Genomic DNA, 288,358 nt, shown 5'->3' on the forward strand with positions numbered 1-288,358 from the left:
GAAGTATAATTATCTTGGGGGACGAATGCCACAAAATCCATGGTTTTTATTTTCAGTTTTAAAAGTGGAGATAATGTATGGGAAGATATTCTGTGTGAGTCTTTGTCTCCATGAAGGACTGATGAGGGTCAGAGAGGCAGCACCTAGCATGTCTTTATCATGAGAACTAGGGAAGACCATCATAATATTTGAGAGACCTCAAAAGTGGGTGAGATTCAGTGTCTGAAGAAAGAATCAGAAGAGACTTGTCCATCCCTTGAATTTCAAAATGGCTTGTGTTGTTATTTTTCAGTACTAAAATAAATAAAACATCAAGACAAGAAAATATTATTGATTCTTTGTTGTAGTAAGCCGTGCAGAAAGTGCTAAACACTGAGGTATTTCAAAAGGAAAAACAAGTTATCTTCTGCTTTTATGCACATGCTCAGTCCGTTCTGCTTACCCATGAGCAATGTTGGGGATATATAATATTAAATTAACAACCTTTTTACCCTTAACCTGAGGAGCTACAGGCTTGGATATGTACTTCACCTGTTTGTAAAGCACTAATTCAACCCTCCTTACCCTGCCCAAGGGAAACATCCATTCCTGTGCCTGGCTGAGTGCTGAAAGAGTGAAAAGAAAGCTGTGTTTAGTGTTTTGCTGGTTTTTTTTGGTTGTTGTTTTTGGTGTTTTTTTTTTTTTTCTTCCTAATCAGATGACTTGTTTGTGCAGGAATTGGTTGGTGTTTATGTGGAGACTGAAGGTAAAGCCTGTAGTCATCGTTTGTATTTTCAAGAGCTGAAGTGGCTCCTCCACTAACTTGTGTTGTTGTTTGTTGTTTAGAGGGGATAAAGCACACTTCAGGGACAGGAATTCCTGCTGAGAGAAATCTGCTGCAAAGCTTCGGCTGTCAATAGCATCAAGCTGAGCCAGGCATGTGAGAGCCTTTTGTCTCCTAATGCGGAGACTGAGGAAAAACTCCCCTGTTCACTGGCAAGGGTTTTGTTTCATTTTTTATCCATTCATCTTTTTCTTTGCTGAACTTCATTAGGCATTGAGGAACCATCGAGGACTGATTGTTCAGATTGATCTAAACCCCTGCCCAAGAGATGGGTGGGAGTGTTTACTAGGAGTGGGCCCAGGCCAAGATTTCGGCTGCTGCCCTGTGATTTTCCTTAATGGCCCCAACGGTGCAGCTTTTAATTAACAAGAGCATTATGCCAGGAAGGCTGGTTGATATAAAGACAGCTGGTGAGCAGTCATCTCACACAAAGTCTTTTATTTATTTACTTATTTTCCTGGAGTGATAACACTTTTGAATAGGAAGGCCCACCCATTTTAGGTGGGGGAGAAAGCAGGGCTTGGGTTGGAAATAGACGAGTGGAGCTGAAGGGGGACACTTCCCGGTGTGATCCAAGTCCTCTCCATCCCTGGGGTCAGCCTTTGCAGCTGTGCTGCACGTGCTTTGAGAAAGGAGACCAGGGACTTATAACTGCAGGGACCTTAGTAATGAAATGACATTACTCATCTGGCCAAGTGCTTGAGAACGTGGCACTGATCTCAGCTGAAAATAACAATGGAGAAAAAAAATTGTTGGCAAGGTGGAAAATTGATCTGCTGTGCAGGTATTTTTAGGACATGCTCTCTACATTAGAGCCTTCTCAGATCTTGAATCTAAATGCTCGTTTTACCAAGGAGGACAGAATCCCGAAAACCTGAATTTCAGGAAAGCAGCACTTTTCCTCGCTGCTATTATCACAGAAGATGTTAAAAAAGAAACCACTGATTCATCTGCAGTGGCTGCCAGGAACTCAAGCAAGCCTAACAAATCATGCTGCTGGGCAGACTGTGCTACCAAAAGCAGCTATTAGATGTGTCGGCTGTTTTCTTGCTTTCTGAGTTAAGAATCGATTGGGAAATGGCAAAGAATATTCAATGCTTTCAGAAGTTGCTTTCTGACTAATTTCTTTCTGAATCCAGCTGTCTCCCTGGAGTCTTTCTTTTAAACCTACGTTGTGTATTTATTGTTATAATCTGCTTTCACCTGAAAAGAATAATAATCCCCATTTACTTTAAGCCTGGCTGAACATGCAGTGGAATCAGAAATTAATTTCTCCCTGCTCTTAGAAGTTAAGCTCTGAAGGATAGATCCTCAGCTGCTATAAATTGTTTAGCTTCATTGAAGGGTATTACCCTGTGTCTTTAACCTCTGGAAACAAATCTCAGCTTAGAGACCATATGAAAATTGATTTTGCTTGTCATGTCATTATCTTCATTTGGGTAAATGGTGTAACCTGTGCACTGCTAACACAGTCCTGTGAGGCTCTGGGCACACCTAGGCACAAAGCATGCCCCAGAACTGAGTGAGGTAGACCAGGAGTGAGGATGCTCAGCACCCTTCTGGGACTTATTTCGTGCCTGAACAATCAGGCTCTGAGTCGGCACCATTTAATTTCTGCCAGACTTTCAAACCTCATACATCCACCCTGCAAAGCTCAGGAGGTCAACTTAAAAGTTCTGAGATGGCTAAAAAATAACACGAGTTGGCTTGCACTTTGTCTTCTGGCTTAGAAGCCTGGAGAGATGTTCTGATCATGAGCAACAGCTATCTGTAAAAATGGGACTTGAAGGCCTTTTAATAGACCAAGGTTCAGAGAAATAAACCAAGGGTAAAGGGCATTCTGATGTTTTACTTTCTTCTGTTTTTTTTTTCCTGGTCAGGTAGCAGCAAACATGCAGAGCAGGGCCCACAGCTCTCAATGCTGCTTCCCTGAACCACAAAACATTAAAATCCACCTTGGAAAGGACTTTGTAAGGTTAATTTCTCCATCTCTCTGGTTGCAAGAAAGATGTCAAAGCTGCTGTTAAAAATTGCCAGTGATGGTTCCATAGCCTCCTCTGGCAAATTATTTTGGTGCTTTAAGTAGCCTTGAAGGTCACACATTCATCCTGGTCTTAAATCATAGTGCTGTTGGTGGTGGACCTTCAGAAAACATTTGGTGCAGCCGGGGAGAGCACCACGTAGTCTGGCATGTTATTGCAAAACATTGCAGTTTGTGTGCCAGATGTGCATAAACCGGCATCTCTACCTACAGCTGCCAACTGTGGAGTAAGGAGCTGGCCTCGCCTGCCTGGCATATTGCAGGATAATTTATTAACATCTAATGGACTCTCTAGTTTCTGTCTGTCTCCTTGTGGAAACCAGAGGGTATTTCTTTCTATTCCCCTTCCCCCCTCCTCTTCTCCTTCTGAAATGCTAAAGCATCTGGTTGCCTCCAAGCAAGGACAAACTACAAACACCTGGATGTCGATTTTTTTTTTCTTTTTTTTATCCCCCCTTCCCCGAGATCTGCAGCTGCATGACAGCCGGATCCTGGAGGCTGTGAGTGGCACCTTCTCCCGGTGGCTGTCATCTCATCAGAAACAGCCCCTGACACCCGCCACGTGATTGAGAGGGCCCTTACTCTGGGGCTGACCCCATTACCTCACAGTGAAATGATGCGGGGCCACGACACCAAGGCATGATGTCATGGGCCTTGACGTGTCACCAGAAGAAATACAAGCTTCCTCGTGCTGTAACCTTATTACAAGGTGATTTTTGTTCCCCTGTACGCTGATTCAGTGGTAGGTAGCGTGCTTACCCCAGTCCTTTCCCTCCACTGAGACCACCACCAGTTCTACTGCCCACCTCCATCCTGCCCCCAGGCCTGGATGTGCCCTAAATGGAGGTGTTGGGCACCGCACCCTGGATCTGTACACAGCTCTTGCTCCTCCAGCAGCTCAGTTCTGCTCCCAGACGCATAATTAGATTGAAGCTTGAAGGCTCTGGATATCATCCCATACCTTTATTTGAAATGATTTATCATGCCGTCTGATACAATCCCTGCAAATAGCTGTTATGAGGCCTTGTTTAACATGCTGTACACACCCCTGTCCAGTGCAGAAAATGTTCTTGGCATCATGAAAACCCAAGACTTGGAAGCTGTCTGTAAGGCTCTTTTTCTCTCTTTTCCTGCACATCAGCCTTGCTTTCAGCTGAGAGCAGTCTGCGAGGCCTTTGTCTCCGTGGATGGACACATCAATACCAGTCATCCTGAATATTGGCTTCTGATGGTTTTAAGATTATTTTTTATTTTATGTTTTGTTTATTTTTTTAATGTGCTCTATTGGAAATTGATGAAGTACTTTCCAAAATTCCCAGGTCATTAGTAGATACTAGTTGCTGGTGGTGGGAGGCCAAATTCAGGGGTGCCTATGGGGACCCAAGGGGGTGCTGCCCCTTCCCAGCCCAGGCACAAACTCCCCACCTGCACATCTCTCTGCTTGGATGGAGCTGTCCATAGGGAAACAGGAGGAAAACCCACGCCACACATTCTGGGTTGAACGGGGGAGATGTTTCTACCCAGTGGATTATTTTGGAGAAACTACCCCAGCTGCGTGCCGCATAGGTCCATGGTGAAATATTCCCCTTTCCTTCTCTCCAGCCGGTGTCTCTGGAGATGGTGCTCTCACCTCTCCCACCTGCAGCCCTGACGATGTACCTGCTGCTGTCCTTTGTGCTCAGGACTCGAAGCCAGCCCCTCTGTGGGTCACAAAAAATACTCAGGAGTGAAGGTACAAGGCAAGGAGAGAGCAATTGCACACAGACACACAAAAGCTGTCTCTGCCACAGAGTGTCCCTCCAGAAGTTAAATTCCTTGTACCTTCCTGGAGTGAGCAGAGCAGGATTTTTGCTGCTGATTTCACTGGAAAATCAGGACCTGAAATGGAAGGTGACAGAATATGCTGCCTGGGTCTATTATTGTCAGTTTGCTTGAGCTGGCAGATAATTCATGGCAAGTAATTTATATAGCACTTTTACTTATCCTGTCCTTTATCTTCATCTGTGGTCAATTTGTTGGAAGTCTTTCTAATTAGAGTTGTCTTTGCCAATCACATGGTTTATTTCTATTAGCTCATTGGCTAAACGTAGCTGTTATAAGCCATTAATGGCACATAACTGTTATGAGAATAGGAAGAATAACTCCTTTCAACTGGAAATAATTTTTGCATTATTTAAGAAAAAGGAAAATCAGATTTTAAAAAAAGGGAGATTATTTTACACCAAACTAATGTTTGTTTAATTTCTGAGGCTTTAAAAGACCTGATGTATAAAACTGAAGTAAATATAAAATTGAGTGCTGTTGAAAGCCAAGAGCATTTCATTCTCTAATTGTGAAAGACAAACATTGTTATTGCCCCTGCCACTAACCATTTTTCTACCGAGACAATTTCACAGTAATCTTCTTAAACTTCTGAAATGTTTTGGATGACTTGTATCAGCAAATAAAATAAAATAAAATTAGGCTGTGAAATATTTACTAGCTCTCTACACAATGATAAATTTGAAAAACATTTTCCTGCAGGGGTAGCACCATTAGCCTTAAATGCCTTTGTTCCTGCCAGTGAGCTCATTTGCTGGAGTATTTGCAGAAAGGGAAATACAAAAGCGAGGTGAACAAAGGGGAAGTGGCTGAAAGAGCAGAGTGAATTGTAATATCCCAGACAGCAAATGGAGGGCAAGAGAGAAAAGACAGATAACAGTGCCACCAAGCTAATGAGTGAATCTGCTCAGCGCCTGGGCTGGGGAAAGAAAAGCTGCTTTTGACATTTCTTCTCCCTGGTAAAAAATAGTGGATGAATGGTGGGTGGGTAAGTGAGCAATGAGAGAGTAGCTCTTTGTTGGGCATCCTGGTGAATGTTGGTTCAGAGATGTGAGTTTAGAGCAAGTCCTGCAAAAGTCGATAGCCTGTCATTATTTTGGGAATGAACACAAATCCTCACCCCAAGTTTGTGTGCAGCTTCCAGTGGCTCCTGCAGGGCAGAGCCCCACAACCACTGGGGACCTGCCTGCTCAGATTAACCACGTAATCCCTCCGGTGCGAGATTAGCATCTAAACCACAACACAAATTTGGGCAAAGGCTTTCTTTTTGCCGATTTCCCTGCTGATTGACTCCTCTACATCAAAATATCCTGCAGGAGGTACCTTTGAACTGGATTTTCTGCTCTTTGTTCCTGCCGTGCTAAGTAATTTAACCTCTGAAGGAGGTTTGCCTCGGCAAAGCTTTCAGGGGGACCAGCATTGCACAATGAAATTGCAATTATGCAGGCACTTCTGCTAGGCAGGAAAGCTGAGGATTTTCCTAACTGCAGCGTCCTCCCACCACCTGGTCCCACTGCTCCAGACAAAACCGTTCGACACGCATGTCTGTGCTTTTCGTTCTGGGAACCGACTGTTCTCCTCCTACCTTCCCCCTCCCCTCCTTGCCTTCAGTTCTTCCTTGATGAATGTCAGAGCGTATTGAAGAAACAGCTTTTTTCTTTTTTTCTTTTCTTATTCTTTTTTAAAATGCTCTTTGGCATAAATATATGTGAGGGGCACAGACAGCGTGGGCTAAATCGATCCTGGAGAGGTTGGGCAGCGGGGCCATTCACGCCTTGAATTTAATTTCATAGATTGATCTGTGGAGCTGAGGACAGGTTGCAAAAGACAAACAGCTCTCTGTGCTCTGTTCTGCCATTCCCTGGCCATCAGAGCAAGAGGGAAACCAAAGTTACTGTGAGGATGTTTCTTAGCTTCGGGTCCTGTATAAGCAGCAGCAAAATGCAGGGTGTGAAGCTCCTCGGACTCGCTTGGGAGGGAGCCAGGAATGGGCTTGAATTTGGGTTCTCACTGCCCACAAATCTCAGTCCCAGATTCAAGCCTGTAGTGGATTTGGCAGCATTTTATATTGTTTGTTTATTAGGGCACAAGGAGTCACATTCATCCATGCATTTTTTTAAATGTTTTATTTTAAATCAGTTAAAACTCCAGGGGTTCAATTCACTACCACTTCTTCTCCAAACCGCGGGGCAATCCAGTGCAGCACAATCATCCGTGCCAGTAACTGAGCAGGGAATGCAACCCAATAGCTGGAACTGCTTCTTGGTCATGGAAAGGAGAGGAAAGAAAGGGTATGTGTGCAAGTTTTTGTTTGTGACAGGAAATCTTCAGCTTTGTTGTGTACAACAAGCTCTGGCTGCAAGAACTCACTCCAAAGGACATTTGGAGATTTATCTTCATTCTTTGGTCACACTGTGCCTTCTAAAAGGGCTGAAAAAAATCTCTGCTGTGCAGGCTTCCTACTGAGATTTCATGTTGCCCTTACTCCAGAGCTGCTGAGGCACAGGGAATTCTCTCCACTGCATCCCCCGGCTGTGCTGGTGCCAGCTGGAGTGCCAAGGACAAAAGAGCATGAAAATGAATAAATGGGATTTAGGGGGAGCATGGCTGGTGGGGTTTGTTTTACATACGTGCATGTAGGGAATGTCTGAATTGTTAAGCAAGCTCTAGCAAATTTTACTTACGAGGCTTGAGAAATAGGATGGTGTTTTCTGCTCTGTTGCATTTTTCACTGTAAATCTTTTTGCTGCCCAGCACAGCCCAGAATCAAATCTGATAATAAGATCATCCCAAAGAGCAGGGAATCTTTGGAGCTCAGTCCCAATTTCATATACCTCTATTTTTTCTTATAAACTCTAGGTTTTATTTCTTTAGGACAAGGACCCACTGTGAACCCTTCTCCTCTTGTGCCAGTTGTTTCTTCCAAGTAATAAATAACCTTTGAAATACTCTTTTAGCAATGGATTAAATAGCGTAGTGAGTGGCAATCTGGTCTGCAGTTTCCCATGCCTGACTTTGATCTTCTAAATATGTTGGGCGTATAGAATTGCCTAATTTCTCTTATTTCTTCCATTATTCTATGCTACTTTCTAGATTTGCTTTCTGAGTGATGTTCCCAAGTAATCATAGCACCGAGCAAATGCCTGCTGTGATATTCAACAGCCTGCACCTACAGCAATAATTTTACCCTCTCCTTGCCAGCTCTTTCTTAATGTTCACCTGCTTCCCTTTTACACGGCTGGCACTTTGCATTAGGTTAGAAGGCATGATTTTTTTTCTACTTGGCTGCTGCTGTGGCTGCCCTGCAAGCACCGTACTGTTCCCACGTACACACAACAGCTCTGACTTAACACAGCCATGCCATGACTTTCAAGCTAATTTCATCACCCAAAATGTTGCCCTTGACTTGCAGAGAACTGCTAAACTAGAAGAATACTAAATTGTTTTTTTTTTACCCATTACTTCTTAGTGATAAGTTTTGGTCTGAACAATTTATACACATGGGGCAGAAGGAAACACCATAGGAATAGGAATTTTTTTCCTTCCTGCAGTACTGGGCTTACCTGCAGCTCACTTTCTTCCACTGTACTTCTTACACTTTACACTGTATATCTATAGCGGTTGCAAGGGGTCTTCTGAGGAAAGTTTCTGACCCTGGAAAAAAAAAATCATATCCCAGAAAAATTCTTTTTCAAGCTACATTTTTACAAGTGTCTATTACAGTTGCTGTCTCAACACACATTTTTGCAGGACTGATCATCACAGGGCTCACTCTGGAAATCTGCAGCATACCATAGGAAATCTGCCCAGTGGGTCCTGCTCTGAAAAGGGGGAAGAATGTGCTTGTTTCATTCACTACCAATTTTTGTTTGAAAGTGCCTAATATTTTCTGCTAGAGCACTAAGAAAGCAATGTGTGAAACTACAAAATGGAGCAGGGCGTAAGCAGGGCGTAAGCAGGGCAGGTGGGTTTGGGAGCTGTGCTCCCATAGCTGTTTTTAAGATACGGCTGCAGTGACCTACCCAAAATCCATCCCAAATCCCACACTGGTTGAGCACGTGCTCCCGTGGCCAGGAGCAGCTTTGTAATGGTTACACAAACCAAAATAGTTCGCAAGCTGTAAAAATAGCATCACTGTGGTGGCCACCACCACGTGCCCTGGTACTGATGAGATAGGTTTCACACCTTGTAGTTCCCCGTCCTTTATCGCTCCTGCCATCCTTTCATCTGTGCTGAAAGGGCAGGAAAGCATGAACAAACTGTTACGCTTGGCCTGATAGACATCGCTACTTTCAATTACTCCTCTGTAAACAGATTGAAGATAACAAGTTCAGCCATCTCTGTCTGAAGCTCAGGAACTGCTTGCACTTGCCCACTCACCCTCAAATGCAAAACGTAATTGCATTTCAAGTCACCTCTTTTGTTTTCATCCTCCTTGCTATCGAGTACGAGACAAGAATCATCGACACTCTTGTTTAATGTCAGCAGCAGCTTTCAAGGAAGAGCGTGAGAGGCACTGACAGATGCCAGTCATTGTTTTTAGAGAACGCATAAAACCATTCTTTGTTACCAACACCTGCTTTATTTTACGCTTTTCCATTCGAATCGAGCAGGACTGTGAGGCTTTGTATTTCAGGTTTGGCATTATCTGGCTCATCATTTTCTGGGTGACACAGCCCGCCATAGCTTGCCTGTGTGTCAGTGGCCGATGAAGCAATGGCCATTTGTCCTTCAGATACCACCTCCGAGTCATCTTTTGCCATGATTTACAACACGCTCCTACTGCTATGGTGGCATTTAGATGTGTGGCACATTGTGACTTCTGCTGCTGGTCGCTTTATTACTCTTCCAGATTTTGCAAGAAGCAGATCGGTGATGGAGTGCCTTCATCTGTTGTTACATCATCTTTCATTTCTCCCGCCTATGTTGTCTGATACGGAGATGCCTTTTTTAATTTTATTGTGTGTCTACAGAGTGTAGATACGTTATCAAGTTGCCTTGGTAAATGTGGCATAAAGACCACTGTTTTAGTGGTAGTGCTGGTAGCTAGAATTGTCTGAGGATACAAATGAACAATCTCTGCCTAACTTGAAACATGCTGGACTTTGTTCCGTTGCTCAGAAGCGAGATGCTTTCAATTTATGTTGGCTTTTGCAGTGATGCCCTTCTTGGATGGAGGCTACTGAATTAGTGCTCAGGAGAATGTGGGATATTCCCAGCTGAAGCACAGGCTTGGTGGCTGATCTGTGTTCCCTCCAAACCTGGTGACAACATTCCCATTGCTTTCCATGGAACTGGACCTAGCCCCTAACACGCAGCACTCACTGATCCTCCTTGAATATTAGCTGCCTTCCTCGTGCCTCTAGACATGATAGGGTTTTTGATTTATTCATCAGAATTCTTCCAGCAGCAAATAGAAGTGCATCCCCCTGTTTCACGCTAATATGCCTGTACAATCACCCCTGCTGTTTAGATGAGGGCCTGATTTCCATGCCAGAAATCCCGCATTGTGCCAGATCCCTTTATTCTTCTTGGAACTTTGAAGCTATATTATGATGCTAATTAATTCCTTTCTCAAGAAGAGAGTAATTGCAAGTATTGGAGGCAACTTCATCAATGCAGGAAATGAAGGCAAATAGATGCTCTTTTTCTTTCTTTCTTTCTTGTTTGATTTCCCTTTTGAAGCTGAAGACTGAATTGATCTGACTTCTGGGTTCTGTCATTAACCCACTATGGTCTCACACGGGATGATGCAGATGGTTGCAAAGTGATTTTGTCCAGGCCTCGGGTTTGTGTATCTTGGTAAATTTTAATCTGTAACTCATCCTCATGCTAATTTGAGATAGTGAGATAATCTGGTCCCTGGGGCTGGATATCGGCTTGCTTTCTGCTCCGAGGCTAGAGTCCCATGGCAGGGGGTGCAGCATCACGGTTACAAAAGCTCTTTTCCCTTCTCCCCTTTCTCTCCTCCATCCACCTTATCCTTCCTATTGCGTGGCCATCAGCTAAAGTCCATGTGCCTTTGGGTGACTGTTTGGCACCCCACAGTTTCTCCAGCAGCATATAGGGTGTCCAAACAGTCTCCCTTCAAACCCACTGTGCACAGATCCCATCAGCTCTCACTGCAGGAACAGGAGAGGTCACCATGCTCTCCCCCTCTGCAAACCCACAGCTGAAACTGGTGGCTGGCTGGTCCTGCTCAATGGGGTTTTCCTGGTGAGACAGGAGCAACTGCTCATTAGTGGGAGGTTTTCTCAGTGGGGACTTCACAGCCTAGCGAGGGGTGGATTTGGGACTCTGTTTCCTCTGCATATCTTGGAGGGAGGCGGTAGGATGGCTGCGGTATAAACTTTCTGTTCTTTATGGAGCCTCCTTTGGGAATCCCTTGACCTTTTAGATGCCTGATTTATATAATCTCTCAGAGGACAGACTAAAGGGGGGGATATTATCAGCCAATTAAAAGGTTCCCTCCTGAGGAGGGTGGAAAATAGCATACAGATGATCTATTTTTTATACAACATCAATTACCATTCTGCTGCCAGATGTTGCACTGTGGAAGATCTGGGCTGCAACCCACTCCGTGGGACTGCCTCTCCTAGGCTGAGACTCTGGGAAGAGAAACCCTGTGGTGGATTCCTAAGGGCAGGAGAGAATTAATTAAGTATTTGATAGGTGTGAAATGCACCTTTCCGAGAAGAAAATAGCTGTCAAACCTGCCTTCACTATATCCTCATTTGCCCAAACAATTATTTGCCAAATGATAATTGAGTCTAGATGGGCAAGTGAATAATTTTTAAAGCATAGTGGCTGTAATTTTAGTGTTGTTTTCTAGGAATCTCTCAGCTAATACCCACACTACCCAATCCCTTTGGTATTTACTCACAGTTTCATCTGATCTCCCTCTTGCTTCCCCACTTCCAGCTGTTCTTTGCATCCAGTATGCTGTCAGTTATCTTCAAAAGAGAATGTGACAGTGTGTACGCACGAAGATATGCAATTCCACAGTATTTACATCAGGGTTTTGGTCACACGTGTCATATGGAAAAGAAGATGCTGCAAATAGGAAACAGTTGCTGCAGACTCCAGGGTGTTAAAATATTCTGGAGAGCATCTTGGGAAGACGGCAAATTTTGCCTTTCACAGATAAAGCTGACCACTTCTGAGGTTTCTGGATGACTCTAGTTTAGAGAAATTTTTGAACAGGGAGACTTCTACCATAGCATGTGAAGATCGTTGATCCATGAATGTAGGCATATGGAGAACGGTGCAGAAGCTGCTAAGGAATATGCAAGTTAATGCTGGTGGAAAGTTCTGGATTTGGGAACCTCGTATAAGGGAAACAGATGATATGCTAATACAACCAGCTTGGGATATAGACTTGAGATGGGAAGAAGGTATTGAAGCCGGGAACAGAAGAAACTAAGGCTTTTTCAGACGTGAAGGTCTAAACAAGAAGCAGTAGCAGAAGACTGGATGAAGGTCCAAAGACCCGGAAGAGAGGAGAGAAGACGACAGAGAGGGAGGAGAGAGGCAAGGCTGGAATAAGTCTGAGAACAGTAACTGGGAGCTCGGTCCTGGGGTGTAGCTGTGGGGAAACAGTGCCAGGCTTGTCAGGTATCAGCTGCCTTAGGCTGTGGGAAGGACCTGCCCTTCCAGACACACACAAGCATGCTGGAGGTCTGGTCTTGGTCTTGAGAGGCTGGTGGGTGTCCTGTAGGTCTCGTTTCCCCCTGTGAGCCTGGAGGCTGTCTCCATGTACTTGTTGTCTCTTAATCTTACACTGTCTTTGGGAAAAGATTATGCCTAGATACTTTCCTACCGTTCACTGTATGCCCTTGTTCCTCCCCTTCATAGGTGTGAGGGGGTTGGACACCTCTGCACTAGTTTGGCTGCTGCAGTAGTTTTGGCTTCCCAGGCCATGGGGAAGACCACACAGCAGGGCAAGGATATTGCCTGCGCTCCTTTAGTTTCTGTACAATGCTCTGCATATCGAAGGGATTAGAGGTTTGTGAGTTTGCAAAGCTGTGTCTGGACAAAGTCTCCTGCACAGATGCATCCTGTGGTATGAAAGCTCCCATTATGCTGCCCTTTTAGCATGCGCCTGCCTTAGCCGAGTGCTGATCATTAGTTCATGTCCAGTCACTCCTTGGCTAATCAGTCAGTGCCAGTCATGATGGATGTACTTGTGAGGAAGGGCGGTGGTGCCTGGGAGCTGCTGAGTGTTCAAAATCCAGGTGGGACAAAAATTCAACCCATCATTCAATGACCTCAGTGGTGCCAATTCAGCAGCATTGGTGTCAGGTAGCTTTTAAAAGCAGCACAACTTCAGTCCTAGATTTATTTCCCAAGCTCAGCAATCTAGTGCAATCTAGATCAATCAGGTAGACGAACGCCTCTAAAAGTCCTTCTCCAGTCTATGTTTCTTGCTGAACTCTGCTTCTATTTCATTTTAGTTGATTATGAGCCAATAGGCCACAGTGATCCCAGGTAAAAGGTCATCCTCAGACTGCTAACCAGGGATATTTTCATTAAGGAGTTTGGCAAACTATGGTGCAACAACGTGTTAGAGGTGCTAAATCTCATTTCAAGCAAGTTAGTACATCTGCTACATAGAGATCTCACCTCAGACCCCCCAAACCATTGCAGCTTTATGTCTCTATTATCTGCTACTGATGACTCTAGGTAGGGTCAGCTTCCTTGGGCACAGCATGGTGAGGACCCTGCACTTCTCCCACATCTTCCTCTCTCACTCATGCTCAGATGAATTAAAAAACAGCACATTTCTCAGCAGACCCACAACTCATCATCTGCACACGTGTGTTGGACCCAGCCCTGTAACACTGAGGCTGTTGTGTGACATGATCAGGTGGAGACCACACATCCTTCTGCTCCTTCATGTTGTGGGTGACAATCCAGGCCACAAAATCTATCACTGTTTATTCACAGGGAGAAAGACTTGCAAGATAAGGTCCCTCTAAACCTTAGTGATATCATGAGGATGTGATGTTGTGACAACAGGAGAGGCTGTGGACATCTATGTGCTGCCCACTTGTGCTGTTCTCAGTGACAGTCTTCGTACATCAAAGCAGCGTGGTGCTGACAGTTGTAACCTTTACAGAGTAAGCAATCACCGCAGATGACCTGAAGGCAGACAAATAAAACTCATTTTGAGTCCCTGCTGTACTCCATTGAGGAATCTGTATAGGAAAACCAAATGAGAAGTCACAAGTGCTGTTTTATTGCCATGCTGCAGATGAGAACACAGCGCTAACCCCCGATGAATCAGTTCAGATTGGTGCAAGAGGAGCAGAGGTGTATTTGGTGATTTGGAGAGAGATAAACCAAGTGCAATTATAGTGAGGGATACCTGAAATTAGGATGCATATTGCATAATGCAGGCAGCAAGTGGTAATTTAAAGAATATGCACTATCTTATTAAAAAACCAGCAAAATACGTTTGCTGCATTTAAAGCCTTGAGATTCCATGTTGTCCCAGATCAGTAAAGTGCATTGTACTGTGAACTGGGACATCAAGTTTCATTTCTTTAATGTAATCAGTCGTTCTCTCCAACTCTTATAGCCAAACTCATGCTCCCCATCCTGCTGTTTGATGTTATCTTTCAGGTTGTACATTTATCGGTTAATTTTCCATCACTGAGCTCTTCAGGCCTATGGCCTACATCTTTCTTAAACACCGATTCACCTTCAGAATACACCTCAGCTTCAGCAGTAGTGAAAATAGCCTTGTGAAGCAAGGTCCTGGAGTTTGACCACTGTGAAGGAGATCTGAGGAGAAGGAGAGCAACAAAAGTCCAACAACATCAGAATTTTGGGGGGAAAATTTATTTTGAGACCAACGAGAGGAAGACAGGATATAAAGAAGGTGGAAAGGAAACCTGAAGTGATGGGAGTTTTCAAGGATTCCAGATGTTCTCAGGCTGAAATCATCAGAAATAATCACTTAATATCTAGGTAATTTGAAAAACAGATGACAAGGGTGGTAGAAAACAGCTGTTCCAAGGAGCCCAAACCAGGTTATTTCCCAGAGCAGGAGAAAAAAATAGTCCTGTCAACAGAAAGGAAGATTTAGCTCCTCATGTTCTTGTGAACCTCTACTGCTCTGTAATGATACTTGCAGATCTGGAGGCCTCCCTTGTCCAACACAAGGCCTGGTCCCTTCACTGCAATGGTTTGGCATTTATCAGCAAAGCAAAGCACCATTTTCATACATTTGCAAGCCTTTCACCTGATGTTTAAGTGGTATTTCCTACTTCACCTTCCAAACCCAGGCTTTAAAGTTTCTGTTTGAGCTTAACTTTTCAATAAATTAAAGTCTCTTCATTTTTTTAAGGAGCAACAGTTTTCTGAAATCAAGAATAATTCTCACTAGAGCTATCTTGATATCTTCAGCTGACAGCAAACCTATACTAAAAAGCCCAATTTATTTTACTGGATAGTTGTCAACTATCAGGACACAAACCCGAATATGCTTCAAATGGGGCATGTTGTTGTTTTTCAGGACACAAACACAAATATGCCCCAAATGGGATGCAACCAGAAGCTAGCACCATAACATTCCAGCTCGTTGACCTCTGCACTGCTAACCCAATTTGAATGAGAACGATAGAAAATGCATCTACAGCAAAACTCCTTCAGACAATTTACATTCATCATGTTAGACACTGGGCTGATGATGCAGAAGCTGCAATCGCATTGCTTTTGGACTGTGGAGATGTGGTTGTAAATGTGTCCAATCCAACAGCTGCCCTGCAAGCTACTCCTGGTGAATATTTTTTAAGGAGCAATTGTTCTGCCTTGCCTTACATGGGCTTTTTCAGATGAGGCAGTAAATTTGGAGCAGCAGCTGTGGCCAAATTCCTGGAAGATTCCCTTCTCCTATTTCCCTTTCTCTCCCCCCAAAAGTTTAGATGGTGAATGCCCCTGGGAGCTAAATATCTTTGAGATAGTTTGAGGACAAAACCATTGTCATGAGCATCTCCTGACAAGTTTCTGTCCCTCTGTTGTTCTTTTTGTAGTGAAGCTTCGTCAAGAAAAGCTCTATCTCGGCATCTTAGCTCAGCTGGCAAATCTAACCAAATATAAGAACATTTCAACATAGCTTTCCAGATAGAGCTTTTCTTTCTTTCTCTTAGAGAAATTATTAAACAAAGATTCAATGAAACAATGCCTACAAGTGCTAAAAATTGCATGCTAAAGAAGCAAACGGATTAATTACTGACTTCATTTTGGTTATTTGCTTGTTCCTCAGGACAAGGTGAATCCTACTGTTTTTCCAGCCATCTCCCACTAGGACCAGAATTCATTTCTCCTTCTCCCTTTTTAACTATTGCTGGAACTCCAGGCAAGTGCAGGTTTCACATCCACATCCACGTCTCTTCATCTCTAATTCATTCCATTTCTCTTAGCTATACAAGCTTCACTTTATAGTATTTACCTTCTCCTGACATCAGATCTACATTTCTCAACTTGTTTTATAGTGTTTACTCATCAGCTCTCGTCTCCTAAAACTTCTTGGAGCAGGAGAAGTTCAGAGCATGCTGGATTGTCTTTTGGAGCTGTGCATTCCTTGTTATCTGCCCTCCCCATTGCTGAAATTTAACATTCTTACTCCTCAGGTCTGGGGTTTAGTTTCTGTTTTGCTTTGTTTGCATTATTTTAAATCACAAGCAACCCCAATAAATAAATTGGGAATCATGAGAAAAAAATGGTATAGGAGTGAAAAGAATCACATCCTTTTTCTGTTTAAAGTATAGCATTCCCAGTGGGTAAATATCCTGTAGTACCACTGTGGAAGAGCAAATATATGAAAAACTACTTAGTACCAATAATGATACTAATGCAGTTAAAGCATTAATCTTGCTGCAGCTGTTGTCAAACCTGTCACAGGGCTTTAAGGTGGTTCCCTGCAGCTCCTCAGGAGAAAAGAGCATATGCATTTCTGAGTGCTTGGTACGGTCTTAAGAAGAGGAAACTGGATCCGGGGCATTTTTCATTTAGATATACAGAAAGACATGTGCTTCCTCCCCAGGATTCTTGTAGGCTGCTCTCATCTGCACAGTATCTGTGAGAGCTTGGACAAACCCAGGGCTGGAGGCTAGAAGGAGCAGGTGGTGGGAGCTGCTGGGGACACTAAGCTGCAGGATTTTGTCAGGATGTTTGCAGAAAATGGGAAAAAGTCCCATGAGAAGTGACCTCTAGTTTCTTACAGAATGCTCGAATGCTGCTGGGAGCAGCAACAGACATGTCCTGTTGAACTGCTACCTCTAATCCTTCGAGCTGGTGTTGTTTCCACACACAAACACACACACCCTGTCTCCCCCGAGAATACTTTTTTTGGGGGGTTGATCCCCACCAATCAATACCTTACCCACGTTCATCATTTGCAGCCCTCCCAGCCCAGTCTTTTAACATCAGCTAACTTGCAGCTCTAATTAAAAAATTAAAAAAAAAAAATAGGGGGAGGAAGGGGAAGGAAACTCCAGTTTATTGATGCCGTGGTATCCAGAAAAATTGGAGAAGTTGCATGTAAGTGATGTCAGCAATTGGAAGATAAATTTTTTTAATGACTTCAAATTTTGGTCTAGCTGCAAGGACAGGGCAACCAGGTCAGAAGATGGTCAAAACTGCAAACCTGAATGCCAAGGAAGGAGCAGATGAGCACAACAGACTTCTGCAGGCACAAGCTGAAGCCCTGCAGTTGATTGTTGTCTCGTCGCTGTGCGGGGAGCCTTTGCTGTAACTCACTGTGCCTTTATTTGCACAATGTCCTGGCCAGATGCTTGGCACCATGCCGGCAGACTGGTCCTATTTCTATTTGTTGATAGATCTCTCTTATATCCGATACCGTGATTAACGTACATCGATTTCTCCTGTTTCTGCTCGGTGAAAAGGGTACTCTTAGCAGCAGCCTGGGAAGTGCTTTCCCTAGGAGGGGTTACTGAACTGCATTTAAAGCCCTAAGCACATACAGCTTTGAACCTGCCCTAAGCACAACGTATATTTTCAGGACTTGCTTTTCCCTGCCACTTAGTGGCTTTAAATGGCAAAATATTTTTGCAAAGACAAATTGCTTTGCAGGTACTGTGCTGAGCTTCTGGAAAAGCTCCAGGTGCAGTGAGGGATTCAGAGCAACTCCCTGAACCCCAGTCAACAAGGAGAGGTGACCCCAAGTGCTAATTTTACACATATGAAAATTAGAGGAGTGTGAAATATTGCCAACAAATTGCAGCACTGTTTCAAATTCAAGGTGGTCACGCTATTGAAGAGCACAGAGGGCTGGTTCACAGCACCTTGGCTCTCCTAGGATTAGACCCTCTGTTCTTTTTGGTTTAAATGCAGAGAAATTAATACCATTTTTCAATATGCATGGCCTATTTCTGAACAGAAAACAGCTAAAATAGGAGCATTTTTCAGCAAATATCATCTTCTGTGCTAGTATGATAAATATAGGAATAAATCTGTGGTGTTGCCTCAAGACAAGCCATTATTTTCAAACTGAACAATACTTTATGCTTGGGGATGCATCTTTGTCTGCCCCTGGCCTTTTTTTTTCCCAGTGACCATCTCCAAAGCCTTCAGTTTGTGAAGATGTAGGTGATGTTGGCAGTGGCACAATCTTGCCTCTTTTCCTGACAATAGAAAACCTGTGTTTGTTCTCCAGTTGCTCTTAGTGGGACAACGTTGGTGCCAGATAGTTCCCACTGGGAACTAAGTTCCCTCTTCTTCCACCACTTACCTGTCTCAAACTTCCCTCAGTTCACAGTAAAAGTGTTTTAACCCTTTTCTCTCCAGAACTGGTAGGGAATCTAATTCTCTACATGTGGGTTCGACATGAATGTTATTTATTGAAATCAGCAGCTCTATAAGGTTAGGTAAGAAGTTGCTTTTCAAGGCCCTGGGTGGCTCTAAACATTATTAAACATGGTCATTAGAACATGCTTTTCCAACCATTGAATGGTTGCGAACATTAAATATTTTGTTTTAATAAGTGCTTGCTTTTTCAGCTGCTGCATGGCCTTAATCTTTTTTTTTCCTCATTAAAAAATGTTGATTTTCCAGCTCATGAGCCACTGAAAATACTGTTCTGTTTTTTTTCCCTCTCCCTCTTTTTTTTTTTTTTTTTTTTAACATTCACTGATCAGTTTATTTTTATTTAAAAAGAAGAGTGAGGATTTTGGAGCCTTTGGCTAAAATAACTTGTTTTCAGCTACTAGGACAAGTATAAGGCAAGGCTTAGGATAACATAAAATCAAACCTGGCTTGTGTGAACAAGTTCCAGTGAGATAAGAACATGCAAACTATCCAAACATCAGCAGATTGTCTTCTCTGTATGCTTTGAAAAGACTGATGAATCACACTGCTGCATGCCAGTTTTCCCACCTGCCAATCAAGCATGTCCTATTGTGACATCTGAATAGACTCACAGGGCAAAATATGAAGCAATGCTAGGGTCAGAAGTGAAGCATGTGTGTTTTGGACTCAGAATGAAGATGAGAAGTTTGACTTACATTTTATTTTCCTTATTTTTTCTATAAGGGAGACCATGTTATGTAGCAAGAAAGGTAAATAGGAAGAAAGGTCTTTAGCTAAAACATTAGACTGGAAAAATCTTCTGCTGTAGGATCATTGCACGGCCATGAGAATCATTTGTGCCATGACTGTTGCCTAACTGTAGACTTCACAAACTATTTGGGATGCTCTTGATGCCCTGCCTGGCCTCCAGATCTCCAGATACTCTTCCAGGAGGGAGGAGGTCTCCTCTAGGTCCCACATAATATCTGTTAGTACTACAAAGCCTTGGGGAGTGCATCTGGAGTAGCATTTGCTGTCTCTCTTTAGACAAATGGATTACAATCCTTGTTGTCCTCATTTTCCTAGGACAGTAAATCTTAGGAATTTGCTAGATACAGAGGCTTCCCCATACGATGTCTGCTACCATTTCTGCTGCCATGGGGCCCTGATTGTTGTGGTTGTTGTGATGGAGGAGGAGACATCCACAGCACAGAAGGCAGTTGACAAGAAGGGACCAATGTCTTGCTCAGCTAAGAAGCCTTCCTTGGGGAGTCCAAAAGTGGCAGCTTTCCCCTGTGGCTGGGGCATTTGGCTTTTTGCAGCTTCTAAATCACCCACTTGGAATGCACTGTGCATCAGCCTGGAAGGGAGTCAAACCGTTTTATGAAAGCTGCAATTAGTGGCTTCCCACAAATAGCATCTAGCACTGACAAGTGGCTGCTCTGTAATGCTGTTTATGGCCTTGTTTCAGGTAATGGAATTTCATTGCCTTTCAGGTGCTCTCGCCACAGGAAACACATATATTTTTTCGGCTCTGTGATTTTTTCCACTAAATTGCACAAATCATTATGTTTGGGCAAGTGCATTGGAAACATTTTACTCTGCATTTATTTTGCAGCTCAAGTCCTTCATGAAAGGAAGAACAAATATGTTCTGGGAGGCAAACAACTGAGGTGAGAAAGACGAGAGAGAACAGAGGGGAAACAAACCGCATCTTCACCTATAATAAGTTGGTGTACCTGCACTGATAAGGGTGTATATGTGCTGATTGGTGTTGGGTGATGAATATATCCAATTTTTTCCCCTTTCTCCACTGTGTTAGCTCCTAGCAGCCACTACCTGAAGCTGTGTTATGGTCTCCTGGACACACATGTGTCTTCCTTGGGAGACCAGACTGCTAAGTGATGTGGTAGAGTTTCCTGACTCTTCTCCTGCATAGTTAAGTGCAATTGTCTTTGTAGGAACTGAGCAAATCAAGCAGAGAGTTCAAATGATCTCTTTAGCTTTATGGGATGATTATGTTGTACTGAATGTGGGAACAGAAGGTAAAAGCGAGTCACATTGGTTCTGGTTGGCTTGTGCAGTTTGAAAGTTTACCCGGGATGAAACTCAAAATCCAGCAACCCTCAGGACCTCTCCGTGTGGTCCATGCTCAGCAGAGTCCTGCTGGGCCGGCTGCACTGGCGTTTTGTAGGAAAAAGTATCCCACATGAATAGCAGTGAAAAGAAAGCCTGTGAGACGAGATCACTTACACTGAGCCTGTTAGGTCACGGTTAGGCATAAAGAGCATTTGTAAGGAAAGCTGAGCACCAAACTGCATAGCGTCCTCTTTTGTTCATGAGTCTTGCTGAAATCATAAGCCTCAAAGGGAACAGGAGGCCATGAACCCAAGGAACAGGTGAATCAAAGGCAATGTAGTTGCTTCAAGGGGGAAATTTGAAATCAAGGTTGCAGAAAAACAGGGCTCTTAATGGGATAATGCAGGTAATACTATCACACAGCACTGAAACAATACAGGACTAATTAGCTCAAATATTTGCTGACAATGTGGGTTTTGAGGAGAGGGGGGCATGGGCTTTCATAAAACTTAATTAACCCATAGAGTAAATCCGTTTCATTCATTGCCACAACAGAGCCAATCAAGATAGGCTTACTGTTTGCTCATTTGGAAAGCGATTAGGATTCCCATTTAGACTTAATTACAGTGCAAAGGTTGACAATTATCATCTTTGTGGAAGCACTGGATGCCACAATATCTCAGTTGAACATGTGCCTATAATTATGCACATCATTTTCTTAGCAGAAAATGTAACCCACTCATTACCTGGGTTTCATGCCTGTAATTAGAGATAGTAGTAATAAAGAAATTGAAGAAGTGGGCTGGTGCTGAATTGTTTTGGATCTTTCCATAGCAAATTACTTTGTGCAACTGTTTGTCACAAATTAAAATCTCAGTTTGTCCTCGATACTCTTCATGGAAGGAAATTTGTGGCCATGCAAAGGACTCAAACCAGCCAAACAGGTCATATTTTGACACCACTAAAAACCCTGTTGCCTCAGCCTGGTCTGGTACACAAACCGTTCCTTACAGCTCCCTGAAGTTTCTCGTGTTACACAGTTGTACTTATCGCCCAAGTCATTGCCGAAGCAAGACGATGAGAAGAAACTTGGTCTCTGGCTTTGGAAAATCACAGCTTGAGCCGAACCAAAAGTGCATAGATTTAGCCTGTTGACCAAAATAAACTACATTAATTTTAAAGTTTGCAAGAAGTTCTGGACTACAAACATGTTTAATACAGCCAAAGCCAAATGATAAGCAGGTTTAGATTCCTCCCATTCGCCAGCCTCAATGCTTCTAGGAAACCATTTCAACCCCTTGCATCCAGGGGCTGCACCACAAGTGTTTCAGTTCAGATAAGAGAAAAGGAAAGCTCAAAGTATTTGACAGGTATTAATTACAGATAAGGCAGGAGGTAAGATGAGGCTGTAAAAAAACCAAGCTTGCTTCAGTCGGATTTGTCGCTGTCTCTGGGCCTCTTTTTATCCCACGGGCTTGTAAAGAAGTAGAAGAGCATCAATGTTTCAGTGTAGCACTGGGATCTAAACAAGTATCACAGCCTCATAACGAAGCTTATTTAGCTCCTTCCCTTGTTTCCAATTTGAAAGTCAGGGTGAGTGAGGTGGCAGAATGCAGGGCTCTGACGTTCTTCTGTTTTTTTCAGTCAGGATGTCCCCGATCTTAGAATAATACCTGAGCTTCCTGGGGAGAATGGTACAAGGGATTTTGGGACCAGGGCATCCCCTTTCCCTTGAGCAGCATTTTGGCTTCCTACCAACTGAAATGCAGAGTTTGCCTCACGTGGTTCAAGCTTTGTAAGGGGTAGAAAGAAGGACAGATTTCTTTTGAAAAACACCATTTTCCTCCTGAAATGCTCAGTAACCTGTTAGTTATAAACAGTAAGTGCAGCTTTATCAGGTCACATCATCCCTGTGCACCATGATCAGCAGGTAGTGTCAGCAGGACCTCAGGGAGCTCATTTCCATAGCTGGTTCCTGCAGAAAGGTGGCTGGGAGGCTGGTTCGTTGGTTCTCCAGAAATGCTAACTTGTGTTTTCATTCAGTTTTCTTCCTCGGTGTAGATAAAGGGTGAAAAAAAAAAAAAAAGGAAAAAAAAAAATTTGAGTATTGTGTGTCCTTTTGAAAGCTTTTTTTTTCAGGTGCTTTTAATGTTGCCTGAATGCTAAGCATTTCATAAGGAGAAGAAAAGCAGTGATAGAAGCAATAAAATGAAAAATAAGTACTTACATTGTTTAGGTGCTTATAATGCTGAAGAGCTTTGCTTTTATTTATTTTTTAATATTTCATTCACAGGAGCTTTATTTAGCTATCTGCACCACGGAGCTTGCACGATACTATTGTGTTGCTTGATTTTTCCAAGCGCTGACTCCCAGCTGGCTGACAGCAAGAAGCTCCTTCAGATGGCAGCAGAAAGGCCTGCTTATTCTGCAAAGCTCGTTGCTGCTTGGTGGGACAGCAGGAGGACTTCCCCGTGCCTTTTCAGATGGCAGCTCAGCGCCGCAGCATCTCAATCGTCCCAGACAAGTCAGGGCAGGGCAGCCGTGCCCCAGCCGCGGTTTGCAGCGCAGGATGGATGAGCTTTCCTTTGAACTGCTGAACTACAAATTCCCCTCCTGGCAAAGCAACCGTGGCGGGTGGGATGAGGGGAAAAGAAAGAGTTGCTCAGCGAATAACGTACCGGTAGGTGTGTGTGTGTGTAGGTGGTGGGAGCAGCTGAGTTGCCAAACCCAGTTGGATTTGCTCCACTGAGCTGAGCGCAGCTGGGAAACCTGGCAGGGGCTGATGGCTGGATACCTGGAAAAGCTCATTTGGAAGCTCCAGCTCCCCATAATTAAGTGATTAGTTGTGATGATCAGCCATTCAGAGAAGTATGGTGCATTGAGAAATATTCTAAGTTGTTTTCAAGAGTAGGTAAAATAGTGAAGAGTGAGAGAGCCTGAGGAGAGAGGAACCCTTGTAACAGAAGGAGGAAGCAGGAAATGAGTGGAGCAGGGATTTGTTAGCAAACACCAGTCCAGGCCTATTCATCGCTTCACGCAGAACAAGTTGTGCCACTTCAGTGTTTATCTGCTGCAATGAGTCCCAGGTAAGAAAACAAACAGGCACAGAAACTTGCTGGCACATGGGCACTCGTTATCGGGCAGCAGAGGAATGTGAAATTCTGGGCAGGAGCTGTGCTGCTGTACGTGGTGCCTGCCTTTAGGGTGAGCAACATCGAAATACTACAGAGGCATTTGTAAGGGTTCAAAAGAAAAAGCTGTAGTATGTGGTTACAGGGCACCGGCCCTAGGAAGATGGGTAAAAAGATTCAGGAACAAAGAAACACACTGGAAACAGCCTCCTGCAAGATCGACAGAGACACATTTGTATCAAACTATTCAACAACAGAAATCTTGGGTAACGTTTGCTTTCCTCCCTGATCCACCTTCAATATCACCTTTGTTTTATTCTGAAGACAGTGACAAAAATGGTTTATGTCTGTCCCAACTAGCATCAGTCTGAACAACCCCTTTATGTTTCTGAATCAGTTTTGTAGATGGAAGAAGTTATGGATAGTCAAAAAGTTTTGAAGAGCACATTGCTTTTTGTATCCTTACCTGAATTCAACCCATGTGAGCTAGATGATTATTTTGTTATTAACTTTTGAAGAGGCTGTCAGCCTTTTAGCCATCTGCCTTGCAGTGGTAAACACTATGGGAAATCAAGTCCATTTCTTGTCACAGTGCTTTCTGGAGATTAAACCTGGAACAGAGAATACGTGGTGTTTTGGATTGCAAAAATTAGTATCTGAGACAGCTGGATATATAGAATATATATAGATATATATAGATAGATATATATAGACGTATAAGAAAACTGTTAGTTTGTTATTGCCATCACTCCGAATATGTAATGAAGCAGAGTGCCTTTTCCTGCCTTTGCTCCTTCCAGCAGGTATTTCATACCAGAATTAATAGCTGTGCTATTCAAAGATAAGGGTAGCATTATTTTGGTGGTGAAAATCTCTTTCATGGAAGCACGGCTGCGGTGACCAATAGAGGAGGTTCTGGATGCACACACCTCTGAGGCGTATGGGTGTTTGTATTAAGCAAGGATAAGATGCTCTGCCTGAGCTCATGCTAAGCCCCTCAGCAATATGACTGTAAAAATGGTTTTGAGAGAGCTTCAGGTGGAGCTTATTAAAAAAATTCATCCAAGTACCCAGAACTAAGTAATCTACCTTTTGATACAGAGCACAAAATATTAGTGAGCTGGAAAGACAGAAAATTAAAGGTGAAGTGGCCCAGATCACCTCAGCTTTGGGGTTTTGGAGTGCCTTGCTTTGTAAAGAAGCTACAGAAATGAGTGTTTTCTGAATATGCAGAGTATCTGAAAGTAAGAGAAGCCTGCTGCTTGTGGAACATATCATGGGGAACCAGCACTAAGATGTCATGCAAAGTGAATCTGTCAGAAATGATATGGAGCAGAACACAACTACTGAGCAGGTTCGGGATGTTCACGTGTCTCCTGCAGCAGGAAACCTTCAGTGCTGAGCAGTTGGGGGCCTGCAGAACTCACCCAAGGATGTGATCCGAGGAGACGTGATAACCCAGCTCTACCTCCAGCACAGCTCACTGCCCTGTGCTGCATGTGCATCGTGGTGGTGTGAGCTCTCAGCTATGCTCAGGCTGCAATGATCAATAACTTGTGTCTGAGGCCTTTGAGTTCTCCCTGAAGGAAAACCTGCAGGTGACCACTATGAGTCACACCTGGTTTGCAAGCAGATATCTTCTTGTAGGGGTAAAATGAATGTCTGATTTGTTCAGCGAGGAAATACGTTTTAAATCTCAGTGTAATCTGACTCCTCGGATCAGGAGAGATAGTGCATGGTTTTAGAGACAGAAATATATCCCATTCTTGAAGTGGTTGGGAGAAAGCAGCGATCTGTGTGGGAAAGCTGGAGAAATGGCGGGAGGGAAAAGAAAAATTACATGCATTAGTGGTTTATGCCTTCCAGACATTTACAAACTCTGGGTAATGCAACTCAGAGGGAATTTTAGTTATTCCAAGGAGGCTGCATGATTTAAGGGGACATAAGGGCTGCAGTTTGCTCTATGGTTTAAGCTACAGATAAAACTTCCACCAACCAGTTGAATATCTGGAAGGAATTTGGGGTTGCATTTTTAGGAGCAGAGACATTAATAAAGGACTACTTTATTGCTTCGGTGACCTATCACCTCAGTATTGTCTGGCCTGGTGCTGCTCATAGTATGGAGAGGTTAATGCGTAAAACATACCAGAGCTTCCACAGGTTTAGGGGAAAAAAAGAGTCCTGCAGTTGTTGCCCTTATGTTTTTTACACATGCCATTGCTCACTCATTCTGCTGGATTCCTTAGAGACCATTCACCTGGTCCATTCTCCCTTGCTGTCTGCCTTCCAGAGAGGGTTAAAACTGAAGTTCCAGTGGCCATCATCAGCCCATGACCTAATTAAATTAAAACTCTGACATTTATTTGTCCCTCTAGTAGTTTCCTACCTGTTTCATTCAGTGATATCTTCCAGGCCTTGTCCTAAATAACTGATATATTATAAAAGGTTCTGGAGCTTTTCCTACTGTGTTCCACATGCAGAAGTCTTTTTATTTAATACATATCATTATCCAGGGCTGGAATAAGTTCTCTTAGCACTTTTCTTAATAATATGTCCTTTGTTTAGCTTTTTCTCTTTTCCATTCCACTCCCTCCTTATATTTTCCATATTTATCACATTCCAAAGTACTTCTCTGCTTGTTTTTTGACGTCGAAAGATAAGACATATATCAATATCAAAAAAATTCTACAGTCTGCATTGTGATGAACAACAGATGAGAATGACAGTGGAAAAAAACACAACATCAAACATTCTCTTTCTCCCATGTTGAAGGACATAAAAAAAAAAGAAAAAATTGGAACTGGGATGAGAACTTCAGCCTACTGAGGGTTTAATTTTATCCTTATTTTATTAGGAAGGGGAAACAGAGGCACGATGACTTGCCCAAATGAGTCAGTCTTTCAGCCCAAACAGATGTGCTGGCATGAATCTGGTGTCTTTCAGAAATACCAAGATTCATTTTGATTGCAAAATACTTACTGAAGTGCACTATCAGGGAACCTCAAAGGAGGATCATTTGGGAGCCAGTGGTTTGAGGCTGTTCTGAAGTAAGGAGAAGTAGATAATACCCCATATTTCAATCAGACCATGAGCAAAGACCCTGAACAATCAAATTGAGCTCTTTTGCCCTCCATGCCATGCTTTACATCTTTGTACAGCACTAGGAGAGTGTTTGAGCTGAGGGAAAGTGGAGTCAGCTAGCAGAGTTGCAGCAATGAGCAAGATTAAGAATAACCAGGCTTAGAATCATGGGCAGATTTCAACAGCTCTTTCTGATCCATCTACCAGAGAAATACCATCAGGATAATTTCATTCCTGTCATTCCAGGTGTAAAGTGATTTTAGCAATGATGGAAGCCTCCAAAGCAAGTGTACTTGTGGTTTGCATCCTCGCTTCTGTCCTCAGGAAAGCTAAGCAAAGCAACAGGCTCATGGCTGGGGTTGTGGTTGGGTTCATGACTGAAGTCCTCCCTTTCCGTTGGCTCTTCATGGTCTCACTGTCCTTAGCACTCTTTCCAACGGGAGTGTAATACTGAGAATTGGAGACATTTCTTAACCCTGAATTGCAGGAGAGAAGTGAAGCATTGCTGCGTCAGGTATTGAGGACCGTTGAGCACAGCTCCATTTGCACTACGTGCACTTAAGCAAGCAGGAAGCAAATGTATTCTGTGCAGCACCAGAAAGCAACATAAAACTTTTCAGCTTGCATAACTTCAAAACACACTGGAAGCGGCTTAGCTGAGGCAGCAGAGAAATCAATACAGGTTGCTAAATTAACCTCAGGAGCGGAGTGAGCGGGGGGTCATGGCCCCATCATCATCATCATCTGCTGCTGCCTCGTGAGCTCTGCAGCTCTCTGCCTGCTCAGGTGCTGCACCACGCTCCTGGGGACCGCAGTGTGCAACGTGCCACCGCAGGAGCTCTCTGAGAAGGTTTCTGGCCCTCCTTAGGTAGGAGTCAGAGCCCGAATGCATTCTATACCCTAGCAGAATCACACAGAAAAGAATCTGTGCTGCTATGAATAAAATATGAGGCATACTGAGGATAGTCTATGGGATCTATTTGAGCAGCTTGTTCTGATTTTCTTAAGGATAAGGTTGCAGTTTTTATCTGAACAATTTGAAAATCAGCTCGTTAAATATTTTTATTTATTTATTTATTTTTAAGGAGGGGGTGGGAGAATCTACATTGTAGATATTTTCATTGTTAATGTTTTCTGAAAAATGCCTTGCAAAACATGTTTCTATAAAGCTAGCGTGGGGCTTAGGATGCTCCGACAGTAGCCAAAGCAAGCAGCAAAACATATGAAAGCCTCCAGACTGCTTCCAGGGTTTTGTTCTACTGCCAAAAGCTGAGACGTAGACTCACAGCATGAGGCAGCAAACTTCTCTGGCTTTATATGCTTGCACATGAGGTGGATTTAACATGAGAGGCTCTTATGTACCCCTGCTTCTCCCCTTCTATTCCTCCCTCAAGATCTTGGTTTAACAAATAAGAGAAATAATATGGAAGTAATTCTGGATCTGGTGATGCTGCAGGCAGATGAAACAACTTTGCCAGTCACAGCACATATTTATCAAGACATCTGTGTTTGTAAACCCTTTGGAAAGAGCAGCTTCAGTGTGGTTTATCGGGTTGCTTCCATCCTGGGCTTGTGGCTGGCTAGGTGTTGGGAGAGCTCTGATATTTTCTGTGCCTTGTAGGGCTTTGCAGAACATAGGGTCAAGATGCCAGCAGGATACATGTTTTTTTTTACCCAGGAGGAGCTGGGTGGGTACAGATGCCTTCCTGGTTAGTACCAGAGTTTTTTTGCAGGGGGTGTTTAGAGTCAGAGCAATGGCTTGGTGCAGTCAGCTCTTGAGAGAGGTTAATATCATCACTTATTTAAGGAAAACCCTATGATTTCAGGACGATTGCCATTCAAGCAGGAGCAGTGGCAGGTTCTTTTGTCCTAGCAGAAATGATACCGTAGGGGCTCCTTCATATATATTTCTGCCTCTCAAAAAAATGAGGTCTGTATCTCACTGGTGGGGCATCATGCCCTATAAGAAACAGGTGAGTTCAACATCACAGGGCAACCTTTCTTAACCTTCCTTTCAGCTTGCCTATTTTCCTGAGATCCTCCGGAGTTAATGGCTGTTAATTGTCTGCAGGGTAAGGAAATCAGCTATGACTCCTGGCTGCAAGGTTTAGTCACTTAGATATCATCATTGGCACCAGGAGCCTGACAGCAATTACAGGTAGTTAGCCACTGCTGGTGAATATAAAGCCCTGCAGGCAGCAGTTTTGGTTTGTGTCTTTGACCCTTAGGGAGGGACACTTTGAGGGATGCTGTCTTGGAGCAGCTGTGAGAGGTCCCCTTACGAAATTCTGCTTCCCAATTCACTGAGGGCTGGAGATACACAAAGGTTTTGAGGATGACCTTCAAGAAGCCTGTTGAGCAGGTATGTGTGTCTTCTAACAAACATAAAATCCCCAAATGCATACGGGTGGAGGTAGAGCCTCTCAGAGAGAAATTTCGATCACCCATGTGTAATTTTCTCATAAGCAGGTGTCAACACTTATAAAGCCTGTGGGTTCAGTTTCAAATTAATGGTGAAAGTTTTGCCCCTGTTTATTCTGCATCACTTAAAAAGAGTTGAATCACTCCTTAGAAGGTTGTCAGCCCTGATTAAATCAACTTTTAGAAATCATCAGGGAGGATCCTGGCATAAAACAGTACTTGAAAACCTTCATTTCAACTGTTTTCTTCTCCAGTTTCAATTAGACCTTAAAACAAACAGACAGCAATGCTCTGTCATCTGCTCTCCTTCACTTAAATGGGTCATAAGAGATTATTAGATGATGAAGTGATTCCTGGGGGATTATTTGGGGAATGGCTTCAGTGGATTTCCTATGCTTCTGCAGAAGTGGGAGCAGGTTATATAAGCAGGAGATGGTGAGAGGTTTGGGCTGGTAGGTGCCTCGGTTGGGCACAGGAGGGCCTCAGGGTGGCTCTCTGTGGCCAGCCTGGGGGCAAGAGAAGGAGGGGAAAGCAGCGCAGAGGTGCCAATCACCAAAGCAAGAGATGAGAGCTGGCTGATGTGCCTTGCTTCAGGCCAAGGGGTGACAGTAGAGCCAGCCAGCTTTGCCTGTAAGCCAGACAAAGCTTCAGGTTTCCATAAAAGTCAAACTAAGCTGACACAGTCACTCTGAAAACTTGGCAAATGTAGCAACAACCGCAACTCCTGTAAAACACAGATTATTCCCCTGCTCCCCCGTGTAGTTCTCTGCTGCGTAAGCAAAAGCATCGGCGCCCGAGTTATCTGGTACCTCAGATTTCTTTTTGTCTAATGCTTGAGCCCACTCTTGCCTTTGATTGTTCGGCTTGTTGTGCCAGGCTTTCCAAAGCTTGAGATAGGCAGAGTTTAGTCCTCTTTGTTTTGCAATTATACCAGAAGGTCCTGGGCCTCTTACCCAAGCCATCTCCCATCCCTACCTCTGAACTCCCCCCTTTTTCTGTTCCTGAACAAAGGGCCACAGATAGAGATCACAACCCAGCGCCAGGAGAAGCTGTCTTCCTAACATGTTCATGCATGTAGAATATTTCCCAGAAGCAAATGCATTTTTCTAGTCTCGGGACTTTGCTTTGTGCATTAAGATCACACCTTGAGCAACAGAAATTCACTGCCAGATTTCCCCTTTGCTGTGTACAAATTCTGCATATCAAAAGTATCAGGGACAGGATTCATCTGTATGAAATTGATTTATTAGAACCTCTGAACCTAGGTCTTATTCACGTGGTACTACAGGTGAGTAGCATGGTTTAGCTGTAGGATCGCATCACTGAAGGGAATTTCACTGCCTTAATGTCTAAGCAGAGTCAGAAATGAGAAGAAATGTTTTAAATAACCAATGCCAAAGTGGGGATGTACTGATATTTTTTTTTTTGCAAGGTTTTTCAAGCATCAAACACATTCTTGGTTCTGTTTGATCAGCTTTGAAACTCACTGTTTAATATTTAGAATTTTCAGCTGTTCAAAGCTTATCTTTTTAAAAGATTTATTATGGGTAGTGCTCGGAGCCATTCTGTCCTGCAACTATTGAAACAACCCTCCTGTTTTCATGTTGTATTTGTATTTTCATGTGGTACCCAAAGGATACTGAAACTACCAAACTGAGGTGAGTGATGCACAAATTGAATGAGCCATCAAGCTGCAAAGACTTTTATATTACCAATATATTTCAGATGCAAAATCCTTACCATTCATTCTCCTTTCCTGCTGCGTGACACAACACTCGATACCTCATCACATTCTCTGTTAGATTTGCTTTTGATTAGAATAGGCTTAGCTCTGTACTACTGCTGCTATATGCATTCATAAATTAAATCAGTGGAGACAGGTAGATGTCCATATGCTGATATAAAACAAGAATAATTGAACAACATGAATTTCAGCAGCCCAGGGCTTTTGTTTACTTGCTTTGCGGAGTAGGCTACTCTGAGGACTGGTTCTGATCATAGGATTTCAGCCCTGCAACCTTGAAGCAAATAGCGAATGGTGGAGTTAAACTTCTTTTAAAACTGGCATGAGTCAGACTGGCATGAATACAGACTGCTGAATCATACTCTCTCTGTCTTTATATTCATATCCATTAAAAGCAGATAAAAGGAATCTTTCAAAAAGGGATAAAGGAAAGATGCCACATGAAGAAGATGCGGTGATAATGATACCTTAAGATGGTTCTTTTTTTTTTTTTTCCTTTTATATATATATATACATATATATATTAAGTGCAAAGTATTGAATTGGTCAGTGAGGGAATGGGACAGGCAAAACTCTGGATTCTGGGGAGTTTACATTGATCCAGAAGAAAATCAAATGTATGAAGTACCTGTATGGACTGCCTAAAGTAGATCTAAGAGTCGGTAGGTAATTTTGCATGTGGGCAAGAACTAGGTCAATTGAGTGGATTTTAAACCTTGCCCACCCTGAAAAAGTAAAATAAAATTGTGGGTCTCTGTGTGTGCATAGATGTATTCACTCAATGCTACTTATTCATGGAATCATTCTGTGAACAACCTGAAGCCTTCAGCAGCAGTCAGTTATTTATGAAGGTAATAAATAGACCTAACTGTTTATTCATTGCAGGTATGCCTGTGTCTGGAGGAGATGGAGGGCAGTTTTCAAATTTCATCCACATGATGGATGTGGAAGGGAAGCCATGGGATAAGAGGACACCCGAACAGAAACAAGCTGCCTTTTTGTTGTTAATAGCCAGGAAGTCTCTGCGGTGCAGATGTGACAGCAACAGCAAAACCTATTTTGAGGTCCTGTCCCATGAAGTAGCTGTGAGTATCAGCAACCACACAAAAGAGCTAGCAGGGGGCCGGGGAGGAGAGACTCTTGAAAAATCACAAACGTCATCTATCCGTCCTGGTGAAATGTGGTAATTATTTGTGGATCCCATTGCCTCAAACCCATCAAAGTAAAAGCAGAGCACTGCTATCTATTGTTATTCTGGTTTGGTTTTGTTTTTCAAATGATTTCAGCATGTTGGCTTATAGTTCCGAAACCCTTCAATTCTTAGAAAGAGTTGGTTTGGTTTGTTAATTAGAGTCATGGCACAGAAGGATGTGTGTGAGTGGCTGTGATGAAGCACGAGAGGATTATTATAATCCTCTTTACCAGGGGAACCGGCCTCAGATTCTTGCTCAGGTTCTTCCAACCTGGTAGGATGGCTTTTGGCGATGGAGGGCACTGGGGTCTGCCCTGAGATGTCACGCCTAAGGGTTGCTCTGCTTGGGATGGGATCTTTTTGTAAGGGGCATATGTGCTTATTACCTTTTTTACCTCATCTCATTGTAGGGAACAGATCAACCAAGGGGTCATTTGGGTTGGAAAAACAAGGAAGTCACCAACAGAGAAGTTGCAGCGTAACCCCTTAGCATGGATAGTGATGACAAAATCTGAACTGCTTTTAAGTCTTAGATCAATAAATGAGTGAGATACCAGTGCTAAGGATCTCTAGAGATCTTAATTAGAATTAATAGCTTTACAAGAGAGTTTAAGCCTGATTAGCGTTGGAGACAATTTCATGGTATAGATCTTGAATCTGATCTATGTTGTTGTCTTTTAGTAGAGCAGAAGTGTGACTCTACTGATTTGTACTGCTGGAAAAGAAGAATGGAGCCAACACAGTTTCAGGATATTTTCAGTAATACCTTATTCAGTTTTTATAGAACCCTACTGGTTTCCTCCCTCTTAAACACTAAGATTTTCTTCCATAAAGGGTTGCTTGGAAAGCTAAAAAGTATTCAGGAGGGAGGAGGTGGTGAAGCAGCCAAAGGTGTGTGATAAATTAATGTAATTACTCAGCTACACACTTTATCTTGGAGAGATTCCCTCTGCACGTGCTGTGAATACGTTAGTATGCAGTATTAATGGTAATATAGCATCAGTATAAACAGAGGTGGACACACAAACACCAGCTGAGACACGTACTTTTTCTAGACATGCTGCATTGCTACATCTGGCTCCATGCTGGCCAAATGGGGCTTTCATGCTATTTTTATTCCAGACTTTCCTTTCACAGGACATTTGTTCAGCTTCCCACTCCTTCTCTCTCCTCCTTTTCACCTCTGATTGCACTCCACATGCACTTGGGCCTAACAATGAACATCCAAAATCACACTAGCAGGCCAGTTACAGAAGGAGAGAGAACTTTTTTCTTACAAATCCTTTATTAAGGGCTATTTCCTATTTTCTTGCAGCCCCTTTTTTCTTATGAATCTGCAATTGCTCCTCTTGCTCTGCCCAACCCTTTCTCCTGGCTGAAGGACTTCTTGGCTACTACAATCTGCTGAAATTGCTGCTGCTAAAATAACTGACCAGACTTGTTCTGGCCCTGCCTTTGGGCCCTTACTGTGGAGCAGTCCTCAATCACAGCATTTTATTTTATTTTTTTCTTTTAACACCTTATATGCCTTGGCCTGTTTAATCCATGCTCTTATCCCAGTCTTACCCACTTATTCTTATTTTCTCCTCTATGCAAGCTGGCAGGTATTTGTTGCATTTGTGTGGGTCACCCAGGTTTTTAAGGAAAAATTTAAAATAAATTTTCCAGGAGCAGAGGTGTGGTAGTCGTTTCTGTTGCTGATCTGTGCCTTTGCATAAGCGTTTACTGTGCAAGGACCTCTCTGTGTGAAGGAGATAATTGCAGAAGGATCTGCAAACAAGGCCCGTGGTTGTCATCTTCAGTCTTCCACATTGGCAGTGAAAGTTAAAAACTGGAGATGTGGTCTAAGAGACAGATCTACCACTTATGTGATCGAGCAATGCTTTCTTGTGCTACAATTTCTCAGGTGGGAGATAAACCCCATAAATAACCATTCCAGAACCCATGAGGATGAAGATTTCTTCCCAAAATAGACAGCTAGTAGAAAGATCAGTGAGATCATCTTTACAAATCTAACATAGAATTTTGTTCTAGTTTTCTAGGCTGAAGTGTCAATATTAAAAAAACAAAACAAAACCAAAACAAAATCCTGGACAGTCTACATTCAGGAGGATACCAAGAGGTGTTCAAAGTCCTCTTTCCTGCCCGTCCTGACAGCTGTGTGAACATGGCACCACATTTCTAAGAGGTTCTGCAAGGAGCCTCACTCCTTGCCTTGAGACTCTCCTGGGGAGAAGATCTCAGTCTTTGTATTTATGCAGAACAAACATTAAATAAAAATAAATACTAAAAAATAAAAAAGGTATTTGCTCCCAGCATGGAAACTTTAGAAAGCGGTTTTAATAGATTTTGTCTTACTGACTGGCTTGCCCCATGGTATGGCAATAAGTAGTTATGAGCAAGTTACCGATGACATATTTCACTTTGAGGGAACCTGTGATTCAATATATAAGTACAAGTCCATCTGCAGTGGACAATTTTAATAACTCTGGGTCTGCAAAGCATGCTTAATTAAAGCCAAATAGAAATTTCTATTGCTCTTTTTCAGGCTTCTTTTTCTAAAAGCGATTCTGTAAATGTTCTTATGAAATATTATGAGACTGAATGATTTCAGGTGAGAATTCCAAGCCAAAATTAGTTTCCCTGAAAATATTCTAAACGAAGTGTAGACTCAAATGTTTGATATTTCCTGTGATTCTCAGTAATTTAAGTAATTTATATAACAGTTTCTCCACAAATTAGTTTGAGGTAAACATTTATGGCCAAAAGCAAAGTCATAGGTCAAAACCAGCAGTGAATAATGGATGCAATATGCAAAAGCAGAATACATGGACGTGCTTCTACATAGGCTCCCTGGTAATAAAAATGAGCACAGCTCTGTCTCGTACCTTCATGGCTTTAATAATCACATTCAGATAGCAATTCTGTGAAAGTCTTGTAACATCTGGGTAGCCCCACATACCCATTGCAGATGCTGTTTCCACTCACTTGTGTTTTTATACACTTTAATAAGAACTTTACAAGTACTCAAACCTTGGAAGAAAATATTTCTTTTTCCTTTAGTTTTAAAATAAATACCATTCAATCACAGCAGCTTTAACTTTTGTTCCCTCTTATTTTGTCTCTTGTTTAAAGCAGTAATAATAAAAAAAAACATGCTATCTCAGGCATTTCCTGAATCAGTGCTAAATGAAACACAGCAATGACTTTCTGTGGGCAGAGCTACCAGAAACAGAGAGGTGTCTTTACACTCACTAGGTGCTAAATGTCTGCAGTTAAATGCATATTGTCTTTAGAGCACTCCCTGCCTGACTGGGAGCACGTACCCTGGAAAGGACTTTGGAGGGATGTTTATAATTCAATCGGTGGTAAGACTACAACTGCACTTCTGTATCAGATTCCCAAATCATGGCAGGTTCATTCAGCAGGGTAATTCAAAGACCGTCTAGGCTTTGATGGTCGCACAGCTTACAGGAAGCAAGCTCTATATTAATGTTGTCAGCGGATGCTTCTGTGTGGGCCAGGCAGTACGGGAACTTCTAAATCTTCTGCTGGGCTGAGAGCTGATCTCATGGTACCCTCACCCTTTTACAAGCCTGACTTTGTTCTCCACCGGGTGTCTATAGAGACTTTTGACAATATTGTACAATAACTTAGCTACTTACATTTTTATTAATTTTAAATGCTAGCATTCCTCATCCTGATGTCCTTGTTAGAATGGCCTGGTCAGAGATTGAAATAGTTTGAACTGTACTTTGTTGCAAGCATTAGAACTGCAGCAAGGTTTCATTGCAGGTCAAATTGCATTTTTGTCACTTTGACCTAGAAGCAGGGTGCTGAAGTGAAGTGGCTGCAAGGTTGCCAGAAGTACCAGTGTATTCATGGGGTCATCCAAACATGCATTCAAATTATAAGTAGTAAGTATTACTTATTATAAGTAATAATTGAGCACCTGGAAGAAATATGGCTTCCAAATTCAAACATTCCATAATATTTCCCTACAGGTGTAAGACTGCAAGGGATTTCCTGGCCCCAAAGGATGTAGGGTGAGTTGATGAGTGTGAGTGGATTGTCCACATTAGATAAAGAAACAAAGTCTTGATGTTATATTGACTTCTTAAGTGGCTTTTCAAAGAAATAAGTATTTCTGTAGAACACTTGGCTGGCACGAACAGTTCTGCACAAATCTATAGGGATAAGCAGGAAACCAGAGTTGGAAAATTTTGGCCCTTTTAATAGAGTAGTTTTACCGGGCTGCAGTAGCAGCAGTTTTTGAGACATTCTGTTTTAGTATACATTTGTCTACTTATTGTAAGAAAGGTTTAGACAGTAGGATAACCACAAAATTCTGTAAATATTTGGTGAAGACAGGCAAGTCCTGAACCAGCATCTTTGACTTTATTAAAAAATGGGACAATGGCCTTTCACTGGAAGGGATAGTGATAAACATGGAGACTTGAGATTGGACTGGAAAGGTAGAAGATATGCTTTCTGTTTGCTCAATACTTTCGTTATTTTCTGCCTCTCTTTTCCGCTCCTTCTCTTTTCTCTATTTTGACCACAGGTCTTTCTCAGCAGGAAGTGTCTTGCATGTTTTCTGGTTTGATGGAAATTCTGAGGACCACTGTAATGCAAATAAAGTGAAGCAACATTTGGTCCATGTTATGGCAAGAAGAGATTGAAAATGAAAGGGAAGATGTTATGCTGGGGAGAACTTCAGCAAGCGTCAGATGAAGTTATTGTCCAGGCTGGCTGTTAGCCTACTTGCTGCCAGCCCCGTTGGAGTCTGCCTTATGAAATGCCACTTCCAGCGAAGTCAGAACCTGCCTGTGAGCACTGCAGGGGTTGAAATGACAGAGCAGTGAGATGAGCTGCTCTTCCTAGGAATCACTGAAGCACACAGCCTCCTTTTAAAGTAAAGTTTTGGCAGACTGTGGTAAAATGATGTGATATGAACCTGCAGTATAAGGGAACTGGGCACAGTATCCAAAGAAGTCCCACCCTACCCATTGTTCCTACCCCATTCTGCATATTTGAGTAGGAAAAAATTATATTTGTAAGCACTAAAGCTCCAGTTTAAGTTTGGGTCAAAACTTGAATTCATCTCATTTATTCGAAACGACCACAAACAGAGAAAGAACATTTTTAACTGTTGCATGCTGAACCCACTAGAAGTGTACTATAGTAGTGTAATTTGTTTCCTTTCATTCTCTGCAGACAAAGATTCCCTTGGTAAGCTATAACAAGCGAATAGGATAGTTTCTTTAAAATGTCTTTTCTTCCTTACTTCTCTCTTTATATTGCCTTTGGCATTTTTAAACCTTGAGAGACAGCTGCAGTTTCTTAACAGTTTTCCTGACAGTCTGCACTACTGAAGTAAGACTTTAATTGAGCACACTGGCATCCAAATATGATACCCTATGCTGCCTGACTGATTAATTTTTAACCACCCTCATATCTCAGGAAAAGTAGGCAAACCGGAAATACACAGGTATTTTTCATGTTCTACTTTTGTACTGTGATAAATAGGAAGAGGGTAAATGGACATGGTAAATCTAGACAGTAAATTTCATGCTGGTCAAAGCGAGATTTTTTATTTTCCCTACAGCCCCAAGGATTAGAATCGGAGGAGAAAAAATAATAATAATAACAAAAGCTGAAAACGTTTCTATTAAAGAAGTCATTTTATCAGAAACTGGAAGAGGTTAAGTTTTGCCGTTTAGATTGAGGCTATGCAATTTGTTTAATTTAGAGGAGGATCTTGACACTTAATCCTCTATCAAATATGGAGACGTGGAGTCAGGCCCTGTTTCAAATTCTTCCAATGTTGCTGTTCCACTTTGTTCATCTTACCTACCTGGCAAGTTCACTACTCCATCTTGTCTCTTTTTCCTGAAGAAGAATCATTGAAAGGTTTCACTTTTGTTCTGCTGTGGAATGAAAATCATCAAAATCTTGACATCTGGGGCTTTGGGGTTCTTTTTTTTTTTTTTTTTCCCCCTTTAATGGAATGAGATTGCTGGTTTTAGTCTGCCGCCATGTACTGGAATGACTCTCAATTCAAACTACCATTACTGTGAGAAAGATGATTTAGTTTGGATATCAGTTCCCTGGGACCTGCAACCTGCCTGGCAAAGAAACGTCGTCAGGTAGGCTTCACCTCATTTAAATGCCATTATTCCAAGGACTTACTCAATCTTTGTATCCTGAAGTGGGAGAGAGACTGCAGAGAATGGAAAGACGGATGGCAGGCTTGGATGAATGCCCCGGTTAGATTCTCTATATTAGATTGTCATGCTTTTCCTGGCCCAGATGCTAACATCTAACACATTTTTAATACTATTGCCTGTTGAGATCCTATTAGAAAATGATTCAGAGTCTGGAAAGTTGCAGGGGGAGGGGGTAGGGAGAAGTTAATTCCCTAGGAATAATACAGTCATTATGTGTACGCACAATCCAATATGTAACTTGGGTTTTTTATAGACTCTCTACCATTCTCTACACTAGCTTTTTAAAATTGCAGTCACACTCATTATGAAGTAAATGCCTAATTCAACTGATTCTCAAAACAGTTTGTAATTTACATTCATATTGGAAATAAAACTAATGACCTGCAATAGCTTATTAGTGGCCTCGCAAATGTTCATTATTTCTTTTCTCTTTGTCTTTCTCCTGGTTTTCCACCTCCATGCTAAAAGATAGGGGAGCTTAAAGATTTAGACTACCTTTAGAGCTATCCATCTCTAATGACCCATGAAAATGCACATATGATTCCTGAATGAGGAAATCATCATCCCCTGGTGTTTAAAAGGGTATAAGTGTGTTCACTTAGCAATCCATGAGGAAGCTAGATATTCCAGATACTTGTAAGGAATGATTTTATATTTATGCTCAGAATTTTTTTTAATTGTTCTGAAATATCAAATCAAATACTGAGTAGGCCAAGAAGTCCCTGCAAAGGATACGGACACTTGGGAGTTTGAACACAAGTTGTTTCTAATGATACCCTGGGTACTGCTACACCACCATGGCAAGGGTTTATTTGGCTCCACCTTGCTTGGAGATGCATGAGAGGGCTCCTGACCTCTCCGTGCCCTAAGGCAACTTCCACTTACAGCTACTGCGTGGGCATCAAATGGCTCTCAGTAACTGGTGTGCATCAACACAGCCCATCTCTGTGGGCTTCTCTGCTGGCTGAAGACAATGTAGCATCTGCCATGCAGATGATCTTTGGATTGCTGAGGGAAATGACTCAGGAGAGAGACAACATGGGGCTGCAGTGAAGCTCTGCATTACTTCCTCCTGGGAGCAGGACTTCATGAACCATGCTGCTCTGGACTGGTGTTATCGTTGCTCATCCTTAAAAATATGCTGCCTGAAGTCCTCAGTCCTCCAGCACTGCTCCCTGCTTGTCTCCTTTGTGGTGGCTCATGCCACAGTATTGGCTGTTAGTGTGGTCTTACAAAATGTTTTCTCTGCCAAAAGCCTTACAGCAAAAGTTACATGGGATGAAACCTCCTGTATCCCATGTGGCTTGAGCACACTCTGCTGTAGTGTGTTCTTAGAGGAAATGAATGTGAAAAAATCTGATTTATGCTTAGTTTCTCTCTATCCAAGTGATTTTTCTTCCTCATTAGCCATCAAGACTTGTATACTGATTAGTGCTGGAAGAGGCAGGCCTTAATGCAAACCTCTTTAGAATAGAAAGTAGAACATTGCTTGCCTGAAGTCTTTCATAAGCACTTACTAGAAGTTTCACTGACTACTCTCTATGTATGCAAAGAGATTATTTTGGCAATGTATGCATGAAACAAAACCTGGTAACATGCTTAAAAGCATTACCTATTGTTGGAATTTGGGCTATTCAGTACAGCCATTAGATCACCCTCAATAATTCTGTAAAAATTGATTTTTCCATCATAATGTCAAATCACTTTTATGGAATTGCTTCAAGCAGGTTCCTACAAAGCACAATGCTCCTCTGTGAGCCACCAGCCACCAGCACCATGACTGTTAGTTGGCTTGCTGATGCTTATATTAGGTTATCACGAATGAGGTTTGACTGAGCTTGGGCAAAACTAGCTCATTTGACCTGTCGGATTTCTCTTAAAAGAAACAAGTCAAGGAATGCTTGTTCTCAGTCATCTGATCTGCATTCTTGTCTAAACTCTGAAAACACTCCTCTGTGACTGGTGAGACGAGGTGACCATGCTGGAAGCATCTTCTTCCCTCTGTGCTGGAAAGCAGCTGCTCTGAGCCCTGTCTTGTGTCTACCTCTCTCAGAAACAAAAGCTCAGTCCCTGGTTTCTCATATCTTGCATGTGCTGTTGTTTTCTTTTTTGAAAGTTTTCGCTCTATTCTTATTCAGATCTTAACACACCCATTGACTTCCTGCCTTCTCCTTCTGTGTGTATTCTGGTGTGTCAGGAGTTAGCTTTGCCCACCGGGCTCATGTCAGATGTGATGCTAACCTCCTCTTCCAAATTCCCCTTCAAAATGAGATTGTTCCCACTTTGTTCATTATAAACTGACTACACAGTACCACCTGCTGATGGACCAGCATCACAAACCTGGCTTTTATTATTGCTTTGTCAAAGACTGAGTTGTCTGTGACAGCCTTGCTCCTTAGGAAGGGGCCTATGTAAGAGGTAGGAATGCTCTTGTGTTCGTGCAGCGCTGGAGACTCGCTCATCTGCTACCACTTAGCAGAAGGATAATGTTGTATCAGAAGGAAACTTGGGCTTTAGAAGAAAGAGTGAATAGTCTCCATTTTTCAGAGCCTAAAAGGGCAGGAAAAAATAGAGCATAAGCCAGCAGGCCTAAGGCTATTCTCATTTACATCAGAATCTGTATAGGCCCTGTAGAAGGACAAAGACTAGTAATCATCTGAATCTACTTCTGTCACCCATCCCAAGGCTCAGGAATGAAGTATTTGAGTATCAAGGTCATTATGTTTCATTAGTCTTCATTAACATGAGAGCTGATCTTGGTCTGATCTCTTATTTCAAAAGCTGTTACCACAGAGGTACTAAACTCCTTATCCTCCCCAAAACTCAGGAAGCAAGTTAGTGTAATCTCAAGTTAGGAAGCACGTTTGCGCTTTTACTATGAGAGCCATTCAATGGAATATTGATTATAATTTTTCAGTTGATTCTGAACCTGACACTCACCCAGGAAAGTTCCAGTAACTTCTGGCCCAATAAAAGCTCACAGGATCTGCCCCTTCCTAGGGAACAAAATCAGTGGAATAGCAGCCAGATAACTGTCAAAGAGAAGCAGCACAAAGCCAAGAAAAAGAGGCGACAGAGCCAGAACTTAGTATTTTGCAAATCCAGATTCTCAGCTCCTTCAATTATCTATAGTGCAATTAAGAACAGTTAGCCCCATGTCCAATAAAACATTGTCGCTTTCAAGAACTTCCTTTCTCCTCAATTTGCATGGTTTTCTCTCTCTCTCTTCTCTCTTTTTTTCTTTTAAGATGTGAAATACTTTGGTGCATGGGTTTTGGTTTAGGAAGGCTTGCTTTTTTCTTTTCATTTCATCAGGACAGAGTTCCATTTGTTCAGCATCTGCACAGGACAACATCTGGAGCCTCAGGAAATTCAGCTGCTCTGTGTATGACGCTTAAATGAAATTACTTTTTCATGCACTTCAGAAGAGTATCAAGAGCATCTCTCTGACCAAACAGGGCCTTTTGTTCTCCTCCAGCAAGTGTTTCTCATTAAAAATGTCATCTCCCTAACAAATTGCTTCATTGCCTCTGCAGCTGGGGTTATTGTTTTCATGGTTTTGTACTTGTGTGATTCTCTAAGGGAGCAGAAAGCTAGGGGAAGTGGGGCTTGCTTTCTTCTCTATTTGCCCCATGCATGTCGGGCTTTGATTTGCCACCTTTGAGGCGGAGTGCCATATATTTACCTCCTTACCCTCTGGAACCGCACAGCACTCCAGCTGCCTGCCCAAGGCTGCTCTAGGATGACAGCTCTGTCCACAGGCATCACGGTTTGCAGCAGCATGGGAGTATTGGTGGTCCTGTCGACCTGCTGAGCTGCTCTCTGACCTTTGCATCTTGGATCTCTTGGGGCTGCTGTGCTTGCACAGCCACAGAGGGCAAGAGCAAAGAAAAAGCTAAGTGAGAAGAGAGAAATAGCCATTTAAAGCTGGGATGTGAAGGATGATTTATAAATGAGACAAATCTGCTCCTTTCATAAGAACTGCAAGGTTTGGTATTTTCTCCATTTATTTTTCCTGTGGAAAGGATGCAGGGAAGTTGGGGTTGCAAGAAAACCTAAATTACCCTTTGAGACTGGGGTAGTTTGTTATGACTTTTCTTGAAAGGTCTGACCAGAAATGAACCCAGCAGCCGAGACGAAGCTGGAGGAGTTCCTCACGCCCTTGTTTCAAAGGGAGACAGCAGCAGTCTGTACCTAATGTAACAGGCTCTGATAGAGCAGAGTACGTGCAGTCCCTTATAACAGCAAGCAACCCTGTAATAAACCTCACCTAGCAGCACAGACCTGAAGGAGCTGTACAATTTCAGTGAAGAACTGCTTAGAAAATGTCAAAACTTCAGAAAATATTCTGCAGGCAGGATGCCATTTAAACTCCAAACATAAAAACTCATTTTTCTCACCTCTCACTTTTCAACCTGGATTGACTCCTTTGTCCATTTGAAAAACGTGTTATTTTTTAATTTATTTTTCTTTTCCAACTGAAGAGAGATATATGCCAAAATCTGAAAATCACAGAATACTTCAGGTTGAAAGAGACCTCTAGAGGTCATCTAGACCAGCCTTCACTCAAAGCATGGACAGCTTTGAAGTGTAATTTCAAACAGCAAGTTATAAATACTCTAGAGGGTACCTCTCACTTGCGTAAGTTTTCACTGCATGGTAACACACCACCTAATTAACCTGATCTCTCTTTTTTTTTTTTAGGTGACTACAAATTGATCCTTAATAATTTCATCTACCATATAAACTTGCTGGGTAAGAATTTTGCACAGGCTTATTATTGCTCACTTTCACAGTTCTAGTGCTAGTCTCACAGTATTTGCAGTTGGAGTCATGTCTTTGACTGAGAATGCAAGTTTTCAGCTTTTCATGTGGCAGGAGCTACTGAGAAATAGTGGGAAAACAGACAAAAAAAAAAATCATAACTCAGAATGTAAATAAAACCCCCCTCAGACTTATAATTCTCCAAAAATCTCATTATTATTTAGACATGCCGATGACGCTTGGAGCTTGTGCTTGTTATTCCAATTTCTCCTTTGTTTATAGAGGGGCGAGAATGGTTGCAAGATTTTCCGCTTTTGCTGAGTGATTTCTTAATGGGCTAGTTTCTAGGTTTATTTCTCTATTTCATCTGGGACACAAGCATCCATTTAGCTCACAAACCACAACAGTTACCTTTGGCTGTCTCAGGCACAACTGATTTTGCCATGTCACCTCTCCTCCGCCTGTCCCAGTTCCACCCAAGGAAAAAAAGTTCCCCTGTGTTAAATTTAGCAGCAGCCAGCCTTCCTGTGTGGCAGGTCCTTTTCAGGCTGCAGCAGGAACATTGGGCACCACACTGTGGAAAATAAGTATGTAGCAGTTGTAAATAAAGGCATATATATTTATATATGTATAAAATGGTGCTAGAACCCACAGTCTATAATTTGTGGGTGACCTTTAACTACATAAGGATAAATGGTTACAAATGAGGACCACTGGTCTTGGCTGTTGTAACCTATTTTCTTACTGCTGTTAGTAAATCAAAAAACATGTATATCCATTTTTTTTTTTTTAGTGTAACATTTGGCTTAGATTTAAGCTGGGATAACTGAACAAAGTGGAAAACCAAACAAGTAAATATGATTATCCTGCCGTGTTTCGTTTCATGGAATCAGGTTCTGAAGTAGTCAAAGCCTGTGAGATACTTTAAGGCTGCAAGAAACATGCTATTCCCATAATGAAATCTACTCTCTGAATTAGGTCTTTGTGCTATTAGGAGCTTTTTTTTTTTTTTTTCTGTTTGTTTTGCTACAAGATCGCATTTTTACTGGAACCAAATGGCATGTGAAACTTCTGATTTTCTGAGGCCCTTGAGTGATGGAGCTGGTGACGTGAAGGCCACTTCTTGCAGCACTGACTATAAACACAGGGTACGTTCAGTCTCCAAGATCCCGAGTGTTCAAAGACATTTGATTTTGATATTTACCGTTAAGGGCTATTTGTGATGGGGATGTGCACAGCAATTCAGGAATAGGACAAATAATTTTTTTAATGGGTAAATCATTAAACAGCTGCCGAGTGATAGTGACTCCTTGAGACCAAAATGTAGACAAAAGTGGAAAGAGATGTAGCACCCCAAAAATATAAATTGTGTTCCTAATCCCCTTTCCCTTTCTGTTCCTATCCCTAATTAAATGTGCACATGAGAGCTTTTGCCATTTTATTTGTCCATCACTATGCAGAAAAATAAGTTTTAGCAGGCCTTCTACAATCTTTAAGGAGTCATTGGCCCTCTGGGCTCTTGATTTTTCCAGTGTAAGCTCAGTGGGTTAATTTCTTCTGGGACAGTCTCACATTGCTGCTGAGCTGTGGTCCATCTGTCTTTTGCTTTGAAGCTGAGATATTCTTGTCACAACAGAGAATAAATGTTAGGCTTCATGAATTCATCAACTTACTACCCACTTGTTTCAAGCTTTTCCTCAACAGAGGGAGCAAAATGAAAAATCCTAGCCAAAACAAAAGTAAAAACCCTGCTAGCCCGGCTGTATGCGGATTTCCTTTCTTTCATCTCTCTTTCATCCTTTCTCCATCTCCACTAAAACTCATTTAAAATCTCTGTTTCATCATCTGGGCTATACCATACACACTCAATCTCAAGGTCAGTCATTTATTTCCTATTTCCTTAGAGCACTTGCCCTAGTCAATCCCTGCCACATTTTATCTCCCTCTTACCAGCCTGACATTTAAGGATTTGTGGTTTGCTCCTATAAGCTCAGGAATGACTTTCCTGGGGTTTGCACACATTTCCTGACCCTATATGTATGCAGTTAACAAATTTCATAGACTTCTCAACTCCTACCTGTCTTTTCTGCTTTCATTCTTACAAAAACTCTTCTTCAGCTAGCTATGGCACCAGGAAGAAGACTAAAGTTATCTGTTCAGCTTCCCTATACAGAGAATAAGGATGAAGAAGGAAGAATAGAAATAACTCCATGTCCCATGGTCAAATTAGCCTCACACAGGATCCCTGGCTTGGTGGGTCCCCGTAAACCTGACATCTCTGACTTTAGTGCCTGCCAACTGGTAACGTTGTTTGGTGATGGGGAAGTGTGTTCCTGAGAGGTAATTTCACAGGGGGAAGAAGGAAAGCACCCCTAGCATCATTAAAGGAGTACGTAGGGAGCTAGACAGGATTAGTAAAAGCAACAGGATTTTAGTTTGATCCCAGCTGTACAGACAATCACAACCACTGCCAAGAGAGACAGTAAAGCTTTGGGGAAAAGAACAGCTAAAGCAGAGATGATTTCTGAGATGTCTAGAAAGATGTGCATGCTGCGAATTGGGAAAGATAAGAAGGGGAAGAGAGTTATGAACATGAGTCTTAAGGTTTTTACTCTCAAGGAGAAACAAGCCTACAGGGCCAGGTTTGAGCTCTTTTTGGGCCCAGAGAGGAGATATGCTTGGAAAAGCGCTGGAGCACAGCGCCGAGATCAGAAGCAGCCGGCCAAAGGCCCGTGAGAAGGACCTGTGATACACTCCAGATCCCGGTCTGTTAGTGCTGCTCTTAGAGTGGTTACCGTTCTGCCTTTCTGTGAAGCCTCATGCACTGCATTAAACCCAAGGGCTCTTTATACAGCTAGGATACAGAAATTAATCTTTGCAAAGAGTCCCTTGTCTGTACACTCCCTAGTCTCACTTCATCTCCTGTGAAGGTTTAAGGAACTCTGCAGCTCCACAACCTCCTGAAATACTTCCCGTCAGAGCTTTCCTTGCTCTTATACTGATCTTGCTGATGGCTTATCCTTCTGGTTATCACAGTGATATAATATCTTTGTGTTCCTCTCAGAAAAAAAGAAAAAAAAAAAAAAGTCGGCAAAAACAAGGTTGGGATGTCGTCTCTGGTTCTTGTCTTCTTTATGGCTAAAAAAATCTCTCTCCTTCAGATGTGGAAGGTTGGTGATGCTGTGAATGTCATCCTGCTTTTGATGGAAAAGGGGAAGGGTTTTTCAGTGTTTCCCAAAAGTGCTCTGACTGGATTTGCTTCATTTCCGCTTCAAGTTTGTCCCACAGCTGGATCTCTTCAGCTGGGAGACTTTGTCTCTGGCTTGTTCACTCTTTATGCTGGGCTTTGTGATCCACACCGTCACGAGGAGTGTAAATGTCCAGCCAGCGTACAGATGGGAGGAGGTTTGCTGTGTACTGGGCACAGCATTAATGACCGAAGATTAGCTGTAAGGAGCTCAGTTAGGAAGAACAGGGGGGAGTCAGCAAAGGAGCAAGTCACATTTTACAGGCAGGGAGCTCTTGCCTTCATTTTGTATTTGCCCTGAGATACTGTCTGAGTCGCGGAGGCTGTACGCAGCTCCATTACAGACATGTCTGGGGATTACAGGTGCCTTTCCTCTCAGTTATTGAAGTCGTGTCATTTCTATTCTTTTGCTTTTAATATACCTTTCTCATGCAACATTCATTATTCTGGCTTTCATACCTAAATCCCGTTCCCTGAAGAGGTGGGAAATCTCATTTCCGGGAATTTGTGCCTGTCTTGGTAAATTCTTAAGAGCTCACCAAGATTAAGGGTGACTTTCTGCCCCCACCTCCTCCCTGTCAGTAAACCCAACACTCAGGCACACGAGGTGCTCACACAGAGCCCTTCGGCATAAAATGGGCCACAGGCATTCAGCCTCAGCCTCATGGGACCTGCACTGACCTTCACTGGGGATGTTGTTTTCATCCTTCCCCTTGGTGGCTTCAGCACTCTGCCTTGCTGTCCTGAGCAAGTTTCTTCTGATTTTACATCAGCTGGGGAGAAGCTGAACTGGATTCATAGTTGCTTATTAAAAACTGCGTCCATTATGCTCCGTTTTTCCTCCCCAGGCCCTGCCACCAGAAGCCCACCCCCAGGTGAGCCTGCCCCATCTCCATGCTGCCTGGCCCCACCTTGTAGCTGGTTCCTCACGTTTGGCAGCACACCTTGTTCCGAGAGGTGTTTCGGTTCCTGATGGGTGAGCGATTTGAGTCAGAGTTTGGTTTGGATAAGCTCCTATAAATTGTAACGCTTGACTGTAGGTTATCCAAACTATACAGGCCCCTTGAGACTCTAAATTGGCCTGGAAGATCCAGGCTTCTTTCTCAGATTTTGGCACTTCCTGATCCCAGAGAAGCTGCAAATAGCATGGCAACAGGCTCTCGCACGAGAGGTCAGCATTTCTGCTTCTTGTTTCAGCTGGAGCCTGCAAAATGCGTGAGCAAGCAAAGAAGCTCATTAGACCCAGCTATTCAGCCAGGAGGGAGCACGAGAGGGCTGTGAGGAGCTCTCTGGATGCTTGTGCCTGTGACATGTATTGCCACGGCCTGTAAGCTCACATTGGATAGAAAGGGGACTGGAGAGGATGTCTTTTGGCACACAAACTGCTTTGGCACTTGTCGGGGGATAAGTCTAGGTGGAGTAGTGATGCTGCACCACAAAATATGGCCAAAGGAGCTGGCTTTGTTCAAAAACAAACACAAAACCAACAAAACAAATCAGATGAAGCTGTGAATGTAGTGATTGAACCAGATTTTTGCTTGCAAGCCAACCCCTCGTAACCATGTGTGTACGAACAGCCGTAGTATCACAGCTAACGCAATATCCTGTCTGCAGCAAAAGTTTGTGGGGGGAGTAGAGGGAGAGAAGGAGAGCTGGACGTGCGCTGTCCCTTGGCAGAGCCTCCTGGGCTACAGCACGCAGTAGTTCAGTGACTTCCAAGCCAAAAATCATGTCCAGATCATTGTATTTAATAGGACCGATGAACCTATTCTTCCAGAATTTGTCTAGATCTTTCCTAAACATATTAACACTGGTGATTCATAATTACTAAGGCAGGAAGACTGATGTAGAGAGAGAGGGAGAGAAGTCGACTCTTTTACAAATCTCTATAGAGATTTGTCTGTTAATAAAAAATAACACGGTCAAAGACTTGGGTATGTTCTTCTGCAGTGTAAACCACTCGCTCCTATAACTGCAGTTGTGGATGGATTCCCTGCAGAGTATGGCGATGGGATAGAGCTTATACCTGCACTGCCAAGTCTGGGAGACAAAGCAAGCAGGCGTCTGACCTGATGATGTCATTTATTTTCACCCACCTTTAAATGTGTTTTTCTTATCTCAGCCCAAAAGCGCTGGATAAATACAATCATTTTGCCAAAGAAAGATGTTAAATGGGAGGGGAAAAAGAAAAAACACACACAGAATCCAACATTCGCGTTGCATTATAGCACGTTCTTGAGAGCAATTCACAGTGTTCTGGTGTTTTTACTTTAAATACTGCAACGCTCCTTCTCTCCAGCTACGGTCTGGTGTGCAGCCCTTCCTGCCCACATGGTATTACGCTTCTTGTGGACGTCATAAAAATATTGCTAAATCACAGCTGTCTTGCCAAACAACTGGCTCTTCTTTGCGCCAATTTTGTTCAGCCTCTGAAAAGCTACAGGACTTTTGCTGGGCCCAGTTCAAACTTAAATGATGTTCTCAGTTACAAACACAAAATAAAACGCAGGTCACTAACAAAGCAGTTAGGTTTTGATTAACTCTGTGAAAGGGTAAATAGGATTCTTCCTTTTTACTTCTGATTTTTTTTTTTTTCATTCTTTAAGGGGAAAATGAAAAGAGACAGAGTGAGAGACCTAAGTGGACGCAACTAGAACAAAGCCCTGTTTATGATTAGTATGGCTGAAAATATCCATGTTAGGCCAGGTGCAGATGGCTAATTCCCCCAGACTACAAGCCAATTTAAACCATAATTCCTGAGATAGACCACTTTTCCCAACATTAATGGGAACCAGCTGCCTCCTATTAATAATATGGATGATTACAAGAAAAAAAAAAAAAAGGTGGGGGAGGGAGTAGTGAAGTTAGGGAAGATATTATTTTCCAGACTGTTGGCTGTGTCCTGCTGAGGACAATATGGAAAGCTATGGAATATGAGTCTTGAAAAACCTGTCAAGTTAAATATGCACACTGTTTGCTCAGAAGGAGGATCGAGTTATCTGTGTATTTCTGTGTTTCAGTGACAGGGTTATTTAAGGGATAGCAATTGTATTTATTCAGTTATTTGCTGGCTCTTTGCTTTTGCCTTCCCTCTGCTGACATTGGATGGTTTTGATTAGCATCCTAGGAGGGGAGCCCATTGCCTTTTGTCCGTTGAGCCTGGCCATTCCCACTGAAGCCTGATTTCATGTGAGATTGTGGAGTACATCAAAGCAGAAGGATAACAAATGAAATGAATTGTTCTCCTGAGAGCCTGGCTTGCTGGTTCAAAAAATTTTTTCAGCCTTCCACTATCAGCATGCCAGTGTGAGATGAAATTTGAAGACGTGGAAATTCACGACATGTAACAACAATGTGTCTTGGGAGTGCTTTTTTTTTTGCCCTTTTTTTTTTTTCTTCCTATGTTCTTTATGATTGTTTTCTTCTTGTAGTTTTGGGGAATCTAAGTGGAATTTATTTTTAAGAATGAATTCCACAAAATACAAAATACTTATTTTACTTGTTTGGAAGGAGGGAGGAAAAGGCCCATGGTATCAGTCCTTTAGGCTATATTCCTTCTTCTTTATGTAGACATGATTTCTAACACACGTATCATTTCTTGGAGATCAATAAATAAAAGAGTCGAGCTACAAACAAATGCCTTTCTTGCCCCTGCAGGAGATGCGTAGGAGCCAGTGTCCTTTTCCTGGTTATTGTGTTAGGATTTTGTGGGATTCTTAGAGGTATTCATCTAGTGTAGACTGCATTTTCTCTTAATCTCTTCATTAATGGTTTGTGGAGTTGGGGAAGAAAATCCAGCTCTTGGCCTCATCATTCATGATGGAGGGTTTGCGGGGGCATTCCCATGCACCTGAAGAGATGCACAGATGGAGCAGGCTGGGACTCCGCTATTCCTGCCCTGAGTATACAAAGGGCCATGGTGTCTCCTCAGCCCATGTAGACCTTGCACACACCTCCTCCCTGTGGAGGACCAGCAAGGGGACCCTCGCAGCCCCTTAGGGAAGGTAGGGGAGAAACACTGACTAGGACTTTGATTCTTTTACACCCTAATTGCTTGGCATTTATAATGGGGTGACAGGAACCAGGGTTCTTGGGAGAGATGGCCAAGTGTGGTCCAGTGTGGCTGGCCTCAACTGGACTGGCTTTTGTCCCTTGCTAGGCCACAGGAAGAGCCTATTTCTGAATCAGGAGCAAAATATTTTCTAGAAGTTATTACATGGCAGCTCTGAGGAAAAAATTCTTTGACCTTCTAGACAAATCATGAAATTAAGATTACTCCAGCAATGTATCCCAGTGGCAACACTTCATCTTCATTCACACTCCTCGGCAGCTCAGCCTTTACACGGGTCGCCAGAACATCTCTCCGAGGTATTGACTGTAAAGAGGGAAACCTCCACTGTCCATATCCAAACTTCAGAGTAGTGTTTAAAGCAGGCATAGCAGAGGTAATGGGAAAGATATTATTGATTTTATGTATGTAAATAAAGCATAGTCAACTTGACAATGCCTCTTTAAATAATTGAAAAATCTGCCTCAGCTGACAGTAGCTCACAAGATAACGAGGCTGGTTGTAGAAGAACATGAGTAATTAGAGAGTGGGGATTCTTGCCACATGGAATTGACCCTTGGGGGCTTGAAGAAAGCAGGATTTGTGGCTGCTCTGAAATGCCAGTGGTCTGGTCCAGCATTCCTCTTGTCAATACGAACCTTGTGTTTTTATTGGAAACACGTGTCAAAACAAAACAGTGTTTGAGGCTGCTGCTGAGAGAAGGTGGGCAAGTCCACAGACAGCCAACCTGTTTTTTCTGCTTGTTTCCAAACATACCCTGCCACACTGCCCGTCACATTCAAATGGAGGGAAAGATGGTAAGCACCTTCACCATAAATAATTTGTTGTCATATGGATACTTACAGGTAGAAAAATATCTTACAATACTGATTCTGCTGCTATTCCTTCCTTCATGATGCAATTCCCACTTCGAGAGTCAGAGGAATCAGGGTGACTGTGACATTCTGCTATACCCTGATGAGGCCCAAATTGAGAGTTTATATTAACGTTGCCCCCTGAAGAAAAGCAATTGCAGCAAGCCAGTTTGGGGCTTTTCTGGAGTGCTTGGAGAAGACCTGCCAGTCATATGCAATACTTCGCTCCCTGTGGGCTGCCAAAACACTTTGAAAACATTTTAAGTTATGAGTCTTGGAACTATTACCTGCATCACAGAAAAGCCAAAGTAAGGAGGTGAGAGTCCTGATATATGATGATTAAAGAAATAAGTAATTAGGTTTATTATTTTTCTTTTTCCTGATTTAAAATTATTTTGTTGGGCTGATGTTAAAAATCTGCCTCTTTCTTGCTCTCTTCCCTCTCCCACCTCCTAACGTGGTTTTACTTCGTGGGTGAATGAAATGATTTGGGGAGGTAAAGAACCCAATTTGTAATGTGCTTTAGGAGCTTTCAGAACGAAAACCAGGGATTGATGCAGTGTGTTTAGTTATGAGGATCTCAATATTTCTTTCCCTTGATCTACCTGTCCTGCTGTGTTGTCAGATCTTCACAGTCCAGATTTAAGGCAATAATGGTGAAATCTGGAACATGTGAGTGCTGTTTAGGCCCAAAACCATCATATTTCTGGACTGAATCTAAACCTAATTGAAAAGGCAAGTGGATATCTCTAGGAATATAAAACATAGCTGTCATAGGCTTTACCAAGTTCAGTGTAACACAGAAGAATGTGCTCTGGCATCTATGTTTGGTTTCTGTTTAAAATATAAAATTAAAGACATATTTTCTTCTGATGTAGGTTTTAAGTATGATTTGCAAACCAAAAATAGAACTTGCCAGGACTCCAAGGTCTGGCCTTTGTGATGCCAGGAAATAAGTCTCCTCTCACCTTAATATCATCACTGCAACTATTTGTGCTTGCCTGCTTACATACCTTATGGGCTGTTTGTACAGTTGCCACCATTCCTCACTGCACCTGTGATCCCTTCTTATGTATTTCCTATTGTGCTTGAAGAGCTCAGGAAGTCAAAACTATTTCCATAGCAGCTCCAAAGGATTAAAGCCAAGTTTTGGATTGGAGTGGGCTGAGAGGCTTTCCTTTGAGCCCCCTTCTGCTGCCACAAGCACAAGTAGCTTTAAGGTGTTCTGTTTGGAAGACCAAAATGTCCCCAAACTTTCAGGATAAATAAAAACAAACAAACAAACAACAACAACAACAAAAATACATTTCCACCTTCTGAGATCTTTTTTAATCACCAGTTATTTCAGATGTATTTCTCTCAGTACATATCCATTTCCAGTTTCCAGTTTAGAAATTGCAAACAATTATTTTTTTAGTCAATTATTTTTTTAGTCAATACTTCTTTTTGTTAGTTTGAACCACCACGTGACTGGAATAGAAAATAAATTAAATTATTACGTAATTTCACGAGATTACTTGATTTATTCCTCAAGAGAGGTGTCAAAACCAGATGCCCAGTCTAGAAATCCACTTGTAGTGATCTTTGGCTGATCCCTTTGGCTTTGTTTGTGTCTGATGCATTTTAGTGCCCTCCTTGCTGACAGAGCAAAGACACTGCTATGAACCAGGCTTATTCAGGGAAAGGGTACTGAGGTGGAAAAAAAACCCACAAGATAAAAAGATAAAGCAAAAAATCTGGAGGTCCTAAAATTAGAGAAAAAGGATCTGATAGCAGGCAGAGAGCTCTGGATGGCTTCTTCTGAAGGCCTCATCTGTGAGCTAGGAACTGGCACAGGCAGTCCTTGGCTTACAAGGAATTATAAGCACACCCTTCTCGCAGCGGTGGCACAATTGTTTTGAAACTAGGCAGATCTTCTGTGTTTACTATTTGGCAGGTTCTGTGTTTTTGGCTGGCAGCCACGCTGAAATGTGTTTAGTTTTAATTGACAGCCATGGTCAACACTGCAGATCCCAGGTAGGTACTGCTAATCCTGACAAGGCAGGGCAGAAACAGCAGGCTTGCTTTCCAGCTAGCCAGAGACTCTTTGTTTTTGGGAAAGCAATGGCACTTTGCTTCTAGATAACTCACTCTTAAGAACCCAGCATCCACCTTTGTGCCCTGCCCCACTGCCTATTTGTAAGCAGCCCATGGCCACGTGCTGTCAGCTGTTGCAAGAAAATGTTTTTGTTATCAACTCTTATGCAAGGGGTAATCAGTGCTAGTAGCCTTGCATGAGAGAGCTTGTTGGAGCACAGACACACAGAGTTGTGTTGTTGTTTTATTTATTTATTTGAGGCTTGAAAGGAAGAACACACAGACCTGTAGTTTAAAATATGAGCCATTTCGAAAGTGCATATGGTTAGATTTATTTAAGCCACAGTTTGTGATGGTTTAGATTTTACTTCCTAGTCCTTGTGAGAGAGTTTCAGCCTTGCTGTCGAGAGAGAAAGAGGGTAACAGAACATTTGCAAAAGTAAAAAGAGAAGAATAGCATATGCACAGACTTATGATGGCTTTGGTCATGACATCTAAGCAGAGAGAGCAATGATTTCTGTGAACCACAAAAATGTTAGTTCCAGCTGGCATAAAATTCCACCGAGTAATGCTTGTGACTATCTCTCAGTCCATCTGTCTCTCTGTCTATCAGTTGTGCCTGTATGCTTTATTATTAGTGACGCATTCCTTCTCATGTTATTGTCTTCCTTATAAGATAATTTCTCAAGGGATTCTTTAACTTTCCCCTGAAGTGTCTTACATTTAAAGTGGCTGCATAGCAGAGCTCTGTGGTAAAGGAACTGGTATTGATGGAGAAAAGATTGCACCCAACTATCACGACAAAGTGCCTTCTATCAGCATTTAAGTCTCAGCCTTATTAAGAGTTTGTGCCTCTGACAAAAAACAGGAAACAACATTGAATTAGATACTACCAAAAGAAGATACTGAAGGAAGAGATTTACTGTGCCAGAATGATGAAAGAAGGAAATTTGGTGTGTCACCTGGGACTAAATGGGACAACTGTTCTATCTCTGTGCTGTGGATTTCCACCATGAGAAACTAACTCAGATCCTGACACAGAGTCAGTGACAACCTCAGAACAGGACTTCACTGAGCCACGGTGCTCCCCAGCCCCCAGGTGCAATTACTGGTAGTACCTCTGCAGAAAGGCATCTTTGGGACAGCACAGCATTTATGGGTTTGGATTGTTTCTGAGAGCTGTGTTTTTGAATCTGGGAAAAGTTGAATAATATCCCCCAGTTGCTCATTTTTAATGGGGCCGTGAGATCAAGGTGAGGACCTGGTTGCTCCAAGCTTAACAAAAAGGGATTTCCAAGAGTGGAGTAGCCCTATTTTCTCCTTCAACAGGTCTTTAAATTGTGCAGTACTCGTTCATCAGCTTCAGACTTTGATTTGGCACTGCTGTGTCGTGCAGATGTAGCAATCACATTCACAAGCCTGGAACTAATTAAAAATGGAATATTTTAGATCAGTCATGGTGAGTGTGGCCAGATTTACAGGGAGAATACAAGGGCGCTTAAGGAGCAGAGTGATCTAGCTTTTTAAAAATGTTCTTCCTTCAATATTGGTACATTACCTACAGGCCAATTGGGTTGGTCCTTCGCAGCACTATCTTTTATGCACCCTCAGGCTGGTTGAAGTGGAGCTTTAAGGGGACACAGGCGTTTCATGGTTTGCTGCATTCCAGATGCATGGAGAATCATGTTGAAAAATCTGCCTGGCAGGACATCACTCTTTTTTTCTTCTTTTTTCCCCCTCATTTTTAAAGAGGGCATGGTTGCCAAGCTTATCCATCACTTTAATAAGAGACAATGGGTTAAAGGCAGTGGGAATAGATAAATCAGGAGATCAGGACAAAAACAGGTGAGGAGATAGATATGGCTTCATCTAACACCATTTGTCTGATACCCACACAGCCTGTAGCAGGCCCATTGTAGGTAACACCATTATATAAAACTTGGAGATCCAAGTGCTTTCAATGAGCCTCTCCAATCCTATGAATTCTGTCTGTGAATGCCTGAGGGGAGGGCTCACCTGCAGACAGCGTCGTAGGGTTTTTGGGGAGGAAAAACTATCCATGGAGCAATTACATGCTGGGTCACCATAATTTTCTCCTCGCTCAGCTTACCACTTCCAAGGCTTTGCTGCTCGTGGCTGCCAGCTCTGCACCTGCTCCTTGCTGAGTCAAGCTGGGAAACAAAGAAAAAACATTTCTTTCTCCAGCAGAGTAGACAGGCTCATTAAGGATGAGTGCTTTTTCCCATTGCACTGCCAACCGGTGTGCCATCACACCAGTCGTACGCCAATTACACCGCTCATCACGGGCCGATGGCAGCATCGAGTTCCTGTCACCACTGCTTTGTGTCACCTGGTCGCCTCCCGAGCAGCACCCGGCTGCGAGTTCCTGGGGTTGGGATCTCTTCGGCATGTGCAGGCTCTCCGATGGGCTGTTGGATTAGCTCCTGCTTGGGAGACTGCCTCAAATCAAACAAAGTAATGGCAATACTAAGGCTGAGCTCTAGGTGTTCCTGCTATGGGGAACACAGAAAGCTTACCTAGAGGCTGCCATGCAGCTCTGACAGTCTTTGTATGATGCCCGGGTGGTAAAGCCACTCACTGGTTGGTTGTATACAGGAAAGTGATTTTTCAGTCTTGGTTTCCTACAAGGTGGCACTAAAGGACATGATTTGACGTTGGGACTCAGTAGGTCAGGTCTATGGTTGGACTTGATGGTCTTGAAGGTCTTTTCCAGCCTAGATGATTCTACAAGTCTGAAGCTGATAAACAGAAAATTTAATATCACATAGTTATTTTTATTTATTTTTTCTCTGTAATACCAAAAGCCCTTTAAAAAAACAATTTGTAGGTGAACTGGTAATGTGCTGACTGCAGGTAGAGGCATGGTGGAGGGGGTGTGTGTGTCTTTGCTCATTTGCACCCAGCTTTTAACCCCGAGGAACACTGTCACCAAAAGGCCCAGTGTGGTTCTGCTGAGGGTTTCCAGCCAATTCCCTCAGTCAGTCACCCTATCCTAAAGAAGAACAATAACAAATCACCTTTTCTTAAACACAGAGAGGCATGACTTACAGTCTCTGCAAGAGATTCTTTGCTAGCATGGCTTGTATTACCATTAAAATGATTTAACTGGAACCTCCGCTCGGCAGCATTGTAGGTGACATGTTCCCTAGCTGCGGTGTATCCAAACAGATTGTTGCGAGGTCTTGAATAAACATTTTCTAAGTCTCGCTCTGAAGCAGTTTACATCAAGCAGCATTTATTTCATGGGTGCTAACTAGTTCTTGTGTATTACTGACAGAGCAGGCAATGTTTTCTATCAAATCAGATGGGTGTAAACAGAATGCCTATTAATAATGTGGCACAGAGCTGACTAAATGCAATATTTATGGCTCATGCATATGAAAGTCTCATAGACAGTTTGCTTATAAAGAGCAAATGAATCCTGCAGTTAATGCTTGAATTAAATAAGAGAACAAGTATAATTCTAAACATTTCTCTACAGGCATACCTATCCACACGCTTTCATTCCTCTTGTAATGTGAAGAATTGATGCTTTTGTCAGAATAGGCTGAAGGCAAGGCTCACCAAAGTAGGTCCATCCATCGATTTTTAGAGGTTTAGTGCCAGGGTCAATATGATGTAGGAAGGAATTAGACTAAATCACTCAAAACTGAGCAAAAGGAGCAAATTCGTAGGTTCCCTAGTTTTTTTTTTTTTTTTTTTTTTTTTTGTGCATGTCACTGCATTAAAATCCTGAGTTCATCCGTTAATTTCAGTGCTAAGTTTAAACTGCCCTGAAAGGGAGCAGGACCAGGTCTTGGCCTGCGGTGTGCTAAGCACCTTCAGGCTGGACCCAATCCAAACCCCAGGTCTGCAGAATGGAGATGGAAATGTCATGGAGCTTCAGTTCGAATATTCTTGCTAATTTGTATGAAAGCAAAAGGAGCAGAGTTCTAAAAACAGCTTCTAACTCTCATTTCTACTGGCACTGCTGCTATCGATCGTGTCCAGAAAGAGGGATGGAAAGACACGACAGAACTGGCAACAGTCCTGAGCCATGGAGTTTGGATCTCAACCCCAATCCAAACTTTGCCGAAGAACAGGAGATTTTTGTATCTGGAGGTTTGATTTAATCTTTAGTACATGCATGGAAAATCCGTAGGGCTGGAGTGGGGCTTCTCCTCAATGGGTAAGATCTGGATGTTCGGTCTGGGATGACCAGCTAGGTCAGAAACCTGGTGAGAGGGTGGCCTCAGCAGCATCTGCTGGGGAGTGGAGGGGTCTCCAGCCATAGGAACCTGCAAGGCAAAGGATATTCCCAGTGCTCCCAAACATGGCTCAGCTCAAATATCTCCTCTAGCTTTTTTTTCCAGAACAGTCGCTCTTTTTGGTTGTTCAGTCATCTGGAGCAGGTATAGTACTTAAAGTGATTCACAAATGCTCCCATGAATTGACTGGAAACTTCAGTCAGCGCAAAGGTTTTGGTCAAATTGTGATTAGTGAGTTTGGTTAAATTGTGATTAATGATTTTTTTTTAGTTATTATTTTTATGAGTTGCAAACCCTATGAACTCTCCTAGCTTTTGTTTTCAACCAGACGTTGCACCTAGAAGTGAAAACAATTTTACTGTTTGCTGGTTTTAGTTTGAAGTTCTTCAGTCTCTCCAGTCAGGAAACCAAATTTTTATTGTGTGGTTGAGCCAACTAGTATAATCGTTATTATTAAAATCAACTAACAAAAATATCATACTGTATAATTTGCAAAAAGACAACAGCTTGGCAAACATTTGTCCAAACTGTTTAGTAAATATGTTCCAGTAATGAGTGGTTTAGCAGGAAACAGGAGAGAAAAGACCACAAATAAAATCAATATTATTATAAATATTATTTGCCACAAGTAATTTGAAAACCTCTGTTTTCATCCAAACATTTGCTTTAAATTATATGCTGACATATTCTGGAAATAACTATGATAGACTATTTTTAAAGTAATAGTACACAAAGGATTTTTTTTCTTTATGTTCTTTTTCACATCGACAGTTTCTGGTTTCTGACGTGCTAAAATAGACTCGGATAAGGATTTGTGTGTGAGTATGTAGCCACTTTTATTTATTTATTTTCTCTTTTGGACTTCAGAATTGTGTGCTTTGGGGAGCAGGTGGTTTCCAGCACTTGAAGAGATCTGCATGTTAAATGAGTTATGATTTGCTTTGCAGGGAAGTATTGCTACATGTATTTTCATGAAATTCCTTTCAGGCATCTTCTTGGGTTCACTTCCAAAATGTTATGAAAAAGTGATTTGCTTTCAGAAAGGAATTGCTCAGCTAAAAATAATAAATATGTTACAGCTAATGTGGAAACTAAATATGTCAGAGGTGATGTGGAAAACATCAGAGCAGACTGAGCTGAAAGGATAAATGATCCCAAGAAGGAGTCAAATGAAGCCACTGCAGAAAATCCAAATTTTACCAGAGTCAGGACAGTGTGGAAACCACAGATGAAAGATCCCTGCTTCCTGCGTAGGCTTCAGGAGAACCCAAACACTTTCTGTGGCTTGAGGGAATGAGTTAGTTTCTGCCTGGACAACGTATCCTCATGCATCCCATTTCTGGGCAGAGGATCCATATGGTAGTGGTGCCCCAAGCCCTGCAGCCCCATCAGAAGGTGGCCAGCTGTCCCATGGATGCTTGTGCAAACTGGGAATGCCATGTTCTTGTAGTTTTGGTGGCAAACACACAACCTTATCCAAGGTGACCATTTTGTGAAAATGCAAACCAAGAGATGCAATTTCATCACCACCCTACGTAAATGGCTGACAGTCCTGGCCCCATCAGCATACGGTATTTGTACTGCAGGAGGTCCCTCATGGCTAGATGCACTGTCATACGTGTATGCTGTTTTCCTGGTTTTACCAACAGATATCATATTGGCTGAAGTCTGAATGACAGCTCAGATGGGTGTCATCACTGCCTTTGGGAGCATTCATCTTACTAGACCTCTCAGATCAATTCTCCAGTTTGGTTACTGAAATGAAAATTAAACATCCTACCCACCAGGAAAACTAATTTGAAGATACATTTTTAACCCCAGAGCAATCTTTTACCTGCAAACTTAATTGTATTCCTTTAAGAAGATGTAATTAAGTATCCTCATGGCAGACCATCAGTTTTTACAAAGCATCTCTACAGCAGATAGACATCATTACTAATACAATTCGTGGAGGTGCAGGCAGGAAAATAAATTGGTTGTCATTGGGACATCATCAATATAATGAACGTCTGATGTAGACTGTTTGTTTCAGATGGAGCAGACATAGATGAGGGGAAAAATTGTTAATAAGAACAGCAGACACGACGTTGCAGACTATAGCTGTCTCATGAAATGTGATTTGCTGCCAGCACATCCCAGTAAGGAAAGTCTGGTTGACCTGTGAATAGATGAGAAAAATAAAGGGAAGAGACACTTTCAGGTACGTCCTGCGAAGCTCTGCTGAATCACAGAGTTTGAATCTTTGCCTTTTTTATTGCATCTCGGTAGTTACTTTCATTTCAGGCAGGAAATTGGTAGTTTGCTTGGCTTTTATTTCCATTTACCACTACAGCAAAATTGAACCTTTGATTTTTTGGAACTATACCGTCTCCGAGAGAAATCAGTAGCTAACATTGTCATGCAGACGCATACAAAGCAGAGCTGGTTCACATTTTGCAAAGCCTTCAGGGGAATTTTGACATGCAGAATGAATACCCAAATGCCCTAGGCTGCCTCAGGGATTTCCGGCAGCGTCTGCAGGATGCTGGGGAAAAATTCCAGTGTTGAAAACAGCTGAAAATGTTCCATGGTAGTGTCCCAGCTCAGCACTCTTTAGTCTCGCTCATCTTACATGGATTTAAGCATGTGTTTGTTGTTAAGGGTAGATGCTAAGTTCAAGAGGAACCCCGTCCTTTCCAAGCAGGACCATAACTCCTCTTCTGACTCGTGAATCATTTGGGAAGCGAACCTAATTTCTTTCAAGCATTTTCTTCCAATATTTGTTAACAAGTTCAGACAGTGTACACTCTTTGATTAAATTCCTATTCATTTTACATGATGGGTGATCTAAATCACACAATATACTTTCCTTTCTCTGTTTTCAATGACTGAAACACAATGACGGAGAAATTTTTCACTTTGTTTGCTTCCAAAATCTTTGAATGAAGGGTTGCTCATGTCAAAGGGTTTAGTGAAGGGATTTACGAACATACGCAGATCCAAGTTTGTCAGAATGTGTGTGCGCTAAAACCCTACAAGTCAGAGCAAACTGCAAGAAGCCATACCATTAAAGAGCATCCTTATGCAACGAGAGCCACTTATTGCTCCATGCACACCTTGAGCTGATCAGGAAGCATAAATAATAAATTTCTCCTCATGAAACTCCTTTGGCTGGAAAAAAGCACAGTAGACAGCATAAAAGCTTATGTGGAACCTGAAAGAGATAGCCAAACCTCAACAGGATCAAAAGTTCAGGTAAACATCCTAACGCTCAGATACTAACCTGAATGCTGTCCAAACCCATCCCGGCCATCTGGGCCCATATTATTAACCTAGTAGTGTCATGTGAAATGGTTTTCTCACAAGGTTTCTGATGCTTCCTGCTGTTTGACAGGCAGGAAATACCATCAGAAGAGCCTTTCTTGCTGTAGTTCATCATGTGCAGTATGAGCAGGAATCAGGAAGTGCAGAGGCAGTGCAAAAATGAAAAACAGTGTGCTGGGCTCGGAGGCAGGGGAGAGGGGATATCAAGGGGGAAGTTAACCAGGTTTGCTGATGCCACCGGAACAGGCCACTTTGGAGAGGCACCAGAACATACAGGAGCAGGCTGGGAAATAATGTTTCTCCATCATTAAGGAGCACAGAAGGATGAGGAGCTATGTTGAAATGAGAAGCTGCAAAGCACTATGCAGCTCTAAAACCAATTCTCCTCGTAACGATCCTAAATCAGTAACATTAATCTTGATGCTGTTGTCGCTCCGCAGTGTATCTGGCATCCTGGAAAGGTTCATCATCTGTTGATTTTTATTTATTTATTTTTCTTTTACGGGGTCCTAATTAAACACTGGGCTACCTGCTAGCCCACGCAGCATCGCCTCATTGCTCCTGGGTGACAGGAGCAGGGCTCGTCCCTGATGACATATTCAATGACATATTCAATGGTCTATGGCTGTGCTGTTTTGCTGCAGCATAAGCAAACGGAGAATTCTTTGTGTGCAAGTCTGAGGCTGCATATACATGTGTGTGAACTCTCTAAAAGCAAACAACTGGCCTTTATAAAGCCAAATTCCAAGCAAGTAACCAGCTCAGCAGCTGTGAAAGGTGTCTCTGTGTTTCATTGTTGATAAAAATGCAACCCACAGTGACTCAAACCTCAGGATGTGGTGGGAAGCTGAGAAGAAAAGAAAGATAGAGAGTGGGGGAGAAAGGGAAAAAAAAAATCCTTCTCAGGATGAGGAGTTCAGACACGCCAGATTTCTTTGGCGCAGACGTTGCTGTCATGAGCCTCGCAGACGTTTAACGTTTGATTCCCTGCTTGCTTTTCACTTGGCACCAAGAGTGTAGCGAAGATTTTGAAAACAGTATGGCAAAGTGTTTTAAATAGCAAGACTGGCCCTCAAGTGCCATAAACACCATCTCTTTCATATGCTACAAGTAAATAGTGTGGGCAGGAGCCCAGCGTGTGAGGGCTGTCACAGATCTGTCGTTACCCTGCATCTGCTCCCTGTGACCAAAACATTGATGATCATTTCCCTTCCTCCCCTCTGCTCCAGCCCCTTCTTCAATGCCTCTGGGAAAGCAGAAGGCAGCTGCCTGAAGGACAGGGACTTGGCGTGCGGAAAGGGAAAATCTAGTTTGGAAGCTGAATACTAAAAGCAGACATCAATTTCCTATCAGAGAAGTGAAGTGTTCAAATTTGCTGTGCTGCTTTTGCTTGAAAGGTATTTACCCAGGTATCAGGACTACTAGATGTGCTGTGTTCAGCTGAGGTTAAGCTTTTGGACTTGTTCTGAGGCCCCAAAATTTACTCCACCAGCTCCAGCCATGTGGCTTAGGCACAGCTTTTTCCTGAAGCAGCAGAAATGACTTGAAGCTTGGTGGCCTCAGTCCTTCTGCTGTGATGCTGTTGTCAGATATTTAGCTACAGGAGCACCATATCAGGCATGAGGGGGGAATGAAGCTATCCCATCACAGATAACATCTAACTAGCAAAACAGATCTTTTTCCTACTGAACATATGTTTCCTTCACTTGCAGTGAAAGAGGAGTGCAGCCACAATAAGAATGATCTGAGAGCAGAGCAGTGTAAGGGTTGAAGAAAACAAGAAACTGAGAAAACTGCGTGAAGGCTGTATGGGCTTGTCTCTAGCATTTACTGAGGGAATAATACGGAACTCCTGTCAGGTCTAATCAACCTTTTGAGTTGACAGTTGCTGATTCAGCAGTGAGACACAGTGCCTCTTCTCCAGAGGAAGATTTAGGAGCTTAACCTGAGTTTCCGTGGCACTGATTTTCACATTGCTGATGACTGAGAATCCAGGAGCTACTCAAACAAGGAAAGTAAAAGGTAACTAAGAAAAACAAGTCTATTCTCGGTAGACTTACATTGCTACACCTTGTTGATCAGGGCATTACAGAGCCCCATGAATGGAGGAGGATTGGAAACGAATGCTCTGTTGTCAGTGAAGAGAGGTTAGGCTTCAAAGGCTCGTTTGGAGCAGGAGCCAAACCAAGCTGCTCCACATCATCATCACTGATGATGCCAGCAGTGGGAGCTCGATGTCCCTGGGGTAAGGTCTGCCTCTGGGAACAAAAAGTTGCACCCAGGTGCTTTGTATCTCCAAAGACTTTGAGCGAGGCATGTGAACAAGCCCTGGGTGGCTGTAAAGGACCAGGTACAGGAATAATTGCAGTGGTGCTCTCCGGGTACCTCACCAGTCACTGAGACCTGAAATAAGGCATGTGTCGTGGTCTTTATTGGCCAATATTTCAGAGAGACTAAGCTGCTCCAGGGACTGCTCACAGTGGGCATGGGGAGGGGCGACGTGCTGCTTCTCTGCTTTTGGCTCAGCTCTGAAGCACTGTAACCGCATTTTACAAAGCTAAATGAGAAATATTCATTTCAATATCAAAGATTCAAGTGTTCCCATGTTCACATATGTATACACGTACATGTGTGTGGATGCACCACATGGATAGTACAAATGTGTGAGTTAATTGGTGCATTTCCTGAATGACTGTGGTTTTTTAATAGTGCTAGTCCTTTATCTCCACAAATGAATAACACTGTTGGATCTGATCTCTAATTATATTCTGAAGACCAATAAACCCCTGAACCTTTCTGGATGTCTTTAATTAGAATAAAATACAAACAAAACAAACAAAAGAAAACAACCAGAGTGGTTGCTGGAATCTTGCTACGGATTTGCTGGTGGTTAGGAGCAGAACTGGGTGAACTAGTCACAGCAAATCTCATCATCTGAGACCTTTCTAACTTTTCTCAGTATCCTGAAAACAGGTTTTATTTTTTGTATGTTTATATTCTTTGAATTTTTTTGATACATACTTTGTATAAACATGTTCCAACACACTGGCTGGTAGTAAAGTAGTTCTTAGCTGTATGCAGGGCTGTTAGTGGTATTTGTGTGACATTCAGTAGGTCTTGTAAATCATGTGCTTTATATAAACTGTATATGCTTATATGTGGATAGCTGAAAACATCATAAAACATGGTGAAAATTCAGAGACTTTTAGGTGATCACATAGGCATTTGCCTATGGTGTCACAAAGATGTGAGAGTGGGGGGACAGCATGACCTAGTGTTATTTTATTGAGACGGAATGTGTGTTTTTACTCCCTCATAAATGTTTGGTGTTTTTTTTTTAATTTATTTTTCCAAATTTAATGTTTTAGTTCACATTTGATGATGTACTGAGTGTTGAAAGATATTTTACTTTTCCTCATTTCTTGTTCTGTTGATTTGCATAAAGACAATGTAACCTCTTGCTGAAATGCATCTGTCTCTGGGTGAAGCACTGCTATTTAACTCAACCACAGAAGCAAAACAGATCTAGGCCTTAGACAAAGAAGCAAAACCAGGAAAGAATTGGATGGAGAAGAAGAATTTGACTTGGGAGTGAACTCCCAGAAAGTAGCATGAGATCTTCAAGAAAGCAGAGGAATCGGAGCTCATTGCATGTGAATTGCCTAAACTGCATGTGAGCTTTAAGGAGAGCAGTAATGACAGAATAAAGTGGTTTACAAGCTACATCAGCCCTGGAAAACAAAAACAGTTCACAAATGGTTTCATCTTGTTTGACTTGTGATACCCAACAGTAGTGTGCAATTATTTCTTGTCCTAGTTGTTTTGTTGTACCTTGGAGATGTGAAGTTTTAACTTTAAGCCTGGTTAAAGAGTAAAACAAGGGAATGCAGCTGTTTCTAAATTAACCCTTAGCTGAGCAGCAGAGTTTTCTCAGGCTGTTTTGAGGGGAAAAAAAAAAAAGTTTAAATGTTTGCCTCAAGGGCTGGAAACCTATTTTTCAGGCTGTTTAACTTTTGTCATTCTCAGTGCATCTGTTCAAATTAGCTTCAGACAGTGAAATAAATAAGAAATATTGCCCAAGGGGCCTTAGTTTTGTCAGAAAGGACTTTGAAAAAAGTGGAGAAGAAGAAAAAAATACAAGCCTGAATCAAGAAGGCCTGCTGAGTCTTTTTCTGACAAGAAATCAAAACTGACTGAGGTTAAGTTCATTCAATTATTACAAACACTCCAGTGTACAAGAAAACCTATAATTTGATGACACTAGATGAAACATTCAGGCCAAGATGTGGTGTGAACTTCCCCAGGTTTGAAGTCAAAGTTTCAGCAAAGAAAAACTAATGCCAAGTAAATCTGGGAAACAAGATCAGAGAGGAGAAAAAGAAAAGACGAAGGAAAAGAGATTTCCTGACAGTACAGAATGGCAAGATGTAACTGCATCTCCTCGTGTTCTGAAATCTTCCCTGCTGCCCATAGTTTGACTCCTGGCGGGCTGGCAAGGCCTCTATTTGCAGTAGATGAGAAGCACAGGATAACTCATGTGCTGGCCTCTCCCAGAAGGTGATGGGTCTCATTTAGGTGTCCTACATATCCTAACCAGCTGAACACCAAACAACCTTCCTGAAAATGAGAGAGGAGAAGGGAGATCCCTAGAGCTGTTGCTGTATCTCCTGCCTACATCTTCCGGCCCTGCCGGCAGAGTGGTGCCAGCAAGGCTCAGGGCCTCTGGCAAGGCAACTGCTTTTCTCCTTGTCTGTGCATCAGTCCTGCCTTTCTGGGTGCTTGTCAGTGACCGCCTGGTAGTGCAAGGCACCCATCTGTGGCACAGATGAGCACATGCCACGAATAAGCTCCTAATTAAATATGGTGGTTAAGGAGGATGATTTCTGATAGCAGCTCTTTGCAAGCAGCAACTTGACGTGACTCCCTGCCCCCAGACTCTTTCCATTTTCACCCCAGTAGTTTATTTCTTTCCCTTGCTCACATACTTTCCTAAATGGTCTTTAGTACCAGGTATTTAAGTCACATGTTGTTTCATGTATTCTCCAAGTGGATGAATTAAACTGTTATTAACAAGAGGAGCTTATCTATTTGCCTTTATTCAATCTGGAGTTTGCTAATACATCCATTACTCTTATATCACAGAAAAATATTAACAGACGTGTTTGTTCATAAAAGAATTGGTTTATCTTAGTTAAATGCTTGTATCTCATAGCACAAAGCTCAGGCTGCACACCTCCAGTCCAGAGTCCTGCAGCAGCTAAAGCATCCTTTAGATCGAGTGGGAAAGGCACGCACATAAGTGATGTCATTTCAAAAATTATTCTGGGTGGCAAACGTTTCTCACTTTCACTGATGATTTTTTTTTTTTCTAAATGGTAAATGAAAATATATCTAAAATCAGCATGGAAATAGTCAAAAGAGGCATGAGCCATGTATTTGTCTAATTTACATCTCCAGGATATTTTGTGAGAAATAAAATGCAGTTCACAGCTCCCTCTGGCAAGCACTATAACTACAGTTAGTGTTTCTAACTATAAGAATAATGAGGAGAAGGAAGATAATAATGGTGGCCACTGGTTTGCACCCATTTTCTGCTGGAAAAGAACTGACTGTAACAGGATGAGCTATCTGTTAAACCTCCTAGATTTATTCCACTCTCAGAAGAAAAATAGGTCAATATTCCATTATACTCCAAATATTATTAACTTTCTTTCCCCATATATTTTGATATTTCATTGAAAAAGCCCTGTGAAAATCAAAATCAATCTTCAGAAAAATTACTCATTCCAGCTGTAATTTTTAAAGTTTTCTTAATCCATATTTTATTATTTTTTTCCCTTCCAGGGTTCCTTGATTCCATGTACTTTGCTTTCTCAACAGAAAGAAAAAAAAAAAAGAAAGAAAGAAAGAAAGAAAGAAAGAAAACAAAAGCTGAGGACTCTAAATGGAAGAAAACAGCAGATTCTGGTGCTTGTGGTTATTTTTATTGAAAAAAAAAAAAAAGTAACATATGTCCTTAAACAAAATATACATTGCTTTTATATTTATTGCAATGCCAGTCCCTTTTTGACAAGAGCCACTCTGGAAATGTGTGTCTATCCTGGAGTTTTGTTGGAAGCTGGATATCCAACCATTTCTCTGTGTATTTTAGCCCTTTCTTTGGGACAAAAAAAAAAAGAAAAAAGAAAAAAGAAAAAAGAAAAAAGAAAAAAGAAAAAGGAAAGGAAAGGAAAGGAAAGGAAAGGAAAGGAAAGGAAAGGAAAGGAAAGGAAAGGAAAGGAAAGGAAAGGAAAGGAAAGGAAAGATCAAAGTGCCAGTGTGCGAGGGTATTTTCTGGGTAGAGCAAAGTTCTTAGCAGGCAGCCACACATATTAAACCAGAACTACTATAAATGTCTTGTCCATTTATTCTGATTGCTCTAACACAGAGCATTCACTGTTTTATGCCGCCTTTTCTGACAGAAGAGAAACTGCAGTAAAGGAAAGAAATTTCTTCCGTCTGTGCCCAAGGTTAAGGCAATCTGTAGGAAAGAATGAAAATGACACAGAGAAATGAGTATCTCATTTCAGCAAGGTCCGAATTGTTATCTGCAACATTTTGGATGATTCGGCAGGTTTCGTGGCTTTTTTTTTTTTTTTCCTTCTTCACACAAGGGTTGTTTCTGTCAGAATGAAAGCTGGAGGAGCTGAGTTTGTTAGTGCCTCTCACATCTTTCTCTGCCACGCCTGAAGCTGCAGGCGTGATTTCCCTCTTGCTGGCTCTGGGATAAATCAGGTGTAGGGGCGTGGGAGGTCCAGCAGTGGAGAAATGCTTGTGGGAAACTGGGCTGAGAAGAGACCCATCCTTCACTCGGAGTTACATGAATCTAGAGCTCCACAGAAAGCTACTTCAGAGGCTGAGGATTGGGAATAATTAGCACATTTTAAAAAATCCATAAGCAGCACAGCTACTTTTCAGATAAAAGGCTGAATTTTTGGGCTAATGGCAAGGGCAATGAATAGAAGGGAAACAAATAATACTGCAAAAAAGAGCTCCTTCCAGGGAGCAGCCTTTCTTCTTTTCCCAGCTTGCGCATGGAAGTCTATTGCTCTTCACTGGAAAATAAAGCTGTGAATGCATTATTAAAAAGCAAACCGATCAATGTCTTAACCTCTTGATTTAAACATGAGAGCAGAATTTTTAGGATTAAGAATATTAATTGTTCTACTGATATGTGATATTTTTTGCTTAGGGTCAAAGGTTTGAAAGTGGGCTCAAATTTTTTAGTAACAATCTACTACAGAGGCAATTAATTATAAGCAAAAAATGGATGCAAGAGGGGAGAGAGAAAAGGAACAGCTGGAGTAGATAACAGAAAGAGAAGGAGGAGGAAATGAAATACAAAAATACATAAAACCATGTTTGCTATAGAGGAAACGAGGAGAAAAGCATGAACTTGGGTTCTTTGAAAATATTCTTGCTGATAGGAACCTGGAATTTTTATTCAGCAACATTTCTTTCTCCTAATGTATCATCTTTTTACTTGAAATCTCAGGTATTTCACATAATTTACCTCTTAAGGAAGCTTCATTCTCTGCTCTTCCCCCAGTCATGTGGGACAAGAGCCAAACCATCTAGATTTTACAAAAAGGGAATGAAAAGACCAAATCCATAGCAGATACCATTGATAATACGCAAAAGGATAAAATCACATTTTCATGTTTTTGTGCTGTTTTTTTTTTTCTTTTTTCTTTTTTTCTTTTTCTTTCTGCCATTTTCCCTTTGAGATTCTCTGAGGGAAGGTCAACAGGGACATCCCTTGAATAGCTGGTAGTGGCTAGAAAAGGTAGTGCAGAAATGATGACAACCCAGACTGCCTCTTTACTTTGTGCTTTACCTGTGCTACAGCTCACATTTATGGAATTAATCCTTCTGTTGCGGACATTGTTTGTCAAAGAGGGTTTCACAGGAGCCCTCACCATCCCAGATCTGCGTAGTGACATGTTCAGGCAAAATCAGTTATGGAGATAAAATGGCTGACACTTCAAACTGTTGTTTGAAAACTAAGTCTGGGGTCAAAGTTATAGGTAAAAAAGCTGAACGAGCTGCTGAAAGATATCCCCCAAGGGAAGGAGATCCTGTCCAGATGAAGAGGTCACTTCATTTGTAAACCACTGGATGGATAATAACCCCTGGGTTTGAGCATCAACAAGAGAATAAAAGACAAATGACGCTATTTGATGCTTATTTCCAAATAAATGCAGGTTTGTCATGCACAAAACCTTCACCCTGTCTCAGCAGGCAAGTCTTAGGGGGCAGTTTCAGGGCAGTTTTCTCTGGTGAGTGTTGGTTCCAGGCTTATGAGGGATTTTGCTTCAGTTGCTTCAGCATCAGCCCATTCTGGAGTTTTGTACTTAATGCTACTATGCTGTGGTGAGCAAAGCTCTTTGTAACAATTCCTCACAGATTTTTGTAAAGAGACTTCTTTAAGTTAGAGGTAGACCTACGGTGTTTCTTGTGGACTGTGAAGGAAGCCTATGGAGATGTGTCTCTACTGCCTTGGCACATGCCCGGGAATAGCGTGAATGCAAACAGGCTGAAGCTCAATTAGCCAGGATGGAAAAGATATCCATGAAGTGATTAAAGCGTTTTACTGGTATGCAGGGATGGACACAGGATTCTGTCTGAGAATGGTTGAATCTGCCCACTTGTGGGCAAGAGAAATGTGAAGATGACCTCCGTGCAGCTGAGCTGGAAAGGCTTAAACAGCACCAATCAATCTGCAATCAAGCGGCTGAGAGGCATAATTAGCCAGATTAATTAGGCCATAAAGGCTGTGGCAAGAGTCAGCTTAGGTTTGCCTGGAGGTTGAGTCCCCTGAGGGAGGCTTGAAGGGCTTCTGGGCTGGGACTACCACCACCAGTTGTCCTGCTCAGTCCTGAGGGCAGCTGCTCTTCTAAAAGTGAGTAGTTTGGGGGATTAAGCTCCATATTTGTCTCTGTAGCTGTGATGGAGCTGCTTTGCTCTCCTTGAGTTGAGGCCTGGTCTGTGTTTAGTTGCATGTTTGGGAATTCCTTGGCTGGATTCTTTGCATGGCTGGGGGCAACAGATGCTCCAGGTGCTCCCATCTTATTCCCCTTCATTGGCAATACCAGGACAGGGAAGAAATAGCATCAGCTAGCTCTTTAGCTGGGCTTTTTGTGAACTTCCATATGCTGTTGGGATGCTTGATGTAAGCATCTGCATGTGAAGTTTTGAAAGTTGTGGGGGCAGTGGTTTTGAGGGGTCCAGGGCTCTAGAAGATCTTGATGCTCTGATGAGGAACCAGTTAGTTCATCTTGTGATCAGTGCTGAGACTTCATGGTCTGCTTTTCCACTGGAGTAGTGGTGGCAGTGAAGGAGGGCTGGGGTAGTACACAAAGGTCCTCATCTTACTTTTCCAGTGCTTACCAGCAAAGTGTTTGAGGGCACCTCCAGGAGAAAGATGCAAAATGGTTTTTACAGTATTTTACTGAAAAACAAATCAGTGCATCTGTTCTGTGGAGATAAAGAGAATTTAGTACATAAATACATGTTGGTTTCTGGCTTCCCAAGGAGCCTAAAGAAAAGGCAAGGAAATAATTAAAAACAAAGCGACCCAAACCCTTATAAAGCTCGAGGGTTGTGGCACATTTTGCTGTTTCTCTGCCTCTGAAAGCCCAACACACCTTCAAACGTTCCTGGCTGAGGTAGATATAAAAAAAAAAAAAAGTCTAATTTGAACTTGTGCAGCCCAGTCCTATCCTAAATAAACAGTGCTGCCTGGAATCGCTTGCCAGACAGTTGGCATATCTTGCAGATTAGCTAACACTAACAACAATATGCTTCAAGAAGAAGAGGCTGAGCTTGGCCTCTGCTTCCCAGCTGGGATGCCAGCACAGGGACCTGTGCCCATCTGAGCCATGCATGGTTCCTCTCCCTGGCCCCAGTTGCAGTGGGGATATTTGCAGACATGAAACTGTTTGGCCCCAGCCCTGTACCCTGCACAGAGGGCTGGAGGCAGGCTGCAGAGCAAGCGGGGAGAATAATTCCACTACAAATTGCTGCAAGTGTTAAAGCTCCAGGGAGTGGATTTAATAGCTGCTTTCCACTCCCGCGTTGGTTTGTCAGGCTCTGGTTTATGGGCACAGCTGGACGATGGTGAGAGAAGGCAGGAAGGGGAGGCTATACTGCGCTTAAATTTGTGGAAAAATTAGTTTGCACTTGTTTGGGCTTTCCTTTGTGTCGCTTCATCCCTGTAAGGTTAGATGCATGGGGGAGAGCAGTGGGCTGGGAGTGAGGAGCTGCAATCTGGCTTGCCCAGATCAGGAATGTGGGAACCAGCACCAGGCAGGCCTTACACGCTTTGTGAACGGCAAAACAAGGTTTCAGCAGCTTGGTCTGGAATTTGGGTGGCCACATGTAAACACCAGCGAGCTTAGCCTTCTGGGCAAAAAAAAAAAAAGGGGGGGGGTTATGACTTCAAGCTTATATTTGCCTCAGGTTTCAAATGGTGAAAGGGGGAGGGGGAACGTACAAATGCCAACTCAGCAAAATGAATGGTTCACACAGAAAACCCAGTGTTGGCAGTGAAACCTGACTCACTGAGAGCCTCTTGTGTATTAAGTGTATGTGTTGTAGTGACAGAAGAATATCCCTGCTCCCCCCATCATAACAAAATCAAAACGCTACTTTTTCAAGTGTTTAGAGATCAAAATGCCAAGAGGAAAGGAGCAAAAATCTCTTAGGATGTGAATAAGTGGAAGCTGGAGTTTCAAATATCCCTTTAGGGAGGGGTGAGAGGCAAGCAGTGTTGGTGCTTGCTGGAAGCCCGGTGCCCATGCCATGTACCTGTGGGACACCTCTGGGTCTGGGGCAGTGCTGCAGGGCTGCTGGCACCTCCTCTTGGCACGGGTATTTGGGGAAGCTGCCATCTTACACGAGTCTGCAGAGCTGGCAGGGGAGGACCTCAGCATCATCTGACTGCTTGTGTGGAATTGCTTATCTGACCTGACGGGCTCTGCCAAGCTTCATGTAGGAAATACAAACACTTTCTTGAGGTTCCTGGTGTTTGTTTCTGTTCTCCTCCCACCTGTCCCCAGTGGCAGGATCGCTCTCTAGATCTCAGAGCTGGTGAGCAAGGGGTGCCAGTGTTTGCTTCTGCCAGCATCTGTTCCTCTTGCCTGCAGCCCAGGACATGTGGGATTTGCATGTTGATCCCCTTTCATGGAGGGGGAAGAAAAGCGATGTGTTCTTGTAATGCCCATGGAAAGGCTCCTGGTGCTGGCTCTGCCCTCTCACTTCTGTCAAATTCAGTTCTTAGCAAGGATAAACCTGCAGTCTTTGGCTTCTGAGCAATGTAACTTCTCCAGCTCCAAATCCTTTTATTGCTCAGCTGCTGTTGACTGTTAAAACTGGTCAGAAGCTGGAAAACTCTAGACAAGGGGAAATATTAGGAACATGCTAAATTTTAAGGACACTTGGGTTTGACTGAGAGAAGTAAATCCTGCCTGTTACCAAGTGCAAGGCATGCTGCTACCAGCCAGCCACCCTGAGACCTCTTGTAGCCCTGCTCATCAATGTAAATGGAGGATGCTGTGGCAGAGGTGGAGGAAAGGCTTTCCTATCCCATAGTTATCTGTTGTTAATGTAAAAGTGGTCTGTAATGAGCCAGGGCAGTGTGAAATCCTTCAGCCTGTACTGCCATTTGACATGGGGGGTAAGGAAAGGGTGCACCTATTTTCTGGTAAATGTTCAGATTTGCTTTTGAATGAGAATGTGGTGGGGAGGGAATGGGACCAAAAGCCTTATAAAGAAAAAGCAAACAACAAAACACCATAACCCAAACCATATACAGCAAGCTCTGTGCTTATCTAAAACCCCTTCTGACCATTTCTAGACACCGGAGGCTGCGCAAGCTTTCACTTGCAGCAGGTGGCTATAGGGTTGCAGAAAGCAAAGCCTTGTGTTGGGACTGTCACTGCCTTACATCTGTGGAGGTGGAAGATGTCTTGTGACCGGCTCCGTCCTTCTCAAAGGGTGTGGGAAGCTTGAGACATCAGCCTTTTATCCCTTGCAGGGCTGCCGAGCAGAGCACGGAGCACAAGGTGCCTTTCCCCTTCCCGGCAAAGGGCTCTCTCCTGTCCCAGGGGGCACGGCGCGGGCGGCGATGCTGGGGACATAGTGCCCTCTAAAGGGGGACCTCGGAGGGAAACGGGAGGTTTGGGAAGCTCTGCTAGGAAAACTTGCCCGTTACCGTCTGAAATCGTTGGAAATAATTTCAAGGAGAAATTATTCTCTGCTGCCCGAAAGCATTCATAAAGTAAAATTGCAAAGACTCTGAGACGTTTTGAAGAGGCTCAGTCCCGGGAGATGGGCAGTAAGCGGGGTGGGCAGGAGCAGGGTGTCTGACTGGGGAGTGATTCTGCCCCAAAAATAAAGCATGCAAGAGCAGGATCTTCCCTCTGTGCAGCAAAGGCTGTGCTGCAAAGGAGGAGGAGGCGGCATGTCCATCGGTCAAGTGTTTGTGTGGGGATCCCCTACAGCATTTAAATCATTTCTGGTCCTTGGTCTTTCTGCATTTGGCTATTCTGGATGGGAAGACATCAGTGCAAGGACCATTTAGAGCTATGTTAGCAATGCTTATCTAAGACACCCTTAATTTATGAGGTCTGATTTTTGCAGTTTTGACTGTTTTGCTGTTGAGCACCCTCCTAAGGTAAATGGAGCAAATCAAAGTGAACATTCCTGACAAATTAATGAGCAAACACATTAGCAGCTCTGAAATGAAATGCCTTCACATCACATAAATTCATTTCACAGTGTTTATATATTTATGGAAATGTCTTTGGGTTATACTCCCAGCTCTAGCAGAGATGATTTCTTCTTCCATTATAAAGCAGGTTATGTGGTGATAACTTCTAGACCCCTATGAGCTACTGGAGCATGTAATTATCTTGTTCCGCTTATTAATGATGAAAGGTCTATGCAAGTCCCAGAGCAGTTGTATGTACTAGGCTGAGTAATTTAAAGAGGCTGTGTAAATTTAATTTAGTCTTAAATTTGGTTGCTGACTTAAAATAATCTTCAAACAAGGAATGTAAATGTTTTGGGGCATTTAAAACTTTTCAAAATCAGAGATAGATGTGTAGTACTGCAAAGCTAAAGGTAGCATCACAGCACTGACATATCAAACTGAAAAAGTGGACTGTAAGCAAAAAGCTGACCAGGCTCTACTCAGAAATGTATATTGCAAATATATAATGAATATAATGAAACTAACACAAATTAGGATTCTGGATTTTAATTTTGAAGTAATCTTATTGGTAGTGGAAGACTCATTAAAAAATGAGTTTAAGCCTGACACCCTCGGGGAGTGGCCAATTTATATACTTCTGGGCTGGAGATCTGCAAACCTCTGCTCCCCAACCTTCCTAAAATGGCATCGCTGGTTTTATGATGTCTACTAGCTATAATCCTGCTTCTACAGTCTGCCATCATAATGCTAATTAGTTCTGTATGTAAATAAACTATTGTTGACAGGACACTTTCAGTGATTCACATATGACTCATGGAGAGAGAGAGGTTTTAAAAATGATTTATCCATAAACAGAGATTCCATATGTCCTAATCTGGCATGGATTTCTCGCCTTCTCTTTATAGCAAGGAATGTGTGTATGCCTGTATAGCAGGGCTATAATGTGACAATTTGTCTCGGAGTGAAACCAGGATTTATGGTACTTACTGGAGACCACAGAGGTAAAAACGAACAGCAGGCTGCATTTAATCATCTGAATTTTCAAATATTTCTTTGGCTTGGGTAAATGTGTCTTTGTTCCTTTTTGGGAATGTGTTCAGCTGTAGGATGGGGTCCTGTAAAGTTATCTGAATATCCTGCAGGCATGCTTAGTGGAGTGCATGCAGGGGGTGGGAGAACAGCATGGGTGGGGATGCTTCTGAAGGTGAAGGCTTGGGCCCAAAGCTTTCTGGCAAGGCTGCCACTATTAATGTGTGCTTGAAGAAAATGCGCTTATTGGTGCTACACCACATCCAATAAGCACTTCTGGAGATCAGAACGTATCCCTGATCCCAGATAAATGCCATAGGAGACCCAGGCAGAGGAGAAAGTGGAGTAGTAACTAATTAAATGCTATTTTTCAGTAGGGCTTGATTTTATGGCCTCTACTAATGTGATGTTATTCCAACCTTAGTATATGATTTGTGCTGGTATGAGTGGCATTGCTGAGTCCTATGTACTTAAGAGGCATATGCACACTTTTGTGTTTGAAAACTTCTAGGGATTGAAACTTATGTTAAAGTCTTGTTTCTGGGATTTTTACTTCTGCTTTTGTCTTGACTGCGTTATATATCCTAGTGACACTGTTTGTTCTCCCTGTCTCCTCCTTTTGCTTCTCTCCAATTATTCTTGGTTTTGGCACAGGGTCACTTATGCTACTCTTCTTTTAAATCAAGTTTCTTCTAGCCACAAGACTTCAAGAGCTGAAGCTTTGGGTGAAACAAGCAGGAATTGCAGAATTGATGCCTAGAAAACAGCAGCATAAATTACCTGAACACACAGAAGGCAGATTAAAAAGCCACAAACCAGTGGCAGGTGGTATTTATGCTTTCATAATTTGAACAAGACAATGCTGCACATGTGAGCCATAAAATGGGATGAAAAAGTGCTATTGGCAGTGAGTTGTGCTGACAAAATAATAGCAAAAAGCTGAATTTTGTCGATGTGGGGGCAAGGCTGGCACCTGCTGACTTTTAAAAAAAAAAAAAAAAAAAAAGCTGTCTGCTTATTCATGGCAAAGATGTCAGCTTTTCTGCCAGTGGGGTTGGAGCCCGTTTCCCTGTCTGCTGAAAGAGCTCTCCAGGAGTGGGAGCAGTTTAATCAGGACAGCTTGTTGCAGCCTTCAGGCTGGTCCTGGTGGGGCTGCCGAAGCGCCAGTGTGGAGGGGATTTGTTGGCTGCAGACTCCTGGCTGCTGAGAACAGGGCCAGGCTCTGGTCCATTGGCAGAGCTGTTTGTGGGAAAGGCAAAGCCAGAGCTGATTTTTCTTACCACTTGGATTTGTGATGGCTTTCCCTCTTCAGGCTGTGTAGGGGGAACAAACAAAGGCACCATATTGGCTCCCCCCAAAGAGGGGATCTCTGGTCTGGCTTTTCCTGTTTGTATCACATTTCTTGGTTCATGGTTTGGCTCTTAAGTCCTGAGACTAGCAGTTGTCATTAGCTGGTGATGCTGGCCAGGGTTCAGCAATAAACCCTGGTGGTAGGGCTGCCTTTTAGCTGGTCCCAGGAAACTCCCTTCCAGCTGCTGCTCCTTCATCCGATGCATGAGGCTGAGCATCCTTTAGCAACATCCATGCCAATATTTGAGGCAAGAATCTACAAATGTGTACCAGCAAAAAAATAAAAAATGATCAGGCTATATTCAGACCAGTTTCTATGTATGAAATTTGGGTAAAAGATTAATTTATTGTGAAAGATGGGTATTATATTTTTATCCTTGTTGTGTGAATATCTCATACTGATTTAATCTCTCCATTTGCTGAAATGTCTTTCCATTTGGTGTTCCTCTTTGTCCTTTGGTAAGTTTTGTACAGCATTCCCAACAGGGATGTTAATAAGAAGATAAAAGCAGTAGGTATTTTCTGAAGTTGTTTCCCGTGTCCTGAATCTAATGATTGCAGTTCTCTTGGTTGTGAAACTTTTGGCTCCTCTGCTCCTAACTTTGTCACATATGGACATTTACTATCAAAAAAAAGGAAGGTGATTAGAGGGTATTTTAACTTTGGCAAAGGAAGGAACTATGATTGCAACTCTGAAACGTGGAACCTGAGCCCAAACATGGGATACTGAAAATGAATACCCACAAAGGAGCAGCTATTTTCAGGTAGGCTTTGGTGAGTTTCTGATGTTGGCCAACTTGTAGAAAAATCGGTGTTCAGGCCCAGGTATAGGTTTTATGAACGCAGCAGTGAATGAGTACATTTCTGAATCTGAATGCAGTACATCGTGGTAAAGTATCAAAGGGTAGCTAGAGATTGGAGACTGGTCCGGTTCTGATAGTTTTGTGGTCTGTTCCTATTGTTAATATTTATTACTGTCTTTGACCTTTGCTTCCCACCTGACCATTTCCGGTATAAACACGTGGTGATGATAAAAGTGAAATAAAAGCAGATTGGTGGGAGTCAAAGCAGAAATCTGGGTGTGGAGTGGGAACTGCATTTGCCTGGCTCTATCCAAACTTTCCTTGTTTCTCTGCCTATAAATATATGACAATTTATGGAAAGATTATTAGATTTTTTTCAGGTTGTCATTACTTACGCTTTGAAAGCTGAAGAGTTGGGTTGCTTGTTTGCCATGAAGTGAGCAATGTGTGACCTGCCTGCCAGCACACCTTGGCTACCTGTGCTTACTGGTTTTAGCCACAGAAAGAGCTTGGGGTTACCATGCATTTGATCCATTTAAAAACAAAGGAGAGAGAGATTATTCCTTGTCTTTTTAAACAAATTCTTCAATGGGCATATCTCCAAAATAAATTGCACAAAATAGTTATTTTGGTTGAGCAGATAACCTCGTAACCATACCTCCCACCTCACTTTTCACACTTTGAAAACTGTGTTCTCCAGCAACCCCAGCTCCCTGAGAATGACTGGCTTTTGGTTTGGGTTTATCTGATATAATTTTTAGTGAATTTTGAGCATATTCTGAAAAGTCAGTGAGGTGCCCAAGATGCCTAGTGCTCTGTGAAAGGGTGACTGCAGTATGAGGCTGCACCTGAACACACATGTAGAAATGTGATGAATACCCTATGTACCCTTCACTTGGGGGATGATTTTGTACACCAGAAACTCTATCCAAATCAAAGCAAGACAAAAGTATAGAAAATCTCAAGCTGAGGTTTATATTTGTAACTGCTCTGAGATGTTGTGTGGCTTTACTTGGAAGTGCAAGTACAGGACAAGGTCACAGGAATCATTTCCTATTCTTGTCCCTTTGCCCATCTTTTTTTGCTGTTATGGGTATTGAGAGAAAGGTTGGTGGTGTGAAAATCTTGGTGCAGCTCCTGGAAATATTTTGTCCCAGGGTCTAAAGTGTGAGCTTTGAAGAGCTGTCTCCAAGGCACATTTTACATGTGCATGAGCTCTGAACAGAAATAGCAGGATTATGGCCAGGGCTGATTGATTAATCAGTTTAATTTTTTTTGGCAGAAACATTCTGACAGAATCCTCCCAAAGTTTCTGGGAGGTATCTCAAAATGTAGGCCATGGGGGGGGGGAAAGTAAAAGCTTGATTTGCAGGTGCAGCTGGCAGCTTAGCTCTCAGTTTACCTATATTTGTTAGCAGATGGTTGTGGTTGCTGTTTATCTTCACATCCATTGGAGCTGATTGGTAAAGGTTAATATTTACAGTGATGGCTATGGATTCCACTGGCAGAGTCAGGAGTGTGTGGGCATAAAAATGCAGAGTGATTCATGAGAACCTGGGTTACTTATTAAAAGTCTATTGAAAGCAGCTTCCTGTGCAGGCTACACATTGCCGTTTCTTTATCTGATATGAAGTTGCTACAAAGTTTTTTCTCTGATAATGTTCCACTTGAAGCTTTATAGGTCTTCTGCCCAAGCCTGCAAATACACAGTAGCTGTGCTAGCTGTCCATTTGAGTGTGGGCATTGTCAGGTCCTAAAGAGGTAGAGGTGTCCTCCTTGACAGGTAAAAATTCCCCTTGTTGAGCAGCGATGACAGTGAAAGCTGATATGGGAGTATTTGAGGAAGGCTGTGACAGGGAGGTAGCTGAGGTGAGTGGTGGCATTTGAGGTGAAATAACTGCTTATAGAAATTGTATTGCCTCCAAGGGGACAAGAAGGCTGTATGGTGTATTAGGACATTGACTTCCTGTGGGCCTATAAAGTCTTCAGGATGTGGCAATTAAAAGATGTTTGTTTCCTGGTGCTACTAGCATTTTGCATTAGCATGTGAAGCTGAGGGCAAACATCACTGCAATTTGCAACAGGACTTGGTCTGGACTCCTAGGAAGTGCATCTTGCTCTGGTGTTCAAAGAGTTTCTAATCCTTCACAGTGCCAGGAGGGAGATCAGATCTAGAATTGCCAGAGGGGCTGGGCAGACAAAAATGAAAACATATCAATAAAATCCTACGTTCAAATATGAAAATATATATGATAAAGTTCATTTCAGTATTGTTTCTTAAAAGCTGAACAACCGTTGCTCTGAACAGCTGTTGAATTCATGCAGCAAGTGCATGGGTTGTTGCCTGTCCCTTGGTACCATGATATCTGCACAGTGCAGTTTTCTTTGCTGTTTGTGTCCTGTGTTCATGAAGGGAACCTCATAGCTATGCCAAGGTCTCTGCTCTTGTCAGTCTGTCCAGCTCTGGTGATCACTGGCAAAGTGTCTTGCCTTTTGAGAAGGGCATCCAAAGAGGTTTGTGATGCTCTGAACACCAATCCTTCAAGGAGGGTAAAGAGCAAACGAGTTTCCGAGGATTTTTGTCAGAGCTCAGGTTTATATATAGCAGCTAGGCTGCTTTCTCTTAGCGAAGCATTGGGGCCACCTAAAAAAAAATCAAGTTCACCCTGAAACAGGCATGGTGTTGGGTGGGTTTGCAATACTTATAGAAAAGGAGCTGGGGAAAAAGGGATACCAATTGCAAAAAGCAGTTGTCAAAACAGGTGTGGGTAAGTGAAGTAATCCAGAAACTCTTTTGGGTTTATTTAGCAGCTTCTGAAGAGTTTGTCTGAGCACAAGCTTCAAAGTGGATCAGAAGGTTGGACCTCATATGATCTAAACACACAGATATTACTAGAGCCATGTTTTGCTCCAGACTCTGCTACTGGCCTGGAAAAAAGGAGATATTTGGAGAAGATATTCCATCTGTCTTTGATTTTTTTCTGTAAAATCAAAGCATTAATACCAGCTACCAAGAAAGCACGTGGAGATAAGCTGATGCAAAATTAATTACACTAGTAAAATCACTTCCGTGATCATCTGTGGCAAGTTTCCCAAGCTAGGATCTCAAAATAACTTTTTTTTTCAGTAAGTAGAATTCCCTTAGTTCATGACTTTTTTCCTCAAGTCCAGAACACAAGAAGCATCTCAACTTTCGGTTGCTTCCACTTAATTGGATTAGTCATCTACCTCCACAGGTATGTGCCTCAGGTCCAGTTCCTGCTGACAACCAAACCAGTGGGCCGTTACAAAAGGTAGATGGAATCCAACATCAAAGGGGAGCAATTTGGGTTGGAGAGGTGCCAGGAGCCTTTTGTGCTTATCCAAATACCTGCATGCATGGAGATTTTTCTCATTGCTGCTGGAGCTCCCTTGTTGCGTGTCAGAAAGATTAAAAGCTTTGCTCGAGAGCAAGGTTTGGCTACCACTGTCTCCAATGGCTGAATGGAAATGGTGTGGGTCTGCTTATAATGTCGGAGAACACTTCTCATTCCCCAGACCTACTAGCATATGAAAATGGAAGGGAGTGCTATGTAAAGTTATCTACATAAGCTTTTCAGCAATGCCTCGATATGATCAGCTCTTCATCTCTTCCTGTCATGCAATCAATGAATGAAATTAATAATTATTGCTGCTATAAAGTGGCAGGAAGAGTTTGTGAGGAGATGAGAGCACCGAATTCCCGCTGAGTTCTCCTAATGAAGCTATTTCTGCAAAATAGTTTCTAAAACATCTGCGAAGTTCCCTGGAGAGCCTGCTGGGAATGTGACATTGCAATAGTTTGTTGCCCCAGTACAGACCTCAAGAGTGTGCTCCGAGCTCTTGGCTATGGCAGCCCACAGCCGGTGTCCCTGTGGGGGTGACATTTGCTGTGGATCAAGACCACCTGCAATCTGAAAGCAGGTCCTAAATGGACACTGGGAAATCTGGAGCTGAATCCAAAGTCCCCTGAAGTTCAGAGGAAATTCAGATGAATGTGCACTCCAGCATGTGAGAAATTAATTCCTGAGACGTCAACAAAGCTGAGTGCAGCTGCTCTGCAAAATATGAACCCTTAGGTTTGTACGTTGAGCCAGATGCCTCAGGAGAGTTTACTGTGTTCTTTCCAGTATCCTTCTGGGAAAACAGTCTTTCTGTTCCACTTCTGGTCTGTGGAGGAGCTTGGGAGCAGAAGCAGAAGAGATAACTGGGCTCTGCTCCTTCTGAAAGATAAATTAGGGCTGAGCAAATGAACCCTTACCATAATCTGGCAAGATCAGCTTTAGTCCAGGCGGTCAGCCAGCCTGCTGGGCACAGCCCAGCCTTTTCCCTGTGCCTTAGCTTTCATGTTTGAGAAGTGGGATGATGCTACTGCTCCTTGAATTACTTTGAGCTACTGATAAGTAGGTGGCTGGAAAAGGAAGATACTGTTTAGGAATTGCTTAGGTGATGGGACCTATTCCCTGTTATTTCTGCCTCCTTATCACTCCTGTACAGAATTGAAAGATTTGCTGCAGTATTTGGGCTATCCTATGAAGAGATGAAATCCATAGGATTTTGTCTGCAAAAAGCTCGGAGTTACTTGTACAAATGCAGCCTTTCACAGAGCATCTGCTAAAGCTGTGGGGGACCTGTGCTGACACTGGAGAAAAAAGGGTGTTAGGACTGGAGCATCTGTATGGCCCACAATACATTTACAGCTACTCTGCCACTTCTAGTGCTCAGTTTCCTTTCATCAGTCCCTGGCTGCCTCTAGCCCTCTTGCATTTGCTGTGCTGAGACTCAGCTTTTTTACAAGCCATGGGGCAACTTGCCCATACAACTCAGGCAGGTACAAAGACTACCCTTGAAAGTCTTGTCCTGGGGGTCTGCATCTGTAAAACCTGGCTCTATAAAACCAGCATTTGGGTATGCCTGTTTCCAGCATAGGATAACATACAAAGTCAGGAATTCCAGTGTTAGCACTGGGTGTGGATTTGCCACTGGCTTTTTTTTTTGAGGGGAAGATATTCTTGCTTTATTTCCAGAGGCAAACCTTTCCAAAGTTGTGAACACAAGAGCTTGCTAAATATTAGCTTTCAAGGTTTTAAGTCAGTGTTTACTCGAGTTACCTCTGCTTGAAGTCTATATAAAGAGTCATGTTTGCTCAGGCATACTCCTAAAAGCCCCAAGACATGGCTCTGGAAGGAGATATGCAGCAGCAAATGTAAATATTGCTGTCCTTAAAAACTGGAAGCTCTTATTAATCTATAGAAGGGAATAGTAATGTAAAGAAAAGACTTTATTAGATTTGGAGGTGAAGAATGCAGAACAGTACCTGGAATGAGTAAAATTCTGAGAAATTTAGCAATATTTAAAATATGACTTGGCTAAGGTTTGGCCCTGCAGTTGCAAGTGCTCTGCTTTGTTCACCAGTGTTGCCCTTTGCCATCACCAAGGCAGCATTTTCCAATACCTTAGCCTTGTAAGCAGTTCCTGGGAACAGTTTTTATAGGGACGTTGCTGGCCAGACTATGCTGGCCTCTTGCTGTGGGACAACAGCTAGAAACAAAATACTCCTTGTAGTTAGCAAACTGATTCCCTCCCATCTTCTGTCAGTACTGGTGTTGTTTTTCTGAAAAGGTTGTGGAAATGTGAGCTGAAATTCAGGTGTTCTCTCCAGTTTATCATACAGGAATTTCACAAGGGACTGCATAAATACAGTGCAAAAAAAGAGGGATTAAAATTCAACCACAATATTTACAAGCCTCTCCACCTTCTCACATATATGCAGGTATGTGGAGGCCAAAATTCACACGAGTGTCGTGCAGCTGAGAGAGGGATTAGAGTGCTGAGCTGGCTGAGGAGAATTGTATTTGCTCTTGCCATAACACTTTTTCTATGTATCAACAGGCAGCCCATCAAATCCTCACTTCATTATTTTTCCTTTCTATAAGTAGCTATTAGCATCCTTCCCACAGCAGGGAAGTAGAATGTAAATAAATGGAGCTGAAGTGTTTTCATGCTGCAGCAGAAAACTGCACAAGCTAACACAATGATTGCGCTTACTGGTGTATTGCATCTAATGTGAGTGAGGAGTGAAGGATTGCTGCAGAGCTGGAGGCAGCAGGACCGATGGATTTATGGTTTTCCGATGCCATCTGCTGGCATGCGCCTTACTTGTGCACTGAGCCGCAGAGCCCTTCAGCTTCCCTCTCTCATAAGCAGACACTGCAGCTCCCCACGTCTTTGCAGGTGGTATAACCCCAAACCATCGCCTCTTGCTGCTTTTTTGAGCTTTGCAAATCAAATGTTCCCTGCAGCCAAGCACCTGTAAAACCACTCTGGTTGTGATCCCTGCTGGGGCTGGTCTTTAGCTGGGTGCCTGAAGGCTTTCCACACCTCCCTCTTTGCATGCTGTAATGCTCCATGCTCCATAGGAGCAGACCCAGACCCAAGGGGAGCTGCAGCTGGATCTCTTCTGTGGCCTACCAGGCTAAAACCCCAAATCCATCTGATTTTGAGGGAGTGGGTTTCTCTGGTGCAATAGTGCTACCAGTAATGCTGCACGAGGACAAATTTGTAATGATACTGCTGGAAAGCTTTGGGAGCAATGAAAGTTTTTGTATAGATCCCTGAAATGAGCTGAGAAAAATCAGTGAGTGTTTGGAGGGTAGAGGACGTGAAGAAACTTGTCCCATTCTTGTCTTGTAGTCCTGCAGAAGTGCCTCATGTTAAGTAAAGCTGATTATAATAGCACCCTCAGTTGATTGCAATCCTTGACTTTTACGGGTATTATTACACTTGATATGCAGGTAGAGCCTACACAGCACAATATTTTTTCTGGGATGATGGGTACTGCAGGAGAGCTGATCTCTGGAGCTTCCTGTGAGTCCAAGCAGGCAAAGTTCAGCTGCTTGTAAGCTCTACTTGACATGTGCTGAAGACCTGGCTTTGCTAATGTGCACTGCATGAGTTTAGTGGGCAGGACCTCTGTCAAAGAAAAAGCTGAGTAGAAAAAGTAATGAAATTCATTTTTTAAATCTTCCATTTTCAAGAGGTTTTCTTTCACTTTGGAAAAAAAAAAAAACACCGCATAAAGACTTCAGACTCTGCTGTGACAATGTTTCTTGCAATTCATGCACCTCACTTTGACCTGAATCTAGGTTTGCCCAGGCCTTCCTTTAGTGCTGCCTTCAGGGAGTTTGCAATAGTAAAGTACAAATAAAGTTTAGAGTTTGATACTTAAATTTTTGTAGGTCAGGAGTGGGTAGTGGCAAGACCTAGCTGGAATTTGTATTAGCATATTTGCAGATACGGATCAGAGGTTTGAAATCCAGATGTCAGGAGGATGAATGAAGAGGAGAAATCGCTAATCCAATTTTCAAGGACTGCAATGCAATAAAACAGGGTAACTTGATGGGAAATGTAATCAAGCCTCCTAGTCTGTTTTCCAGCTACATTCAGGCTTAATGTTTCAGTTCTTATGCCTCCCTCTTCACATGGACTTGAAAGGGAAAGAGGATGTCTGTGTGGATCCATGAGGTCATTTAATCTTAACAAACGAGTGTAGTAATCCTGCTGGATGGATCATCCTGAGGCTTCCTGCTCATAACCGGGGGCAATATTGTAAAGAAATACTCTATCTTCAGACCCCTGGTGCAGGTAATTCCAAAGCAGAAGCATACTGCTAGAAGCCTCTGTGTGAGGGGACACCACGTTTTTTTCCCTCATTAGCCTATAATCTGAATCTGAGAGGCATTTTCTATCTTGTGCATACATAAACTAGCTTTTCTGAATTCCAATGTTTGATTTTGTGATAGAGGAAATAGGTAATTGTGCTTGTTTTCAATTGCACCCCCTTTAATAAACATGAATATAGAATGTTTATCAGCAAAGAGTAATGATCATAGACCATAGACCAGGATGTATACTTTACTGACATGAAACAGATGTCTGTACACAAAATATTGCTACCCCATTATTCAAGGGGGATGTCTCCTTGTTTAAAGTAGTATGAATGCTTTTATTGGAAACAGGAATCAGAGGTATTCTGCCATCCTGTAGGATGAAAGGATGTGAGCAAGTTCATAGCAGAACTGCAGGTGTTTACTTTATAGAAAGTAACCTAAAATATTTTTTTCCAATTATACAGTGTAAAAACACAGCAATAATTGACATACTGCTTGCGTTTTGAATTTGAGCCAGTATTTGACCCTGAAAATAATAATGAAGCATTTTGGTTTCTGTAATATTCCGGGAACAGTAGTTCTGAAGGTTTAATGTTGTGGCTGGGTGGAAGATTGTGCACAGTGTTGCTGCTTTAACGCTTAGGCAGTCTCTGCGGATCAAGCTTTTCATTCTTCTTTCTTTCTAAAACTCGCTGCTGGGTTTCAGGCAAAACAAAGTTTATCTGGAACAGCCTGATTATAATGACAAGATTTACCTATAAGGGAAAATGACAGTACTGGGAAGTGGATGGCTTTGAGGTGCTTTGGGCTGATTGTAGTAAGTTACCCTGAACTGGTGAGTGCTCTTCGAATGCTTCATGGAGGTTTGGTTACACCGAGTCTTCAAGTTCCCATGGAACAAGCCTCAACACCAAAGACACATCTGGAAGTTTTTATGCTTCCATGCATTGATGCTAATATTCATTGGAAATAGATATGACAGTTTCACTTCGTGTTCCTGTATTGCTTTGCAGCCAGCTAATTTGGTTTGGGGGTTTAGAATTTTCATGTGGTTTACCCAAGGGCTGGCTGTACTTGGTGGTGGGAGAGTTTATTTGTCTTTCATCTGCAAAAATCCTGTACACATGGCTACATAATAGGAAGTCTTACAAGAAGATTGTGAGAACCCTTATTTACCAACTATCCTGCAGTGGGCAGACCTGATTTTCTTGGTATGCTCATTTCAAGTCCCTCAAACACCAATTCCACCTGTTGAAGTGAGAGCTGCAGGAGATGATGCTCCTTGGGGGTGCTGAGAGCTTCCCTGAATGTCACTTTGCTTTATTCTCACCAGGAAACTCATGCTCAGGCACTCATTTCTCATCTAAGAAAACTTTTTTGGGTGTTTTCTCATTCAGCCTGTGAATGAGCTACATAAATCTTTTTTTTTTTTTTTTTTACAGGAAAATTCAGGGCCAGAGGCTGGCTGTGATCATAGCTGCAGAGCTTTAACGGATTATGGCATTTTACTTGAATCTCTTTGCTCTCAACGGCCACACGGTGGCAGCAAATCCCAAATAGGTTACCCCATCCTTAGTACTTGGGCTTGGAGGAGGATTAAGTTCGTGCTGATAGGGTAAGGAAAGATGCACTGAAGTTTAAAAGCAAAAAAAAAAAAAGTCCACAGGAGCACAGGACATGAGGGGAGAACTTGAGCCCACACTGCTCAAGTTTGATTCTTGATCTAGATGAATCTTCTGCAGGAAAAGCCTGATGGGTTTATCTTCTTGTACCCGGTTCCTGGCAGAATCAGAGCAGCTGGGCTGCTCTTGAATAAGGCATTTACAAACCTTTCCTAGGTATTTTTAATAAGTTTTGGTGGAGTTGTATTAGGCTTTCAAGGAGCTGATTATGCATGAATTTAGCATCTCTATGGGGATGAGTGCTCCTCTGGTTTGAGCATATAGACTTTCCTATAATCTAGTCGGTCATTTTATCACTTAAGGCTCTGTCTGGCTGTGTACTTTACAAGAAGGAAGCCATCCTGTAACTAGCTGTCGAAGCCTAAACAGAAAGAGGATATCTTCAACATAGATGAGGAACCAAAGCATGGAGGTGAGGGCTTCCTTTTCATGGAGAAAGATTTATCAGGAGACAAGCAAGGAGCTTACTTTTTTTTTTTTTTTTTTAAAGAGCTTTACATTACTAAATCACTTGGTGTTTTCAAGCACTTGAGTGCTTCTTCCCTAAAACTGCATGGGAAATACCCCAGGTGTGGAGCGGAGAACAATCTCAGCCCTCTGGCACCATGTCATCCCCGGTGCCAAGACCTGTTTGGTATCTTGTGGCCTGAGCCATAAAAAGTAAATGAAAACTGTGAAAACATGGTTCTGTGAAAACAAGGCTGAAAGGCAACCAAAAATAATAAAAATTGGTTGAGTGGGTCCAGCTCAGCAGGTCAGTGTTACATGCAGCCATTGTTTAGGGCATAGTAGTTACAGGAGGAGCTGTTCACAAAGCAGTAGTCAAGTGAGACAAGAGGCTCTGGGAGCAGAGAGGAGCAGCATGTACAGAGCGTTTGCATGAAGGAATGTGGTCATACAGGAAAGCAGGGCAAAGCATCCTGGGGTGTGTGAACTCTGAAGCAACTTCTTTTGCCTTCCTTGTAAGTAGATTAAAGCAGATAGAATCTGAATATCTTCCTTAATTATCACCATTACCCATAGATGGAGTAATGCACTAGTTTAAATAGGAAATAGTCTAGTAAAAATTATTTAAACAACTCATGTGGAGCAAGACAGATTCAAACCCACTGTTTTGCCTGTCCTGTAAGAAAGGGTATCTGGAGCTATAGTCATACAGCTGTGCTGTAACCCTGTAGTACAGACTGCATCTTCTGGTTGTGCCTCTTGAATATCATCACAGGCCCATTTAGTTCTTTTGTTCTCTTGTCTTTCCAAGTTCGTCAGAAATTATGTATTACAGCTGAGATGTATTTATCTTGGAGATAGCAGTTAGATAGAATATAGAGCTTGTTGCCAGTTTAAAACTTCTCTATTTCTCACTAATCATTTATAATAAAAGAAAATTAGCACAGCCCCAAATAATTTTTTTCCTCCTGATCCATAAATCTTCACTCCCCTCCTAGTCTAGAAGGACAGGGATTTCTTTGCAAGGTGGTATATGGAAATCAAGATTAATGCTTGTGTCCTATGCTGAACAACACCTGAACATTGGCAAAGGCTTGGCTTAGTCCTTCTGAATTTCCAATATAACTTACAAATGACATGTTCTAGCATGAAATTTGTTATTTCACTGCAGGTAGCTCTTGGAAGGTTAGACTGACTCTGAAGATGATCCTGTAGCCTTAGGTGTTTTAATGAATATTACACAAGGTTTTAATTCATTTTCAGGCTGCTGGGTGCAGATGTACTCACCTGACTCATGTGCATGCTTGTCTGTTGATCCCAAGATTCCCCAGAGACAGCTGGCAGGAGGAAATGGGGGGCAAGCTGGCCATCAGGGGACACTGAACTTGTATGCTGAAGGTAAGTCAGACTTTCTGGTGATGTTATTTTCCTTTCAGGATAATGAGCAGTGGCAGGTTCCCCATGTTCACCCTTCCCTCCCCATCCAGCACTTGCTCATTTTTTAGACATCAGACAGGTGACCTGAGCTTTAACAACTCTTGCTGCAGCAGAGGTGATGGCACCTTTCTCTTCATTCAATTTGCATTTTCAGACATCTTTCTTTGCACTTTTATCCACCTGCTTGCTCATTTTGCTGTGCCTCTGGAGAAAGAGAAACCTTACAATCCTATTTCTAAGCAAACCTGATGAATGCTCTGACAGCCTCTTGCTGTTCTTGTACAAACGTGTACAGTGGATGGTGCAAATACTCTGGATCTTATCTAAAACATTCTCATGAGTCTCAATGATTTTCTTCACCTTATGTGTACTTCTAACTTCCATTATACCTCCTATTTCCCTCCTCCCTTAGGAGGCCATACTCCCAGCCCCCTGCTCAGCACAAAGGCAGGTTTGCAGTGGTTCAGGTGAACTGGCAATGCACCTCCCTTTCCTGGGGTCCTGTTCAGTCTGCTCTGTATGGCTTTTTCCCTGAATGTGCCCAGATCCTGTTGTTAGGTCTCATTCCTGCTTGCACATGTTCTCTGAACCTTTGGCTGTTTGCATAACCAGAAGCATATTTCCTGGCTGGCATGCAGCCCTGGGATTTGTTTGTTAGCTGTAGTCTTGGATGGGGGTGAGCTGGTACTCAGAGCTGTAGACTTGTGCTTCACGTGCTTTGTAGAGCCTCCCATGGTTTTAGCCACTAGTCCCACTTAAACTGCTTGTGACTTGATTTAGGCTTTTCTTCCTGTTCCCCATCCCAAATACTGCTGCACTTGGAACTTATGCAAATATACAGTTCCCACAGAAATGACTGTTTCAGCTTGAATGGCAAACCACACACCTGCCAAAAGTGCAGAGGCACCTGGAAAACAGCCTGTGCCAGTGGTTTTAGGCCCTCGTGCCAGATGATGCTCCAGATCTGTTTCTGTTCAGCTTCATCGTGTAAGAGTGGTGCTGTTTTTCTGAGTACCATGGGCATGAAGGTTAGTGGTAAAGACAGCAAAAGCAACTAGGTGGCATTAATTAGCATAGACTAATGAACTTTTCTGATCTTAATTAGGTATAAAGCAATTCCTGTTTGAGGCAAGAGAAGAATCTGAGCTTTCCCTTCAATTACAGCAGCAACCTTTCTGCAGAGTTCAGATGCTGTGATCACTAAAATGGCAAACCAATTAATAGTGGAAATATTTGAGATGTCACCTGTCACTCATACATACAAAATAATCCATGGTCTCCTACAACCAGAAAAAATTAATATGCTGTAATAAGATGAAGATGTGGTATTTTCCTGTCAGTGAGAAGGAAGGGAAGAGGGGAAAATATTCATTTCAGGAGGAGGAGGAGACACTGCCATTAAGTCTGTCTTATATTGCTAACATTGAGGAGAAATACTTCATGATTTTTTATGACTTTACTAAGTCATATGGGAGCATCAGACTGAATAAAGAATAATATGGAGGAAAAGAATGACTCAAAGGGTGATCTGTCTTACTGAAAGCATGGTAAAACTGTGTGCACATACTATTTCTGAAACTGTTTTCCCAGCTTTTAAGGTTTATCCTTGAAGTCCCTGACTCACTTAGAGCTATCAGAGGAAATAAATATTGTAGTCTGAACAGGATGTTTGTAATGTTTCTGGTGGTATAAAAATAACTTTCCCAGTTTCAATTAGTTGTCTTAAAGATAATTTTGGATTTGTGTAATGAAATTTGGCAGATTCCTGAAGATGCTATCTACTTAACTACCTGTGCTGTAAACAAGATTCTCCATGTATGTTACTACATCAGCTGTTAGAAGTGATAGACTTGAATAAGAAACAGCATATTCCTTCTCAATGTTTGTGAAAAATCAATGTGATCAGCTCCACTTTGAGATGAGACTTCATTGCTTGTTTGTGGTTTTTTCTATTTGGTGATGTTCCAGACTTCAAAAGGAATGAGTGTTTCCTTCAGGAAATTTAACATTTTGATTGTTTTTTCCTAATTAAAGTAAATGTAGTTCTAGACTTCGCTTCTTTGTAAAAAAAAAAAAAAAAAAAAAAATAATAATAATAATAAAATAAATTAAAAAAAAATGTAGTACTAAATTTGACATCCACCCAAATTTGTACGTTAGAAAAGTACAAAGCAAGGTGGGGAGGGTGTTGAGGGGAAGAGGAAAAAGTTACTATTTGGATAGGCCACACGTTAGTTTGAAAGCATTAGGAATACTTAAGCTGTATCAGACTTTCTCAGCATTCCCACTCCTTCACACTAAGACTTAAAAGAAATCTATGTAAAATAGAGCTGTGTGAAATATTCGAAAAGGCAAATGAAGTAGTGGTCCACACTTGTGTTTTTTTTTCCCATGCTCTATGAACCAAAGTGGTGAAATATTTTATACTTGTACCTTTTTTTCAGAGAAATAAAAAAAAGTATTAATGTATAATCTTCAGAAAGGAGACTCATTTTAGGTGGGAAGCAACTTGCTCTGTAAGATTCCCCAGCTGACCTAGATGCTGCTACCTTGTCTTTAGGAGCTGGGATGAGACCAATAATTGCAGTGAGGAGGTGTGATTCAGAGAGACTATAATGACCCTGTGGGACTTAAGGTATAATCAGTGGGGTCCTCTGCATGTAGCTAAGCTGCTGGAAAATGTTGCTGCTCCTCAGATTATGTCACATCTCACTGCTGAAAGTGGTCATCTCTTTGGAGGTCCTGGCAGGGTGATCCCCAGGTGGGCTGAGCTGGGTGAGCATGGGGAGAGGCAGGGGACAGCTGAAGGGGTGAGGGAGGAGGCAAAGTCACCTTCTGCTGGTACCAGTGTTTAAAAGGCTGTCAAACCTTAGTTTCTGTTTCATAGTTACAGATGAGCTGGGTTCAGACAAATCTGATTCTCAGCTTACATCAGTCAAAATAGCTACTCAAATTTATGCAGCCAGTTCAGGTTTTCCTAAGTGATGCAAAACCAGGCAAAGCAGGACAGCCTCACTGGCAGGGTTGTCACACCTGAATACAGAGCAGACCTCAAAGGCCAGACTATTTTGTATGAATGCTGAGAGAAGCAAATTCTCTGGAAATTTTCTCTTCCCTAGAAAGCAATTGTTTAACAACGTTACTGCTAAAGACAGGGTGTGTGCAGTGGTGGTGTGAGATGCACATGGACTGCTTCAGCGCAGGATTAGAGGGGGTGGGAGGGTAACCTGAAGGCATCTTTTTAAAATAACACATCTTTTTAAATTAACTAAATTGAGCTGCATTAACATGAGAAGGAACCGCTATGTATTGCAGAAACTCACCTTGTGTTATCCCAAGCCAGCGAGCAGCAGAGTTGTCTGTTCCTGTGTCCCTGTGACCATGGCTCTGGACCAGGGTGTTGGATGGTAGGAGCTGTCCTCTCCCCTGTTCCAGGTGGAGTAGGTAAGTGTTGAGATGTTGAATCCCCTGCTGATGTTGGCTCTGCTGTTTGGAGTGTCTTTTTTTCCTCGGATATCACCCTGATTGGAAGAAAGAAAAAAAAAAACAACCCACTATAGGGTTGTTCTAAGAGGTGATTTACCTGCTATTAATTTACTTAGCAGTTCAATAGTTAGGAAGGGGGAGATGGGAATATGCAGAGGTTTTTGCTGGAGGTTTATAGTTGTGTGTTTCCTCTCAATATATTTGTCTTGGATTTTCTTCTCCATATAGTTAGTGAATGCAGAGAAATGGCATGGAGTGAGCCAGGCAAGGCATAGAAAACTGTGCCAGTACTAAAGGGAGAATATTGCTCACTTTGGGGGATTATAAAATCTGGTGCTAATATTGGAAAGAATATATAGTCTTTTCTTTATTCTTGTGTGGTGCACAGGTCTGCTTCTAGGGAATATTTGTCTTTTCCACAAAGCCAATACCTCCTTATTAGAGGGATCTAGAAGAGGAGAGAATATTTATACTCTCATCTGCTATTTTTCTGAGACACAATATTCTGTAGCTTGTGGTCTCTTATGAAATAGATCTGGATTGGTCCTGAAGTAGTAGAAAAATACTTTGTGGCTTCTGGAATAGTACAAGTTGTAGACATCTTTGGACTCATCAGTTGTGGTATGGTTGCCTGTAACAGCAAGGATAGGACATGATGATCTACCTACTTCCCAAAACTTAATTTAAATTTTTATTTGTGCAGGGAGAGAACAACTTATTCAGGAAACTGTCTCCTGTTACATAGACACATTTTCCCCACAGGTTCCTACCTAACTTTCCAGGTTACTCGCGTGTTTTCAGGATGACTCTGGAAGGATTCCCAGTTTGCTTCATTTAGATACTATTGTAATTATAATTTCACACTTGGCCTTCAGCAGAATGGGGTGTATCATCTCTTGGAAAGGGATATGCATAGGAAAACAAATAAAAGCACTTACCAGCTGGTGCCTGATGAATTACTCTGTTTGAAGTTCAAGGATATTGAGAATAGTACTTGATTGGTATTCATGTGTTTGACTGGCACTGTTTGACCCTTTCTAGGACATATATTCATATATGCACTAATGTAGCTTCTCTCTTGATGAAAAAGTGTAAGCTGTAATGAACCTTTTTGTTTTCTCTAGATACTTAATTTCTTATACCAGCAAATGGTCTGGGTTAGTTTCTCCCTTTCTGGATCACACAGAATTGTCCTGTTCTTTCAAAGCACAAATGGAGATATGACAGCAGCTGGCTCCCAGAAATTCTTTGACAGTAGTGTGATCCTAGCAAGGACATGGGGCATGATTTGCCTACATGTTGTCAACACCTAACATCTTACTACTACTGGCCAATTTGCCCTTCTATTTATCTCCTCTGTCCTCCCCCCATCACCTAACAAACAGCTTAAAAATTGTATGCTGGGGGTTAACAGTAAGCTTTGGTCTCATTTTCCTGTTGTAAGAGGGGTCATGTCACAACTTCCTTCACAAGCCACTAAATCAGTTTGCAACATGAAAATGCTGGCTGCGCTGGAAAAATTTTAATAGTTAACACGGGTGAACACTTTTTTCCCCAGAACTGTGGGAGAACTGGAGACCTAGTTTCCACTGAATAGGACAGGCAAAGGAATCACCTTCAGCTGTCTCCAGGATTTAGCCTCTAAGGGTGTTATTTTTACTCAGTTTGCAGTATGATGGTCTGCATTGCAGAGTTAATTCACTTGGTAAAGCAAACGGTACTGCTGTACACTTGTAGTACTGTGGTGAAACTTACGTAGTTTGGCCTCTGTTATGGTTGTGGAGTGGGTTGAGAGCTTACACTTGCTGGACCAGCAGCACAGCTTTTGTGAAGGCATGACTAAAAAATTTCTCTTATCAAAATTGGAAAATGTTTAGGTACCTACAAATGTTCAGAGGAGTTAAGTGTTTTTCTACAGTCAGAAAAATCTTGTTTTTGAAGAACCAAATCTCCTTCAGATTTGGCTGTCTATTCATTCTTGGATACTAAATCATTTCCATCAACTTAAGATTCATAAAGAAAGTGAACCAAATGCTTAAATGATACATAACCTTGGAACATCTTGTCATGTGATTTACAGAAATGCCATAAAAATGTATGTATTGTGCTAAGCATTAGAAAGCCCTTTAAAACACCCACACTCAACAGGCTGTTTCCCTTTTTGTTTTCTTCTGCTGTATTTTTCCATGCTCGAGACATCCAGGATGGTAAATTAACAGACATAATCTCCTTTGGTGATTTTTGTACTATAACATTTGACTTGTATTCCTATGTGAAGGAGAGTAGCATTTCATTGTGAGCTTAACTGATGCTTGTGTATCTCTTATCAGAAGTGCTGAAGCAGGATGTATAAAGCACCTGGCTGTCATCTCAGGCTGTTACCTGGAAACATCGCTCAACTTTTAGTGCTTTCTCCCCTCTTACCCACCTAGTCCTTAGGTAAATTGTTTACATTAAAGGTCTTAACAGTAACCTGCTGTGTTTATTGGGGGTGTGGGGGGGAGTCAGCATGAAATACTTTAATGTAGGCTTATTTTATATCAGCCTCAAAATGTTGACACAAGGATTAGACATTTTTCTTAAGGCTGCAGTACCATAAATCTGTAGTCTGGCACTTGTGGTTTATAAGGGCTGAGTGGCTGTGGTGATCCTCCATAAACAATCCAGACATCTGGAAGATGAATTTTAATGAGTGTTCTCAAAACTAAGTGCTACCTCTCACTTCTACACCTCAAATTCACTGTTTTATTTTGTTATATTAGAGGCTGATCTATATTTTTTCTTATTATCTACACTTAAGTTGGATTCCCTCAAACCCGGAGGAAGGGGACCATAGCTGTGTCCACAGAGGTGGGGTTCTCACCTGGCTTTGCTTACATGAGGATTTAAACTCTCAAAACACCTGGGCTTTTCTAGGGGTGGGATTAGCATCTTGTGTTCAGGGATTGTTTCATTTACTTTTGCCTGTGCAAGAGGTTTTTGTTGTATGTCCTGTCTGCAAAATGTTCAACCTTGTTCTAGGAAAGGCTCCAAAGTAAATTAGAGAAGCCTCAGGGGCTGTTTTAAATCATAGCAGCTGAGGCCTTACCCTAGCACTTCATGCTCCACCCTGTGCCTCTTCTACCAACACTCTCTGCCATAAGCTCAGATCTTCATCTTTCCAGAGAAAACTCCCTGCTCTGCATCACTGGCAGGTTTTCCTAGGTTGTGAAATAATCAAATATGCTTTACAATACTCAAAGAGAATGAGAGCCCACTAGGTTTGCTGGAAACAGGCATTCATTCACTGGTTACAGTAATTCAGCATTACTGTTTATATTCTGAAGTGCGTAGAATGACGAAGTAGGAAAAACACGGCTAGAATAATTGCTCCTGGGTATTGTGCTGGTAGATGCAAACTTAACCATTCCTGAAGCTGCTGAGGATGGTTTCCCTGAACTTCCAGTATTGTGCAATTGACCATATGCTTTCTCCGGGGTTTCACTTTCCTCGGCTTAGGCAAATACTGGTCTCTGACGGAGGCAGGGAAGGGAAATTGGTGGATCAGTGGAATGATCCAATACCAACAAATCCATAGTTGCAAAAATAGCAAGTTGTTCTTATTTTTTCATTCTGACTCAATTTCCTGCCCTCCTGCTACACTGTTCTGAAGATTGCTTGGATGACAGATCTGCTTTGAAGATGGTTATACCCCTCTGCAAAGTAAAGTATGTGTTGAATAACAATTTATCATGACTGTGTTGAAGAACAATGACTGGGAGCAGGGCAAGAAGCTGAGCTGATGTTAACAACCTTTGATCACATTTGACATGTATCTAACTAATTCCTGGGGGTTGGGCATTGCTTGTTTTTTTTTTTTTTAACATTTCTGATCCTATTGTAGTAAATGATGGAAAATGTTCTTTGCTTGATGAGTTTTTTCGTACCTCTTTTAGTGATATCTTGCTCTCCATCTCTGAGAGTGGTAATGTTTGGCATGGGCTGGTGGTGAGCAGATGAATCTGGCTTTCTCTTTGGAAAGTACAGCTGTCCTTGGTGTAGAAAGCATGATAACCTTTAATACTACCATAAAGACCTTTAAGGATCTATGTATTAATAGCTCTAAAGGTGAATATGACAGTTGCAGGCTTTGCAAACTGGTCACCTTTAGCTTGTCATCATTAAACCTTGTAAAGCTTAGCTATAGCAGTGCTCAGCTCACCTTTAGTAATTTCTGTATTTTTAGATATTAAAAAAAAAATTTGAAAAGACTGAGGAGTCTATAGTCTGATCCTTTCAAAAGTAAACTTTTGTGTATGCTCATGTGAAAACACTGGACAGCCTCACTCAGTAGTACTCTAAGTAGTCTTGTGGCTATGTCTACATGGAAACGCTTGTTCTCATCCAGGACCATTAATACTGTGTAGCTCACTCAACATCTAGAAGCATATATGAGACTAATATGCCTCAGTCAACAGTTCTAGTGAGTCTGATAAGACACATCCAGAAGATTGTTTAATTAACAGGGATGGAATATATTGTGCTTTTAGTCTTAGATTTGGGATTTAAGCTTAACGAGATTTTGTGGTACTGTAATGAAACAGTGATAAATGCTGTAATAGGAGATACCCAAGTCAGTTTTGAGGAATGAAGATCTTGCTTCCTAGCTCTAAAACATTAAACACAATTGAAGACTCACATGTTAAAACTTTTACTGTGTGTAACTTTCCTGCTTCAGCTATCCCAACTCAACTTCTGAGCACGTCTGTTCCCACAGAGGCAGTGCAAGGTAGGAGAATCCTGTACTGAATAAGCACTTCTCTGAAAGTAGGCCTAAAGGAAAAATACTTCACTTGGTAGTCTGCAATAGAATACAGATTTAAATTCATTTCCCTGTTCTCTAGATCCAGGACTTGTCTATAACAAACTATTACTCTTCTAGTTTGTTTGCATGTTCTTCCCATGAGGATCAGTTGAAATGGAGGGATTGTGTACACCAATAATCTGCTTTTAATACTGATTTATAAAACTCTGCAGATGAAGGGAGGGGGAGAGGCTCTTCAGGAGAAATATTACAAAATATTGAATGGTTGTTCTTCATTTTTTCCAGCCCTCTTTAACTTATTTACATTGTTCAAGTCTCCTACCTGTGCCTTTTGTGATTGTGTTCTTTTTGTGTGTGAAGATGAAGACCAAAGGGACAAATATGAAGAAAACCACGGTTACAAAGAGCAAAGATTGACTGGCTTCAGTAGATGTGTTCAAACCACTGTGCTGGTGATGTTTCTCAGTGCCAAAGGTTATAGCAGAAGTCAATTTGGTAATTTAGAGTTTATTTAGGCAAGAGATTGCTGTGAGGTAAAACAACCTCAATACGTCACTGACCAGAGCCCTTGGTGTTCTCTAGCTGTCACAGTACAATTTGTGATGTGTCAGTAGTAAGATTTAAACTGCGGTTACCTTTTGTTTTAGTGTTTGAAGCTGACCAAAGGAACAAGAAAATATGATCAACTTAGCTTGCTTAGTAAGGGTCAAAGCAAAAGCTGGTTGAATGTGGGAGATTCATACTTTTGGGGACTCCTGCTTCAGTCAGAGCTCGGCAAGAGCTGGGATGTCCTTCATCTTACCTTCATCTTACCATGGCAAGATCTCACTGTCTGAAGCACCTACTGAATAACAAAAAAGGGCAGGGAAGCAGTGAGGTCACCAATCTCACTGATTTCAAATGACTCACTGCAACTCCAGTAAGAGCACAGAACTGGAAGTTGGAAACTTCAGGAACTCAGTTTTTCTAGTTCAAGAAGTACCATCAGAATAGCCGAACCAAAATAAATTACTTAACTTTTCATTTCCTACCAAATGTTTTGGTGTTACTGGAAGAATTAAGATGTTATATTCTATTCCTGATGGTCACTGATTTCCTGTGTGTGTATATATATATATATTCCTATATAACCTTAAACCCACCACAGAACAAAAACTTAGCTTGTTAGTCATGCTTATGACTACTTCCAAGATGTATGAGGATGAACTGACGTTAAATTGCTTGGAGATTTGTGGATGCAATTCCTTATTCTGTCCCTGAGCATGTTTTCTAGCAATGGTCAGCTGTTCTCAGGAGCACATGGATCCACTGCACAGCTCTGCACTACTTTTGAGATGAATCTAAAGATGAACTTTCAAATGTTCTTGGAGTTCTTTGTTTGCACAAGAAAGTCCTCTGTATTGCTGCCTAATGATCTGTCAGGAAAATGACTATACAGATACTGAATTATAAGATCTGTCACAAAATGCAGCATGCTTAAATAATTTTTAAAAGCTATTAATAAATTCTGAGTTGAAACAACTGTCTCCATTCTTTCTCACCAGAGACAGCTGATCAAAATGTAGTCAGCACTGAATGGCTTGACACAGTTGAGTTGCACACAAATATGGGCACATGACTGAAAAAGAGAGGAAACTTGAGGTTCTGATGGTTTCGTTTCTTTGAAGTTTAAGCTCAGGTTTCACCATGTGGCATTTCCGCTGTTCAGACAGAAAAATGGTCAGTGACATTTCAGACAATGAGAAGAGAATCTAGCCATAAAGTGTTCTTTGTCTGAGAATCGCAAGGATGAGTGGAAGAAGTGTGGGTTTTATGGTAATTTGCCAGAGTTGTGAAAATGAGTAGTCAAGTCATAAGTGATTGTCATTATTCATATCTGAACCCCAGACTAATGACATGTTTAAATGTCCTGAAGTCTTGGGTACACTTCTGTAGTTACACAGAGTGACTTAAACCTTGCAGCCTGCTTGGTTTGCATTCTGGGAATGGCTTAATGCTCATGGACATGGAGAGCAATCACACCCTTGGTCTTGCTCCAAATTCTGCCTGTAAGCCAGGTGCTCAGCTGCACAGAAAGTAAGCTGCATGTTAGAGATCTGCAGTTCTGTGTTGGGGTCATCAGGACTGCTTGGACCCAGTTGTTCAACTTTGAAATAAAACCCAGCATTTACTCTTGCAAAAATTTTGCGCCCCCCCCTTTTTTTAACAACAACAACAAAAAAAAAGCCTTTATCAGTTGTGTACCTGAGGGTTTTTACCCTAGGCTAACAAATGTCAAAGTAATTGTTAAACCTCTGTAAACAAGTCAGTGAAGTCAATGCTGAATAGCTGGGTGCTTAGAATAAGGCCAAGGAGATCTTTGAGGCTTCTGGTGGTGTTCCCATGGGTTGTGATAGTGAACGCCTACCTGTGGGTGGGATAGGAGACAGGAGTAACTGACCAAATGCTTTTTGTTTGAACTCCAAATACTTGCGTTACTATATGTGCTACCTGTGAGGTCAGGGAAAGGGTGTTCTAATGCAAATGAAGGCCTTTTTTTTTTTTTTCTTTTGACTAGATCTCCTTGTGCCTCTGTACACTCAAGCCTCCATTTCCCTACCTCATAACCCTGGAAGATGTGCTGCTGGAAGCAGCCCACACAGAGAACTGGCCTGGATATTGATGCTTCACTTGTTGTAACTCTGAACTTGTGATTAGGAATGCAGCAAAAACTGTTATCTTAAGCAGCCCCATGTATATCTGCTGTGGCCAAGTTTTGATAAAGACTGAGTAAGTCATTTTTTTTTCCAGCAGTCAGATTACAAGCTAAAAAACAGGGCAAAGGAGAAAAGTTGCAATCTTTTCTGGGAAGAGAGCTTTTCTTTATGAGAAAATGAGACATTCTTACAAAAGACAAGTAGGATTTGATAATGCCAACTGTAGGTTTCAATTATATATTTTCTTTTTTCTTCCCCCAAAGGAATTGTTAATGCCATCCTTAATAACATCTAGAAGAAAATCATTTGCGTGCATGAAGGGGAAGGTGTACAGTGGCTCCTTGCAAGTATTCTATATTGCTGCCTGAAAAGGTAATGAAAAATCTTGTTTAGATATACACGCTTTCATTTTTTTCCAATTGAAATGGTTGTTGGCTATATTTTTAGCTGTGCATTCATCTGTAATGTGGGATTTTTTACAGTGGGATTTAACTAGTGTTTCTCAGAGTCCAAACCAAACTGAGTTAATGCTATAACTGACATCTTAGCTCTTGTTGTCTTCAAAGGCCATTGGATACATTCGTAAGAGATCCTCAGGTTGTCTCCTCTTATGTTTTATCTTGATATTTCACCTGCTTCACTAGGCTTTGGTGACAATTCCAAAGTATCAAGTCCCATCCTCCCTTCCACCCAGCCCACCAACAATGGAAATCTATTTCCCAGGGGATGTGCCCAGTGTCACCCTCCCTTTCCTTTCTTGGTCAGCAGCGAAACAGCCAAAGCCTTGACATTTCCAGTGCCCTGCAAAGAGCCTTGGCATTCAGTGTGCTGTGATGACCAGCATCAGATAACATCCCACTGCAGTCCTTGCAGTGGCTCACAAATCTGGGATGATTTCTCCTGTCAATTCCCTTCCACTTGCACTTCAACTCCATGTGGATACCTTAAAAATGGTGAGATGTGTCCTGTGAAACTATGCTACAGGAGTTGTTAAAGCTACTTTTTTAAAAATAAAATAAGCACTAGCTTTTGTTAAAAATGAATACTAATAAATAGACATATTGTTACAAGTGAAAGAGGATAAGTTCTCAGGGTACAGGTTTCTTGCCTATTTGTAATAACTGCGTGTTCTAGGTAATTTAATTACTATGACTATATCAAATAGAGGAAAGAAATATGAAGAGTTCAAAGATGGAAAGTGTCTATAGTGGCCAAAGAGTAGTAATGAGTCACCATGTCCACCAGCATTTACAGGAACTAGAAAGCAGATAAGGCTTCATGCTCAATGTTTTTCAGTGAGATGTCTTCAGTAAACAAGCCAAACTAATACTTCTGTGGGATGATTTTTTTTTGTCATCACGTGATTAATAATCTTCTTACTCCACTTCCATCATTCTATTCTTCCAACAAGGCATGCAGTGAACATATACTGTTTTTTCTAAGTGTTGCATATGCACCGTCAGGGAAGAAAACAACAACAAAACAAACATAAGTAGTGATGGTCCTGATGGGATTACACACTGTGAACAGCCCCCGTAGATGTGTGTTCCAAGGTAGATGTAGTGGTTATCAGTTATTTGATGTACAAGAAGAATTTATCATCTAATCTTTTTATAAGAGTCTGTCTCTGGATGGTCCTGTAACAGTTGATTTTTTTGTCACTAATCCATGGTGATCTTTTCTCATTTTGATGGACACAAGAGCTTAATTTTTGTATGTTTTCCTCCTGTTTCATGTAAGGAATGTTTGCATTTTATTTTGGAAAACTATTTTTTTTTCTTGGCTACTCAAAACATCAGCAGTCTTTTCTATTAGATTGCCCTTGGGCACATTTACAGTTCTGTTGGTCTCGGCTGTAGTCTTTGACAAAACATCCATGGAATTACTTTTATGATAAGCATTTTGTGGGATTATAGAAATAACGAAAGTATTTTAAAAAGACTACATTTTTCTTGTTCCAAAACTCACTCAATTATCTGAATCTGATGCTTTTTTGGTTTAGATGAAAGGATAACAAATATTAATGACAATTCTTCTGTTTTCAGTTTAGGTGTTTTTTTTTTTTCTTCTCAACCAACTTCACCTTAATTTATTTTTAATTGCACAGTCAGTAAAACTGGCCTACTCAGCATTTAGCAAAGCTTTGGAAAACCATGTACACTCTAGGAGTAGCTGCATACTTTTGACAAAGATGATGGTAGTAACTGATATTCTCATTGAGGTAGTGCTGGAACATTAGGATTTGGCCACTCAAACACAAAGACTGTCAAGAGGCAAAAATGAAGCTTTATCAATACTGACTTTTGTCCCAGTCCTATAAATATCTTGCACAGTGAGCAACTGTCCTACTGTTGTCTAGCTCCATGTTCCTCACCTTGTAGATTGATGGGGGACTGGTGAATGTGAATTTCCCCCTCCCCCCCCCCAGATTTGGTTGCAGGGATCAGGGTAATGGTATTCACAATGTCTTCCCCATGTTTTCCTTCAGTGGTTAGTGGGATATTCTTTGCACTACGCCAAACCCCATGTGTATGACTATTTCTATTTCACAATGGTATAACATGATTGCATCACCAGTTTTCACTCAATGATATGTCAGTATGTCAGCTATGCTCTCAGATAATGTGTAATTCCTGTTGAGCAGAAGATAGGGGAAGTAAATTCCATTATAAAGCTTTCTTTTTTCCTTATTGCTTTGCACGTCACTTAGTGATACCCCAGTCAATGAGGTTAAGCACAACAGACAAGAGTGGTGATGCTTGACTTGCATGCAATCTTTCAGAAGGGGTTGTGGTGGAGGGTGAGATCCACAAAATGCCCCCGCAAACAAGCTGACCTTGCAGAGGTGGCAAGGTAGCATTTGCCTTCCCATGCTGTGCCATACTCATGGGGAAATCCATGGGGGCCCTTGCCTCAGCTGTGGGCATACCAGGTGAACAGGTCACTGTACCTAGCCCTGCCTTGATTGCCTTGCCCAAAGCACACAGCTGTGCTACTTGGCTCCCTTCTTAGGCACCTGAAGATGGAGCCAAGAAAATGTGTTACGTGGCAGTGCTGCTGTTGGTTTTCTTTTCCCTTGCCTGTAGTCATACACGCAATTTCCTTTCCAGCTCCACCCTTACCCAGGGTGGCTGTTACCAGCCCACTGCACTCACCCACCCCCTTCCCCTCTGTTTCTCGGCCTTTGGGACAAAACCCTTGGGATCAGGAGATGCTGTGGGGAAAACAGGGTGGGTGACTGGTGGCATCTGAAAATGGTGCTCCACAGCCTGGGGATGGGAGGGGTGGAGGTCTGGGAGGGGATGCTTTTGGGGGGGATCCACGCTGGGGGCGAGAAGGATGCTTGGGGGGCAACGTGCTGGAGTGGGGATGCTGCGGGAGGGGGGGCTGTCGGGAAGAGAGGTCTGGGGGTGGAGGAGGACGCTCGGGGGCAGGAGCTCCGGGCTGGCACGGGGATGCTGCGAAGGGGGCGCTTGCGGTAAACCCAGCGCGTTCCGGGCAGGGCCCCCCAGGGGCCGCGGCGGAGGCGGTGGTGGCACCGCCCGGCGGGGCGGGGGGACCGGCACCGGGGCGGGGGCAGCGCGGCGGGGAGGCGACAGGGACGGGGACAGCGACACGTGCCGCCGCGGGGGGACGGAGCGGCGAGAGATGGCTGTGCCCGGCTGGCAGGTAACCCGGCGGCAGGTAACCCGGCTTCCCTGCTGTCCCCCGGAGCCCCTGCCTTGGCTTTAGGGGGGCTGCAGATGCTGCTTGTGCCCGGCCGCTTTGGTTCTTAGCACCTCTCTTCGCCTTGGTTTAAATACGGAGCGACTTCTCTTTGAAAGAAGAAAAAATTAAACTGCTCGTAGGAGTCGGGGGTTTATGCGGATTTGCTATTTATTTATTTATTTCATTGTGGCGGCCACGTTGTTTTCGGGCGTTGTTCTTATTGCCCTGGGTATCCAAGAGAAGTAAGTTTGTACTGGGAGGCTCGGGATTAACTCTGCGCGCTGCTTTTGCTTTGCAATGCGTGGCTTTAAGCGCTGCTGTGCGTTGTACACGGACTTAAACGTTCAGACTTGTGTGAATGTTTTTTTTTTTCCTATGTGAGAAAGTTATATTGAAGAAATCAAAATTCTGCTTTCCTAGTCCCTTTTCACTGAACTGATTCATGCCTGTGTATATTTGTTTATTGGAATGGAGTTGGTTTTTTTTATTGACTTTAGTTAAAGATATAAACTACTTCAAACAAACAAACAAACAAACATGACAATCCAAAACAAAAAGGAAAAAAAACATTCACAAAAGTATGTCGACATAGCAAAGTTGTTTTAAAAGCACTTTTAAGGGAGATTTAGGAAGTAAGCCATTTCGTTTGTTTGTTTTTAAAACTTCAGCAACCTGTTCATGTGCTTGTAATGAGAAAAAAAAAATAATTTTTCAGTGATGTTTGCACAGCTATGGCAACTGGTAAGGAGCTGGTTGGTACACTTAATGATATGAGTTACTCAAAGCGTGCTGGAAGCTGAATTACTGCTATGTGGCCTTAAGAAAATAGAAAATCTCACCTGGATATTTTTGCATTAATTTTTGGTGATTAAGTTGTAAAATTTGTGAAGTATGTTGTGATGATTTTGGCTCACTCTCAGAATGATGCTATTGAGTGGGTAGCTTTAGCTGTCAGGATGAATGGGAGCGTTTGAGTAATAATCCTATTTGTTTCATTTCTTGCTGTTGTTCAATACCAATCATAAAATAGCTTATCAGGCAAATAAGCTTTCATATGATGGAGTCTGAGGGTAGAATTGGCATGTGTAGTTCCACTTTGCAATAACCGTAGGAAGAAAAATTTAAAGAACATGGTGTGGAGAAGAAATTTTCATGTTGTTTCTTAAGTTTTTTTTTTGACACACTTCATCATTAATAGGAATAGTGGTGTCAAAAGTATGCTTAACTTTGATTATATTAGAGAAGCTATCAAACTGTTTGAATATGTGTGCGTTTAAGGCATTCATTATGACACAAGACATCTACAGGGGCACCCGTGTACTGTCACAGCCAGTGGTGGTGGGCACCTGAATAGCACATGGGCACCTAAATAATGTGTTTTCCTGCAATTGTCCCCTTTGGCTGGAGCACAACATGGTCACAGAGGCCTAGAAGTGGTGCTTGTGTTGTGTGAGGTAATTGCTTTCACAACTAGATCAACTTCGCTGCAAGCTTTTTTTTCACAAGGGCTTTTGCATTTAGTAATGTAAGCAGCTGGTTTCCAGCTAACTGTGCTGATGAAATTCCTTTTACTCGAACAGATAATCATTCAAAATACCTGCTCAGGCCAGAAATGATCCTGAGGAGGCTGCATTTTGGATGCTGAAGCTCACCAGGGGTTGGGGCTTGTGGTGAAGATGCGTTTGAGCCTGAGTGCGTCTGGGGAATGAGCCTTGTCCTGGGACCTCTTGGTTCCCCCCTGAAGATTTACAGACGATAACATATCTCTGCTTTGGCTGGTTTAGTCTAAATAAAAGCGATTTGCCCATCCTCTCATCTCTAAAGATAATTTCTTTTTGATAGCTGAGGGTTGTTTTGAGGCCTTCGCTAGCTGTGGTGAAATGTAACACAGGATGTATGTAGCAACTGGAGCTGCTGTTGTGACTAGAGAACCTCAGGTTTTATCAGTTTTGGTTATTTGCCCCTGTACTCTTAACTAATTTTAGCAGGGGGAGGGCTTTGAATTTTGTTTGCTGTGGTGTTTTTGGAAATTTGGGGTCTCAGCTCTGTGCTGCTGGGATAGGGCCTGCTGTCATGGGGGAGAAGGTGGCTTCACCTTAGGAGAGGAGGCTGAAGCACGCCAAACATGCCCTGCATTTCCTCTGCGCCGGTTCCATCCTTGAGTGGAAAATTGCTCCTGATTTCCTGAGATTCAGAGGATTTATGTTGGCATCCTTCCCACATTCCCATTTTGCTTCCAGTTGTATTTATTAGACAGCATACTTGCGATAGAAGCCCGCTTTTAAGTGACAGGAACGCTTTTCCCAAATCTATTCCTACCCGAGTTAAGCAGTTAAATGTTTCCTGGGTCCCAGGGGACTGTTTTTCAAAATGAAATTGTTCTTTGCAGGATTACGAGGCTGTCAGAAGTACAAATGCCTTGAACACTGGTCTCAAATTGAGTACCAGTGTAACAGCTGCACCTGAGCATACCTGTTGATGCTATAAAAATCAAATGTTAGGAGCGGAGAGGATATTTGTGATTTTGGACAATTTCTGTCTCAATCTAGATTTTGTTTTGGTATTCCATGTAAATGATGGTCCTGAATGAAGAATGCAGGATCACGTGCAAAATGCTAAGAGAAATTGGGCTGAGTCTCCTGTGTTTGGTTGAATGATTGATCGCCTTATTAAATGCTTGGCAACTTCTCACTTGAGAAAATTAGGTTGGGTGTAACTACAGGTTTACAAGCGTTGCCACAGAGTGGAGTGATTGCTGTGTGGGCAGTTTTGGTCTAATTTAGGCAGCAATAATAAAGAAACTTTGTTAATGGATGCTTTGTTAGATGTGCTCCGTCTTCCCTGGGTCTTGTGTAGCGTGCAAGTGGTAAGGCCCTATGGAGGCTCAAGTCTGTCTGTCCTGCCCCAAAAGTGCTGAGGACACCACCTGCCAAAGCATACCGAGCTGTCACCATGTGCATTACAGCTCACCTCTCAGTGCTGGGGCAAATACCTGCACATGTGTACTTTTATTTGCACTGACTCATCATGTAGCCACTCTGCATTGATGTAAAGTAAGTTCCTAGTCTAATTTTAAAAAGTATTTGGGAATTACCAGTTTTGTTACTGTTTATTAAAACTGCAGTCCTTACAACAAAATCTCACACAACCAATCAGAGGCAAGTTTAAAACACTTCAACATGTTTTTTCAATTTAAAAATTACTTATTTGATTACACCTAATGAAAGGTTGTGGAAAAGAAGATGTTAAGTAATTAACTTTTCTGGAAACATTCCTAGAATGTTTTTGGGCTTTGATTGTCTTGAACTACATTATAAATTCAGACAAATCAATTACCTCAAAAAAAAAATAAATCATACTTTGTATGCCTGCTGTGCTTGCTAGTTAAGCTGTCCAGCTGTCCTGATCGTATATCATTAACTAGCCACTGTGATGATCTGTGCTTTTCAATTAAGAGGAATGTTTAGGGAGGATATGGTAGAAGTGGACAAAATCTGAGTGGTATGGGATAAATAGAGAGCAATTGCATATAATTTCACATAACCCAAGATCTTAAGTGAGACTAATGAGCAAAATTCAGTGATTTCTTTTGAGTTACTTTTCAATAAAAGGAGACCCTGGTTTGTACAAGCATAATTTATATATGGAACCTATCACCATAGGGCATTCCCGTTGCTTAACTTCTAAATGAATTTTAAAAGTTTTAAAGCAAATTCATAGAGAAAAAAAGTATGCTAGAACTGTTAATCACAAAGATGCAGGTATGATTTCTGGCTGAAGCAGCCCCTAAACCACAGATTCCTGGAAATCAGGAGATTATTTTGCAGGCAGAATCACTATATAATTTGCTGACCTTATATTCTTTTCGCTGAACATCTGCTTTTGGTCAGAATTAGAGGCAGCTTATTGGTTTAAATCGATATTTGGAGCGATGCAGTCCACTTGCATGCTATATGGGATAAAAATTTGGATAGGTTATTCTCAGGTCACCACTACTTTGTCCAGAACATTTCCAGGCAAGTGAATGTTGGATATAACTTCAATTTTCAAGCTTAGGGAAAAACTACAGTAGCGTGCTTAATACTGTTTCTTTACATTTTGATCAATTGGCTACTCATAACATTCTGTTGAGAATGTGAATTGATATGATGTTTTGCAAGGCTATATGGTAGCTGCAAATCTTCATTGTTTTATCACTCAAGAAACAATTGGATTATTGTGTGAAAATCAGAAGAATGTTGTGATTTTATTTTTGATATGTTTCCCTTAAATGCATACTCATTTTCTTTTTCCTTGAAAGAGGCTTTTTTTTTTTTTTTAATCTTCACACATTCAGTATGTTGACCTGTAGGCTTTTTTGTCTGTCTTTCTGAATCTTATGCCACCTCCCCTAAGCCCAGCATCAGGGCTGATAGTGACGAGTTGTGCCTGTGCTTTCCCATTGACTTCAGCTGCTGTCTGCCTAAGGAAAACAGACCCTTGAGCTGGGAGTCTTCAAGGCTGCATGTGGAATTCGTGCTGGAACATTTCCAGCTTGGTCATGCACGTTTCCATCCTCCCCGTCGCCAGAGAGAACCTCACATGGGTAGGTGGGATGCATGGTGCGACCACCTTTTGTATTACAGGGTTGCCTCTTGGTAATACTTTCTGATGGTCCTTAACTAAAACTAGTTAGCTTGAAGGCTTTCTTCTTGGTTAGAGTATGGTGAGAATTGGAGTTAATTGACATGGAGGGTGACTTTTCTGCCTCCTGTGGTGAGTGCTTGTTTCCTTTGTACTTACACAGATGCCCCTTTGTTAGTTTGTTTTCACTTTCCCACAAGAACAAGTTGCTAAAATACCAGTAAAATTGCAACCAGTAAATACCAGTAAAATAGGTTTAGAAATCTTTTGTTGTTGCTTTGTTTGCCTTCTGGGCCAGGGGAAAAAAAAAAAAAAAAGAAAAGGAATATCTTATTTATATCCTTCCTTTCTGGGAAGTACTTGTACCCTTGACTATTCTTCCTGTTGCCCACTCCTACGAACTCCATTTGTAAATTCTGCTTCAGTGGAAATTTTAGGTTAGTACAGACTTCATTATTTTTGGAAATTCTTGGAATTGTATAGCTTTGCTCTGTTAAAATCAGAGACGAGATCTAATTCGGAAATAAGAGTTCCAGCTCCATATAACACCGTAAATTAAGACGCAGCAGCATCTCTGTGCTCCCTTCAGTATTTACTAGTAAACGCTTTTATTCCTCTTTGCTCTCTAACAGATTAGAGCTAATCTAGAAGTAAATTTTGTCTGCGGTATGATATATAATCTAGGTTGTTTGATAATCTCTTTAATAGAGATGAATGGAAATGTGATGGCCATGCTAACTTATTTAAGCAGGCATTTGTCTCTAATGTCATTGATGTGGAGGTGGTGATGATCTGGAGCTGTCAACGAGGACAGAAGCAGATGCTCTGAGCTCATATCGTGGCTGTGAAATTTTTTTATAAACCTGGATCATTTGTTTTTAAGTGGGAAGGGTTTATCATGCTCTGGCCTTTGAAATTTTATTGCATACACATTCCCCTTAATGTAAAATCCTATTGAACCTGATGTATTTGACAATTTCAAATTAAAATATCCAAATGAATGAAGCAACATAACTCGGCTTTCCTGGGTTTCAACTGGAATGTTTTCTGGCATTTTCCCTTATGGGAAACATCTACAGAAGCAAATGGCAAATCATTAATGTTCATTCAATAGCAGGCTTTGTTCCAGGTTTATTGTACTTGGAACAATTAACTGTAGAGTTTTGTTTTGTCTTTTTTTAAAAATACAAATATTTGTTCTGTTATATATTCTAGTGGATTTCTTAGAAGTCTTGCTGCTTTGAATTGATTGTACTTCTGTTAGAACAATCTCCACGCTCAAATTTGATAATTCAATCAAGAAATTGTGATAGTATCTCCATGGTTGGAGTGTGATTATTGTTTGTGTATAAGTGGCAGCATTATGTTTAACTTTGTAAAGCTATCGTTTAAGATGTAAAGCTCATTACGAGCTAGGCGAACATATGAGTTTTGAGTTGGAGCCTTTCTTCTAGTTCAGGAAAGATTCTGGTTTCTAACGCCTACCAAATGATGCATTGTAGTAACATCTAGCAAAAAATCTGTCTAGCCTTTGAAAATAATCTAATGAAAGTTGAGGAAGATTGAGCATTCATCTATTTAGGTGCAAGATTTGAACCAGAAACCTCCTAATCTATTTAGCTAACTGCGGGCAGTTCCCATTTCAGGACGCTTGTCAAATGTCAAATTAGTGACTCTTGCCCATATCTGCTAGATGCATATAAAGGGAATCTGGATAGCTCTTAAATCCATTAAAAGTGTTACTACATCTTGGAAGTTTTTTTTTTTTTGACAGCTGTTGCAAAAGTTTTGTTTATGAGCTCTGATTTGTTTTAATCCATGAGCAAATACAGGAAATCGTATGATTATAATAGCCGAATTAAAATGCCTTTTAGTTAGTATTCACCAGAACTAAACAACGATTCATCAACTCTGCTTTTTGTTTGTTAATTATAGGCAAAGTTATCATACTTCATGCACTTAAAATTTAGTTTGAGAATATCTGAAGGGGACGTGGTGATGACAAGTGGACTGGTCAGTTTGATTTGCACTGAAACATCCTGCTTGGAGCCATGTGTACATGAAAGGAGAATTAAGAAAGCCCCACAGTGGTAACAGTGTACGAACAAGCAGTTGGGCAGCATGAGAAAGGTGCTGCAGGTAGGCCGAAGGGAAGACGTTTAAAGTTTAACAAAATTTAAACATCACCTTCCTGCCTATGACAAACTTACCCCAGATGAATCAAGGCTGAGATGTTTTTAAGGGCTGTGTAATGTGTTTGTGGTTTTTCATGATAAAGAGTAATTCGATTTGGAACATCTTTGTGGGCCCACCACCTGGATACAGCATGTGGCTGCCAGGTGCTCTCTGTTTGGATCTAGGATTTGTGTTCTTCAGTCACTCTTGTTTAATCAAAATGGAATAAAATGCTGCAAACTCTGGCTCTGAATAGACCATCTCTTGAATAACAGTGTTTTAAATATTTTTATGTTGATGTTTAGGTGTCTCATGCCAACAGACGAGGTAATCACCCCTTCCCTTGATGGTGTACAGCGAGAATGAATAATGCTTTTAAAGATGCTCTCCAGTTCTGCCATGAATCACTGGCCCATATCAGCATTCCTCAAAGCACAGGGTGTTTCCTTTGTCCCTCTTTCCCTAAAGGCATTTAAGGGTGGTGTGAATGAGGACTGCGTTGTGCTGAGGATGCTGAAGTGAGGCAGGCATTGGGATATCGGGCACTGCTGTGTGATACCTACCTTAGCCTTAACTTTGGGATGGCCCTAGCAGCTGGTTCTCTGGCAGTCACCAGCAGGGTATGCAGTGTAAAATCAGAGAAGTCCTTACTGGGTCCCCAGAGAGGACTAAATACTTTGCAAAATTCTGTATTAAAACCAGAAAGCGCTGAAGAAAATTGCCCGTGACATCATATAGAGTGATCAGAATGCTGACATAACGTCAGTGAGCCTAATTCCTGCAGAAAAGCTGCCTGTAACTGCAGCGACGGAAAAGATGTGCAAAATCAAAACTCCAGAGAGGGTTGGCCATATGAGCCAAATACATTAGAAGAGCTGAAAAATTAAATTTTAAATGGCTGTACTGTAGTGTCGAGGCTTTCTGAACTTCTGCAGCTGAAGTCCTGGACGTGTTGCTTCATCCTCGCATGGGAAGGCAGCAAGCTCTTCTATTTTAATTTTAACCTTTTTATTCAAACTTCTAATAGTTACTGGAATTACAGAGTGTGGTTTTCTTGAATGATGTTAGTATTTAGGGGCTTCAGCTTTAGGAAAGTGAAAACCCAGCGTGAAGACTTAGGAAGTGTCAGTATGTAATTTGCTAACAAATATGAGTTAATTTTACCAACTTTATCTGATCTTCTTAATGGGAAAATCAGGCTGTAACAGAACCCAGAGACAAGTTGCGTTTCTTGTGCCAGGAGGCTGTAAACTCAAATGGTGTATGGAAAGATAAACCTCAAAGCTGTTTCACTTCTGTGAGAAATGACTTGGGTTTAGAGAGACCTATGCTGGCATACATTTAGTTGGTACAATTAAAAAAAAAAAAAGTTTAAAGGGATCATTGGGTTTATGCTGACATTTGGGTACTGAACATTTTACTGTCATGACTTTAGGGGAACAATGTGACTTTGTATTTTTAGTTGCATGCTTTGGCTCCTTCATGTTTAAAGTACTGAGTTATTGTCTGTCTGGGATAAAATCCATTCTGCAGAGCAACTTCTATGAATAAGTAAGTAGCATGGAGATCCTTTAGGCCAGGCTAAAGGTGTACTGATGCACGTGCTCGCTTTTCCATCGTACAACAGCCTTGCTTCTTACTGAGAAGCCAGGCTGGCGTAAGCAAGAGAAGTTTTCTTGGCATTAGTGATTAGTTTATGTGCATCTCTTTTCTACATTGTTTGTAACCAGAGTATATATTTTGCTACTTATCTTCATGAAGTTAGCAATATAACTTGTCTTAGTCTCCTCTAAATTACTGTCATTTTAAAAGCATAACTTACTACTGATTATTAAAAATTTCTCCTAAAATAGCCATCTTTCTACCTGGCAATACTGATCCTTACTGCCATGTAGCCAGTAAATGCAAAAGCAAGGCTTTCAAAGATTTTTATTTTCAGTAGCTGTTCCCTAATAACTTTCTACACCTGCCTTACTATTTTCCTTAATTTCTCATCTCAGGATCTTTTGTAATTGAATTTTGGAGTAGCTGAGCCAAACTATGAAGCCTACTAAAATGTTCGTGTATTGGCTATATGCTTAAATTACGATGACTGTAACATGGGCATAAGTGTGTTCTGCACAGTCAGAGTTGATTTCTTGGGTATTTGGGAAACATTGTGTCTTCCAGTAATCCTGCCCTAGAAAAATATGTTCATGAGAGGGTGTTTTTTTTTTTTTTTTCCTCTCCCTTCACATAAATACTTGTCTATGAAATTTATAGTCTGGAGGTCAGAAACTTACTTATTGTGGCTATGAATAAGTGCCCTCTGAGTGGAGGATCCGATGACTGCTTTGTTGAATGCTAAAGATCTGTTTTATTCTTCATTTGGACTTCCTTGTGCTTCTCTCAGGCTCTCTGTTTCACTTGTGGTCATGGTGTCGTCCATCACACATCTCTGTGCTGTCAGCTAGTCACAAGATGCGCTTCGGGTTGCGTGACAGCCCAAGAGATGGCACTGAAATGCTCAAACATTTGGTTTCACCAAAGGCTTCCTAGGAATTTTGTTTCTGAGTGGCTTTTCCAGTTGCACAGCTCCAGAAACCTAAATGCAATGATTTGCTGTAAGGAGGCTGGAGTTTTTCACAGAAATTGAGGACTTTTACCAATGAGATTTCCTCATTCAGCAACACTGACACATAAACCTCTATTTTCTTGAGTTGCCTTTGGCCTCCTGCCTTTATGAATTAAGAAATTGTAAAAAACACGGGGTGATTTTTATCTACAGGTATACCCAAGCCATGCGGTGATGTTAAATGTGAAAGGACACTTAATCATACAGGTCAGCACAGATCCAGAGTAATGTGACCTCTCCTGTGTACCTGGCATTCACCGTGAGCTCCGGCCCTGGCACGTGCCACGTCGCTGCTGGGAAGAGGGACACGTTGCTGTACAGAAGAAAGGTGGCATACTGTAACAGCTGCCTTACTGCTGGCTTTTGTCCGGCTCAATCCCAGTTAGCATCAGGCCATTCCTTCTGATTGAAGGTGTTCAGTTTACGCCTCTCTTGTAAATAGTCCTTAAAGAATCATGCAGAGCTTTTTTTCCTCTAGGGCCACTGAGTTTTGACGAGTAATTTGACAATTCTGGTATTTATTTAGGGAGCAATGCAGGAACATGCACAAGTAATTTGCGTATAAACACAAACTTTTTCTTTTTTTTTTCTTTTTTAATGTGACTTCAGTCCTAGTAAAAGGTACTGGCTCACTTGGCCTCCAGTGGAAATGAGTCTCCAGTTTCCTTCCTAGATTTGTTTTCCCTGAAAATTATGAAGAGGCACGAGCTATTTCTGTGCACCTCTTGTTATAAAAATATACCTTTTGTTATGAGAGAGGTGAACGAAGGCTCGAAGGAGAGAGTGAGCTGGGAGGAGGCTGCGGGGCTGGATTCCTGCTGGAGCTCCTGCAGACAGGCACTGGATCCTTCACCACACGGTTCCCTGCCTCGCTCCTCATCTTGAATCGTTCCTCACGTAAGCCCTGATAAACCTGCTATTTTTCTGTTTATTTTATAAGGCCACTTATCTCACTTTTAGTCAATTACTACTGACTTCTGCCTTCACCTTTCTGCTCATCAGCTTTGCCTCTTCCCCTGCTCTTTGAGGTGCCCTGCTCCAGGCACCACCTTTCCAGGGATCACCTGGTAGGGTTGGGAGCAATGAGGCAAGTTAGAAAATATATCCAATGGGAAAGAAACAACCTGCCTGCTGGCTTGGTCTCTGCACGTGGCACCGTGCCTTCCGAGGGCAGCATCTGTTGCTCCAGGATCTTTCTCGGAGTCTGGTTTGATGTGCATATCCCCTACTGCAATACAGGGCTGCAGGAGACAGATCTTCATGTGCAGGTGTCCCTGGGAAGGTCTGGTGCTTGGCAGGTGATGGCACTGTAAAGAACATATCCAATTGTACCAGCTCGGTACAGTCCTATGAATTAGGTTGAGAGGGGCCTCTGGCTTGCACGGGTACAATTACAGGTGACAATATTTTGAAGGAAGCTGAAGGAGTGGAAGGGACTTGCGAAATATTTTTAGAAAAATGCACCCAAACACTTCCTCCTTCATTTCCTCCATGCATACTCATTTTTTCTTCTGTTTTAGAATACACAGAAACAAACCGAAAGCAATACTTTTACAAGCTGGAGTCAGGTGCAGGTTTTTTTTCAGTAACTTTCACTATCAGATGCTATTTTGATATGCTTGTAGCAGCTGGTTGTTCTGTTACTTCTTGTTGTCTGCTGATAAATGTTGAGAAGAAAGCTCTCCAGATTGTGCAAAAGAGTCTCTGAGTAGTTGGAGCATCCCTGTGTTCCTCTCTTCTGTGAAAAGTGGAGGAAGATGTGTGCTCATTTCTTGTTTTTGCGAAGGATGAAGCTCATCGTGTTTGAACCAATTAAAAAATGAAAAGGCGAGCATGGAATCCAAACGCCCACAGCTGGAAAACCCAGGGACCTGTGGAGGATTTAGGTAGAACAAAAAACATAGCTAAGAAGAGCCTTATTCAAGATGCTTGTGTTATCTGCATGGAATAAACAAGCTTTTTGTAAGATTCATATTTACCTTTAATATTATTTATGTCTTTCTACAGCAAAGACTGTAGATTTCTTCCAGCTTACATCAAGAAAATAAGTTTGGTTTCTTTGGGGGTTTCTTATTTCTATTCAAGCACTGAAGCATGCAAAATTGTCTTTTGTGAAACACTTGCACTAACTTGTTTGACAGCATCAAGTCACATTTTTATTTTTAAAATTTACCCTTGCAGTATGCTTTGCAAAGGAATCCGTAGCAATAGAAGAGCAGAATGTGCCTCAGTGGACTCACGTTATTTGAAGCCCTGCAAGGGAAGCTTAAACCCAGCTGCAGTGGTGAGGTTTGGAAGCTGGCCAAGGCATGACCCTGCTTTTGCAGCAAGCCGCCTGTGCAATGAAGACGTTAGCTACACTTCAGCAGTGTGCTCCCTTTGATGCTTGTTAGTACTAAAAATAATTCTAACACTGATTTCCCCGGGGTAATTAGCCTGTGCAGAGTCAGACTGAGATTAGACTTTTTCTGGTGCCTTGGCAAATTTTAGCTCAGGTATTTACCCTGTGCTGTCAGACAGAGATGCAGGAAGAAAAGTCTGTCTCACTTGTTCTGTGTTGTGATGTAGCTCTGTAATTCAGTGGCCCTTGGTAGCTTGTGTGATCACAGCCAGAGGAGCAGCCACAGGTCAGCCTTTCGTTTCGGACTTGTTTTACCTGCGAAAGAAGTGGTCGAAGGTGTTGATAACCTAAGGGACATCCTGCCCATGGTGAAGTATGCAGTTTTCTTTTTAATGTTTTAAGTATCATATATGAGCATAACTCGTGCTGCATTTGGAGGCTTCCAGGAGAAACTGGTAGCTCTGAGCAAAGCGGAGCTTTGTGGAGATGTACAGATATTTTCTTATCTCCGTGGTTGACGATCCTTATGATTAAGTATTGCATTTCCAGATAAATGACTGAAATAAGCCACTGCAAAGAAAGAAGCATAGGTTTATTTTTCTGAAGTAATTCTGCTCTCAGTTGTAAAGCTTCATACTGGATTGAGGTTCCATACACAGTGCTGAGAAAAACCTGGGGCACTTTATACAATGCTACCGCAATAACCAGCCTGTACGTACAGTTGTTTAGCCAGCAGAGAGTTTTTTTCCTTATATTTTCCTTTTTTTTTTTTTTTTTCTCCCAGGGAGGAATGGTTTAATTTGTGGCTCCTAGTGCTGATGGCTGGGATTTGTAGGAAAAGTGTAATTAGCTTTGCTTGAAAGTTGTGTAATGTAGGTTTTATGCCAGTGCCTGCTGTGCAGGCAGAGATTAGGGTGAGCATTTTACACCAGAACAGCCAGAATCAATGGAGGTTTCATAGCGAGGGAGTTCTGTTAGTTGTTGTCCAGCGGGAACCTATGTTAAGATGCATGCAACTGAAGAATGTCTTCCTAACAGCCTCTAATACACGTTACCCTTTCCACCTACACTGGGTTGAAATGTTGCCCAGCATTTGGTTGGAGCTGAGAGCATACTGACTGCATTACAGATTATCAACATCGTTGGCATGCTGACTGACCCAACGTTCGCACTTTAACTGGAGAAGTAAATTGAGCACAGTGATTACCGGATTTATGAAGGTTGTAATAGCGGCGGCGGTGTGCTCAGTTGTGTTTTTATCTTTTTGCTGGCTGTGAGGATGCCTCTGAAAGGCTTTAGCAGGGAGCATTTCAGGGGTGCTTCAGTGGGCATTAAGCACTTTGGGTGTGCAGAGAATGATTACTTAAAGTGAAGAAAGACAAACGTATTCTGTAATTTCCAATATTTAAATCAATTTGGTTTTGTTTCCCTGCTTATCTGGGATATTGTTCACTTTTATAGTATTTTTTGTCATGTAGTATTTCTCACTTGTGTCTCTTCTGGCTTCCTGACAAGACAGTATGTGAAGTGAAATTGCAGGATGATTTCTCTAGGCTTTCAATGACTTCTGAAATCTCTCACAGCCACCTGTTAGAACACCTAAAAAATCATATAACTGGATATTATAACCACTTAAGGGAGCAAGTAGAGTGTGTTACAGTGAGAGAGACCAAAACATTATAAAAAAAAAAAAAAAAAAAGTAATCCTGAAGACTGTAGTTAGAAGATACTTAAGGGAGAATAAAATGCGAGAAATTAGTAACATCAGTCAGATGGTGAGCTGTGACCAGTTTCGCTGTCATGAATCTTTTCTTTCTTGCTCCTACTGCCCCCAAAAGAGGAGACACAGCAAAAGAACAGGGTGTAATAAAAATGACAGGTGCAATCCGAAAGTGTCTCTCTGAAGGAAGAGATTAAGCTATAGGGATTGCTCTGAGCTTTAGCAGCATATTACAGAGTAAGCTGAAGAAGATAGACTTTTTTTTTTTAATTTATATCTTATTACATAACAAGGAGCCATTCAATTAAAAACAACCAAGTTAAAATTGATAACAGGAAATGTTTCTCTCGGAATATTGTTTGCAGCTCTATAGTACAATGTGCCATTGATGCAAGGAAAGAATAGAGGCCACGCTCAGACCAGCAGTTTGGCAAAGTACGCCTTTCGCCGTGGCTGCTTGGGGAATGTCGGGTGATAGGCTTGGCACCAAACTTCTGAGGCAGTGGAAGGAAAAGGAAAAGCTGCTGGCCTGTGGTGGATAAGGAGTACGTGAGCAACGTGTTGACGCAGAGAATAGGCTTTTTACAAGCAATGGGGAATTTCTCTCTCTTTAAAATGATGTGCTTCGGTTAGTGCTGCTCAGTATCGAAACGGAAAGCGGAGGAAAACTCATGGAGGTTGAAAGAACAGACTGGCTTTATTAGCGGTGTGGTTTAATGTTCACAAGAGCTTGTGTGCTCATTCAGGGAGACAGCCGAACATGTGAATGTGTGCATTTGGGGTGGGTGTACCCCCAAAAGCCTGACACCCCTGGCTCCAGCACCACGCCAGGGTGGTGGTCCCCATCCCTCATCTTCCACTGATGTCTCTGGGGCATAAATTTCTGCTCATGGGTGTGGTTTTGTGTGTTTTTTCTTTGTGAACTGGGGAAGTGAAAAAAGTGCCAGGCTGGCTGGCTGGCAGATGTCAGAGTGCATTTGCCCTTCAGACTGTATTTACCCTTTTTGTATAAAATCAGAACACTTGCAGTTATGTATGTATTTTTGTGTATTACAACAGTCGTTTGGATTAATTTGCTTGTCATTACAGTATTTATAAAATGAAAGTTAAAGTTGCAGCAGGCGTGTGGGTGTATAGGTTTGGAGGTGGAGTATGGCCAAACCCCTCGGCAATCCAGGGCTGGGCTGAACAGCTTCTCCTCTGGCCTCAGTTCAAGCAGCCTTGTGCTCCTTCACACAGCAAATATCGCCACTGTTACCCTAGCGTGGGAGCTGCTGGAGCCATCCCTGCTGTCCTGACCAAAACCCAGAAACTTTTCCCCTGTTTTTTTTTTTCCTTCCACTGTCTGGCTTGAGGAGGTGTGCTCATGCTAGGTTGAATGCAAGTGGGGCTCAGAAACACACCATGGTCCTCCGACCATCCTTGCTGAATGGGCATTTATATTAGAAAACAACTAGAGGAATGTACCTACAAAACCTACAGGAACTAGCCTGCTGCTAGGAAACAAAATCTCAAAGCAAACAAAGTAAAAACAACAGCAGTGGGCCATCAAAACGAGAGGGGTGGAGAATAACAGGAAGGGAATGGGAAGCAGTAAGAGCCTTGGGAGGCGAATGTTGTGAGCTGGTTCCTGCCTTTATCCACGATGGCTTCGCTTCGGAACGCTTCTGGGCAGGCAGAGTGGAGACCACTGACAGGGGACGGGTTGTTTCAATGAGTGCCAAGAGTGGTATTTCGTAACGTTTTGTGCAACTGTGTTTACCCTAGTAATTTCTCTTGAGGTACAATGCTACCAAGAAGGCCTGCAGCTGCCTTGGCAAGTGTTTATTTAAAGAAGGAAGAGCCTAGGTGAAAGCTATCAGCCTAGGTGAGCAAGTTGAGCCATGTCTCCTGTGAGCTTGCACCGGGCATCAGGTGCTGCTTCACCATGGGGCATCCCTGAATATCTGGTCAAATGTGTTCAGGTTTGCATTTATTTCTTTTATCCCCCGTAAATATGATTCAGACGTTTGTTTTTGCTTTTTGGTGACGTTGTGAAGAAAAAATAATTGTAGTTTGTCCACGTGCACTTTGATATTAGGTCTGTCTACGGGAACTAGGGGTGAAAATACTGTGTTTAGCTGATGTATTTATACTAGCACACATTCCTATGTGGGCAAAATTTGATATTGCTTTGCTGAATGCATGTAGTGCTACAATAGCTCATTATTTTTTGTATTGAATGTAACTATTATGATAGCAAGCATTTATATAGCAATATAAATGAGGGTAGGAGGGATTGCGTAGCTTTTGTTCTGCATTAATACAGTTAAAGACTTTTGTAGATGCCTGAACACTGCAAATATGGTGGGGATAGTCATAAAATTATTTAAATAAGTTATTAAGTAACTGTGTGTGCAACCTCATTCAAATTAATGAAATGTCAGAGTAGATGTCTTGGAGAGCAGACAGTGATTTCTCTGGGTTTATGCATCAGTTGTATTTCTATTGTCTGCTCTGGTATTTTCCATCAAGATAGGGTAATAATGGGATAAGTTATTTTTGGTCAGCTAAGCAATTTGGTCAACAGTGTGCATTTAAATGCACTCTGAGTTTTGGAAGCAGAAGTATAGAAGTTAACAGGTATCCGTTGCTAATGATATAGATATGTGCTATAACCTCTGTGTGTCTTTGCAGACTGTAAGAGTAAATCTGCAGGTTTCATCATTTTTTTTTCTTAATGAGTGTGGATGATGGTTTGACTGTCTTTGCCTTACAGAATAAGGATGGTTGCTCAGATGCTAACCCCAAAAGACCCAGTCTGTGAGGATATTCCAGTGCACAGAGGCGTCCATTCAACCATTGCCTTACAATGCAGATTCAGTAGGTGATTTTGGATCTTTTCTTCTCGCCCTTCACTATTGTATAAGTGTTCAGCATGAATCAATTTGAAGGCAAGACTCCACCAGCAGGTTTTCAAAATGTGTGATTCCTTCTGTCATTTTTGTCCTCGTTTTCTCTGAACTGCCTTCTTTATGAGGGAAATCAATTCTTCAGAGGTGACTTCTGCTGATAGTGGGTAACATAAGGGTGTATTTTGGGGTGTCTTAGTTGGGCTTTCTAATGTTATAGGTGTCCTCTTCTGCCTCCTTCACTTAGTTTGTGGTGCTGATTTTCATGTTGTGCTTGTCCTCTGGTAAGTCATGGAAAAATCCTCACAGTCTAAGAAAGAGCAAAGAAAATGTACATAGACTGAAAAATCATCATCAGAAATCACAGTGACAGCTTTGCCAGCATTTTTTTTGTGTGCTAGCATTATTATGATTTAAATTCCATCAGTAAATTTTGTACAGAAGCAGTTTCAAATGAGAGAAATCATTTCTTTTTTCAAATCAGGACTTGGCAGAAGTGATATAAAGTCTCCTCATAGCAGTCAGAAAGCAGTGGACAGACATTGTATTTTAGTGTAGGATTAAATACTTGTTCTGGCTGTTTTCCTTGTAAACAATCAAACCTACCTACCAGATTATATTGGAACACACTTACTAATGCTTTGCTTTTACTGTTTAGAAAAATGACTGAAAGTTTTAAGATGAGGCAACGTGAATCATAACCTTCAGCGGCTGTTAGTTTTCCTGACTGACTTGCTTTCTTCCTACGTTCCTTTTAGTCACCCCCAGAATCGCTGATGCTGTTTTGTACCAGAGGCATTGCTGAGGTCCCGTGTGCAGCAATGGACTTGGATAAGCCATCCGTCTGGGGATCCCTGAAGCAGAGAACAAGGCCGTTCCTGCAAAACTTAAGCGTGAGGAAGACGAAGAAGAGATCCAGCAAGATGGTGGTGAGCAAGGTCCGCTCGCTGGACCGGCGCCTCAGCGTGTCGGTGCCTGACATGCTGGAGGTGGAGACTATCGCAGAAGAAGAAACGACATATTCGAGCACTCAGGTGCTGTCAGGAGACTCCCCCAGCAACCTCCCCAGGCCTGTGGCATCTCTGAAAAGCAGAAGCGCGTCGGTGAGGCCGGTGGGAGGGGACTGGCCATGGCTGCGGCAGTCGACTGCGCGCATGGAGGGGGCCGTGGCCTGCTTGGATGCACATGTGGCAGGAGGCCCCACACCTGAGGGGAAGCGGCTGTCCAGTGATGACCTCCTTGAGCTGCTGCAGAGAGCCCGACTGAGCAATGACCTGGCGGACGAGATGATGGAGGTGAGGGGCTTGGGTGATGGCCACGCCAAGCAGCCATCTCGGGCCTGACTGAGTTATGAAGGGGTGGAGAAGGGGACCATATGCGAGGTATAAGGGGAAAAAAAAAAAGCATAAACCCAATGTGATATATATGTTTTTGGGGCCAAATTCAGATATCATTTCTGTCATTCTGGAGCTGCAAAATTAACCACACTTTGAATTTTTTATTTATTTTGGCAAGTTTATGATACTTCAGATTGTTCAGAGTTGTTGGAATTGCTTGCTTAGGACAAAAGTAGCTGCAGCTTTCTGAGCTCTGAAACATACTGCTGTCTGATGCACTTGTGGAATTCTTTGTAATTAATATAACTTACCAGGATTCCTGTAGCAAAACCAACTTACTGCCCACTCAAGGTCCAGCTGAAGGCAAGAGGTGAAAGATGAAGGATGAAGTGAACTCTGACAACACCTGGAATTAGTCAAAATGAGCATGTGATGGAGTGCAGTGGGTGTGTACAACATGCTCAGGGCTGTCCTTTGTGTTTGGTTTGTGATTAATCAGAGGAGGTGTAAAACCAAAATACTTCATCTGAATTCCCCATCTTGTTCCCCGTCTTTCCTTTCTTACCACTTTTGTGGTCAGTGCTTCTGTGGCTGGACCTAATGTCCTAGGAACAGGAGGATCCAAGTCCAATGTGCTTTGAATTTGACATGAAACAGTAAATCCTGCCTGGCCAGAGCAAAGTGGCAAATCTATGGAGTCACACGATAGCTTTATAATACAAACAGGTGAAGGTTGTGGCTGTCTGAAACATTTTAGGCAAAATTTGTTTTGTTTGTGGAAATGTATTTCCTTCTGAGTTTAGTTTTCGCTAGGAAAGTTAGATTTTGAGCTAAGTTTTGAGGTTGTTTTCCCATAAATTAAGTGTTGCAGGTATGGCAGCTGATTTTCTTAGTCATCCAAGATGTAAAAATGAAAAACAGACATTTAGATTTAACGCTCTCCTTTGGAAGTGGCTTTCACAGGTGAATTAACATTTTTAACAAAATTATGATCAGTGCTACTATAAGGAAAATGGTCTTTTATGATATAAAACTTGTTCTGCATCTCTGTGCATTCTTATCGAAGCAGTGTTATCTCCCCTGTGATGCAACAGATCACAGTGTTAGCTAGTGAACATCACTTCTGTTGCTAAATTTTAAACACGTTAACTTAAAATTTATATCAACTCAGGTTAATCAGCATAAAGTAGGTTGGATAGTCATCATTTTAGGAGCTTGCTTCCAGGTTGTTTTAATGATATCACCAGTTCTTTTCTGCTGTTGTAGACCAACAAATTCTAACCTAAAATTTAGCAACTGTATTTGCAGCAGCACCAAAATTAATCCCAAATCCTGCTTGACTCTGGGCAAGCTAAGTATTTCAGCAGACACTGGTAACTGTGTAGTGATGGAATAGATTAGCTTCAAGTTTCCTCCTGATGCATAGCAATCTGTCTGTCTTATTCTCTGTAGCATTTATATCATTCCCAAAGTGTGTTTGTGCATCTAAATCATTTAATGTTTACTTTCATGCCAAACTCTTATCTCCGTGTGAATATTTTACCTTCATTCCTGTAATCTGCCTGCAATAACTTTTAAATACAGAAAGATTTTTCTAAAGAACATGCAGCAGAATGAAGCAAATGAAAGTAGAAATAGATAAGGAATATTAAACTCAATTATTTTCAAAGCTTGGTTCTTATACTTCATTGAACAGCCATGAAATCTGTATTCCGAGCCACTCTGGTGGGGACAGCTTGTTGTGCAGGTTATTGGTCTTCTAATACTAGGTGGGGTTGCTGCAGAGAGCACAGCACGACAGTTACTTGCATCATTCTTCTGTGAGCATCATTCACTGATTAGTGAGGTAAATCAGAAGGAAGGCAGATCCTTGGAACAAAATAAACTAAAAAAAGAAAAGATGTAGGTTGGGCTTTTTTCCCCCTGAATTGCTTGTCACATGCCACCTACTCATTTCCTAGTTTCCTTTGGTCACCCGATACCATGAGACACTTTCTGAGCCTCATACCTAAGCTCAGTGTGGGGTTGTGGTTTTTACACTCTTCTGAATGCTCAACACAGAGCTGTTGGTTCTGGGAGCATTCCACCTTCAGTAAAAATTCTCACTACTCATGTTGCATTTCCATTTGCTAAGAGATTTACTTTATTTGTTCTCTGTTGTAGTCAAGGTAGGCAAATTGGAAGAGTGAAGGAGTAACTGAAGTTGTGTTGAACCCCTGCCCGATTTGTTTAGGTTGCAAAGGACACCGTTGATGTCACTCATTGCTGTTGCTTTTTGTCCGTGGTCACGCGTCATTACTGAAGTGCACTAACACCATTTCTTCATCTAACACCTAGCTGTGAGTCAGTAGCAACCCAAAGGCCCGTCTGGTTGATGATGCACTCAGTGCACTTGTATTTTGAATCATTCTTGGCCTTGAACAGATAAGAAGAGAAGGTAGAGGTTGTAAACCCTGCCAGGAGGAAAGTTTGATTCATTTGTATATATTCATGTATATGCTGATGTTTTATTTATTTGTACACAGATATATTTGCAGCTATGACCCTGTTGATGAATGTGGTCCTGTTTGCTTATATTAAGTTCAGAAATATTACTGTAGTTAGATAAAATCAAGATTTCAGGACAGTATTTTTGGCTAGACTTTTATCTATATTCAGTGATCTCATTGCAATCAGCTACCTAGAATAATAGCACTTCACTTTATATGGAGATAAAATGAAAAAACAAGCTATTTTTATTCAAATTCTATCCATGTAATACAAGTAAAGAAAGAACAAACAACAAATATGAAAGCATACCTTTGAGGATAGATTTTTTATTGTAAATGATATTAGGGTACTTGAGTACTTTTTATTATTCTAATTGTGCTTTTCAATACATTTATTTGATTGATTCCGTGTTTTTGCCATGCAAAACAAGAGAAACTATTATCAGTGCCAATGATGATGCCGGAAGGACATTCCTGTGAAGCCAGAGACTACTGTAGAAATGCTAAGTTTAATACACACAAGTGAGATTTTATGCATGCTAGTCAGGAAATTCAAAGTTAGGGTTCCCCTAGCAGCTATAAGTCAGCTCTGTTGTGCAAGGAAACTCTTCTGCTGCTCTTTATGATAATAATATTTCTACTTTTAATGTGTTTTTGCAAGGTGGCCAAGTTATGATTACTGTGGGAACCATAATGTTAAATTTTGTCTGTCATGCAAGTAAAATTTTACTTGCAGTGCTGGATTACTGTATTTCCTGATATGTAATATATGTATATGGAGAGAGGAGGGGAAGAATAATTACACAGAAGCTTATTTATATTTATTTCAGCATATCAATATCTCTAAGATTTATTATCGGTGATGCAGGAACTGGTTCTTTGTTTGTTTGTATGGTGCTCAACACAATGCAGCTCTCATCCGAGAGATATGGATGTTACCACACTGCACGAAATAACATTTTCACATGGGGGTCAAATTCCACCTTGTGTGCATTTCTGTAGAGTGAGGTGGTTATTCTTAGAATAAATCTTGGTATTTGAATGGGCTGTGATTGCCCTGCATTAGACCAAAGAGGTGCACGTGCACGTAGGTCCTCTTCAGCGTAAGTGATCATCATAGACCGTCCTGGCAGTCAAAATAGCGTCAGCAGTGTCCTGGCCATTGAATGAATCCCTTCTGTGTGTCCAGACAGTCTAGACACTGCGTCACTATAGCCTCAAGTTTTTGAATGAGTTAGTCTTTAGGAAGAAATGTTTGACTTCCTCTGATGTGCTAGGGACTTGGTAACAATTGTTTGGGCTTTCCAGTTACTACAGAATGTGGGGAAGTACATGTCCAGCATCCTTTTTCCCCTCCTTTTTTCCTTTGACCATTTGGTTCTGATTTTTTTTCCCCTGAACTTTGCAAATGTGCCCCATGGAATTACACACATTGTGTATATGTTTGTGTGAGTTACTGGAGCATAACTTATTCTAAAATATTAGCATGAAATCTTCTCTCCCCACTGAAAGTTTAAGGGATCTGAATTAAAACACAAAACGAGGTTTTGAAAAAAAAACTTCTCTTGGACTTTAACTTTTGGGCAACGAAGGAGAAATTGTAGTGATGTGAGAGTGCCACCCACTCTCCAACCTCAGGTTGTTGCTGCTGCTGCCGCCACTTCTGGATTTTTTTTTTTTTAATTCAATTTTAGCAAGGAAACTTGGAGATTCAACAAATATAATCTGCCCAGGAGTAAGGGTCAGCATTGCAACTGATAAGTCACCAGATGGAATAACTGTTGGGCATCAGGAGAGTTTGTGGAAAGGACCTTCAGCTCTGAAAGCACAGTGTATTACTATGCTACTGTTACCTATTACTATGTTACCTATATTACTATTGCCTAACTCTTTCTATTTTTTTTTGATAGGGCTCTTGTGGAGGAATAGATTTAGACTCTTCCATATCGTCTCAATTTTTTGATGATCAGATGGTAAGTCCTATTACTTGAAAGTATTTTGAAACTTGGTCAGACTGTTTAGGGGAAGCACACTTAATTTTAGGTTTAGGTTCTTTGCTGCTTTGCCCCTTACAGGTTAAAAAAAATGCAGGTGAAGCTTCCTATAGATTTTTCTAGCATGGTATTTTGGGGACTTTTTTTGTGGTCAGGCAAGGCAGTTTGGAATATTTTAAATACATTTGCATTTTTATTTTTTTATAAAGTATTCTAAAATTTCTGTTGGCAGTGATAACTGATGAAAGCATCAGCATAAATACTCAGTATCTCAGGAATAAATTGAATTACAATATAGACTGCAACTACCTTAACATGAATGTAGGGTTTAACAAACAGATGACAACAATCCAGTTTTACAACAGTGCAAAAAGGCATTGGCAGTTCTTGACATGTGGTCCTCATGTAAAGTGTATTTGCTCATTCTGGGCAAACTTCACTACCTTTGCCCTCACCAAATATGCCAGCTGGATGGTGATGATGTGGGATGTAACCCTGGCAGCAACTCTGAATAAGAATGCTAGAGTTTGCTATGGCAAAATGTTATAATCAGCTTTGTCCACTGTAGCTTTCATGTCTTCTAAACCTGTATAAAGAAATATTCCACTCAGTAACTTTATGAAATTTGTATTTCCTCATGAATTCAGCAGATAAATGTGAATGCGCAAGGAATAAGCAGCTAGAAAAAAAGAAATGCTAGGATTTAGAAAGCCTGTCAGTGCATTTATGATGTTTACTGTTATAACTAATTTTCAGTTGTAGCCCTCCTTTTGTTACCCTTGGCTTTGTGAGTATATCTGACAATGATAATTAGTTATTTGTGTAAGGAAGCAGTCTCAGACATCTTCTTTTCCTTTTTTTGACAAGTGCACTGTAAAAGATTGCCCAAAGAAAAAAGGCCTGTGAACTTCACCTCTGCAGCACTGAGAAAACACCTGCTCTGTTCACGTGTCTGCTAGGGGAGACATGTAGTGGTGACTGATTTCATTGTTCTCCTTAGGCTGTAGAAGAAGGAAGCGATTGTTTGAACGACTTGCCTAGCCCCTTTGCTTACCTCCTGACCATCCACCTGAAAGAAGGCCGGAACCTGGTTATCAGAGATCGCTGTGGTGAGCCACACCTTTCAGCTGCTTCCCTTTGGGTTGCAAGACTCTGCTTTCACTGACGGGAGTTTGGCAGCACTTTGTGCCATCAGCATCTTTTCTTATCTCTGATGCAATAAGACATTGATTTGTGTCCAGGTCAGAGCACTCAACACCTGGGTTTATCCACCTTAGATACACAGGGGAGGGAGCTGCCCTGTGTTTGCTGCTCCTTCCTGATTGCACAGCTGCAAAACCCCTCCCTTATTGTACTTAGCATCTGTATCTGTTCAAGAACTGCAGCCATTAATCTTCAGAGATTCTAATTTAGCTTAAAAAAAAAAAAAAAGAATAATTTGAAATGTGATAAATAAAATAGCTGCTCTAGGAGAGCTTTTAGGTTATCGGTAAAAATTTTAATAAAAGGGAGACTGTGGGAGTAGAGGGTGTAAGTCAAGGCCCCTTTCATTAATCTCAACAACTTAATAGAACTTAAGAGGACAGAATTCAAAAGAAAAAAATACAAATAGTGTATAAAAAAAAAAAAAGAGAATAAACTATTGTTATTTTTTTTGTACGGCTTTAAAGAAAATCAGCTTGAATTAGCCTTGCATTCAAGGTTTGCATCTGGAGGGACCTGTATGGATTTATAAGCCTTCACATGCGGTGCTTGTTTTGGGGATTTCCATCTTTTATTATCTCAGTTAACTTTTTCCATGTTGGTTTTTCATGTCTTCACCAAACAGTAACTCTTGGCTAAGCATATGCTGCTTTTTCTTCCTAGCTTTTGGAAGTAGTGAATGAATACTTAGATTAAGATCATCACTCTTTAAACAGAAGCATGTACTTCCTGACAGCATAGCAGTTCATCAGATACCCTAGCAAGCTGCACAAGCCAGGACATATCCAGCTGCTTCTATGGAAGAGATGTTATAAATGAGTGATTCCAGCAGAGCAGTATTTCTATAGAGGACAGAACACATAGTTTGCTCTAGGCTGTGCTTTCTTGCATAAGAAAGCAAATGCTTGTCTTAATGAAGCATTGTGCAACAAAGTGAAACAGCATAAGGGGAAAAAAAAAATCAATTTGATGGGTCTGTCACTTTCTGTGGAAAATGACTGTTCATTTAGAAGACTGAGTAAGTGAGGTGGTAAATCATTCAATAAAATTCCCACTTTTTTCATGGATTTAGGGGTGAAGTGGGGAAAATAGTGCCTTAATGATTATTCTTTAGGCACAGTTGTGTTGCAGTGGTGGTGCCTTCAGAAAAGCAGTGGTGATGCCCTGATGCACATCCTTATAGGTCTTTGTCCTGCTGGTTACATGAGATCTTTGTGAGACACTTAAGCCTGAACTCCAGCCACTGTGGTTTTTGCATCATGCTTTTAGAAGGGGAAGTTGGAGAGGTGAGCAAAGCCAGTGTGAGAACCTCAGAGAAAACATGTGGGTCAGGCAAATGCAACTTCCCTCCTCTCACCCGCTGTGACACCAGATATGGCCACTGCTCTGGAATGTACCAGCCTACTCCAAATAATTTGAATACAGGAACATACTGCCTGCAGCCAGTGTATCCTACGAGCCTGGCTGTGGCTAGGGCCGGAGGCCAAGTCGTGTTCATTCATGTTTTGGGAGCAGGAAACCCCGAGAGCTAACCAGGCAAAGCTGTCTGACACAGCTGGGAGCGGGCTTCAAACCCTCTTCCCCATTTTTTATTTTTATTTTTTTTTCATGTAATGAGGTGCTCTGAAACTCTGCAGGGGGCAAATGCTGAGTTGCTGGTCCTGTGTTTTATTGTGTGTATTGGAGGTTTAAACATCCACTGGTCAGCCTTGTGCGAGCAACTGCAAAAATGCTCAGGTAGGTAGCAGTGGCAGCAGAGTCTCAACATTTGTATGTAGGAGTAGCACTGTGCTGCTTTTATCCACATACAGTGGTCATACCTGGTGGTAACTGCTTGCCTGGTCAGTGACAGATGCTAACTTTAAATCTTCTGTCTCTATACCCTAAATAACAAACAGGACACATTGGAACCACAGAGCCTGAGTGGAGTGTATGCCAGCATTGCTGGCTTAAATCAGGTTTAACATAACTTTTCTAAATTTCCAAAATTTTAATATTTAGTAATTATTAACAGCAATTGCTCTGAAACAAGACGTCCCAAAACAGTCACCAGACCCATCAGTTTACATTTTGGGTAGCTCTGTATTTGCTCAAATAAAATACTACTTATACTACTTCTGTGGTGCCCTACCCACTTCTCACGTGTGCACTTCTCCCCTTAATTTTAATTTACTGCCACCTCTTTCAATCTCTCTGGTTGAGGGCTGTGGAGGAATGCAGGAGAGCGCAAAGGGGAGAAAGCCCCGCACAGCGGGTCCTTGCTGCCCTCTGGTGGCAATTTCCAGCTTTAGTTGCATTGCGCATCTGTGTGTTTCTATACATATGTGTGCGTGTATATATCTATAAATCTATGGTGTTTAACAGAGGGGAAATACTTCTGCCACCAGTATAGTTGCTGGAAAGTCTTCGTTCTACTCAGCAAATTCACATGGTTATCCCTAAATTTACTCATAGACTTAACAGTTATTAAACAGGCATTAATTATATTTCAGCTGTGTAAAGGTGAGTAGTTCTGATAACCCCAAACTGTAAGACTAGCAGGTGACTTTACTTTTACCAAATCTTCTAGGTATTCTGAACGTCCACTCACTATGTGCTGCTCTTTCTGGGATATGTTCCCTTTGGTATGGTTTAAATTTCTCCTTTGCTTTACCAGATTATTCTTACTCTTTATTTACCTTTATAATATTATCTGTTAACCTCTAATCTTTGCTACATTTTTTCTTCACCTTTTGTCTTTTCTATGATTTTTTGGCTATCTCTCTGTACCCAAGCCAAGGAAGCAGAGTGCTGTAGAACAGCATCTCTGTTCTAGTGAAATGGGAGAGGCTCTAAAAAAAAATCCCTCTCCAGGTCAATATTGCAGTGCCCCCTCTTGGGGCTGCAGGTTGGTGGAGGTGTTACCCATGGGTCATTAGCTTGCTTGGAGTCTGGTTTATTTGCTTCTTTCTGATGCTTCTTGGGATACAGTCCAACTCAGTCATACATTAAAACTGCCAAAGCAGACACTCGGCAAGTGGCAGTCACATCACCTGCATGTACACTGGGTGCCTAACGTGTTAGGTAGTGCACGGGTCCTCCTGTATTTATAACTGATGAACAAAACACTGAAGGTTGTGGTTCTGTCCGTGTGTACAAACCCACTGCCAACATTTAGCTTTCTGTGTACTTTGTATAGTATTACTGTTATTAGATAACACGGCGATGTCATGGTCGTTGAGGAGCTTATGACCTATGCAGTTTTAATACTGTAGATAGTAAGAAAGCAGAAATGTTTTTTAGTAAACCGTGCATCTGTGGAACACTAGTAGTTCTGCAGGAGAGAGAGAAATTGTGTATCTTATTTGGCTTCAAGGAAATGTGAGACATTCATAGTCACCAGTTCTAAGCGTTGCCATTTTCTTATGCTCTTCGTGGTTTTCTGGCGTCTTTGAGCCTTTTTAATGAAGCTCACAGCTTCCAGCTCTGTGCTTTGAACTGGGAGAAGACGGCACACGCTTCTACTTGCTAGTTCACTTTCCCTGGGCAGAGTGCTGTCTGTTTGTGTGAGTCAGTCTAATGAGACCTGAAATGTCCTGGTCCCTTATAGCCATGAGGTGCTCTGACTGTGCCTGCTGCTGCCTGTATGAATCACCTTTGCAGAACAGTGACAGTGTGATAGTGAGCAGGAGTGTGATGCCACAGTTGCATGGAGGTGTTACCTTCCTTCAGTTGGCAAACCCAGCTATACCGCTATAAGAAAGCAAACTGTTCTGAGGGCCTTTAAGGGTGAGAAGCCCCTCATGTTTCTAAATCCTGTTCTTCTGAAGTATTGAGTGCATCTTTTACTCTGTTAGCCACTGTGGTTATGAGAAATAGATTTCTTGGATGTGATGTCAGCTTGTGAGTGTCTGTGGTTCTTTATTTTCTTTTCCTCAGCTGTATTGCTCCAACCTGATATTTCTTCTTTTTTTTTATACACTCTTGCATTTCCTAGATTTTTTTTTTTTTTTTACAAGTTCTTTGTACCCCATCTCTGTCCTTTTCTATTTCTTCCTATCAGGTTTCCCTTGTTGCAACTGCACTTGAGTTTTGCTCTTTTTTTATTTCTCTCATGATCCAGGCAGCAGAACATGGGAAACACATGTGCAAGAAGTGGGGTGAGTTGCAGGAGCTCAGAAGGGGCTGTCTCCTGGCTGGGTGCATCCCGTCACCCCCAGTCAGAGCATGTCAGCAGCTGCTCTCACTTCTAACACCAGCCACTGATGGTCAGCAGGTTTCGTAGGGCTCCCCAGGCTAGCAGAGGCTGGGCTGCTCTACCAAATGGGCAGCTTCTAAAACCACTGGGAGCTGTGCAAAAACTCAGTCTCCCTAGGACAAATTAAATGGAAAGAAAGGGGGCAGAACAGCAAATACTTTCTACTCTAAGCACTAACAACCTGCAGTAGACCTGCACCCACTGTATCTCTGGACTGTCTCCTGCCCGGGTCTGCAGTGGTAGCAGAGTACTGGAAGCGAGGATGGGTTTGTGCTAGGCTGGGAGTTTGTCAGCTTACACAGAATAAATCCATTGTTTGGAAAGCAAATGCTTAGAGCAATTAGGCTGAATCGCTCCCTGCAAACATGCTGATTAATTTAGACTTTCTCTGTTTTCAGGGTATCTGCAATTAGATCATTAGCTCTTCAGATTTATTAATTATTCAGATGTATTAGGCAACTTTTCGCACTTCTTTTTGAAAGCATAATCATGACTAATTTACAGACGCGAAGAATTTGGATGGTTTTGGGTACTTATTTTGATGTTTTCTGGATTCTGCATAGCTCTGTGTACAACAGCTTGTGCTGCAGTTGTTGCTGTTCTCCAAATTCAGTTTCTTCGAATGCAGCGGGTGGCTGAAACTTTGCCCCCGCACTGAGATCCCTGCAAGCCTCCCTCCTCAACCGGCTGTGGGAGAGGAAAGTGCAAAGATGGGGGACCCTCAGGAAAATGGATTAAGTTAGAGCAAAAGCAATAAATCCAAAATGTGCCTGTCACCTTTGGTGACATGAATGTTAGATTAAGAAATATAAGGATGGTAGCACTGGTAAAGAATAGGTAGGGCCCACAGACTAGGCCTTTCATTTTGTAGGTATCTAATTTAGATAACAGATTTCTTAAATGGTTCAAGCTCTCTGTCATGAAAGCGGACTCTCAGCGGTGGCTGCCTTCCTTGGCAGCTCACGCTGGGTCTTTTTGGGGCTCCTACATGGAGCTTTTATAAAGCCATAGAGCACAAATACAAGAAGATGCAACTACTTAGGCCAAAGTCCCTTGGTGCTCACTAGTAATGTAAAAGTGGCTTCTGCTGTGTCCTTGCACCCTCCTGTGCTCTATGTTTGATCTAACCTTCGTCATAAGCTGTCTATTCTTGCTGTCATTGTGTCCCAAACGGCATTTTGTTAGGATCTTGTTTGTTTTGTTGGTTTAATTTCAATCACGATTTCTGAAATGTCTGGCACTTTTCCTTATTTTTTTCCCCTCAGCTGAGGGTTTGCGTGTGTTCTTCATATGTCTTTGGTCAAGTTTTTTGGTTTATTTTCCCTAGGAGCCTATTGGTGATGCTTGTTTCCAAGAAATGTTTCATTTCCATCTGGTCTTATAATCTTGCTGTGCACAAAACTTTCCAAAATTACCTGGATTTCCTGCCATCAGATTACTTTTTTTCTGGTTTCCTCTTTAAGCCTTGATCTTTGCAAGGATAGTGGTTTTCCACTTAAAAAGGAAAGTGTGTGTTCCATTATAAAATGTCTTTTACTCCTTATTGTAAATAACTCCAGTAATTCTATTTCTAGGAAGATTTTAAGAAATACATTCTTTATGTGCATATAAAATAAATCCTTCATTTCCTTCTTCAGATTCAAATACAGGATTTTAACTGAAACTTAAGATGGTCTAGGTTATGTTTCATGCTGCTCTTGCTTTGAGCTTTCAGGATTTTAAGGCGACTAGGTGGTAATTTTTTTATTTATGTAACAAGACTTGTTTCATATGCTGTATTTCCAGTAAGTTTACTCCTATAAAATGGAGCGTGGTTTGAAATCATATCGGGTCTGGTGTTTTTTTCTAATTATGAAGCAAGTGTGTAGTGTTATTAAACACGGCTGATGCGGTACATCTTTTGGTTGCTGCTAGAGGGCAGCAGTATCCATTTAAAAACACCATTAACAGTTTCTTGGGCTACTAGACCCTGTCCTGATGCTGTGTCCCAGCAACTTTTGGTCACGGAAGCTTGCTCAGATTTCAACTGAGACTTGGTCTGCCTGCACTCGTGGCTTGTAAATGTTAGTGGAAGAAAAAAGAGGCAAAATAGATATTATGGAAATTAATTCAGGGGAGTATCACAGTTGAGGTACATGTTTCTCCAATGAGAAAACTGATTCAGCTGATGAAAGGATTTTTTAGAAATCATCCTTTCCTTTTTTTTTTTTTTTTTTTTTTTTTTTACTCTTAGTGGATTTTAGATTAAAAAGCAGGTCATCTAACACACACACATATAGTTAGCTGTTTAACAACCTTCTTGTCATTGCATAATGTTTAAATTCACCTCAAAACATCTCACCTTGCTTTATGCACCAGAAGAATGTTTGTCTGGGTCTAAATTGTCAACTGCTTCCGAGCAGGACTGGTCTCATGTTACCCCACTGACGTGTGACTGCAGCTGAGGTGGCAGAGATGGGCAGGTTCAGAACCTGCATTGCAGAGCACCCCTGGGTGCAAGTGCTTACAAGTTGTTGACTTGGTTGCTTTTGCTAGGAAGTTGCTGCTGAAAAGTTTTTTTCTAATGGTCTGGCTTCAGAAAATTCTCAAGCACCTGTTGTGTCTAAAAGAAAATGAAACGCATCCTTTTTCAGACCAATTAATGTCTAAAATCGTTAGTCACCTTTGGAAATCTATTCTTTTCTGGTTATACTGTAGATTGTCCCTAATAAATAGCATTTAAACCATTTAATAGCTTCAAGCCTTGAACTCGAATACAGTTAACAATAATTGGCAGTCTGCGCTGTTCATCCTGCCAGGTGGGGCTGGTCCGCCTGCCTTATTTCTCATTCTCTGTCTCCTTCTAACCTATTCTGATCACCTGAAAGCAATCTTGGGCATCTTAGAGAGCCAGAAATGGGTGCAGTTACCCAGGGAGGTACAGGAGCTTTGTCAACGCAATATGGGGGAAACTTTGAAAGCCTGAAAAGGGGCTTCAGCGCTGTGCCCCCTCTCCATCCAGCCCCATCGCCCAGCTCGCTTTTTCTCTCCTCGCCACCTGGGTCCACCTGAGCAAACGCCGCTGAGCCCTGGTTTGCTCCCGGCTGCTGCCTCAAAGGTTAAAGTCCATCTGTCTGCCAGTGCCGAGGTGTCAGCCCATCATTTGTAGGATGTTGGAGCTGTGCTCCCGTGCCGCCGGCCCCGTTCCCCTGCCTGCCTAGTTGAGATGTTACCCCTCTGACAGCCCGACAGCTGAGCACCACCGCAACCCGCGCCCGCTCACAATTATTTTCCCTAACAATTAACGTGGTACTAACTTGACACTTCTTCCTTGTTTGGCTTTTGTAAACCATCATCCCTTTTTCTATTAATTCCTGGCATTAATATTTTCTTTCGCGCGAGTGCCGCCGTTCACCCGTGAAGGAGTTTGAACATTATGTAGCTGTCAAGATCACGAGGGATTACCCGGCGTGCCTTGCCCGAGTAAGTGACACCACTGAGGCCTGGCTTTGAGATGTTTATTTTGAGAGTAAGCTGACAAGCATGAAGGCCTGATCCCACAGTGGCAATCTTATTTAATTAAAGGCCTCTTTTTATTATAGCTTTTTCCCCACTGTTATATAGATATATATATTCTTTTGCTTTTATATATATATATATATATTTATTTATAAAAAAAGGAAAATTGCTAAAGCCTGATTCACACGAACAGTGCTAGGGAGCCTTTCCCCCTCTTCTTATTTTTCCCTTTATTAACAACCTGGATAGCTTTCAGAGCAATAATGCGATTGGGATGCTTACTTAGATATGGTCCTCTTGCTTCCCATCCTCAGAGAACGGGCTCTGAGTTTTGTACTTGCAGATATTGAACTTGCTGGTTATTTTCTTTCTCCATCTCCTCTTTCTCTCTCTATCTTTTCAGGTTTTGTCCTTGCTTATGGGTTTTCTGTTCCAAAACCAAATGAGTTAACGGCCATAGACCGCCTGCCTTCATTACGCTCTTCATTTTTTAGTTCCTTCACCTGCTTTCCATATTTGGGCTGGTTACCATTGCATGCACAGAATAGATTCTGGACATTATTATTGCTATTGTTATTTTTGAACATTCAGCTTGCTCCTGCTTGTCCTGTAAAGAATAGTCAGACCTATTTCCTTTTTAAAGGAGAAGGGATCTGGGATCTTTGGAGCTGGGAGAACATCAAAAAGCTCGATGCTGTCATTTCTAAACTTCTGCATCCTTGGAGGGCTACTGCCCCTACTGTGGGGTTGTCTTACCTTTCTGTTCCTATTCATTGTGTAAAATGTGCTGTTTTCAAGTGGTGTGTTTCTTGCAAAAGTGTAAACATAGTTTTGATACATATTCTAGTGAAAGGTCTAGTCCTAACCCATTAAAACCATTAAGAAACTGATCTCTGACTTCCTTGGATTTATTGTTTTCGTCTTTAAGAGAAGACTGGAAAGAAATTTCTTTAAAATTTGCAGCGTTTTTCACATTAATAAAGGGGTTGATTTTGGCAATAACTATTTAGAAAAGGATCAGCTGTAGTTAGTAGTTGAAATCCCATCAATATTTTCCTTCTGTGAATGAAACTCTTCTGAAAATAAAGTAGAATAAAACTTTCTGCAATTCTTAAAAATAACTCCATATGTCCCAGGCACACAATTCTTCACAGTACTATTCAATTCCAAATAGATGCTAACACACAGCTATTTTTTTCTCAAGTTTTTCTTTACATAACACTGATCAGAGCTTTGAATGTTTGAATGCGGAATTTTTGTGTTCTCATTGTTTCACCAAATTACTGACAAGACTATTAGTCTTGCACTGGGTCATCCTGAACTGCTGCCCATTTGTCACCAGTAGCTCCGTGGGTACCTGCGGGGGGACACAATCAGTTTATTTCTGAAGTTGTGAAGTCTGGTGGAGGAGTTTTCTCCTGCCATAAGCACCTTGAAATGTGGTGCTTGCAGTGATGGCCGTGTTGGAAATATGCAGCGCCTGGTCTGGATATGTCTGTCGGGTTAGCTGTGATTCTTCTAATGAAATTTAACTGTTAATAGGGAAGTGGAATTCTGAATATAAGGTACAGTACAGGTAATATTGAACATGACAGATAAGCAGCACCTGGGATCAGTTAATTGTATGTGCTGCTAAACCTCAATTTTACTCTTTCACTTACTGGCAGTCCGAGATTTCTGCGAAGTCTGTACGCCTTACTAAATCAACCATCTAGTTAAAAGCTTTGTGTACATAATTACCCCTTTATTTTTTTTGGTATCTTATGCAGTGATTGGTGTTATAGTGCAGATGCCATTGGTTTAATAATAATAATAATAAAAAAGTTGATTCCCTCTTCTGTTTTCCTTTGACAGCTGCAAGTCTGTCTATTGCTGCAGAGTGGCATGAGCCCCATGGTCTGTCTATGGACATCTGTTCCATAAAAATATGGGATGCTATTGCCATGGCAAAATGTGCTGTTTGGATTTTAAAATGTTACCTGAATGTTATTTGTTTTCTTTATGGAGTCTGTTCTGTGTATAGTTTTATCCTAAGCTGGTGAACAATGCCAGTATTTTTTCAGTGAAACTTCCAATTCAGATTTAAGCAAATTGGCAAACGACACCAGTGATGAAATCCTGATGAACATTTTAGCTATTGTTACTGATTTCCTTGGAGCTCCTATCCAAAGTTACAATGCTTTTTAGTGTTGGTCTATTCATATGTTTGTAGTCACAGGATCACATTTTCTCTTTCACTCTTTTGCTAGTTGCCCTGTAAATATTTCTTCATCCTTGTTTGCTTTATACCCAAATTAAAATGTTAACTAAGTTACTAAAGAATAATTAACATTCTTTAAGAGTAACACAGCATAGATCGAGCAAACTGTGAAGATTTTGTTGCCCACTCTCAAACAGCTTTTTGGTTATGTTCAATTGGTTTCCTGTATGAATTAGAAGTTTTTATATAGGTAATTATGCATACGCATGTATATTAAAAACTCATTGTAACTTATTGTTGTTTATGGTTTTATTAAATTATATTTTAAGATTGTGGGTTTACATGGGGGCAGTGTTAATCTATTTCTTATAAATTATCACAGGTACAAGTGACCCATATGTGAAATTTAAATTGAATGGGAAAACTCTATACAAAAGTAAGGTAGTCTACAAGAACCTAAACCCAGTTTGGGATGAGACTGTAGTGCTGCCCGTACAGACCCTCGATCAAAAACTCTGGATCAAGGTAAGTTTGGGTTTTAAATTTTTGAAAGTAAGGTAAGTACTCTTTTAAGCAATTGTTTTCTACTTCAAAACCATAATGATTTTTTATTCTCTCTAGTAGAATAACATAAAACATGATCCAGTTTAAGAGTTTGAGCAATTTCAAATTAAAATGCACATATGTCTTTTCCAGATTTTACTTGCATGTTTTGCTTTCATTCTATGAAAACCCAAGATGAAATAAAATTCCTTGCCTGGATATGTTTAAGACTATAGAGCTAAATTCTGCTCTAACTTACAGTGCTTGTGCAAGCTTAGTGAAATCAATAGTGGTTTCATAAGCACGTTTTAGGAGTGTAATTTGGCAGGGTTGAACAGAATTATTACCTGGGATGCAGCCGTGACAAGTAGCAAAGCCTTTTCTCATTATGAGTAACGTTACAGTTACCAGAACTGCAAGCTACCAGTTGTGAGCACTAATTGCTAAAACATCTGTAGCAAGAAGTACCTGATTTTGTGCAGCATTTCATCATTCTGTTGCAGAGAGCATAAAGGAACAGGCACAATCTGTAGCAGCACACGTCTCTGTTTACATGATATTAAGAAGACGCTTTCAAAACACTGTTTAAATATTTAGTTAAAAATACAAATTAAAGCAGGGAGATGGAAAATTATCCTTGAATTATATTTAAGCTTTGATCATAAAGGCCTTAAAATATCTGTTCTTTTATCATCCAGGATAAAACTGGCTTATGATGTGAAAATTATAAATATTTTATTTTGCCACCAGGTGTATGATCGAGACTTAACCTCTTCTGACTTCATGGGTTCGGCATTTGTAGCACTCACTGAACTTGAACTCAATAGGTAATATGTTTATTTAGTTAAATGTTATTACAGCGTAATTGAGAAGCAAAAGAAAGTAATGAAATGCTTTTGCTACAGCTTGGAATTCATCTATTCATGAAAACGTATTCTGATTGAAGGGTGGGGAGCACATTTAAAAAATGAGAAATAGCTTCAGATAAATCCCACATAGGCGTGCTTTTATCCGGCATTATGTACGGATTCCAACCCAACCTGGATGGAGTCCAGCTCAGAAGAAGGCACACTTTTCTTTTTGTATCTCAGAATAAGGACAAGAGTTTGTATATGTGGTATTGTTTATGGAAAGCTGCACTAGAATAATTTGTGGAGGTGGATTTATGGCAGAAGAAAGGGGGAGGAAAGTTGAGACCCCCTATTAGCTCCACGTAGAGTGGGGTGTTTTTTTTCTGCAGATAATTCAACAAGGGAACGCTTTGCCTTGCTGCTTGTGAGCTCCCCTATTTTCAACACCCCCCCCCTCCATCCATCCCTGCTGCAGCGGCATCTGGCCCTGATTTAGTGTGGAGGCAAGCCCTTCGCCTTTTGTCTACTGCTGCTTGGTCTGAATGTGGAGCTGGAAGCCAGGAATTCAAGTTTTATTTCTCTCTTTTATACTCACTCGCTGTGTGACTTTTTTTTTTTTTTGAAAATGAGTTCTCCCTGTGCGGATATATTATAGCTCCCATGGCTGTTGTATCTGAGTTTCCAGAAACATTAATGAATTTGTCTGTGAGATAGTGCCACCAGGTAAATACCAGCCTTACTCTTTTCAGCGAGGGAACTAAATCACGGAGGGAGATGAAATGCACGTGGCAGTAAGGCAGAATACGGATCTTGTGAGTCAAATCCCAGCCTTTAATGCTAGAAAATTCACTTGGATGAGTTTCTCTGTCATTCTTTTTCCCTGTGAAGTAGAGGTAGCAGTAACTTAATTCAGAATGTATCCACATCTGGAGAAATGCAGATAATAACATAATAACATGATAGGCTGTGTTATTTAAAAGGTTGTGTATTTTATCAGAACTAAGGGGGAAACCCTCCAGACTTCCCCCTTTAATATTTAAACTCAGTGTTGGGAATTTCAGGCAAGAGGCTGAAATTTGCACAGCTCAGTGTGACCTTTAGTAATGAACTCGAGTTAACTGAAGTCAACAAATGCTTTTTTTTTTTTTGCTTGCAGAACTACTGAACAGGTTTTAAAATTGGAAGATCCCAACAGTTTAGAAGATGACATGGGAGTGATTGTATTAAACTTGAGTCTAGCAGTAAAGCAAGGAGACTTCAAGAGAAATAATGTAAGTGGCTTAGGAAATCAAATTTATAGCTGAAATGTGTTGAGGTGAAAAAAAAAAGAGCTGGCATAATCTGATTTACTGGGAAATGCCACCTTTATTTTCATCTTCAGAGACTCTATACTGAAATCGACATAGATCATAGCTTTTTTTTTTTTTTTAAAAAAAAAACATATTTAACTGGGTAAAAGGTGCTTAGACATCTGTAGCTGAATGCTTTTGTCTTGTAGTTGCAAAGTGTACTGTGGCAATGCTTTCCATGTATCGTGTACATGTTATCTTCCACTGCAACGGGCAAGTTGCTAAAGTGAATGTGTGAACTGTACCTGCTTTAATTGCCATTTCAGGGCATACTGTTTTCTGATTTTCATCCAGAAACTTAGATTTTATCACCTAGAAAGAACCCAGTAATTTGAATGTGATTCTTATTTTTTTCTTATCATGCCAATGAAAAATACATTTTTGTGAAATCTAAAAACAGGGATTTAATGTTAAGATTTAAACTCTAACAGTCCTGCAGAGAAGCACACTCGCTGAGGAGGAGATTTCTTGTAAAAACGCCAATTTTGTTACTGAGTTCAACTGAACTTCACTCCTGATGCAGAAATATGGTGCAACTTTTGATGATGCTAGAAACACCCCAAAAAAAAAAATACTGGGCAGAGACTGTGAACAACACAAAGCTGATAGTTTTTAAATTAAGTTGTGCATGTGTTGTTTTTGTTTATTTGTTTTGTTTTGTTTTTGTTATAATCTTCTAAGATTCCTTCTAGTGTTTTACACAGTGTGGAGCAAGCCTGGTCAATCCATCCTGCTACTGTCCATGCAGCAGCTTTGCAAAGGGTGGGGAAAAGTCAAGCGTAGGCATTTTCTTAGATCTGTTTCTCAAGCCAGACCGATTTTAAATATGTGACGTAAATATGTAAAGAGAAAATCTTTCTGCAGTCTTCTGTATAGTCTAGTGTGAAAGTTGCTGTTTACAGCACATTATTGAATTATAGGTATGGAATTTGTCTGAATAGGTTTATTTCTAGAAATGTAAATGTTTAAAGGTGGTAAAGTTAACATGGGATGTCTGCTGTTCAGTATTTATTTTTCAAATTGTCTTTTTTGAAAACTGTAAAATGACCCACTACATTAATTTAAAGATAATTGTAAAGTTACTTCTACCTTAGTCTGTGATTATTAAAAAGCTTAATGACATCAAAACACTGTTGTTATAGTTCTATAACTACGTTATGAGATGGCTTCAATCTTGGATATGAATTCACCAGCTAACTTTTACAGGACAATGCTGTTGGCAAACGCTATCAGATTGCAGGAAGGGGTGAAGCAAAGATGGTATCTTTATGTTAGCCAAAAGAACCTCAGGAATTCTTCTGGGATTTTTAGGAAGGCATGGGCTAAAGTGGACTTAACCAGTGAGACAGAAAATACATTGGTTTAAAGTAGTGGCTTTTGGTACTCTTGGGTGCTTACTTAACATTCAGAGTGCAGTTGATAGAAGAGTTGGTGCATACTGTAATTTTTTTAAAGATGATGTTTTAAGCCCTTGTGTTTTAAATGCAAATTGCTCAGCCATTTCCAGTGGAATCAGAACAGTGAAATGTCTCTGTCCACATTAGCACTTAACAGCAAGATGATTTTTTTAAACTAGCTTACTGTAGAACCAGATGGCACCAGAAGTATAATCCATGTTTCTTCCTAATGGTTCTGGGTCCCTCTGATTATTATTCTTGTTTTGTTTTTTTTTCCCTCTTATTTTTGGTGCAATGCAGGTGCTTTAGTTTTGTTGATTATGTGCCATGAGGGAGGGAGGTAAATGAATGCAGTAGTAGATCCAACCCCCTACTAAGCTTTTCTAACTCATTTTATAAGCTGATGTTTGAGTTATTTTGCTAAACAACTTTCCCCATTTTATTCCTCTGTTTTCCCTCTGTGTGTTCTCTTTGTTGCAATGGTGGGGACTCCTGAACAGAGATGGTCAAATCGGAAGAAACGATCTTCATCCAAGGTAATTCATAATTTTTTCTCTTCAAAAAAGTCCACTCCCAAATCTTTGTGCCCTTCTCTGAAACAAGCTGTAAAAATATAAAAACTTGGAAGTGTAGATTCAACCGAAGTGCAGAGGTTGTGATTACCTTTTGGATTTTTGATTTTTTCAATGTGGTGAGAAATTGCCACTGTTTTCTTATTGTATGTCCTATGGTAGCATCCATCAGTGATCGAGAGTAAGACCTCATTCAGTAAAGAGTTGGAGAAGGACACGGTCTGTACTAAGAAAACATTGGTATAAATTCAACAACAAAAACTGTGAATTGCTTATGGATAGGTAGCTATTGGTGTTGAAAATGGGTCTTCTGGTTCCCAGTTGAATTGTTTAGGCTGTCTCTTGCCACTGGAGAAATTTGTGAGACAGCATTTTTTCTAGTTGTTCCTGTGGGTTTTGAAATTCCTTTTGTTCTTGGGATGGAGAACAAGTAGGCAGTTTTCATTATGAGCAATGTAACATGATTTCAAGGATTTGTGTGTTGCTACATATCTACAGAACTTGCTTTCCTTGGTCTTCTGTAGTAGCCCTGCAGACTACCATTACTTTTATATTCCTGCATTGTCACATTTTTGCATTAGATTGTAACTTGTTCGGGAAACAGAGTGTGGCTTTTTATTTGTTCTGTAAAGCTTTAATTTGCTATTGAGTAAATAACAATGATATAGAAACTGCAAGGCCCAGTACCCAGCTTGAGAGCCTTACAGTCTAACTTTCTGAAAAGCAAAATTTGGCTCTTATGAGAACGCATATGCATCTTGATATTTTCCCTATATAACTATTGGTTTGTGCCTAAATAAATTGAATAATTAACCTCCTCTTGTTTTATTCATCATAACTGTGGTGTGGTAAGTAGAGGAGCCAACCCTCTCAGGTATTGTGCCAGCAAGTATATTTTTGTAAATAGAAGAAGTGCAAAGAACAGCCCTTGGAGCTGGCTGGCTGCTTGGCGAGCCCTGGTTCCAGGGAGATAACACAGACCCTTACCGCTGCGCTTGCAAAGAGCCGCCAGACATCCCTGAATGCAGTATGACAAAAAGTGATGGAATAATTGAAGAGCTCAGTGCTTTAGTTTTTAACTAAAGCTCTGGAAATTACTATGCCCTCACTCAATCAGTGTAGCTTGATCCCCCTCTTTCTCACGCAAGCACACACAGCTGTCTCTTGACGCTGGTTGGCTTTGGGTCCCAGAAAAGGGAGCCAGGTTTTTAAACTCTGGTCCTTTTTGTCCAGAATAGCCAAACTTCTGTCTTGGTTGCTGTCATTCATTTTTTTTTTTCCAGCTGTACACTGTATCTCATTGCATTTTAAATAATTTTTTATATATACGTTTTTTTAGACCTTTAACTATAAGCCATATTGGCAGGTATCTCTGTTCTCAAGACTCTGGTTTGTGCCTTCGCATCTCTAAATAAAATTGAGATGCTAAGGCATGGTTAGGAGAATTAGGAGAAATGAAAGTATTGTTTAAAAGAGGAGGGGACAAAAAGACAAACAGAGCTGCAACCCTGTGCTCTATTCTGTTACAGTCACTAGAGGGTAGGAGAGCTTCAGTTCTTCCCAGGGAAGACACAGTTCATGCTCCAGTGTGATCTCTAAAGAAAAGCTCTGTGACCATCCAAAGGCAGTAAAAGTATTTCCCAGCATGCGCCGGAAAAATCTGACAAAGCAGTATTTCCTAGTTTATTGATTCTGCTACTGCACTAAAACACTAGTACTGTACATCAATAACCATCTTTAGTTAGGAAACTCTGGTCTGTGGAAACAGTACTAGCAGTTTGTGGCAGAACATAAAGACTAGAAAGAAAAATTGTGTGCATGGGGAATATAGGTGTCTAGGGAAGGCACAAGAGGTTATGGAAGAATGGCCAGAGAGTATGATGGGTTAGAAAACAATGTTGCTGGACGAGATAAAGATATAGGAATAAGGGAGGCAGGGGAAATGGGAAGAGCTCTGTAATGGATGCACAAACTCATATCCTTTTTGGCTCCTGAGCTGACAGTGGTTGGTTGTTGCAGGAAAAAAAGGCCATATGCTTTCCGTTTGAGCAGCTAAACTGAGACAGATCTAAATTTCATCTCTTTGGGTTTAAGTAAATAAAAATCTTGTATTAGAAATGGTTTTCCTGATTTTTGTTTTCTGCTGAACTGTAGCTGACCTATATTATAATATTTAGCTTTTCTTTTTCTAAAAAATACAAGGGGAATAACTTGTTCTAAGGATGGACAAAATGAACTTGTTTTTCACGTTATTTTTTTTCTTTCTTACCTATATAAAAGAAATCTGGTTATACTCTAATTTGACCATGTTATGTTATATCAGTGCAGTTGGCAGATTTGGAATATCAGTATCCTAAATGAGTCCTGTCACATTAGTCACAGGATTCTTTCTGGATTCTGAAATTCACCCCAAATGGTTAGTGCCTCTGCTGGTATTAATGCCCGATGCAACCATATGTCAGATTGGCGAAGGGACTGAGATGGGCTGTGGTGGATACCATGTACTTTTCATGTAGTTTCTCCAAGCTCCTTTGCTTTTTGAAGGAAAAGCTTTGTTTCAGACAATGAGAACAGCAGCAGTACAAGATATCCAGTCTAGCTATGTCTGTCGCAGTCGTTACAAATATTATGCAGGAAGAATTTCAGCCGCTGAATATTGTCTTTTAAATCATTTTGGTTTGAGCTGTTGAACTGGATGATTTAGCTATCTGTTGATTACACAGTATATATCTTTCACTGCTGCTAGAAGGGAATCATCTCACATTTGGGCAGTATCCCAAGACATGGGCAGCACATCCAGAGCCCTCATTTTTCATGGAAGCTGAAAACAGCATTGTCCTCTGCAGGAGCTGTCTCCAAGAGTGCAGCTTTCTTCTTTGCAATGCCGCCCTCCATGAGAAAAGGGAGGGGGATACTGTTAAGTAGTATCAATATGTGAGCTGATATCTGTGTATTGGCAAGCTCTCCCCTCTTTTCTGATTTTTTTAAATATTTTATTTTTTTCTGGAGCTATCTGGGGTGCAGAAGGAGCTGGTAACTATATCTGCTGGAACCCAACGTCCTGATGCTTAGTAGCCTTGTTTGTCCTGGGTGGCTTGAATCTCACCCTGAGTGCCCCTTGTGCTATTTCCAGCATTTGTACAGCTGAGTAACCTTTAAGTGTTGAACATCTACGAAGCAAATAAGCAGGTTTGCTTGGGGTGGATTGACCTGCAGCAGTTCAGTCCTGAAACAAAAGCGACACAATTGCCACCTTGATAGCCTAAGCTGATTGAATAAATTGGCTGAAAGGCTGACCGGACCCAAGTGCTCTTCGGTGTCTACTCACAGGGGAAAATCCCTCGCTCTCCTTTTTCTGCGTGGACTGTTATGTTTCATTTTTGCCTGCCTCATTGTATTTGGCTTTCTCCCACAATGCCCCGTGGGCAGTGGCGTGCTCGGAGTGTTTCGTGGAGCGTAGGGACTCGGTTGCCACAGGGTCACGCATTGTGGTGGCAATCTCGTGTTGGTTCACTTGCTTTTCTCACTGCCCTCTCCTCTTTCCCAGGGGGAGACTGCCTCTGCAAAATGGTTTCCCTGCCTAATGAGGAGAGGTCCAAAGAGTCTTCATATTTGCGTGTTGTTGTTTTCTCAAATGGCAAATTACGTGGCCCAGTTTCTATGTTTGACCTCTTCACAGGGATTGCAGCAGGCTTTCTGATGTCCTGTCTCATCCTTTTAAATGAAAGATGTGAGAGATGGGCTCACTTCACACTTGGCCACCTCACTGTGTCATTTAAATGTACAATTTTTCTGCATCTCTTTATTGCTTCAAAAACAAGTTTGAACTTGGGGCATGTATGTGTGCATCAGGAAAAGAGACAGATTGGAAAGCAGTGCTGGTGCACCAGAGGGGATTCACAGGATGCCTACAGAGGGAGATTATATCCAAATGGTGCTATCAGGGAGACTTGAGCTCCTAAAGGATTTTGTGAAGCTGGGTCAATGAGCCGGTTCTTTCCCCTCCAAAGCTCAAACATTCTTGCTCATCTCTTGTATTTGTCTCTGTGAAGGCGGAATATGGCCAACCTGCTCGTTCTTGTCCAGCTTTCTTCTTTAAACCAAAACCAGAAAGTAGTGGAAAATTGAAAATTCGTGTGAGAAGCTTTTATACTCATTTCTGAAACCAGAAACTAGATTCTGAAAATGATATTGTCAGCACTGTTTTTTTTTTTTTTTTTCTGTTCAGAGATGTGCTATTTTCCAGGGAAATGTCCTTTCTAAGTATTATGGAGGAAAAAAACCCTTCTGTTCTTCTTGTGACAGGGTCCTGCTTCATGACAGTGCTATTCTTTTGCTTCAGAAAAGATTATTCACTACTTTCCTGATGTTTTGCTATCCCTAAATCTGCAGTAAACATGAGCTCTTAAACTTTCAAAGCATTTAGTTGTTTTTCATAATAAAGCTTTCTGGATATTCTTGTGCTCACTATTTTCTTTCTGTCTGGCTTGTGTGAGGGATGCTTTTTGTTCCAGTTGTTATCCATTTTACAGCATTGAACTGCTCATAAGGATGACCTTTATGGTACTGCTGGTTATTTGCAAAGTAACACCCACACCAGATGCATGTGTGAAAATTTTTCAGTGCACGCAGAGCCCTGAAGTCAGAGCTCTGTCTGGAAACAACCCCTCAAATTCTGGTGTCAGGGCCAGAAGCTTAATTTCAGAAGTGATGGATGGTGGTGGGGGATAAGTAAACTTGTCCAATGTCTTGTGCTCAGGACATGTGCCAGCTTCCATCATGAAGCATGTGTTTCCTAATTTCCAGACCTATAGCCTGATCCGAGCTTCAGCCAACTTTTCTGTACTTCTGCAAGGCACCTTTATCTGGGATGCAGCCAGAGTGTGAGCTGGATGACTGCAGAGGGTTTGCAGGAAAATACAGCAAGAGAGGCCTGAGGGACCTGGCATCTAGTTTGGGAGCACAGCTGGAAAGAGCTAGGGTTCAGAGACGGGAGGAGCTAATGTACCCGTGCACAGAGCTGTCTGTAGCTTGGGTGGTAACAGGGGAAGGGAAGAGCTTAATAGATAAAAAAAAATATTTTAAAATTATTGCTGATTAAGCAGTAACACCTTCCTTTTCTCTCTGGCTTAGAGAGGGGTTTTGACTTTTCTGGTGTAAAGGCAGATTAATGTAGTGATGGCTGGAGGAATTTTTTAGTGCTTGTTTTGCCACGGACTGACTTTGTCAGACTAATGACTGCACTACTGTGTTCTCTGCTCTTTAATAGTTTTGCAAACTCAGAGGGAGGCTGTGAAGTTTAATCAATTAACTCTGTGTAAATCTGTTTGAAATAAGTAGGTGCGGGATATCAGAGAGGAGTTGAGACTTATGAAATAAATAATGCGGTATTAATTTCTTCACCAGGGAGGCATTTTCTGTAGTACAGCCTTCCCCAGGCAACACTAAAGTTGACTCATTGAGGGTCCAGGTCCATGGGCCTACCACACACCTGGGTTTCCCCAGACATATTTCCTTCCAGAAACTGAGTGGAAAGTGAGACAGTGCCTGCTTGGCTGGGATTTCCATCAGGGTTGTCAGAGGAATAGCCTGCAAAATATGTGGGAATGCTGGGGAGGTAGCAGCAGAGCACGCACAGATCAGGTCTTCGGTGTGCACGTAGACAATAGGAGGCACAGGAGATGTGTCAGACCTGCTGAGCACACATGACCTGGGCGCATCCAGGAAATCCAAAGCATTCCTAATGCGATGGGCTGTCTTGCAGGGACTCAAGTGAAACAGCTTTCCTGGGGCTTCATGCTGCTCCATTTACAGAGAGGGTTGCGGAGGTGGGAGAGCTGGGCTGGGGAAGGTTGAAAGCAGGCTGCATCATTGAGCCTGTGCTGAGGCGGTATAGATCAGCACCATGCCCTAAACCAGTTGAAAACATTTGGCTCCTTTACCCAGTGTGATGCTCTGAAGTGATGCCAGATCTTGTCCAGAGAGTAGCAAGGTCCTGTTAACAAAGCTGGAGGCCAACATGCTCCTCTTCTGAGATAGACTCAGCACCCCAGCACAGAGTGCTTTTGCAGATGTGCAGCCATCCAGAAGAGGTGTGTGTGTGTGTGTGTGTGTGTGTGTGTGTGCACAGGGCTGTTTGCTCAGGGCCACCTGTTTTGGGAGGTCAGAGTTGATGCATTGCAATGTGCTCTAGTAATACCGAGCTGCAGGTGCTGATGTTTCCCGGGAATGGTTTGGGCACCTCTCAACACGCCTTTGAACTGTCAAGTTTTTGGCTAATGGGGTAGGGTTATGTATCGGACAAAATTTGTATAGGAAGACCCCACCACCACCGAGCGACTCCTTAAAATACTGGACTGGGTATAAAATGAAAAGAATCCAAACTTGATTTGAAAACTGAGTGATAAGAACTCTCTTTTGTGTTCAGCCTGGAAGCTTTGAAGAGAACTGGATGTTTTGTTTTTAAAAGAAATTGTAACGCAGATTATAAACTTTGTCTGTTTTTTTGTGAACATCAAATACCTCTTCCTCCTCTGAGGAAGGGCGGGGGGAGGGAAAATCCTTGGTCCTAAAGCAGCAAGTACATCACATCAAACATGACTATGTTAAATACTAAAATGTTCAAAGTACAACTGAGATAGATAAAGGCTTTGATGGGAAGTGGATATTTCCCAGGGACATTACAAGCAATAATCCAGATGTTACGGTGTAATGCAACGAGTGTCCATGGATAGATCGGGAGCTCAAGCCAAGCAACGCCTGCTGTAGGCCTTAGCCCTCCACTCCCATGCTGTTATGCCATATGGAAGCAATCTCCAGGCCCCTTTAATAGCCAGCTTTGGATTCCATTTTCACAGGGCTCATAGAGCTAAGTGGAGCTGTTTTATGGACAAGTTAGATAGAAGCCTTTCCAAGATAAACATCCAATTCGAAATTAGGACATACCAAGCTGCAAAATTATTTTAGGGCATATTTCATGGAAGCACTGCCATTTTTCTAAGGCGATTGCCAGACTGCAGAATGCCCTTTGATCCCATGTGGACATTACTCCCTTTTTTATAAAAAGGATTTTGAAATAGTTGCAGTGTTTAGGGAGGAATATATCTGCCGGGACTTTGAAGTATGTCCATGGGAACAGTCATGCTTTAGCTTTTTGGCCTAAAAGATGAACTTAAAAAAAAAAATTACATTGCAGCTGGATTTATGAATCAAAATCTCATTTTCTTTTTAAAGGTAGGAATTTTTCTCCAGTGTGCCAGGAAAGCCAAACGGGGTGTTTAAATAGAAGTATATTAATATGCTTGTGGGATTCAAAGAGTTGGTATTTTAACCAGTAAAAAGCGAGTAAAAAATTTGTGAGTTCACCACCCATGATTTAAGAATTTTGTTGCTGGGTAATTGATCCATAAAAAGTAATCTTCAGACATCAGGTGCTTTTGCAATCATTTTATTTAGCAACAACATTTCTTACTTGCTTTTAAAGCTAACACGTCCTGTTTTAAAGTGACTTGTGAAATCTTCTCCTCCGTCTTGCTCCCACCTGTATATGACATGATTGAAGCTCTGAAGTGTGGCGAGTTAAAAGTTGCTTCACAAGAATAAAATATGGCAGGGTTTTTACTGCGGGAAGAAAAGTATAGCCTTGGGTTTTAATGTTTCCAGCTCTCACTCCCCCCAAATAAAGGCCTATTTAATCATCCTCTGTCCAATAAAATATTGCCAGTTAGCAAACTGTTAGCAGAGCCATGCTATGTTGGAGGAAATCGTGAAGGTAACAAATGTGGCTACCAGTTAACCATAACTCCTGATAAAGATCCAAGTCGTGTCAGTTTTTTCAGCAGGCATCAGGACTTTTGATTCGTGAGCTCAGTTTCTGGAAGCGGTAGCTCCAGAGATCTGCAGGCAAAGAGCTAATGCGGAGGACAGGCAGTTGAGTGGTGGAAGACGTGACTTCAGTCTTTCACCTGGTCATGGACTTCTGTACGTCTGTGGGCTGTCTCACAGGAAAGGACAGACCCAAGTTTTGTGGATGTAGCTAGAGACGTTTGAGTTTACTTTTGTTTCTCCCCTCTTCCACCTCTCCTCCCAAGCATTCTCCTGTGTCTTGCCCTGAGCCAAGGTAAGAGTGTGCTCTAAATGCTTGAGCTCTGCTCTCACCAAAGCTCAGCCAGGTCAGGTGAGGTTGACTTCTCTGCTGGTTTAAACCAATGTGCTGATGTTGCTCTGATGCTGAATGCAGCCCCTTCATGGGGGCAAGTGTAGCATGGAACGGGCAAAAAATTCTTAGCATTTTTGTGCCCTCAGTTCTACTACTAGGGAATGGTGATAACTCTCTCATTATGATTTCATATCACTGTCAGCGTGTGCATAAAAATGTGGGTTTGTGTGTAAATGTTTTGTGTCCCTGACATGCTTTTCAGTCGAGTTTCATGCGGAGTATGCGACTCTCTGACTCTTTGCGCAAGAACCAGTTGTGGAATGGGCTGGTCACCATCACGCTCTTGGAAGGGAAGAACATCCCCGGTGGGGGCTTGACAGAGGTTTTTATTCTCCTGAAACTGGGAGATCAAAGATACAAGAGTAAGGTAAGTACTAAGAATTTCCTTAAGTTTGGAACTATTCTTGAATCTTTTTTGTGAGATCAAAACCAGGAGGCCATACCAGGGACACTAACATTTTACTAATGTTATACATGGCAATATAGAAATAGGAAGTTGGGAATTGTGTGTGTATCTGTTTTTGTGCATTTAACATACTCATATTGATGGATGTTTGATGTTGATATGAAATGAAAGAAGGCAACGTGCATCACACATGTTTTTTGTTCTCTGCCAATACAGAAGTCAGGTTTGCAATGTTAGGTATGCTGGAAAAGCAGACCTGAAGCGGCTTCTAGTGCATTTTTTAAAGCATTTTTCGTGAAAAATGTTACCTTTAACAGGGGAACAAAAAAAAAAAGCCCATTGAGCGGTGTTCCCAAAGTCTACATTTTGTCTCTGAAGTCTAATAAGGAGAGAAGCTGTAGTTAACAACAACAAAAGTTTTCTGTTGAGAAAGCAAAAGCTCTGCGTGTCATGAACTGGAAGTGTGGAGGGAGGAGAAGGAAACAAACAAAACCCCTCCTGTACAAAATGTGCAGAGAGTTCACAGAACATAACGTTCAGATGTAGACTCGTCTGAAACCTGCACTCTGTCCTCCAGAAAAGGCCTCAAACCAAGGTCATGATATAATGTTTTTTATTCAGAAAAGCAACTTTCAAAAATAACAAATGGGTTAGTTATTTTAGAATAAATATGTTATTCCAGTAAAGATCCCTTTTTATGTTTCTCCTTATGGTCCGTAGACTGTGTCATGAATTTGCAAGACTCTGCAATGTTTGCAGTCACAGAAAATTAAAAAGTTTAAGAGGGGGAGTCCAGGACAATGTTGCCTGCAGTGAACTAGTTGCTTAGCATTTCTGTCTGGGGTCCAGAAAAAGTTGGGGACTGCAGCTTTAACACTGTAGTAAGATCACAAGGTGGGGTGAATCTGTCATGGTCCAGCTAATCCTGTTGCCTGTTCTCTCAGTGGCCATGCTGATCGTGGTGAGTGTGGTGCAAGTGATTGCAAGTGATTTAAGTCCCAGTCTGGTGAATACTTGTGTTCTCAGGGTAACCTGAACATGTGGAAGGTCTCACTGAACTCAGCAGGACAATTTACAGATATCAGATTACCTGGATGTTAATATTTTTCAAGGCTGATGCTACGTTGCCTGTATCGTAACACCAAAGAGGAAAAATATTTGTTTGAATTTCTGAATTCATTCAAACCTGCTTTAAGATGATTGTCTTCAAAAGGTTTATTCTTGATTTCTTCCAACACAAATGATATTGAATGATGGCCGTGGTCCACTGAAAGTGGAGCTGGTGGATCCACCTTGCATTTCATCATTTCTCCAGCCATTCACTGAGATCACATTTGAATATTTATCATTATTGGAAGAGGGAAAAGAGCTTGTAGGAAAGATGAGGCTCTGTGTGGTGGGCTACGGAGCTTTGGTTTGAATGACCTTCTTAGTATTTGATGCCCTAACATCTGGCCTTGTTGTTGTAGAAGAATTGATATGTACTTTACTGTGGAAAAAAGTACCATTTAAGAAAAGTAAATATTATAACTGCATGTTTTCTAGACACTGTGTAAGAGTGCAAATCCTCAGTGGAGGGAACAGTTTGATTTTCACTACTTCTCTGACAGGAAGGATATGTTGGACATTGAGGTCTGGAGAAAGGATAACAAAAAGCATGAGGAGCTTTTGGGAACGTAAGTTTTTTTTTTTTTCTTTTCTGAGGGAGGGTTAAAGGTAAAAGGTAATGTGATTTTTATTATTTTAAATTGATCAATTTATTTTCATTACCAGCATCATATTGTATTTTTCTCTCCTTATTCTGGTCATGTGCATATTCGTCTGTAAAGGTATGTGTATTAAAACCTACTACTGGCTAACTGATTAGCCATGACCTGAATGCATAGACACCCAAGCTGACTTTGCACGTGCAGACTGTAAAATCCAAAACACCGTGGGAGCTCAGTGGCAGCTGTTTGTGGGAGAGCTGGTGGCAGCAAGGAGGCAGTGTTCATCTGCACGTGCATGGTGATATTGCTCCAGCCACCGTTGCTCTCTGCAGGGCTGCTTCAGGTTGGTGCCAGCTTCGGGACCTTTCTGCTACTGTTGAGTCGAGCTGGTGTGCCTTTTCTCTGGTTGCTGGTGTAGCCTTGTTTGCATATGGGTCCTATTACTTAGGTCTGCTTTGCTTGGGTAGTCTCTTCCCCTTGCCACAAAAGCGTGACCTGTGTGTGGGGCTGGTGCCTTGCACTGTTGCACAAGCTCCCGCTGTTTTAAAGCATCGTTCTCAGGGGTGACCTCACAAGTGATCTCTCTCTCATAATTTACACCTGATTTTGTCCCACTGAATTACTACATTATAATTTCAAATTCTATATATTATGTCACATCAGCAGCTTGTAGTTGAACCTTTTATTTTAATTTCTTAATGGGAATAGAATACGGTTCCTACTGTTAAATACTGATTCTTCTTGTCCACTCTGACTTCATCCTATTTTATACAGTAGAAATACAGTCTTGGTTTCCTAGAGGTAACTCTATCTTTCCTCCTGTCGCTGTCCTCCCTTCTTTTGGCTTGCAATGTAGGCATCTAGACCCATCTCCCCAAACTGTCTGCACTGCTGGCTACATACAACAGCACTGAGAACCATTTAATTTACCAGAGCCCTGCTTGGGTTTGTTTATGCTCTATGCACTTGCAGGATCGCTGCCCCAACCTCTAAATTCTTAGGGGCACCGATGCTGTCTGCAGTTGTTTGCATTCTCACCTGGTGGGTGTTTCACAACTTGCTGACTAAATAGCAGCAAATAAGAACACTCTCTTGCTTTAAGTATTCAAATAGTTTGAAACTATTCACTGAAAAGAACAATGCCCTTTGGCTCTACAAATGTTTGTGGTTTTGCAGAGCAGGAAATGCTTTCTGGCTGAATGCTGTTGTTCATCACATGGAGAAGTGGCTGGAGATGAATCTGTTCCTTCCATTCTCACAGTTACTTGTATTACTTCTGATATTTTCTGTTTGGAGTTAAGAAACAGCAACATTTGTGGCTTGCCTCAGTTCTGTCTCCCTGACAATGGAGGAATTTCCTTATTTTTTTTCTTCCACACTTCCTACTGGTTTCAGGCAGGTGGTGTTCAGGGTGGCAGAAAATGGTCAGCAAACTGCTTATTCTATGAACAGTGGTGTTATTAAAGGTTTCAGCAATGGGAGAGCCTCTGCGTATTAGATCTATCTTTAAGGGTTTTTTTTTTTTTTACTGTCAGTGGAGAGAAAATATTGCTGTTGCTGCCTTAAGCACAGTGACTTCACTGTAGCATCACATCAGGAAAAAAGTATACTAGATTTTAAAGAGCAATTGCGAATACAGGTAAGAAATGCATCATAACCAGCCATGTTTGCACAATGCAGAAACTTTTGATACCCAATAAATGATGTTTTTATGAGTGGTTCAAGTGCAGTAATCTGGAAAATGATACTGTAGGAAAAACAGAATTGAGGTGCTGTGTTTGTCTCCATGACTTCCAAGTTGAGTCTTGAAATTTCTGGATTTCACAAGTTCCCTATGAGAAAGATTTAGTAAAATGTCCGTGGGTTATATTCAGTCATTACATATAGCAGTATGCCCCAAAATAATATTCACATATTTTCAAAGAAAAGGCAAAATTTGCTGCGTGTTAACTAATAATTCTGTGGTTAACGTATGGATAGAGTAAAATTTATTATGTTCTCCCAGGGCTGTGTAGGCAGGACTGTGTTGGTTAGACCTTTTTTTAATAAAAAATAAAATAATAAAAAAAATATATATTTTAATATTAAAATGAAGTTGAAGAGATGCACAAGGCAGAGTCATTTTTGATGATCCACATTGCTGAACTTCAGTGGAATAAAGACTTCTGTTAGTTCTATTAGAGTGGGATTTTGTGTAGAATGGATGCTTTAAACCCATTGGAACATGTCTTTTTTTTCTCAGGCATAATTTGTTTTTAAGGTAAAATATTGTTCTTGAAATAGGACCTGAAGCCTATGGAATATATAGAATAAGAAATGTATTGGACCTTTGGTACTAAACACTAACACCTGGGGCATTTGTCTGCTTCTGAATTAGTGAGAAAGCATTCGGTGCGATTTCATGTCACACTTCCCCAATCATGAAATGAACCCTCATTGTCAGTGCACAATGCAATCTAAATTATTACATTCAGCCTACCTACATTGTCCTTATATTTCCAACGGGATCCAATTTTTCTTCCTCACTTAATATACTGCAGCACTGAGTGGTTCAGCTGCCAGTCTGACACTGAGGGGTGGTTGTATTTTGGTGCTGGATGAAATAATCCCTCTATTTAGTCTGCACAGAACTGCTAGTAACATTTGCTGAATGTTTTTTGTGTCCTTTGGGATAAGAGGCATGCTATAAACAGGAGATGATGTTAATGTATATTAATAAACAAAGGTGTTAATGTGTGCAGAATTTGTCGAGGCTTTGTTAAATTGTTTATGCCAAGTTGTTAGCGAGTGTTTCTGCATTAAGAAGTATGTTTTGAAAAAAATTATACTACAGAATGTGGTTCTTTTCTCCACAAATTTACACCAAGAAAGAGCTTTTGCAAAAATCACAAGCCTTAAGACGATGAGCTATGAGGTGGGAGTGTGTCTGGTATCTTTGAGGAATGCCTCTGGTAAATGGTGTCTTTGCAACCAGGAAAAATCTGTTCTAAAGGCCATGCAGTTGGGATTAAGCAGTAAAATCTTTGGTGGCTGGGCCCATACCTTTCATTTAAATTTCACCAAATTTATGTCTAGAATCAGTCAGAATAGGACCATATTGTCTCTCTGACACCTGTGGCATTTGAAAGCCCTTTCCAAATATTAATCTTGGACACATGTTACTGTCTACTGTGATCGTGATTCTGACCTCTTTTGCGAAGGGCTCCAAGAATTCTGGAGGGAAAAAAAAGGCAATGTTTTGTGTAGGTGTTATGATACATACTTATATATGATATATATATATATATGTATATTTAAAGACACGTGCTCATCATAATTTGATGAACTGTGGATTGGGTAATAAAATGTAACTCCATGACTACTGATAAGTGGCTAAGCCCAGCACCTTTTAGTGAAATTTTAACATTTCCTTTCCTGATAAAGTTAAACAGCTAACGCCAAATTTAGTACATACTGTTCTCAGGTAAAATTTGCATCTCTTGAAAATCAATTCCAAAAAGGGGGAAAGAGGTGGGTGGGTGGGGGGAGAATGGGTTTCTCAGTAAGATGAAGGCTGTAAGTCAAAAAGTCAAAAGAACAATCATAAACGAAAACTAAAGTGGTGGTGTAACCCTCTACAGGACTAGAGGTCAATATAGAGGCTTAGACCTCTATATTGATCAAGAAAAGGAAGGAAAGCATTTAATTAATCGTGGTAAGAAAGGTGGTACATTTGTTTTCACAATGTGCTCTTAGCTTACAGACCTGTATCCCCTGTAGATCATGCATATGGCTGTGTGAGAAAGATTATTGAATTTAATATGTAATTCAGGGAAAGTTGTCAACAAGCAGAGCTGTCCTGTCCTGAGATGGGATTGCTATGTTGAGAATTTAACTCAGGAGATCATTTGCATCACCTCAGGTGCAAATAATCTGATAGTTTTGCCCCTTGCATTTAGATCAGGCTCCTTCTGAGAGAAAAATAAGGGATTGTCTCCATTAGTTTTATGCTGTGCCCATCACCATAATTTCTTTCCATTTTCCTGTGGAAAAAAATAAATATCTGAAACATGGTCGATCAGATATAAAACTGAGTAGGTAGGAAAGGAAGAGTTTCTCTTTCAGGAGGATAGGGGGAAATAGTTTTGAAATCATTAGACTCTGTTTAGTAGTGTAGAAGTGCTTGTGTGTAAAGTGCTGAATTTATATAGTAAATTGAATGTCTAATTGTTTTACCAAGATGCATCCTTTACAGTGTGATCAATTACCTTGTTTAACCTACATGAAACAGATTCTTTTTCCTTAAGCCTTTTGCCATTTGCAAGTGCAAATGTGGATTTTCTTTTCAGTTCCTCAAAAGAAAATACAGAGACATACCATCACCTTGAGTGAACACAGATGTTTTAAGGAAGTTAGTTTGCACGGAAATCAGACATGATTTGAGGAAGAAATGCTTATACTCCATCTCCTGCTGCTTTCCCCTCCACATGTGCATCCCTCCTACCCCCACACCCTTATACTCAATCTTTTCTTTGACCTTTGGCTAATGAAATTCTTTGAATAAGTGAAACAATTCCAATTTGCCAAAACAAACTAGAATCATATTTAACTTTGCCTTTGAGATACGGGAAATTTCTGAGGATATCTTCTAGTGAGAGATGCACTGTTGTCTAAAAGAGCTGTCTTTTCTCTCTCTTTCCCCCATGGAAAGTTCTTAACATAAAAAGCAAATGCAGCTTTTCCCAGTTCTACGCTTTGTTGAGTGGGTGGCGTATGAAATGCCGATGTGGGAGATGTGTGTCCAGTGTTGCCAGCTGAACCACAGACCAGCTGGGTGACCCTGAGTTTTCCCCTTTCCTTGATTCAATGTCTTCATCTGTAAAAATAAAAATAAAAAAATGAGATAATGATACATTCCCCTTTTTGCACTGATACCTCAAGTATCAGTAAAACTGCTGCAGTCGGAGGAGCAACTGTGTTAATGCAGCCAAGGTGATGTTGACCTGCGTTGTGAAAGTGATAAGGTCTTTCTCAAATGCTTGCCTTTTTTGTTTGTTGTTTTCCTTTCTGATGTTTCTTTTCTTGTCATATCTTTCTGAAGTGTCTAGGCATAGCAATGAGCTTTAAATGCAACCTCTCATACTTGGAAGCCGCGTTGAGAGGCAGCCTACGTGCTGAGCAGTGTTGGTACTCTTCCTGGTTTGTTTCTCTTTCAAAGCACTTGAAAGCAGTTAATAAGGGTAAACTTGCAACCTGTTGTACGCTCAGCACAGTGAAGAGAAAAGAGCATATTTAAGGCAAAGCCGTCCCTGTTGATTCTGGTCAGAAGCAGCTTACACAAAGAGCTGGGGTTTAATACACAGAGCTCCTGGATGACTTACAAACTCATCAGAGCAATGACTTTTGCTTCATAACATAGCTTGTTGGGTTTTAAGGCTGAAATGTTTTGGGATTTTTTTTTTTTCACCCCCCCTTAGCATTCACAGAAAATAGGCTGTTAAGAAGCGGAAAGCATGCAATTTATAGCAGATGGGTATAAACTGCTCCAGCTCTACTACTGGAATGGGATCAATCAGGAACACTACATGCACCATTTACCCAGACGAAACCCACCTGGGGGAACCCTGTGGAATTTTAGCCTATTAAGACAACACCTTAACAAGTTTAGTTTAAATAAAAACTTGTCGGCAGGCATTAAGCGGAGCGAAAACTCTCTCTCTCCATCATCTGCTTGCCGTCCCTTTGAGAAATGTGACTCCGTTTGCACTGTGGCAACAAAGCTTCTCCTTCTTTTTTTTTCTTTTCATCTGTAACTTTTGTTCAGCTTGTTCTTAAAAGCCAAGCCCCACGGAGGTTCAAAAAAGTTCCACTCCATTTGCTGGACTTCTAAATAGGAGGCATTTAGCCGAGCAAAGTGATTAGACTTTGTGGCATTTAACCGCTCCCTTCACATATAACTGGTTGTATGCTGATCTCTCCTTTAGCCCATCCTTATCTTTTATTATTGTCTCTTCATAAATGTTTCTCTTTTTTGCCTTTTTTTTTTTTTTTAAGTATCGGACTAATGATGCATACTATTTGCTAGGGGTGGGGGGGACTTTTAAGACCATCCTTCCCTTTGGGAAATATAACAGTACACTGAATACGTAGCTCTAGTAAGGCTTGTAAAAGAGATTGGGGCATACAGTATAATGTAGCATAAAATGGAGTATGTGACTTTAAAGAAACTAATCTATTTTAGGCTAATGTTTTAAATTTTGTGTTTGCCCCTTTTCTTTTCCCCCAGGTGAAATAAACCTGCATTTTGAATCCATCACAAAGCACTAGGGTATTTTAGAGGGGAAGTGAGGCAGGCCAGAGTTAAGTTTTCCTACTGTATAACTTGCAGCCCAAACCTTTTACCTCAGCTTTACCACTAGGTGAACCAGAAAGCAAAACTGACAGTAAATACAGTGGAAACTGGCTGATTTGTTTCCTATGTCTAATTTTGAGTTGTTTTTTTTTTTTTGTATTCTCTTGATCTTGAACAAGCAATTCAAATTTTATATACATACACATAAATATTTAAAATGTGGCTTAGCACCACAAAGATTTTGATGCCTGCTTGCTACTGAAATCAATATTAAATGTTTTTTTTATATATTTAATTTAAATTTATTTTTTTCCCAGCTTCTCTTACTCATTAACCCTTGGGAATGTTGTTCTAGGTGCAAAGTTGATGTTACTGCCCTGCCAATAAAGCAGACAAATTGCTTAGAGCTGCCTCTGGAAAAACATCCGGGGTCCCTGCTAATGCTGATTGCTGTTGCTCCATGTACGGGAGTGTCCATCTCTGATCTCTGTGTCTGCCCTTTGGGAGACCCCAGTGAAAGGAAGCAGATTTCACAGCGCTACGTGAGTTTGCATTCCCCCCCCCCCCCCCTTTTATTTTTCCTTTACACTTGAAAGTAGTCAAAACTGCAGCCAAAAAACGAGAGGGGGGAAAAATTGTCCAGTCATAATAACATGTCTCCTACCAGAGAAAACTATTACATGGAGTAGTTATTATGTTTAGAATGACAAGGAGGTTGGCAGGGCTGATAGACTTGAGCAATTTGGCTGCTTGTATTTGTTGAGTTTTAAGCTAAAGCTTTCCTTTGAAAACTTGAATTGTAAAAACTTGCATTGCATTAAGAGATTATCATGGGGAATGAGAGACTGAATATCATGGAGAGAAGAGCAGTTAGCTTTCTTTTCTCTTTTGGGAGGATACGTTCTGGACTTCCAACTTTTGGAGGACTGGCTTATGATGGCTTCCATACTTCAAACCTATAGTGTTAAGCAAGAAGGAAGAAACCTGTCTCTCTATAAAATGGGCAGTGAGATTGAAGCGTAATGAATTTAAACAAGTTGATAATACTTTTGAGAACTCCTGATGGAGTGTGCTACCTTCCCAACCTCTACTAGTTCTTCAGATCTACCTATGTTCTTTTTTTTGTTTGTTTGTTTTAATGGACAGATAATACTTCCATAAACAAGCAGGGCTCATTGCAATCTCCATTATAAAATTAATGTGTAATTTAAGTGAACTGAGAATCTCCTTAGGAGATGCTATCTTAAATTGTCATAAAAACACAGGGTTACTCTGCAGTGAGAGATGCTGCAGAAATATCAATAAATATAAAAATGCAAGTTTCTCAGTAGTTCATCAATTTGTTTCTTACTGAATTAAAAATACACATCCTAAACTAAACGCTTTCTTCTTAACAGTGTATAAAGAACTCCTTTCGGGACATAAAGGATGTTGGCTTCTTACAAGTTAAAGTGTTAAAGGCAGTTGACCTGTTGGCAGCAGATTTTGCAGGTATTCCATTTCTATTTTTCAGCATACGATGCAATAATGTGTTCTGAGTGTTATTTACACTTTGTGCAGTACTGTGAGTTGAACGTAGGAAAGTAAATCTTCTGATCGCTTCTCTGCAGTTTGAAACCCACCCCAAGAAACTGGGGTACCAAATAGTTTTGACTATGACTCACCAAATATGCGGGAAAGGTCCACTGGTTGGAGTTCTGGTTCCCTTTTGGATCTGATCGACATGGTCAGTAACTTAGGATGTCCAGATCAAATTTGTATTATACAGTGGCTCATCTGTGTGCCTACTTTCTGAAATACACAATGAGATAGTTGGAACAGAAGTAAATGTTCCTCTGTAGATGCTGTGAGATTTGATTTACTTCCTGTAAGCCTCATTGCAGAAGCACAGCAAGCTTTAGGCCGCCTGTATTTACACCTAAGGAGGTGTATATCGAATACTGCCATCTGTTTTCTACTGTTTGTTCAAGGAGACTTGGTGGCTGGTGGGCACAGCATGTCACCAGCTTGTGTATGCTGCAGTAGAAATAATATGGTGTCAAATGAAACAAAAACACATTTAGCCCTTGCAACAGGAAAAGGAAAGCTTGGTACAGGTTGTCAAGTCCAGCTCTAGAAAAGTTGCCTGTGTGAGCATGAACTTCTTGTCTGATTTTATCTGTGACAACTGTGCTCTGGGAAATGCCCATGTTGCATTGGTCACTTCTGTATTTTCAAATGACAATATGTAAACTAAGTGACTATGTAAAGTGATGGTGCCTGCACAGGACCATCCTCATGTTTTGTTGGGTGTCTTGTGAGTTTGTGAATAAGGGGAAGAATTTTGGGGGCATCTGACACAATGCTGAGTGTGTGGGTTTGGGTGGCACTGCAGGCTGTCACCTGGTGGGGGCGGGGGGTGGATAAAGAAAGATCCGTATTAATGGGGAAGAGTGTGATGGTTTCTCTGAGAGATCGTTTGAGGCTTCAGTTTGGAATGATCTTCACAGCTTTTACTCCATGAAAAGGATAGTTCTTCCACTGTGCTTTACCTCAGATTGTGCCTAGTCCTGACTGCAATGGACACTAACACCATTTAAAAATACAATTTTATATTGTTTCTCTAGGGAAGAGATAGAGAATTGTTATTTCTCTGTAGCAACTGCCTAGATATTATTATTTTTATCATCTTCTCCAGGATTCTGGAGACCTTTTAATTCCCCTCTATATTTTGCAGCAGCATATAATTCACAGACACAACATTGTGTGTTGTGTATTTGCTGACATAGTCTTTTTGTTTTTTCTTTTCTTTTTAAGATAACTTGTTGAAAAAGGCAGGGAAGATGCTAGAGAGAAAATGCTCTGGTATTCATGCAGACAGTGTAACATAAGAGAACATTGCTCCTAGAATAAGGACCAAGGGATAAAATCCAACATTAACCATGATACTATTTCAGTTTCAATTCACTGCTTAGCCCTGTATAGGAAGAAAAGGTTACTGCAGATACTAGTATTTTTAAAAACTGAAGAACTTGATTTGAAAACAAAAAAACCCTGCCAATAAGTAAAGGTGGCTTGTGCAGATGTTGTATCACAGCAAAGCAGAACTTTTGTCAAATGACAAGGCTAGGGATATCTAGAAATAGGTGCATTTTCAATCCAGACAGTGTTGAGGCAAAGAACGGAGCCTGGGAGTTTGGAAAACTTGACTGATGCTAATGCAGTTGCAGTTGATGCAGTCGATGGATTTGGCCCCCTTTCCCTCATTACTTAAACAGGAGCATGTGGGTGGATAATGAACATTGGAAGACACACACAGGTTCTTGATTCTGCAATTCAAAGACTTTTCATACAGAGTATGTGACACACATTCCTTGTGCATAGCAGAGAATGAAATTCTGCTTAAGTAAAAGGTTACTCAGTCTGTCATTATATTCAAAATAACCCAGGCTTTGAGCCTGATTCATGAAGCAAATGACAAATTGTTTTTCAATGGCAGTGCTGAAAATATCCTAGTATTATGCTGTAATAGACCCACCAAATTGCAAAAGGATGCAGCCATTTTAGGTAAAAATAGCATAATTTCTGATCGTGAAATGAGAGACATAAAGATTAATTATCTGTTCTGAGCCATTCATAAATGATTAGTGCAGCAATTATGGGTTTCCATAATAGAGCCCTCCTAGAGCAGTGCCATATTTCCTGCATTGCCAGGGAGACTGCTCAGATTTATTGTTATTGATAAAAGTAAATTCAAAGTCCAGCTAAAAAGCTGATAAAGGAATAATTGTGGAGACGATAAGAGGTGTGAAGATTTCCAAGGGTTAATAGGGGAGCCATTTGAGCAGGTGGAGTTTCCTCCTTGTCCTGTCCCACAGCAGTCACAAGTCTAGGGTACGTAAACTGCAGACCAGTCATCTCATGAGAAGTGTTATTCCACCTTACAGCTTGTTACTTACTCCCAAAATTAATTTTTAATGGATTTTGGTGTGATTTGGATTTCTGTTGTCAGTTGATACATATTGGCACTACAGATTTTAATTGCAAGTTCTTATCCTACTATTATAATAGCGATCAGAAAACATCGTAGTTTCTGCTTGGATTCTGAACAGTGATTCTGAAAATCCATACTTTAACATTTGATATAAATTTTAGGTGATATTCCATGCAGATATATCAGATATGTAGAAGCTCTTCAGCCACGGCTAGCCCAGGCTGAGTCTTCCATACTTTTATATTCCTAGATAATAGTTTTGTTGACATGAAAATGACTTTCTGCTTTGTTGGATGTTTTCTGTGTACGCATGAGAGTTCTTCTCAAACACTGCATTTGCTCACTGACCAAAAAATAGCATTCAGAATACCAAATTATACAGTGGGATTGTTTTTGGCATATACCAGTTTGCATTTCAAGCAGTTTCTCTGAAGGGCTGCTTATTGGGGAATGGGCATGTAAGCTGAAAAGGAGAAGACAAATAGATTCTAGTAATATACATGTTTTTTAAATTTTACCAATATTGACTAGTTAATACCCACTGTTTGCATACTGAAAAGTTTCCATTTTATTCTATAAACTTCTTATTATGGTAAGAACCTTAAAATGTCTGCATTAATAATACCAAAAATAAAGATGAAGAAAAAGAAACCTTTTGCTTAAATACTGTTTTTTGTCTGCTGTCTAAATCCCTGCATTGCTGACATACTTAGTGGCATACGTGAAAGTTAGGCTGGAGCTGGAGTGTCTGTGTCTGAGTTATGCATGAACACTGAAGTTGAGATTAAATCAGATATTCAGCCAGACACGCTGATAAAAGGAACTCTGTTCATGCTGGAAACTGCTGAGCTGTGTTAAGTTGTGAAAGCTACAAATTCACGTAATGAGAGTTATCAAAAAAAATACATCAGCAAACATGTCTTCATCATAACAGGTTCCATGCTAGCATCCTCCTTTTGAGAGGAAGTTTGTTTTGGTTTTGTGTTTTGTTTGTTTTAAGTACTTTACCTGGTTCACACCTGAATTCTCCAGTTGGTTCTTCAGTAGATGGTGGGTTTTATTTAAGCTGTGATGCTACGTAGGGTATGCATAGCTTCAAGGACTTGCTCACGTTGAACTGACTGAAGAAATGCTGCTGATACAGACACAATGCCATGCTTCTCTTCTCACGGTGTGGGTACTTAATCCTCTGTTCAACTGGAGAAGACTGCAAACTCTAAGCAGAGGATAAAACAACTGTAACTGAAGCCCTGGCACTTACCTGGGTGAGGATGACAGTGCTGCTTTCATAATGTTGTCTGAGTAGTTGTCAACTGGAGCAGATTTTTCTTGTTATAAAGATTTAGAGATTATTCACTGTAAGCTTCATATTTCAAGTATTCAAGTGAAGTCACCTGGATGAATTATAAGGTAAGTGTTACTGTTTCCAGGACTGAAGATGCATTGGTGATATTGTTTAGCAAGTCATTCCAACAGTGGGAGACAATTGCCAATTGTTGTAATGGGTCTTATTTTTATTTGGTTATTAATGGGTCTTATTTTTATTTGGTTTTTCCACACCTCCACAGCCGTACTGCAAAGAAAAAGTATGCATGCTAACTACAACAACTGGTCCACTTTTTTTTTTTTTTTTTTTTAATTTCACTGTGATCTTTTCTTAGGTAAAAGTGATCCTTTCTGTGTATTGGAGCTGGGAAATGACAGTCTTCAAACGCACACTGTTTACAAGAACCTCAACCCAGAGTGGAACAAAGTTTTCACATTGTAAGTGGATTGCTTTTGAAAACACGCTGAAATGCCAAACAGTTAGCAGCTTATCTATAAAAGCTATTGACTTTGGAAAAATACAAAGGTCAAGTTAAGATATGTCATTCTTTCGTAGTCAGAAGAGGATGTTGGAGAAATATCAAATATAACTCAATTAAAGCATTTGCCTTTTACTAGTTCTTGCATGGAGTTTATTAATAGAAGTCATTAAAAGAAGAATTACTGTGATATTTATAGGAAGAATCATGACTAGACATAATGGAGTCGTATCTGGATCTAAGAGATAATATTACAGAAAGTGGAGACCAGATACTCACGCCTACGTTTTCAATAATTTAAAATAAAATGTTTCATTGAAACATGGTAGATTACCTCATTTAATTTGTAAGCAAGCAGAAAATTAGACCTAATGTTGTTCCTGTTATATCTTATGAATTTAAACTAGTCAAAGATTGCTTAACCCAAATAAGAAGCTTAGATTTTAAAGATAATTAAAGGGTGCATTTTTAGGGTGACTTCATTAGTAACAAAAAGTGATAGTTTAGTTATTGGCAGTGAAATTTTTTATCTTCCTTTATGTTGACAAAAGATTTTTGTGAATAACCAAGTGGGATAAACGTCTCCAAGATTATAGTAGTCTGTGGAAAAGAAGGCAAATGTGAGGGTTAGCAATTGATCATTTATGACACTTACACCTGTCCATTGGAAGAACAGTTTGAGAATCACAGATTTCTTGCAAAAGCAACATTCCAAAACACTTAGCTGAATGTGAACGCAATAAAAAGTATCTGATCTCTTTGATTGAAGTACTTTGCTGGATTTCTGTTTAATTCATGCATGCAGCTGAATGCATGTCTCTTGGAGTCCTTTTCTTTCTCTGTCTGTTCTCAAGAAGCTTCCACTCATCATTGTTTATTCTGAGATTGTGCCAACAGATGAGTCTTTTTGGATGTTCAGCCAATAAAATAAACCTATTAAGAATCCAAAATAATTTTTTAAGAAACGATTTGTTTCTATATTTCCTGAGAGTCCCAGAAATGTCAGCTGTGGACTAGCACTAACTTTCTTACTGCTGTTTCATAGCTACTCTAAGCTCCAAATCCACAGAGCCAGGCAGGCGCTCACAACTCTCTTCAGATTTTTGGCTTTTTTTTTTCTTTCATTGAGATCAAACACCTTAAAAGCTGTTGATGATTTAGATTTCTTTAGGAGCAGAGTGGATTGTTCTGAATCCATTTCAGCTGGAGAATTTAGTAACACCAGAGAGCCCTTCCCACCGTATTCAGATTTTCTGCAACACACTTACCTGTATGACACATTTTAAACAGTATTTTATATCACCGGTAGCTGTATTGTGTGGAAAATTGTAATGGCGTGTAGAGGAATATGGGCAGTTGCTGAAGTGAGGGGTTTTGATGTAATTTAATGACAGTGTCTTGTAAACAGTGTGTATCGTGGTAGTTTGGCTGCCACCAGTGGGTCACATTGAAGACCATCCTGCAGCTGCTAGCTGGAAGGACACCCAGGTGACTTTTAGGTCCTGACTCCGCTTCACGAGGAGCCACAACATGGTGTTGCAAGCAGAGGGCCCAGGAGAAAACTGCTCTGAAACAGCCTTCTGGGCAGAATGGCTGCATTTGGTTAAATAACAGACACGCTATATACCACGTGCCTTTTTCTTTAATTCTAGCACATGGGAAAAGGAAAAGAGATAATGAATGCATCTCATAAGTCATCTCTGGTTACCCAGGATTTTTCAGGCACGCATATAACTTTTCTCAAATGAGACTCTGATTTATTAAGTCTGATAAATGCTCAGGATTGAGTGCCTGCTGCAACATTGGTCAAGCGTTTGCACTGAATGGAACACAAATATTGTACGTTTGGCCTTTAATTAGGGTTGTTAGATTTTCTTAATTGGTTTTGCTAGTATGTTAAAAGGAAAATAATAGCTCAAGTCAAATGAAATTATGTAAGGTTTGTTTCATGGATTATTTTTCTTGTATACTTACTGTCCTGAAGCCTAGTTTTGAATTCAGCCCTGGACATCCCAGTGATCAGCTTTTTCTGTTTGAGAGCAGAGTTCTACACTCTTAAAATCTATATCAATGCACAGAAAATGTCACTGGTAGTTGTTATTTTCTTCACCTAGTTATGTGACTACAACATGAGGGGAAAGCTTGGGGAATACCCATCATTTGATTCAATTTTTTGGAATTTAATTAATGCTGGTATACTCCAAGGTAATACAAACTTAATTAGTAAAACAGTATTCTCAGATCTTTGTGGAGAAGACTGTGCATGTATATCGAATATCATTCTTTGTCTGTGCTTTTCATTACAGCCCTATTAAAGATATTCATGATGTTCTGGAAGTGACAGTATTTGATGAAGATGGAGATAAACCCCCTGATTTTCTTGGAAAAGTTGCCATCCCTTTGCTGTCTGTAAGTTACCTTTGTCACATATATCACTCAAACATTGGGAGCAAGTTGCATTTCTTTTCCCCTCTGTACAAAGCAACACAGATTTGGGGATAAACAGGTTTTGTGATCTATATGTGCCTTAGTTGGCAGTGTTTATAGTCCTCCTTAACGTAACAATCATTGCCGACCCATTTTAGTAGAAATTTGGTTGATTGGAAAGAAAATTGCTGAAGTGTCTGTACTTCATCAGTGCTATATGCTGTATAGGTCTGAAAACATAATTGAGTTGTTCTGTATGTTTCCACATCATCTTCCGAAGGTAACATTTTATGCATGTCTTTGTTCTGTCTTGCTTCTTTTTGCTCCAAGAAAGTAATTGCACATCACAGTAGGATTGACTAGAGATAGCTGTTGTTATTGGCACAGCTGAATAAAATTACCTAAAAGGGGTGTTTTCTACTCCACAGTGCTTTTAAAGACTGGTGGCTTTTGTTCTGTAAACAAATATGTGAAGAGTGAATGCTACCATGGGAGTATAAAATCAAAACTGGAAACAAAGCAAGCTCAGGGGAAAGTGGTTGCTCTGGAGATTAAGGAGAGTTAAAGCTTTTTCAGAAATGGCCAAAAAAGGCCAAGCTAAAGAGAAGGGAACGTGAAAGGGTCATTAAAAGACATTAATAGAGAAATGGGGAAAAGCAGCTTTGTGTTCGGTAAGACTGATTTAATTTGGAACAAGGCTGGTAATAATAGAGTAAGTAAACCAGATCAAGAGGATGTAAACAAGTCTGTGTGTATTTGCAGTATCACAGAAGATTCTGGTAAATTTTGCAGTAAAGTTTGGGAATAACTTTCTAGACTCTGGCTTTTGTTAAATCAATTAGGTGGGGTGAAAGGCCTCACGGGATCCTTGTGTTCATATCACTCCAGTTGTTGTGTAAGCACATGTTTAACCTCAAGCATGGGGTTTCCCTTGAGTTTTGAGGAATCAGCGTTTTGTAGATGGTTCGCAATGGGGAGGAGGCGGTGTGACAGGTATTTATGCAGCGAGTACTGTGTCGAGCCCTGTACGAACATTCACGCTTGCAATGTATAACATGATGTGAATGATGCGTGTGGTAGTGTGAACCTTTTGGTAATGCACAGTGTGATGCTGTGGGTAATAGCTCTCTTGAATAGGCAGCCGGTGAATCCTGATTGAAATTATAGAGCACAAAATTGCAGTATTGTTTAGAAGCATCCCTGTGAAAGCATATTCACCTCTGCAGAAAGGCTGGTATACATCTCATATTTAAGACAAGAGTATTTGAGTCTTAAAGGTGGGCGGCTGCTGCAAAGGCTGTATTGTGGTAACAGGTTAGTGGGGGTACATCCTTGCAGAGTCTGGAGAAATGGGAGGTTTCTAGAGGGAAAGCAAAGTCCCATTAAATTGAAGTGGACCATATAAGCCCCTCAGGGTCAGCTGAGAAATAAATGGGCACAACTTAGGTAAGACCAATCAAGATCAGATAGGGGAATTTGAACTACAAGTGTTTGATGTTTCCAAATAAATAATGAACTGCCCAGAAAGCTCTTGAACCGTTTTAGAGAATATGATCCCAGCTTAAAGAATGCTTTATAGTGGTAAAGAAATAGGCTAATGTGCTCCAGTTTTGTTATTATTTTGTTTAAATATGTATATATCTTGTGCATGCAAGTTAAAAGCGGTGTGGCTTCTGAATCTCTTCCGGAAAGTGTGTTTATTTTCATCCACCATGTGCTCTTTCTGAGCTGTTCTGGAGTCCAGAATGTGGGCACCCTGGGATTTTGGGGATAAGATATGTGTAAACTGCAGGAGAGGCTGTGGGATAAATACTGAGCTTTTGTTGCCACAGTGCCGCACTCAGGAAGCAGTGCCAGGCAGAGCTTCTCACCCCACCAGTACACCCAGAGACCTAGGTGCTGGCCTGACTGGAGTCACTGCAGATTAAAAATAATAATAATAATAATAATAATAATAATAAATAAAACCTCTGTTTTGGGACTTTATAGAACAGCCTGAGTCCCCAACAGGGGAGAAGCCCGTTCAGCAAGGTGCATATGTGTGGGTTTGATATGAACATACCTACGTTCAAGCTGCCATGTGCTCTGCAGTACTCCTCTCTGTGCCTTGCACTGCAAGTTTTTTTTTTGAGGCTGGGGATATTTTAGACTGTTTATCTATTTTAGTGGCTTGAGTTGTCAATATCTCCAGTTTTAGAACAATATTAAAGTCAGTTTGGCATGAAGGATGATTTGATGTTTACAGGGAGGAAAACTCTTAACATCTTTTATTCCATTTTTGATCACTTTGTTAGTTTTTCCCGAAGTCCTCATATCTCTGATGTTACTGGAAGAGAGTGGCTGGAGCAGCTGCTCTCCTGCAGATCCAGTGCTTGCCAAATGGTCTGCGTGATCGGCAGCAGGCTGTGTGGGCTCACAGTGAGAAGATGTTAGATTTGGATTTTCTGTTGATTTTATAGGCATTTGTCAAGTATCCCTTAGGAAGCATGTAACAAGGCAGAGGAGGGGAGTGCATGTGTGTGGTAACGTCCAAACTCTATTCAGCATAGGTTTTTTGTCCAAAGTTTGAGACAAAAAAAAATAAAAATTGTTTATGCTTTCCCTTGCCAACTGATTTTCTTCCTTCCCATCCAAACTTCTCTGCCTCCTATTTCAGTCAAATATAGTGTAAATATATTCATCTCTGCTTTTGATTAAAAACATTTTGCACCTATTAACTTACTCTGCTCAGACAGAGAATTGCAATTTTCTAAACTCTTTTTCTTGAAATGGGTATTTCAACGTATGTTGTGATTTTCACTATAAATTTGAATGTATCCTTTTGAACCATTGAGATAAATATACTGAAAGAGAACAATAGTTAAAAACTCGAAGTCTCACAAATTATACAGGTTTAATTCCTCCTAGGTAGTCAGGTGAAATATTTGGCTTGCACTAAATTCTCTTTTAAAAATAGAAGTGCATTTTCCCCCACCCTCCTGATATAGTTAAAAATGCACCAGTTTGAGTTGTGAGCTGTCAGCACATGAAGTAAGTTTACTTCAGGAATTGTTCATGGATGACTACATTTTCTTAATGATAAATAACCTTCAATAGAATGTATGTTGGAGGGATATGAAGAGTTTAATTTGATAGAGAACTTTGGTTTAAATGTGTCCAGAAGTCTTGCACTGGCATTTTGCAAACATGCACACACGTTCATCATTACATTAACATTAAGACACAGATAATATTAATGCACAAAAAGTCTTGGATGGTGACATTAGGTTCATGCTTTCCATTCACCCTTGACTGTGATCTAGGTTTATGGCATGTAACAAGTAAGAAATGTAAAAAGACTAGGCAATACGAGAAAAGCTTTAAACTGTCAGGTGATGAATAAAATTTAACATTCTTTATTAATAGGCATGATGAAGCAATATTGGATGAGTGCATGATTTGCTTTGCTTCTCATACAGCTCTATTAATATGTGCTGCAGACGCATTGATTTTGATAGCATTACACTGAATTTGGAATATTCTCTATTTGCAGGTAGGTGGGGGACAGAGAGAGCGAAGTAGTGTTTTTGCCTTTTGCTATTTCAGGGAGATGAAATACAAATGCAGGGCTTGCATCTTACTTTTCCATGTTAATCAACCTGTTGCATTTTTTTCTTCTGCCTTTCTTTGTCAAACTACTCTACTCCTCTAAAGCACGTATAAGAGACCTCATCTCAAATCCTGTTCACAGCACCAGATAGCCACGTTTACAGAAGTGGTGTTTACACTGGAAAAGACACAAATTACCGCTACCAGGATATTCAACAAAATGGAGCACTGTCTTGCCAAAGGTGACCCGTAGAGTCAGGCTTGCCTAAGTTTTGGGCAAGAGAGGTTGCTTTCTCAGAAACTGGGTGATGAGAGGGAAGATTGCATACACCACTGAACAGATCAGCCCTCTGTGTTAGAAATTGAAGATGATACTGGAAAATTGGGAAGAAAGGCAAAAACTTCATTGCTTCAGGAAAGGTTTAGAGATCTTGTAGGTTTTAGGGGTCTTGAACTAATTATCAAAGAAGTCCTTTCCATCTCTGTGTTCATTCGTGCTCTAGATTTTACTGAAAGCAACCGTGTTTCCCTTTTTAAGTCTCCATCTTTTTTGTTTTACTTCAGGAGACACCTATCTCCTAGAAGGCTGCAAGTTAGTGGAGGCATGGAAGCTTATGTGCTTTCAATAATTTTGAAAGCAGGGTATATCAAATATCTTTATGTAGAAAGACCTTTGAGTGAAGAGTTGTATTGCAGGCTGGAATGTTTCTATCTGCTGAATTATCAGCTCAGATTAGACTTCAGCTTCACCTTTTTTTCAGCAAACAGGAAGAGGTCTCTGAAATGTTTTCAAGTGCCAAGCAAGGTCGGCAGCCAACGATACAGTGAAAACAACTAGCATGACTTTTGCAAGCTAAATTATCTAAAACATGGCCTGGACTCAGAGAACAGGCACCTGCCAATTGTGATTACTTAGCACTTGACCATAAGTGTACGGCCTTTTGCAGGAGAAAGCTTTAGAGTTTGAGAGAACAGTGAAAGTGCTGCACTTCTATCACACGGGTAGCTATGGAGGGGGTTGTCTGTTCTGATTTTTACCCCTCTCATGAATCAGAAATTTCAGAATGCTGGTTAAAAAAAAAAAAAAAATCTCTTCCAGAGAAAAGGACACCATATTTCTGGAATGAAATATTCTGCTTTGACCATGCACTTCTCATTGAAAATTGTATTGACAGGGGAATGTCGTTTTTGAGTACCACTTGAGATCTTGGCCTCAGTGGCTTGTGCTCCTGGGGCTTTCAGCATCTCTTCACACTGCCTGAAAGCCGTGGCTGTCTGCTTTCAAATAATCAGCTCCATACACATTTAGTCTTTGGACATCAACCCTATGCCAAGATTCCACATTTCCATTTTACTTTGGATCCCACAGAAGGTTATTAAAAGTGAAATGTTTGGGGCAAAGAGTTTGGGATGAATGAATGGGTATTTCGTATAAAAATCTAATCAGCATACATTACAAGCCTGAGGAGAAACAAAAAACTCTTTCTTCATGTCCAGGTGGGTCAAATATGTGCTTTGCTTTCATCTTTTCCTGGGGAAATATGTCCTTTGATAAGAGTAGGTGTGTGTCTATTACAAGACAGCTTTATGTTATTCAGGGCGAATGGTATGACATTGTGCATCAGCAATGAGCTCAAGCAGGAATATCAGGGGTCCCAAATGCTTCAGATGAATTACCCTTGGAGAGTAGCCATTACCCTTTCCGCACGTCATGGGTGTTGATGTACAGAGGTTTAACCCAGCATTGTTCTGTCAGGTCATCAATATATGACACTGAATCTGCATCAAAGCTGGATACAGAGTGAAGTTTTCTTAAAATCAATGTAAAAAAAAAAAGCCACTAAACCATATTTCTTTGAGACAAGAGCAATGAAAAAACACCCTTTGCTGCGTAAGGGTCCTGTCTTCTCAGTGTTTTGTGTCATATCAATCTCAGCTTTCGCTATTTCATTAAAATTCCCAAGCGGTCAGAAGGTTGTTGCTTAATAGATTTAGCATTGGCTGGCTACATCAATACTGTGTTTAGTCACATTTGTTTTACTGGGGACATCTGTGGGAAGAGTTTAGCAAATATATTCATTCACTTGAAAGGAACCCGGTGCACTTTGGGCCTTGACTGTGCTGCAGTCTCATGCACCTGAACGTTTCCTTCCAGCTGGAAGAAGGCAAGGCAAGTTGAAGCACTGCCAGAGGTTGCCTCTGTCTGAAGTACACAAAGAATTTAGTTTTTCTTCCAGCTGATGATATCCTTTGCATGGTCCTGTATGGAGAAGGAACTATGATACAGAAGAAAGTGTGAATTGCTCTGTTAAAAGATTGATATTTTATCTTTCTGAGTTGCTTCAGAACATGGAAATGCCCCAAATATCAGAAATTCCCATGGGATAAAAATGGTGACTTTTTTTTTCTGATAGCAACCTTGCACAATGAAGCAGGTGGGGTGGGTGCTGGTGTCCTCGTGTTAATCAAGTGGTTATGGGCAGTCTTGGTGGTTGATTGAGCCCCGGTATGTTGTGTGCTATTAATAAGCTTTCAAAGAATGCAGTCATCAGTATTCCATGAGGTTATATATTATATATATATATATATATATAGAATCATTAACAAAGGAATTATATTGATAATGTTTCTTCAAGGATCTAACCTGTAGGTATTTTCACTTTTAATTTCAATACTCTTTTGCATTCCATATTTTATCTTTTTAGATAAGTATAGGTAAATATTCACGGTAAAGGTAACTTATTTTAGACACAGCTATCAGGACTATTCGTTGAGTGAAGTTTGAATGAGATCAGTTACGCAGTGAAAGATGTTTGGGTGATAGAAGAAATTTGATCTTTCTGAATTTAGGTTCGTTCTAGGACCCTAGCCCAAGCTGCAACATTTGCTCACCTTTTCCACAGCTGGAGAGAACATTTAAGCAGTCTTTGCAAATAGCAGAGACAGGGGAAAAGTACCCAGAGAGGAGAAAGAAATGGATCCAAAATGAAATTAATATGACTGTCTGCCTCTTGAGATAGAGGGAAATGTTGAACAGAATCTGAACTCTGGACTATGAACAGAATACAATGAAAATGTAGTATACTAAAAGCTATTTTGGATATTTTTTCCTGGGCACAGTTGAGACATGCCACCGATCTAATCTCCATGCAGTCATGGATGTTAGTATTACCCTACACCTTTTGCTGAACCACACTGGATTAGCACATTGCCAAAACTCTGAGAGAGACTTTTGTTTGACTTTTTTTCAAGGTTTTTTCTTTTTGTCCAAATGAAAATGCAGTGGAGAAATGCCATGAGAAAGAAACAAAGAAATGTTTTCTCTTGTGCTTTTTTTTTTAATCCTGAAGGTCAAAAGCTAGGAGATCTGTATGAATGTTTAGTCTTAGACTGAGTTATAATTGCACATCTTTTACTAGACAAGTCAAACATTTAGAAATAAGGATGCCAAATGGAGCTGACTGCAAAAATGGATCTGCACTGCAATATTTTCTGCCCTGTCCAATTTCAAAATAGCAGCAACAATAACGACACCATTTAAAAAAGTTTTCCAAGCAAACGCCCATTTTCAAAGAATGATGGAGAAGGAAATTTGTTGCTGATTTGAAAGTTACTGTATGAACACACCTATAGACCCACCCAAAATGTTTGATTCAGCTCCAGTTGTGCAAATGAAAAATATCCAAAGTCAGAAGCATTTTTTTGAGTGCAGAATGCTGTTTTGCTAGACCTTCTCAGTAGTGACAGCATGGCTTTTCCTTTTTTCTGTGAATTTAGCATCATGTGAGATGTCTTTCCTGGTTGGCTATACTCTTGAAAGATATACATAAATATATTCAGATTTCCACATGTTCTTACTCCTAAGGTATAAAAGAATTTCATCGCAAGGATGAAAACTTGTAAGAAATGTTTGTAATCGAAATACACTGATATTCATTCACCAAATTCATAAGTATGGAGAATCCAGAATTATGATATTATGATATGTGCCTGGACACTTGCATCTCCGCAGAAACACTGCTGGGTACAATGCTGGTGGCATCCCCTTGGACGAAAGGGATAATGACCTCAAGCCAAGTCTGTTTGGCTCACTGTCTCCAACATCAGTAAATCCAATTTTCAGTTTGGAAAATTGATCAAAGTCTTCAATTTACAAACAACATTTTTTTTTTTCTTTTAAAACTATTTTCCCTCTTTCTGGGTGTAGAAATGGGGGAACTGTTGAAGAGGTAGAATCCTTTCCGATAGGCAGACTATTTTATATGGTAGTTGGCTTGAGAACCCTCTGATGTCTGTCTATCCTAAAAATGGGGCTAGGCACTTCAGCTGATTTGCTGCTTTGAGACTGCAGGTTATCCGAATAATTTTTCGCCTGCTACTTTCTTGGCAGCATCCTTTGCTTCTAACTCTTTGTGTTCTCTTGCAGTGAAAGCAGAGGAGGTTCACGATCAGTTTAGTGCAATGCCTGTTATTATTGCTATTATTAAATAGACCCTACAAATGGCTGGGTAACTCCCAGCATCCAGTTAAGCAAAGCTTTGGATGAGAACACAGTAAAAGCTGGAGTTCCTCTTTGGGCACCGCTGAGGATGCAAACTTGGTCTTTATGAGAGCCCTCTTCCCTTTCAACCGTTAGCCAGGAAAGCCATCTATGCTTTGACTAGCTAATTGGTACAGAAAGGGTGGAGCAACATTGGGAAGGAAAGTGACCTTTCCCTTGTCATGTGAAATCACTTGGTTCCCATTATAGCTTTTTTTTTTTTCTCCTTACTCATTTCTGCCACGGTTTATATGAGTACCTCTTCTAAATGCCAGAGCAGCAATAGCCGTTTTAAATATGGTTGCAATTTCATGCCCCCAAATTTCCTCCGTTATCTTTAATCTTTGATCATTACAGTCCCTGAATGTAGCTTTTTGGTAAGCTGCAGTTTTTTATGTTACTGCTGTTTAGAATTAACTGGTCTGCTTCCTAAAAAGCCAAATGTTTAATCAATACATATCCTACTGTGTATAATAAATACATTTCTGCCATCACTTTTTGAAGAGAGAATGCGTTTGATTTGAGCCAAATAGTTTACAAAATGGTTGGGGAGTTTTTTTGTTGGTGGTGTTGTTTTTATAGACATTTAATATGATAGGGCCAACCGGCAGATTAGAGCATAGAAATTGTATTGAAATTTCGGAGTGGGGTGGGGAGAGAAGTCTTTTACATGAATTTGTTAATTTTGAACATTTGTTACATAAACATTCACTCCACTTAAGCTGATTAATTTCTTTGGATTATGTTCGTTTCCTGGGTAATAATTCGACAACCTTGCAATAAACTAAGCATTAAGAAGCGGGTTCATGTACTGGAGCGTGCAGTAGGTAGGCAAGTTGTTGTGGCTCTTTCTGAACTCTGGAAGAAAAAATCCATTTTCAACCTGTAATAACGGAGGCTGATTACTTTCCATCAACTCACTGGCTTCCAGGGCAGAATTTTCAAACTGGTTATTGCGTGCGCTGCTCTACTATAAAGTACAAGGTCTGTAAATTAAAGTTGGACCATAAGAGATTTAATCTGCAATTTTATAGGTCTCTAATCCAATGGTCATTTTGTATTTCAGGCTCTGAGTATATTATCAGGGTTTGGGGAGGATTTTTGTGCTGGAGTGTTTTTCTCTTTTTTAGTAGTGTCTTTTAAAATTGTGAATTACAGCTGGGAAAATATTGATGCTTTTTCTTCCCCCAAACTATAGATCAGAAACGGTAAACAAAGTTGTTACACGCTGAAGAATAAAGACTTGGAACGTGCTTCAAAAGGAGTAATTTACTTGGAGCTGGATGTCCTATTTAATCCTGTGAGTTAAAATATTTTCTCTTTGCTTATCATTTGTGTAAGGAATGGGGAAATGTGTGAACCTGGTAATTGATCCTTTAAAACCAGTAGCCAAGCAGGAAAAGTTCCGTCCTAACTGCATGGGGGTCACGGAGGGCTGTTTCATACCATGGGTGAGGAGGTATTGGCACATCATAACGTGATAGCCCATCTAGGTGGATGGGACAATTCAGAGGCACTTTAGGACTTAGAGTGACCACAGGCGTCTTAGGAAGGAGGTGTCAATTACTGTGCACCAGAGCTTCATTTGCAGCAGCCAAAAAAGGGCTTAATGTTTAGATTATTATACGTTACTTTTAACACCTACTTCCTTCCCAAAAAGCTGACCCACGATGTTCTCTTCCCAGGGTGTTGACAGGAAAATTAATGAGGCATATACATGCTGCACTTAGTTTTTTAGGTGGCTGAGTCAGTCTCAATTGCTTTTGCCCTCCAGCCGTTACTGAATTGAATCCTATTTATTAAGGCCACTGTGGGCTGGACTGCAGCTCTGCTTTTGCTGGCCCTGTGGTACGGTGATGCTGGTCAACAAAAATCTGGGGAGCAGGGCTGCTGCCAAGTGCCAGGCAGAGAAGTTCAAGGTTCTTATACCTACAGAGAATGTGTAGGATTTAAAATATTAATTTCAATTCCTCTGTAAGATGTCCCCATGGTTTCTTTCACTGCACTTCTGAACGCCCCTTAAGTGAGTTCAACCTTGCCCAGTTGAACTCTTGCAGACTCCCATGGGTTGAGGATTGCATGTGCATGATGGAATGGGCCCCTATATCAAGGGGCATCACAGCTTTGCGGGTACTGTTTGTGTTGTCACTGCTCTTCAGGCCAATAGATATGTGCCAGGGTTGCAGAGGGTATCACTGTATATACCTGGCAGCTCCTCATAAATCATGCACAGGATGAAAAGAGAAAGATCCTGAAATAATGAATTTAAGTGTGACTTTTTTTTTTTTTAAGGTAAAAGCAAGTATTAGAACATTCAAGCCCCGAGAAAAGCGTTTCACTGAAGAGAACTGCAAATTTTCTAAGAAGGTAAAGATTGTCTCTGGGCTAAGCTCTTGTGTTTGTTTTGGAAAGATTTGAGTTGCTGTAGCATGGTTGCAAGAACAAAACCTATTTATGCATAAAACACTGAACACATGTAAATTCTGTGTATTTCTGTATATGTTTAAAGGCTTGTTTGTGTTAACGCAGAATTGCTTTCTGATCTAGTTTGCATCAGTAGTTTTGCTTTGTACTTCAGAATAGGGAAAATGATAGTCGTGGATGTTGCACAGTTCACAGCACCTAAAGCAAAACATAAGCTGTATTCCTTTCTTTGGGAAGGATAAATTAGGTCTAAATTAGCTAGTTAAAATATCCATAAGATTCTAGAATGATGGCTATTACCCTTTTTAAAATAAAGGTGATCGATAATAAGGATAAAATTCTCATTTATTTCTATGGACTAATCCAAAACATATAGAGAAGAGGTTCTCTGTTTGGATTAAATACTTTTGAGCCCTTCTCCTCAGACACTGCTATATTATGAAAATTGAAAGGGAGCAAAGATAGGTTTCTGTTACTGTTCTATTTTGTTCTATTTAGTTTTGGCATCGAGTGCTTTTTTTTTTTCTCCTGAGGGATAGGGAAAATCTGGAAGGTATGGGTGTAATCAGAAAGCAGACAGGAGCTGGAGAGTGTCTCTGAAATAGAAGCTTTATTTGTAATATGTGTCCTGGCATGCATTTGTAGCTTAAATTATCCCTGTTTCTGAAGCAATTGTAGGATATTAGTGTTTGATTAAACACCTCTTCTCCTTCCCTCCTCCCACTCAATATTTATCAGATCTTATCGAGAAATGTTGATCGTGTGAAAAAAATCACTATGGCAATATGGAATACAATACAATTCCTTCAGAGCTGCTTTCTCTGGGAGTCCACAGTAAAGAGCATGATAGCATTTGTGGTAAGTGGATTTCTTCTTTTATTGCATGAGACTAAGTGATATAAGATATCGAGCGTTGCCGTGCCTTCCTCTCCACCAGCGTAAAGCCATTTATCGTTTACTGTTATTGGTATTTTGTAGCTACACGGCTGCAGGGTGTACAGATTTCAATGGCAGCCAGGCCAGTGTTTGGCCTGCTGGACATGGAAATTAGACCCTCAGAAATAGTCTGCTTTTTTGCTTGGTTCAGAGGCTCTTGCTGACCTGTGCTCAGGACACCTGAGTCAGTGTGCTTGGTGACACCACCCTGTGAAGATTTGACCATGTGACTGTTCTGGACCTTTTTAGAGCTTGGAAATTGGATGTTAGGAAAGGAGGGAGGTGGTGGCCAAGAGGGTGGATACCAGCTGCAGAGAGATATCTTTGATTTGCGTGATGCACTGAGCTGATGGTTGTTTTCCTATCCATCTTCCCTTGCAATGGGGAGGCACTTAGCTACAGGTTATCAGTGTCTGCTTTGCATGCTGCCACCACAGAGTATGCTACATTGTCCCCGTGGCACAGAAGAAGCTCTCCTGATGTCACCAGTTACAAATTTATTCCCCTGACCGTCACAATATGTTGCTTTTAAAGAAAAGAAAAAGAAAAAAAGGGAAAGCCTGGTCAGTGCGATCTCCCCTCTGCGAACAAAAAAACAAGTTCTTCACCTGACTGTCCCACTTTTCAGTCTTCTCCTTTTTCCTCTTGGTAGTAAACACACCATTTGCAGTTTTCTCATAATCCACTGAAGCACAAAAAGGTTTTGCCTGGTTTTTATTCTGCGGTGTGACATTTTCAAGCATGAAGAAATGTTTGGCATGCCATTAAAGGTTGCAAAATCATTTTGTGGTGGTCCAGCATGCAAAAAGAAAGTTTGTTTTTTTTTTTTTTAGTGTTTATTAAGCAAAATAACAGCCACATCTTCAAGATTGCTCCTCCTTTTACTGTCTGTGAATTATAAGTCACTTAAAGGCTCTTTTGAGGAAAACACTTCACAGTGTATTTGCTACAGATAAGTAAAGTGATTGAAAGAAAATCAGAGCAAAGATGGAGCAGCTGTCTTTCACCCTGCAGATTAGAGGGATGACGTGCATGTAAGAGTAGGTAGGACGAGAGGGTCTGTTCTCTGTATTTTTTCTGCTTTTGTTCAAAGCTTATTTAGATCATATCTAGCATTAATGGTTCAAGAGCTGCTGACTAGTACCGTAAAGTGTTTTCTCCACTGAAGAACAGAGATGCTAACGATGCTAACTGATATACTGTAGGATGCACACAGTTATACTGAAAGTGCTAAGAGGAAGAAAACCTAAATCAACTTCACCTTGCCCTTTAGGCCTTAAGATGATGGTTTTCTTCAAACACATGGAGCTGCTGTGCATGCATATTTGTTTGCAATATTGGCAGCTCTCAAATCCTTCTCTTTGTATGGCATGTAGGAGAGTGGAGTCGCTGGTACCTCACTAAAGCAGGTATGGCTGTTCAAGGGAGCTGTATGGTTGTGCACAAGGGAATTGTACGGTTGTGCACACTGTGCTGGAAAGAGGCAGGGATGTAAAATCCCAGCGCCAACATCCTGCCATCACCATTAAGCAGGAATCTAAGCACGTGCTTAAGAGATTTGCTCAATTAGGAAACAAAATACTTGTGAAGTTATAGCTCTGAAGTTCAGTTTTCTAAACTTGGGAAAAGTTTGTAAGTGGTAGAGAGGCATAAAAAAAAAAAAAAGGTGGGCAAGTGAGTCCACAGAAAAAGGAATTAATTCCAGGTGAAAACAAAGATGAACAAAAAGATGGAAGGTTACAAATTACAGATGTTAACATCTTTACTGGGTAACATAATGCTCCTGGTTTCCTACAGAAAGTCAGTAGTGGGACAGGAATAAAAATACATGACTAAGAATAATAAGAGCAAATTTCTTCTACAAACCAAAAGTGAAGTGTATTTGATTTTTTCCACATGGAAATAATTCCACTCAGGCATTTATAATGAAGTGCTAATTCTCTATCTCTCACTATTTCCAGTATGTGTGTTCGTAATTGTGAAAATATGTACACAGCGTGATAGGTGCAGCATCTGTACTGCCCTGCCCTGAACTTGTAATCCACAAATAAAAGTGTATTAAAATAGGATTGTTTTAAAATCATCATTCCCCAGAAAGTAACATCTATATGCCTTCAGTACCTGGCTTTGAAAAAGCTTAGCCTGTACAATATTTGTCCTTGCTTGTATCTGACATTCAAAACCAGAGGCAGGGAAAATGCACAAAGCTCCTCACGCATGTGAACCTTATTTTCTTAAGCTATCAAGCTAAAAACACCACCAGATGGAAGAAAATATTTTAAGAGATCATCAGAGCATTGCAATAGGCAAGGACGCAGACTCTTACACCTTCCTGTTTTAGTCTTTATTACAGTGCACCTCCCTCCCCATTAGTGCTGACAGCTTGCAAGTGTGACAAGGACATTTGCTGCTACTTCTGGGTGCGCAAGAGAAAAAGGACAGAGAGGAAACAGGACAGTGCAGACAGGACACAAGTGAATGAGAAAAATGCTATCACCATGTTTTCCTTATAAGATGCCTCATCCCAAGCTACACTGCTTTTTTAGTTTGTATTTGTGAGAGCAGACAGTCGAAGAACTTGAACAGGGTTTTTGTTTTGTTTTATTTTCAGTACAGAAATGAAATCATACTTTTCATCAGCATTTTCAGGTTTAGAGGTTTTGGAAATAGGGTTGAATTATGTGAGGAGAAAAGCTAAAATTCACTTTCAGTGAGGCTTGCCCTGTGCACAAAGGGATTAGTGTGAGTTGTGTTGCACAAGTGCTAGGATAAACGTGGTGGGTCAGGGGAAAGTCACATGTAGGCTTTCTGGATTATTTATCTTGTAGACTTAATTTTTGCTCTGGTACAAAAAAAAAACAAAACACCACCACAAATGATACACTGATAGACATTGTGTGTACCTGAGAATATTAGCATGTGTGGAAATTGTTGCTTATAGTGTTCTTATACTGGGAGAGATCTTAAGTCTTTGTCCATGTACTCTCTTCCTTCTAGTCTATGAGCATACCCCTCAAAAAGGGCTTTATTTTGAACATGCCCAAAAGCATACCATAAGATATCTCTTTATGGATGTTCTTGTGCGCCTGAAAATCTCCATATCCTACCCTGGACAACTTGCTCCCAGTTTCCAGAGCAAATATTGTGGTTTTAGCCTCATCCTCATCACTCCTTCCTTTTGTCACACCTTTCTTCACTGAGACATTGCTTCCATGTTATGTTAATGGTGTCCAGAAAGCTGCGTGGTGAAATGTGCCTAAGGGAACGTCTGCTTACACGTTGTCTTGTGTATCTGTGTGATAATAAGCTGTTTGTTTTTCACTCTCGTGCATATGAAAACTTGTAATACCTTTCCGGCGTGTTTTTAAGCTGAATTCCTGCTCCTTCCTTCCATATGCACACTCTCCCTACCTGCTCTGCTCCCTCTCTCACCAAGTCGGTTGTGGAAGTTAAGTCCATAATAAGAACTGAATCGTTCCTACTGCACAATATGTATTTTAAAAATATTTTAAAAAGTTAATTTTAGTCACAGAATGATTTTCATGAGGAATTATGCATCATTGCACATTGTGCTTGTGATTTTATACAGCATAATTATACCTTCTATTGACAGTTTTCCTCTGCATTAATGGTAATTAAGTCATTTAATGAAATTACAGTAATTGCATTAAAAAAATCTATAATCTGGTGCAAATTAAAAGGATATATCGACTGGAATTTTTACTATCATGTTTTTTTTATAAAGTTTGCATGATGGCCACGAGACATTGACAGGATCAGGCAAACAATGGGAAACCAGCCACCAGTGCACCTCCAGTGTGACTGGCAGCGCTCGCCGCTGGTGTGCTTCAGGGTCCCTGCACACAAACCCACGCCAGCATCCTTCATTTTTACTGGCAGCGTGTCCCCCTGCATCAGGTTCAGGCCTCTGCAAAGCGAGGCTGCTGCCGGGGTGGGTACACGTGGAAGCAGTTTTTCAGGCTCTGCCCTAGCTGGCAGCCAGACAGCGAATGCAGCACGGGTAGTATTTATTTTATTTTGCAGTGACATTGCAGGGGGGCTGATAATTCTTCTAAGATGGATTAGTACCAGGAGGAAAACATGATGATGCAACATAATGTAGTCAAAATGTGGAGTTTCTGGTCAAACTGCCTGTAGTTATTGAATGGTGGGCAGCAAGGAAAGTGGTAGGCGTGGGATTATTTTGGAGCAGTTTGGGCTTTCCAAAAAGCCAGCTGATGCAAGAGCAGGGAAGCCCTGGGGCTTCTGGATGCTCTCAGCAGAGCTGCTGGGAGCTGTGGATGCAGCAGCAAACCCAAACTTAAGCTTTTGAGCTCCTTGCTGCAAAGGTGGGATTTTGGCACCCTTCTCCGGTTCAGAGCTCCAAAGCTTTTTGTAAATCCTGAAAGAGCTGGAGGATGCTCACTTTTTTGGTGCTGGGCTCCTGAAGTGTGGGAACTGGAAGCCGTGAGGAGTCATGGGGTGAGCTGGGTGAGGCTGCCCTTTGCCAGTTTGCCTTGGTCCTAATCTAGGATAGCAGGGAGAGAGTGTTGAGACAATGAACTGTGCAGCCCATGAACTTCTGGGCATCTCTGCTTATTACAGGATTTAATATGCAGCCACTTAAGCTTGTGATATGAGAGCTGGATCTGAGCCCAGCTGAACTCATCTCATAGAGGAGACACCAACTATCTTACTAGACATGAATAATTTTTAATCCCTGTTGAGCTGGGCTATATTTATACTGATGATTTAAAGACAAAAGGCCATTAGCTTGTTGACAATGTCCTCTAAAATCACTAATTACACATCAGTAAGAGGGAAATGTTTTTTCCCCCCTCAGGAAAGATGTTTAACTCAAAATCTAAGCCTTCTGGAGTTAACATGGAGTAAATCTTTCATTCTGCATGTGGACAAGCATCTTCTTCATGTTTTGCCTAGAATTTTCCAAGCAAAGCAAAATGTTCCAGCCCTGTTTGTACTGAATATAATTCAACACTGGCCATGACAACAAAATACTGGTAAAACATCCAGTTTAGCTCGTGTTGTTTTGCAACACAGTGGTATTTTATTTATTTCTTCTTTTTTTTTTTTGGTGGGAAGGGAGTTTTAGATCAATAAAAGGAAGTGTTTGGGGCAAAAGTTTTACAGGGAACATGTGAAATCAATGGAGAAATGAGAACAATGAAATCCAAACAATTTAGAATAGAGAGCGAGTCGCCAATCAAGCAGAGGGATAGAAGATAAGTTTCAGTGAGACTTTACTTCTGAATTACCAGTAGATGGTAACATTTCCCCTACAGGGAGAGGGAGGAAGATGCTCTCTCACATGAGCTTCTGTATTTCTTATTTGCCCTGTGAATTTTGAACAAGCAGTTCTCTGATACAAAGCACAAACCGCCCCACCATTACTACATGTGTAACTGATGAGAAGGGTATAGTCTTTATTTCTCCTTTTTTTTATCCTCATAGCTGAAGATGATATATATATATCATTGTTCCCAAACTAGTTGGGAACAGCATTAAAGTAATGGTAGATTAAAATGTCTCCACATTAAAAAGCTAAATAAAATGAATAGATGTAATCCTAAAGAGAGAAGAATGAGTAGTCTTCAAACACTGAATAGGGAACTTGGAAAAAGAAAAAGCTTAAAAAAAAAAAAAGTAGAAGAAAAGTAGTAATGCAAAAGAGATGGTCCTCACTTCTGCTTTACTGTAGAGCTTTTGCTGTGGGCTTTTCTCAGCCCATTTGCAGCTTGTGCTGTGCTGCAGTTTTAAAGAAGCAATCGGAAAAGAGATGAATGCAGTCCCTTTTTAAATAGGAAAGCTGAGAAATAACACTGATGCAAAAAAAAAATAATAAAAATCTAGACTAGAGCTAGCACTGGAAGAGCAGTCAGAGGCAGTGTTTTGAGAATTTGGCCTAGTAACTAATTCTTCAGAGTCCCTAACATTTCCTCTGCTCTTTGCCTCTGTAAATCCCTGGCAAAGTCACATCTTTAAAATTATTGTCTTGAACTCCTGTGAAAAGGCTGGATCAGAGGTATGTTTTTATTTCAAGCTATTATATCCCTGTAAAAGCATTTTTCTAATGACAGAGGAAACGTTTACATCCTGCTTCCTCCACGTTGCTCATGCCACTGCCTGTGAAAATTCAACATTGTGCATGCAAAGCCGTTCTGAGCACGTTACCTGACACATGCAAGTAACTGCTCGGATGAGAAACAGGCTTCTCTGGGCAATTAAAGGAGATGGTTTTGCCCTTCTCCCAGCAATTTTACATTTCCAGTATTATTCTTTTGTGGTTGAGGGGAATATGATTTAAGCTTGAGATCCTGGGCTTTGCTTTGCTGCAGCAGTTAAAATTCCTGGAATAGCAACAGTAATATTGATGATGCTGAGAGACACACAGCAAAGTAAACACATGTTATTTCCAGCTCTTTAAAAAATGCAAGAACAAACAAGGACAAAGTTAATAGGGAAATAGCCACTTAGAAGCTTGACAACACTATAAACAAGGCTGAAAAAACAAAGTTTGAAGCTTTGGAGCCAGGGTGAGATGGAGCATAGCAGTGACTGATACCCAGATCCTTTTTTCACTCTAAAAAGGCTAGGTGGTCTTACGTTTCTAGCTCAGGAGTTCAAGGATTTGCTTTTTACCAGTGAAACGTTCCAGAACAAAACAAAAACAACAACAGACGTTTTGCATCTGAGGAATAATATTTTTTCCTCTGGGCCTGCTTAACAAGGCACCCTGTAAAGCAAATCCCTTGCTTTTGGGGTTGAGGATCTTCGATAGCAGTGCTTTCTGTGCTGTGAATGCATCACATAGGAGCAATTCCCTCAGCCCTGGTAACAAGACCCCCAAACCACTGCCTCTCACTCTTTCTGTAATTGCTTTGCATTGTTTTTACTTGATGAATAAAGCCTTATAATACGTCAGTTGTGTGTGTCCTGGAGCGTTCAGGTAAAAGCCCAGTTCTGCCAGAAGAGGAGCGTTTGTACAGTTGGTCAGCAGGAATGTGTATGCAGGCATCCAGTAAAGAATTAAGGTAACGAGTAAGAAATTCAGCTTTCTTATAGTGTACAGATATATCCTTAGGTAGCACCTAGAAGGTGCCTGTATTAACATACAAATATCTATCTAGCTATCTGTCTCTAGACCTGGATTAGAAATATATATATATATATATATATACACACACATATATAGTATATGTATATAAAAGTGTTTGTGTATATACATATATAGTTTTAATCTGTTTGGCTAATGACAGCTCACAAATCCAACCCCAAATGAGCAAACATTTTTGTTTAATAAAAAAAGAAAAAAAGAAAAATGGCCCTTTATAGCTAAAACCTGAACTAAATGCATCTGAAAACAATTCTGACTGGCTTTCTGCTCAAGTTGTGACCTGTTGGAGAACTCTGCTCGGCGCTTGCGTTTCCAGCTAATTTGATATTGCCTTTTTGTGGCTGCAGCTTTGTCATTTGTTTCTAAGCTGTCATTTTTATTAGTCTCCCTGGCTGATCTTTTTGGGCTCTCGTCAGGTGGTGTATGTTCTCCATTGTCTGCCTGGTCTTGGCAAGCTGTAGGTCCTTTTATTGCCATATGACGTGGGCGTGCTTGCAGCAGTAGCCTGTAATTATACCCACCACAGGTGACAGTTACAAGAGAGCTTTGGTAATAATTTTAGCAGCCTGATCTGATGTTTATGAAGAGAGAACCCTCTTTGTGGTCTGGCTGGTGTTTGCTATATTGTATTGTACTTTAGCTGTTTGATTTATGAAGCCCTTTCTTTTTTAATATATAAAGTCTTGTGTCTTTTAAAGTTCTGAAGTTTTGTTAGATTTTTGTTGCTCTTATATTGTTTTGTACGTTTAGTATGTATTTTTGTATATCTTTTATTTTGCTTTGTCTGGCAGGGTAAAATTGTACTCTCGCTTGTTATTAGTTTTATTTGTATATTCAGCGTTGCTGAACTCCTGTTTTAAACCTCACGTTAGCAGATACATTGTGTTCTCCTACTTAGGAGTCTAGATAGAGATTAGCCTTTTGCTCTTTTTTTTTTGTCCTTTAAAAAACAAACAAACAAACAAACAAACGAAAACGCTATTTTATAAAGATTAGATTTGCTATCCAAAAAGGTGTCATGGGCTCTGTTACTCTCAATAGATTTGCAAAACTTTCACGTGCCAAAGAGTTTTTTTGGTCCTGATTCTTATTGCTATGTTACAAATCTCCAACCCAATATTGGGAATTTGCTGCAAAAGATCTGCCAAAGACTCAAATGCATAATGCCTAAAAGTTGGCTTTTCTCTTTTGTAGTTTTTTTACTGTTTTAGCTTCTTTAGAGGAACTTCAAATTAAATGTCTAACATTTCCAAATTTGTGAGAAAGCAGTAATTTGTAATTCCTATCAATTAATTAATGGGACAAACTACAGGAATTTGTTACCATTTGCCAGTTTATCTGGTCCTAAAGACATGATATTGCGTATCAGGATCCAGTCAGTTATTTTCCCAATTTGCCTGTTGCCTTTCCTGAAAGCTCACTTTATTCACAGGTTAGAAATTATTTAAATGAAAGTGAAATTAGTATTTCAAGTTTAATGAGGACTACATATGGGCAAGATTCATATTAAACAGCAGTGAGAGAGACAGAGAAACTACTTGCTCACTGCTACTGGAGATAACAGAATTTCAGAAGGTTTTGTGTAAAATTCCCAAAGTTTGGCATGGATGTGCAGTATGAAAACCGCACGGGGAAAAGGTATTCAGCTCAGCCCAAGCAATTACTGTTCTTGTTTCTTGTCAGAAAATGGTAGGGAAAAAAAAAGGTAGGAAGTCTGTGGTATCTATTAGGAAATGAAATTTTCATTAGAAGTTAAAATTCTTTTGCTTTCTTAGTGTGCCGCCCCCTCCAAGAACCCAAGTGTACTGATTCTCCTTCGGTCCAGATCTGCTTGGTTTTGTTTCATTCACATTACTTTGAGCTGGCATCTCTTAGAAAGTACTTAAAACACTCAGTTTTACAGAAAGATTTTAGGCATTGACTATTACCCTCTCTGTTATCAGTGGAGCAACCCTATCAATACTTTGTGGTTTTTCTTCATCTTTTTCTTTAAAAAAGACAAATCCTTTATTTATAACACATGTTAACTTAAAACAGCGCATTTCCTGGAAATACGCAATTATTATCCTTTTAAAGCGAGGGAATAAGTCGAGACATGTCTGTAGGTGGTTTGAGTCACTGCAAGTCCATTTACTTCAGCAAACCTCTGTTATTTAACATTGGTTAAAAATTTCTATCCTCTGTGGAGCAAATCCTGCTTGAATATGACTGGCAGGTTTTCAGAAGAGGAAGAAAAATCCTGTAGGTGGCGATGGTCTCTCATGAATGAGCCAGCTCTGACATTCATGCTTTTGTCAGATTTTTCTGGCAGGTTTTCCTTTTCTTGCTTGAACTATTTTATTTTTAATTTAATTCACCAGTTCTCTCAGAGCTAATCTAACACTAGTTGCAGAAATGTTGACAACTGGAAGAAATTTCATATTTGAAGGTAACGCAACATTTTGGCTTTTATGATGGAGACAGATGCACCTTGAGGGGTTTCTCTTAAAGCATTCTACTACTTTTTTTTTTTTTTTTCAAATGAGAAAGAATTGGATCCTTTGCAAGATCTGAAATAAGAGGATTAGTATAGAAACTACAGAGCAAAGACTTTTTTCTTTTTTTAAAGAAGCCTGTTTTTTGTTTTACTTTCCTGCACTAGCAACTAATAATTGATTTGACTCAGAGGTTAGTCTTAAGCATCTGGGAAGTTCTCGGGTGTTGGACATAAGGTTGTTTAAGGATAGCAGTAGTAATAAAAGTACCCCACAACAGAATAATTCTTCTGTTTTTTAGCATTCACTGGGGAATAAAGCAGGAGCACTGGTCTAACTGCAAAATCCCAGAAATCTGATTTAAAAAGTCTGTTCTATTGATTGTTAATAAATTTGACTACTGCCACAGTAAAGGATTACAATGGCACCAGTAGCATCCCTGAGATTTGATCTCTCTCCCCACCGCTTCATTAAAATTAAATATATTAGTCTTAATTGTCAATCTACATTTTATTCAAGCTTAGCTCGGTTTCAGGTGCTTTTTTGTTTAAAAGGCAGTGCTGTAATTTTGAGAAGTGTTAATAAATATGTAAGACATGTAGTGTTTTGTACTTGTCTAATATCTTGATTTATTTGAGCCTTAACTTTACCCACGGAAAGCTAGCACGTTTAATGAGAGATGAGTGTGACATGTGAGCAGAAGTGTCCACAAAAAATACATATATAAAAATAACAAAGCAGCCTTCATGTGCTCTGCTAGTTGAGATTCAGAACTTTCTACTTGCATTTTGAGAGAAGTTGCTGTCTTCTGTACTTTCCTTCAGCTTTCATCTTTTAATGGAATAGAGGAGCTGCACAGCTTTGTATCAGAGCCAATTGTCAACTTTCATTAGATGCAGTCTATTGTTTGTTCAGATTAGAAATAACTGCATTACACTTTGACTTTGAAGGCTTGTTTGTTTTTAAATATACTAGGTATATGTGACCTTTTTGTCATTTTTGATGCACTTGGTTTGACAAATTTGAGATACACGTTTAAAGAGCAGCAACAAATATTTGCAATGCAAGTACTTCACAAAAGCCACTTTTTGTAGTTCTAGAAAAGTAAAACAAAATCCTGCAGCTAATGCAAAGTATTAGTAGATTAATATAAAGTGTTGTTAGCTAGCATTGTACCCCAAATATATCGCATGGGGGGGGGGAAAAAAGTGCTTAGTGAGACTGCAGTGCTCGTTATTTAGCAGTGGGTGGGAATCCAGCTAGCTGGTCTTAAAATCTCATTATGAATTGTCCATGTGAGTGTTCAGACATGGCCTCTGTCAGAACATAATGGCAAGGAAGTCCAATTCAATTAAAAAAAAATACACTGAGCAACTTTTCTTAAAATGTTTAGAATATCAAATGAGAAATATATAATTGATACAGTAATATTAGCATTCTTTTTTCAGAGAACGTGCCCATCAGGAATTAGATGGTGACTTGTTCTAGCAGTTAAGAAAACTTCCCCAGATACTTTCTAGTGCACATTTGGGAAAATTATTTGCAATGATGTATTTCAATTTCCTTAATAAACTAGACCTGTCTTCCTAATTCCCTTTCCCTCAAGTCCCTCCATAGGGGTTAAGAAATAAAGTATTTTGAAATTATTATCAGATAACTGTTTCTATGAATAACGAACTAATCTATGCCTTTTAAAAATAGATTTATATTCCAAAACTGGGAAGTAAACAGTGTTGACAGAAAGGAAATATGAGATTATTAAAAATGAAGACATTTTGCAGAGCTACTCTGGGTTTTATTTTATTTTTTCCTTTTCTTTTCTTTCCCTGGGAAGTAGTAGCTCTGTAACAGCATGCACTGCAATGGCTTTCCTGCTATTTTAAAATCTGTGTGAATACTGGTACAGATAGTGGTCCTTTAGTGCCCAACGCACACTGTCTTATACACTGATACCTATAGTAGCACATACGGAGTGACTATGAGATCAAATGCTCTGGTTAAAAAGCCTTAGGGAAGCATTATGTGTCTGAGGTCTGATCTATTGTCTGGGAGGTCGGAGAGTGTTAATGCACTCTGCAAAGATTAGACTCCCTCTCTAATTGCTCCAGCACTTCCTTAAAGGATTTAAACAGTCGGGAAAGGTGATGCTCCGTGTCAATTTTTGTCTTCTGACAGCCGTTGAAGTTTATCTGTCTTTCCACGGAGACCACTAGATCACATAAACCAGGCAGCGTCAAAAGCATAAACCCTGAATTAGGACTGAGAACAACGAATGCAATTATTTACAACTTTGTTATTTCAGCTTTTGAATACTTTTAACATTAGGGTCGGGATTGATTTTACAGGCTATTCTTTTTCATTTGGTGATGGGAACTCCCTAAGTCCCACAAAAAGTTTAACTTGCTGAGTTTGTCGAAAAGCCACTCTTTTAATTCCAAAGCAGATCAGACTGTGTTTCTTATAGCATGGTTGATGCTTCCCCACTCTATCTCTATGGTACCAAGTCAGTACATGGAACAGCCACTCTAATGCTGCTTGTTTATATGATGCGCAGTGCTATAATCTGAGCTACTGTGAGCCACTCATTGCTATTTATCCAAAACTTTTCCTTTCCCAAACAAAATCTAAGAAGGGCTTTGATTTCCCTTGGTCTGTAGAGCCCAAGTCACATATAAAATAAATAAATAACAAGTAAAGCAGTAAAGCTCCTGCAGAAAAGCTTTTCTGCTCCTTAACCAGCATGTCCACACTGACAAGACCCCAGTGCTGGTTTTACAAAGCAAAATAGAGATTTGTCCGATGGATCAAAGCTACTTGAAAGAGGCAGCTTATAGTTGTTATTACTCTGCAATCTAGTGATTTAAAAATTAGCTGGAAGCACCAGGTAGTTTTGTTGCTGGTTAAAGGGCTGATCTATTGCAGTGGTTTGTGTTCTCTTGCTTAGAGGAGCACTTTAAGTGAGGGATGGAAAAGGGTGAATGTTACTAGAGAAGGAGAAACATGGTTCAACACTGAGAGAACTTGGAGCATTTAATATTTCTGCAGCAGGGCCATGGTATCCTGATGTTCACAGTAGGGTAACACTGTTGTAACAAGTGGGGAATTTGACCCATCTTTTAAAAAATGTCCATTCCTGCTTCACAGACAGATGTGAGCGTGTCCTGTTTTACCACAGCTCACAGAACACCACAGGACCTGCCAAACAGAAAACCACCCAGTAGGGTGGGTTTTTTTTTTTTTTTGGTGGATTGGAGGCTTTAGAATTTGACAGTGTCAGTGGTTTGCTAGTCTTGTAGCATCTAAATATGTTGATATATATAATCCATTTCACACACAAAAATGTATAAATATGACCTATATAAATATATATATTTAATGCATCTTTTCTAGATTCTGAGCAGATGACTAATACAGCTGTTAAAAGGAGAAAATGATTTTTTTTTTTTTTGAATAAAGCCCTCTTGGCTCTGAATCGGAAATTGAGGAGCAGAATTCATCAAGTGTATTCTGATCGTTCTCACATGGGTAGTTCCTCTTTCCTTTCCTGCATAGCATGTTCCTTTGCAATGTTGCTATATTACATGAAATGTTTCATCTGTATATAAAAATTAAAAATTCAAACAAAAATCTGGCCCACATGAAGAACAGGCCCTTTGGGCATATGGTTCATTATGCATATTCGTTTAATTACTAAAACACTTGGGATGTCTCTACTGCCCTTGCTTTCAACTTGTAAAGTTGTATCTGTTCTGCAGCACAGAATATGTTGAACAGGCATGTGTCATAAAGGACTTCAGTTTTCTCTTATTTAAAACTCTATATAATGTTCTTGGCTAGATTGTTAGAATTTACTGAATATTAGTTCAATCCACTGCATCAAAACAACAGTTCAGAATCTCTTTTCTCTTAACACCTTCTCTAACCCCAAAAAGGCAAGTTTTACAGTGGTTAGTTCATAGCTGTGTTTACTATCAAAGTAACACAAGACTAAGGCTTTAGATTTCAGGCACATTCCCACAAAGCACCTAAAGTCGCACGTTGAAGCTGTATAACTTTTATTAGCTAAGAAGGGATTGCTGTGATAGTGTGACTTTAATTGATTTTCAGGGCAAACAGGTGGTGATGGTTTAGGCATCCCCTGGTCTCCCGCCATTCCTAATTTGGAGCTGCACATATAATAGCTTATTAAAATAAACAATCTTCTGGCTTTAGTTTTACCTGAACAGCTGCCTGAAATTGCAAGGGTCTTGCAACTTTTTTTTTTCTTTTATTGTTCTGTGTTTTGGAAATCAAGATGCTACAGGTCCGTTAGTGGAAAATCTCTATTACACGGTGATGTTGTGAATACTTAGGAAATTTTTTTTTTGATCTTTGCTGTTGTTGCTAATGTACAGTAGCAACGTATTTAGGATATAGTTACGGTGAGTATCCCAGTCATCTTCATACATTTGTTCTGTAATGCAGCAATTTTGTCTCTCTGCGGATTATGAACCTGCTAAAATTATTTAAGTGCATTGAATCACTCTGACTGTTCTGAGCATTCATTGTGTGCTTGTGAGATGTGGGGAGGACTGGGATTCGATTATGATTTTTGCTGTACTCTTGACTGTGGAGAATTGGTCTCGGGTAGATGAAGGGTACTTCTGGGCTCTGGCACAGGGTGGCTGATGGAGGCTGTGGTGGGGAACCCTGTATGTGCACAAGAGAATTGTCTGAAATCCTTTGCCTGAAAGGATGCCATCTTGCTGCATTACTTTATAGATGTTTTTAGATTTCTGTTTTTCTACTATGGGCTTAGTGGGATTTTTAATTTTTTTGAGTATTTTTGGTAACTACTTAACACCCCCCAAAACAAAAACAAACAAGTAAAAAACACAACGAAAAAACCCAAACCAATGCTTTGCTCCTTCTGCTCTGTTTCAGTCTGGAAGCATTGCTAAGACTGGAGATTTTGGAGAAATGCATGCCAGACAGTTAGGAAACATTCCTGTGTACAAGTACCTCTATATGTGGGTTTACTGCAACCTAATTTTTTTTCCATGCCATATCTGGTGATTGCCAGGGAACAAACGCTGTGTGATTCTCCTGCCACCGTATTCTGAATTAAGTCTAATTAAATATGCTTGCTTTATTAAGAGTCCTTTTTGCTTTACTCATTCATATCTATGAACATGAAGGAGGGAAGTCATTAAAGTCATTTAAACATATTGCTTAAACATCTCATTCGCTACCAGTTGTAACCCAATGTTGATCGTCCAAAGTTAAAGAACACTTCCACCACATACTCTTTCCATTTACTGTACAGTTACGTCATCATCTGATCCTTACTGCTAGTGTTTCTCACAATGTTAACAAATATGTCTCCAAACTAAGTGGACATTTATCAGCTTAGCTAGTGATAATTTTTTTCATGACCCTTTTAAGGTGTTCACCTTATCCAGGATAAATAAAATTAACCTACATTTTTTTCTCCTTTTAAATAGCACAGATATTTTTTCTGACACTTACTGGAAGAATTATTTACTATAGGATCAAGCTTTTAACTTGCATAATGCCTGTCTTCCCTGAAAATAGATCATAACTTTTTCTGTATGAGAGCAATTCTGAAACTATGACCCTACTGATAAACACAACCAAAATATTAGAGATAAAAATGACCATTTAATTTAGCTACAATATAAAACAACATATTTTTGTTTGGCATGCCTTCCTCCCCTTTGTTGTAAGATTTTCCTCCGCTGCCTTTGTCTGTCATAGTTACCCCTTTAGAAATAACATGCAGATTTATTCCCGTGACCCACTCCCAGTGGATTACCCCAAAAGATAGAAAACTGTTGCAATTTTTTTCCCTTAATTTTTAAGCTTTATTGCTTGAGGGTCTTTAACTGTATTTTATTTGGCTCAGGAAATGTAAAATACATTAGATAAAAACATGAGGGAAAAATTAGGCCAGTCAGCATGCTAGCAAACAGCTATTTCTTCAGTGTCTGCAGTCTGAAAAGATGTGAAGTCTTTTATTGTAAAACTGTTGTGCATATATAAATATAGAACCCCAAAACAACTGGTGGTGGTGTTGTTTTTGTTTGGATTAACCTCTTTTGATGTTAGGGATAAAGAGCAAGTACAGCCGCAAGAAAACTGTATGGAGGCATCCTATTAGACTTGTGGTGGGCTGCTCTGCTTTGGGGTTTAAATGCGTATGTTCTAAAGGAAAAAGTTGAAACCCTATTCCAGATAAAACTTTTTGTGTTGAAAATTGTTTGTGGTGACATTTGACAGATAGTCTTGAAATATCTGCGATGCAATATATAAATTTTCATTTACATATAAACTTAAGAGGTGTGATGCATTCATTGAAATAAACTTGAACCAGGCAGCTCTTCCCTGACCCCTCATTAAAGAAAAGTCTCTAAGGATCTTGTTTTTAATTTCCTGGGCTGGCTAATCTCATTAATGTAACCAAAATAATCAAAATAAAGGAAAAGCCACTTTTTTTTTTTTTTGGGGGGGGGGGGGGGGGGGGGGGTGTTTCTTGTTTAGTTCTTGTTTTTGTAATATAATTCAGTATCCAAGTGTGGACGTTCCGTAAGTGTTTGCAGTCAGGTAGCCTTAAATGTAGCATCACAGCCTTCCCTGATTGAGTTGCCAAAAGCAGTGTCCCAAGAGGGTGGTGGAGAACAGATCGTAATATTGTCAACTCTTCTGATTTCATTGCGACTTTTTGCAGAATAACATGCTTTTCTTACAGCTCCATTTCTTAGAGTCCTGTGATTGCACATGAATCACAGCTTTCATTTAAAACACAAATGAGTTTCTACTTCCTTGCAGCAGCAAAGAAAATGAGATCCCCCTGAAGAGTCTAAACCAGACAGTGATAAAAAAGGCCCTAACCCATACTGACTTAAACAGTATGAGATTTCTTGTGTGTTCTTAAGGGATTTTTTTTGCTGGTTTGTTGGTTTTCATGTCTTATTTTATTATGAGTAAGGAGTATTATTTTTTTTTAATGTTCAAACTGCCATTAAAATTGTGACCCTGGTGAGTGTAGTTCCAATCCTGCCTCCTTACTTCGAAGTCTTTGCTCATTTTCCTTCTTGCATCACCACATGTAACATAAATTGTCAAGCACAGATCAGACACCTCCTGTTTCTCTCCCCTGATAACCTCATCCACTGCCACTTTCTCAGAATGCTGCAGCTGGGACAAGTAGAGCTGGGATGTGTGGCTGTGGCAGCAGGACATGGCTTTGTAGCTGTCTTGCTTGGCTTGATTTACACAGACTACCGAGATGGGCAAACATGGCCATGCGGTTTTTGTTACCTAAGGTGATATACACAAAATAGAGTGAGATCCGCATGGTAGCAAATTGTGCTGTGTAAGCAACCCCCTTATTCCTAATCCTCAGTTCTGTACCGTGACGTATATCTAATGCCAAGATAGAACTATACTGAGGCACAATTTGGTGTTCTGTTTTGGATTTGGAGTGTTTAGGTGGATTTTTTTTTCTCTTTGTTTTTAGATTCCAATAGTGTTCGCCCTTGCAACAGAGCACTTATGTAGAAGAGCTAAACTTTTTGCCTGTGTTATATGCATGAAATTAGCAAGTTGTACACAGATGAGCTGTGTGGAACAATGCAGGGATAATTCATAGCATGGCATAGATATTTAAGACCTTCCATTCCCTCAGGTCATTTTTAATTTTGGTCATCGCCACTCAATACAATGCACGCACCATACTACTCTTGAGATGTTCTGTGTTCTCTTGCTGGACACACAAAGCAGATTGAATCCAAAGTAAATAGGTTTCTTCTGACAGCACTGGTCTGTTTAAGTATAATTTCTCTTCCTGCCACATTCTTTGTTACTGCATCGCAGTAAGGGAGCGACTTTGCTCATTGCTGACCCCTCCTTGAGGTCCAGCTTGGTGCCTGGAGGTGAGGAGGCTCTCAGCTGAGCATGGTACAGTGATGGAGCATCCCATGGATATGGGAAGGAGGAATGCTGGAGTGCATCTCTTTGGAAGAAGGTCTACTATAATAAGAAATTATTTGGAAGGGGGACATTACTGGAAAATGCATTCTTTAAAACTGTCTCAACTTTTATTTGTTCTGCCTTGTAGTGGAGCTATTTTAAACTAATTGCAGCTTCTGTTGCAGGCTTTTTTTTTTTTTAAATATATCTTCCTCATCAAATGCACAAGCCGTCCCAGGATTGCAAAGACTGTTACTGTGTTCATGTGGGTCCACATGATATACTCTGGTTTCTGTTAGCCTGATCTCAGCACCATGTTAGTGCATCTATATTGCCTGTTATCTGAAGGAGATGCCTCTGTGTATGCAGGTACATACACACGCATGAGTTTCCTGCTTTATGTGGGTGTGTCCATTATTCCTTTGCCTCTTTTACTCTCCCTTTCTAAGGACAGGAATAAATATCTGTCAAAAATAATTTGTTGTTGACAAGCTTATTGCCTCCAAGGGATTTGAATGCCCTTTTGGAGAGCCAGTGTCTTACACTATTGGCTAATGTCCTGTATTTTGTTTGGGGCAGAAGGACAGAAGGCTTCAAAAAGAAAAAAAAAATTGCTAGTTTGTCCCTGAATACTTAGCTGCAGAAATTTATCTTCTTTCTTAAACAGTCAATTTGTGTGTACATGGCAACTTGAGACTACATAACCCCGAGATAAGTTTGAAACATGCAGTTCCTCTCCCCTGTAAATAAAGGGGAGCATGTCTTTGTGCCTCGAATCAAAATCAGTGTTTTGGTTTAGTTCAAAACAGATAACTTGGAGTGGTATTAGCTTGTTTTTTCTCCTGACTTCATGAGTTGCATAGACCATGTTTATAAATTGCAAGGAAGCTTTTGACAAAGCTGTTAGTCATTTAGACTTCAGTCAAATTGTGTGTGGTTTTGAAACCTGAAGTTTCAAATAATATTTTTCACAGCTCCACTGATGAGGCATTTCATTAGCGTTGGAGCCTACATTGGCTGAGAAAATAACCTTTTACCATAGGTTCCATGCGTGCATTTAATCTCCTTTCACTTTTATTTTTTCCATCTGATGGAACGTATCCCTCTCCTCCCCATCACTGTTGTTTTCCAATAATTATTCTGTTATACAACATAGCACATAGCATCTTTTACTTCTCAAGAAAGACTTACCAGGCCAACGAAAGCCTTTTTTTCCTTTTTTTTTCCTTTTTTTTTTTTTAAATCCTAAGTCAAAAAGGAAAATTACTGTGCAGAAAAATTGCCCAGAAAGTCCCGTCTAATGCTAGGCTTCTAAACCTCTTAAAACTGTTCTGTCCCATGACTGTGAGTTTGCTGGTGACAAATGTTTTATGGGCATACTTTAGTGGACACCCGTCTAAAATCTGTTCTTAATAGTCAGATCCTAAATTAGAACCAGAGGGGCAGAAAAAACAGATTTGAAACGTGTTTCTAAGGGTTTGTTTTTACTTTCAGTTGAGACTGCCTTCTCTCATCTTTTGTACTGCTGTCAAAAGGGCCACTCTCATGGTTGTTCAAACTCCATGCTTCTTGACAGGAACAGTTGGACCCCTCTTCAATGATTTTCAGATGAAACGGCTTCCAATCCTCCAGAGCTTTAACTTGTAGTTATTAGGCCCTTTGAAATAGCAACACATTAATCAGCTGAAATCGAGTGGTCCTTTCTCCAAGGCTGTGTTGTTGCTGTTCTCTTCTAGGTAGAACTCTAGTCTAAATATTAGTTTCAATAGCTCTTTTTCTTCCTCCAGATATGTCTATCCCATTTCTGCTTCTATTTTGATAATTGTTTTGTAATGCTGTGAATTAAATTGCTCAGTTCTATAACGGGCTTTTATACTCTCAAATTGCATTAAAAGATGTAATGCAGAAAGCTAGTTTTTGCTTGCTTAACTTTTATTTTAGAAATTGGTTACTGTCCGTTTAACTTTCCTCATGCACAGTATGAAGCCCAGCAGAAAAGGTGTCAATGATGTAATGGATTATGTCTGACAGAATTTGGTCTAACGATGAAGTGAAACATGAAAAAATGAAGTATGGTTTGTTAAAACCAGATCATTTGAAATTGGGGGGCTCTTGGATTCTGTCCCTGGCTACTGTGATCTTGAGCAAGTGATCTGAACCTGTTAATGATTTCCTTTATCAACCTCTGTATTAGGCAAAAGACAGACTAGCGACTACAAGAAATTGGGAATATACTGAAGCTTGCAGTAGCTATTGTATATGGATATGTTAACAGTGGAACCATTCTCGAGTTTTGACGAAAGATGTCATTAGAAAATAATTTGAGGAGGATAATACGGGAGCTTCTCCCAAACATAAGGTACCACTGGGGAGAAAATAAAAACATGCATGACAGAAAGCCATTTGTAATTTGAGGAGTGGGTGTCTATACCACAGGTCTTTTGGTGTTGTAGTTGGTGCCTGGGTGTTGCATGAGAGCTGAAAAAAATAGGTCATGGGCTTATATGGGAACTGCTTTGATGGCTGATGCTGCAGAACTAGTGAAAAGTCTGTTAGAATGCAGAAATATTTCTATTCGGTTTATAAACACCCTCTGAACTTTTATGATGTACTGCATGTTCACAGCAATCATTTCCCATACCTCGGAGGCTAAATAATTTCTGAATAGCTAAATCAATTTGTCTTGTATCTGTGTTGTGTCACAGTAATGAAAGCTCCTCCGCTGCGATGGTAGCAGTAAAGCAACTCTTCTTAAGTAGATGTGGGAGCTCTATCAAAGTGTCGCTGTCTGAGTTATAACTCAGCAGCTGATCAACCAGTCAGCATTAGAAAGGAAGCGACAGTATGCCTCAGCCATCAGTTGAGACTACACTGGGATTTTGTAATTAAATTTTAAGTTTTATTTAAGGTCTGAAACTTAATAATACACAAAATATACTGTTGGATCTAAAATCACCAAGGTCTTGATTTTGTATCGTGCCTAAATGACCTGTGATTGCAAGGTTGTATTATACTTGCAACTGAGCGGAGCGATGTTCATATAGGATGATGACAGATGCACTAAAATTGGTTCAAGTCCTGCAACTGAATGAATGAAGAGAGGTTCTTCAAGAGCTTCATTGACTCCTGTAGGACTTTGTATAGCTGACTGCCGGTGGAGTCTTTTCGCTGTGTTAAGACGAGACAGTTCACATGTAACCCAGGGAGATGATGTATTTGCAACCTTCTCCAACAGTCTGAAATCAATTTTTTGAATTCATACCTAGCAACGTGAATTTCTGTAAAGGAGTTTGCATAAGGATCAGGTGTGTATCTGTGTGTGCATCTATTTTTAGCTATTTTTATATATATACGCTAAATTGTTATATGTATAGATATTTGCAATAACATATCCTCGTTCTTTAGAATGACATCTGAGGTGGGATGGGAACTGGTATCACCTTCACTTTATCTTACAAAGCAAGCAAAGATTCATTCATTCAAGAGAGTTGGAATAGCTTCAGAGGAATTTGTTTGGGTTAAAACTTTTTATTTATGGAACTTTTTATTTATCTTGAGATACCACAATTTTTGAAGCCTCCTGTAAGAGAGATCAAGTATCATGCCTTCTTGCCAGCATTCTTGTGTTTTGGTTGCCTTGATTATGTATGAAATTTGACTGTTGGAATCATTATCACTTCTAATTTTTTAGTATGTCGAAAAGCATGATCAAAAGAAATCAAAACCTAATCCTCTTCTAAGTTCCTAAGCTGCAAATCAATAGTATGGGGATATGTTTTCTGGATGTCAGCCCATTTTATGAACACATATATCTCAAAGATTGTTTTACTGGCCTACAAATGCCTTGAACAGGATGACAGTCTAATTCCTTGCATAGCAACAGCTAACATAAAATCAGGTTTGCTCTAGAAAATGCTACTGGTATTTGGGCAGGGCTACATATACAGTCATTGCTTTTTGGTTTATGTTTGGCCCTGGTAGATATTAACTGGCCAATTGTCTGATGTCAGGCAAGCCTTTTTGTTTAAAAGTTACAACAGCTGCGGTTTTGTAGGTGCATAAATTCTCACCCCATTGAATGCCATGGGAAGTAGCGCTTTGGTACACTGTGGCTAGACGTTTGGGTCCATAACACAATATATGTTGCCATAAATATCCCATTCTAAAAAAGCCAGACTTGCTTTCATATCTAGTGTCTGACAGACCAAGGATTAATGGAGATAGAGATTTAACTTTCTAATCACACAGAGTTTTCCTCTCGTTGCAGTTTGAGATGCATTAACTGAAGGATCTGACTCATTTTCACTTACCTGTATTATTCTAAAAATGTGATTTTTGTTTCTGATCATTTCAGATATTCCTTTGGGGAAAGAAAATATGATAAGTGTATTTGTGTCTAGTTTTTAAAGGAGATTGTTTAAAATAGTTTAAAGTTACTACAGGCATTAGGTAGTTCTTCTGAAAACACTATGTAAGAGTAGAAAAGGAAATGGGATCACAACATGCATTTTATGGCAGTTCTGGATTTAGTTTATTAACTTTGTTTTTCCAACCACTCCAAGTTTGGAGTCCATTCAGGTATCATTGGTACTTGTAAGATAGGATTGCAGTTTGGCTTGGTATCATATTTTTGAAAAATACTAAGTGCTTTTTCAATTCCCCATCATATTGGTTACATGTTTTACTGATCCAAATTGCAGAACAGAACTTCAAAATTTTGTTTCTGCTTTTGCTATTAGTGGATTTTGTCAGATATCACTCTGAAGGTACAAACTCGTACCCTTTCTAGGTAAAGAGACCCCAAGAAACCAGTGAAATCAGAATATGCTTTTCTGGAAAATGGCGTGTATGGGAATAGAGAATAGGATTGCTGGATCCCTTCCCAAAATAATGCATCACATGCAACCTAGAGCCTTGCCTCCTGGAAGGTGATGGTGTTTTCTCTGTGTTGCTGTGCCAAGAACACAGGCGGGTTAATGGTGAAAATGAACTTGCTAAGCATCCCTCATTGAGCAACTGGAGAGATGGAAGGCTCCTGTTACACAAGAGGAAGAAACTCCTCTAGCCTGTGAAAGATGGGCTGGCAATTAGGGTTTGATGAAGTGCAGCAGGTTTAAGTGGGTCTATTATGCTCTAGCATTAACGACAAAGAGCGTTCAGGCTTTAGGAAGTCCCAGGAAGGAGTGAATAATGCCTTTGGACCAAACTTATGTTATGGCCTTCACCAAAAACAGGGAGGGAGAAGCTAATAAATAGCAGCCTAATGGATTCAAACAGAATAGAAAGAGAGTACACTTTGCAAGCAGATTTTCTTTGCCAAAATAAGAATATGAATGAGGTTAAGAGAGATTCAAGGATGAATGCACATCAGGATAATGACTGAAAAGCCTTCTTGTATGTCTTTCTACTTAAATACTTCTATGCTCCCTTCTGTTGCTTTATTTCTTCCAGGTATTTGTGGTCACCGTGTGGAGCATGGAACTGTACATGGTGCCCCTGGCTCTGCTGGTGCTCTTTGCATACAACTTCTCCCTCGTCAGAACAGGGAAGGTCAACAACACCCAAGATGCCCAGGCAAGTAAAATCGCAGTAACGTTTCTGGCAGACCCAGCTTGAATTTGCCCTTGAGCAAGTTGTCGTGCATTTTAATGGTATCAAGCTAGTTGTGTAGCTAAACATTTTTATTTCAAAGTTACTGAAAAGAAACCTCCACCCTCTCAATTTAATTTTTCTGATTCAATTCAAGCAATAAACCATTCAGTGTACTAGGGGGGAGAAGAGAAGAGTGTGTAGGAGGGGGATTTCACTTAAAAAGGTTTGCAGTGGTTTTGTAACTAAGTTGAATTAAGACAGACTTACATGACAAGACCCCAAAATCCATGCCCCCACTGCTCTTACACTTTGCATCACACTGATGATTCATGATTCACAGAAGAGGAAAGTCAATAGAAGCTGAAAGTGAAGTTAGTTGTTTTTTAAACCTTGTTAGATTATCTGAGACTTGAAGAAGAAAACCTTACTCCTCCTACCTGTCCCCCAATTTTAAATGATAAATGTTTTCTTTTTTTTTTTAAGTTAACCTTCAGTTCTTTAACTTGATCTAGGAGAAAAAAATAAAGATTAAAATACACAAATATTTACGTGTTGCAAATTGCAGCTGTTGAGATATGAAACTGTTGTTGCCCACTGTCTTTACTTGCAAAACAATAGTAATTACAGTTAAAGAAGAGGATAAATTCATGGATTTCCATAATGTTCTATTTTAGAATGTGTAACAAGTACAATAATGAAATATAAGCTGACCTAAATCTTCTAATTTCTGATGAAAAGATGATTGACGTTTGTACCCCTGAAGCCTACCTTTACACAAATCGATTGCACAGATTTTATATAGACAAATACTATCCTAGGATTAAAAAAGGTCAATTACTATTGTATTAGCAACAAAAGTTGCTTCTAGTTCAGATTTGATCTATCTCCATATGGAAAGATTGTTGGAACACAGGGCAAGTCATGCTATAGGGACCAGGATATAGACTTGATTTGAAGATAAATGGTAAGAGAAGTGTTTTTCTCCAATTGCATCTAAGTCCAGAATAACATAGAAAGATATTGTATGTCTCCAGTGACTACTGTATTTCATCAAGAAAATGAGAACTTCCGATGTGGGAGAATCCCAGCCAAACTTTTTTATTTTATTTTATTTTATTTTATTTTATTTTATTTTATTTTATTTTATTTTTTTATACAAAAGGCAATATAAAATAATGCTAGGTTACCCAGGAAAGAATACACGAACACTACCTCTCAACACCTACCGTTCTTCCTATGGTGAATTTGTTACATATTCAAGTGAGGAGAGTCTCACGTAAGTCAGCAAGATTGAGCAGCACATCATTGGGATAGATGCTACAAAAAGCTTGTGTCTGAAAATGCAAGTTAATCGTAGCAGTACTGAAGAAAGGTCCAGCAGAAGGTTTGCCCTTTTTCTGTCACACATATCCTGCAAGCAATGAGATACTGTGGAATTCAGGGGTGTATTTTGCATAAGCAAAATTACACATCTGCCTAAGTGCTTTGTAGGATTGGGATCATATGGAACAAGTAGTCAAAGTGCCTTTAATATTACCTGATTTCTTTTTTATGTGTGCCTGTGATTCTAACCATCTGTAGGTCAAAAACAGACAGTCAGGTGCTACTTCTAGTCACATCTGTCCTGCAGATGACAAAAGGTTTTCTTCAAAATACCAATGTTTTTTGCACATTCATTTATTTATTTTTTGTTTCTTCAGATCTTGGCACTACTTTTGTTTTCTGTGTGCCAGCGTGCGCATTTTATGTATATAGAAGAAAGAGAACAAGAGTTTTTGGAAAAGAGGACGTTATATTCTCTCTCTGATTTCTGTGCTATAAAATGGGGATAACAATATTAACCTTGTAGGCATGATCCAATTGCCAGGAGGCTAAAGTCGTGAATATTGGTAAAATCCTTTATGAATTACAGATGGGAGCTTCTATAGAAATGTAAACCATGATCACTGTTAATTCAACTACTCTGGGTATTGGAGAGAGCCAAAGTGTAAGTCTGGATATCTGAGCTCTCGGTACCTTGTGTGTACTAGATGAAACTATTTTTCTCGAAAAGGATAAAAACCAAATCCCAAACATCATTTATTCTGACTCTTCACATTCTTTTATAGTTATCTGTATTTAAACTTGTAATATGCTGATTCAAATATACCTATTAAATAACTAAGAAAAATCTGGAGGCTCAGCTTATAAAATACCTGAATTGAAAGCCAAGTGCTCCTAATTTCAAGCCATAGACAAGTCTTTTGTTTTCTCCCCTACCTGTCAGCACAGAAGTTAAAGGGAGAAAATAATGCTGCATAGAAATCTGAATGTGATTCATGAGATTGATTATGTTTGTACTAATGTATTTTCTACCATCTAATGCTTCAGTAATGGCCCTAAAGAGAGGGAACAGTCATTGTAGCAGGGAGGATGGAACAAGTTGAGTATAGAGTTCTCAGCCTTGACATGCCGACTGGTTCATTTGTCAGACTAAGAACAAAGCTGTTTACAGATAGTTAAAGTTGGCAATGAATTTGAAAGCCTGTTGCCTTCAAACTACTGGCCACAACCACTAATGCTTTATGTAGACTTAAAATTTGTATAGGGCATTGCATGCTTTGTTCAAGCCATCACAAAAAAAAGTCCTTGAATACAAAACATTATTTCTGAAAGGTGAAAGTGGTGGGTTTGTTAATGACTTGTAATAGAAGTGGGAGAAAACTGTGTAATGAAACGTTGTGGGAGTATCATAAGCTTTTTGAACGTTGCCTGCCACTGAGAATTAAGTGTTATGTTTTCTAATATGGGCATCTGTTTTTGCAGGATCTTATGGGCTTGGATGAAGATGACGATGAAGATGATAAGGTAAGCATATTTCATGATGGTAAGTTAGCTAGAATCAGAAGGAAAGTGGAAGGAAAGCACAAACCCACCGGCCTATCTCCATGAGATCTCCATTCATTATCTGTATTAAATGGGAAAACAATTGTTACCTTATTGCTGATGAGCAAACTTGAAAGATTGAGAAGGCTGGTTGGTTTGTATAACATTCAATAATGGCATTACCTGTATGAGACCTGTGAACTTCATTTGAATCTGAGCAGTTGTTGCTGTGTGCTTGAAATCATAAAACACATGTTCACTTATGTGCCCATATGTTTATGGGTGGACAAGGTAAGTACATAAAATCCCTCATCGCTTCCATTGCAAGTGTTGGATAGGCAGTCTGCACTGATGGCTTACTGCAAATTATTTAGTATTTCCATTCTTGTAGGCCAGAATTGCTGTGATTTCTGGAGGACAGCTTAGAGTTTTCTCAATATTTCTTTTAGAGCCTGGGAAAAAATGGTTTTAGTTTGTTGGCTGAAATGTAGAAAGAATGGGAATTGGCGAGGCCTGTTCCTCATTTTATTAGAGCATACTTACTCATTCTTCTCACTATGAAAAATTCATTGGATTTATTTCAAGTTTATCAAACCACAGTGACAAATGATAAAAGGATTAGAGGGCATGACATATGAAGAAAGATTAAGAGAATTTAATGTATACAGCTTGAAAAAACATAAGTAAGTGAAGGAGGATCTGATAATCTATAAATACTTCAGAGCTAAAAGGTGAGGAATTATTTAACGAGCAACAGCATGCAATGGAACATTAGCTGTTAGGAAGAAAATGTTCACAAGGCAATGTGAAACTTTCAAATTGCATACTAAGTTAATAAGCGCTTCTTGAATATTCTGTGTTTTAAGAGTGTTACAGTGAAATTGTTGATCATTGAGAAGGAAATCAATACCACAGTTAGCAAGTGTACCTTAACTCTCAGTCAAAGACACTCAAATTGAAGCTCAGCACACTAACTGATGGAAATAGTTATTTAAATTTAACCTGCTCTTCTGCGGTTGTTATATTTTGATGAACAACCAGAAACCCATCAAAGTTATAAACTGAAGTTTAGACAATCCAGTTGAATTACAGGTTTCTTGCAATGCACAATAATCATTTAAATGCTCTTATTTATATTTCATTCTTTGCACTCTAAAATTGGTCAACTAAATGGACCAATATCTGGAATTAAGCAGAAGTTGCTAAACGAAAGTTGAATTATTTTCAAAGGAATATTGTCCCTCTAAAACTTGATAATTTCTATTTTGTGGGTACCCAATGTTAGATGCCTGTATATGTTGAGCCTGTATTTTTTGTGTGATGCTTAAATGTGTAACGTTATTCTCTGGAACTAATCCTATTTACATTATTCTTTTTTAGTTTTCCAGTATTTTTACTTTCAAGTGCTGAGGTGGAAAAAGATGTAAAAATGTATTAAATACATATACAGTCCTCTGCCTGTGATGTGCAACAGGCTAATTGCTGCAAACCAAAATACTCTAGGTCAGATTTACCCTGGGTATAACTCCTGTGACTTTGGTTCTTTCTATAAATTCATCTGGATCACTTAAGTATGGATCTAATCACTTTGCATTTTTGCCCCCTGCTAAACAACTCCACTATCATTTTCTTTTTTTAGTTTATTTTGACTAAGTGTGGTAGTCTGGGAAAAATCCTGAGAGTCAATCTTGAGCTGTCGATGATTTGGCTCAACCGATTTGCTGTAATCAACATTGCCCCTATCTCTATTTCATGCAGTAAAGGCCCTTAGAAATGGAGAGCTGGAAGAACTAATTAAAGCAACTCACAGTGGAGACCTCCATCAGGCTTTCTGATCAAGATAATGCTTTCTATCCCAATATGACAGCAATGATAATTCATAACTTGTATTTGTTGTATACTAGTGTTATGTGTCTATGAGATTCAGACATAGAATTATTAGAGAATTGCCAACCATTATGTGTGTCCCACGTCATACGCTTTGTAGCATTGCCTTAATGTCTTCATGCTGTCTTGGGTGCATTCCCTTTGCACCACTGTCAGACCATGTGTGCACTCTGACTTGCATCTTTAAGTACATTAGGTTATTCTAAGTGACTTTTCCAAGTCTGAGGGTGGCCAATGCTCTCTAGGGAGTGTAAGAAAAATGTAATTTTATGACATTATCTCATTGCAATGTCAACATTTAAACAGACAACTATACTTTAAAAAGAAGTCTGTGTATTTTTTTTTTCCTCCCTAATACAAGAACTCCTGAAGTTGAAATCTGTTAGTTGGGTTGTAGTATACGAGGTCACTGTTTCTGTTTCCTATCATCGTGTTGTACGAAAATAGTCGCACACATAGCCTTTCTGGGTTCTGCTGCAAGTTAGACATAACAGACCATGCTTCTGGGAATTGTAACACACCCTCTAAGAGACGAACTGTTTACAAATTATAAATACACAGATGCTTAGTTCAAAACCCAAGAGCAGATTAACTCCCTCCACCTAAACTATCTGTCTTAAATGACAGGGCTTAATTGCCTACTCCCCCGTTCTTTCCCTCTCTGCCCTTTCCGAATACCATCATGGAGAACTGTAAAAGATAAGAGAGATGTGTCCCTTTGGCATAAGCTGCTGGATAGATGAATGCCTTCTCGGATTTGTGCCATCTTGGATGTAGAGTTCAGGCTGTGTCCTGTCAGCTCTGGGGTCTGTCAGACTGTCTGAATAAGGATTGTTTTAAAATTACATCACTGAAATATCTTTTGCCCGCCAGTAGAAAGGTATAGACAAGTTGCTTGCAGGGTAGATTGTGAGTCATCTGATTGTTGACCATTTCTATTTATTTTACTTTTTTTTTTTTTTCTTTTTTGGCAACAACTGTAAAGCTTCAAGAGCAGATGGTCACCTTGTTGAATGAGTGTGGCATAGTACCCAACTGGAAAGAGTTTTGGAGTCTTCTTGTGATCTTAAGTTGTCTGGATAAAAGTTTGCATTTCCTCTAAAATAGGGGGTGATGGTGTGGTGGAACAGTTACTACTATTTCCAGATTTGGTAGCTGAGTTAAAAGAAAATCAGACAAAAATAAATCAACAGCACTTCCTGTTTTGTTTTGGAGGGTCTCCATCCAGTGATGAGCCAACAGAGCCGTGCTTGGCTAATGGGATGTAATAGGGAAGGATTGGATGACACTGTGACTTTAAGCCAAGTCAGCTGGCAACTTACAAGAAATTTTTAGTACCTCATGGCTATTTTTTGGGGAGTGGGGTCCCCAAAGAAGAAAAACTCAGTATCTTTAATGTACGAAATTCTCTGTCAAAAATAGGTACCAAAAATGTACCAACTTTTATCAGCATAGTTCAAAAAGACTGCGGCTGAACAAATTAAGGTCAAATTCATCCAGTAGCAAACAGCTGACATTTTCCATTTGTGTTAGATTCAGCATGTGGAAACCTTCCGTATGGATCTTATTTGTACGGGTGGATTACGATGAAAATTGCATTAATTTTTTCCACAGTAAAGGTCAGTAATTGAAACATGAACCAAGAGTCTATTGTAAAAGATGCTATATCCCCATACTTAGGAAAGGTCATACAAGACAATATTATCTCATTGTTTTCTTCCCTGAAAGTATAAATAATTTCATTAGTTTTTTTCTTTTCTCTTCAATACCACAATTGCAATATAATATTTCAACATCTCCCATTGAGATTACTGAAGAGAAATGATGATAAAGGCTTGAAAATACCCCATAATACAAAGGTTATGTTCAGACTAACAAGGCTGACCCACCTTCTCCACAAAATTGTGGCCAAGATTGCGTCATTAGAAAAAACAAGGTGTGTTTTTGTGTAGGTGTGGACTCCCTTAAGTTGCTGATTTCTGTTCAGTGGACTCTCTGTGGTTCTTCTCTTACTGCTTCCTAACAAGTCATTGTACAGACCATGAATAAGTTAGGCTTCTCCATCAGCTATAATAAATACTACGGGACAGATTCTGCTGCTTGCATGAGGTATACTCATTGCAAAGCTGGAGGATGCACTTCTAAGCACACACAATTGTCCTGTCTTGCAACCATCTCGGCTAAAGTAATAAAAGTTCCCAGATATCACTTAAGACACAATTATGGCTACTGTAAGTTTTCTCCAAGCTTCCTATTAACCTAATCAACTTCTGGTTAAGCCAGAGTGCAGGGGTTGTTCTGGTTATGCTTTCATCTTTGCAAAGCTTCCTTTGTACCAGAAACTGGGAGAGATATGGTCTGTTATTTCTCTTTTACAGTGTGGCGTTGTTTGGGAACACTGTGATCCATAGGCATCCTATACCTTGGCACAATCCTTCTCATCATCATGGCCCACCAGCAGTCAAACCATCCATAGGTATACGAGTGATAAGATAGAGAAATTCAAGGCAGAGATTTGGCAGAGGATTTCCGTATATCCTAGGGACTGTTGCATGGCTCTCCTCAAATATAAACCTTAGTGGCCCTATGCAGTCTAAAATTCTTCTGTTTGCCCTGTAGGTAGGCAAACTAACACTCTAACTTCTCTAAATCTCTGGAGGAATATTATATAGCATCAATCAGGCTTCCAGGCTGAGCTCATAAGCTTTAGGGAGTTCTTGTCCCTTAAAAATTTCAACTATTTAAAATCTTTTTAAAATTTCTTTTGAATTGGCAGATGTATGAATAGGTCTATCTTCCTCTTGTACCCCAAATTGCTAAAGATCATTACCTAGATTATAGATGATGATCCAGTAGTTTAAGTCTAACCACTGTGCAATTGTTCTTATGTCTCATGTGTATTTCCAGGAGAAAGCACTTTTTTTTTTTTGCTTAAAGTTGTTTCCTTTCCCCTTTCCATTTTTTTAGATAAAAGATGAATGATGAGCTTTTTCTTTTTAGTCATTGTGCACATAAATGGTGTTTTATTCTGTTGTGACTGTTGATATTGCTTTAAGACTTGTAGCGATATCACCAGACTCTGGGTTTATATCTCTATGCAAATGTGTACAAGTACAGAAAATGCATCTTAAACCCTCTGTATTTCACGTCCGTCCGGTGGGAAAGCAACAGAGTCATGACTTAAGCTTCTCCACAGAATCTTAAACTCTGGTTTGGCTTAGGAGGCTCTCTGGTCCTCTGCACATAGATGAAATTTGTTTAACGTAAGCAAAGGACGTGTGGTGCTATGTTTTCCATGAGCATTCATTAATAAGGCGTGACATGGTTGACTTTGGCCGTTTCACCAGTGGCCCCCCAGACTTAGCTGTAGGATGATGTGCCCTGTGTTTGAAATATGTCCTTTTAAGGCTGATGGTGCTCTCCTTCATATCAGTCTGAAGTAAATCTCTATTAGCTCTGGTGGAATTATTCCAGATTTCACACCTTTTTAACTGAGAGCATAAATTGACCTGTATGTGTTGCATTTCCTCTATTTGGTAATTATTTCAAGTACACTCAGATTCACTAAATTTCCACAGCCAGGCAGGCACATTTGCAGTATGGTGTTAATAAACAAAATGATCCTGTGATGCACAGTTTTGGGACTGCACGAGGCAATCGCTCAGAGTTTGGCAGCAATCCCCTCTGTGTGCCCGTTCCCCTGTAGGAGCCGAGAAGCCCTCCTTGACTCGCAGCAGCCATCACAACACAGGGCAAGACAGTGACTCAGCAAGGCAGATTGCTGGGATTGTTTCAGCCACCCTTGGCTCCCACCGAAGGCAGGATCCAGTTCAAGGTTGCTGTGGTGTCTATTTTCAAAGCTCTGCCTGGAATTCATTTTATCTACCAAGAGACTGTCTGTCACTCCATGACTGCCACCTCCCACAAGAGCTTCATTCTGCTGCTAGACTGAAGCTGTTAGTGAACGGTTCCCTGCAGACAATAGAGGACAGTGGTCTGTTGTTTATAGCCAATAAAATCTTTCTGGTTTCAGAAGTTCTTCATCTACAAGTATTTTGGCCTTAAGATGTTGTTTGGCATGGGTTTTGCCAGACAGCGGCAAGTTTGGAGTTCTGCAGTCAAGCACAGAGCAAGTTGCAAGTGAAATCCAACTTTGGTTAAGTCTCCTTTTCTCTAAATAACTACAGCATGGCTTTCAAAACCCAGAGGAATAGTGGAGCAAAAAAGTACACACGCCTGAATTTTTTTTCTTCTTTTCCCCTTTCTGTTGGTCTTGTTCATTGGTAACACACTGGGGAGTTCATATCCAGTACAAGGGATAAATCCTGGCAAAACATTGCCCTAATGTGCTTGTAGCAGTGGTGACATAGTGGAATAGCTACTGTAAAAAAGCTAATCCTGAAAGCTAGGCCAGCCCAAGCTAGGCAGACTAATTCTTCCTATTCCTGAAAATATTCTAAATTTTCAATCCTGATTTGTTTGCCTGTGTCCTTCTTCCTCCTTTCACATTAATCCCTGTATCATTGTTTGTTCTTTCTCCTCCCCTTATTCCTTGTCCTTGTCCCCAGTGTTTTTCAGCTTTATATATTGAGTTTCCCTTGGCATGCCAAAAATTTGCTGATGAATACCACTTGTTTGAAAATTGCATGCAAGATTTCTTTTTGTGAGAGTGTTTTATATGAAATCCAAGTGAAGTATTTAGAAGTTGTAAGTAACTTCAAACCTAAAATGTTAGTTGTGTGCATACAATATTTGCAGTATACATCAAAAATAGACTTAGGACAATTTTATTTTTTTTTTCTCTTGCATTTATTACTTATTTTTCTGGATATATCCAGAACAACAACAACAAAAAATATCTAGAGGATGAATTTAAAAAAAAAAAAAAGGGAACAGCTTTTAGCTTTTGTATAGATGACAGCTATTAATCAAGGAAACAAATGATCACAAGAAGCAGTAGAACTCCACCATCCATGTTTTCAATTCAGTACTGAATACTTCACCCCAGAGCAGATTCAATAACTAGCATTATTTGGTCTCTGCAGGGCAGAGCAAATGATTGGTAATTTAATAAAATACAATCTCTTCCTCTGTAGGTCTCATGGTCTGTAGCCCACCAGTCATGAATTGCTGGAGGTGTCCCCTCCTGGCCACATATCGCACACTTTCAAAGTCTCCATCACTGGATGTGCATTAATTTTGCACTCATGTGAGAGTTTCTTTTGCAACTGTCCCCAAACATCTGGGAGCAGCACAGCATTGTCGGAAAGGGAAGAAAGATCACAGAACTGGAGTAACTCTGTGTGCATTTACATGTTCTGTTTGTTAACTGTTACGTATTTCAGAAAGAAAAATCTAGAAGCAGTTTTCAGTAGGGCAGAGAGATTTCAAGTCTTCATGTAAAAGTTCAAGCTGATGTGCATTAACTGGACACAAAAGACTTAATTTCTGAATTTGCTGCGTTTTTGCTTTTTTTTTTTTCCCTTCTTTCCCTGACAAGCTTAATCTTTTGTAAGACCCCTTTTGTGTTTTTGTTCAGGCAATTAATGTAGAAATGAAGGTTTCTTAAATCAGGATATGCAAGGAAGATTTGAAGTAGCACACTGATTATATAATTAATTCTCAGTTGTAAGTTCATTTTGATGGAGTTAATTCTTTCCCAGAGGCTCCAGGCTAGTTTTGGTCCACCCACAGTGCTGTAATCAGCTAAGAAATAAAGAAGAAAAAGACCTTGAAGGAAAGGAAGTTTCATGACTGGCTGTAGAAAAAAATGCCAGAAACAGGCAGGATATTTTATTTTTAATTCAAGGAAAATATACTGAGCTGTGGTTTTGAACCATGGGTATCCAAATCCTGTTTTCAAGCAGAATAATATGTTGAGTCCAAAAGAGAAATCAGGAAAGAATGATTTCTCAGGAGGATGGAGAAAAATTGTCTGGGTTGAGGGGGACATTCCACAGATAGGAAAAGTGTTTTTAGTGGAAGATGAATTTACAATTATTTTTTACATCTTCCACAAATATGGTAATGCTCAAAAATAGACTTCTGCATGGCAGTTGCCCATTTGCTAATAAATGGAGCAATGACTGTCTTTTTGGTGGACTACGAACACTCTTGCTGCTTCTGACAGTGTTTTGTGAGGTCCTGACTTCAGAAGGCATATGCAGCTCTCAAAAACCTAAATAATTTGGAAAATCCCATTTATCATATTTCATTTCTCTGCTTCTCTGCTGCTTTACTGGTGACCTAATCATCCTGTGGGTGTGTTTAGACTGCAGGTTTCCAGAACAAAACAATAATAACAAAGAAAAGACATTGACTAATTTTGAAATCATTATGCACAGACGTGCTATACATAGAGCATGGGCAGTGCTAGCCCATTTTATTGTCCAATAACTGAGTTCAGTTGCAAGGCTGTCTAGTCCTAGACTGCCTTTTCCTTGGTTAGGCATATTTTGTATTAAAATACGGAAAAAACAAACAAAAAAAACTAGGAGTGATTTTAGTGTGCGTGCTAGGTAAAGATATGCCTACAATTGTTGTTGTATCCCATGAATTGGTGGCTCCTGTTTTATTTTTTTAGTCTGCTTGGTGGCTGCAGTAGAAGTTACGTTGTATTGATTAAAGTGCATTATTACTGTGTTTCCAAGCTCGGTCGAAGATGTGTAAATGAAGTCAGCGTGATGCAGATAGAGTTGTCAGATGATCTTCCTTGCAGCTCCGGGTAGCAAGAGTAGGCTTGCCCTGGAATATCACTGTCTGAAACGGTTCCTTTACCCCTCTGTCTGAATTTGGATAGAATGAAATTCCCACTGGCTGCTTCTCCATGAACTGCTCTAAACTTCTACTCGCAAGTTTGATGCATAAAAGCCAACTATGACTAAGCGACTGTTGCACCATTCTAGTGAAGGAATAGTTAAAAATAATCCTAATGTGTCATTTACATTTAAGCCTAACAAGGTTATAACTGGAGTTGTGTGAAAATGACTTTTTGGTGCTATTTTCACGTAAACTAACTATTTATTTATTTATTTTGTTCTGGGGTTATTTCACACCCGAAGGGTTTCATTTTTGTTGGTTGTTTTATTAATGTAAAAATACTCATTTTCACACCCAAATGTGTGATTATTTAAAAATCTTGCTTCTATTCATTGTGCACTCACTTACAACCTAAAGGCAAATATTCAAATGTCTGGAGCTTGATAACTCCATGGTGGTTTTGGCTGGCTTTTTAAGCTCAAAAATTACTGTGAAGAGAAATGTGCAGTAAGTAATTCAAACCTTTGCTTTTAAGGGTTACAGGGGCCATGCTGTCATGTCTGGCTCTTAGCATCCAAGGATGGTTCATATGTTATTTTAGCACACACAGATATAGTGCCGTGCCCTGTCTCAGATGCACGCAGACCCTCTCACAGCATGGTAATGTAAAAAAGTCTGTAGCAATGAGACTTCACCTCTGTGGCCTATTGCAGCTGTAACCTAGCCTCTGATCCTCTCTCCTGCACAGCAAAATATTGTGGGCTCTCAGCGCAGAGGCAGAATTTCAGCCAGTGTTGATCTGAATGTCTCTGGTCCTTCTTACTCTCACCCACCCCTTGCTCTGCCCTGGCCAGTGGGGACCATGGAGAAAATGGGTGCGACTTGCATTGTATAAGCATCTCCCCTCTCTGGACACTGTGGGGTTAAAACACAAATTTTCTTTTTTTTTTTTCTTCTAAGTTGAGCTGGTTTTGGAGAGCCTAAAAGTGATGTAAAATCAGTGTCCAGGGCTCTGCATTTTGTAATAAGTGAATGTTTTGCTGATTTCTTGCTAGAATATCTGCAACCACACCAATTTGCATGCCTGTATGTGTGTTAGATTGCTGGCAAAGAAATGCTGAATGCTGATAATTGTATACTGATTTCCAAGGCTGATTTAAGTCATTTTGATTTTTAATTCATTCTCTGCTTCCTTTTTATTTCTGCACATGTGTAGTAATGTCCTGTAATGTTGTTGCCTAAAATAAGCAGTAAGAAATGAAGTTGTGAGATGGCTGCTGTAAAAGGAAAATGTCATTTTTTCCTTTGATTCTTTTCTTTTTCCAGTAAAAGAATGTCTGTGTATACAGAATGTTAAAAATAAAAATAAAAATAAAAATGTTGCATTCAGTATCTTGCTGTTAATTTATATACAGAAAACAGCATAGCTGTTGGGAGTCTACAAAGCTCAGAAAAGTGATATTCAAAAGTTCTGCATAAGAATTATCCTTTTTCTTGAGGAGCACTAAGCACCCAGCACTCCCCCTAGAGGTCGGCTGGACACAGGGGTGCTCAGCACCTCTCCTGGTTTGACGTGCAACTGGGTTCTTCTTTGAAAGCCTGGTTTGAAATCTTGCATTTGATTTGTATTAGAAGATGAAGAAACCTCAGCCCCTGTACTGAGGAAAAGGAGGAAAATATAAGGAACTGTATGCCTCCATGTTCATTATATATAACAAACTCAGGGTATGTTTTCTCTCCTTCCTTCAGTGACACGATTGGGTTCATGGATACATCAGCGATATTGGGAATCTCTTACTTTCCTCACATCTGTGATCATGTTAGCAAATACTGAATATATATATATATATTTTTTTTTAAAGGAATCAGAGAAAAAAGGATTAATTGAAAGAATCCACATGGTCCAAAAGGTCATCATAGCTGTTCAAAGCATCCTAGAAGAAATCGCATCATTTGGAGAGAGGATTAAAAAGTAAGTGATGGATTTTTCTTGTTTAACTATGATTTGCATGAAGAAGAGCAAGGAAAGTTAAGGAGGGGTGAATTTCTTGATCCAAAAGCGACTAAGGTAGAGCAGGAGAGCCTGGCCAGTACTATTGTTGTTTCTTCTTCTCAGGGAGTCTTTTACTCCAAAAACATTTCCAAAACATAAAAAAGAGAAGAAACCATGTGCTGTGCTGGTGTAGCTCTCACCTTCACCCGTTTGCCCAGATGTTTGATCTTGTCTGTCTGTGATAAGGTACAGAGTCATGATAGGAGAATATTTCTTGAAGACGTGCACTCAAAAGTATCAGGCTTTTCTTTGTATTTCCCCCAAAGAAAGTAGGTAGGGATTGATGGTTGGCATTGCCTTTCCCACGCCATCCCTGCCCTGGTTACAGGGGTTACTAGTCACTTATTTCCTTTTCTAGTACATTGATGTTCTTTTCTACCATTTTGTCTACTCCCTACTTCCTGCTGATGCCATGAGGAAGCCCGAAGGCAGTTTTCTGGGTCTTGTCACCACAGGAGGCACATAGGGTATTCCTGACCCTGCAGGGGAAGGAGGGTGAAGAGCCGAAGAAAAAAAAAAAAAAAAAGAAAAAACCCTCTGCATGCAAACACACACAAACTTTTATAACCCAATCTTTATTGGCACTTAATTGACCCACATTGTTTTCTGTTTTGAACACAAAGTGATGGTTTGTGATTGAACGACACTTTAATGAGGAGCTGGGTTCAGACTAAAAATACAGCAAACCCATGTGCTGTGGTTCCACTCCGTGCACCCCAGCTGGGGTGGAAGTGGCCCAGAGATGTATTCCAGACTATGAACAGGGCACTGCTCTGCCCAGCTGCATGGCAGGAAGACTCAGAGTGTTTAAGCACTATTAATTCTTGTATTCATTTTGGTAACAATGGTCTTAGAGAACACATTGGGTATTAATGTGGAGGCCCGATGTAATTTCAGAAGAATTCCATTGTAACTCAACAGTAATGTACCATTAAAAAATTGCCACCAAAGTTTTCTGTAAGTGACAGACTGAATTGTGCTACAGTTTCTGTCTGTCACTCTAGTTATGCAATCACAGGGAGTTTTAATAGTTTAACTGAATTGAGCTGTTTTGCTATTTTTTTTTTTTTACTTAAGCTACGTTGGTTGATAATGATGGATTCTCTCCCACCTATCTTTACTTAATATTTAATACATCTATTGAAGCTTAAAAGTAATTTTTTCCCGTCCTATTAATTTTATCTGTCAAGGAAAGTTCATATTATTTTATAGCCTGACGAGTGGTCCACATTCATTCTCTCTTCTTCCTACTCCCCGTCATCATGATGTGAAGTTAGCAGGCAGATTGCGTGAAACAGATGCCCAGATCTGTAAATCCACCTACAAACTAATTGGCATTCATGTAGTCCAGGTATCTCAATGTTTGGTGGTACCATGGAGATGCATATTGCGAGGGAACAGGTTGACAAAGTAACTTCTAAGAGGCATTAGCAATGGCTGCTCACCCAGAGTATGTTGTGGGCTATATATGAATGGTCTGGGTGAAAAAGAAATCTTGTTTTGTGCTACAGAAGTCTGAATGACCGTGGTGGCTGACCCTCTGGAAAGTGCTCCCGTTGGGAGAAATGGTGGTGTGCAAAGGCTTGGACTGATGCTAACATACTACCACCAACCTAAGACAGCCTCCTTTGTACAGTGTAGTAAAGAAGTGATGAAAATGTGAGGATATTGAAGCAATTACATAACTATTAAGAGATATTTATATAGAACATTATTCCCCAATAGAGGAATGTCTCTGCTCTTTTAAGGTTTACTGTCAGTCATAATTAATCCATTCAACTTATTAGTGGGGTTGATTCTGACTATCTGCCACAGTCAAGTCGTGCATCGACACACATCTCATGTCATCTCCACTGTGCCCAGCAGAGCCAGCTCAGATGGCTCGCACCTGCGGCATGGCCTCATCTCCAAATCAGATAATCTGCTCATGAATAATGGAGAGCTGACCGGTGAGCAGAGATGTGTAACAAGTGCAACATGTATGAGAAGAAATGAAAACAACTCGCTACATGGCTAACAACTTCACTGAGCCCTCCAGAGACTATCCTCTCTCCTTATCATGATACCTGCCTCTCAGATATCGCTATTACAGCATCCAGATGCAGGACTTGGCTTATCCGCCTTCCAAAGGATCTGCAATTTACAGTGTATTTGAATACACTGAGCACTACAATGCAGTCATTAAATTATTGTTGGGTAACAGAGTACAGAGCTGAAACACTGAGAAAGATTATTGTTATTCTTTACAGCACATTCAACTGGACGGTGCCTTTCCTCTCTGTTCTGGCCTGCCTGGTCCTTGCAGCAGCAACGGTTATTTTGTACTTTATACCACTGAGGTACATTATTTTAATCTGGGGTAAGTACTCCACTGTCTCTCATGCATGCGATAAATACAGTATATATCTACAGAATGAAATCAAGCAAGCTTTAAGCTTTTCTTAGGGTTCTTTATAAGTTTCCAGCAGCACCACAAGAGGCACATTAGTGTAGATAAGCTATTTCCAGTATAACTATTATTATTATGCAGGGAAGTAATTAGCTTCCTGGTGCTGGAACCCACAGACAGGAAACGGTAGGGAGTGGGCAAGGTGTATTTAAAGAGCTTCACCATGGAGGCTTGACCATGGAGCCTTTTGGTTCTTAATTCCTCTTCAGTCAGGAGGAGCAGTGTTCCCATGGTCCAGCAGGAGGCACTGAACATCAATCTGGAGCAGGGGACAGAAAGGAATTGTATAAAAATGCATCACTTTCTGGGGATGAAGTAAAAGAGGAGTTTTTAAATATGAAAAATTGCCTAGCAGTGTTCTGAAGAAGGGTAAGGTGGTCTTTCACAAAATAAGATGGTATTTCAGCTGCTGAAATCCTTCCTTATCTCCAAATGGCCTTCTGTCTTATTTATGGTGATATGTTTTATCTCAGGCTTGAGGTCAAACAGCAGAAATGGTGCAAGTAATCCTGACTGAACCAAGGAGCTCTGCCCTGGCACAGTGCTGGGCTGTAGGGAGCTCCCATCACCTTCCTGGACTCAGCCATGTGCTGCTGTCTTGGCTCTCCTGGATGCAGAAAAAGGGAATGAGAAGGTGCCAGTGTGAAAAGCCACTGGAGGGGGGGAGAGCAGGGGATTAAATAAAGGATTAAATCGAACAAAAAGAGCAAAAGGAAAGGAGAGAAATTGCTGGGAGTAAAAAAGTTCAGTAACAAAATATTATTGTTCTGGTATGGAGGACATGGTGAGTACATGAGAACTCTACATCCATTCAACATCATCTAGACTGACAGGGCCTTCAAACATGATATGTGTTAAACAACTACCTTGTGGCAAGGCCTCAAAAGACCTTATGGTATTTTCTGTTTTTTAAAAATCAGGTACACAGAAAATTGTGTTGGCATTTTGCTACAAGCATATGGCTTTTAAGCTGAATCTCAGATGTGAAGCAGGTACATTTCAGAGAGAGGAGAAGGCTGGAGCAGCCATCACATTTGAAACTACTTTCAAGGAAACTAGTGTGGGATTTTGGACAGGGGTGTGGTAGGATTGAGTGCTCTATTGTGATTCTCAGAGGCAACAGATGTATGATTTTTTTTTTGTATGTTCTTTCTTTAAAGTGGGCTAGCTGTTTTCTTCTGCTTCATGATCCTTTGTTCTTCTACTGCACTGTTAGGTAGCCATATTACTAACTGCAATCTCTCAGTGGGGAAGCGGTGGCAGCAGGGTGTTAAAAGTGTGCATTGGTGCAGGGGGAGTGCTGGGAAAGGTGCTCAGGTTTCTCATTTTTTCATCCTGGTCCATACAATGGAGGTGATGCTGGCTGGAGGCAGCTTAACCCTCCCTTTCCTCATAGAGAGGAGAGGGAAAACCTCATGAGCTCCACAATAAAATGAACATTACACTCCTGTGGATCCTCTTTACAGACTGGGGACCTCCTCTGACAGCTGAAGTAGATCCAAGCCCATGGAGAACACTGGGAATGCTGTTGCTGCAGTTAATAAGCTGAATTATTCACCTTAAGATTAAAACAAAATAAATCTTGTGATAAGTTTTCACAGTTTGCCACAGCATCAGAATATGGTCAGCTTGTCATATTTGGCACTAAAAAGAGAGGATAGGCTCTGAGACATGGTGGCAAAGGAAAATTTTATTTTCAGAAGTAGAAGGAAAGAAAAATTTTATCCTGTCCAATTCTTTTCAGAGCCTTCCAGCTCCCTGGGCATCAGCAGTGGGGAATGTCTTTGCTCATGTAGGATAGCAGATTTAACAGTAGTCTCAGTTGCAAATTGGTGTACTCTCCCCACGTTATCCTCTGGAATAAATGTATGCTGCAATCTTTTTTTTTTTTTTCCTCCAATATTGACAATGGATCACCCCCAAAATAGAGAAATGTCTTTTTAAATAATGCCCCTTACTTCCTCCAGGAGGCATTTGTGAATGATTCCACATGACAGGCAACATGTGCATGGCTTGAAGTCTGAGGCACTGTTTTCACACTAATTTTTACTTGTGAATTTTTCTTTCCTTTTTCACCTTGCCTGAACAGTTTAGAAGGGAAGGAATAGAAAGGAGTTGCATTATTTTGTTTGCTTTTTTTCTTTTTCTAGGCATAAATAAATTTACTAAGAAGCTTAGAAATCCCTATGCCATCGATAATAATGAGCTACTAGATTTCCTCTCCAGGGTACCATCTGATGTTCAAAAGGTACGTAATGAATGGCCAGCACCAACAGAGGCAGCAAGCGGCACTGAGAGCGGCTGAGTGCTCTGCTTGGGGAATACAATGGCATTGCACTTTTGAATAAGTGAGATAAGGAATTGGGAAAATCCACAAAGGGTGGGGGGCGAGGGGGATGTTAAAAGAGAGGGGAGCCAAAATCCTTTGTCAGAAACATGATTGCAGAAAAATTATCCTGAAAAGACCTACTTAAAAATGATCTGGAAAATCACCCAGCATGGTTACTGAACTATGGTTTCCGTCACCTTTCTGCTCCGTTATTTGTACGGAGGGAAGAGAAAAATAGTCTCTTTGATAGAGATAACCATACAAAAGGCTTTGCTGAATTCTCCCTTTTCTCAAAATGGAGTGTGGGGAGCATTATTTCCATGACTTTGTGCTTGCTATGCTTTTTCACATCAGCCATCCCTCAAAATTCTTCCTCCCCACCCACCTTGAACTCCAGGCTGTCCTTGGACAGTGCTCAGCTCATCTTTTTCATTAGAGAAAGCTTTGAGATGTGTATAAAATACTCTGCGGTTGATGAGATCAATCTTCTACCATTACGGAATTATAACTTTTAATCTAGCCAGAATCTGTCCTCCCTCATTTTCAGTCAAGTCTCGTCTCTCTTCATATTTCTTTGAAACAACAACACTGTCTTCAGTAATCTCGCCTATCTTCCTGGAAATTATTTGAACAATAAGTCCTTTAGAATGTCAAGATCTGTTTATTTCTCTTGGAGGAAGGAAAATAGTCTTGCTGGGTAATGAGGCACACGATATAAAGGATTCTTTCTTTTGTTTTAATCAACTGGAATCTGTGTCCTCAGGCCATGATCCTGATGCCCTGGATCCCACTGACATTGTACCTTCCTCTGTGAATCGTGGTACTTTCACAGTGAGGTGCTGCTTACTGTGAATAAGGGGATCACAATCTCGCCTGTAGTGATTTTACTCTGCTGGAGACTGAAAAATAATTGCCTCCATGCAGTGTCGAGGCATCTGGTAGAAACAGGGTTGGAAAGGCTTGTGGTGACATTTATCTCAAGAGGCCACCAGATTGGTTGATGGCAGCACTAATAACTTGAGAGAAATCTCTCCGTAGACTGGTGGGAGGAAAAAAGCTAAACAGGAATAATCACAGAGACATTAAGCTTGAGTGTATTTTTATTTTTTTTGTCATTGCTCTTGTAGAGTGCGCTGGATTTGCAGTGATGGTTTGCATATGCCCTTTTAATGTTTACGCTTAAAGATAAGCTGCTTTTCTATTTATGCTTTATTTAACATTTACATTTATAACATTTCCTTGAGTGGTTTCTATCATTTTCGAAACCTTTGAGCTCTCTGAAGAAAATGATAACCACTTGCTATGAGGGAGGACTGATAAAAGTTCCTACGATGGGACAGACCTTCTCAGAGGAGTTTTCCACTACTGCTAAAAATAGTGAGCCTGTGTGACAGCCACGCACTCCTCCAGCGAAAAGTCATCCATGGCAGCTCCAAATCCCTTCTGTCTGCTTCCTCTTGCATGCTGTTGATGCATCATCATTTCACCGCGGTACTGCAATGAGTTGGAAAATACCTCTGTATGTTAGCCATTTACAACCTGCATGTGCTGGACAAAAGGCAGAGGAGGAGTGGAAAAGATGGCACATTCAGCAAAAGGTTCCCATGGTTTCAATGGGAATACTTTGCTGTAGCACAACAGACAATTTGCTGTTGGGATTACCTGATCCTCATCAGTTTGTCACACATGTTTTAACTATTACATTGTAAATGACATTGTTTTGAAAGGTGGAGGAAGCTTTGTCCAGGTTCCATTTGAGAAAATATTTTCCTTTTTTTAAATGATTAAATATTCCAGCATCCCAAAGCCTGTGTACATTTTGATGATTATCATTTTATTGCATATTGGGATCCACTTGAGTTGTAGCTCCTGAGAGAAGTTTATTAAACTTCTAGGTTAATTTCAGAAGAAGAAGAAAAACAACTCCCAAACCAAAACAAACCCAAAGATCGATCCTATGTTGCTGAAATCAGGTAGAACCCCATGTATCTCATTAGAAAAATCTGCTTTTAATATTTTCGTTTCAAGAAATGATGCATGACTTCTCAAATCCTTCCTGCAATTAATCCCCCATGTTCCTGTGTTTAGAAAATGATTCATTACTTTTGAACCTTCCTTAGTTTCCCTTGGTTTGTCCTTGGGGAGCCATTAACACACACTGTAGTGAGCTAAAGTTACCTAACTGCAAACGTCATGTCTATTTGTTTTTACAGGTGCAGCATGCTGAATTGAAACCATACAGCAGCTCCAGTCCCATTAGGAAGAAACGGAGTGCGCTATAGGATGCAGTGAGATTTTGGAATGCAGCATCTCCCTCCGTACTTCCCACATGTGCTCACACGCTTCCCCCCTTCTCCTCTTCTTGGTTCGGAACAACACTGTAATCACTGCACAGACTTTTTTTCATGGAAGACGTGGCTTTTGATGAACACCTATCTTGAGTTGTCTTTATGGGCTGCCTTTTAGGCACTGAGATGTAGCCCCAAAAGTGCAGGATGGGAACATATGAATTAGTTCATAGGGTGGAGAAGAGTGTGGGAGGGAATATTGCCACTGCGTTCCCTCTTTTTTTTTTTTTTTTTGTCTTTGATGGCAGAGGCAAGGCTGGATGTGGTAGCACTCCCTGTTTTATGTAGGAAGAAATAATTCTGTTTAGTGTAGCAGATCAGCTGAGCTGATGTGAGGAGATGCTCTGAACCAGTTTTTAACATATCCAACAGATTTACATTAAGATATGAAAGCTATTCTTTTCTGAGTTAATTCACTGTGCCTAGAAAGGTTTAAGCTCTGAATTAACAAGTCTTTGATATCCATCTTCTGTTCAAGCAGTGTACATTTTAAAAAGTTTTTTATCATAATTAGCAGAAAGAGTGAGGAGCTCCAGTAGTATCTCAGTATTTCATCCAGCACTTGTGGGTTTTTCCTTTTTGTTTTTCCTTTTTTTTTTTTTTTTTTTTCCTCCAAGAAGAAAAGTCAACCCTAAGCTTAACTCTTTGGACACTGGATTCATCGGAGATCCATTGCTGGCAATGGATGCATGAGAACCTTCTGCCGTGAAAGGATTAAAAGACCTCAGAAAAGCCTAACTCACTGACCTGAAAAGACTCTGTTGACTTGCCTTTTATAATTCCATCTTAACGGATATTTTCAGCATAGCTCTTGTTTTTCTGTCTAAATCCAGAGGGGTCAACACTACAGCTACAAGAGAAAAACACTTTTATAGCCTTAAAGAAACAAGTTCTTGTGCAGAAAAAGTGCATGGTGCCCGAAGATGTGGTTGTGCAATAGTGGGCAGGCTTTGTTCCACCACTAATTCTCGTTGGAGTCCTTCCTGGTAATCCACAAGAAAAGGATCAGAAAGTGAAACTCTACGGGGAATGAACAATTGAAGAGACAGGAAAAAGGACAGAGTCTTCTCTTCTGAGGAGAATGTGATTTCTTGCTTACTGATCTTTTAGCTGTTACGTTTTTGCTTTATAGAAATGATATAATCAGCATTATTCAAATCGTTTGACTGAGGACACTGTTGCAGAATGATGTGTAAACCTGCTCAGTTTTATTGATAATGTAGCCCTTGTTCTTTCAGGTGCTGTAGGACATGGTGGGATTGACTTGCCTCCATGAGTCATTGGTAGCACGACAGCTGGAGCTTGGTTCTTACTATTCGCAGGCAGGAGTTTCCACCAGCATCCTCTGGCGTGGTTCATAGTACAAAGAAATAGGGAATCCTGGGAGACAGGTTACTTTTTAACAAAATAAGACTTTGGAAGTCTTTACCTAATTAAAGGTAAAACACGTAAAGCCTTGTTTATGGATTGGTGATCCAAATGGAGTCACACTGTTCAGTAATGGAATCTTGTGGGCCTGTTGCATGAATCTGGGGGAGAAGAACTAACACCGGAGTATCTTCCACTGGATTATTAACCAGATTCAGTGAGTTTTCAAAAAGTTTATTTTTCAAAGTAACAAGTTCCCCTGTGTCTTTGAATTAGGAGAGGCATATTTTCATAGACTTGATTTAGAATAGAATAGTTCAGTTGGAAGGGGCCTACAAAGATAGTCAAGTCTAACTGCCTGACCACTTCAGGGCCTACCAAAAATTAAAACATGTTACTGAGGGCATTATCCAAATGCTTCTTGAGCACTGACAGGCATGGGACATCAAACACCTCTCTAGGAAGCCTGTTCCAGCATTTGACTAACCTCATGGTAAAGAAAATTTTCCTAATATCCAGTCTGAACCTTCCCCGGTGCAGATTTGTGCCATTCCCGCTCGTCCTATCTTTGGCTACCAAGGAGAACAGATCAGTGCCTCCCTTTGATAAAGAACGTGTTTTGCTCATGTAAAGCTGTGTGCAGCTGCATGTGAAAAGATAGGGAAAAGATTATCCCAGTTTAAAATGCTACAAAAACACCTCTTTGTGTGTGCGTGTGCTTGTGTACCCATGCATGTACATAGTTGTATATAAAGAAGAGTACATGTATAATGTATTTATAGGTGAGTGTGTGGGGAAAAATGGGTGAATACACAGATTTTAAAACCTTGAAAATGTTTATGAAAAATACCAAAGATTCAAAAGCTTATCTTGTGTCTGTTCTTCTTCATTTTATTTCTTTCCCGGCATGTCTCTCTGGCTGAGCCAGATCTCTGCATGATTTGATTTACTTCAAGTTAATGAAGTCAGTTGGAAAGAGCCTTGTAGAAATTATAAAATCTCCAGTAAATCTCCTTCTTGTACATACAATAGATGTCCATGGACCCCTTTGGTTAAACCAGTTTCTCAGTCTTCTGTATAAACAATGCCTCATTGTCTCGCTTTAGACTATCATTCAGTTTATCATCCTGTAGTCTTTGTTATTTTGTAAGTACCAAAGTCAGACATATTTAAGCAGGCATGTGAGATCTGATCATTGATCTGAGTGAAAACATTCAACTGCGGAAACATTGTTTATTTATTCAGAAGTTAAGACTGATATTTTAATAGTGTTATATTTTTTTCTATGGATTTTTCCACATTGAACTGATTTCTGTTCAGCAGACAGGGTGAAGTCTTTTTTTTTTTTTTTTAACGTAGATATGTGTGTTTCAGAATAATTTGTATGAGATTGTTATGCTGGAGACACACCAAATGAAGGGTTTTGGATGGTCCAGTACTTACATATGTTGTAATGAGCTCTTTGTTTTGATAAATGCTGTCTGAAATGCAATAAACATTTGAGGTTAAGCTGATGCTTTTAATTTATCTGGATTAGGATATATGTTTCCCATTCCTTACAAAATGCTTACTGTGCTATAATAAGTATTTGACTAGGTAAGCAAGTACATCACTTGACAGTGCAGTGTTAGAGCTAACGCTGGAGGTTACTTGAAATGGAGGCTGTGCTGCTGTAGGAGATGAGGTAAAGGGGTAGTCCACCTGCTTTAAACTCTTTGGCAGGATTTCCTAGCCCCTGCCTAAGGGAAAGGAGAGTTATGTGGAGTTGCTGCACACTCCAGTAATCAATCTCTTTATTCAGACTTTTCGTTTGATTCTTGAAGCAAGAATATCCACTGATACATGTCTGCATGTCCATTTGCCTGTGGGAATTGCTATTTTTTACATTCTTAATCTATTCATTGTATAGCGTGGAAGTTAACAACATTTTTTTTTTTTTAATTTGAGGTAGTCATTTCAGTAAAACAAAATGTACATTTGCATTCTAATGTCTCTAAGACCAGAAGGCATTTAGAAAATTTGTGGGTCTCTTGGCTGACTGTAGATTATGGAATCACAGAAATTCATTGACAGAATATGGCTAAATGTGTCTACTACCTGTATAGTGTGTAAATAACTGGATTTGACATATATGTGAAGATGCAATATGTACTCATGTTTGCCCAAACATAAGCTGCTGCTGAAGGCTGGTTTCTTGACTAATCATGAATAGGAGTGAGGACCCAGCTCCCTTATGGATCACTACCAGGAAAACCCAGTCACTGAAACGCACATCATGGAAAGCAAGCAACAACTGAATAAAGCAAAGTAGGTGGAAATGTCACCAGCACCTTTTCTGCTTCCAAAGCTCTAGTTTTAAACTCCAGCCCTCGTAGTTGCTCTCTCTGCTCCCCACTCCATCCTTTCCCAAATTACCTTCAAAGCGATGGAGAGCTCAAGCTCTGCCCTGCTGCTCTGGGGCTCCCACCTGTGAGCACTGCCCCGCAGAACAACCACCTACTTCTGTTTAGATGGGAAAAGTGTTTGTCCCCTAGACATTAGACTGCTCCTAACTGACTGCCTTGGTAAGAGTACTAACAGCTCCCAGAACTGGGTTGTCCCCCTAGAAAATAGAGAATTGCCATTTAATTTCTTGTACTCTACACCTGATCCTGCAGGCATTGCCACAAGTAGAACTGGAGTTATTTTCCCATCAGACCAGTAGGTTCACAACAGGAAGGAATTTGGCTGTTCTGACATGTTAAGAAAAAAGTGACAAAATACACACTAATCAAACCTTAACCTTTAGATTCTCCGTCCTTTAAACTAAGCTTATAGGCTGTTTGGGAAATGTTAGCTTTGACTTTAGAGACTATGGTATGTGTTAGAAGTGAATACTCTTCTGACTTAATACTGTACTTGTGTTTTATCTGTAAAGCTACATGTGTCAGTGCCCTGGTGCATATACCCCTTCAAATCACATGGACATGATAATATCTTCTGTTTAGCATCCTTAAAGTTAGCACCTCAGAAGGAAAGCTGAGATACTGCAAATGATTGTTAATGTGCTGTACTGCAGACGGAGTGTTTTAATCATTCTCAAATTGGTGTAAGTTAAGCCAGGTGAAATTCCAGCATTTCTGGACAAAATGTCTGCCAGGCAATTATCAGTGGGGAAGACCCTCAGCAGCAACATCAATTACATAGTCCGAAAGTATATGCAAATATAAGATGTTTTGCTTAGTGTGAATATTCACAAGCATTTAGAAGTAATAATGGAGTGAAAAAAACCTAGCCTCTCAAGTTTATACAATTTTTAATTTACTTTTCTCTATATTTCTTTGACTTAAAGCAGCACAGCATTTTAGAAGAATTTAGAAGGTTATTTTGTTTGAATAAATAATGTGCTCTTCTGACATGAATCATGAAATTGAGCATGGGGAAGCAGGAGGTGGTGTTCAGGTCTCAGTGTCTGCAACAGCAGCAGCACCTGGGTGGGCATGAGTTCAAGTTCTCAGCGTGGCTCTAACCTGAGGGCTGGTGATTCTTGTTAAATTTTACGTGGAGGAACGTTGCCAATCAGTTCCTGCCTGTTGGATTGAACACCTGCAATTTCCCTCTTGGCTGAACAAGGCGATATGCCTCTTATAGAGGAAAAAAGTAAAAGCTGGAAGATATGCTGGTTTAAACTTCATTTGAGCGGATTTCCTAGCGCAACCAGCCCTCTAAACTCTTGAGGACATCTTTGTAGAAGGAGCTAGGACAGGCTCCTAGATTAAGTACATGCATTTGATTCTGGGTCTTCCAGGGTGGAACGTGTTCAGATTAGGTGGTGAACAAGTTGTCCCTCACACCAGTGATCACTGACTGCTGGAATGACTCTATGAAGCTTTCTGCTCAGCTGGCAGGTTTCAAGAGTGGCCTTCAGTCCATGAAGGAAGGATAAACACTGGGCTTCAATGAAATACTGGGTAGATGGATGGGAATGAATGGGTAATGTGTGCACTGGCGACGTCTTAGGGATTTCTCATCTGCACCAGCTTGTTGTGATCAGATTTCTAGCAGATGAATGAAGAAATGTTCTGCTCTTCATCTCTGCATTTGTGTTAAGTTGCTTCTATCATGGAGAAGAATTTTAAATAATGTTTTACTGTCATGTATGAACTGGAGATGATAAAACCTAAAGATTTGGGACTTATACTTCAAAATGCACTGTTGGCCTAGATTCCCCTTCAGTACAAAAGGGTTATGAAGATAAAATAGTGCTGGATTGAAACGCCTTCAGTGCAAAGTCTGCTCCCCAGTATTGCTACAGTGACTTCAAAGTTAACTGGCAAGTACTACAGTTGCATTCTCAGCCGGGGCAAGTGAATAAAAAGGGTTTTGTCTTAGTGATGCTACCCCTTTATTTCTGCTGTGGATACTTCTTTAAGGAGATCACCTGAAAGGAAGCAAAGCAAAATGCATTAGTTTTATTTTTTGAGCAAACCCTTCTTGCTGCCTCTATTCTAGCATTTGTATGTGGAAGATGGGATCTGACCTTTGTTCCCTGTCTTGTAGGGCAACTGCTTCTGAGGCCTAAGTCTGTGCACAGCAAAACCATGTAATGCTGACTTGCTCAGTACAGCCACCTCCCAAAGTAGAGTAAAATATCTTGTCTTCATTTCCAGGTGGAGTTGAGCAGTGGAAGGAACATATGTTCCTACAGAGGAGGAAAAAAGAAAAAAAAAAGGACTTAGTTTCATGGACTTGTGTGCTAAATTTTGGTTTAATCATGGCTGGCTGATTTCTCCCTCCACCTTCTGTCTGCCTGTGGTGGGCTCTGCAGAGCACAGCAGCCACTACCTTAGAAGAAGAGGAGGGGAAAAAAAAGTCTCCCTCCATCTCTGGCAATAGACGACTTTACTGAAAGTCAATGCCATTCCCTTGCATTTATCACTGCCACTCTTGCTCTGCATATTTTTGGTATTCGCCATGCATTGTTAGCGGTGATTGTCATGTAATTAAATCACTGCTCATCACAAGAGCCTATTTTTATGCTGAGATAAGCATCAGAAGTCTGCTGCAGCGTCCCCCAGATCAATAAAGATGTTCCCTGTAGGATTACAAATAGTCTGGGGTTGTACAGGGCACTGGAATTAATTAGGAATGATTTCTCTTTTTCTTTCTTCTTTCAATACATTTTTAATTGTTTATCCATTGTCGATGGGCTTGTTTTTAACTCCACCATGATGCCCAGATGCTTCTGTTCAGACCTTTTGAATATGTGATATGATATCAATTTGGGCAATACCATTTGCTGTAAGCATTCACTATTATCATCATCTTTCCATAGTCATGGGTGACTATTGCTTCAAAAAACATTTCTGAATGTGATATTTGCATCTCAGGCTTTGCACCTGAGATTACAATTAAATAGGTTCATTAAGTGGTGGGATTTAACCAAATGCAACCTGCAACCTTCAGACCCTCTCCTGAAGATTTGGCATTTTGATCAGACAAGACAAGGGGGCAAGCGGAGTGACTTGGGACGTTTACTGAGGAAGTATTTGCACAAGGTCACAGAACATGTCTGGCAGAAAAAGGACTAGCTCAGAGATCTCCTAGTTTCAGATGGTTCTGGAACTTGTTTTCTAGGGTAGAAATGGCTCTTTTAATATCTTTTAGAAGTTTATACAAATGTACAGAAATGTATTTGGGGTGGGTAGATAAATAACCGTGCTGAGACATTTGGGAGCTGCTTTTGGAAGAAAAATCAATTCTGATTCCTCTTCCTTTTTTTTTTTTTTCCCCCCTGTGTGTGTGTGTCAAGGGGTAGTTGTACCCCAGTGAAAATTGTGGTGAAAGATCAGATTTGAGTCTCTGGATTTCCAGGGTGCTGGAACTGACTTAAGGACGGCACTGATGTAATTTTCTTTAAAATTGGATTAGAATTGGGAAGTTCTGTAAATTTGTGTTATTCTTATATTCTTAGTGTCTGGGAAATGGAGAGAGCCCCAAATCTTAAACCAGCTTTACCTTGGAAGATTGATGTCTTTTGGAATTTAATGTGTGCTGTCTACCCTTTACAACTTAAAATAGCTGCTCCTTGCGCATGGTTTGCCTGCAAAGCAAATATTAGAAGATCTAGTTTAGCTGCCTAAACTGTGTGCAACATCATCTAAGTTAGTAACAGCAACACACACTGGATTATTTTGGTTTACACTTTCCTATCCTCATCTGTCTGCTTTCCTTAGCCTTGTCATTAAATTTTCTCCTGCTTACGTGCCAGACTTTTTATCCTCTTCCATGGGGCATTGATCCATCATGAGGACCTTCTGCTGCTTGTCCATGCCTGCTGACCTCTCCTGCCCACAGGGAAGTCCAGGATTAGCAGCAAGCTCCATGTGGCTTTCTGCTGAGAGTGGTGTGTACTGATCCCAAGGAAGCCCTTTGACTCCCATCATTTTCTGTAGAGGTAAGAGCAGGTAAAAGTCCTTATGGGTCATAATGGATTGTTTTACAGGGTTCTTAAAAAGGGGCTAACCAAAGTAAAGTCAATTAAAGTGTCTGGTAGGAGGCTGAACTAGAAGTACAGGTTTGTGTCAATGGAGACTGTGGACCATCTGTGTAGGATGTTGTATAGTGAGACAAGTTTCTAAAAGCAGAGTGGTGCTGCCCATGAATAAGGTATAGGAAAGGTGGAGGTCGTCATCCTTGCCCATGCCATGTCCTTCTCATCCAGCATCATTAAAAATGGAAACATTCTTCAGCTCTGCTGGGGAGGGAGTGTTTGCTCTCTCTAAGGCTCAGGGAAAAGTTAAATTCCTTCTAGGGAACAGAAACAGTGTAAGGATTCCTGTAGGGAAGTACAGCCACTTCTTTACATGAAAAAGAAATCAACAGTTGAGCATTTTGCAGTTGCTGTACCAATGTGTAGTTCTTCAGGGACTGTACCTGAAGTGCACTCATACCAAATGCCTGCTGAGCTCAAAGGCTTTAGATCAGCCTGCCTATCCCTATGAAAGGGATAAATAGTGGCCACGCTTACTGCTGATAAACCAAGTGATGGTTGGACTTGATGATCTTAAGGGTCTTTTCCAACCTAAAAAAAAAATATGATTTTGTGAAGTGCAGCTGATGCAGAGAAGGCGGTGATGCCCTGGATGGGGTATCCTACATGCAGCATGGCACTCCTTGGAAATGATGCGTGTGGGTGGGTTGTGGCCCCTGCTGAACGAGAGGGGAGCAGCAAACGTTGCAGAAGGCAGCTCTCAGCTCTGTGTGCACATTGTGTGTTCAGGTCAGCTTAGAGGGGAGCACTGGAGCTCTTGTCCTGCTCCACACAGTGCCCAGCAGGCAGGGTAGAGGTTTGGTTTCCATGCAGAGTGTAAGGGGATATCCGAAGGATGGGCTCAGCCTCCCCTTCACATGTGTCTTGAGGCCTCTAACCAGCCCAGGATCTGCCAGAAGACTGTGGTGGGGAAGACATCAGGGAGGTTTCTGTAAAAAGAACCCCACCCATCCCCCAAAATTTATGTCGTTCATCCACGGGTTTTGCAAAATCTTCTTTCATGGCTACAGGACATGGCTGGACCTTATCTGTCCTGTGTTCTGGCCAGGTTTATTTTGGGGTGGTCAGAAAGGAAATCCCAGTGTGGAGGTGGGCGGAACTTTTTTTTTTTTTCGTTGTTGTTGTTGTTGAACTGATGTAAAAAAGAAAAATACCTGGCTGTTTGAAAGGGTTTGAACTCTTAGCATAAGGCTTTGGAAGATGGATGAGCGGTCAGGGAAGAGGTGACGGGGGTTCAGAGGTCCTGTGGCATAAGTCACGGATGCGAGGAGTCGCAGTCTCGCAGTGAAAGTATTGGAGCTGGCTGGCAGCAGTGTGATCCTTTGCAGTCACCTCACCAGAAGGATTTCCTGTCTGAATATGCAGATGTGCATGCAATTATTTTACCTATCTGCCCAAACACTGTCCGCGTCCCCGCACGCTTAAATAAATCTTGGCGCTGTCCCTTTCAAAAGGCATTTCGGGTTCAGCCTGGTTGCCTGCATCCTGCGTGGTTTTGTTCAGCAGAGTCCTTGCAAACAGCCTGTCTCCTCTTCCCTTTCCGCTTCCCCTTCCTCCTCCTCCCATCCCACCACAATCACTGCTGCCCAGACCCATCCTTCACTCGCACAAAACTGATTTCTGTTTATGGAGCAGCTGGCAGCAGCGCCGCTCGAGCGCTGAGCGATGACTAAGAAACAAGCCCACTTTTCCCTTAGCTGTCAGGAGCTTTTAGAAATAACACCCTCCTCTGAGGAAGTCAGAATAGCAACAGGAAAATAAGTAAAACCTATTATAAAACAGTTGTCCAAGAACTTAGGCACGGCGCGGGGTAGAGATCAATATGCTGTGAAGGTTAAATCTATTTTCACACTGTGTTCTATTTCACAGTTTAATGGTGTTTTAATGTGTCTGTCACTGAGCCCCTTTCATGTTATGCAGGTAGAGCCTTTACAAAGGAGAAATAACGTTGGCTTTACAAGCTTCACAGTAACATCTTATTTACCAGCTGAGATCTGACGCTTTCCTCTCTGGAGATACGCCAGGGTTTGACTATTTTATTTTATTTTTATTTTTTTAGAAGGCATAATGTGGTGTTGCATTTACAATAATCTTTAGATAGCTTTTGGGGAATGCCTGTAGGGATGGGAGCAGCAGGAGCGTGTGTGTGCTTGTGTAGAAGGGACAGAAATATCTACCGCTGTTTGTACAAGCTGAATGCACGGAGGATGTGCAAAATTCCCCAGCTCAGGTTTGCATCCAAAATGGTGTGCTCGAATGCTTTAGCTCAGACTTGGCTGAAGCTGGGATATCGCATCAGGCTTGGGGAGAGTGTAGGGGACAAAGGCAGTGGAGAAAGAGGAGTGATCACAAAGACAAAGAAGGAGACGTGGTATAAAATCCAGGGTATGTGTGTGCTAAAGCACACGTACAGACCTGTCGTCAGTGTTTGGGAAGGGGTTTCTGTCTGCCCACCTCAGCTCATGCCTTTTGCCTAGAAGACTAAGAAGGAAAAAAAAAAAGGCAAAACAAAACAACAAAACACCTGTTTTGCTTTAATCCTCTAGGAACAGGCTGTAGGAATAGAGCACACCGGAGAATGAGATAATATTCAGGATTATTTGGAGCAACTTGTTAAAACCCTCGAGCTTTCCCTCCCCCGGCTGCCTTGCCAGGGCGGCATGCATTTGCTCTGTCGGGGGCTGTTGAAGGCTGCCGCTTGCCCAAGTGTGAGTTTTTAGACTTGCAGAGTGTTGACTTGGCTTACCCTGTGTATCCCTCTGTAGCAGAAATGCCTGCAATGTGTGTTTTGGCTTCGCTGCGCTGCGTGCTCTAAGTCCATCTCTTTCCCCCTTCCGTTTCCCATTGTTGGAACAACAATCTTCTGGTGGGTGCTGAGCGCCACCGGCCCTGTATTGTGGGTCCAAAACAAACTCTCCACTAGTGAGTTTTCCGCCCTCCGTAAGGTAAAACACCAGCACAAACAGCAGCTGAACCCCTGGTGGGAGTCTGCGTCTGGAAATCCTGCGACTGAGCTCATGGGACAAAACTTTGTCTCGGGCGATACTGCTGAGAAATGAGCTTGTGTCCTTTGGAGCCGGGGGATCAAAGGGTTCGGACTCGAGAGCAGAGGTGACTTGGTTTGGGAGGGCTGCAATGGTTCCACCCTACACACACTGCCACCAAACTGCAGCTGGTTGCATTGAAACAGTCACCAGTTTGCTGGACCCCACAGCATTGAGGTCCTTGCTTTACCTCTCCTTTCCAAGCAGGTGAAAACCTCTGCGAAGGTGCAGAGCTGGGGACAGAAAACTTTGGGAAGGCAGAGTCTGCTGCCAGACCATTCTTCTGCCCTAATTTTGCAAGTGGGAGATATTCAAACTTCCTACCAAGGCAGGTTGTCACTCCTAGGTTGTCACCTAGTACTCCAAAGTCTATGGTACATTCATTACATTCATACCTGGCCTTGTGTAAAAGGGTTAGAAAGATATTTTCTGATCCACACCAGAGCCTTTTTTTTTTTCCCTTTTTTTTTTAGGGGGGGTGGTAGTGATGGTGGGGAATGGAAAGGAACATGAACCTTTCAGGTTCATTTGCCTCTATTGTTTACAGCAAAGCACTAGTCCATGGATATTTGAATTATGAGTTTGGATGTGTGCTTCAACAAACGCCCAAGTGAGGCCACCTTTCTGGAAAGAGAACTGGGCACCTGTTGGGGTCCTAACATTTAGGGACCAAATCTATGCAAGTTTGGCTCCTTAATTCTAGAGTTAAAAGATTAAACTGAAAAATAGAGAAAGCTTGCCTGATTGAGCAGCTTTGAAGTTTAATGCCAGCTTTTAGAAGTAAAATTTTAATACCTTTGGCAGTCCATAGCCATGTGCCTTTTATTAGGGGTTGAAGTTTTGGAAAAGTGACAAAAACACCACTAAAATAGAATGCTTCATTATTATAAACTCACTCTTTCCTGCTTTGCAGATGAGACCTGGGGAAAAATATGTTTGTTTGTTTTGCTCAAAAGAAACATTTACTGAGATCATTAAGTTATAACCTCAGATTTACTGCGAGTTTTCTCCTGAACTATTGAAACACCAAAATCACAGAATAGAAGAAAATCAAGTGTTAGAGACAGTAAGATGTCTAAAATGATGTGACTTTTAAAGAACTAGTAAACACCCAGGAGTTAGGTATTAGTAGTAACACACATGGTAGTTAGGTGCTCATCTGCAAGGCCACATTGGGAACAGAGGATGGCAGCGGAGACAAACCCCGGAGATACGAACAGGTCCATGAAAGGAGAGGGGACTGGATGCTCACAGATGGAAGGACAATAGAATCACTGAGCATCAGCTTGGGGAGAGGTTGTGTTACTGTCAAGAGAGACAGAATGCTGAAGATTTGCTTGCGTGGTCCATAGAAATGATTAGTTCTAATGATATATAGTTTAGGTTCTCTTTTACATTTTCAGTTCATAAAGCTTGGAAAATGTGTTGAACATTTGAAAATGCTGCATGATACCACACAGAGACCTCTAGCAGCCTGCACGAAGGTTGTGGCACTGGGCTCCGAGATGTTGACCTTCTGCAGAAGGTCATAGCTGGTCCCACCTGCATATCACATCATCTCCAGTGGACTCATACTTATAGAAATTTTCAGCTTCTTGAGCTGGGTGAGCATGTTTTTGAAGTCATGCTTCTGATGCTGAGGTTCACTTACGTCTGCACTTATGCTCACTTATTGTCTGTTCCAATAAGTTTCCTTCACATAAACTTCACATAAAATTAATTCTCTGTAACATTAGACCTACCAAAAAAAATATCAAATAAGCATCCAGTGAAGCAACGCAATTGAATTTAAATATCTGTAAAACATTATTTAAAACTCCTACCTGGGTCTAACAATTTGTGACATTTAATGGAGAACAAACATCATGAAGAAATCTCTTATCTTGCTACTCAGTAAGTGGTTTCTTTTAAAGAGCCCCTAGTAACACAGCAGTGACATACCAGTACATGCCACCAGAATATTTTTTTCTGTTTTTATAATTATAGGACCCAACTTCATATCAGGTACATAGCTTAATGTTTTGTCAGCAATGCTTCTGTTTTTTTATTATTTTTTATTTTACTGTTAGCTTTGCAGATGTCCAGTCAGTTATGTCTGAGAAGTAAATCAGTTCATAACCTGATAATAAGTACTGTGCCACAAATAGAAATGTAAACGTTGCTCTGAAACTCCAAGATTTTTTCCATTTCCAAAATAGAAAGTGGCAGAAAATTTAAACTTCTAATCACATTTTGTACATTTTATTTAAATTTCCAGCTATGTTTCATTATAAGACTTGGGAAAATATTTTGTAACAAGGCAATAGTTCTGATAATAAGTGAACCAAAGTTGTCACAGAAAAAAAAATTCTTAACAATTATCCTTCCCACCCAAACCTTTTCTTAGAAGCCCTATTAGAAATGTTTAATGGCATTTTACTCCCACTGCTGCCAAAGAGAGTTTTATCATTGACTTAAAAGGAAGCAAAGTTTAACCCTTTAATTTTTGCATTAGCAGAGAGGAACAGTTCAATAGCTAGTGGATTTTGGACTTAACCATAGCTGTTGCAAATAAGCCTGGTTCCACCTAACCCAAACTGAGCTGATCCCAGTTCACCCCATTTAAGTTCTCATCCTCTGCCTGCAATTCCCTGAAAAATCACTGCCAAGGTGTCATCATGATGCAATGGAAAAAAAAAATCCAGTGATCATAAAGAAATTGCTATAGTCTGCTGCAGGCAATGCACAGCCTGAAACGCGATAGTCATGGTCCTGACACAATGCCGACGCGAAGCCAGGAGCTGTCAGAAAGGTCAGAATTTCAATAACATGTCTGTGCATTTAGTGCTCGTTGCATTCTCTTCTCCTGCTCCGTTTCCTTTTCATGCCCCTTTCTAGCATATGCATCCTCTCAACAGAATTTCCTGGACAAAAATGTAGTAAGTAAATAAATGAGGAAAGTTTCAAAGCCAGAAATCTCCTTCAAAACCTTATGGAAAGAGATATATTTTGGAGCATAAAGACTGTTATGGCCCACTGAGCTCTCCTGAGCAGCGCTCCTTTCTACTTCGAAAAGTTTATACTTTTGCTTTTTCTAAAATAATTTGCTAAAGCCCTTCTTATCTTCTCTGTACTTGCCAGTTCTGCTTACAGATGTTGCATAAGATGAAGTGCTTACAAAGTGGGATTGACTAGGTTTAGGTCTGAAATTTAGTCCTCTATACCTAACAATTTAAGAGTTGTTCTCTGGTTTGTGACTGCAAAATTATATAGACCCAAGTGCAAATTAGACAAGAACTGGTGTCCTGAGTTTATCCAAGTAGCCGGTGCCTGGGGAATCGAGTTGTGGCCATTCAGTCCAGTGCTGTAAGTGTACTTCTGAGCAGATTGCTGATCTTTACTTTCCACTTATGGACCCCTAAAATATTACCAGCAGAGAGGAGGATTCCTGTATAAACATCAGCCTCTGAGAATGGGCTTAATTTTCACAACTACCTTTGCAGTCTTTTTGGATGCACATATACAATTCCATTCAGTTTGAAATGTTTAATGGCTTATTTGAAACTGGCTGCTTGCTATTTGTTTTTGCCTTTAAGGAAATGTTTCTTTGAATACAACAATTAATAAATATTTAACAAATAGAGAAATACCCCCAAATCAGCATCCACAACCAGTCATTCCAAGCAACCTGTGCTTTTAGATACGCCATTTCTACAGCCTCTTTGTTAAGGCATTCATGTTTTCAAGCCTGTTGTCTACTCTGAGAAGGCACGCTGATGTTCTGGTTGCAATTCATCACCGATTGTATCTGAGCCTTTCTTATTTCAGCAGATAAAACAACTACCAGAGGCTGCATGTCTCTCTTAGCAGGCCTTTCTGCTGGAAATGCAGTAGTTCTTTTCTTCTGTGGAGTTCTTTAAGAATGAGGAATTATTCACAGCTGCTGGATTTATGAACTGGACACAGCAACTGCATGCTCTGTATAGCCTAAAAATGAAGCTAACTTTGAATTTCAGTTTGTTTCTTAGCAAATCAGCCATGTGTATTCCCAGCAGGACTGCTGGAGAGAAACAGTGTCCAGTGTGTTCTGGCCCTGTGTAATCTGCATTTCTAATTAAGGCTATTCGTAAGTCTACTTATCTGACATGTGCAAAGAGCAAATAATAAAGCAGTGAGAAACCAGCAATCTGCAATGAAACCTTTGTTTTAAATTCCTTCTTTTATCTCTCCCTCATATAAATGCCGCGTGCCTGTCACACAAAGGATGCCTTGACAATGGTATCCGCGGCTGCAGAGGCTCGTGGCACTTTTGGTTGTTCTGATCTGCTTTCTATCTCCAGACCCCTCTCTAGGGAGTTACACACTTGGACACCATGCATTTGATCAGGAATGGCTCTGAGCACTTCCAGATCCTGTTGATTTACGTGGGATTTGGGGTAGTTCAGCACCTTGCAGGGCTGGTACCCTGCTGCAGCTAGGAGTTGATTCAGCTTTTAATTGTACTTTCACCTTGGAGCCCAGCATGGCTGGTTCAGGAGCTGTGCTGAATCACAACCATGTTCAAAACCACGGCTTTCTAAGTTACTCACTTGTGGTGTCTTGAGTCTTTGGTATCTCTATCAGGAGAAGGGCTGGATTTTAAAAGTTTTAAAACAGCTTATACCTTCAGCATTTTCTCTGATAATTTATCCTGTTTTGCAAATAACCTCTGCTTTCACCCAGCTGGAGCCTCACCGAGGAGCAGAGTTTCTTCTACCCACTGTGCCACCCTTTTTGCTTGATACCTTGGAAGCTGACTTGGGCTCCGGTGTTTGCTGACAAGGTACCATGTTTTCAGTAAAGCCTCTTTCTGGGAGAGAAAGTCATCCAGCCTGCCCCACTGATCATCAGGCTGGGTACCTTTGATTGGGAACTGCTCAGAAGAAAGGGGAGAAATGGTGTGGAAACCAAATCTCCAAAGGTATAAAATATTAAGGGAAAGGTTAAAGGAAATAGTACCAGCTCCCTGGGATGTGGGGTGCTGATATTTCCTCTAGGAGTTTATCAGAATCTGTTGCTTCAGGCAAGAATTTAATGGCATTGGAAAACATTAGGAAATGTCATTTTGCTGATCTTTCAATTTTTGATATGTAGCTATGAAGGAAAACTTTTCCAGGTGTTTTAACCCAACATCATCATGCTGCATAGGGGGAAACTGAGGCTGACTTTTCATCTTTTCTATAACAATGTAAATGTGCAGGTAAATTTTATTGTTTATTTTCTAATTTACTTTTCTAATGCTGATAGAGTACAAACCTTGAAGGTGTGCTGGTAGAGGACTACTCTGTAACACCACAACTTCCCTGCACGTCCATCTGTTGGATTTAGACAAGACTTCATTTCAGAGGGGATTGGTTTAGATCTTGAGACTTCTGCTGCTTCTGTCAATAAAGGTACAACCTGCAATGTTAGATCACAGTTCTAGTACACAGAGCTTTGTTACTATGACAATTTGTTCTGAAACCCCACTATTCTGTCTTTCTCAGGTACCTCATCTAAAATGGTGTGTCTCCTGTACTCAGAAGTCACAACAGGCTTGTCTAAATCATGGATTGGTTTAAGAAAGCAAAAAAATTTAAAGCTCTCTGAGGCTTTTTTTTTAGGCTCCTTCTCACTGCTGAACTTGCAGCAGTCCCTTCTTTCTGTTTTTCATTTCTCCACTGTTCTCTTGCCGAGATGTTTGTACTGTTTCTTGCTTTTAGAAACCAGTGCTAAAAAAAAAAAAAGAAAAAAAAAAAGAAAAAAAGTCTTGTGATATATAACCACAAGAACTTGGCAATATTTCATTTTTCCTTCAAAATTAGCATCATCTTTTCATATACAGGTTTTCTCAGATTTCTTTTGCTTGAGGAAGGACTCTGGAGCTTTGTTTTTGCTGGGCATAATAGAAGATATAGAAGATAAAAGAAGAGAGAAATGGTGGCCCACTGCTGCGATTGGGGAACCTAGTCCTTCCCATGGTCTATCAAGTGAGTCAGTGATGGACGGATGGATGGATGAGCTTACTCTCGTGACCATATGGAGGCAGGTTGGAGCTGGGGCGCATGATCTTGAATGGTCTCCTCTGTGAAGAGACGGGGAACATAACTGGAGGGGAGGACTCAGAAAAGAGGTAAAGAATCTCTGAAGTGGGTAATCTTTATCCCATTTGGGCTATTTTGTCTCCTCGTCTTTACGTTGCTCTGCCCATCTTTCTTTTTTGTTGCAATTGAGGTGTGCCATGGACATCTCCAGTTGTACCTTTCAGGGTTTCTGCTGCCTTTGGCACTACGTTTTGCAGAACTGCTTGGTAAACAGGATCAGAGATCCATTTCAATCATTTCTGACCTCCCACCTCTTTCCCTGGGTTAAAATTCAGCAAGGTCTCATTCCTGGTTTGATTCATAGCCTGGAAGACAAGAACACAGCTGGGGGCTGCAATATGCAACAGGTATGGAAAGGAAGGGAAATGCTTTATGCTGCTCTTGTCACTAAAAATAGATCTGTAGAAATCCTCAAGAGTAAATACAAATAAGAAAGAGTAGAACCAAATCTTTTTTTTTTTTTTTTTTTTTGCTAGCCACAGAGGAATAAATGTGTTATGGGCACACACGTACTTCACAATCCCAGACTGCAATATGCAGCTTTTATTTTAAATATGATCTTAGAATAACAACTTGTAAAATGAGAACTTCCTGCTTCTCTCAGTCCTTGCAGAGGCCTAAACCAAGGTCAAAGACATCCCATCTGTGACCCTTGGGTTAGGAAGATCAGACCTGAGCAAGTCTCACCTACTGCGTGAGAACAGTGACAACCACCTACCTCACCCATCGGAGGCTGTGAGAATGAACGCACGGGGGTAAAGTGCTTTGAGATCCTCAGACTGGGAAAGGTCAGGAGAGCATCGCCGTCTCTTTCAGGAGCTCCAACACCAAGGGGAAAAATAAATCACACAAAACCTTAAATAGGAAACCGCAGCAGCTGTCAGATTAAATCTGTTACAAGTGCATTCCACTGCCTCGCTGAACAGTGTTTTATTTCACACCTCAAAATGTGAGCCCCTGTGCCATGGACTTGCTCCTTTTTCCCTATTCCCCCTAGATGACTTAACAAGCTGAAAGTGCAGCTGGAAATTAATGCTTCCTGTCTTTTTAAATAATGTGACATTGAAGTCCCAGTATTTAATGCGTTGGCATTTAACATGCCACAATATTTCAGTTACTTTGCGCTGGTTGGGGTGCAGAAGTGTTATTACAGCTGTTCAGAAATTCTGACAAAGAGGTGCATTTCTCTTTTTTTTTTTCCTTCACTATGTCCCACCATAATTGCTTTTTGCTGCATCTCTGAACCGTAACCATGGCGATCCGCCACATTCATCAGAGGACCCTCTTGTTGTTTTGCTTGTGCGAATGTAAGAAGGCCAGGGGAAAGCAAGAAAAAAAGAAAGGGGGAATAAAATATTTGTGGAACTTTCCCAAAAAGCAGTGGTTTTTTTTTCTTCTTCTTCTTTTTTCCCCTTTTCTTTTTTTCTCTCCTAATGACAGAAGCTGCATTGGAGAAGTGGCCTGGCCTAAACACCAAGGACTTGTTCATAGCCTAAAAAAAAGGGAGAGGAGGAGTCTGGTTTTGGAGGTGTCACTCTGTGTGGAAAACAGACTTAGATAACTGGAGCTTTCAAGCCATTCCCCCCTGAAAGGAGGAATTGTTTTAAGTAGAAGGGGCAGAAAAGGTTGACCCTTTTCCATTTCTGTCTGACAACAAACTGGTCCTTGTTTGGAGAACAAGTTAATGTGGAACATCATTACCATATTAAAGTTGTGCCATTTCTGACTGGGAAGAAGAAACTGCCTGGCTTTGGACAAAGATTTGGAGCCGACCTTTTTCTGGCCTTGCAGGGTAGGTTGTCTGCTACTCATGTCATGGGCAGAGAGGAAGAAGAGATGCAGAAATCAATAGCTGTGGTGGGGCTATGAAGTGGAAAGGCAATGCTCTAGCCAATTCCAATCCATCAGCCACTGTTAGTGGATTCTCCAGGACATAATTAAAGAAAACTCATCAGTGGTTCTTAGAGCTTCTGTTTGGGATCCTGTAGTGTAGACCTTGAGCATGGCATAATTTCTACTGTCCAGTATGTCAGGTGAGATAGCTGGAGGTGGGGGTTTAGAGCCCTGTAAAACCTGGCTGTTCTTTCCTGAGGAGATCTAGGAGCCCCTCAACATGTGTTCATGTTGATTTAGTTGCAGAAGAGATTTGTCCCCCTGTACAGCTAACACAGCTTATTTTCAGAGTGTGAACAAGTATGTGAGATTTCCCTATCCTTCAATGTGAGAGCAAGGCAGGGCGTGATGAAGCAGCTGTGCTCTGGACCCTATGCCAGCATGCACCAGGTGATCTTGAGAGATTCCCCAAATGTCCTTGCTGTGGCAGTCACCTGTGGCAGTACCTGACTGCCTTGTAAAACAGTGACTTGAAATAAATCCTCATCTGAATTAATAATTGAATGTCCCAAGGCTGTTAGATGCTATGGTCAGGGACTAGGATTTGTTTAGGTTTTACAGCATTTGTCACGGGGGCTCTGATCACTGGGACTTCAGAGCAGCAACAGGCAGCTGCTGACTCAATTAATCCCAAAGTCCAGCTTGAAACTCCTTCATTCAGAGTCCTCTTGTGCTCCTGTTCTGCAACAGTAGGTAGCACTCATCAACAGTGAACATGGAGCCATGGCAATTTAGAGGGGTTTCTAACCCTCCTTTCCCTAGCAGCCAGCTAGGCCTCTGCCATCACTACCTTCCTCACTAGCAGTACTGGTGGAGTACAACCTATGTGCATATCTCCAGCACCCCAATTTGAAGTTAGGGACATCACCAACACATCCAGCCCATGTTGGTGACTTCAGTCAGTTTGCTGGACCACGTGTGGTGCTGTCTGAGTCAGGGGCATGCATCTCCTCCTGCCAGCAGCACGGAAACCCTGGAGGAGGAAGGTTCCTCAGGCAAAGCTACTTATTGAAATGCCTCAGATTGGGCATTTGCAGGAGAGGCAGAGCCACCAGAGCATTGCTCAGTGACCTGAGATGTATTTGGTTGGAAAATGTCTGGTTCTGTTCTCGTCTGGGAGTCATTTGATCTGTCCCCAAAGAAGCGGTGTAGCAGAGGGCCTGGGGCCCTCCCATGGGTGACAGTGGATACACTGGGGTCTGCAGAGCAAAATGGGTTGTCGACAAGTCAAAAAGTCTGAGACCCATTTCTAGGTGGGATTGTCAATATAAAACAACAAAGCAAAAAGGACTCCAGGCTAAATGTTAGCAGTGATTATTTTTAACATTATTTTTACTGTTTCTGATGTGTTCTTCAATCTGTCTTGTTGATGTTTATTTTTCCATTTGTGATAAGGGTCATATGTCATGCCTCCATTGCATCAGGTACTATACAACCATGTACTGTCCTTCCCCCAAATAGTTTACAAAGTCTTTCTATGTGGATAGGTTCTCACTGGCACTGAATTGTGCATGCCCTTTAACAGCAGCTTGGTAGAGGATCTAGGACTACTTCTCTTCTCAAAAGCAGTGAAGAGTTATGAATGTCCTTTATGGAAATAAAATAGGATTAAAAAAAAAAGTGACATTTTGAAGTATTTTCCATAATTAAAATGTGCAGCTATTCATAATAATTATCAACATCTGAATATTGAATGGTCTGGATATTAGTATAGTGAATTCTGTTTGTTCCTGGCTTCTTTTCTTCATGTCTGTTCCCTTCTCTCACATAAGGAAAATGTTCTTCCCACTTACTCCCTAAAAATGTGGGCCCTAAATGATGATCTCAAAATATCTTTTCAGATATTTATCAACCTAAATATACAACTTCCAAAATACTCACATTCTCTGCCATATTCAAAAGAAGTGTCTGTACATGGACAAATGCTCTGTATGCTGCTTGCAGCGTGCAATCAGAAGACAAAGGCAGAACCTTGTTTATGAGCAGGACCTGCACTAAACGCATTTCCAACCATGCTTAATTAGGGATTCACTAAGTAGATGTCTGTAGATGTAGAAACCTATTAGTGAAAAATTCTTATATAAAACTACTCATGATATAAATACTGAAAAAGGGTAATTTAAATGGTGGTGAGTAAAAAGTGAAATGGCAAGTTTTCATTAAAGAGCTGCCTTCTCTTTTTAGGAAGGAAAACAACACACTGAAAGAGCTGTGTAAGGTCCCACTGGACCACGTGAAATCCCAGCCCGTGAGACTGCAGGAGCTCTGGGAGTACAACTGCTCATCCCAAGCAAAAGGAGTGCAGTATCAGCTGGGCTCGGGAGCTAGCTTTCAAACAGTACGTGCTTACAACCCTGAGGTGCCAATTTAAACTTGGCTTTTTTTTTTCCCCCAGACTTGAGCAACGCCTAGAGTTGTCAGTCTCCTGTGGGTGAAAAGCGATAAACAGACTCTCAAAGGATGCATCTTGGTGGAGCTAGAAAGGTGCACTTTCCATATTGCCAATCTCCGAGTGAATTGCTCTGGTATCAGGTAGGTTCTGAGTCACAGATGATTTATTTTTAACTCTGTTTCAGTTGTTGTGGCTGAACGCAGAATGGGGCTCCATGGGGCCGTTTGGTGGAGCTGCCACAGGCAGAGGAAACTGTTTGAGGTTTCCTCGGAGCAGCATTGCAGCGGTTTGCATGATGAGCACCAGCGACCATACTGCCAGGTAGAGCAAATGGAACTCGGAGCTGAAAATTAAATATTTTTAATTAAAATCCACATCTGCAAGCCACTCGCTGGGACCCAGGATTTGGCTGCTAAATTATGCTGACACGCTGGGATCACCAGTGTCAGAGACAGTAATCCCAGAGTGTCAGCCAGCAGATCTCGCTGGTTAATATTTAAAAAGCTGCTGGCGCCTGATGGAAACCTTTTTGTGAAATACTCCATCAAAGCTGATTGTTTCTGCTTGTGAGTAGTGTCGTACGTGGGCAGCCTTGCTGCCCTTTCTGTCTGTGGGGTAAGCCTGGTCTTGATGCTGCCCGGAGGGTAGGCTCCAAGATGGCTTTAAGATGTTTTGATGCAATGGCCATCAAACTTGGTGTTATGCCAGCAGTGTGCCATGAGCTAATGTGCGATGGCCTAATTAGACCATCCCCAGAGTTCTTCTAAATTGCTCCACTGCTATTTCAGTGGCTGTGGATAATCTTTCTTGACCACTCTGTCTTTTCTCCCAAATATTTTTAGGCAGGAGGAAGCTGGGGAGAGATGGTTAATGTGCTGCTATGGCCATCGAGCCAGGGGCTGGTACCCTGTGCGTCCTACTCCACTGCTGGTTCGTGCCCCTCTGCTTCCCAGCTCATCACCTTGCAGCATTGGCCACGGCCCTCAGCTGATCTCCAAGAGCAAGGATGTTGTCTTGGTGTGATCTGAAGACACTCTGGAGCTGGAAACACACCAGGAGAAGTTTCTGTTCATCATCTTTTTTGCTGTTAATAACATAACTCTAAATCCATCTTGGGAAATCCTTTTAACACAGCTGTAGAGGCAGGGAAGAGTTAATTGCGTTCCTCTGCTCTGTGTACATTATAGGCCATGAGAGAAAGGGTTTGAAGCCTTTTAGCTGGGATTTCAAAGCCAGAGAGTAGAACAGCACGTTTATAGCTGGTTAATATATCTCAGTTCTCATCAGCATTTAGCAACCCCCTACCCTGTCTTTACTGCTTTGTTGTTGTTGTTTATTTTATTTTATTTTTTTTAATGCAAACTTATCTAACGGTATGTATTTCATTTAAAAAAAAACCAACACACATCAGAGCTTGCATCGTAACACCTTTTAGCAGGAAAGGAATGATGTCAAGCAACAGATTAAGAAAAAGGAACCAGAAAGGATTTTTGGAAGAGGAAGATTGGAACCTCCTCTTCAGCTCCTAAATTGCAGATTTGGTGTTTGAGTTTGTGTCGACTTACAGGGAGAAACAGGGGTGGGCAAGAGAGAACTGAGAATTTACTGACTTCAGACATGAAGATCTCCATAAGACAAATGCTTGTCACCCTCATACATCTTCCCAATCAGTTGGGAAACAAGACTTAATCAGTTGAGACGGTCTGAGCAAATAGGGTTATCTTGCAGCTCTCTCTAACAGTGGCCAGATTAATACTTAATTCTGTCGAACAAGAAGTGAAGCCTGGAGAAGGCAGCCTGCCTCGGAGAAGGGCTGCCGTCAGCGCCACAAAGGGGACGATGAAACGCGAGCGGTCAGGTTCACTTTTGTTTAAAATCAATTTCATTTGCTCTATCACAACCTGGTTGTGTTTGTATTTTCAGTAATGGCTGGGAATAATTAATTCTACTTCATTTAACAGATCCCTTGCTCTCTCATCACTTGAAAGAAACCCCCAAATTATGTTAAAAAATGACTTTCACAACAAATTAACTAGAGATTTAAAACCAGTTGTCAGTGTCCCTTTAAGTCAAATCCTCTTTCCGCTTATAGCACAGATGCATGAAAGAGGAGGATGCTGTTCCTGAGTGAGCGTGGAGGAAGATTGAGTTGTGCGTGGGAGGACAGAACAGGAGAACACTCCAGTTACTTGGGCCACTCCTCCAGCAAATTTAATAGGTATTGTTAGAAAGTACTTTGCAGGGAAAAATAAAGTTAATCTCCTAAGCGTAGTTGAATGATGGGGCTGAGCTGGCAATAATAGTAATTAAGGAAAAAAAGTTGGCTAATTTTCTACACCATTCAGCTTTATTCTGGGGGAAGAGGAGGTAGTGGTTTTTATCATACAGTTTCCGAACTGGATAAATCACCCAATCTATAAGCCATAACAAATCCTTCTTCTGTTCCAGCTCTTTCTGAAGTTATTTTTCCTCCAGAGAGGGAGAATTGTAGCCCCAAACTTGATTCAGAAAGGTCCGGGATATTCAAGCCTTCAAAGGGCATTCAGACACAAACTAAGACAGACCATCTCACAAGCATATGGGGATTGAGTTCAAAATCAAATCTAGGTAGTACAAATACCCAGAAGAATTTTCTTTCCATTTTCTATTTTGCCCCATCACTCATATATTGTACTATTGAGTTATCTAAAGAAATAAAGCATGTTTATGTTATCTAGGTATATTCAACAAACTTTATTCGGCTCCCAAGAGTTCATCCTTCAATTCCAGCCTCCATCTAAACTTGGGATGTGTGGATCTGTAAATATGTCAGTGCATCTTTCTACATCCTGTTCCTAGCAATGGCCGATAGCAATACTTCAATGAAAGGCCAAAACTGAACCCAGAATGCCTTTTAACATAAAAAATCTCTTTCTTCACTCTTCCCCTGGCCCCACCCTCCTGAATCCTGAATACATTTAAGAAGAGTCATCGTAACCTCTTTTAATCTTTAGCTGGTGAAACAGGACAAACTCCCTTAATCTCTTCATAAGTGAGCCATTGCATTCCTGTAATGTATTGGTACCCTTCTTTATACTTGTAACAGTAACTTTGTTCTTAAATACAGGTACCAGAACTAGATGAAGTACTCCTACAGGTTTTTACCTTTCAACACCGATATTGTTATTTTTGTTTTTAGTAAAAACTCCTCCACTAATGTATTCCAGCCACTCTTCAGGTAAAAAAAAAAAAAAAAAAAAAAAAAAAAGCTAGATTCTTTTTTTCCTCTGTGGCACTTAATGGATTAAATTGTTCAGGACTATAACTTTCCCTTTTCCAGGGTTTGGTGGATCTTGGGAAGAGTACAGCTGTGGCAATTTCAGTTCGATGAAGCCAGAGGACCCTACACTGATAATGAAATATTACTCCTTTTCTTGGCATCTCTCCGGTCATTTTCATCATGACTTGTACTCAAAGCAGGGATGTCTCTGTGCCTGGATGGGACTGGTAAGATGAAGAGAAGTCACAATTCTGTCATAATAATTCTATAACAATATGCTAGGTGATCCCCTCTTTGCCTGTGTTCCTAATGTGTTCTCAAATACAGAGATGAAAAAAGGGTTTTCAAACACTGAATGGGAGCATTGGTTGTCCTCTAAGAACCTTTTGCTACTGAGTTGTGCAAAATTAAAAATCAATTCATGTTGCCTATCAGGTTTCTGAAGAGCCGCAAAATCAGTCGAAGCAAATGCTGGGGACTGTGGATTGCACAGATGGTGCTTCAGTAGCTCCATTGTGGTTTCCTCTGCATCATCAGTTTAGTCCAGTAGGGACTGTCCCAAGTTATCATTCACTTTTAGATCAAAGATCATATTTTTTATATGAAGAACACAATTATAAATAGTTTATAAAGTATTAGTAAATTATTAATAGAGAAGAATACTCAAGTCATGAATAACATGTTATAGATTATTAAAAGCACATCAATTCTAGTGGCGTAGATGAATAAACCTGACTAATAATACACTATTGAACAGTCCATAACAATTGATTTACTCATTATTAATATATCTATTACTACCTTATTAACTTGTTGTTCACTATGAGATTACCCTGACAGTAAATGATTCTAAAATGATTTCTTTTGAAAAAAATAATTTGGCAAAGCCATTTTGCTAGATGCTAAATTTTGATTTTATCAAAGATAAAACATAAGTATTTTTTTGTCCCTTTAATAAAGTAAAAAATACGTGACTCATTGGTTTTAATGGTTTTCCATAAGCTGTAAGCTTACGAGTAAGCTCCGTAAACTAATCGAGTTAATGTGCAGGCAGGGGAGTAAATGAAAATAATTACATTCATCTAGGGTTTTGAAAGAAGAAAAGTTGACCGCTTGTCAGATGGAAGTTAACAGGACTGGTGAAAGCGTTGTCCCTGTGTAAAGTCATTGGTGGGAAGCCTGGGATATACATCTCTCTTGGTAGAAGATATTATCTGAGTGTAGCTTTGGGATGACAGTGGGCAAGGACGGTGTAGGGGGAACATCAGGAAATGTTTCCTGGCAGCAAGGTCTGTCAGGCTGTGGGATGATCTCCCTGGAGAAACGTCGGAAGTCCTGTCGTTCGAGTCAATTAGAGGGTAGTCTAGACAAAAGCCCACAAGGATATTCTCCTAAGGACCAGCCTTGTAGCTGGGGAGGGAAATGACATGGGGCATGGGAAAATGACTTCATCAATCTCTGTCACCTTTAAAATGCAGAGGTTATGTTGGTATTGGCTACCCTTCCACAGAGGATGCTAGTGAAGATGTTAATCGTAGGGATGGTTTTGTGATATGGGTGGGAAGGAATCAGTAAATACCAAGGTGACTCATAAGAACTGGCAAAAAGTCTTTAGGAGGTGTCCTCTAGTTACTATATTTTAGTGAGGTCTGTATTAGCTTAGCACATGTGAAAACCTCTTTGGCGTGTTAATAGTGCTTAATCAGTGAGTGTTTAGATTCTGAATGCTTAGATTTTATTATTTTAAACAAAATGTAGCAAAAAAAAAAATAAAATTGCAGAGTACCTAAAAACGTTGGAGTGCCTTATGCTGGAGACAGTCATCCTGGCTCCATCCATGGCTGCATTACCCCAGAATTAATGCTGTAGCATAATCGATAAAAGGAGTTCAACTCTACAAGGGTAATTGCACCTGGCTGTACTTCTGTCTTATGGCAGACCTTGGCCCTCTGCAGCAGTGATAGCAGCTCAGTATCCCTTATTGATGCAGAGCAGCTATGCAGGTGAGGAGGATGATCACCTGAGGGCTTCACCCACCAGCAGAGAGTTGCTTGTAGCAAATGAGCCCCATTGTGGCATTTCTGCTCTCTCCGCCCTGGTTTCTGGCAGATGGGAGGTAATCAGGGCCCCCATCTGCCTGCTTGACCATGGGGTGTTGCAGCAGCCCCCGTTGGTTTTGCAGTCAATGTCAATGCAATCGGATTTAGAGCTGCTCCAGTTTGGTCAGCACTGGCACCTCCAAGACAGCTGGAAACCAGAAGTGGCTTTAAAGCATCTCAGGGAAGCACCAAATAAGCACTTAGCTCAAAAGCCAGCCCTATGCCTCATGCAAGCTGGTAAGGGTCTGTCAAGCACCATCTGTGCTGAGCAATAGGGAAGGAGTTAATGATGGCTTTTACCTGAAGGTAGGAATTATTTTAGTCCTGTACAATAAAATGTAATATGGTATATTCAAGGCATGACTGTACAAGCCAACCCGTTGTCAGAATGTTATACTGAAGACTGCATTGTAGTTAAAGCACACAACAACCCTCTCCTTGTCCAGCCGCTTCAAGTCCCCAAAAATCAGGTAGGGAAGGCTAAAAGTCTTTTTCTTTCTCTCACACTATGTAAATTGCCATTGACCTCTTTTGTTTTTGTTGTTGTTATTTTATTTTTTTTAAAGTGAGTTCCCAACATCATTAAAAATGAATGCGGGCCTTTACATTTCTAAATACCGGAGGAGCTCCCATTAGCTCTCGCCCTCCTGTCAATGTCTTTTCGGGAATATCAGAGCCGCAGATGCAGAGGAAATGCGCCCAGCCGGTAGATAACGCCTGACTGCCCTCTGACCCTCAGGTTAAACTGCTGTCTGGGCTGTGCAGACCAGGAGCCCCCTTCCAAGGGATGGAAAGCTGCCAGCCCGCTGTCAGCCTGCCAGGGCATCGCATCAGCACAGGGACGCGTACACACAATCTCGTTTGGATGCCCTTTCTTTTTGTGCCCCCCTCCTTGCATGAGCAGGGCTGGGGGATTGCGCGAGCCAGGGCTGAGCCTCCTATCGGTCGTGTTTTTGTAGCTGCCAACTAAATCTGATTAGTTTGTCTACGTTCCCAGGAAAGCAAATCTGCTGTTTATCGCCAGGTCTATCAGATCCTGGCTACTTCGACTGATGCTTGTTAAGGCGTATTATTATTTATTTTCGTTATTATGCAATAGCCGCAAGGGTTTTTACAGTCTGTTGAATTATAGGTAAATGGGTGGTTTATCAAGCTAATATAATGAGACTGGTGAGCCAGAGCCAGCGTCTCTGAGCCCCTGGTGCAATAAGGGAAGGGAGAGGAAGAAAGATGCAGGCAGCTTTGATGTGATCCTGATGGCACTAAGGAAGGACGAGTGATTGCCTTGATATGCTACAGCTCCATTAACATCATCCTGAGCTGATTGGGGTTCAGTTTTTGGGACTGGAGCTCTTGTTTCTCTTTATCCTATCAGCTGATGGTGTCTCCTGCTGCTACAGCCCTGGTGTGTTCCTCCTCGCCGTGCACTGTTGTGGCTGAGCACCTCCCTTGCCCCATCAGTATTTGTGCTTGCAGTGACACTGCGAGCTCACAGATGGGAAAATGAGATTAAGTGACTCGCCTTGAGTCATGCAAGAAGTCAGCACAGAGCCAGGTGCTGAACTCGGGGCACTCAGGTCCTGCACTCACCCCCTGGCCACCCTGACAGCATCCTCCCTGCCTGTCCTGTCCCATCCCAGCACCACTTACCTTCCTATGACCTGAGATGGAAAACAGAGGTCATGACCAGGCACACTTTAAAGCACAGCATATAAGCAAGAGTAGTCACGGGGCTGAATGGCTTCCAAACAGGATCTTTCTACCTAAAATACATCCGGCTGCTCAGCTGCAGAAAAGTCTTCATTTCCCTCTCTATTATGCTTAGCTGCTGCCTACCCCAGATGTGTCTGTATCTCTGATGGGTGAAAAGCCTCCTGGGAGGACGCAATGCAGAAAGCTTTTATTAGAGTCATTTTTTGTGCACTTGGAGATTCCCATGATTTGCTTTGGCAATGACTGTCAGTGGGACACAGTGTGGTCTTGAAGGAATATACACAGACAGACAAATTCCTGGTACTCATCAGTCACCTGGGCAAGAACTTCTGCTCTTCACATAGATACTTCTAGTTTTTGTTTTTACTCTTATTATTATTTATGCATTTATTATTATGCATTTAGAAAGTGGATTTAAATAAATGTGCATATATTTTTCCCACTGTTACTACAAAGGGATTTTTCTTAGGAAAATACAGAAATAAATTTCAAACTGTGAGAAAAGCAGTGAGTACCATGAAAAAGCTTAAGTCAATCATGGATCTTTTCCTCAGGTGAAAAAGACCTGGTAGTCTCAGGCTGAATTTTATCTGTTATGCCTATAAAGAAATTGGAAAATGGCACTCAGAATACTACACGTGCAGCAGGTTTGGTTAGCACTGTCTTCATTTGGAAGCTAGAGGATAGCTCAAGAATGAATTGCTCCAATTTGGATATAAACCATTGCATCAGGCTTAAACACAGCATCACTTAAGCTTCATCCATATGTCCCTCCTGCACCAAAACCCCTCACACACAGAAGTGTACAAGTCTATGCTTAAAACACACATAAACTTGGGAGAGCACATCTGCTGGCAGCAGCTGTACAAAAGCATCCCCTTCTTGCTTTCATCTCCTTCCTAATGGAAAGGAAAATGGAGCATAAAGATATTCTGCAGAAGGTTAAGTGCTCCCGTCCAAGCGTGGTGGGTTTGGAGGAGTCAATGAAGCAGAGCCGGGAGGCGGGAAGTGGGCAGGGGGGCCTGGAGGGGATGCAGGGGTTTCTGTTGTTTGGCTGCAGATGTGTTATTCCAATTAACTTGAAAGTGGGAATGCAAGGGGTGAGCAGGAGGGAAGGTGAGGAAGCGTTTTTATGGCAGGAGGTGAAGCTTAGGCTTTAGACAGTGATGGAGATGGCCCTCCTCGTCCCTCCAAGGCCGTCTGTTTTTATGTGAGGCGAGGGGTGTAAAACCGGTACGTGAAACCCAAACAGAAGGGGCCCGAATGGCACATGTGGAAGAGCTTAGCAGGCAATGCTTGACCCAGGGCCTGGGCTGCTGCTCGCCACTGAGCAGCCCCCATGAATATGGGCTTTGCTGGACGTGTCACTGGGGTACAGAATAACCCACCTGAAGGGATGGATGATGAGCTCTGCAGTGCGACTATGGTTTTTGTCAAGCTCTGTGGAAAAACTTGTTGGGTTGATGGTTGGCATCAGGGTAGAGATGGAAGGAAGGCTCTACAGAGTCTACCTTCTGGACTGTAGTACCAAATGTACTTATAACAGCACTGTGGTGAGAGCGGTGTGCTAAACAGAGTTCCAGGCTGGAAGCAAGGAGCAAAGTAAAGGGGGGGAAAAAGTACATGATAATATTGAGAATAAAAGTTAATTAAAAAATAAAATCAAGAGAAATGTGTCTCTAAGGCCACTTCTTTCTCAGAGACCACCTGTCAAACACTTCCCTGTCTATAAACCCAAGATTGGCTTCCAATCTACTCTGCAGTTCTTTAATTTTTAATGCCTCTCCCCTGGTCTCACAGGTGGCTATTATAGACAGAAGCTGTCGCCTGTATGGATACAGATGTGCACGATGCAGGCGCTGAACGTGAGTGCTCAGGATTCAGGCACCGACACCAGTCGGGAGTTGGAGCTGCCAAAAGAGGTTGTTAAACTGCAGAGAGCAAGGCGTCTTGGCATTAAGTATTGCCGTGCCTCTTTTCTTCATTCTCTTCTTATTTCTCTCTTTTTTTTGTATTATTATTATTATTTTTGAATTTCCAAAACATCATCTCAATGTGTTTGAACTGACAGCAGCACTAGGTGCTGAGCTGGAGGCAGACAGCTCAAGGTGGGGTTTCTGCGTAGGATTTTGAAGCTTGAAGCACTGGGTTTAATCCAAGCCCCCTACGTGTTACGATACTTAGCTTTCCCATCACTGTGTTTCCAGGTGAAAAATAGGGGAGTTGTAATTCTTTGCCTGATTCACAGGGGTGTTGTGAGGCTCAGTTAGTTAATTATAGTAAAGCTTCTGAATAATAATCATAATAAAATTTAGCAAATGAAAAGCAGGTATTATTATTGTTAAAGTAATGACAAGGCACCCTGCTGAAAGAAGCAAATACAACACTGATTATTAAAATCATTTGTATTTAGTGGTGTAAATGTAGTGGCTGCTTTATAAACCTAGAGATGCAATGTTGTCCCCAAGCCATAACAATAAGTAATTCAAAGTGCTTTGTTTGGTTTCCCAGGACATAGGAACAAACAGGTATGTTCAGTCAGAAGGGCCTTCTTTAAAAAAAAAAAAAAAAAAAAAAAAGAAAAAAGAAAAAAGAAGAAAGCAGTGGAAAAGAGAATAAAAGCAACATCTGGTTGAGATGAGGAAAATGCGAGAGTTTTATCTGAGCACAAGTTGGTTACTCTGCCCGATCTGTCTTGTTCCAGCATACTAGGAGTTAAGGATGAATTTGGGAAAAGTTGCATGCGGAATGAAAGAAGCTGGGGTAGTTTTTTGTGCAAGTGGTTGCAGCTATCTCCCCAAAACTTTCCTTCCTTGCCAGGGTACAGCAAGAATATACCCCAAACCCAGCAGGGTTTGAACACAGCAGTGCTGTGAGGCATCCTCCTTGGAAAAGGAGCTGACACAAGGGGAAAAAGGAAGAGTTTGGGTCAAGCCTAGTGAAAGCTGGAAACTCATGATTTTGAAGTAAACATCCATCTTTTGGGTAATACTGTATTTTTTTTTCTTCCTTTTTCTGCCCTTTAAATGTAGTTTCAGATTTGAGCAGCTGGAAGGGGCCAATCAAAAAGTCACTGCTGTCAACTGCCCATGGAAAAATGCCTGCTCCCATCAGCTCATCCTTGCCACTGCTGGTCATAGCCAGCTGACACCAAAGACGCCATCTCTGAAAAGGGTAAAAATATTGTACAGGACTCTGGGGAATCTCATCACTCTCCTGACATGCTATCTTTGAGTCCTGCATTAAAACAAGTGGTAGAGAGAAAAATCTGCGGAGTCACTGTTTGTGTGGTATATTTTTTGTTGATGGATGGATTTGGTTACTAGGGCTATTAATCCAGTATTTTTTTTAGGAACATAAAATTAATTTGGGGGGGATGTGGGGAATAAACTACATAAATAAAATTAGTATAATTGGATATTGCGCTGGTTACACTGATTCAAAGGCAGTAAATTGCACTTGATGTTTCCAGTGTCGGGCTCCGAGGTCTTTAATTCGGTTCCTCAAAGATGACTTATGCAGTGAGGGGCAAGTGTTTGCTTCAGCAATTTTGAGTAGCTCAAGGGAATCCCAAAATTGCTTTAAAAGAAAAGGACTTGCTTGTTAATAAAACCTGTTTGCTTTTGAGCGGCAATATTTCACCTTAAAGCTGGCTTTTGATCCCAGGAAGTGTTATTATTCATATAAATCTGAGGCATGTGATTGTGGCATAAATATTTAGGCTGATGTTCAGGTATTGCTTGAAGTGTATTTGTTCTGTACTCCTGGTTCTGCTGTGGCTGAGGTTGTATTGTTCTCGTGGCCCAGTGACTGCACATCTCTACTTCTTCCAAGGTCTTTTGTGGCTGGTTTTGGAGAGTTGAATTGTAACTTTTTTCACATCCTGGGGGGAGAATACATGTATTTCAGCTTGCGAGCAAAGGCCCTTTGACAGAATAAGCTTTAAGGTGCATTAGGCAACTCTTTTCTCATCTTAGACACTGGCCAGTAAGTTTTTGATTCATTTCATCTCTGAAGGGCAACTTTTGAGACCTGGCAATTCATTGCCCTCACTGTAGTGTCCTTAGCACCATGAGCTGCCAAGAATAGGAGACAATTTAGGTGTATGTATTTCCTTTTCTTCTCATAAGTTCTGTCTTGAAGCTGACATCCTGCTGGATGGTCAGGTGGAACAGAAACTGAATCCACAGAGGTATCTCTTCTGGTCCAGTCTGGCAGGGGCACTTAAACTCTTCACTCTCATTATTTCTTTGTTTAATTTATTATGCTGTCATGTATAAACATCTTCAGGAAAATATTAATTAGAGTGTGTATTCCTTGACAACTAACTCTAAATGGATTAAACATGCTTTACTCGATGAAGCAAAGAGGTGTTGATTAAGAGAAATTGAATTGTATCCCTGAGATAATTTTCTATCTCTGTGTCTAGAGAATAAATGCAAACCAATGCTTGTAGAAGAAACTGAGCTGCTACACTCCAAGTATCTCAAAACTAATATTCGGGACATACATATTAATTGATTTAATGTAAAAATGCTTGATGCAAACTTGTACTGAGACTTTAAATTGAGGTCCTGACCATACTCTGTGGTCACTAGAGGATCCTCCAAGAATGGGAATGACCTGGCAATTTCCAGTTTGGATAATTATGTTCTGCCTCCTTAATATTTCCCATGCCCTTTCAATTAGTATGATAATCATCTCCACTTTGCAACCTAAACTGAAGTACAAGTGATGGTACATGCTGTTAAATAGCTGCTGTGCTCCACCCTGGAAAGAGCTGCTTTCCAGCGGCGGTGCCAGAGCTGAGAGCTTCAGCGTGCCCGGTCTGATGGGAGCAGGGACCTGGGGCTCCATCAGGGACTCACAACTGCCCCTTGTCTGTGAGCTATTTTGGAAACACTTCTGGATGGAAAATCCAAGAGCTCACTTTAAGCAAAGGAGGGACAAATAAATGAACTGCATGGAAAGGGGGAAGTCATTGTAAATTCAGTCAAACAGCAGGTGAGGAGACCTCTGCTGCAGCTCAAGGGTGAATTTTTAGTGTGAGTGGTGCAGTCCATCAAGCAACTGCAGAGGAATTAGAAGGTGCTGCAGCTCCCATCTTCCTGACAGCGTGATTTAAAGAACTGCTCTTCACTGGCCTGGCCTTGTGTCTTTCAGTCACCTCGAAAAGGAGAGAGAACCACGTCTCTGCTCCCTCACTGGCATTTGTCTTAAAAATAATAAAAATGAAAAAAAAAAAAAAAGAGAAAAAAGACAAAGAAGGGAGTGCATGAGAGAGTGTGGGAGAGAGTTTTCCATGCTGTGCACCCTGCTCAGCCACTGAGTAACAACAGGAGTGTTTCGCTGAGCATGGCATGCTTTGTTTAATCTCTCCTTGATGGTAGAGTGTTTCTTTTTGCTGCCACTACACCTTGTACCAGCTACACTTCACACAGAGGCAGGAGTGCCAGCTGCCTTTGGGACAGCAGAGTTTCCATGCAAGAGAGATGTTGCTGTTTTATATGTTTTCTTGATATGCAGCCTAAATGAAATCTCTGAAGGGGGATCTGTCTTTTCCTAACAGCCGTCATTTTTGTATAAAATCGAAGGTATTCATATTATGTCTTCATCTTCTATATCTCAACTAGTAACAATATCACAACTACTCCCTCTTGACAACTATATTCATTTCTCATTAAAGATATTTCATGTTTTATTCAGGAATTTAAATGAAGCTATCAGAGCCTGTAATAGCAACAGTTTGGGATAATTGTATCTCATTGATGGCAGCCTCAAGAGTTCTAATTAATATATATTTAGCTCCCTGGCTGTCTTTAGACCAAGCGCCTCAGTGTGAAAGACAGGGAGAGGCGACATGGGGAGAGGGGGAAGGGAACAGGTTCCAAAATAACAAACCCATGCTGAAATTTGGATGGGAAAATCTGTCTTGCAAGAAGAAACTGTGTGATTTGATATCCAAAATAACATTTTGAGACATAGGGTCCTTCTCAAAGAAAAATAAATAAATATATATATATATATATACACACGCATATATAGATTTACTGTTCACTTTTTGTTGGGGGAGGAATGACAAATTTGTGTTTTTTCTCTAGTGATACACCTGATATCTGAGTTCAGCTTATCAGTGGTCTCTGCTTTTATTACCTCCTTCCCTACCGCCTCCTCTCTAGCACTTCTTCAGCCACAGAGTGCCCCATTCAAAACTGCTCAGCTTCAAAGATATGATCTGCCATGCAAAGGCTCTTGTTACACTTTTTCATACCCCAAAAGGCTTACTTTGGTGTATGACTTAGCTCTTGCCATACAGCTCTTATTTTTCTTATTTCCTTTGGGCTTTCTTATTCTGCCCCCCACCCCTTTCCTTCATCACCACCTTTCCCTCTGCTGTATGAAATGAGAATATAGGAAAAGATTTGGGGGTGGGGGGTGTATTCTGTCATTGGAATTCATAGCACTTGTATTCACTTACAAGCTTGAACTATTTTCTCAAATCACTTCAGTCTCTGACTTTCTCAGACTGTAGTTTATAAATCACTTTTGTGGTACACTATCTAGAGGGGATCAAGACCCCTGGAAGCTTGAGTCATATTGAATTGCATTGTGTAAGGGAGAGTCATTAGGAGTTTACAGTCGGGGGAAAAAAGAAGTCTTATAAATAGGCTAATTCAACTGGCACTTATATGTTTTAAAGGCATTACTGAAGAAGGAGGCAGGTAGTATTATTTGCTCCCAATTTTGCTCTCATCAGCAGCAGCTAAGGGTGGCTCTTGAATAGGACAGGAATAAAGATTTTATAGACCTCCAGCCTCAAAACCTTTTTTTTTTTCTTCTTTCCCCTCTCTCCTTTATTATTTAAGCAAGTACTAAGGACTGTTTAGAGGTGTATTTAACTGGTTTCAAAGCTGGAAGCTAATGCAGCATATACGGTCTCAAATTGCCTCAGTTTCTCCTGAACGAGAGTTGCTTTTCCTTTCAGCTGATTTTTTAAAGGTGTCTGTTTGATGGAAGCATCTTATGTAGAGCAGAGCAGGGGCTCTCTGACAGTGAAAGGATTTTTGTTAGGAAGTTTACATTTTTTTTTTTTCAATCGGTTTATGACAGTGAAGCTATTCCAGTAAAGTTGTTTTTTTTTTTTTGTTTGTTTTTTTTTAACAAAGAAAAGAAAAGGAAGTGATGCTGTAATGAGAATTTATTTATTTATTTATTTATTTATTTATCCCACTGGGGTGTGTTTAACTTGCAGAATCATCAGCACAAAAGTGGCAACCTCTGGGCGTTGTCTCGCCGCTGTCTGGGTGTTCTTGGCTGCATTTGGAGGGGATCAAATACCTGGATATCCTCGCTGTGTGCTCACGTGCTTACAGGTGTGGTAGAGGCAGAACAATGACCAGAAGCAGGTGCCTGGCCCTCAGGAACTCCAATTCATTGCCAAAAAACTTGCTTGTAGCTGAAATAATAATTATTATTATCTTAAAAGGCAATTTTCAGTATTGTTTTCAGATCTCAATCCCATGTCATCCGCTTCCATGCCATCCGTTGGGGCGCTTGGCTTGGTCTGGACAGGATTTTCTCAGAACAAAAAGAATGCAAAGCAAGCCTTGGCAAAACAAGAGTTGTGTCAAAATGTCAGAAGTTTGGAGGATGGAGAGCTCGTGTGGCCAGCAGTAATCTGTTGTGCTCTGTGGTGGCTTTATGTGAAGCATCTCCTTGGGACCCGGCTGATGGGTTGCTTTGCAGCTCTGCCCCTGCTCTTCTCTAACCTGGGCTGGGAGCCAGCCCAGGCCTGAGAGATGGAGGGTCACTCCGGTTTGATGGTGTAAGGTCAGAAATGGAATGAGGCTGGGATATCTCAATTGAGATTCGAGCGTATAAAAGCATAAATCAAAAAAGCAAAATCCTTGAAGGGACACCTTGCAGCTGTCTCGGGAAATGAAAGGCTTTGAAATGAGAAGGCTGGAGAACAGGAGGATCCTGCAGCCAGTGCAATAATGATGCTCTTCAGCCTCGACTCAGAGAATAGCAAAGTCCTTTCTGTTGTCAGGAAAAGTGCAGGGCGTTCTCTCAGACCTGGGGAGAGATGCTCTGCCTTCACACAGTAGCTGCCAGGGTACTGGGGGCGTTATATGTGCATGTAAATACAAATCACATCACTTACACAGCTGCTTTCTGACTAAATGCATCTAAAAGATTATTCTAAAAAGTCTTTGGCAGCTGTATAGCCCCTTCTTGTGTGTCCTTGAAAAGTCTCAATAGGCCCAAAGTTCACCAGCAAAGACAGGGAAGGAGAGAAGAATGGGCTTTTTCATCTGCACTACCCTGAATGCTGCTGTCTCATTTTGCTGCAAGATACTCATAATTTTATGCTTATTTAAACAGACACATATCTAGTTTATGGGCATATTTCAGCAGAAAAAAAAATTCTTGTAGCTCAGAGTGCATTTCTCATGGGCAAACACCTGATCCCCTTTAATAAGAGATAAAAGGGAAACTATTCCCTTGCCAAGGGAATTACAGGGCTTTTACTGACAGGAGCACGCTGGTAGCTGTGCTGCTGCCTGGTATGTGGTTCCGTGGAGGCTCAGCTCACAGGTCTGGGGAGCATCCTTGGCTGGCGGCAATGCCATGTGAATCCACAGCAGCAGAACCTGTGGGTATCAGTGAGCACCACGCAAGTAGGCTGCAAAAGAGGTCTAGGAGTTCAGGATGTGCACATCTGCCAATCACGCATGGGTCAAGGGTGGACCTAACTGATGGTTCAAGTTGCATCAGTCTAAGTCCTTACTCTTTTAAGGATTTTATTGTTTTTTTTTTTCTTCTTCAGTAGTTCGCAGTGGTTTGATATTTTTATTGCTATTAGTATTTTCCATGAGGAAAGCCAGTTGAGTGCTCAGCTCCCATGTGCTAGTCAATTTCCCCACTCCCAAGGATATTTATAAGTTTACATTTGTGGGTTGTCTGTGAAATAGTTCATGCTGGTGCACTTCTATTCTCTGTGGTGTCTCTTATCTAGTTAGTTGTATGCTTTGGATTACCTTGTTTTGCCTGCATAGATGGTCAGAGCAGTTTAAAAACTGTTGGCTCAGGTGTATGAAATGACAAAAGCTATGCAGGCTACAACACCAGCCCCACAAATACAGGACCAGCCATCGGGTGTCTCCTCTCACACCTTTAAAGCTGCTGCTTCTGCAGCGTTGTCTTTAACCAGGAGCACAATGAGAAATGGTAAAGGTAGGTGCCTGCCTGACACCTAATTGGTCATCTGGGGTCCTTGGGGACCCAAAACAAACGATGTAGGCTAACCTCTATAAGTGCCTTCTCCTGTGAATTAGAGAAAAGTGCCATGAAGGTTTCTATAAGAGGAAGGAATATGCAGAGTTTGGTGCTTGTTATCACTGAAATGAGGAAGATCATAAGCTCTCTTCTCTAGCTTGGATTCATGAATCTGATCTCCCCTTTGGTCTCTTCTGGATGGAACTGTGGTTTTATTCACTGTTTTTCAGGACATTCAAGAACTGATATCTGAGCACCATTCAGGAGCACCGATTTCAAGAAAAGCCACCATCGGTGAGTTTATTGGTTCTGACTTGTCAAAGTCCAGCAAGTCCTTTCATTCATTTTTAAGCAGAAACATTGTGGATTTTGACAGAATAACTTTGCAGTCAAACTTGTATCTTCACTGAACCAGAAGGTTTCTCTTATTCACACCGATATGGTCACACCAGGAACACTGTAAGAAACTGCGTTTAGAAAGTTCCATTGAGCAAACCCAATGTGCACTTAGTTCAGATAAGCCCTGGAGATTCAACCAGTGAGACCTCAAAGTCCAGTGTAATTTGCAGGCTGATGTATCCCAAACAAACTTCACTGCTCACTTTCTACTAATCAAATGGGGGAAAAAAAAAAAAAAAAGAGGCAAAATGATCAGCTGGATGTGGCTCCAGAATAAGTGTGCAGTCTGTTCTATGGTGTCCAGGTCTTGTTTGATTTCTGCTCATACACCACTCAGGAAGCCAACATATGTTTTAGTTTGATATTTAACCTGTGTAGAGGCATCTACATGTTTAAAAATAAGGTGGACATTATTCAAATGTAATTCAAGGGTGATGTTGGGATTTTTTGAGAAGAAATTTTAAAGACCACTGTACCCTTTTTTTAAGTTTCATTTCTTTTGGTGGCATGTTACTTCATACCACGTATCCAAGGAGTTCAAACCTTGTGGAACTTCTTGGAAGATGATCAGGATTGTTTCACAATTCAGAGATAGAGACTCTGGATTTGGGTATCTTCTTGTCTGTAAAAAGCAGATGAATGCTACAAGAGTCAATGTACAATGTCTGTAGAACATATTTTGGGCTTCATCCACGTCAACGAGCTTGCCACTACTATTAAAATAATTATTCTAAAAAAAATATAGTTATTTTAAAAATGACTTAAAATAAATAAGTGGAAAGACTTAGTTCAAAAGTCTAGTATTACATGGGAACTTGGCCTGGGACTGGATGGAGCAAGCAGATGTCCCCTCTGCTGAGTCCAGGCTTCGTGGCCTCGCTGCCCTTTTTTAGGATTTGTTCTATTCCATCACAGCTTTCCAAAATTCTCTGTTCTAAACCCATTTAAGTTTTTGAGGTTCCTGAGCCTCTCAGCTCTTCCCTTTCCAAAAAGGAGCAGAAAATTGCACACACCCAGAGAAACTAATGATATTGGAAATCTGCTGAAAGCAGGATGAGCAAGTGAGCAAGGAACAGAGAGGATTAAGGAAAAGCCCTACTTCGAATCTATCCTTTTGTTTTATGGCCAGCGTAGCCTCTGTTTGACATATCAACAAAAAAACAAAGAATTGAAATTAAGTGAAAGGTTTGGCGATTAGAAGAGAATTGTCTGTAGCATTTCAATAAAGCCACTGATCGCTTGTGCCAGCCTTGGCTCCTCTCCCCAGCTTCTCCCCCTCCTCCCCCGTTACACGATACTACTTGGGAACATGTTATCAGGGTCTGAGAATCAGGCCAGTGGCTGCTGATGTTAAAAGGACATGACATGTGCACAAGGCCGGGCATAGGGGCTGGCTGCACGTATTAAAGGCAAACACATCACAATCCGATTAGTAGAAATGGAGTGTGTGTGCCGGCTCTGGGATTTTTTTTTTTTAAGTAATACTTCTGTGCTTTTTTTTTATTGATTTATTTATTTTTGAAAGGATTAATTCCCTTCTTGCTTTTTTTCCCTCCTCCCCTCCCTCCTTCTCCCCATGTTCAATGCATTCATCCCTGCCTTTTCACCTCACCAGAGCTCCTGAGGAACAGGAGTGCAAAGGCAAGTGGAGTAGGGAGGAGAGGGGAAAAAGGAAAAAAAATGTATATAAATAACGCAAATGCAAAGAGATCTTTAATTTCTTTTTGACCTGTCTTGTACAACATTCAATTTCTGCAAATCTAACACGCACTTCTGAAACTTTAGTTTGGGGAGACTGGGAGGGATAAAAGCAACACACAGTGTTTCATTAGAATTTAATCTAAATAGCTAAATGTGTGTGTGTGTATACATTTTTGCTAACCATGTTTTGTAAAGTTGTTTTAGAAGTTTCACATCTTCCTTCATACATCTCCAAATGACTAATGTTCTTATTATTTTATTAGAATACCTCTCCTGTGGCTTTGTACCATTATTTTAGCAGGAGCTTTGATAAGAAGGTTCATAAAGAAAGGACAAGATTCTGATTCTTGGAAAAACAAAACAAAAACAAACAAAAAAAATAGATCTGAAGGTGAAATATCTTCAGCACGTTTTGCTGAATGTAGAATATATCCTGTATTCAATATCTAAAAAGGTTTCAGGTTCTGATAAAATGGGTGGTATATTGTTATTGGCCTGCAATCTTGTTTATTTCGCTCCTAGACTAACTAAATAATTCAACGTGTAAATTTAAGTTTGCATGTAGTACCACTGAGAATAAGGGAATTTCTTGTATGCCTAAAGTTAGACTCAGTGTAAGTTGGTTGAAGCCAAAAGTTTCACCTCAAGTCATTACACTTGAAGGCATTCTTGCTCAGCAAATTACCTAAAAGCCTGCTCCGTTGTGAGTGTGTACCTAAATTCCAATGCTCAGGATTCATCTTGCTAATGTGTGGTCATGGGGTTAGTCTAAGGCAAAGGTCAATTAGCAGAGAAATAGGACAGGCTTTTATTTGCACACAGGATGGTAAATATGTAGAATTTTGCTAGAGGAAAACAAAAAATCATGGGGAAAAGGAGAAGTTCAAATGAGGTAGGTGGACCTACATGGGCATTCTCGCTTCCTTCCTTCCCACAGCTTCCTCTGTTCCTATAATCTCAGCACAGATGTTTCCTTTTTAATCCCTGGCTCCAGCTGGCAGTACATCTCTGCTCTACCGTACTTAGTCGCAATTACTGTAGACATTAACTCTGCACATGCTTCGGAAATTGACTTCTTTTTCTTCCTTGGAAATGTTGCTCATCATCAGGTTTTTAACAGCCAGAAATAAAGGCCATTTGTGTACTGATGAATCCTATTCCCTTCAAGATTTGTAAGAGAGAGAAAAGGCACAAGAAACAGGCTTAAAACAATTGCTGGCATCATGGAAAACTTGGATATATAGTTTGTAATACTTTCTTTTACAACTATGGGTAGTCTTCATGTGGTAGAGAAGGAATGACAAAAATGTCAGGCACGTACCATGTTCAGCCTCCTGATGTTCCTTTTTCAAACTAACCACAAGTGCTTTATCTATTTATTTTGATCAGCAGAGCACAGTCTCAGTATACTAAGCTGATTTTGCAGTTTGTTTTATTGTAGATAAAGTTGCATTTATTAATGGAGCAGGGATTGATCAAAATTTCTGGAATCAACACAAAATTCACAGGTGGCATCTTTCCCTTGTACCCAGGTGTGAGACTGTGTCACCCCCTGTTCACCCATTTGTAGAGCGATGCTGCCCAAATGCCATCTGAACCTGGTGTGGCCCAGGCCAGGTTCTTACCAAGAACAATGAAACTGAAAATCAAAGCACTGTGCCCTGTGCTTGGTGGTGACGCGGGTTCGTTCAGAATATGCTCAGCTCAGCTGGTGATTTCAGGGGTCCCAGTTTACCCTGATTATACTGGTAGTGTCTTTTTTTCTATATCCACATCCAGCAACTTCCCATTGGGTACGGAAGTGATCTGAGACAGCTGCACCGTGCCAGACAGGACTGGTGGGCAAAGGTAGGGTAAAGAATCTGGAGGGTCCACACATCAGGTATGGTAGCTTATTTACTTTGATGCAAACTCTTAAATAGTCTAAATAGACTATAGGAAATATCTTTAAAATGATTAGGAAATACTTTAGTTGAGCTGCACTCGTCTTTTTCTGCATGATTCCAGTGAACTCAGATGCTGAAAGCACTGAATACATTCCCGTTGCTTTCCACCACGTTCCTGTGAAGGAAGCAAATGGATAGCATGGCCACTATTTCAACTGGCTGCTAATATGATGTGTACAACTTCAGACATTTATGTGAGCACCCAGACTAAGAGGATGAAGTTGGCAGTAGCGTCAGGTCATCTTGCCTATAAACCACCTAACCACTGCCCTCCAGGTAAGAAACTGGAAACCTGTGCTTATCTCTATCAGTTAGTGTTCTTAAGTGAGCAGTCCGTTGCAGATTAGATAGATGTGCTGTTACATGCACAAAAACCTTTCAGAGTCCCTGGAGAGCTTTCAGTGTGGATCCGTACTACCTCAGCCAACAAGAAAAGTGGGATTTGTTTCACAATGACAGTTCTAGGACTCAAAAGAGAAGGTTCTGCCAAATGATGATAATTCTGTGTGGTCCTATGGAAAACTTGCAGGGACGTGCGTGCTATTTTCCCAGAAATGACCCGTAAAATCTAGATTATTATATTAATGGAGAGGTTTATTTACCCTGCATTGCCTAATAGTGCATGCAGCCTTCAACATCATTACACACCGTTGAAAGGGCACAATGATTGAGTATTTTGGCTTCCTACTGCTATTGTATTCACTCACTGATGGGAAACAAGAAAGGAGAGTGAGAAGTCGAAAGCAAAACTGAAAGTGCTTTAGGACAATTCAACTTTGGATTTGTCTTCATTAAATACAGGAAAAGTTCAAAACGAGACCTCTCTGAAAGTTGCTTAATAAAGACTGTTGTGAAAGCTTTCCATATATTTTGTCAAGCTTTGGCTCTTCTTGGGATCCTGTAGTCAAGACGAAGTGTGTATACAGGCATTACCGAGATCACCTATTGATAAATTAAAGAAAACCATGAGCAAAACTTTTCTGATGCAGATAAACTAACTGCAAAATCTGCCATGTCAGTAAAGCAGGAAGAAAAGAGAGAGTTAATCAGTTTTTTAGCTGTGGTACTTTTTATTTGCCCTGATTTCATGTACTATGGTTAAGAATGACTCAAATAGTTTTATTTCTGTGGCAAATCAAGAAATAATGGGGCTTAACATTGGATAGTGTTGTTTCTTTGCAGGAAAATTTAAGAAATTGTTTAAGAAATACATCCCCCTTCAAATAAAACAATGTTCTGAAGTAGAACCCATTAGGAAGAACTAAGAGCTACAGAGAGGGCAGATGTAATAAGGCTTCTGCAATATAGTGATAAACATTTGAAACCAGTTCCAGGTGACTTACACAATAGCTGGGCTTGTGAGAATGATCATCAGTTAAAAAATAAAATGGAGCAGTCACATTCCTTGAAGAGATGAAGGCACTTTGAAACAATCTCCCCCTCTCCTGCCAATTCTTCCACATTAAATCATAGCAGTGATTATTAAAGTTCTTTTTCTCTATTAAAGAAATCTGGCAAGTTTGTCAGTTTTAACTTTCATGAGTTGACCTGATTTAGCTGGGAGTTGAAAATGTTTAAAAGGAACTAATCTGCATTTTCTTTAACAAATCCACCATATTTTGTACAATAGATTTGCTGCATGTAAAGTCAGCAAGGAATAGGGACTCAGCTGCTGTGTAGAACCAGCTAGATTCTCCAATTTTATGAAGTGAAATCCTGGATCTCACAAACCTGTTGGGTCTCTTGCTACCTGAGCATGTCATCTGGTGCCATGTAATGTCTGGAGCAGAGATCAAGAGAACACTCTTGATGTGCCCTTTCTCTGATAGGAATGGGCTACTGTGGCAGAGCTGAGCGAGAATTCAATTGCGATGGAAGTTAATGGGATTTATTTTTATTGCTGAGGTGCTGGGGAGTGAATGAATCCTTGAGTTTACTTTGGCTCCCAAGTTATGTCAGCTTGTCCTCAGTGGTCTCACTGCCTTCGCTGCTTTCCCTTGGCTTCTTTGCCTATAGCAGGACTGCATCTATATCAATAAGTAGAACAGCACCTTATGTGCTACTCCACAGTGGGAAATAGTTAATGCTGTTCACTAGATTTCTATGCTACATTTATTTGGGGAAGGATTTGTCTTTCGCCATCTCTAGACTGGGCTCACAAAATGGTTTTCCATTACCAGTTTGGGTATGAGCTTAGCTGCTCAAGCTGGCTCAGAGAAGTGACCCTTCTTAAATCAGAAAGACTGCTGTAAGCAGCAGGGGAAATGGAGAATCAAGGGTTTATTGTCCCTTTATGGTTTTGAAATATTTATGAGAAGGCAAACAATTGTTTGTATAAATTCATAATTTCAAATAGTTATCACATAATTTCTGTAGGTGGTTCTGGATGCTGTTTATCGGGCTTAATTTGGATTGAGAGGTCATGTGGTTTGTTTTTGTTCCCTAACTGGACTTCATGTTTAGATTCACATTTCTTGAACTGATACTCTTGTTATGAATTTAAGCTGGCTTCCTACAAACACTCCTAAATAATTGATACAAGCTGGCTATTTCCCTGGGAAAATATGTCTCAAAATATTTGCAAAATAAAATTTGTTTAAAGATTAAAATTTGAACCTACATATCCCCTCAAAATATTTGCCTATCTCCATTGTGTTTATAGGCAGAGGTTACGTTTTTGACAAGATAGTATTTAATTTTTTTTCTATAGTTCTCTCCAGAAAGAACAAAATTTGGCTGATTGCATTTTTTTTTTTTTTTACAAGTGTCTATCTGACAAGTTCCCATTCACTCTTTGAAAACTGAGCTATGTAGTTTTCAATCCCCATACTCTTACAAAACACGTGTGATAACAAAGCTAGTAAACATTTGTCATGGAGGTAGACTCAGCAATCCAAGGCTATCACTATTTGGAGTTCAGAACCAAGCAAAAGAAGAGCCAAGAAACATACTGCAACATATTTGTTTCAAAGGAGTGGGCAAAATGTACTGATGTCCCTTCCAGCCTTATAAAATTGTTAGAAGATGACCACTTTTTTAGCTAAACCAAAACAGATGGAAAAAAAAAGAAAGAAAATGGTGACTATGATAAGGGTGTCTAGCAGCCAGGGAACTAACTTCAGAACCATTTACACCCAGACTTCCCCCATGCACAAAGTAATCATACCCCCCCTTAAAACCGTGGAGAGAAAGGAGGGGAAAAAAAAAAAAAAGGAGGGGGAAAGTAAAAAGGCACGGAAAGGCCTTTTAGGTCAGCTAGTCCATCTCTTGCTGATCCAGGCATATTGCTGACAGTATTTTCACATCCATGAGTGCTTTGTCCAGGCTGCTTTAACTCCATCACTAGGGCTTCCATTTGCTCTCAGGAGAGATCATTCCATTTATTTGTTATGAGCTGGCTCTATGGATTTTTTTTTTGTTTTTTTAAGGTTTTATTTCTATTTTCATTGACAAACCAAGCAATGAAGATTGGGTTTCCAGGCCCAAACTTCACAGTGCTGGTATTTTTTTTTTTTTCAATTTTTTTTTTCCTCTCCCTGAGAATGGGGAAAAGCTTTCAAAGTAGAGTGTATCACTTCCCCTTGGTGCTCACCATCACGAAACCCTGACTACAGAAGCATCTCATTCATCCCCTGCAGTGTAATCCCTCGAGATCTCAGAAATACTCCATAACCTGAAAACGCTTTTTGTTTTGAAGGATAAGAAATAATGGACTGTTTCCACAGTAGATAAAATGTAGGGTTTTGTCTTGAATTAGTGTCAGCTTTTACTAGGACATGGGGATTTCTATGTATTTCTGAGCTAGACATGTGTTATGAGCCTGCATGTGTTCTGTGCCACGTTAGCTCTATTACCAAGCAGAGTTTGTCTGTCTAGGGGTCTGCTTCCCACTATTAGACAGTTTTTAGCCTGATCCTGATTTGATTTACACCCCTGCCCTAAATCACACAGTTGCTATCAGCACAGTGATTGATGCCAGTGTGAAGCAAAGGTGGGTGAGCCTGACCTGCTGCACTTTCTGTTTGAGGGAGGAATCAAATTTTGCTTCCCTACTTTCACCTTTGGTTATAGGCGAGCCATATCTAGCTTTGCAAAGGGAAACAGTTGGAGGAAGGCTATAGGGGGCAAAATGCAGTTACGTTGTGTTCTGCCTGTGAATTTGCAGGCTGCTGTGCTAGGCATCCAGCTCTTTGTACTAACAGGAGTGCTAATATGATGTATTAAATGTCACACCAGCATCGCTGGATATGCATCTCTCTCCTGTTGTACTGCCTGTTTATGCTTATTCAGCTTTTTGAATAATTTAGCACATTTCATACTCCAAATTACCCACAACAGTTTGACGGGGCTGCTGGCAGTTTACTTGAAACAGTCAGTGTTAGGTCAAAGTAGGGCCCAAGCATCTGCTAAATAGAAGGACATTTCGTATTTAGCAAGGCATAATTAGATGTATCCCTGCACATTTTTCTTTGCAAGAATAGGTAAATCCATGCTCATCCCAATGGTACCAACAGAAATAAAAGTCTGTACCTGGCACTGCTATGGACAGCCCTGCACCAGGGATAATTTGGGCTGAAGAAGTAGTAGTATGGAGGCTGGTAATTGGTGAGGACAGATAAAACTGAGCAAGATGACACAGCTGTATCAGTGTGTCATTCATGCTGTTGCAGAGCAGAGCTACTGATAGCCTTGGTGCAGTTAGGGTGGAATTAGGGACATGGGAACCTTTGCTGGCAGTAGTGCAATATTCTTCATGTACTTACCCGAGTCTTGTCTTAAAGTGGCTGTCAGTGGGCTGAACAAAGAACCTGGCAGCTAAAGGTAGGGGTCCTTAGAATATCAACTGCCTTGGGGAAAGAAAGAAAATCATGTTGCTCTATTCCAGGGTAGATTTAAACATTTTCAGGCAACAAGTTTAACACAACCCAGGGAAGAAACAACCTGGCCCAGTGTCTGCCTGACCCTTGAGCTGGCCACACGCAGTCACAGCTGAACCTGTGCATCTGTATTAATGTTGTATTGGATCAGCTCTTTCCTCCCTACTTGACCAGATATAGGGGCATGGCTTGGTAAGGGCATGGATCAAGCACGCAGAGGTCTGCCCTCATCCATCCCTCGTGCTGCTGTAACCAGTCACCAGAGGTGCCCATCTCAGACGTGCACTGCATGTTCTCAGGGTTCACTTTTCTCCGTTACAGATTAATTAATTAATTAACTCTGGTTCTTGTTTGGGGTGAATGTACAAGAGAAGTGGGAAAGGGGAAAAAAGGGGCGTGATTCTTGGCCAGACAGCTTGGGATTCATGTGAGTGATGGTCTTTGAAGCTGTTTGGATAAAATCACAAAGGAGACACTGAGCTGAGAGAGAGGGGATGTACATGGTGCTTTGTGTTTGTGTTGATTTGGAATGGGGATACGTTTAGCCACTAGGACCATCATCTCTGTTACTTTATTATAAGCCACATGTAAAATGAGTGTCGCTTTCACAGCAGTGACTATTCACCTTGCAGAAGTGATAGTCTGTGCTGGACCACTTGCACCTGAGACAAAGCCCAGCAATAAATCGATGGACTCAGCATAGTGCTGTCCAAACTAATTTTGGGGTGGAGCTAGCAGGAGGCTTGAAACTTCAGGCTGCTTCATGCAGGCAGCTCTGAGCCACTGGTGAGGCAGCAGGATGGGGCCGTCCACCTCTCCATCACTGGCAAAGTGACAGCAGGGCGCTGATTGAGTGAACCTCCCAAGCCCAAAGCACCGAATGGCTCCGGAGGATATGCTGAAAATCTTTCTCAGGGATTTGCACATCCTTACAACAACTGAGGGGCTGTAATGAAATGTTTGCTTATCATCCATTTAACCCACTTCGAAGAGGTCTGAGCCTGCATTGTAACCTCAGGTCAAAACTATTTTGGATAGCTGAAACTCATGATAAACACATGCTTTTGAAGGTTAGGAAGCCATCAGTGGGAGACATCAGATTCACTTCTTTATTATTAAAAGGGAAGAAAATCCAGGAGTGTTCAGAACAGCAAGTTTTGTATAAAACATGAAAAGCAGGCAGGGGGAGGGGGCAGAAGGAAGGAGGAATCTTTTTTGATACCAAACAACATTGCTTCTGCAGCAAATCCTTTTCCTTGTAATTTAAGATTGCACTTGAAATAAGGAGCCAGCTGCACCCGGGGGGAGCAGAGGGCAGCCTGTCCTTTTGGGTGCTTGATTGGCTCTTTCGTGTATACCTGATAATTACTAGGGCGTTGGAATCCAGTTGTGCTGCTTCCATGTGCACTGAGCAGCACCGTTGTCACAGCAGCCCTGTTCGGTCAGAGACCTCCAAAAGCAGGAAGGATTGTCAGAGAGCACAGGTCTTTACTAACAGCAAGTTATGCCTTATCTAAACTTACCGTAACCAGACTTGTTAAAGGGCTGTGCCTACTGTGGGGTTTTTAACTGAATTAAGCATGCTTGATTAAGGTATCTAAGTTAGGAAATACACCTTTATTTCTCAGCTCCACACAGAAATCCTGCTCCTCTCTCTGTAATAGGGGAGGATGCCCAGAGTATAGGCTCAGTTGCAGTCTCATGGATGTGGCTTTTAACAGCATCATCAGAGTCTGGGACTGAGAATTGAGATGAGAAGAGATGGGGAATCGCTTCTCACATGCCAGCTCTGAGCTACTGCTGACTGTTTTGGGTATTGCACAGGGCAACCAGAAAAACTTTACTTTTTAATACTGCAGATCTTTATAGATGTGTGGCACGTGTGTCTGTATGCGTATATGCAAATATGCAAGTCTCGCCCCCCAAAATCACAGTCCTGTACCTTTATGCCACCTATCTCTGAACTGTTTTCTGAATAAAGAGTGTAGCTCTGTGCTGCAGTGTTTCTGTTTCTCCTCAGTACCAGCCATACCACATCCAACAGATCCAACATCGCACCCTTGCAGAACTTCTGCCTCTAATGATCCCGTTGTACAAGGTTCTCTGCCATAGCAGCCAGCTACAGCTGCAGTCAACACAGTAAGCTCAAGGGATGCTAGCAGAGCATAAAGGCTGCATTGCCTCTTCCTGGGGCCTTTGTGCTAAGTGGGCTCAGTTTCCAAGTTGGGAGATGTTGTGTGCAAATTTTTTTTCCCCTAGTGGTCAGAGATGGCAAACTCCCTCTGGGATCTGTGCGTTCAGCTTTGTTCTTTCTCCCTCCCCTGCTGTCGCCGGTAATTAAAGCTGAGCGAAAAACCAAACATGCTATTTTTTGAATAGATATTTGAAATTTAAAGTGGAAAAAAAAAAGTTGTGAAACTTGTCAGATCAATGATTTGACACATATTATTTAGCTGGCTCTAAATATTCTGGAGTGAGAACTTAGCTAACAACTTGTTAACAAAGCATAATTCGGAATAAAACCCATCTCTCTCTTTGCTAGATGCATTTCAATATGGGGCTGGTTTTAATAACTGTCTTAAATGCTGGTGTGGTCCTTTGCACTGCAGTTTCTAAGAGTTGCTTCCACTGTAGTGCACAAAAGTAAGGGGGAAATGAATGCAGAGGCACCGTGCAGCAAAGCCTGGTGCTCAAGGTATTGCCAGACTTTCTGATGGAACTTGCCCGAGCCACACACAGGGCACTGGTGTTGGGCAGCTCAAAGCAGGACTCCTGGCCAGTGCTTAAAACAGCAGCTCATCCTTCTAATTAAGCACCTGAGAACGGATGACACACGAGGAACAACTTCTCTGAGGAAAAAAGAAGAGGTCATTTTTCTCATATCATACCTGTGCTGCAGTCTGCTGTCTCTGGCCAGATTAACAAGCCTCACTATCTTTGGGCATCTTTTATATATCACTTTTTAATGAAAGATTAGCTGGCCTGTCTTTCTCTGAAGTGCATCTGTTCCCCCTCACACCTGTAAACAATAGATTTTTTGCACATGAAGTGAAAGGGCAAGCACACCTTGCTACCAGTTTTGACTCTGTAGAATGATGTAGCATATAATCTCTATTATTTTTCCTGTGATTTGTTAGTGACTGTTGCTAGGTAATGCCTTTTCCTCTAAGCATCAGTGAGCTAATGTGAGGGCTTTGAGAATGTTTCATTACATAATTAAGCCCTTGGTGGTGCTGACTTCTACTTTACAAAAGTCTCATATCTTTTCCGTGTGAGCAAAAGAAGTTGTTAGGGCATTACGCATGAAGCCAACACAATTTCTTGTTACCATGTTCTCTATTTTTTCTTTATTTGTTACACACAGCTATCATCCTCCAGCATGGTGGCATCTAGCTAGACTCTAAAGTGTTCAGATAGGAAACACAACAAGTAGATGGAATGTATGACCCACCAGACCCATCACTGGATCCCAAATGTGTGTCTGGACTCCAACTGCCATTAAACAAATGGGGTACCTTTATTTTGACATCTGGACACTTAGTCTAACTGTGACCTTTGCTTCCCAGGGATAGGACTGAAATACAGAAATGCTACCTCGAGAGGACATAACCAGATAGACTGCAAGGCAGAGGCAAGATTTTCCCCAACATCTTCATACTGGTGAGCCTCGAGGTACTATTCTTTTTTTTTTTTGGGGGTGGGGGGGTGAGGGTGGGATAAGGAAATGCATGGAGGGCATTAAATTGAGAATATGTTAAAACAACGACAGCAAAACAGAGTTTGTATTTATTCAGGCTTCACATTAAGTATCAATGTCAGCAGCTTCTGCTGGAGGAGGAATGTTTGGACTTCACAGCATACAGGACTGTGAGGCATTAAGCCACCCTGATGCAAATTTGCTTATCATCAAGGATACCTAGCGAATAAGCAAGAGAAAAAAATGTACAAGGAGCTTTGATCAGCCCTGGCACTGTATGTGAAACTCTAGCTTGATTGGAAAGTGTCAGGGTAAGTGAAAGAAGGGCCTTTGTAATTGTTGTCTTACAATTATGTCACTCACTCCTGTAGCGTTCATTTTCCCTGTGCAATTTGTAAGAGATGAGTCATTCAAAGTACCTCTGTTTACAGAGAGCCTCAGTAATCCGACACTGTGGCCAGGCAGATTCCATGAACTACAGACCCCAGTGTTGACAGATGGGGTTTGTGAGTAATTGTTTGATGGGCACCGTGGGTGAGGCTGTAGGGAAGTAGCAGGAGAAAGGGGTGCTGTGGGTTTTTTTTGAGCTTGGAGGTCATGTCAGCTACCAGCGAGAGCATCTTTCAGTGTTTTTTGATTGCATTGTTATTTTGGTACTGGTGATGATAAAGTTTTAAATGGGGAAGGGAAAGGAGGATACTTCTCTTATCCTACACAGCTCTGCAGATGCTGGTGTTAATGTTAGCTAGGGGCAGGATCTCAGGAGCTGCTCACTTTGCACCAGGCACGAGCCAGAAGAAAGGGAATATGAACAAAGTGGGGATTGCTGCATTCATGCAGAGTAGTCTGTGTAGAAAATGTCAATCTGGTGAGCAAAGACAAAATGATATATCTGAAGATGCAAATTCTTTGCACAGAATGGATGTAGCATAGACAGTACTGCAAGTCCTTCTACACACTGATAAAGCAGCCTTAGCCCAGTTCAGTCTATTTTTATGGCTTGGTCAGTTTGGTGATTAAATCCAGTACATTTCCATTCTATAATTAAACAACAACGACAAAAACAAAATAATAATAATAAAAACAAAACAAAAACCATAAAATGAAAAAAAAAAAAGGCAAAAAAAGCAAAATCTCCAGGGTCTGTTGCGTGAAAGCCACTCAATAGCAAATTAGCTGATATCGGTAATCTTCTTGCTATGCAAGCTTCAGGATACTGCAAAGTATAGTTCAGGTATTGGAAAGCTAACAATTATTTATTATGTGTCTCAAAGCATTCAAGATCCCAGTCACAGGATCCCTTGTGTTTGAGGGCTGTAAAACCAAGGAACAAAAGAAGAGTCCCCAACTAACACTCACCAAGTAACTACAAGGCAATTGGCAACAGATGAATACCGACAGAGGCAGAGTGGTACGCTGGGAATGATTACAGCAGAGCTGTCAGCATGAAAGGCAGTGCTCATGAAATACCTTTAATCTAGCTACCAGTATTATTCTTCTTCTGGGCAATCAATATTTTCCCTTAGCCCAATATCTCACAAGATGGAGCAAGTTGTGTTCAGAGGTGCTGTGCTCCTGTGTGAGAGTGACCTCTGTTCTCTTCTCCACCAGGTGAGAGACAGAGAGCTCCCAACCTGTTAAAAGCCAGACTTAAGCAAAGGGGGGGATCCCCAGGATCCTGGCCCTGGGCGTCTCACCCTGAAGCAGAAGACAACATTGTCACTGAAAACAGCAAGTTCCCATTCACAGTTATGTCTCATGTTAATTACTACAGACAAAATTCTCCTTGATCTTCATCACGCAGGTCAAAACAGAGAAGTTTAGCACTTCAGAACATCAAGCTTTGCTTTCATCTGCATGCAGGACATCATTCTGAAATTGCTTTTAATCAATTAAGGGAAAAAAAAAAAAAGAAAAAGAATTCAAAAGTTTGCTAGTAACTGGAGTTGTCATCTCTTTGTTAAAACTGAGGGAAAAAGAGGCTCTCTAGTCATTAGCCGTTGGTTGGATGTGTCCATAAACACACACCCTCACCAGAGCAGGTAAAGCATGAGCGAGAGCCATGAGCAAATATTGACAATCGCTTCCCGCAGTAGTCGTGCAGGAGCCTCGTCACATCATTCTTGCTTCGTTAATTTAAATCCAAGTTGTTAGCTCTATTAGATCCCTGTTTACTGTGCCATAGGAAATACCACTGGCTCAAAAATCCAACATTTTTCACAGCAAGTGGATGCATATCGGCTGTAATTTACTGCACAGTGTACCTACGCGCTCCCACATTAGCAGTAATCTCTGTCGTGCTCACGCCAACATTCCAGCAGTATTTGGCATTTCACAAATGTAGTATTTATCACTGAAGTTCATGTAAAGTTGCCAACCTTAACAAGGCTTATCAGCTTTTACAAACCATCTCTGTCCACTGGATTGTGACGTGCTGAGGATAATTCTGCTCACTGTGCAGCCATCAGGTGCAAAGGGGGAAGGGGAGCTTCAAAGCAGCATTTTGGATCACTTTAAATGAATCGTGAAATCAAATGTCCATATAGTCTTTAAGTTCCTGCAGGTGAGATGTAACCTGCAAGCTGGGCACTTAGAGCAGTCTCTCAGTCATGTAAAATTGTTTCATTGTTACCGATGTGGCAATTATGCCCTGAAAAATCCCAGTACAGTGGCTGAACGAGGGGAGCTGGGTCTCGAAGCTCAGCTCCAGTGGTTGCCCTGGGTGGCTGGGGGGGACATCAGGGCACTCTGGTTCACTTCACGTTCTGCCGAGAATGAAAATATCACCGTTGCTGGATTTATTTCAGAGCCATATCATCAAGTGTTATCAAATATTTAAGTGTATAAATCTTTGCCTCTGATTTTTTTAAAAGATTTGGAGGATGTGGAGAAAGTTTTTTATGTATGGTATTGTCACGGAGGACTTGGTGACCTCCATCCCTGCTGATCCAGCCCTGTATCGAGGACAAGAATGAAGGCAATAAGGCTTGAAAAGGAAGGGGCTTGCCGTACCTGTGTCTTGTGTGTATGCATGCCCCTGGGTATATAACGCCCCATCACCACCCCTTTCCTGCTCATCATGCACAAATGTGACACACTGATGTGGGTGGAATTTGATTGAGAAATGAGCTACTGTTTGTATTGTCATCACAGAGCGTTCAAACAGCAGGAAGCCAGTCTGAAAAAATCAAGATGCTAAAAATTGCTGCTCCCCCTCTCCCCATGCTTTTGGAATCGTCAGTCCACATTCAGATCACTTGTGCAAGGTGGCGTTGGGATTTTTGTTATAAATAGGAGTCAGAAACATCTCTTTTAAACATTTGTGAGGTCTTGTTTGATTCTCTCTCATTTAATTCCATGATTTCAAGAGTCAGACTGTTAAGTTTAATGTCTTGAAATAATTTCTTGAATATTGTGTAGGCTTTCATAGTTCCATTGACTTCAGCTGAGATATTCCAATTCACACCAATTGAAGATATGTCCCCTAGCATTGGAAGTGTAAAAGAATAAGACCAGGCAAAATTCGTGTACAGAGCAGAGTAATTTATCCCCTGCCAGGTGAACATTTGCAATGGCTGAAGAACAGACTAGGAGATCTTACAGAGTTATGAAATGAAAGACACATTAATTGTATTTGAAAAGTCTGAAGCTTAGGTAGTTTCGTGCATGCTGATGCAGAGCTGCAAACACATTTCCTTGCTAGCCAGTGCTTCAGGGCCATTGGTGTGTCTGTTTAATTGCCGTCACCACATTTACTTGCTGTACTCACACTGGCCACAGCAGCCTGTGCTACTGAGCAGGCACAGCCCCAAGCTGACTCCTTCAGCTGGCCATGGGAGCCCCACTGAAGAGCATCCCTTCAATTAAAACAGACACGGTCACACCTACAGGCAATGTTTCCATTGCCTGTTATTTATCATCCACTGTGCTCTTTGCACATACAGTCCATGGCAAAATTTTCCATAGTAGCAGTTTGAACTGCTACTTTTTTGAACAACAAATGTTGTTCATGAAAAGGGAATGCTTTTTTTTCTTTTTTTCTTCTTTTTTTTTTTCCTTTTTTTTTTTTTTTTCCCCCAGGATCCTTGTTGGTGGTGTTTTTTTGCAGCTAGTGAAATCCAAGGCACAGGCGTTGTGACTTGGACAGCAGAAGTGGGTTCCCTGCCTGCCTCCGTGGCTGACTCATGCTCTAACCTTGCTCAGGTCACCTAGGTGTTGTTGTTGTTTTCTATTTCTCAGTCTTTCCCCTCACAGTTCTGACATCATAACATCATCTTGGCTCTAGCACCAATCTGTATCACTTCAGATATACGTTACCTTCTACAAAAATACCCTCCCACCCTTATACCCTAAAAAATCAAAGTAGTCAAAACTCCAAATTTAGATTGAAAAAGTACAACCGTGCAGACAAGAGGATGTTTTTCAAATTTGAGTTGATAACTTTTTTTTCTCCTTTTCTTGAAACACTCTTGGTTATAAAACCTTAATCTTTAAGTTGATAATTCAGCCTGCTACCAGGAGTTCCTGAGTATGCTGGGCGAGCCGGCAGCCTGAGCTGGGAAACATTCTTCATCCCTTTGCCAAGGGTGAGGATGATTTCTTTACAGGTGTCACACAGCTGCAGGATGATGCCCTGTCCCCGTCCTCCCAGTCCCATCCCCTGCGTACTCCCTGCCCTCTTCCCACAGCTGGTTTTTGCATTACTTCTGCTGCTGTCTCCATGCTGCCTCAGTTCCAGCAACGGAGGAAGAGGAGGAAGCAAGAACAGACAAAACAGTCTTCCTACTGCATCCTAGCCTGGCTGTACAAACATTTGCAGCAAGAAAAACCAGCAGTCTCAACTCCTTGAGACTCCTGCTCTAGACCTGTAATCCTGGGCTGGAAAAATCTCTGTTCAGATGCAATCATCAGTGGATCCTACTGCCATCCCATTAATCTTCTCTCCTTTCCCACGTCACCCCTGCCAAAGCTTAAAGCCCATAGCCAGTGAAGCTTTGCATCAAAGATATGCAATTCCTCCTCTTTTTTCTTTCTTCCCTTCAAATATTTTTGAGGGACTGGTGAGAAGCAGTTAATGAAAAAAATAAATAAAAGCTTGTTTTGCTGCATTTTGGGAGGAAATGAACTTGGGTATGTCGAAATGCTCCCACAAGGCTCAGATTTTAGAGAGCGATGAATCACTTGCTGAAGATGTGTTTTTCTCCTCTGACTGCACAAGGTGCCCAGACACCTTCTGTAGGCACTGTGCAAGAGCCCCTGTGTGTAGGCAGGCTGAATGCGGCCCCGCTGGCAGGCAGCTTGTGCCGCTTTGCAAGTGGGTGGCATTACTGTGCCCGCAGGGCAGGGCAGCACCGTTGCTGGCCAGTGACCCCAGGCCCATCTGCCAGCACGCCATGCTTGGACTGTCTCAGCTCGGGGGCTGTGCCATGCTGCTCCTGCACCCCTAGGACAGCATCTCCCAAGGGTGCACTGGTCTGGATGGAGAGGTCTGCTGATGTGGCTGCAGCCCTTGGCATGGTGATGGGTGCTCCTGGCCCTGTTTGGACATTGCTTCAACACCCCAGCCTGGCTCTGGAGGACTATGTGGGCACACACTAAATATTAGGTGTAGCTACTGCATGGTAAATCTGTATCATTCACTTATCTAAGCCCTTAACCCCTGAGCCACCATTCCTTGCAGAGTGCTTGGCATGGGTTCCCCTGCTCCTCCAACAGGTTGGTGGTGGCTCCTGGTGTTTGTTGGGACTTGAGCCTCGGTGGCTAACTGTGAGGAATGGATTAGAGAGTCAAAGACCTTTCACAGAGAAAGTCCTGACCACAGATCCATAAATAAGTCACCCTCTATCCCGCTTTGCCTATGTCTGTGCCATCCTGAGTATGAACAGAGGGAGGCTGTGAGCCCGGGCTCTCCAGCAGATCTTCACTGTCACAGAGGCACAGAAGGAAAAGTAGTCTGTAAGACAGAGAACACACATCATGCCTTTACGTTGTACTGCAATCTCTCGATATTTTGTATGTACTTATTGCTCTGAGTTTGTATCTCTTTCCCACCTGTACTTACACTGTCTTTTTTCTGTGGCTTGTTATTATTTCTATTGAGCAATCTTCAGCCGAACTGGGAGATCTCGCAGTGACTCACTTACTTGAACATTATTGCCTAGTTCTTTACACAAGACAGATTGGATATGAATGAGATCTCTTGTCCTCATGAGCATTATATTTATTTCACAAGACATTTTCTTCAGAACTCTCCCTGCAATAAATTATGTGGTATATTTATTTTTTCTTCTACCATGCTATAGCTCTGTGCTTTTTTTGTTGTTTCTCATTTTTCAGACACTACTACTTCTATGATCTGCTGTTGTTTTCTGCTTTTTGTTTTTTTTTTTTTTTTTTCCTTACAATCTTTTAGCTATATTCTTGGGATTTTTTCCCTTGTGCATTTTTTTAGCATACTGCGTGCATTTGATGAAGTCAAACTGAGAGCTTGAGATAAGTATTTAAAGTAACAAAATGAATTCCCTCTTTTTATCTTTCAGACTTTGTGTAATGACTGGGAAAAAAAAAGAAAAGGAGAAAAGAAAAGCAGGTGAAACATTTTAAATGAAGTGTAGAACTGTAAGGAATATACACATATGTATTATTTTCTGATCATCATAATGTCAGCTGGGTGAAAGACTTTGGAGAGGTTTACTTCTAAAGAATCACTTGCCTGGATTTCAACAACTGCCTTTGGGAAGAGCCTGTAATAATACATTTGCTGAACCCCCTCTGTAATCAGAGGGAGGGTGAGTATGTTTGGGGTAGATGGCACTGAGATGGGACTTGGAGATATCACATGTCTAAGGTATTTATAGGAGTCTAATCGTAGGACTATATCTCGTTGTCAGTGTATCCATCAAAACTTCTCCATGTTTCTTTGTTTCCCAGCTCTCCTGCCTGATCTGTCATGACATCTTGGCCTTTTTACTCCCATGTTCTTTGATAAAAGATGTGATAGGTAGAAGCCGAGATTAAATCCAGTTCTGGCCTTTCTCTGGGAGAGTGCTGGAGGTAAACACAGTTTGAATTGAAGCTCAAGTATAAGTAATCCAGTGGGCAATTTGAAATCTAGGTACAAACTGGACTTTGAGCATTGCTGCTTAGTTCTATTTCTATTTTCCCAGAAATGGAAACTACATTATTCAAACAGAAAGTTCTGCTAGTCACAGGGCAGAAGGCTTCTTCTGAAGCAGGTCTAACTTGTTGTACCCCAGCTGTGCCAGCTGTTTTTAACTTAAGTAACATCTCTAGTTGATGAAACAGGTTAGTAGGGGATTCATCTCATATATGTCATATAAAATCAGAGTTGACTTCAAGAAGGTACTGATTTATTTTTGTATAGCTTCAAGTAGAAAGTCAAGTACCAAAACATCTGGTCACAGAGGGAGCCTTTGAGGATCTATTCATTAAAATACACTGAAAATTAGTCTGTGGCGCTATGCCCATCCTGGCTGAGCCTTAGTGTCCAACACATAGTGTTAGGCAGGAGTATTGGAAGATAAAAAGGGTCTGCCAGACTATTCCTCCAAGTCTACTGCTGTACTGTGTTTAACTACTAATGACTGTTTGTTTCTCCTTGAGATTACTGGCTTGTGTTTAAAGCTAGAACTAAACTTCTTCACCCAGAGTGTAGTACAGAACTAGGACATGTCTTTCAGGGAAGTGGTGGGATTTCTCTCCCTGGTGACTTTCAGGGATCATCTACACAAAGCCATCACCGACCTGATCTAGTGTTGATGTTAAAGCTGCTTCAAGCGGAGGTTGGCCTAGAAACCCCCGGAGGTCCTTTTCAAATGTTTTTTTTTCCTATGATTTTACAGTTCTGGTAAGTGTGTTACAGTAAAATAACCAGATGGATTTTTTGGAAGTATAGAACAGATACCCTGAAGGCAGAAAACAGTATGTGGAGAGAGAAGACAAGGAGGGGGAAGAAGCTCACTTCTTTCCATTTATGAGTTAGAGAACCAGGACTCTCACAAGGAGTTGAGAAATTCATCTTGATTTGGAGATGAGAAAAACAAACACTTCTAAGTAGCCTCTCGCTCTCTGCCTGCCTGGCTTGTGATCCTCATCCTGTCTTGAGAAGGGTAGACAGTGTTTCAAATGTTAGGGTCAGCCTGGTTCCTGCTCTATCTAATCAGTTCACTGTACATATCTTTCCAGTAGGGAGTAAATATGTCTTGTCTCCTGTGGTTTTATTAAAGGGCAGAGAGGAGGCAAGGAGCCTTTTGCTTCTGACAATGTTTCAGCTGCTTGCCCGAGGTATCTGCTGCAGGAGAAGAGGGAAGGAAGAACAGAGAGATCTCATTGCTGTGCCCCGTGCTACTGCAGGAGAACTTGATGGTGTGCTGGGTTCATACCTTATACTTCCTCCCTCTGTGCACGGGGCCAAATCAGCAGGAGTGAGGGTAGAGGGAGTGTTAGAAAAGTGGAGGTTCAGAAAGTGCCTAGCATCCTTCTCTGTCACCTCCACAGGCAATAGTTCTAATGGTCATTGTGTGCCTGGAACAGTTTTGCAGCCAGGGTTGCTCAGCTAAGGACACCTCACCCTGGGATCTGAAGTTTAATTTTACCCTTGGGACAAGCCAGTCTCATTTGCTCGCTTTCCTGCATGTCTTCCTCCTACTGGATTAGGCAAAACCTGCTGCTGCCACTGAAACCGATGATTTTTCATGCAAAGCTGGAGTTTTTGTACTCAGCAAGGGAAAGGGCTGGCTCTGGCTGTTCTGCCAGTAGATGTCCCTGCACGCACGGCTGTGGTGGACATGCTGTGTCTGCCCAAGGAGAACCAGCCTCTGAGATTCTGAACTTCATGTCACTTCTGATGAGATTTGTTCACATAGATTTATTTTTTTTTCCTTCCCATTTGGTCTTCTGGTGTAAAGTTTGATAAAACTCTTTAAATACTGACACTAATTTTATTTATTTATTTATTTATTTATTTATTCTTAAAAGGTCATTATTTCATTGCAAAACACACTTTATGTTATCGATAATTATTTTTGTGTTTATTTATAAGGACAGTCAGAGTAGTGAGCTTAGACAAAGACCCTGAACTGCTTTACTCTCTGCCCGTCTCTCCTGTTCTGCGGTCAAATAACTTCCACAATTTTTCCCTTCGTTGCTTTTTGTTCAGGCAGACCTTGTTTTGGTGTACTGCAAAGAAGAAAACAAGACCAAACAAAAGCAAACAGTGCTGAGCACCAGGTCCTCGCTGTTTGGTGGGCGTCGCTTAACAATTTTACAGACATCTGTGTGTCTCAGCCTTCAGCCTGCAACACATCTTCTGTAACATGAGAATTTATCAGCTGGCTTTCATAGTCCCATAGGTGAGTTTTACTCAGTGCTCTGTATTATAATCCTACAATTACATATTTACATGCATACCAAAGGACCACCAGAAAGTTGTCTTCAAAAGTGCAAAGACCCTTACTGCTCCTCTCCCTGGGAATAAGGGGATGATAATTGCTTTGGAGGGCAATTACCTTTATACACTATTGTTTTCTTCCCCCCCCCATGCCTGCCAGCCCTTGGTAGGAGATTTTCCCAGCGCAGGACTGCTCCAACTGTGCCCAGAACATGCAGGGAGACGGCTCCTGGTCGGCAGAGGAGGGCCTGGACATGCTCGTGCTACGATGCTGCTGCCAGCCCTGCAGCTCACAGTGCTCGGCTCGGAGCAGGACTGCCACTCTCCCTGGCAGCCTCTTGCTCCAGCTTTGAAGCAGTGGTGGCAGGGGGCTTCAAAAAGACGAGTGCTGCAGCCACGAGCAGGGGAACGGCTCAGTAAGTGATTGGTGGAATAGGAATATTTATTGATTTAAGAGCATTCTTTTCTTTTGCCTTGCCTTTGTCTTCTAAGGCAACTTTCTTTTAAATTTATGTCCCACATTGTCACATCAGGAGGAAAATACATGAGAAATGTTTTGTTATTTCAAATTTATTGCATATTACGTCAGCTGGCATTGTGGACTCACAATATGTAATGCTTCATAAATTATGAAAAATAAATGTTTTATGGGCTTACTATGCACTCTGAAAACCATTGAGATGGGGAGACTCACTGACCCCCGTACAAATTAATGCGCACAATATTTTCATTATTGCAGTTCATATGGGAAGTTTGAATATCTTTATTTCTTTCTTTAAGGGAAAACGAAGACAGAAGTTGCGTAAATCCAGTTAGCTTTTCTGGCAAGAAGCAGGTATCATTTCACCCAGCTCATAACCTATTGCTTCCCTCACAGTCATTGTTATTCCAGGCCAAAGCTTAAACTCAAAATCAAAACTGCAAGGACTTAGCACACTCTTCCAAAGGTCAAATCCTGCAGTCCTTCGCCAGGCAAACTAAACCTCTACTTTGGTAGGATTTTGTCTACACAAGGACTGCGGCGTTTGCAGAAAGCTAGGAAAGCACAAATCAGTCTCCTTCAGCAGGGAAGGCAGTAAAAGAGATTTCTACCCAACTTTCCAGCTCTGCTTTCCCTGAGTGCGATGAGGAGCAGCAATCAGACTAGTGCTGTGTAGCTCAGCCATCAAGGGCCCCACCAGCAGCAAAAAGCTAAATCTCAAGACACCAGAGATCTTAAACCTTATTGAACACAACAGTCTTCAGCTCCAAGCTGCAGGAATTGGAGGGAAACTTCATCTGCCTGCACGGGAAAATGTGTCGTCCCATTTTCTGAGGAGCAAAAGTTCACTCCAACATGTGGTGCATGGGAGGTGTGTGTATTTGGGGGTAGAGGGCACAGTGACGTTAGGTACGAGGAATGGTGAAGCACTCTCAGCTGCTTTTTTATTATTTATATTTTCCCCCTTGCACCCAAATATTTCTGCTCCTTGCAAAAAGAGGTCAGGTGTTGTAACTCTCCCCGGATGGCTTTCGTACTGCCCAGATCCACTGCTGCGTTTCTAATAAAGCCACCAAGAGCATAACCAGGAGCTCCCTGCATGAGCTTACGTGATGTGAGCCACTGCTTCAGAGGACTCCTTTAACTTGGGGCTGGATGGAATGAAAAACCTTCCAAGTTATTTTCTCCTAATTCAAGTCAGCTGAGGCATCAAAATGTCGGGCAGATGGACAAGATCTTTGGCTGGAGCCATCCTGTTTGCTGCTGCTGCTAGGGCTATTGCAGTCAACACTTAGAGATTTTACTTTATTTATTTAAACTTCAGTGAGTTTTTCAGAACATTAGCCTTTACATAAGCATGTCAAAGGAGACTCCTGTGCGCTTTTTAGTCTAAGAGCCCATGCTCTCAGGACGACAAATTGCAATAAAGTGGATTAAACCGAGACCACTACCCATTCCCCCCAAAACAGTTTCCTTCTCTCTCCCTCTTTCCCTCCATAGGGCTAGGAAGAAATATTGGATTTAAATGTTGTGGTTAAATGACAGTCATCATTACGGCCACTTGGCCAGGACACAGTGAAAATTATTTTCTTGGCAACTGTATTTTCTCAGAATTGTTAACTCCAGTCGTGCTAACCCCGGGGACTCTTTGTGCTGGGGAGACGCAGGAGAACAAACAAAATGAACAAAGTACACCCCAAGTTTGTACTTTTTTTTTTTTTTTTGGGGCCGTGATTTTTTTTTTTTCAGTGAAAAGGAAACCTGCTTTTGCCTTTCTCATCCAGTGGAGGGCAGTTGAGTTCCACGATAACGAACGAAGCGAAATTGCACCACGGTGTAAAACTCTCAAGGAGGCAAGCGATGATTGAAATTAACTGTTCTTTGCCTGCGTGAAATATCACTTAGGAATACCTGAAGAATTAGAAAGGAGGAAATGGAAAGCTTTTCAATTTAAACTGCTTTTTAAACCACTTTGTTAGTAGAGCAGGAGCAGGTCTAAAAGTTTTCTTCAGCAGTTGAAGAAAAAAAGACATATCCATATACACAAGTTTCAAGGGTCTCTATTTTATATGTTAATCAGAATTTCCAGTATATGGATATTAATGAATAAAGTTCCTGGTTTTCCTTTTGCTTCCTGACCTCAACAGTCTTTAAGTTTTAATTCTGTACTCATAATTTCAGCATTAGGAACATTTTTTAAAGGCAAATGATCCTTTCTTGATGTTTCAGCTGTACCAGAAAGAATAAGACAAATCTCAGAAAAAGGGATTGCAAGGTAAATTTAGCCGTTGCTGAAACTGTGACCAGTTTTGAAATGTTCCCCTAAACGAAAAGTTTAAAACAAACATTCCAATCAGAAACAGAAACCTTACCATGTTGCTCTTAAAAACTGGTCTCCTCAAGCTCCTCTGGTTTATAGCATGGACCCTTGGGCTATTGCAGTCTAGAAAAATCTGAAATAAAAACCACACTGTTTTCTGGGTCTGATCATGCATCACTCCTTAAATAAAATAAAATAAAATAAATAGAAAAGAAAAAGGAAAAAAAAAAAAAGGGCCTCCCAAGAAATACAAAGTTTAGGCCTTCTTTACATGTGGTGTTCTTTTTAAAAGAAAACAGTCTAGTGTGTCCTTATTGAAAATACATCATTTTAGGTGCATTCACTTTAAAGGGAATCACAGGTGTTTAGAAACAGAAAGCTTTAAGAATGTTTGCAATCACAGTTGCACATAAATATTATTATGGTCAGCATTCTAGTTATTTTTCACATTATCAGGGTTATTTACTTCTCAGATTTTATTTGCTTTCCATCGCTAGGCTCATGCTACTGTAGTAGAAGATCAGGCACAAATAACTGCTTACACTGAAAATTAAGTTTCTGTAAGTAACTATTTTAAAATGGTTGCTTTTATGTTTACTGCTGAAGGATCTCAAGCACTCCTGCCAGAAAGGAAAGTATTTATTATCTCTCTTTTACAGATGAGGAAACTGAGACACTGTGAAATTAAAAGCTTGGGGAAATTAGTACACAGTAAATTACGGTGTGAATTTACTGTGTACTACCCACCCTGCACGAACTCATCATGTGGACTGGCAAAGAAAAAGGATTAAATTCCTTTAAATTATCTCACATTTGCCATGGACAGACAGCTACCATGGATCAGCTGACATGCAGCAACTTCATAACCCGCAGCGAGCCGTTCGCACGGTGAATCCCCTCGGAGGAGAGGGGCAGAGTCACAGGGCACTGTGCCGAGCAGCTCATCCCCTGCAACTTCATGCAAGAGTTTATTAGTCGCTAATTTCCCCAGCTGGCCAGATCCTAAGGGGGTTTACTTAAAAATTACAAAGGAAATCTCTGGCAGAACTCAAAGTAAGACTCAAGCATCCTTGCAGCCTTGAAATCTGAAGCTGTGAGTTAAAAGCAAAAATAGCAGGAGGAAATAAGTGGTGTTTGCTTCGAAGGACAGACTGACTGCGGAGTGTTTCTAGGGGATGTATGAGTTAAACCAGTGAGTTAGAGCGGTGAGATCAGAAGGTGAGCCATGACACTTGAAAACCACCCTGATGTCTCGGAGTTTGGGGTGTCAAAGCCGCTTCCAGCAGCTGCACAGCCTAGCAAACCTGCAGGAGTTTGATCTGCAAAGCCACACGGCATCCGTCTGTCCTGGGAGTCCCACCGGGCACCTCCTGCAGCCCTCCAGCTGGGTCAGGTCCGTGTGTGTGTGTGAGAGCAGGGCACCCAGCCTGCACAGTGACCTCCTTGCCAAGTGCCCTTCACCCTCAGCAGTGCCACTTCTGGGAAGCAGAGCGGCTGGACACGACTGCCGTGGGTCTGCCCAGCCCTGGCAGGGACCTCTGGGCTTGGGAGGCCGCTGGCGAGGCTCCGGGAGCGACCTCCTTGCTCCACAGCACGCTGAAGGGCTGATGTTGAAACGGCTTTGGCAGGAGCACTCCCCATTGTTGCCGACCCCAGCCGGCGAGATGAGCGTGTAGGGAGCTGGGACGGGGGCTGGCTGGTGGGAATACAATTACTGACAAGTTCATTCCACTAATAAACAAAGACATAAATGATGACGCTGTAAAGAAGAAGCAGGATTCTGTGGAGAAAGCCCTAGAGAGACCTAGTAAGGAGAGAGATGTTTAGACGACTGTTTTACATTACACCACTTTGTAAAATATGTGCTATTTTAGCTCCAAGCTTGAGTCCAGTTAGAGCTGCATCAGGACTTAGGAAACAGCATGTATTTTAATGCCCTGTGAACAGGAATAGCTGATAACTAGTACATTTAAATGTGAAAAGCAGAACTTTTCTCTGGGGGATGTATTATTTTTTTCGTATGGATTTAGTCTTCATAGTTTACGTTACAGCTATAGCATTCCACTGGCAGTCATTTATCTAATGACTTACATCTTTCAGGCTGCGGAAAATGCAGGATAAGAGAGAGAGAGAGAAAGTGATTGTGGGGGGGAGTTCTTTTTAATTTGCATTTCAGGGCTGTACCTAGGATCATAAATATACAGAAGTTAGCACCTACCTAACATCCCTCAGCTATCTTATTTCCAGAGCATTACGATATGAAAACAATGGGATTAGGGCACTATATGCTTCAATCCCTATCACCCCCGATCCCCAAAGTAAGTCTAAATAGAGCTGGATTTGCTTCTGGTATAGCTGAAATTAAGACAAAGGGGTATGTCTGAGATAATTTTTTTTTCCACTGTAAAGCTTAATCTTAGAAAATGCCTGTCTGTGCTAGAGAAATGGATTGCACGTAACATGACAACCGTCTTTTATAGAGGCAAACCAGACTCACTGGGCTCTAATGTTGTAAAGGAAAAAGCTTAACAGGTATAATTAACCTGTGGAATGCCCTACCACAAGATATTCTTGAAGTACTGGCACTAGTACCATCTGTCTTTATAACTCAGGGCATCAGCGGCCTACTAGCTGAGAGCAAGAAGCAATCTACTGTGTGCCTGCATGACGTGACTCCGCTGAATGAATTAAGAGGTCGCGGTGACTTTTGGAGCAATGGTCAACTGCTGGAGTTGGAGGAGGTTTGGGTTTCTGTGGGAAAACATGCAGTTATGTGCAGAAACGAGCAAGAGGGAGCAGCACAGGATCTACCACGAGGATCTCCCAGGCTGCTGGTCTGCGTGAGGAGGAGAGGAAGGCCTGCACACACGAGGAAGGCTGTGAAGGAGAAAGGTAGGTCATGGTGGGGGTTGCACGTATTCCTCAGCTCTCAAAAAACTAGAAGTTGCTAATTGAGATGGTGGATGAATAGGAATATTCAGTGCCTCTATGATCATCGCTGAGTGGTGACGGAGCAAAAGCGACTGTCCATTTTGGGCCTCAGAGCAGTTTGGCATTCAGCACAGCCTTGGCTCTCTTGCATATGGGAGGCAGCAGTGCCCTCACATCCCAGGGGTTCACACCTAAAGCCTTTGGGGGAGATGTTCCAGACACCAGACTGTACCTGGGAGTTGGTGTGTGTGTACAGTGTTGGGGAAAGGACTACTAGGCCGTGCCTGTTTCACTTGTTTCACTAAAAGCTCATTTGGAAGGAGAGAGAACTAGAAGCAAGGGTGTGAATGAAGCGTCTGCAGAGAGATGAGCCTTGGTCTGAGGATAACTGTGCTTGGAGGTGAGCTGGGCTCCTGTGTTTTGGTGCCATGAAGCCCTTGTACAGCAGTACAAGTTTCAGCAGTGCTGGTCCTCAGGAACTTGGTACCAAAGACATGGGAAACATTTGAACTTTAGATGACTTCAGACTTCAATTGAAGTTTAGCAGGATTTTAAGGCTGGCGCTTTATATATATAAAGGATATATAAATACGCACACACACGCAATATATATATGTGTGTGTGTGTGTATTTTTATATATGCTTTAGTTTTTTTCTCTTCCATCAAATAAATTCAGTAATTTTCTCTTAGGCTAGAATTGGGGGAGCCTCTCTGGCAGGAAGAGGTTTGATGGAGCCATATGAAGCGTTGAGGCGTCTGCATCAGAGCTTCTGCAAATGTTTCATTCAAGGCCAGCTGATCATTAACATGAATATTTGATTTGAAGTCCTGCTGGTTTCACATGTCACGCTACCCTGGCACTGTGTGAAAGTGGTGGGAGGAGAGACTGGAGGAGGGGAGCGAGCAAGCAGAGAAGGATTTGGTTATCAAAGCAGAGGACTTAGATTCAAAAGTAATCGACAGAAGGAGATTACTTCGGCTCATAGTCCAGACAGGGGCTCTATCCCAGTAAATTAGGCCACCCCCTCATCCAGACACAAACCACTCTATGTGCATTACCAGCTTCATCCAGAGAGAAGGAGACAGTGCCATCACTTTGCTGCCAACCTGGCCAAACAGAAGTTTTTGCTGAATCCTGACTCTCAAGAATATTAATAAAAATAAATGATTTTACCCTTTCTGGTCTCACTTACAGCAGGCTGCTAATAATGCCTTATGAGGCTGCTACACAGTTCAATCAATAGTTTGATTTTTCTGCCCTGGAGCTGCCACAAACACAAACCCCATGCTCAACTGGCGGAGCGAGGACCTGACCGCAGAGACAGCTGGGGACGAAGGGGGAACACAGGATGCAGCTCCTCATGACTTCTGGGAAACTTGGGCATGGACCACTCCTGCCAAGCCCCATCCCGAGCCTCCTACCACCACGGCCGCATCCTGCTGAACCCACTGATGCTCCTTGGTGCCTGGCGCTGGTTATTTATTTATTTCCACGTCGCCTATGGAAACATTCGAGTTTGACAAAGGGGAAAAAAGCAATTCAGCGTCTTTTGACAGAGGGAGGTTGATTTTCATTCGAGACAGAATGGCTCATTTTTACCTTTTTAGCTCCTGGAAGAGTAAAAAGTGAGAGGTCAAACCTGCATCACCATGACAACCCCTGCAGCGAGGGGTTTTGAGCAGATGAAGGGGAGTGATAATGGAGCTGAAGTTTTCTGCCTGTTCTCATAGTCGCTGGGATTTTTGTTTTGTTTTTCCTCGTTTCTTCTCTTTGGGCCCTGTAAGGTGTGGCCCTGTGCATTTTTCAGGGGTTGAAAGGTAAC

General features: G+C 41.1%; 1 protein-coding gene across 1 annotated transcript; it reads left to right on the forward strand.

Annotated features, from left to right (window-relative positions):
• Nucleotides 1-102,732: 102,732 nt before the first annotated feature.
• On the forward strand, nt 102,733-223,786 carry MCTP2 (multiple C2 and transmembrane domain containing 2). The gene is made up of 23 exons (XM_050712992.1): nt 102,733-102,801; nt 119,963-120,499; nt 124,941-125,003; nt 126,025-126,133; nt 136,545-136,687; nt 137,456-137,532; nt 138,713-138,827; nt 140,803-140,838; nt 149,295-149,459; nt 151,044-151,174; nt 157,894-158,080; nt 158,936-159,029; nt 163,173-163,275; nt 165,623-165,725; nt 175,070-175,171; nt 176,164-176,238; nt 177,034-177,153; nt 200,263-200,385; nt 203,209-203,250; nt 213,777-213,886; nt 216,217-216,326; nt 218,567-218,664; nt 220,959-223,786. Exons 1-23 carry the CDS (start codon nt 102,781-102,783, stop codon nt 221,025-221,027), a joined length of 2,733 nt encoding a protein of 910 aa, XP_050568949.1. The 5' UTR covers nt 102,733-102,780; the 3' UTR covers nt 221,028-223,786.
• Nucleotides 223,787-288,358: the final 64,572 nt, after the last annotated feature.

The sequence above is a fragment of the Cygnus atratus genome, chromosome 11, assembly GCF_013377495.2.
Source record: "Cygnus atratus isolate AKBS03 ecotype Queensland, Australia chromosome 11, CAtr_DNAZoo_HiC_assembly, whole genome shotgun sequence".
NCBI classification, from domain to species: Eukaryota; Metazoa; Chordata; class Aves; order Anseriformes; family Anatidae; genus Cygnus; species Cygnus atratus.

Bases quoted from the DNA above. Each gene is read 5' to 3' on its own strand.
- MCTP2 (XM_050712992.1), top strand. From the start codon at position 102,781: ATGGCTGTGCCCGGCTGGCAG. The intron at 126,134-136,544 runs GTGAGCCACACC...AAATTATCACAG, and splicing joins GGTTATCAGAGATCGCTGTG to GTACAAGTGACCCATATGTG. The intron at 200,386-203,208 runs GCAAGTAAAATC...CTGTTTTTGCAG, and splicing joins ACAACACCCAAGATGCCCAG to GATCTTATGGGCTTGGATGA.